The following is a 265215-nucleotide window of genomic DNA, read 5'->3' as shown; positions in this document are numbered from 1 at the left end:
ACCGTGAAAAGCCAGCCATATGGCTATGAACCAGTTACTCCTTACCAGATAGGGAATCTGGTGCCATGATCTTGGACTTCCCAGCCTCCAGAACTGTGAGAAATAAATGTTTGTTATTCATAAGCCACCTAGTCTATGGCATTTTTGTTACAGCAACCCTGAGGGACTAAGCCAAAGTGTCTTTTTGAAAAGAACATTTACATCTTGTAGAAAGGATGGGAAAACGTTTACCTTCCTTGCTGAAAGTACAGAATGAGACAAATCTGACTTGTAGGACAAGAGGTGTAGTGGCTACTGGTATTACAGTATTTAACCAAACTACCGGGACAAAAGAAAAAAAAGCAAACCTTCTGGATGATATATGTAAAAATGCTTTTTATTTTTAAAAACAGTGGTAACATACTGAGCGTTTTTTTTTTTTTTTTTTTGTCTTTCTAACATTGCTTCTTCAACACTGTTCACCAGAGAAGCCTAATAAGCCATTTTTCCAAGGGAAAGAGGCTATTTTAAAAGAAAACCTTTTATTCTTTGGAAACTTGACTCCCCCCCCATACCAGTATTTAAATTCCCTAAAGGCAGTTCCTCTTATAAACTGGATTTCCTTCACCCCATTTCTTGCCCACTTTCATTTCTGTGAGCAAATACAGTTCTATGACTATGGGGTCACCCAGAGAAGTTCTAAATCCAAAGCACTCTGAGTAGTGCCTTTAGTTGGTTTTCCAGATGCCTTTTTTGGCTTGGCCCTATTGCTAAAACCCACAAATATACCACAGGACCAAACCAGGGATCCTTCCCAGTTTTAAATTGCCCATTCCAATGGGCAGGGGCCATGTCCCTATATAAGAAATCCTTAAATCATACAAAAGAAAGTAACCTAGATTATCTTCCATCAAGTCAGGTCATGCTTTTCCTTTGAGTACTATCAGGATTTAGTTTCTACTATATTTTTCTAATTATTGACTTGTTGCTAAGTGCCCTTTAAGTCATTTCTGTAGATGTATTTCTCCATTTCCTAACTAGCTATAATCTCCTTCAGAGAGGAGATCATGTGTTATATTTCTTTCTTTCCTTTTTTTTTTTTTTTTGCCACACTGTGTGGCTTGCGTGATTTTAGTTCCCTGACCAGGGATCCACGAACCCCGGCCCACAGCAGTGAAACCACTGTGTCCTAACCGCTGGACCGCCAGGGAATTCCCTATTTTTCTTTTAAAAAAGAAAATTTTCTTTATAATTCTTTATAATTTCAAGACTTGTGGGTGCTCAACTCTTGAGTGGTCAAAGGTGTTCTGTCAGAATTACCTCTCCACACAGACCAGAACAGTATTGAAATAACCATTTCTGTTTACTTTCTGTAGGGCATAGCCAAATTAAAACAGACATACATTTAAAAGATAAAATGGTAAATAAATGAATTGTCTTTTTGCTACCTATTACCAATCAGGAATTTAAGTTGGATACACATGATGCTTACAACCAATTACTGGAGACACAAAAGAAAGTCAGTAATAAAAGAATGAAAAGGGGAAAAAAAAAAATCAAAAGATTGGCAATTCCCAAGTTTGTCACTAACTTCATATTTTTCAAAATGTAGTCTCTGAACCACCTACCAGCATCAGAATTCCTTAGGATACCTGTCATATGTACAGATTTCTGGTCATGACTCCAAATGTGATGAATCAGATTTTGGGAGAGGGGTCTAAAATCTCCATTTTAAACAAGCTCTACAGATGATTCTTTTGTACATTAAAGCCTTAGAACCACTGTACTAATCAGTAAATTATATAGGGCTGAAGAACTCCTCATAGAAATCAAAGAAATCAAGGGATCAAAAATTTTATTTCTCAAGATCTTTCACTTAGACATTGTTCAATAGAACTTTCTGCAACGATGGAAATATTCTTTATCTGCATTGTCCAATACTGTACTAACTAGCCACATGTGCCTCCTGAGTACCTGAAATGTGGCTAGTGAAACTGAGGGACTGACTTTTAATTTTATTTAATTTTAATTAATTTAAATTTAAATAGCCACATGTGACTGGTGGCTGCAGTATTAGATAGCACAGATTTAAATACACCAGCACATACTATCTTTAGCTCACTTGGGTTTTCTTTTTGTTTTCTTCCCTTTGGAAGATTCACTACTCACTGAATCATGTCTGAATAGCCTCTTCTAACTCAAAACCTGACAAATCCCCATTTTAGCCAAAAGGAACCTTGATGTGTCTTCAGAAATTTAATTGCTACTGAGATCTTATCACATGAAACATAGCACAGCTTCAAATCCTACAAAGAGAGAATATTTCTATGAATAGGAATACAGCAACACAACACCCAAGACATTGATACCTTATGAAATCAACTTCTGTGCTAGAAAAAACATGCTGGAACAACCAAAAGCCAAAATAGAAAACCACTAAAAAACCATTCCACACCCTCTTCATGGAATGCTGTCAAATGGAAAGGGCACTCTGGAAATTCTTTCTTCCAATTTCATTTTCTGATCTATAAATCTGCTGATCACGCACATCCTTTCCTGCACAGCCTTTTTCCCATTACAGATCTGTCGTGGCAACTCACTAACCTGCCATATGGCAGAGTAAATCCATTCAGGAAAACACAGGGCTACTCTGCACCTCACTACACTGATTTAACCTAGGCAGACTAGCTTCTCTAGAGGAAAAACATAGCTGATCATGCAATGGAAATCACTCAAAAGTGACACAAAAGTCAATGCACACAATAGAGAATAAAGAGAATACAATCTTGGGTATACTCAGTTCAAGAAAGACCGTGTATTTCACTCACCCCTCACACATCCTCTGACCATTTTATTTAAGAACAAGGCCTAACACTCACAGGCACAAAGAGGAAATCTATTTTACATTTTTCTGACATGGACCCCTTTTCCTTCATAATTGCTAAAGGTCATAAAAGTCCTAACACTTCCATTTAAAACATATATCATCCAGTGTGACAGGCACCCAGTATCCAAAAGAGAGAAACTTGCAGTGTAACTGGAAATGAACATGATGTGCCTTAATAGTTCTCCATCATTAAGTATATCAGTAACTGTAAAAAAATGTCCTGCTCACCCTGGATCAATCTGCATACAGGGAAAGCAAACCTGACAAAATATTAGCGTTTGCTTCTTTAAGTAATATAGTTTTAATTTAAAAATCTGAATCAACTTGAGCTAAAAACCATAATTAATATTTAAAAGGATTCTACTATAGTTAATATCACCAAATAGTAAAAGAAGGTAATGGAACCTGTTCAATGTTTGCCTTTTGTTCTGATGAGAAACTTCTAGATTTATCACATTATTTTTTAAAGGTCTCTGTATGAGAGAGATGACTGAGCATTACAAAAATCTTTCAAAAACCTATAGCTTGAAAACATGATTCATCTTTTAATTGGACTATTCCAATTATTCTCAAATAGCAGATTTCTTAGCCGATCCGAAATGGATAACAGCATCACCCGAAATAAAATTTCTGGGGAGAAGTTCAACAAAAACAAAATAGGAAAAATTTAAGAGAATCTACTTTAGGGAGATTTCCATTTCTTCTCTCTCATCGTATTGATTTCTTCTCAGTTCTTGACTAAGGATAGTGGAAAAATCCTGCCTGATCTTGGTGAGACCAAGCGGCATAAATTCCAGCTTCAGAGAGAGTAGACACTATGGTAACATGCTGACAGCCTTCATTTACATAAAAGAATACTAATTACGTGGTATCATCAACATCTGCGATTCTGCTCACCGCCATATGCGACAGAGCAGGGTATTTTAACCCTTCAACCTGCTACACATACCCTACATTACATGTCCCACAAAACCTGCAAAGGGTGCTTAAAGACACAATGAACACATTTTTACAAATAACAAGTGTTGAAAATGAATTTTATTTTCAGCTAACAGTTTATTTCTAAGAGATATGGGAAAATATAATTTAGTATCAATATCCAATTAAGACAAAGATTTTTTAAAACAAGGTAGAAATCGCATTAAGATACAGTTAATAACCCAAAAGGGAAAATGCTACATTTTAGAGTATTATTATATAGGGCTTTAAAAGGCTGTATTTTAAGTACAATGAAACTAGCCTTTTGAATTTTTGCATTATGGCTAAAATAAAACAAAGAAATAGATACAAAATAACAAAAACAAAAACTAGGAGCAGAGACTGAGAAGGGTGACGCTAGCCCTTGGCTAAGGGCAGTGTGTAGGGGGGAGCACGCGGTGGGGTGGCGGGGCGGGGAGTGGCGGTGGGGGGGGAAGATGGCTGAAGGGGTGGAGGGTCCTCACAGCTGCTGCACTTTCCCTTGTTCCCCTTCGTTTCCATTCTCCCTGAATGTGGGGGTGGGTCGGTGGATGGGGGACAGATAACCTGTAGGTCAGAGCGTCCGTCCCTCAGAGACTCCTGCAGAGGCTGAATTCTCTGGGACGAGGTTGGAAGCTCTAACCAAATGTGTTCTTGAGCTCTTAAACCCGAGAGCGGAACGGCCACTTAAGCAGCGGCTCTTGGCCACAGGCGATGGTACGCTAATGCGCTGGGTGCGCCGGGGCCTTGCGAGGTTGGCCATCACTCATCAGTAATCAAGCGCTGATGTTCGAGAATGAGCCTGTTTAATCACGAGTTACAGATTTAAGGTTATGTCTGCACAATAATGTCTCTCTCTCTTGCATTAGGATCTGCTTTCCTCAGTGAGAAAGCAGTAGAGTTCATGTAGAGAGCCAGCCAGCACACAACCGATTGCCACAGCGCAGGGAGATGACAAAGACAGAACGACCAGCACAGTACAGATGCTTTGCTCTGTGCCAAATACCAACTTATCTAACTGTATTAAGAGCCAGAATTGGGTGTAAGCCCTCTGTACCTTCAGTCTCTGCTCTCTTTTGTTTGCCTCCTTCCTCTCCAGCTGCAACATGCCCAAGTCTCTCCTGTCTGAAAAACACACAGACCCAACTTTGCCCTGCCTCTAGACTATCCTTGACACTATTTTTAGGCTCTTTCTCCTTCTGCTTACTTTATTTATGGCAAGAATAATGTGCAGCTTCATCTTTCTCACAACTCACTCCTTCGCACCTTCATTTCATAGCAACTGTTTTCTCAAAGGTCTCTGCAATTTCCTTAGTGCTGAGTTCATCAGCCCTTTCTCAGTCCCCATCCACATCTATTCTGCCCCTGACACTGAATACACACTCACGCCTGCATTTTAGGCTACTGTTCTCTTCCTACGTCTGTAAATACACCTTCTCTGTTTTCATGTGTGTCTCTCTTCCTTGAAATATAGACTCTCCTTAAGATTCTGTTCTCAACTCTCTTCTTGATGATTTCGTCTGTTCCTAGAACGTCAAGTATCATTTCTATTAATTAATGTATTTTAATTCTCACACTTTTAAAAAACCACTTTATTGAGATATAGTTGACATACCATAAAATTCACTCATTTAAACCACACAACTCAATAATTTTTAGTACACTCACAGAGTCCCATAAATACTTTTGCATGTAAAATCTGTCCATTTCCTTACAGAGGCTTGGTCTCAGGTTGGATCTTCACATTCTGATACCGCATTATGGTATACTACTGTTAATGCTATTTGCGGGATGAAGCTTCTGAATATGTTTTGCAACTGTTTGTTTGGTAGCAGTGATGTACTGAGCTATACACACTGAGATCATGTACTGAGTTATACATACTGTTTCATCCAAGGCTCCTGATGATCAAGACATGTAAGACGACAGACAGGGGGTTAAGGAAATGCCATCTGTGGAACAAAGCTAAGCTAGCTGGCCTTCAAAGGATCAGACTTTTTGATTCATTAGCCTACTCTTGCCAAAGAGGTCTGTGCCTAAAACTTAACCCCTTTTCCAGGAGGATAGTGGACTGGGCGCAAGGGGGCCAAGGAAGACTGCTCATATAAAATTCAGAGAAATTCTGAATACACTGGGAGCCTGTGCACGCGCGTGTGCGTGCGCACACACACACACACACACACAGAAATGTTACCTGTGACTGTGCGGAGAAGTGACAGCCGAGAGTGGAGATAACTAGTTTGGCTGTGTAAGGATTAAACAGGTCTGCTTCAGAGCTTAGTAATTTGTGGCACTTCCAGATCAAACCTGCTGATGCTTTTAGTATGATCTCCCTGACAAGCTAGTGTTAAGGCAAGGTCCAAACTAAAGGCTCCCTCTTCTACTCCACTGCCACATGGAAAAATTCTATTGCTACCGCTGAGAGAATCAGGGTTTACCCTTTAAATATCTGACCGCAGGAATTATGGTTTGTCCCTGCAGTATGCCTCCAAAACACTGTTCTCTACAGCAGCTGGGCAGTCATCGTAAGTGTGTACATATGTGTATACATATGTCAAAGTGTACGTATGTCAAATTTCTAGAATTGTGCCCTTTAAATACATGCAGTTTATTGTATGTAAATTACATCTCAATACATTTGTTTAAAATTGCATAGACACACACGCACAGACACATATACACACACAAGTGAATAATATACCTCTAATGAAATAATGGATCTAGTCAGTAGCTCCAACCACTAGGTGAAAGCTGACAGGAAACTTTACAATGGGTGGATAAGGCTGACAGCACCTGACTCCAGTGATCAATTTCATATTGAAAATAGGACAACCAGACATTATATGCTTCCCTGCTATGATGCAATAAGAGGTTCACAGCAGCATCACCTATAAAGTACTCTTGCTAAAAGAACTGAACCTGGGCTTCCCTGGTGGCGCAGTGGTTAAGAATCTGCCTGCCAATGCAGGGAACACGGGTTCAGCCCTGGTCCAGGAAAATCCCACATGCCGCAGAGCAACTAAGCCCGTGCACCACAACTACTGAGCCTGTGCTCTAGAGCCCACGAGCCACAACTACTGAGCCCACATGCCACAACTACTGAAGCCTGCGCACCTAGGGCCTGTGCTACGCAACAAGAAAAGCCACCGCAATGAGAAGCCCGTGCACCGCAACAAAGAGTAGCCCCTGCTCGCCACAACCAGAGAAAGCCCGCGTGCAGCAGCAAAGACCCAACGCAGCCCAAAATAAATAATAAATAAATTATTAAAAAAACCAAAACTGAACCTGAGTCCAATGAAGCCTTTGGATCTAACCAAGTTATAAGAAATGTGGGAGACAGGAACGTGCTACCACAAGGTTGCAATTAGCCAACGGACCAAATCAGAGTGTGGCAAATGCTACAGGATCAGTGATCTGGAGTCTTTAAGAAATAAATGACATGAAGAAAAAAGTGGGGGGATAGATTTGCTACAGATTATAAGAAACCTAAAAACATATCAACCAAATGCAATGTGTGGTTCTTATTTAGATCCTGATTTGAACAAACCAAATATAAAAATATATTTTTGAGAAAACTGGGAGAAATGTTTTAAAATACTGTTTGCCTCTAGCTATACCACTATATTTTTTAACAGTTTCGTTGAGGTAGAATTGACATACAGTGAACTGCACATATTTAAAGTGTACAACTTGATACATTTTGCATATACTTGTGAAATCAACACAACCAAAATAATGAACACATTGATCACCCCCAAAAGTTTCATGCCCCTTTGTAATCCTTTCCCCCAGCCTCCCTCCCTTAAACCCCCAGTCCAAAACTTGAGAAATTTAAACACAGACTAGGACTGCCCTGGTGGCGCAGTGGTTAAGAATCTGCCTGCCAATGCAGGGGACACGGGTTCGATCCCTGGTCCGGGAAGATTCCACATGCCATGGAGCAACTAAGCCCGTGTGCCACAACTACTGAACCTATGTGCTGCAACTACTGAAGCCTGCACGCCTAGAGCCCGTGCTCCGCAACGATAAGCCACTGCAATGAGAAGCCTGCGCACCGCAACAAAGAGTAGCCCCTGCTCGCTGCAACTAGAGAAAGTCCACGCACAGCAACAAAGACCCAACGCAGCCAAAAAAATAAACAGACTAAGCATTAGCTAATATTAATAATTATTAGTTTAACGTGGCTGTATTTTTTCAGTCTTCATATGTTAGAGACACCTCTGAAGTATTTATAGGTGAAATATTACGATGCATGGAATTTGCTTTAAAATACTCTAGTGGCAGGAAGATAGATGAAACAAGATTGTCAAAACGTTCATAATTGTTGAAGCTGATTGATGGGCACATGGAGTTCATTATACTATTCCCTTTATTTTTGTGTATGCTTGAAAAGTTCCAAAAAAAATTTTTTAAAGACAAAAAGCAAACAATATACTCTCTGATAGCAAAAGAAAACCTTGAGATATGAACCATTCACAAATTAGACAAATTATGGGACACCTTTCATCTCTGTCATTTTACCATCATATCTAGTCTTACCTTGAGATGCACCCTCCCTACCCCTCAAGACACACCCAACCAAAGCAGTGCAGTTTTTCTTGGCAGTGTTAGTCACAGAGATTGCTTGCATAGTCCTTTGGTCTGGGCCTCAAGTACACCCTTTAGACTCAGGTAGCAACTTCTTTGCAGCCCCCCAAACTTTCTTTCAAAAACTTCACCAGAATTTTGCCCACAAAAATTTCCTGAGGATGTTTCTCTTTTGGGGGCACAAAGCCACTTTAGTTGAGCTGTTGAAATGTTCGTGCTTAGTGTAATGTTTTCTCTCTTTCTGAAACTTCCTCCTTTATTGGGAAGGAAAATCTCTTTTTTTTTTTTTTGGCAATTCTGCTTCTTCCTCACTAACTCTGATTATCCAGGTGGCAAGGAGCTCATCCTATGCCTTTCTGAATTTCACTGTAGTCACAGCAAAAAACAGTAGCACAAAAATTATATTAAAAAAAAATTTTCTGGGGCTTCCCTGGTGGCGCAGTGGTTGAGAGTCCGCCTGCCGATGCAGGGGACGTGGGTTCGTGCCCCGGTCCGGGAGGATCCCACATGCTGCGGAGCGGCTGGGCCCGTGAGCCATGGCCGCTGAGCCTGCACGTCCGGAGCCTGTGCTCCGCAACGGGAGAGGCCACAACAGTGAGAGGGCCGCGTACCGCAAAAAAAAAAAAAAAAAAAAAAAAATTTCTGTTTCTCTGACTCCAGTCAGATAAAGGTTACTCCCAGTCCATGTGATGTCTGGGGAAGCGAAATCTGGCCACAAAGATCCAATACAATATTCACAAACATCAACCAACAGGTTGTTTTCAGCTGAGACTTTGGAATATATTTTCTCATAGAAGCAATGCTACAAATAGCACTTGGTCCAGTTAAAAAGCTATTGAGCCCATCATGTATCCTTGGTGTCGTACCAGAATACTAGTGCTACCACTACGGAAGCTAACTATCAAATGCATTATTCTGAGAAAATTAATGCAAAGTTTCAACTTAAAATGCCAAGAACCGCTTTCCCAGCTGCAGCCCAGGCAATGAAATTGGGAATCTCCCTCCTCCCGCTTTCCCCACATGGCTAAAGAGGGCTTTCCACACATGGCCATTTGTATGGAAGACACACATATATGTTAGGAACTGCCTGCAGAGGAAAAGAAGGAACAATTTCTGTGAACAGAAAATAAATCTGACTAGAATTTACAAATGGATCGTCAGGATTAGTTGGTGATTTCAGTGGCTGCTCTAAGGAAAGGAAACCCCATCTTCCTGATGTCCTGTTTCTTAAAAGGATAGTAGTATATTTAATCCTGTGCCTTCCCCAATAATATACCAAAGCACATCTGTCAGGATGGAGGTCCATCATATTTTGCATAAATGGAGACACAACTTTTAAAAAAATGTATGTATGTACTTATTTATTTTTGGCTGTGTTGGGTCTTTGATGCTGCGCCTGGGTTTTCTCTAGTTGCGGCGAGTGGGGGCTACTCTTCATCACGGGGCGCGGGCTTCTCATTGCAGTGGTTTCTCTTGTTGCGGAGCTCGGGCTCTAGGCGCACGGGCTTCGGTAGTTGTGGCATGCGGGCTCAGTAGTTGTGGCTCGCAGGCTCTAGAGCACAGGTTCAGCACAGGCTTAGTTGCTCTGCGGTATGTGGGATCTTCCCGGAGCAGGGCTTGAACCCATGTCCCCTGCATTGGCAGGTGGATCCTTAACCACTGTGCCACCAGGGAAGTCCCAAGACACAACTTTTCAGCACTTTATTTCAAGAGCAAAGAAGACAGATGTCCAAAGAGAAGGGGCCAAATACAAAGCGGTATTTGTTACATACATACAAAAGGAGAAAACCTGAAGCTACAAAGAAAACACTCAGGCACTTTAATTGAGAAAAGATTAAATAAATTATAAATTGGCCATATAACTGAAACCACCTGTAGTTTTTTGTTTTGTTTTCTAAAGAGGCAGGCCTCTGTGTACAACAATTCAAAATACAGTATGTGAAAAAGAAAAGGGGTAGAATAGTGTATATAATATGCATCAAGACTAAAAAAACTACACATGCAGAATCTCTCTCTCATGTGCAATTAAGAAGATAAACAAGAAACGGGTAACACCACATGCCCTGTAGTGGCAAACAGGGGGTGGAGATGGAAATGAGAGAGTCATCAACATTTGTACCTTTTGGGGAAAAAAAATCATGTATTATCTATTTTCAAAAAGGATACAGCACTGAGGAAACTGTTTCAATAATCTTAAAAATTCAGGCATCAGCAAGATGGCTGAAGATAAGTGCAGGGCATATATGATTTACTATGCTTTTATTAGAAAATAAGATTTAGGGACAGGCAGTCTGATGATATTTATGGCATATGGAGAACCCAAGGAATTATATTCTAGTAGCACTAATCACTGCAAAAAGAACCCCCCACTTGTTTTTCCACAAGCTTATGACCAGCAAAGTGCAGACCTCTTTGGCTTATTGCAGAGGGGCTTACATAGCACAGCCTCAGTCGGTCGTGTCAATCATTTGAAATTTCATATCAGCCAAGGTACCAAGGTAATTTCTACTCTGCTTCCCCAGAGGCCACACCGAAAATTGTCAGTAGAAGGGAATCCTGTAAGCAGACCCTTCCAACTCTCAAGAGATCTTCATTTCCTTCATGGACAGCTCCTAACACTATTCCAGTGTACCGAGCAGCAAAATCTCTCTCTCAACACACAACCAACCTCTCTGAAGGAGCGTGGGTGTGAGAGTGTGGGTGTGTTTTGGGATGGTGAAGGCAATCAGCTGAATGATGGAGGACCCGCCCACACACAAATCATTCCAAGTATAAAAGTATACTATAAGCCTCAGTTTCTCAAATCTATAAAACCGGAGAACAATAATACCTACACTTCAAAGAATTGTTCTGAGGGAGACTCAAATGAGATGGCCACGTAACTGCGTTCTGAAAGTGACTGACTCTAAACAAAGTACTGGCTGACTTGGCCACCTTGTCACTCATTCCCAAAAAGTTATTTTTGCTTCCACAGGGCTTAGAGTCAGGCTGGCTAATTGAGCAGCTTACAGTAACTGACTATCTGGTCTTGACTTTACCCAGATAGTTTCATCTAATAAGGTCTTCATACTAAAATATTCTTAAATGAGAAATTAGAGGATACTTTTATATTAAAAATGAGAAAAATCACTATCTTTCCAAAACAAATTAAAAGGTTTTATTATTTATTATCTATTTTTCTTAGGTCTTTAAAAATTGTGTTTAATAGCAACACAGAGCAAGGCTAGTAAAAGTCCAATTAAGATGCTAAAAACAAACCCAGAGCACCATAAAATGCTGTTGAATTAAAGAAGCAGAATCAGGCTCAGCTCACACTCGCCAACAGGGGTATGCCCATTGAATACTTATAGGTCCAACAGAATGTGCTGCGTGGCAAAAATATAAAAGGGGTCTTCTTTCAAATAAGGCATAGAAGGCATTTCAAAGACGTGAACTGTGCATGAACCCTCATCTCTCCTTAAGAATAAAGCAGAAGTACTTCTGGGAACTCAACTATAGTGAGCTGGCACAAGAGAATAGAAGGCCAGTGCACACCCAGGCAGCGAACTTCATGTAGTTTAAATCCCACAAGTCCCAGCCACTTCTCCTATTTTAAAGATATCAGCCTCCTGGCCTGCCAGTGAGTCCCACACTTGGATTAAGGGACTGACACTCTCATTAAAGACAAACAGAGAATCTTATAAGGGAAACACATAAAGCCAATCAACTGCTAATAATTAAGCGTAGATTAATTTACCATAGCAGGAAGCAGAAAGCTGGGTGCTAAGGGGCAGGATACTGCATAGCTAAATGCAGTGAGGAAGAAACTAAAGAGGGAAAGAGAAGTATGAATCACTGACTGAGACCCTGTAGAAGGGAGACTTGAGCCTTAAGGAGTATTGGACAGCAAGGAGGGAGATCCCTAAAAAATGGTATGAGAACAAAAAAATAAGCCTCACTGACTTCATTATTTTTTTCCTGCATCCTTCCCATGTTGCCTGTGGTAACTGTGCTGAACGTTGTCCATACCTATCAAGTTATAGTATCAGTGAGGTATAATGAAACAAGGTAAATACGTGATTCATTACGTGTAGCTTTAAATACATATGAATAACTAGAAAAGTAATTATTCTAAAGTTAAACCTTTCGTTTCTGAACATGCGCTTCTGAGTCTGACATCTCAGTAAATTTCAGTTTGTTATTTTTAAGTTACTGGTCACTAACAGCCTATAGCCAACAGTAAAGTCCCCATCAAATCACCCAACTCCACTACAACCAATTTATCAAAACATATACATTATCACTATACCTATCACTCACACAAGAACTTACCAGAATTAATAAGAACTAAACTGCTTTGAAGGAACTATCAGGAAAAAAAATCATATCTAATATTGGCAGAAGCAAAATAATAAACATTACATATTCCAAGAGACCAATCAACAGACTTCTAAGGGACCACTTAATACTACTTATTCTAGGAGGCCAGCTTATGAGTCTGCCAGTAAAGGAAATATCTCATAGAATTGTTCCAGATATGACCTAGACTTTAGTGGAAAGTGGGGCAGAACCCATTAAGGTGCTGATGTCATTGAACAGGTTTAAGAAATAAGGAATCCTCACTTTGTGTCTGTACATGTCAATGACATAGAATGTCTCTAAAACTGCAGATGAGGCTTTATCTTCTGAGACTGAAGTTCAAAAGAAGAAAAATGTAGTGGACACAATGATCCATCTGTTAAAAACACCAAAATCCTGAGGTCTGAGTGACTGCAGAGTTCTGGGGACCCCCAAGCCCATTTATGAAAAGCGCATGGTTAACATCATACTCAATGATGAAAACTGAAAGCTTTTCCTCTAAGATCAGGAACAAGGCAAGGATGCCTGCTCTCACCACTTCCGTTTAACATAGTATTAAAAGTCCTAGCCAGAGCAAGTAGGCAAGAAAAAAATCAAAAGGCATCTAAACCAGAAAAGAAGAAGTAAAATGACCTCTGTTCATAGATGACATGATCTTATATGTAGAAAACTCTAAAGGTTACAAACACACACACACACACATACACACACAGAACTACTGAATTCAGCAAAGTTGTAGTACACAAAAGCAACATACAAAAGTCAGTGTGTTCCTATACACTAACAATGAAATCTGAAAAGGAAATTAAGAAAACAATTCCATTTACAATGGAATAAAAAAGAATAAATACTTGGGAATAAACCTTACCAAGGAGGTAAAAGACTTGTATACTGAAAATTACAAAACATTGCTGAAAGAAATTACAGAAAACACAAATACATGAAAAGACATCTCATGTTCATGGATTGGAAAACTTAACGTTGTTAATAAGATGTCCATACTACCCAAAATGATCTACAGGTTCAGTGAAATCCCTACCAAAATTCCAACGGCATTTTTTGCAGAAATAGGAAAATACACCCTAAAATTCATATGGAATCTCAAGGGACTCCAAAGAGCGAAAACAATTTTGAAAAAAAACACAGAAGAACACACTCATACTTTCCGATTTCAAAACCTACCACAAAGCTATAGTACAAAACAGTATGGTACTGGCATAAAGACAAATAGACAAATGGAATAGAACAGACAGTCCTGAAATAAACTCTTATGTATATGGTCAAATGAACTTTAGCAAGGGTGCCAAGACCACTCAGTGAAGAACTGTCTCTTCAACAAATGGTGTTAGGAAAACTGATATCCACATGTAAAGGAATGAAGCTGGACCCTTAACTTATACCATATACAAAAGTTAACCCAAAATGGATTAAAGACCTGACCATAAGACCTAAAACTATATAATTCCTAGAAGAAAACATAGGGGAAAATCTTCATGACATTGGACTTTGCAATGATTTCTTGGATATTATACCAAAAACACAGGCAACAAAAGCAAAAATAGAGAGGTAGACTACATCAAACTTAAAAACTTTTGTGCATCAAAGGACACAATCAACAGAGTGAAAGGCAAACTACAGAGTGGGAAAAAATATTTTCAAATGTATCTCATAAGGGGTTAATATCCAGAATATATAAAGAACTTCTACAACTCAACAACAAAAAAATCAAATAACCCAATTAAAAAATGGGCAAAGGACCTGAACAGACATTTCTCCAAAGATGATATATAAAATGGCTAACATGCATTGAAAAGATGCTCAACATCACTAATCATCAGAGAAATGCCCATCAATGGATGAATAAACAAACTGGTATACACACACACACACACACACACACACACACACACACACACAATGGAATATTATTCAGCCTTAAAAAGGAAGGAATTCTGACACATGCTATAACATGATTGAACCTTAAGGACATTATGCTAAATGAAATATGCCAGTCACAAAAAAAGACAAACACTGTTATGATTCCATTTACATGAGGTATCTAAAATAGTCAAATTCCTAGAAACATAAAGTATAATGGTGGTTACCAGTAACTGGGGAGAGGAGAAAAAGGGTATAGAGTTTTAGATTTACAAGATGAAAAAGTTCTGGAGATCCGTTTCACAACAATGTCAATATACTCAACACTACTGAATTGTACACTTAAAAATGGTTAAAATGGTATTTTTTTTACCACATTTTTACCAAAACTGGTTAAGATGTTAATTTTACATGTCTTTTCCTTTTTTTCTTTTTTTTAAAGAAAAAGCATTAAAACATTTGTTCAGCACAAATGAGACCTGTGATCTCAGCATTTTCAATCTCACATGGAAGATGAGAAATAAACACAGAGAACCTGAGTAGGTAATGGCCTCTTATTAGGCTGCCAAAGCAAACACACTAAAAGCTTTACTAAGAAGCAAGGTAAACTACAGTTCAACTAGTATTTTCCTGAATGTGCTTCCAACTGATATGACTGATGCAATCACTTGGGAGTTCATTCTATCCCAAGGTAATTCCTCCTAACCCAAACAGGATGTCCAGATGAAGGCATTCCCCGACTACTCTTCAGACCCATAATTCCACTGGCCAGGGTAAGATTCCTATCTGTTTTGTTCTTGGGAAACACTGTTCTTTGTTAAGATATTGTATCTCTCCATGTTCTTGGTGTTAAGTGCCCTTTCTCTTACGGCGATGATAACAGATAGTAGTTTGGGTTGGCATACATGTGTGCATGCAAGTGTGTATTTTGTTTGTTTGTTTTTGTTTTTTTTGCGGTACGCGGGCCTCTCACTGCTGTGGCCTCTCCCGTTACGGAGCACAGGCTCCGGACGCGCAGGCTCAGCGGCCATGGCTCACAGGCCCAGCCGCTCCGCGGCATGTGGGATCTTCCCGGACCGGGGCACGAACCCGTGTCCCCTGCATCGGCGCATCGGCAGGCGGACTCTCAACCACTGCGCCACCAGGGAAGTCCTGCAAGTGTGTATTTTATAGATCTATGAAATTAAAAAAAAAAAATCTGGGAACCACTGTTGTAGATAAAAGTCATCTTGGACCAAAGCTTTGGAGAGTCTTTTAACCTTATGAATCTATGATTCTAAAGGTCACAGTCCTCAGGACTTCCCTGGTGGCACAGTGGATAAGACTCCGTGCTCCCAATGCAGGGGACCCGGGTTTGATCCCTCGTCAGGGAACCAGATCCCACATGCATGCTGCAACTAAGAGTTTGCATGCTGCAACTAAGAAGCCCATGTGCCACAACTAAGGAGCCCACGAGCCGCAAATAAGGAGTCTGCCTGCTGCAACTAAGACCTGGCTCAACCAAATAAATAGATAAATATTTTTAAAAAATAAAAATATATGTCACAGTCCTCTAGAGAAGGGTTTCTCATGGTAATTGCCAACATTGGTGTTGGCTCTTGGCTACAGTTTTCTTTTGCATAGCATTATTTCCTTATTAAAAGTACTTTTATTATTTTATTTTCTGCTTCTTATAACTCTGTAAAATAGTTATGGTACATATTTTTAATGTGTCATTTACAAATAAACTGAGAGGCAGTATAGCATAGTGTGATTAAAAGTTCAAGCCAAGCTGCTGGGTTTGGACTTCTAGCTCTGTCCTTATTAGCTATATATGGTCTTGGAAAAACAATCTCTCTGGGCCTCAGTTTCCTTATCTGTAATATGGGGACAATAATAGTTCTTACCTCATAGCGTTGTTGTGAAAATTAAATGAGTTAACGTATGTAAAACGCTTAGAGCAATGCCCGGCACAAGTCAGAGCTCAAGAAATGATAGTCATTATGTAAAGTGATCCTGTGACTTGCTCCACATCACACACTGACACTGCCAACAAAGTTAGGATTATGACGAGGATTATGCTCTCTGCTGAGATCCTTCAACCTGACCCACACAAACTCTTCTTCCCATTGGTCCAATATTATAAAGGTAATGTACAGGTATTTTGGGGCAAATTATTGCTCTGGGCTCTTCTCAGTCACCTTACATTAGGTTCCTGGGCCCAATTCAACATGTGTGCGTATGGAGGCTTCCCCACACCAACAGGCAATTCCTGGACGCCATCAGGGTGCCTCAGAATTCAACTCAATTCTGACACTACCCAGAGATAGAATCAGATTCCACAGGCTCAGTCCTACAAAACCACCTCCGCTTCAGACACCAGTCGCAAGCCCAGTTTGTTACCTGTGCTTCTGACCAACTGGCTATAAACTAGAGGTTCCCATGACTCCCCCTTTGGGTTCAATTAATTTGCTAGAATGGCTCACAGAACTTAGGAAAACCTGTTTACTAACTAGATTACCAATTTATCACAAAGAATATGAATCAACAACCAGACAAAGAGATACATAGGGTGAACTCCCGAACAAAGGGACCTCTGTTCCCATGGAGCTGGCGGCCCAGCACAGTGGCACATGGAAGCATTCTGGTTCCCCAGCGTGGAAGCTCTCTGAACCTCATCCTTTTGGGTTTTCATGGAGGCTTCATTACATAGGCACAGTTGATTAAATCATTGACCACTGGGGGTTGATTCAACCTCCAGCCCTATTCCCAACCCCAGAGGTCAGGGGGCAAAACTGAAAGTTCCCACCCTCTAATCACATGGTTGACTTCATTGGCAACCAGCTCCCATCCTTAGGTGCTTTCCAAAAGTCACCTCATAAACATAACCAAGGACACCTTTATCATTCAGTACTTAGGAAAGTCCATGGGTTTTGGAGGCTGTGAGCCAGGAACTGTGGACAAAGGCCAGATATATATGAGAAATATATTTTGGTCATCTGAATGATCAAATATTATTTCTTATAAAACACAATATGGCACACCTCTACAAGCAGAATCCGACTGTTGAGTCCCTCACAATCTGACCCTGCCATTTCAATGCTGCAGGTTTGTTTACAATCGAAAACTGTCTTCTTTCAGACATTTTTCAGATGGAAAACGTTTGTACAACTCGAAACTTGACGCACTTAACGCTTTAAGAACTTGTAATATTAATAAGCTCTACCACTTTCAGTAGCCTCTCTCTCAAGCATGCTTTCTGAAATGCTCAGCTTTGCATTCCCAAGTAGCTGCTGTGTGATGAGCTAAACAGAGATAACCCAAGCAGAATAGGAAAAAGAAACACTTTGAAGACACACTAAAGCAAGACTTAAAATGATACAGCACCACTGGGGGCTCAGAGAAATCACAGCAGCAGATAAACCTAGGGAGCATTGATGAGCACCTGGAGTATTTCTTTCTGAAGAGAGGATGGCAGGTGCACACAGTGCCAAACTCAGCACATGGAGGCTGCAGCTGCAAATCACAGGCCAGCGTGCACAGCTGGTGGGGACCCGCTGGCTAGATGGTAATTATTGGTCAGTCATCTTCAGCTACAAAGGCTAAGGTGTAGCTCATTACATCTGTATTCTTCAACCGGTTATTTATCTCGGTGCTAAGGTGACAGTTAGCCTAGAGGCATGTTTACCCATCTGCCTAAAAAATAAAAATAGAAAGAATCATACACAAAGGGCTTAATAAAATTTGTATTGAGTCCTATGATAGATTGTCTCTTCTCAATCATCTTTGTACCTTACCATAGAAAAGTCCCTTAAAATCTGAGAGCAAAGTTAGATAAGTTTTTATGAAGTCTGAAAGTAGGGGCTGGTCTTTTTGTTTGTTTGCTTTTACCCTGAGCAGCCACTCTTCCTCGATAGGGCCATGTGCTTCGGGAGAAGCACTAGGTCCAGCGGTGGGTCCTGTGAGGTCTCAGCCAGTTTGTGCACGGCACCCCCTGGCAATGGTCACAAGCCCAGCAGTGGGCATGTGGCCTAGGCTTGCCAATCAAATCGAAGGGAAGGGATAATCCATGTGTAGGGGAGAGGTATTATCTTAGTGTTGGCATCTATTGGTTATCTTTTCCCCATTAGTTGAGTTTTCCTGTAGGTTGAATCATTTTGTACTGTATCCTGCACATTTTTAATATTACGAGATTATGAGTCTTGCTTAAATCCTAAGGAAAATGTTAATATTTGTTTTGGCCAGCAATCAACCTGGTTGGATTCAAATCACAAGTCCCAACCAACCCTTCTGTGAGGTATGGTTTAAGTATCAGTTCCACAGTCAAGCCTTTGCAGAGGTATTAGGATCTGTCTGGCATGAGCGCTACCCAGTGGCCAGTCTAGGCCCCGGACAGAGATTTATCTCATAGTCGATTCTAATAGTTTTTGGTATGCTGTTCAGGATCAGATCCATGCATGTGGCTCTCTGCTGTTGTCACTGCCAGCACCAACATCACAAGATTGCCTGGCAGCTGGGGTCTGAGAGAAGGGAGAGAAATTTTTTAAAGGAGGAAGTTTCTATCCCTCTTTCTCTGAGTGTTAGAAGAGTGTTCTCCTCTCCCACTCAAGTCAAAACTGGAGGGTTTCTCCTGGAGCTCTCTCTGTCCATGCCTGGTGCCCACATCCAGGTGTGGGCTACACTCCGTCCAGGCCAGGGGACACTAATGGCGGTACTTCAAATCCTGGTCTTCTCTAATCCACCTGCTACTATTGACTTTCAGAGTCCTCAAATTGCTGTTCCACGAGTTCTAACCAGGTTTTTAGCTGCATTCAGTGGGAGACACTCGGCCAAGTGTGCTTACTCTGTCTTATGCAGAAATGGAGCTCTCCAGAGGTAAATATTTTTGAACGTAGTAGTCATATATGATTATAATTGTGTCTTATAGAAGAATAGAAAATCCATAACTCCATCGATATTTTTTAGGGTGAGATTCAAGTAGGCTTTTAGGTTAAAAAAAACAGTAATCTGGTTCACAGAAAAATATTAAGTAACTCTACAGGTGTTACTGGAATGTGGTAAAAATCATGCAGTGGTATACAAATGTCAGAAGTTTGAGAAATACTTATCTACAGGATAGAAGCCACTTTATTTTTAGAACTACTTCTACATAGTTCTATTTTTATAATAGCATTATTATTTTTAATTATAAATAAATATAAACTACATATGAACCTGCTTATATTATTTGTTTTATTAACTGACCTTATAGTTTTGTCCTTCCGGCTATTAATAGTCTACAGAATCCTGGGAAAGAACAAAGAAGGTCATTCAGGGACCTGTAAACAAAGCCTTCCTAGGGAAGATGGGTCTGAGGGATTCCCAAAGGACAGAAGGTAGAAGGGAGTGTTACACACAGATTAGGCAGTAAATGAAGAAGGCATGGATTCAGAAGTTACCTTCTTCTTTTAGAAGTTTGCTGAGGGAGCAGGTGTTGCTCCTAGCCTGGGTTTGGGCCCCAGGCCTCTTAGCCTGGATCTTTGTACCTGAGCCCACCTGGCCAATGCTGTGGCCACCAGGATGTCTGGGCAATTCATGGGCATCAGAGAGGGCCATGGTGACAGATGACAGCAAGGAGCCATGCAATCTACCGCAACTCTTTCACAGCTTGACTGTACATTAATTCAACCTCCCTAACAAAGTCTTCCAAAATATGAATGGACTCTCCTGAGACCACATTCTCCTTCACTAATGTTTTACTTGACAAGGTCCTGCTAAGTGTTATCAGAAAATCTACCCAGTTTCACTATTACTATGACATCTGAGGCTGAAGAAAGTGATGAAACTGTCTAGACTATCCTCAAGTTTACATACAGTGAAAAGTACCCAGATGAGGCATCCCTCTAGGAAATATTCTCCCAGAAAAATCTAGAAGATAATGATGTCTCAGACATTGAAAAGAATTATTAGCATTACAGGCAGAAGAAAACCTTGGTATAGTGATGATCTCTACTTTAGTGACAGCTGTGCAAGAAAAATCAAATGAAATGGCAGATCAAATAAAAACTATAAGAGAAGAAAAAAAGAAACAAAAAGAAAAAGAAGCAGAAGCAGCTGAAAAGCAATTATTTCATGGCACTCCTGTTACAATTGAGAATTCCTTAAGCTGGAAGGCCAAGTTTGATGTAGAACTCTTGGAAATTAAAAATGTTAAAATAATCTTTAGGGACAATTTTTGGCCATTCACATTTTGCATGTCAGTTTCTTTTCCCGTTAATATTCTAATGGTATTCCCAGTCGTCTGCGTTTGGAAATGGCTGAAGTTGTGAGTGATACGAGAGACACCCAGCCGCTGAGCAGGAGTCTGATGGCCACATTTGTTAACCTTCCAGCCATTATTAAATGACTCAATCTAATGAGCCAAGTAATCTCTTTCTGTATAAAAGTCTATTAAACAAATTATAGGGTCTTGGGTGCAACTCACCAGCCAATGAAAATCTCATGCATATATGAACATTTTTCTTCAAATAATAAAAAACAATTAGAATAAATTTAACATCAGTTGGTATTGAATTGTTTTAAAAGTTAAAATTTTTGACAAAAGTGGCACTAACTTTGAAAACAAAATAAGATTAAAACAACCACAACAAGGATAACTGGATAGGCCCACCTTTATTGCTATATTGGGGTTCCAGGTAAGATTTGAAAAATCCCAGACCATTTGGTGCCCTTAAAAAAAAAAAAAATCACAAAACGTCAAGCAGTTCCCACTCTATCCTCAGCACTTAGCCATTGAGAGACAGCAGTCAGTGTTCAAGCTCCACAGCAGCTACGCTACCATGAACTCTGAGACTCCCCTGAAGAGGGAGCTGTGACTATGGCAAAAGACTCAAAGGCTGGGATGGAAGCTCTGTGAGGGTAGAGGTTTTTTTGCTTTCATTTTGTTCACTGACTTATTTCCAGCCCTAGCCCCTAGAACAGGATTGGAACATCATAGATGCTCAATTAATATTGAAAAATAAAAGGCTGTCCTGAAAGGTCCTTTTGGTCCTCCCAAAGTTGGGAGCAACCGATACAAAGAACATTCTGAATTTGGTATATATCAGTGGGGTCACTGATTGGCAAGGTTGGACAGTCTTCCTCCTTAAAATCAAACCCTCCTTTCACCTTTAAATGCATATTTCCATAGCTCCTTATAATCTGGAACATACCCTCTAGCACAATTAAGAAAAAGGAACAGAATATTCACTTTTCTAGACTGGGAGACACAGCCGCAACCAATCAGGATGTCACTAGAACCTACAAGGAGGCGCTGTGTGGCAGGCACAGTCCGCCCAGTCACTAGAGAGAGCACCGTGACTTTCTGGCCCACGTTGGGGTCATTGTAATGTTCTAACGTAGAGATAAACCTCAGTAATTCTCATTGTAAATCTAATGAGAAGAGTGGCCTTATTTTACATTTTTACAAATCTTTTTAGTGTCTGGAATAAGGAAGAGAGTCTGAATTCAGTTGATTGTACATCATGAAGTCTTTGGAAAACTCCACCTCATACTCATACACAAGTATGTTTTAATATTGTTATGAAAATAGCTTTGACTCCCAAAAGGGTCTCAGGGGTTCCTGGGCCACAATTTAAGACATTGTTGTAAAAGACTTTGCCTTCCAATGTGGGTTCCATCCCTGGTCGGGGAGCTAAGTTCCCACATGCCTCACGGCCAACTCATGGTCAAAAAACCAAAACATAAAACAGAAGCAGTACTGTAATAAATTCAAAAAAGACTTTAAAAATGTTTCACATCAAAAAAAAAGATACGTACACTAAGAGTACACTAATGTTCATAACTCTGATGCACATTCAGAAGGGATTCTCAAACAAGGAAAGAGAGTTCAAGAAGATGGAGAGAGGAAAACATAACTACCTGTAGCCACACTTTACAGTAAAGCCAAAACATTTTATCAGCATACTCGCTGTTACTTTAAATGATGCTTACTCTTTGTACTTTACCATATTTCAGCAGGAAATGAACTGTTATTTGAAGAAAAGAAAAGCCAGTATTTCTCTCTGACAAGACAAACCCCAGAACAAAAACCATGCAGTATAACTCCTTCCAGTTGCTATATAAATGTCGATTGTTAATTTACATTTACTTTTTAGACCATCACTTGTGACATTCTAATTATAAGACCTGTAAGTCACCTTTCTCCTGCCTTTTCTTCTCTTCAACAACTTCCTGCTAACTGTCATTCAAACCAATCAGTTCCAACCTGCTGCACAGTTCAGTCTTCTGTCTGCATGTTTCTACCAATAGAAATTAAATGGTAATCTACAAATCAACTCAGTTCTAAAGATGTACTGTTCCTTAGCTAGATTCAGGTGATTTCTATCTACTACAAACAATTCATAAAGATGTAAAACAGTTGTATTCATTTAAGTACGGTGAAGAAAAAAATAATTATTTATGAATCTCACATCATCTCACATCATTATTTTTCCCAAATTTAAGAAGACACACGATTTCAAATTTTCCTTTCCACAAGCAAGCAGAAACAGTATTATGGTGACTTTTTCAGGCAATATTTGGCTTTATTATCTTATTATTTAAATCCACACCCACCATAGCAAACCTAAGTTTACTACTAGGCCAGCACCCCACTGATCAACAGCACATGCTCTGGAGCAGAGGACCTGGGTTTGAATCCTGAAGCTGCACTTGCAACGTGACTGAGCAAGTTACTTAATCTGTGCCTCACTTTTCTCAGCTTTTAAAATGAAGATAATAACAGCATCTGCCTCATAAGTGGATGACAGGATTAAATGAGATAATGAATAAATGAGTAAAGCACTTAAAACTCTGCCTAACACATAATAAATAGTCAATGTTAACTTCTGTTTTTGTATACTTGTCTTCTAAAATAGTCACAGCAGGGACTTCCCTGGTGGTCCAGTGGTTATGAACCCACCTTCCAATGCAGGGGACGCAGGTTTGATCCCTGGTCAGAGTACTAAGATCCTACATGCCGCGGGGCAACTAAGCCCGTGTGCTGCAACTACAGAGCCCATGCGCTCTGAAGCCAGTGCACCACAACTAGAGAGAAGCCCGTGCACTGCAACAAAGAGCCCGTATGCCACAACGAAAGATCCCGCATGTTGCAACTAAGACCTGATGCAACCAAAAACGAATAAATGAATTTTTTTTTAAAAAAAGAAAGAAAAAAACATCACAGCAGACAGAATAGTCCATAATAAAGAGCCCCAGAACAATACAGGAGGAAAATATTAAAAAGAGATGGCTGTTTTAGCGTCCTTCCTTTTTTTGAAAAATAAATAAATTGGGGCTTCCCTGGTGGTGCAGTGGTTGAGAGTCTGCCTGCCGATGCAGGGGACACGGGTTTGTGCTCCGGTCCAGGAGGATCCCACATGCCGCAGAGCGACTGGGCCCGTGAGCCATGGCCGCTGAGCCTGCACGTCCGGAGCCTGTGCTCCGCAATGGGAGAGGCCACAACAGTGAGGGGCCCGCATACCGCAAAAAAAATAAAAAAATAAAATAAAATATTTATTTATGTCTGTGTTGGGTAGTTACTGTGCACAGGCTTTCTCTAGTTGCAGTGAGCGGGGGCTACTCTTCATTGCGCGTGGGCTTCTCATTGTGGTGGCTTCTCTTGTTGTGGAGCATGGGTTCTAGGTGCACGGGCTTCAGTAGTTGTGGCACGCAGGTTCAGTAGTTGTGGCTCTCGGGCTTAGTTGTTCCGTGGCATGTGGGATCCTCCTGGACCAGGGCTCGAAACCACGTCCCCTGCATTGGCAGGCGGATTCTTAACCACTGAGCCACCAGGGAAGTCCCCTTCCTTCTTAAAGTAGGTAGTTGTCTGTATTACCTAAGAAAGTGCTGACAAGTCATAGAAAAGATAGCAAAGACATTTTCAAAACTATTATGATTCTATGAAGGAAGAAAAAAAGAAACTCAAGAAGACTTGTCCTTCAAAATAAAGGAATCTTTACAGAAAATGTGACATCACTATCTAGAAACAAGAGAATTGTGCATCCTTTTTGACATAGATATACTTTTATGGGTAAGATGAAACTATCATAGTCCAAAGACAGCTGTTTATTCATACATACCTGTAAGCATCATTTACACCGTAAGATATGTAGTAAGAGTTGAAGGTGTATAACACTATTCTCACACATAGTCTAGCAGCATACTCTGAGAGAAATGAAACTCAAAGCCAAAAAGAAAACATTCATGAAAAAATTTAAAAATCCTTGCCATCAGGGTTGACCTTATTCAAAATGGTTTAACTCTTGCAGTGTATCAGAAAAAAATTTCTTCTGTGGAAGGTTGGTACATAAAAATGCTAACTGGGATACATAAGAAAATTATAGCTAACATTTACTGAACACTCACTATGCTCTGGGCATTATTCCAAGTTTTTATATAGATTAATTAATCTTCAACATCGCTATGACATAGGCATTTTATTGTCCCCACTTATACCCAAGGAATTGAGGCACAGAGAAATTAACCTGCCCAAACGTCAAGTTAATAATGGCTAGTCAGGGACTTCCCTGGTGGCACAGTGGTTAAGAATCCGCCTGCCAATGCAGGGGACACAGGTTCGATCCCTGGTCCGGGAAGATTCCACATGCCGCGGAGCAACTAAGTCTTTGCGCCACAACTACTGAGCCTGCGCTCTAGAGCCCACGAGCCACAACTACTGAGCCCACGTGCCACAATTACTGAAGCCTGCTCGCCTAGAGCCCGTGCTCTGCAACAAGAGAAGCCACCGCAATGAGAAGCCCGTGCACTGCAACGAAGAGTAGCTCCCACTCGCTGCAACTAGAGAAAGCCCACGCACGCAGCAACGAAGACCCAACGCAGCCAAAAATAAATAAATATATTAAAAAAAGAAAAAAATAATGCCTAGTCAAAAACAGTCTGGCTCCTAAGCCCAAGTTTTTAACCAGCAGGCAAAGAAGAAGACATAACATACACTTATATTATCTGGGAGGGGCGGCTAAGTTTCAGATAGGCTTTGGTTATCTATAATGTTTGAATTATTGACAATAAGCATGTATGGACTTATGTAATTTAAAATTTTTATATCTCGTAAATTTAGTTACACCTTTTATTGGATTTTCTGTGGAATTCTATTTGATTATCACCTGACACACAATCTGCACTTGGTTAAATGAACAGGATCCCCAGGGTGAGCCTAACATCACAGCAGCTGGCAATATCTGGAGAGCGAGAAGGGGTTGCTAACACTCTTGAGAGGTCATGACAGACACAGTCTCTATCCAACCACCAGTAAGCTTCAAGACCTACCCTAGACTTGTTTCAGTATAGGTGCTGGTCTCCAGGTTCCATCTTTTTCTTCAAATATAGCTGTGTCCCCTCTTAGCTTAAGTAATTCACAGCCCTCAGAAATTCACAAGGGTAAGAAAGGTGGTGAAAGCTCAGAATGGCAGTAAAACAAAGATAGTGACTGATCACTGATCACTCACTCTAATAGTATACCAACCTTGGCCACCTATTACAGACTGGTCATACATAATACTATCGTGAATAGTTTTCATGAATAACTTTTTATTATAGTTTTATTTCTTACTCATTAAACAAGTTTTTTCCATCTTCTTCCATATTATTCCACAGTCATTGGTTAGGTTTCCTCTTCTCTATTACCTACAGTGGAAAAAAAATCTGTAAGGTCGGGCTGATATATAGTAAGAGAAAAGCAATTTCATGAATTTTATTTATAAATTCTAAAACAGGATCAGTGTATTACAATGCCATTTAGTGAAATCCCCACAAGTCCTCAAAATTGAGGTAAAAGAGTAAAAAAAAAAATAGCTGTGATCTTTTTTTCAGCTAAGAGCAACCAGACAGTCATTTATGAAGAGGCTGATGGAAGTACGAAAGGTTTACTTCCTGAGAAATGCACTTCTGCATTTGTTTTAGGTTTTAAAGATTATACACTGTCTTTGCATATAACTTGAAACTGTCAGAAAAACCAAAACAAATTCATGGCAACAAAAATAATTGTGTTTCAAAAGCCAAAATTCTTTTTGTATAAATGAAATATGTTAATAATGAAAGATGCCAGGAGGTGACATCTTTGTGTTAGACGGGTTCATGACTTTTAGGTAAGCAGCATGCATTCTATACGCAAGGACACTGCATTAGTCAAAGTTATCTAGAATGTAGAATTTGGACAAATTACATGTATAATCAATTTTTAGGTTTCTGACACTTTATTGAGGAGGCAGGACTCAATAAGCTTGAGATTAATACACCGTCTGCCACCATGTAACAAGATGAAAAACTCTCTATTTTGCTATCCTAATAACTAACACAAGAATTCCTCTTAGAAGAAGCCTTCTTTGTGAAAATATGTTCCCTCATAGGGTCCCCCACCACTCACGTTCCCTTGGGGTGGACGGTTCCCTGCAGAATGCCTGTCAAGATCCCAGAATGACTGTCAAGAAAGGGAAATTGCTTTACACTAGACAAGGGGAAGAACTTGTTATTTTATTTCTGAAAGAGAGAAGGATGATGAGGAGAGGGAAAGGAAGAGGAGAAAAGAATAGTTAGTACAGTGGAGCAAAGCTGGGGTTACGTGGGGGTGAAGTTCTCCAGTCAAGGGAAGTCTGGAACATTTTCAGAACAGGGGTGCCTTAATAGAAGTTGTATTAATGCAATATAGGGCTTACCCACCTCTATTTTGCCTCCTTTCTTCAGTTAGGTGTACTAAAAACACAAATGCCCTCTATGAATACGGCCTTTCTGAGAATCAGAGAAGGAGCCAAGTATCACATCTGAGGGCACCATGGTGCACATCAGAGGCACAAAGCAAGAAAAATAGGTGCCTAGGAGGCAGAAGCAATTGCAAGATGATAAAACCCAGGAAATGCACAAATATTTTCAGGAAGAGAAGAGCATATAACTTCCACATTCTAGGTTGGGGGTTTGAGGCAACCTCATCCAGGAAGCTAAGCTGACATTGTATGGATGGGTGTTTTACATCCATAAAATTTCCCTCTTTACCTTTTTTTCTGGGGGGGGGGAAGGGGGCGCGCCACGTGGCTTGTGGGATCTTAGTTCCCAACCAGGGATTGAACCCACACCCTCGGCAGTGAAAGCACAGAGTCCTAACCACTGGACCGCCAGGGAATACCCCTCTTTCCTATCCAAACAGCCTTACTTTCAATATGAGAACACCAAACCATTAAAATTAACTTAATTACTTTTAAATCCAAGTTATTTGAATTAATTCTGGATGTTCTCCAAAAGCTGACCAAAATAATCAGTTCTATACTGAGCACCTAGGATACATTAACTACACAGAAGTTAGGCTTAAAAGCCCTATGAAATAGCTATTAATTTGAAGAGTAATGACTTCAATAATTATGATGGTGATCTTGAAAACTGGGAAATTATAATAGGTCAGCTTAATTCTGCAAACTTAATAAGACTACACACATTCAAATATTTTCCATCTAGGTACCACTTATATTATTTATACTACTGTGATATACTTTTGAATGGGGGGGATGGAAATTCAGATATATAAAACAAATCACTGCAGCAGGAACTAAAAATGTGGATGACATCCCTTTAAACCATCATTAGAAATAAAGTCCCTAACAAGCACATTCCAAGTGTACCTATCATGAGTGAAACTTGCTGAACTCTCAGGCTTTGTGGCATGTGCAATGCAAGAGTATAGGATGTAGAGTAACAGAGACCAGTTATCATCACGGTGGCCATACCAGACCTTTTGCAAGTAATTTAACTTCTCTGAGCCTGTTTTCTCATCTACTTCAGAGCACTGGTGTAAGGATTAAATGAAAATGCAGGTAAAATGCTAGCATGCTGCCTGGCACGTAGCTGATGACTAAAAAATGTTTAGTTTCCTTCCTTTATCTTTCTACCTTTAGTTTAGAGTAATTTTCAGGGATTGAGGAGAAAATCCATTCCTGAAAACTTTACTCAACTTACTTTTATTCTGCCAAATAACGATGATGATGATGGCTGCTGATAACACTTATATAGCCTTTAATGTGAGCCAGACACTCATCTAAGCACTCTAACATATATTAACTCATTCAATTCTCACAATAACTGTGAGTAGGTATTATCTTTATTCCCATTTCACAGACACCGAAACGGAGGTACAAATAAGTTTGACAGCTAATAAGTGGCAGAGCTAGGATTCAAACCCAGGTTTCTGCTCTTAAGAAATACTAGCATCGGGACTTCCCTGGTGGCACAGTGGTTAAGAATCTGCCTGCCAATGCAAGGGACACGGGTTCAAGCCCTGGCCCGAGAAGATCCCACATGCCGCGGAGCAACTAAGCCGGTGCGCTGCAACTACTGAGCCCACGTGCCACAACTACTGAAGCCTGCACGCTCTAGGGCCCGCCTGCTGCAACTAATGAACCCACATGCCTAGAGCCTGTGGTCCACAACGAGAAGCCACCACAATGAGAAGCCTGAGCATTGCAACGAAGAGTAGCCCCCGCTCGCTGCAACTAGAGAAAGCCTGCGTGCAGCAACAAAGACCCATCTCAGCCCCTCCCCCCCAAAAAAGAAAATCTAGCATCAGCGACTAACATCAAGGGGACGGCAGCAATGCCCTTTCTTTAAGAGATCTCTAATATTAATGTAGTCAGGTAGGGAATGTTCAGATGACTTACCAAGTAGAAAAGATCCATATTTTACGTAATTAAGGTTATCTAAAATATATATATTTTATATATAGTTAAAATACAGATTTATATTATATATCTCAAAATATTTTAATATATTACATATTTCATAGTTTTAAAAGTTTAAAAAGTTGAACAAGAGAATATTAATAAATTTAAATCAGATAAAAATTTAACCAAGGGACATCCCTGGTGGTCCAGTGGTTAAGGCTCTGCACTTCTCTGCAGGGGGCACAGGTTCGATCCTTGGTCAGGGAACTAAGATCCCGCATGCCGCATGGCAAAAAAAAAAGAACTTAACCGAGACTGTAGCTTTTTCAGCAAGGTCAGCCATGTGGTACATTCCAAAATATAAACATTTATTATCCTTTGTTGTATCTTGTCTGTAACTGCCTTCCCCATAAGCTCCTGGAGGACAGCAGTAGCATCTTATCTAACTAACTGTGAACAACAGTGATGTCTAAAAAAGTGCCTAGTGCTCACTAGGCGCTCAATATTGATGAAAGAATGAAAAGACTGGATATTAAACAAAGAAAAAGTTTTCAAGTCCATCTGTTATTTCCATTTACATTCTAAGGCACTAACACTCTAGGCTTATTTCCCACCACCCATTCACCCCTTAATTTTCCTACCAGCAAGTCCTTGCTGGATTTAAGTGTTTCCCTTGACCCAGTCACATCTTTGCTCATATTCCAATTTATGAGCTCATGTAACAAAATGTCTTATGACAAAAGGTCTCAAGTATACAATTAACCAGAAGACTCATGCATGAATGCATGCATGCAACATATTGTTATGGCACTTTATGGTTTTCAAAGTGCTTCCCCACATATCTCTCAGATGCCTCAAGACAACCCTGAGAGTAGACAAAGCAGGTGTGATAATCCAGGAAGCTACAGCTAATGCTGATTGTTTTGGAGTGAAAACATATTCTCATTGTCTCTGCCAAACAGCCAGTGGCTCAGAACCTGAGTTAGATGCTTTCTCGGTAATTGGGCAGAAAGTCTATGAAATGACATATTTTTAAGTCATAATGTCATAAATAATTTTTTAAATCAAAAACGATCAGTCATATCTAATTAAAGGAAAAACAGGCCAAAAGGCTTGGAAAATACAAAGGCAGAGGAAACTCACACAACTAAATAAGGCAAAAGTTTACATGCATCCACAACTAAATAAAGAGACCTCATATCGAATTTTAAGAAGAACACAATTAAATCTCTCTTGGCCACGAAGTTAGGAAGCTCAGCATAGACTGGTGGGAAGAGAGAGAGTGAGATTAGGTAGCAGGAAGTCTGGGTCTCAGTCCACACTCTGCCACTGAAGAGCTATGTGATCTCCAGTCCCACTCAAATTTAAAATTCTAAAATTGTGTACATATCACCAGGGTAAGTAATAATGCAAAAAGAAACATAAAACATTGTGCAGTATGGACAGCCCGAACAAGGGCTTAAGATCTGCTGACTTTACTGTTCTGAGATTCTAAGTTATTAGTTTGCCATGGGTTTTACCCATTAATGGCTCTGAATAATGTTTTAAGTTCAAATTCAGGACCTCTGAACAGAAACTGCAAAACAGACAGATTTACGGTTTTCTGTGAAACACAAAGGGTGCTAGGACTGCATTTATACACTTTGACCTTGGTTCAGAATAATCTAGGTGGTAAATTCTAAGTTCACTTGCCAAATGAATCTTATAAGCTATTTATTAAAATGCTTTTTCAAAAAAAATGCTTTTTCAGCATTAGACAGAAATGTGGTCCATGGGTTTATTTTATTTTTTAAATATTTATTTATTTGGTTGCACTGGGTCTTAACTGTGGCAGACAGGCTCCTTAGTTGCTGCTCACCAGCTCCTTAGTTGCAGCATGTAGGCTCCTTAGTTGCGGCTCCAGGGCTCCTTAGTTGCAGCTCACCGGCTCCTTAGTTGCGGCAGGTGGGTTCCTTAGTTGCTGCTCGCCAGCTCCCTAGTTGCAGCTCACCAGCTCCCTAGTTGCAGCAAATGAGCTCCTTAGTTGTGGCTCATCAACTCCTTAGTTGTAGCAGGCAGGCTCCTTAGCTGTGGCATGTGAACTCTTAATTGCGACATGCATGTGCGATCTAGTTCCCTGACCAGGGATCGAACCCGGGCCCCCTGCATTGGGAGCGCAGAGTCTTATCTACTGTGCCACCAGGTAAGTCTCGGTCCATGGGCTTATGAAGCTGTGTTTTACAAGTGTAAAAGTTCCCTATGTGATCCTCCCTCATGTCCCACCCCAGGTTAAACACTGTCCTGATTATTATCAAGAAAGTTAGAAATTTGCTTCTCTTTATTATGTTTCAAATAACATTCTGGTCTTAATTAACTACTTAATACGGAATAAAGAAAATACAACCTTAGTCAGATTGGGAATTCCTCCTCACCAAAAAATAAAATGACCTAAAAGCAATAGCATAATATGCTTACATTCTCACTTATCCACGATAAATATATACAAACAAAAGCAAGACCGAATCCCATTTAGTTTGTAGAGCAGCAGTGTCAGCCACAAAAATGACCTTCCATATAGCATGTGCTGGAGTTGCTATTTCATCACTGTGCTTAAATGTAATCCTGGTTTTTATAATCTCCACATACGATTAATATTACTAATTGGTAGAGTTCAGTCTGCCAGCATTCATTCAAGCCATTTTTAAAGCATTAATTTGGTCATTACCAAGCACATTTTATAAATACCATACAACAATTTTATCAGCACAGAGCAGCAAATTATAATGGGAAGAGAACATTTACAAACATTTATAATACTTTTAGTAGATACCATGCTGTGTGAGGGGTTTTCATATATATTTGCTCAGTTAATTCTCACAATGAGGTAGACATCAGCAGCATTTTACAGATGAAGAATGGATACTCAAATGGTGATTAGATGACTAGTCCAGTATCATACAGCAAGAAAACAGCAGTGCCAAGGCCCAAGATAATCACTTTAAGTTGCCAGTAACTCCACATCAGCGGCAAACAACATGAGGTTTATTTAAGTAAAGTTTTGTGCCATGGTAAAACTTAGTTGGCAGACAGCAATATTCTAAGGCACTTTATATGCCTTGTTCAGGAGCTACTGAGCTGTAAATCTGTACTCCTTCTACAGAAACAGTATCTAATTTTAAAATTGAAACATAAAGACTTGTCACTACAGCTAGCTGTTTTTAGAGAAAACACTGTAAAGGAAACATTAATTCACTAAATAGAGTCAGTAACTGTTGTATAAAGAAGCTATCTCTTGGTGACCATATCTAAACAAGCACCAAAAATTACTTGTGTCTTACAAACATAAAAGTATATTTTAAAAGAATTTTGAAATATTATATTAGAAAATGCTTCCTATAATCAAAGCTCTTCTTTTAAAAATTTAACTCTAAGTGAAATATCACTATTCATTACACTACAGATATAAGTGATATTATTGGTTTTCCCTGAAAATTCCCATAAAAAATAACATTTATAAAATAAACATTTTAGGAATGCTCTGAAATGGACAATACTAAACATATAATAAGATTTAGATAACTTGATGGACTGTATATCTGTGTCAAGCAATGAGAAGATATTTGGTCAAGATCTAACGCCTGCAGAGCTTTCCAACTCTGTATTGTTCTACCTTGTGATCTGGTTAGAGTATTCAAAGATACAAAATAGATGCAGATATTAAAAATATAAAATTGCATCAAATAATAAGACAACACCCTAATTAGGTGTAGTTAAGAGAGCAGGTTTAGAACTCAGATTGGCTGGATTAGAATCCCAGTGGGACCAAATTCCTAGCTCCATGACTCGGTTTCCTCACCTATCTCATACAATTATTAGGGAGTTACAATGTGTACAGAGTTCAGAAAACTCAGTGGCGTGAGGTAGGTGATCAATAAATGTTACCTATTATTTTTCTAGTATTACGTTGTGTAAAACATAAAATATACGGGCTTCCCTGGTGGTACAGTGGTTAAGAATCCGCCTGCCAATGCAGGGGACATGGGTTCGAGCCCTGGTCTGGGAAGAACCCACATGCGGCGCAGCAACTAAGCCTGTGTGCCACAACTACTGAGCCTGCGCTCTAGAGCCCGTGAGCCACAAATACTGAGCCCGCGAGCCTAGAGCCTGTGTTCTGCAACAAGAGAAACCACCGCAATGAGAAGCCCACTCGCGGCAACTAGAGAAAGGCCGTGTGCAGCAATGAAGACCCAATGCAGCCAAAAAAATAAATTAATTAAAAAATATATATATATATATACACACATGTAAAAAGACTAAAGACCTTTCATTACTGGGCTATTTTTCAAGTTTAGAAATTTAAAACATAATAAAGAGAAGCAAATTCCTAACTTTCTTGATAATAGTCAGGACAGTGGTTAACCTGCGGTGGGACATGAGGGAGGATGATGTAGGGGACTTTTCCCCTTGTAGGATGTTACTCCAGCTTTTGTTTTACTAGTCTTTAAAATGTACATATGTTTTAAAATGTATTTCACGTATGTCATATTTCACAATTTTAAAAAATTGGAAAAGTAAAAGTTAATACATTTCTAAAGAATAATAATGAGAAAGCATTATTTAACCTTAGGAGAGGATGAGAGGAAAAAAACAACAACAACAAGAAAACAATGCTTTATCATTCTAAGTGTTCCAGGTACTTCAGATTATGTATGCAACAGTTTAGCTCAGTCAAGGAAAGATTTCCATTGGATTCCACTCAATCCTAAGAGACATTTTTCTCTGTGGGTCAGTTGTTTTAAAGGGTGTCATTGATTCACTAGGAGCACCTCTTTATAATCATGAAATCTGGAGAGTGTAAGGAAGCTCAGAGGGCTTCTATTCCAACATGTTCACTTTCCAGTTAAGGAAACATTAGACTCCTTAGCTTCCAAACAGGCTTTCCCCACTCTGCTCCCAGCTGTTATTACTAGTCACCAACGTGACACAAAGCAAGGGGCAAAGCCCATTCTTTCAATCGTCTCCTAATAGTGACTGGAGAAAAGGTGAGTTTTCCCAATCATCAGCACCTGTCAGTGTCCTAATGTGTACCCCAAAGATGCTGGGACCTACAGAGGAACCCAATGCCTCAAAGAAGGCACTCCATAAATATGTGTAGAAGTGAATTTATTCAAAAGTATAAAGCAGGGTTTCTGCCCCCAAGAATTTTACATATAAATAAAAATCACCAAAGAATCCTAGTCAACATACAACGAATTCGGTAGTGTTCTGGGGCAAACGGTGCAAAGTACAAAATATAGGAGGGAAAGAGAAATAAGACAAAAGATTTATGTCATGGGGTAAAATGCAGGAAGGGGTCCTGGAAGAGGAGAATTGAGAATTGAGTTTTGAAAAATTGATAGAGAAAGCATTCTAGGATTTCTCCAAAGAAACTTGACATTTTTACAAGAGTTTCCTTTTTCCACATTATTTAAACATTTTAACAGGGATATTAATTTGTTCTAAATAATTTTATCTGCTATAATTACATTCAGGAAAGAGTTTCTGCCCTCCCTGACAAAGAACTTTTGGAGGCCACTGAAAAGTGAATAGTAGGAAGAAAAAAGAAACCTTTTAAATGCTCAATATAAATTCTTCAAAACAGAAACAACTTTAAAAGGGTAAGACACAACTTTTCTTGAGTTTTAAAGTTCACCCCAATAAAACCAGACCCCAATCTTTAACAGGAAGAAGAACATTAAAAAAAAAAAAATTCCATGACTGCAACCTAAAGCCCACACTAAACTAACAGGACATTTGGGTGATATAAGCCATGATAAAGGGCTCCTATTTCCAGCTACTTTGATGAGAGAAGACAGAACCACATTGGCAAGGAAAAGAACACTGGGGAAGAGACTCAGTTCTAGTTCAGGACAGATAAGTGACCATAGGTAAGCCACCTCTGCTCTCTGGGTCTCAGTTTCCACATCTGAAAAAGGAATATTTAAGTTACTTAATGACCTTAATTTCTATTACACTATCTGCAAACTTCCCGAAGTCATTTAGATGTCATTCTCTTATAGCAAGCTATAGGCTAGGCATTAATCCAAAGGGGTAGCAAAGACCAAATGAATTTATATCTTGTACAATTCTGTTACTGTAGCAAAATTTTTCAACTGCTATAAACCATCTACCTATTAAGTAGTGTTGAAACAGGGCATCAAAGAAATAAATTTGGATCTTCAATGAAAATTGATGCATTGAACACCTTCATTTACCTCTGCTCTCTCCCTAACTCCACTAAAATGGCATTAAAAACATGAAATTCATAAGGACAAAGACTAGGAAAGGAAACAACTATAACAAAGTTTTTGGAAGCTGAAAAGCAGATTGATTAGCTATTTGATTTAGCACAGTAAAGAAAGCAAAAACTAAGAGCATGTTAAGGGGAAGCTCAGAGCAAACTGAATTGTGCTGGGAAACACCAGAAAAGCTCAGAATGATCTGAAAGTGGGAACAGCAGGCAGTGCTGAATAAAGGAGCACAGGGTGAAAGTTCTACTCCAAGGTTCCCACCCTGACTCCAAGCAGCCACTGGTCAGAGGAAGGGAATTTACTCTCTGGAAACTAAAGAGACTCTGGACTTGGGCACAACTAGGGGCAGGCTGACCAGTCTAAAAAGATGGGGATTCAAGGAAGGCTGAGATCCTGAAAGGTAGATATCCCCAGCTCCTTCCCCACTCAGCTCCCCAGATGTTGAAGGCAGGTGTGTAAGCCAATGATTGGAGCATTCTCTCTGGGGAAAACCTGGCTAAGAGAAAAGAAAAACACCTACAAATACTGACTGGTGGAGGTGACATTCCCCCCCGCCCCCCCCACACCAAAGTGGGTTCCTGGCTAATCAACTTATAATGAAGACCACCATTTAACTTTTAGAAGCCCCCACTCAGGCAAATTCAGCTTTCAGTTTTTCAGTAGCTCATTCTGGAAAACGAGTAAGATGGCCAAGGCCATACATTTAAGGAAATTCCCTAAAAGAAAGACCGAAACAAGTGATCAAGTAAAGGTACTTTAAGGAAAACAGAGATGATACTGGAGGCTGCAGAAAACTTTTAAAAATTGTAACTAATATAAACAGAGAAGAGTTATTCCATCCATGAAACAAAAATAGAAAACAATAAAAAGCAGCATTCAGAGAAAAACCTCTTGAAAATTAAAAATGATAGAGAAAATATAAAATTAGAAGAGTCTGAAGATGAAGTTCAAAACACATCCCAGAAAGTAGAACAGAGACCAAAAAAATGAGAAATAGAAAAGATGGTAAAATTAAAGGACTCATTAGTCCACAAGTTTCAAACACAAATAAGTGTTCCAGAGAGAAAGAATAGGAAAACAGGGGGCAAGGGGGAGGTTGGTTATAATTTAAGAATTCAAGGGACTTGCCTGGTGGTCAAGTGGTAAAGAATTCACCTTGCAATGCAGGGGACACGGGTTCGAGCCCTGGTCAGGGCAACTAAGCCTGCGTGCCACAACTACTGAGCTGGCGCGCCTCAACAAGAGAGCCCGCGTGCCGCAAACTACAGAGCCCATGTGCCCTGGAGCCCGTGTGCCACAACTAGAGAGAGAAAACCCGCATGCCACAACTAGAGAGAAGCCCACGCGCTGCAACGAAGAGCCCATGCCACAAGGAAAAGATCCCGCATGCTGCAACTAAGACCCGACGCAGCCAAAAGAAAAAGAAAAAGAAAAAAGAATTCAAGGAAATCTCCCAGAACTGAAAAAAAATCTGTTTCCAAACTGAAAAGCCTCTCAGTGTGCCCGGCACAACAGATAAAACAAGTGAGGCAGATTATCACAAAATTTTAGAACATCAGGGACAAAGATCAGATCCTAAAACCAACCAAGGAGGGGGAAAAAAAACAAGAATCAGAACACCACCAGCCTTCTCATAGCAATAATAGAAGCTAGAAATCAATACAGCAATGCCTCTTAAACTCAGAGAAAATATTCTCCAATCTAGAATTCTAGAGCCAGGTAAACTATAAATCAAGTATGAGAGAAAATGAAGACATTTTCATACGTGCAGATTTACATCCCATGGACCCTTTTCTTAGAAAACTTCTGGAGGAATTGCTTAATTAAAATATAAACAATGAAGGGGGAAGATATGGGGTCCAGGAAACAGGGAGTTCCAACATAGGGAGGTGAAGAAAATACCTAGGCTATTCAGGAAGGCAGATCCCATGATGAGAGCTGTTCAGGTCTAGAGAAAACCCTATACAGATTTTTAAAAACAGCAGCTTAACCTACTGTTTAGAAAAAATGGCATTAAATACCAAAAGAACTGCTGGAGGAGTAGAAAATGGAGGTCTCTGGAGAGGCAGAATGTTGGGGAGGAGAAAAGCAGGTAGTACACTTTTTATGCTATATTCAGACTTAGCATTGATAAATATTAAATTTTAAAAGATTCTTGAAAAGGTTAAAAAGAACGTTTTAAAATCACATCTAAAAATATAATTTTCCAAGCAAGATTTCTGAGGAAAAAAATAATGAAAGAAAAACAGTAATTTTCAAGGCAGAGCAAAATCAAAGTACTTGGGAAACTCTACATCTTAGCATACAGTGTGGCTTAGTTTGAAAAAAATTAAGAGCAGGAAAAAATGTTTTGCTGATAGAAACTTACTCAAAAGACATAACCACAAAACCAGCAAAAAGAGAAAAAGGAGTAATTTTTTTTAACATATTATGGTATTATTGGGAAAAGTTCATGGTTTATGGCTACGTCAATCATGTCACAAATTAAAATTCCTTTTCCACTCAGTCAGGCAGATGCTAAACCAAAGTCAACATAACGATTTGATTGTATCACATCTTGGTCAGAAATGAAAACACTTAAAAACTGCATTGCTTCCTCAGGAAAGGAAAGTACAAATACGGCGAACCTGTTTGAACAAGGAAAGGGCATTTTATATCAGTCACTCCTCCTTTCCTGAGACCTGAAATTAACAGGAGTGAGATTCACATGCAAATCTGAAATGGCTGCCCAACTTTCTAGAAGACCCTGAGAAGTGGCATCTCAATTAGGAAATATGCTGTTCTCTATCCACAAACACTTTAAAAACCAAAACACCCATATTTTCTATTGCCCTTTCATAGAAAAATGAGGAGTATAATATGGTATCTGTTCATCATTTTTGATATTATCTGCTTATATTCAGTAAGTGCTAAGACGGTTCTCCTCGATCAAGTGCTGGGCTCTTCATGGAAAGGCAAGTTAGAGAAGGTGCTGTCTGCTATTTACCAGTTTCCTGACATCTAGGGAGACTATAAACAGGGAGAAGCAGCTGGATCTGATTTTTTTGATAATCGTGTACTAGTTTTTGACCAGGGGAGATTTTCTTTTTTTAACTAACACAATGAAGCACTTTCCCACCGAATCTACTCTGGCACAAACACTTGCTCTCAATGTTTAGCATACATGAAGGCACTGCGAATAGATCAGTAAGATGCTTTAACTGTAGCATACTTTATAGCTTTTAAGTTGAATACTTAGAAAAAAGTTTGTTTCATCATCTCTTGGGATCAGGAAGAAAAACAATACTTTAAGATTCTGCATAAGGATGATATTCTTCCCTTTTTGAAGCTTGAGAAAATATACTAATATCTTACAAAATACAATGCATAACCGAAAGTTCCTCCAGCTTGAAAAAAGTTAATAAAATACTACGTTCAATCTTTCATGCTTATTTCACAGAAGGGAAATTGCTAACTTGAATATGAAGAAATGCTCAAACTTACTAGTAATTAGAAAATACAAATTAAAATGAGACATTATTAAATGGCCAAAATTAGAAATGTGAACAATACCATGCATTGGGGAGGTGGGGAATGCAACGCCTGTGGGGTGTAAAGTGATACAACCATTCAGCAGCCTGACAATACTTATGCCACAATGCCACTCCTGAGTCTGTATCCCAAAGAAATTCGCAAACGTGTCCATAATGGACATGGACAAGACTGTCTATTGGTAGCATTGTTTGCGGTAGCCTAGGCATCCATCACTATGGGAATGATACACACCATAGAATACCATGCTGAAGTTAGGAGCAATTAGCTAAAAGTACATCCCAACACGCACAAACAGATCTTAAAGCAGTGCTGACCAAAAAAGTAAAACCTAGAGTAAGATCTACAGCATTTTTACAGGGAGAATTCTATAGCCAAATTCTACGCCAGCGTGGTATAATGAGCAATTTCAGAATTAAAGATACACACACACACACACAAAAATCACTAAGTATCTTATAAAGATGCATATAGAATCAAGGACATATGACAAACACATTTGAGAGGGTGCTTGTGGGGTGGGAGAGGAAAATGGGCATGAAAACGGGAGCTGAACAGAAGGCCTTTATACAGCAATGCTAGGCTGTGCCCAAATCACAGAGTATAAAGTCCAAATTCAGAATATTTTTCATTCATGCATACATTAATTTATTCAATAAAAACTTATTGAACACCTCTTAAGTGCCAAGTGCTGTGCTTAAATATAAACTTTTGTTATTTCAGCTGAAGATTTTTTTAAAAAACAACAAAAAGATATGTTTTAAGATACGTTTTAACTGAAAGTGGAAGGGGAAAATAATTTACATTAGAATATATACTATAAAATGAGAAATTCACCATTCTTAAAACAGTTTTATCAATATTTTTCATCAAATGTAAATATACCTTGAAGTTCTTTAAATAACAAACTTAAATGAAAAATCAAAATACGAAAAGAACTCACTTTAAAGCCGTAAAAAATTATGTCGTCACATCTTAGCCCACAGGTAAAACAACTTTTCTCGTGGTTCGCAGTAGTGAAACAATTTCTTTTTGGTAGAAAATTTTCTTCTACTTTATTTTCCCCCCAAAGATATTTCCACTGCTCAGGAATACTTCTCGCCAGATTTCTGTTTTCTAAAAGATTTCACAAGCAGACTGCTGGCTGCCAATGAAGGTGCTGTAGCTAATATGCTCATTACATTGCATTGCTAACAAAAACTGATTAACACATTCGGTGCAAAGTGACATATCTATTCCATATCCCATGGGCACAGAAAATGATGTTTCCCCCCCAAATTACCTGTTCCCCTCTTTTTACAAGCCCCAAATGTTAGCTAGTATACATGCTAATATTGGTAAACAAACCCAATAGCAACTGGTAGGACACCATATGTCTAAAGCTCTAAAATTGTATTCAGATTTCAGTTTTCAGATTTTGATACTAAGTGTTAGTAGGTGGGAGGATCAAAGGTGAAGACTAGGAATGGTTAGGCCAACCACCAATACTACTGGAAAAAAACCCAAACTACATGTCTGTCAGTGGGGTTAGCAGAATCATCACCACACACAATAAAAGACAACGCATTAATTTATTCTGGCTTACAAAAGATAATGTATTTTCACTCAATAATAATAGCTAACATTGAGCACTTACTATGTGTCACTGTTCTAAATATTTTATATGCATTATTTACTTCAGTCCTCACAATAACCCAGTGGACTAGGTATTATTATCATCTCCATTTTATAGATCATTTTTCAAATCAAATGCAAGCTCTTTATCACTGCCTTTAAAATCTCCACCAAATGTTCTCAACTTCCACTATATCCCCTCTTCTTGCCATTCCAGTCCTCATTTCTTACTTAAAAACTTGACTGATATATCTCATATATCCTTTCTCATATGAAATGAGCAGTTTTCTTCTCTAGCCAGCTTCTTTCTCCTCCCTTACTACCACGGAAGTTTTCTTCATGAAAATGTTCTCACTTAACCCCTTCCTCACATGCTTATTAAAAGTGACCACTATAGAAGTACATAGAGTAAAAAGTGAGTACCTACCCCCAAAAAAGGGAACACCTCAACAGCACTCCTTAACATTTTACAAAAATACGAATATTCTATATTTATTGTCCTATAACGTGACTTTAAAAAAAGTTAACAATGGACATCTTTCTACATCAGCAAATAAAGATTCATTGCATTCCTAATAGCTTAATGGTATTCCGTTGTATGGACCCACCATACATTACTTAACCAGTCCCTAACTGACAGACATCATTTTTTTGCAGGAACAAACAATGCTATAAAGAAAAACTTTGTACTCATATTTTTCATGCACGTGTATAAATATATCTATAGGTCAAATTTCTAGAAGTGGAATCTCTGGGTCACTGGGTATGCACATTTAAAATTCCAACAGACATTGCAAATTTACCTTCAAGGGAACTTATGTTCCCATCAGTAGTGTGTGAGAATTCCAATTTCCCCACATCCTCATCACTACTAGCTATCATCAACTTGTTTAATCTCTTCATCTAATAGGTAAAAAAGTGGTACTTATGCTTTATGTTATGTTTATTTAAATGAGTAGAATTAGAATTTATAGCTTAAATAGGTTTGGAACTTATTATTAGCTGTAGGCTAAGCTGAATGGCCTATGGAGAAAAAATATAATTCAAGAAGCACATTAACAGTATAACTAGGGAGACTGGTAATGTTTAACCAATTTGGAATTTTAGCATGGAGTGGACAATGACGCCATCACAGATGAGTTTGATCTCTTCACTAAAGCACGATCCTTACCTTTCACTTGAAATTCACTGCTATCAGTTCTTCACATTATGCCATATATTTTTGAAATGTTTCTTTTAAAAGAGTATATTCAACTTCCTAGTCATACATTCACTTTCTTATTTTTACTTTCTCACAACACCCCTGTGTGATCAGGCCACTTTGATATTTTACTTTTTCATATGTTGTTTATTAATCTGACCTTTGACCTCTTTTAGATGTTAAAGCACAAGAGTGTAATCAATATCTAACCATGAACATCCAATATAATTAAGACAATTGATACAGGTGGTTAGAACATAGAAAAAGGAGAGTAAAAAAAGTAAATGTTAGCAATGGCCAACCATAGAAACATTCTACATTCTAGATTATGAAAACAAAACACTAACAGAGCCCCACATACTCAGTGAACGCTAACATAAATGAGATGCCCTCTGTTCATGAACGCTGATTCACTGTCAAAGGCTACATGTCTATGATTACAATGCTACTAGCAACGATGGTTGAACTGAGCTATTCACACATTTTCTCACCTGATTTTCTTTGTGGCCACCTCCAGGTAACAATTTTTGTCAGGGAGACTCTAATTAGCTCTAACAGGGATTTTGACCTTATTATCCCGATAAATTAGTATCCATAACTGAAAAAATAAGTACCACAAATTATCTAGCATTCTAGAAAGGTTTTGGCTCAGAACTGATAAATCAGTAAACCCCTCTCTGCCCTTCAATTCTCAATTTAAATTTATATTCTTCACAGAACAAACTGATACTTAAGACTTTATTTCAAAGTCAAAAGCTCTTGCTACATTAACATGCCCACATGGCCTATCTGAGTGAACACATGACAGATACTACACATCATCTTTTCCATGTCAGAGACTGAAAGACAGAGACAGAGTGGGGGCAGGAAAGAGCAGAACACCAATGTGACAAAGTGCTAAAGGCAAGCTGTAAACTGTCTTTTGGTCACTCAGGCTGCATTTTGAAAAAGCTGACGGAAAAGTAGGGCCTATCTTTCCTTTGGAGAGAATCAACTGTCATATAAAAGCATCTTCCTAACTCACTAGCAACAGTGCTGCCCTCCCACCCCTCACATAACTTGCCCAGCTAGAGAAGCACTGCTGGTTTCTAAAGACAATGACAAAAAGCTCTGTATTCTGTCGATGGGAGGGAGCAGTGAAGACCAGCTTCCTGGGCTCTAAACTATGCCAGACTGCCCTGCTAATCCCCCCTAAATCCCACAGTGTTGGGGTGGGGGTGGGGGTGAGGGTGGGAGACAGAATAGAAAACAATCCAAAGTTGAATCAAGGGCAGTAGCTCTGGATTATAAGAGGTCATAACATTTCTGTTTGAATGAGGGAGGGAGCGGGGGACGGTGTGGCAGGGGAAGGGCAGATACAAAAGCCTGTATGTTTATAAAAATACAACACAAAAATAAATTTTATCCCTGATCCTTCTGATATGCTAACCAACATCTGTCCCTGATCATTTGCCAGCCCAGGCTGCATAGAAGGCACAGAGTAGCAGGCATTTTCACACAGCGAGGCTGAAAGAGATGTTACTAGAGTGTAAATTACTAATTAGCTCAAAAGAAGAAGAGAGAGAAAATACCTGTCACAGAATGCTGTTTACAACTTGACACATAATAAAAACAACCCTGAAAATTTCAGAAGAGTGTCTTACTTTTCAGACTTCTATTAACATGTAAATGGCAAAGGAACAGTATTATAGTCTTTAAAAACTGCCCATGTCTCAGGAACAATAACACACGACTGGAAAGAATGCTTTCCAAATAATCTGTAATTTTCTCATCCTATGAGAGCAAAGTGTTTTTCATTATTACAATCAGCTTTAATACAGAGCGATATTTCATAGCTTTGATGATCACCTAACGGAGGAGGGGAGGTGGCTTCAACTGCTGTATTTTACATTTGTCGGAATCCAGTTAATAATCCTTTCACTGAAATCAGACAGGCCTCATTCTGCAGGTCATGCCTTTATCAAACAGACAGGCCACCATTTTAATAAAGACCGAGGATGAGCTGGAGGGGCAATGGGAATGGGGGTCAGTGAAATCTCCTTATATCACGACAACTGAAAAGACTCCACAAATTTCTGTTAATTTTGGGGGGAGGTAACAGAATGTTAAGATATTTATATTCGTCTCCTTACCATAAGGCAAACCTACTTGTATTAATTGCAAGCAATATTCCTCAGGCAGTCTACTTTACACTTAGATCTTTTCCAGTTCCTTGAAGCAACATAAGGATCTTTAGGTAAAATATGTATTTTACCTACATATGTCTCAGTCATGGTGTTGAACAGCGCTGTGGCTCCTGTTTTCACATAATAATCACCCATACATCATCAAGAACTAGCATATACTGAGGACCCACTGTGTGTGGCCACATCATGCCAGGCGCTAAGGAGGTCCCCTACAAAAGGGCAGACCACGACAGTTTTTGCTAATGAGGGATGTTTTTCAAAATACAGTGAAGACAACAAACCATAAAATGACAAAATCCACTCCAAATCCAACCTCGAGATTCCTTTGCTTCACATGCTTGACTAAAATCAAACATATACCAACTTGCTGATATACTCAAAACAGTCTTCCCTTTTCTTTTTAAAAGTAAGGCCTTGATACCCATTTTTTTTCAAATTTACTTGTTTAAATATATGCACATGAGAGAAAATGATAAAGTAAATGGGGCAAAATAAAAAGCAATTCGTGAATTTGAAGAAGGGTATATAGAAGTTCCTTGTATCATTTTTGCAACTTTTCTATAAGGTTTGAAACATTGTAAAAAAATCCAAAGTCAGAAAAAAATTGAGTAGTAACAAAAAAGCTTTCTGCTAGGGTTGTTATGAGTTTCAAACAATTTACCTACTTAGTTCATGCTGGGCACTTAGAAACCCTAATTATTAGTTATTTTGAAAAATGAGTGGGTTGGGGCTTCTTTGGTGGCACAGTGGTTAAGAACCCACCTGCCAATGCAGGTGAGACGGGTTCAAGCCCTGGTACAGGAAGATTCCACATGTCGTGGAGCAACTAAGCCCGTGCGCCACAACTACTGAGCCTGCGTGCCACAACTACTGACGCCCGCGCACCTAGAGCCCGCAACGAGAAGCCACCGCAATGAGAAGCCCGCGCACCGCAACGAAGAGTAGCCCCCACTCTCCGCAACTAGAGGAAGCTTGCGCGCAGCAAAGATGACCCAATGCAGCCAAAAATAAATACATTAAAAAAAATAAAAAAAGAGTAGGTCAATTGTAACAAATGAACCACTTCGATGAGGGATGTTGATAACGGGGTGGGGGGAGGCTATGCATGTGTTGGGGCAGGGAAATCTCTGTACCTTCCCTTCAATTTTACTGTGAACCTAAAACTGCTCTAAAAAAATTAAAGTCTTAAAAAAAAAGTGAATCAATTATTTAAGCAAATTAAAGCATGAATAAATAGTATTTAGTATGTTGCTTGCATAGGCACACATAAAGAGAAGATAGAAAAAATCAGCAAGAGTCTGAACAGATTTTGCCTATGGATAGCCACACTGAAATCTGAGTTCCATTTTTTCCTCAATGGGCAATAATCTCTCATCTGCAAACCTGTATGGACTTGTTATATATCATACAGGTTTGCAGATGAGAGACTGTTGCCCACTGAGGAAAAGTCCAGGGCCTTTTTCTAGCTAAAAAGGTAATTCATTAAACTGTGATGCAATTAGGCATTTTATTGATTTGGGGTTGTTTTGTTTTATAAATACAATTTTGCAACAAAAAATTACAAGCATGTAAGAACCGTGATGTAATCTTTGCATGAAATATGGCCCTTATTGGTATCTGTCCCAGGTTCCAATCTAGGAAGGAACTGAGAAACAGTTAATAACAGAACCATAGGGCTAATTTAAGGATTGGCAAACAAAACTGGTTAGGGTTAAAATAATGCGGAGAAAAGCATGGTGGGGGATCATTTCACAACAGTCAAGCAGAGGTAATACAGAAGCAGACTGCCCACAAAATGCCAAGGTTCAAATCCCACCCCCACCTTATTCTACTTTATAAACTAAAAAGAAAGATTAAATGTATCATTTAGTTACTACTTGACCAAAAAAAACAGCATTATCTGTACTATAAGATTATCAACTATCAAACAAGTAGCTGTAGAAAGGTCTGAATATAACCCCGGGCAAGTCATTTAATCTCAAGGAGCCTGTATTTCAACACATGTAAAATGGGAACAGTAATAGTGCTGGCCTCATTGGATTGCTGTAAGAAGTAAGTGAGTTACAATCTGCAAAGAGCTTACAACAGCGTCTGGCACAAAAGCACTATACATGGGTAGCTACTATTACTGAGTTTACAAAGAAATAGGGTCTTCTTAATACTATAGTAAGCAGGTATTTTTACTCAAAAATCAAGAATGGGGCAAGAGAGAACAAACAAATATTGTACTGTGTTCTGCTTAGACAGAAGACACTGTCCTTATAGAGAAAATAATTAAATGCTGGAAAACAGTACCTACAAAGGTTGCCACATTACCTGTGAAGATTTACACAAATAGGATACATTTTTATCTACCTGGAATGATTTAAGTGGGATACTGACTGAAGTTGAAGGATAAACTAGAGGTCCTTTCAAGGTCTCTTCCCATCCAAAGAATCTACAATTAACCAGAAAAACATTTAATTATGTACAACCTACTTGTTGAATATATAAACTTACAAGTTTTTGGCTTAGGGACTTCTCTGGTGGCACAGTGGTTGAGAATCTGCCTGCCAACGCAGGGGACACAGGTTCAATCCCTGGTCCCAGAAGATCCCACATGCCGCAGAGCAACTAAGCCTGTGCGCCACAACTACTGAGCCTGCATGCCACAACTAGTGAAGCCTACGAGCCTTAGGGCTCACATACCGCAACTACTGAGCCTGCATGCTGCAACTACTGAAGCCCATGCACCTAGAGCCCGTGCTCCGCAACAAGAGAAGCCACCGCAATGAGAAGCCCGCGCACCACAACAAAGAGTAGCCCCCGCTCGCCACAACTTGGGAAAGCCCACGGTCAGCAACGAGGACCCAATGCAGTCAAAGAAAAGTTTTCCGCTTAGCAAATAAGATTGTAGTCAAAATAAAGTAAATTGAGTAGAATTCTACTTGATGAACAAAAGAAGATAAAGCTTAAATTTATCACTGGATTCCTTATTGATAAATAGTATTATTTGTACTAAAAGATTGTCCATTTTCAATTTTAGAAATATCAACTGAGGGACTTCCCTGGTGGTGCAGTGGTTAAGACTCCACGCTCCTGGGGCTTCCCTGGTGGCGCAGTGGTTAAGAATCCGCCTGCAAATGCAGGGGATACAGGTTTGAGCCCTGGTCCGGAAAGATCCCACATGCCGCGGAGCAAGTGAGCCCGCGCGCCACAGCTACTGAGCCTGCACTCTAGAGCCCGCGTGCCACAACTACTGAAGCCCACATGCCTAGAGCCCGTGCTCCGCAACAAGAGAAGCCACCGCAATGAGAAGCCCACACACCACAACGAAGAGTAGCCCCCACTCACTGCAACTAGAGAAAGCCCACGTGCAGCAACGAAGACCCAACGCAGCCAAAAGTAAATAAATAAAATAAATAAATTTATATATATATATAAAAAGACTCCACGCTCCCAATGCAGGGGACCCAGGTTCAATCCCTGGTCAGGGAACTAGATCCCACATGCACACTGCAACTAAGGAGCCCATGAGCCACAACTAAGGAGCCCACCTGCCGCAACTAAAGACCCAGCCCAACAAAATAAATAAATACATGAATAAATAAATTTTTTTTAAAAAGAAATATCAACTTAGAAATAACCACTCACAACAAGAAGTGGTGATTTAACACACTATGGCAGCATACAGAAACAATAGATAAGACCCAAATGGACTTTCCCTTTGTTTAGCTTATAGTTTATATTTTCTTCTTCATCATTATCAAATAAGTCTAAAATAATTTATGTAAAGATATCAGGTACAAAACAATTACATTATAAAAATGGCGGGACTTCCCTGGTGGTCCAGTGGGTAAGACTCCACGCTCGCAGTGCAGAGGGTCCAGGTTCAATTCCTGGTTGGGGAACTAGATCCCACATGCATGCCACAACTAAGAAGCCTGCATGCCACAACTAAGAGTCTGCATGCTGCAACAAAGACCTGGTGCAGCCAAAATAAATAAATAAATATTTATAAATAAATAAATATGGCAATACCACACACAGAGCACAACCTATTAGCAATGCCAGACATACCTAGAAATGAAGGGAACATGCGCACACATCTCACAGAAACAGGTGCCTCATAGCAAAGTTACTCTTCAGCTTGAAAGTTAACATTTCAGACTAATCCTCTTGAAACTTAGAAGGAAAAATAGTAATTTTTTAAAATCCTGTTAAACTGCTAAATCAATCTAGTCACCCTGAACACCTCTCAACAGAATCTAGAATCCATGAACATAGCAGCTGCATCCAGAAAGATTTAAGATCCTAAATTATTAAAATACATTAATAACCAATGTCTCTGATATCCACTAATCAAAATCTAATCTTTGCTAACTATCACAGATGCTATCAACCATTTGATCTTTGCCGTTTATACAAATACCCACAAAACAGCAGCAATCCAAAATTTACACAACTTTGAAGAAAAAGCATCTTTGTGTAACTGAATGTACACTAACGAAATAACCTCAAATAAGTCTCGAGAATAGTTTGCATTTTTTTCTTAAGTACATTATATGCTATCTTTGCCACCATCAAATGCAAATAATCATTCATATTCTTAGCTAAATGTAAAAGCTTCAGGATAAAAATCATCAAAACAAAATACTTGGTTAAGAATAACCTAAATTTTGTCCCAAATTTCTTATCTTCCTTTTAATTTCCAAAAGTGTCTTAAAAATCAAAAGCTTCTTCTAGAAAATATTAATCTTTTTCATTCACAACTACAAAACAGAAGAGGCAGTGGAGCTGTCCAAGGCTCCAGCTTGCATTATCTTAGAGGTTTTTTCATGATAAAAATTACCCATAAACCCATTATTTAACCTAAAAGGTAAGTCCCACTCTAAAATCCTCTACTATTCTAAACCTCCCTTTCTTTATTCTATTTTTGTTAAATGGGTGAGTTCCCTACTACAGTATAAAGAGTCCCACACAAAGCTAAAGGTAGCTTAGGAACTAGGTGTCCTCACTGCCCCGATTTAAATGTCATCCCCGGCAAACTTCCCTGGTTGGCTATTCGCCTTTCTCTGAAATGATTTCTCAATATTCTCCAGCCACCAAAAACAATTAGGCAGAAATCTGGTTGATCAAACAAAACAAAAAGATTTTCATCTTTCTCTATCTCAACAACAGTGTGTTCCCCATTGAAAATGAAAAGGCTATCGATAAAGCACTGCCCAGTGCTTGTCATTTATCACACTGCTACAACACAACACTGTCACACCAGACAGGCACAACCACACTGGAAATACAACCCATTTCCCCATTATCACAACACTGGTGAAATGCAGAGCTTCTCGGCACCCAGTTGATGCTTCATCATTCATACATGAACAAAATCAAATCAAAATGGGTCTCATCTTTTCAAAGTGGACATGAAAAGTCGATTTAAAAAGCCATGAAAGGTGGAAGCAGATTCAAGATTCCCTGAAGAGAGAAAGAGGTTTCTGGAATATCCTACTTTCATGGACAAAAGGACTCACAGTTTCAACACACTCACAGTTCTCTTCTCAACAAAGAATTCCTTTCCTTCACCCCCTACCTCCACTGTTACTTTTTGGTTTTTGCTCCTATCTCTAGGTCTCTTTGCACTCACCATGGTTCCTCCTCTTCTGCACCAAAGGCTCCCTACACTTGATCCTTCACTACAGCGTCTCTGCCCTGATCCACGAGGACCTTCTGGAGCATCTCCCCCAACTGCACACTTAATTCCCACCCCTGTGCAGTCTACCCCAGCTCTACATCCATCAGGCTTCCCCAAGCTGCCCTTAACCCTGTTCTCTTCCCTCACTCCCCATCTCATCCTTTAAATCCTGGGGCCCACCTCTTCCTTGCTCCTCTGCTGGTCCGCTTTACACCCTGTCTCTTAACCTCCCTGTTTGTACCTTGGATCTTGCTGAACCTCGTCAGTTAACACAATTCCCCAGTTATCCTGTCCCAGACCGTCATCACTTCTCACACCCTCACCCTCTTCTCCTTTCAGCTTTCTGGTCCCCGAATTGTCCTACAAACGCCCCATCTCTCATCTCTATTTCCTTTCACCCTTCCACTCCCACCGCACTTATTCCTAACTCCACCTGGTTCTAGTCCAGTGTCTCATTCCCCCCCCTCACTTTCAAGAATTTACACCCACTGCCCACCCACTAACCCATACCTTTCTCAGAACCTCGCAGTTCCCACCCACCGCCGGTCCTAGACCTTCAGCTCATCTCGCTCTGCACTAGTTCACACCCTTGTCACGTCTGGCTCTTAATCACTCTCTCTCCTCTACTCCCAACTACTACCCCAGCTCTGCCCCTCCTTGCCTTCCACTTGCAACACTTACCCCAGTAACCCTCACCCCACTACCATCCCCTTCAGAGCTTTCCCCTCCAAACCCCTTCTCTCACACCTAAGCCGAGGAGCCGTCTTCCTAGGCTCTGTCTTCCTAACCTCACTCCCGGCCCGGCTTCCTTATCACCCACCCTGGGTTTTGCCTCCTTCCAACCTCCTTGGCTGGCTTTTTCTCACTCCTCTCCCTGCCTTCTAACCCTTTCTCCCCTTAATCCTCCTCGTCTCATTCACAGACCCGTTCCCCCCAACCGTTCCCAAGCCTTCCTTCCCTTCTCCCCTCAAAGCTTTTACCCCAAACCCAGCGGTCGCCCACCCCGCCAAAATAAAGGGCCGACCCTCCCGGACAGCCGGCTCTCGCCTCCCGCCGGCCCTCGCCCCAGGCGCCCCCAGCTCGCCGGCGCCGCGGTCCCGCCCCCTGCCGCCGCTCCTCCCGCCCGTGAGGCGCGCGCCGCCTTTGTCGCCCCTCACCCGGTGTGTGAGGTTTTGCTTCTTTAAAGGGGAGGGCCAGTGTGCCGGAGACTCCTGTCCCCGCCTCCGAGTCCCAGAATGGGCTCCCTGGCCGTCGCGCCCTCCCCGGTCCTCGTCCCCCCACCCCCTGGAGCTATCCCCTTTGCTGCCTCCCCACCTCCTCCGCCCCCTCCCCTGACCCCCCTCTATTTACCGCCATCATCAGCACGCGCGAGCTGTCACCAGGGCGCGAGACAACCGAACACGGCCCCGCCCCCTGCCCACCCATTGGCCCGCCCGCCGGAGCCCCGCCCCCGGGCCCCGCATTGCGCCAACGGCGCAGCGCTGGGCCCTGACCCGACACAGACATCCCCTCCGAGGGTTCGCGCCGCGGCTGCCAAGTTTAGGGTTAGCCACCGACGCGCGGCCGATTTGAGCCTGCCGTAAGGGGCGGCGGCGTAGAGGGGCGTTGTGAATCGCGGGTCGAAGTTTGGTTGAAGCACAGGAGGGTAAATAAGGAGGTTTCCAGACAAAGAGACTCTTAAAGGTACAGAGTCTTACGCCTGTCCCTCCTCCTTAAAGGGCCAGAGACTCACCCGAGCCCATCTCCGCCCCCTTCTCCCCAGCCCATTAGCCCGCGGGAACGGTAAAGGAATTTTACGATAGCTCCCCGCACTTCTTTTGGATGGAGCGTCTTTGACATCGCTTCCCAATGCCAAGGGGAAAAGCCTTTCTCATTATCCCGTCTAGGTTTTTGTTTTGTTCTGGTAAAAGACTATTATTTTTCAGTGTCCGAAAGATGCAGCTTCCGAACTGTGGGGTTTCCTGAGGCAGCTTTTGCAAAAGTTACTATTGGCTCCCAGGCGAGTGAGCACGTGTCTGACTTTTGCCACTGATGACCCAGTCGGAATTCAGCTGTTTTATGGAAATCCCCCTAAGAGTTTCGCTGCTGTAAACTGAAGTTCAGCAGATCGTGGGGATGGAGACCCCAGGTAAATAGAACAGCGGTTATTTCTACAAATCTTCTCAGTCTAAGAAAAGGCTTCCTTCCCGAGCAGCCTCTTGGGTGCATTGCCCTGACACAGCTTGGGATGGGGGGGCTTCCTCCAAATAAGACCAACAGTTACATCACCCAACGCAAGGCTAACAAAACAGGTAAAGGCTTACGTTTAAGTACAAGGGCAAGGAAAAGAAATAAACATATGTGTTACCACCTACACTGGCTCAAAGCTACACACCTGTAAATATGAAATAGAGAAGCAACAAAAGCCAAAGAACAACAAATAAAATAAGAAGGGGGAAACAGCATGTGCACGTGTAAGCAAGAATCTACAATGCCCGGAGCCAAACCTGTGAAAACATTTCCAAACTTAGGCTTTTAAGACTTGACGAAAGGAGAAGACCTAGTGGTTGACTGATTTGGTGAGGATTTGCCACGTGGATCAAGAGCTCAGAGTTAGACCTAAAATTTAGCATTCCCTTTGCTGTCTAACACCTTTAACATAATTTTCTTTAAGGAATTCTTACCTTACATTATAAGTCATCTATTTTCTCCTCTTACTCCCCAGCCCCTCGAGAAAATTCTTGGAGAATAAAGATTGGATCTTATTCAATGTTATTTCCCTAACAAAGTACGTGACACCATTATAGGTGCTTTTTTGAGTGAAGTATTTTGGAGCCACTTAAGACTTCTGAAGGAAGGGGTGCTCTCAAAATAGCAATGGGGGTGGTGATTCTCAGTGCTGTGAGTATGTATTAGACCAGTGGTTCTCAAAAGTGTGGCCTGCGGAGCCGTGGTAGCTACAGACTTTTTTCAGGAGGGTCCCTGAAATCAAAACTATTTTCATAGTAATAAGATATTACTTGCCTTTGTCACTGTGATGACATTTGCACTAATGATACAAAAGTCACAATGGGTAAAATTGCTGCTGCCTTATCACAAATCAAGCCAATGGCACTAAATTGTACTAGCAGTCAAGGTATTCTTCACTGCCACCCATTCACAGGAAAAAAATAATATCTGTGTCACTTTAAGGAAGTCCTTGATGAAGCACTAAAATAAAAACTATTTGTTTTATGTAAGAACAAATTTTTTCAATAATACTCCTCTATGTGATTAAGTGGCTGTAGGCATAAAGCACTTTTGTTCCTTACAATGTTTTTCTTGAGGAAAAGAACTTGTGCAATTTCTCTGAATTTTGAGCTGAAGTAGCAATTCATGCAATACCATTTTTACTTGGAAGAACAGCTAACAGATAAATTACAGTCATTCAGCCTTGGGTATCCGAAAGATACTTTCTCAAAAATAAACAAATGGAGCCTGACAGCATTGATCAAACTCAAGCTCTCAGGCAAAACTTAGAATTTTCGAAAACATATCTGCCACTGTGGGCTTAACAGCTTCCCAAGACTTTTCTGATGAGATTGGTGGTGATATTAATAGATATGGTTGTTTGATATTGCAAAATGAAATGTGTCCACATTTAAAAGATCTGCAGTATTTCCAAGATGACCAATGCATGATGCTACAAAATTGTGTATGGGTAAAAGATCCCTTCAAAGTGCAAAATAAACCAATGAATGTTAATATAATAGAGTACAAAAAGTTCACTGATAGAATTTGAGGTTCCACATTGCAACTAACCTTCAGCGGAGCTGTGATGTAGTATCAAAAAACATCCACAATTATCGGAAGACGGTATCACTATACTTCTCCCTTTTTCCAACTACACATCTGTGTGAGGTTGGATTTTCTTCATATTCTTCAACCAAACAACAAATTTCAACACACTGACTGCAGAAGCAGATATTAGAAGCCACTGTCTTCTATTATGTCAGACATTCAAGAGATTTGCAAAAATATAAAACAATGCCACTCTTCTAAATTTTTTCTTTGAAAAAAAAGTTATTTTTCATTAAAATATTTTCCTTATGTTAACATGTGATGTGTTTATTGTTACTTTTAAGTGAATTAATACTTTCATTTTTCATTATAAATGAGTTTTAATAAGGTAAGTACCAATAGATATAACCTACATAAACAAAAGCTCTCTGGGGTACTCAGTAATTTTTAAGAGCATCAAGGAACCCTGATACCAAAAAGTTTGAGAATTGTGTATCAGATGGAAGCAGAAAGAATAAGAAGCCTATTTTAGATAATTCAAATATGAAAAGGCTGTGCAAGATAGCCAACAAAAATGTTTTATTGTAGCTTCAGAGTTAAGAGCTTAGGTGGTTCATCAATGAGGAATGGAAAATAGAATCAGGAACACTGAACTTTCTTTAGACACAACTTTCTTCAGTCACCATATACACTGGCACCCAAAAAGCAGTTCAGAAGCAGGCACAACTAAGGCTTAGGGGTTGAGGGGAAACAGGGATGGATGTGTTACACAAAGAAAATATAGTCATTTCTACCCCACTCTTGTTTTTTTTTTTTTTTTAAAGCTCAGCTTCTTTTCCGTTAGGTTGTAGGAGAACAAGTAAAATCCCAACACTATGAGTAAATATTAAAAATATACTTCCATGCTCTAGAAATGGTCCCTACAACTGTGCTCACTGATCTCACTGATGACAAAAATACACCTGTATGATAGATACTTTCTCTGGACTCTCTCTCCACATTGCTTCTTCTCTATTACAACTATTTCCTTTGCACTGGAGGAGAATTTTAACCTGCTACCAAGCAGTAATAACCCTATAGCTTCCCATCTCAAACATCCTAACTATACACAATACCTTTAGCACCATTAAAAAGAAGCAAGAGGGCTTCCCTGGTGGCGCAGTGGTTGAGAGTCCGCCTGCCAATGCAGGGGACGCGGGTTCATGCCCCAGTCTGGGAAGATCCCACGTGCTGCGGAGCGGCTGGGCCCGTGAGCCATGGCCACTGAGCCTGCGCGTCCGGAGCCTGTGCTCCGAAACGGGAGAGGCCACAACAGTGAGAGGCCCACGTACCGCCAAAAAAAAAAAAAAAAAAAAAGAAGCAAGAGCAGTACAGAAAGAGGGCATCATTACTCCCACTACACAGATGAGATCCAGAAAGGCCAACGTGATTGAAGTTACCTGGCAAGTTAGGGACAGTACTATGGCTAGCACCCAGACATCTGTCTCCTAAAGCAGTGTTCTCTTCCATTTAGTAGGCTGCCTCAAAACACCTGTCACCTCCACATTCCTAGCCTTGCCTTTCCCACACAACAGATGTCCAATATTGACTTCTGCCTTTGGGACAATCTAGGATATACAAATGTGGTCCCTAAATTCTTTTTTAAAGCCTCCAAAGAAAACTCAGTAGAATTCAGATTAACCTTAAAAACAGGTCTATGCCATCTGATGGGACAGGGATATGTTAGGGAATAAAACAGAGACTACAAGAGAATTAGGAATCTTTGCCCCGAGAGTTCCAAGAATCCTTTTTTTTAACTTGCTAATTTCATCACAGAGGCAAGGAACTATTTCTCTGCCTCATCAATCACACCATCCTGAAAAATGAAAACACGCTCATTAAGCAAAATGCCACTACAACAGGATAATTTTCAGATCCCATGGAGTGTGTCATAATGGAAGAGTAACTCCTGGGGCACAAAAGAGTAGTATAAAGATTGCTTCACACATATTTGCTCCTACTCATTTCTGAGAGGTTGTGTGTATGTATATGTAGTGACAAGATGAGAAGCAGGAACCTATAGGAAAGAAAAGAGCAGGAACACAGTTCAGCTTCCCAGAAACTGACTGAAAGGCCTGAAGACCTATAAAATGAAGGAGGGAAATCCCGAGATGGGACCCGAGGTGAGGATTCAGAAGTCAGTGGAAGGTCTCGCTTGCAGTAAGTCAGCCGGATGTATGTCACACCTGATTTATCTTTGTCTTCCTGTTCTTTCCCTTCACAATGTACTCCCTTTAGAGATTCTTTTTTTGGGACCACAGATCTTTGAAATACTCTAATGAACCCTATAAATCCTATTCCCAGAAAACTGCACGTATACACAAAGCCGTGTCCACTTTCAAGGCATCTTAGGCCTCCTGAAGCTCCCCTAAGGGGCTGAGAACCCACAGTGCATTGAAGAGTCATGGCTTGCTCATACTATAGCCCTAACTAATGGTCTACTCCCTCATTAAGTACCACACAGTCTCCACAACCTGCAAGGGAAAGGACAGGTATGCTTTGCTTTGCTTTTTGTCTCAGAGGTAATGACAAAAATGAAATACACGGAGAACAGAGTTCCCTAGATGAGGCCAAGTTAATGCGGCATGATCTCTGGGAGGGAAGGTGTAAAGATGTGAATACTGAATGATGGTCAAACTGTGTGACCTCAAAGGTCCCTTCTAACCCAAGAGACTGATTTTGGAATGCTCTACACAATGGCAGAGTTCTCACCTTGGGGGAAAATCCCCTCCACAAGTGACTGAAGGCCAAAAACAGCAACTCCCCAGGAGAGGACCAAACTTGTAACCCAGCCGGTCGCCATTCCGCACAGCAACTGTGACCGGGGACTGCTGCCCAAGGTTCCCAGACAGCAGCAGATATGGAGAGGGAGGCTGTGGTGAGGGAAAGGCCACACATCATCCTGCCTGGCTCTAAATCCACTGTGAATGTCCTCAAAATGTTCAGCCTAGAGCCCTTCCCATATTTTAAGTCTCAACTTTTGACAGCTGGAGGACACGCTTCTGCTCCCCGCACCCTCCCTCCAGGATTCGGAGAGAAAACTTTTCACTCATCCTGAAGCCTGAGGAATGAACACTGGACACAGCGGGTTGGGGCAGAACTGGTGGTGGGGAGGAGTGGCCAGTCCCTAGGTATTCCCTCAGTGGAGCAGTGACACCAATACACAGTGGGGGACATGTGACAACTTGGTATTCAAGACCTGAGGAAGGCAAGCGGGAGGCAGCGTGGAAACAGGTACAGAGAATCAGAACAGCACAGGAGGAAAGAGCAGGAACTATCAATGGATACACAAAGTGGACGAAACTCAGTGTCTCCCCAAATTCTAGCATCCTCCTTCCTCCTCCAGATTTTGCCTTTTGCAGGTATCACCTGCACTATAACTTAACAGTTCCCTTTAAGCAGACTCTTCTTAAAAACCTTATTTACCCTCATCCTAAGACATGAAGTGCCAGTTATACTTTGCTCTGATGTACATTAGAATACGGCATAAGTACGGAAACAAAAATGTATTCCACATTCCACCTAAGATCACCTGGCACCACACAGAGGTCCAGGCGCCACCCTCTGTCACACGCTGGGAGCCACGAGTCCTGAGTCTGAAGTTTGGTCCTGACTCCAGCCTCACCTCTCAGCATGACCCCCCTGGGAGCCACCGCCTCCCCATCTTACAGTGAAGGAGAACCAGGTAAACTCCAAAGCTGCCCTGCATGGTTCTGACAGTCAAGGTTGGCAGGTTTCTATGTGACTCTGACAAAGGTACCCACCAAGGTGACATGTTAGCAGAATCCCAGAAGTGTCCTGGTTTCTGCTCTTTTGGGGTAGCTACAGACAGGGAGAGGGGTAAGGCATCCGGAAGCAAAGGAAGGAGTGACAGGAAGACAGTCTAGTGTAAAAGGAGGAATGTCAGATTTGAACCCAAAATACAACATCTCCATTTACTAGCTGAGTTTAAGTTTTTTTCATTTTTAGAATGAGGATAACCATGCCTCTTTTCCCTTTATACAAATGCTCCTCAACTTTCATTCAACCTGAACTTTCAAAAACTATACACCGACAACCCTAAACTACTCTTGAAAGCCCCATTCAGACTTACATACAAAAGCTGGATGACATTTGGGCCCTTCCCACTAGTTACCAGTTCAGTTTTGGCAACTTTGCTAGTGGAGTTGAATTTGCTAATTAAAAAATGTATTGCATTACCCGCCTTTTTTAGCAGTAAGTTTTCTTTAACTGACGCAAAGGACAAAGATGGACAAAAAGTGGCAATTCTTAAAGCCTGATCTGGTGTTTACTGGACTTAAATCTTGGTCAAATGTGTGCTCAAAATAAGGGAAAAGAACAAAAGTGAAGTATGCTGGAAATTTATGAGTCAAGATTATGTCTAAAAGGCACAGATAGTTAGGGAGTTTATACTACTTTTTTAGTTTTTAAGGAACCCCTCTTTATAATGCATAAGTCTGGGGTTATATTTACCACACTCAATTTCTATATATTTTCGGGAACACATTATGTTCAAAATGCTATCTCATCTCATAGAAAATTTGAGGCAGCCTACAGAAAAATACAAATAGATTAATCTAGACAAAAGCAAACATAAATCAGAAGGCCAAAAACATAAAAAAATCTCTGCATTTTATTATGTGTAAATAATATCTAAAACATACCTCCATTTAAAAAAGTAAAAACAAAGCAAAGAAACAAACAAGAAGCCAGGGGAAGGTGAGAACAAGAAACACAAATGACAGGTCCTACAGTTAGAAAGTTGAATTGAGCTTCCTGCCAGCCAAAGCTAAAAGGGAAACATGACCACTGCATGATTCTTGTTACAGAGGCTTTAGATCTGAGCACTTAGATCTGAAAACAATTTCTCTTTAGGTGCCTTCAATGAGGAACAGTATCCTTGAGGACAATACTGCAGTATGTACATTAATACATTTCCTAAGACCATCTCTGTGTATCTCAATGCTAGCTGGACTGAACATTCCTGCAGCAGGAGTGGGGTAGGGAGACAATGTAGGTCAAATGAGCAGCTTGGAGGCTCAAATGAGATGAGGAGAAAGAGCTCAGGAAAGCATGAAGCACAGTGTGAGTACGAGGTCAACTGTCTAACCCTAAGCTCTGGGCGCATGAGAACTGGAGAGGTCTTGATGCTGAGACTTAGGCAAGGGGTGTGGAAGTGACTTCCCATGTGACTAATCCAGCTGAAGTGGCTCTCGCATCAGCCCTATCACAGTCCAACTCATAAACGAATGGCTTGCTTACAGGGGTACTCTCTGCAAAGTAACAGCCAAGAACATTCCTGGGCACATCCATTGAGCTCCGTGTAACAGAGGCTACTAACTGGGTCCCCACATCCATTTTCTCCTTCATCTTTTAGTCACAGAACCCCCAGCGTTTTAACTGGGCACAAGACCACCCAAGTAAGAGGCTCTATGTCCCAGAGTTCCTTTCAGCAAGATGTGGCCAGAGTGATTTAAGCAACTCCAGGTCATGTCCTTTAAAAAAGAAACTGCTTTCTCTCTCTCTTTCCCCAGTGGAATGTGGACATGGAGCCAATGTCTACTTTGACTCACCCAAGGACAACACCCTAGGGGTGGCTAAACAAGACAGAAGGAAACCAAGTTCCTGATGACCCTGTGGAGTTCAATCTGCCCTGGACCATTTGATTACCTCTGTACTATTAGAAAAGAGAAAAATAAACTTCTAAGAGCCACTGTACTTTAGGTTCTCCTTGTTACAGCACCTTAGCCTGTGCCTTAATATAATTCACAACAGAATGGAAAGATGTCCAGAGGAAGACTTCAAAGGACTCAGGCAACACCCTAGAAAAGTGAACTCACAATTCACTTCAGCAAACAGGTCAGAAAATGATAACCATCAAGTAAGCTGTGCCTCTTACTCCTTTTCCAGGAGGGGCCCAGCCACATCCTTTGAGCAGAGGGAGAAGCCTTTATTACAGCCCAACCCAAACACAACCTGCAGCCTGTCCACTGTGGGCCTGGACCAAATCCCCAGTAGTTAGCAATACAGACTGCCTTCCCCACCCTCACGAGGCAGGGACACCCCCATCCTATCTTTTCCCTAAAGCAGGAAAGCTCCAAACTTCTCCACTCTTCGTAATTACTGTTCTTGAGGACAGGCCAAGTCCAGCTGAAACACCTGTCGGGGGGGCTGTGTGTGAGGGTCAGGGGAGGGGAGTCCAGAGCCCCAAAACAGAAGCCACAGCTGGGAACTAGAGAGGGAGGAAAACCTTCCCGTTTGCCCTGGGTTTCTGGGGTCCAGAGGCCTGAGGGTGCAGCACCTGCTCCTCCTGTGGAGTCCCCCTGGCGACAGCTCAGCCGGGCAGCTGCCAGTCACTAACGGATCCCCGCCACCGGCACCTGCTGCTGCTTGCGGATCTTGTTGAAGAGTTCCATGTACTGGACCATGGTGTCTGCTGGGCTGTAGACAGCGTCGTGCCTGTTCCCAAACACAGTGGGAGCCCCTGGGGTGTGGCTGCCTAGAAAGCTCTGCAGGAACTCGAGCAGCAGGCTCCAGCAGTCGCTAGCTACCACACAGGGGCCATACTCCACCTGGAGACCAGAAGAACAGAGACGGAGGGTAAGCGAGGGCCAGGACAGGTCGTCTGCTTCTCGTGCGCCTCTTGCCCCCCGTGCCCCTCTTTCCCAACCCTGAGGCAAAGACACACACCTTCTAGCACAGGGCTGCCCCGCAGGAAATATCCAACCCAAACACCAGGGATTCGACACACCCAGCATAGTTCCCTTTAGGCTCAGATAGTCTCATCTTGGGGTTATCAACCCACAGTCCTACGCACAAGACCCAGAAGCAGATTTAGGACCGTTTGAATTATCTCAGAACTATATAGTCCCAGCTATGCTGGATGCAGATTCATGGAGAGCTCAGGAAAATTCTGAGAGAGAAAATGAAGAGCAGGAGACAGAGTGAGTGTGTATGAGTGTGTGTGTGTGTGTGTGTGTGTGTGTGTGTGTGTGCGCGCGTGTGCGTGCTGGGGGGATCAGTAGGGGGTAAAGTAGACACATGTGCTCATAAGTCACTTCAAGACCAAACAATACTCCCTAAGTAGATAAAACCTGGGCTCTGACCTTAAGAAATGATTTCCCAACCCATGTGACAGGGGCCAAAGGACACATATCTTAGGCTTTCTCAGTTTCCTCTCCTAATTTTTCACTGGAGAGATGGCCGGGGAAATTACTGGTAACCATAAGGAGAAACAAGTAAAGAAACAGCCAGGCTGTGTTTGTACTCAGAAGTTGGAAACGTGAAGGATAACCAGACTGGGTTTCCAGTGGGTCTCGGCAAATGCAAGGTGCATCACAAATGCAAAGGGCCAGGAAATCTTGGCTCTAGAGGTCCCTGGAGTGTCATAGCAGTAATGACCACTAACGCCCTTTTCTTCACTTGGGGTGCTCCTTAGGGCTGACCTATCCCCGGTTTCTATATTTTAAGTCCCTCCTTAAATGCTACTCCTGCAGGAGGCATCACAATCCCCAAGGTCAGCAGTGCTCTCTTTGGCCTGAACTCCCAGAGCAATCTGTGCCTCTTTTATGGCATTTCTTATAGACTAACTTCAAAAACAGTTTGTGTGTTTGGGCCTTGCTCTTTTACTAAATCGTCAATTTTCAAAAGGCAGGCCCTGTAGCTTACTTATTATTTTGGGGGGGACCATGGTAGATTGCAGACTCTCACTGGTCCCAAAGCCAGCTACTGACACACTCCGCTGACACACTCCGTCTTTGTCATTTTCAGTGTATACGTCAAAGATGAAGTCATCCCACACACCATGAGAGTAGACAGCATGTCAAAGGGAAAGGCACATCTTTGCTTCACAACTTTTTTGGCTGTGGCGGCTTGTGGGATCTTAGTTCCCTGACCAGGGATTGAACCCAGGCCCCAGCAGTAAAAGCACCAAGTCCTAACCACTCGACCACCAGGGAATTCCCATGCTGCACAACTTTTCCACCTCCCAAAAGTTAACTGCACTGAAAGTTGCCCTGGTCTGCTCCAGTCCTTGTGATGGGTGACTGGTCCCTCCACATCAGAATTCACCTGCTCCCACCGCACTCTCCGACCATCCCTCCCCTTCTCCAGCAAGTCAGCCTTCCTAAGCTCTCTACCTGCTGAGAACCCAGCTTGGGTTAGAGAGTCCCTGAGTGATTAAAGAAAGGGTAGAAGACGCAGGGAGAGGAAGCACAGTGGCTCTGTGGACAGGAATCAGGTAGGTAGAAACATCTGTTTGCTCAGGGGCCGTGGAAATCTGCAGAGTCAGCCCCTTCAGCACATATGCTCCTATTTCACCGAGGTCTTACCTCCACGGAGATGCCTCGGGCACTGGGCCCCATTGTAACCGTGCCCACCTTCACTAGGAAGTCACAGTACTGGTAGCGGGTGCCCCGGGTCTCAATCTTGCTGGCCTTGGCACTCTGGAAAAAGCCCTTGAGCTTCACCATGAGCACATCAAAGTTGGTGTCAGCAACAAGGCAAGGGCCGTTCTCAAAGAGGGCGAAGCAGCTCAAAGGGTACTCGGAATTGTGCATCACATACATCAGCTTCCCGGCCTGACCTGCGAGGGACGGAGATGCTACTCAGTATCAAGACCTTCGTCAGCAAACCGCGGAGTAGAGTCCAATGCGCTGAACAAAGCCAGGTGGCAATCGAGCATCACCTCAACCGTCCTGGCGGGCAGTGGAGGGAAGCCCCTCGCCAACAGCCATTTCCAGAGAGGAAGGGAGAGGAAAAGGTGGCATGTGGTATAACCCACTGCTCTACAGAAAAAGGTGAGGGGCAAACGGGGAACTTCGACAGTGGATAATGGTTTAATTCTTAAGTTGAGTAATGGGCTCACAGATGGATGATTAAGGATGATGACTAATAACTCAGAGGATTTACATATGGTCTTTCGTACAGACAGGTATCACATATTAAGGAAAATAAAAGTAACAGCATTTGAGCACACCAAACGAAGCAGCTGCTCTCTTTTCTGTCCATCCCTACCTTCCTTGGCCTCCTCCCTCTTTGAAACATAGGAAGTGGCCCCACAGAAGAGTATCTGAGCACGAGGCTGGAAAGGGAGGTCAGAGCCTTCTCTTCCATGCCCAAGTTCATTTAAAAAAATTTTTTTTTAAACATTTAAAAAAATATATTTATTTGGGGCTTCCCTGGTGGCACAGTGGTTGAGAGTCCGCCTGCCGATGCAGGGGACACGGGTTCGTGCCCCGGTCCGGGAGGATCCCGCATGCCGTGGAGCGGCTGGGCCCGTGAGACATGGCCGCTGAGGCTGCGCTCCACAGCGGGAGAGGCCACAACAGTTAGAGGCCTGCGTACTGCAAAAAAAAAAAAAAAAATATATATATATATATATATATATTTGTTCTTATTTATTTATTTATTTATTTAGGCTGTGCTGGGTCTTAGTTGAGGCACACGGGATCCAGGATGCGGACTTCTTAGTTGCAGCATGTGGGATCTAGTTCCCCAACCAGGGATCCAACCCACAGCCCCTGCATTGGAAGGCAAAGTCTCAACCACTGGACTGCCAGGGAAGGCCCTGTGCCCAAGTTCAGACTTCACCCTGAAGGCAACGGGGAGCCTTTGGAGTATTTTAAGACATCTAGCCGGCTTGGGAAGCAAGCAGCACAACTACAGCACAAAGAACTCAGGATCTAGAATCACAAGATCCAGTTTCAAATCCCAGCTCACCCATTCCAGTTTCTGAGAAATGAGTTTTCTCACTGATTACTATAGGTTTCCTGCAAGAAGGAAGGGAAGCTGTATAGATTTTTAGTTAAGTAGAAAATGGAAGAAGGCAAAAAATGGGAAGCAAGGTTTGTTCACTACAAGAGTTAATGGACAGACTGCCACAACCCCAAATATTTATTAAGTACTTAAACTATCCCCAACACTGTGCCAGGGTTTAAGAGGCACACAAGCAGAGGGCTTGGCCCCTGGCCTCAAGAAGCTGACAATCTCACTAAAGATAGGTGGAAAACTCTTTAGAAGACCATAAAACGAAAGTGCTTGCCTGGGAGAGACCAGAAGTCTTGAGAAGGAAGGAAAGACTTCAGGGAAGGAAGTGATCAAAGTGGGCAAGAGTCACCAGGAAAAACTTTCATGGAAAAACCAGGTTATGAAGAGAGGGTGGGATTCAGGCAGGGATGAGAGCGCAGCGATGGGAAAGAGTGAGGAGACAGGTGGGGGGCGCTGTGACCTCCACACAGGCCTCCACTGTGCTGCCACTTCCTGAACACACCAGGCTCCACACCAGCCTCCCCCCACGCCCTCCCCACTGCCTGCTGCAAATTCACACCTTTCATCTGAGAAATCCAGTTCAAAACATTTCAACCCTCCAGTAAAAAGACATCCAAAGCCAATCTGGCATTCTGTTCCTGTGCAGACTCACTGTGATTACATGCTTAGTTCATACTACGGGAGTCTGCAGGTGTTCTTACTGTCTCGAAAACAGTCGAAAGGCAACTAAAGATTTGGGTCCCAGATCAGCAGCACCAACCACCACTTGGGAACCTGTTAGAAATGCAAATTCTCCGCCCCACCCCCTACCTACTGGGTCAGAAACTCGTGAGGGGTGGTGGGGGGGGTCGATCTGAGGGCCTTCCCACCCTCCAGGTGATGCTAACGCTAGTCAATGTGAGAACTTCTGACCTAAAGACACGGAACCAGTAAAGCAGCAGAACCGGAACTCCAATCCAGGCCTTCTGAGCTCCTTCCATTCTACCCCACTGCCTGCTGAGAATGTGCTGTTTTTCCACCTAGACTGTAGTTCCTTGAAAGTAAAGGTCTGATGAGGAAAACAGAGCCCAGGCCAAAGAGCTTCTCAGAAGTAGCATGCTATCTTATGTCTATATACAAGTGTTTTGTTTTCCAAATGCTTTCATAACCGTTCTCTCTTTTGATTCCTTGTATTCTTCCTATTGCAGTCAAAACAAATGTTAACACTGCAATTTTACTGATGATGAAATTCAGTTCAGTTCTTAGCTACCATTTACTAGACATTTATTCCATGACAACCTTTGTTCTAAGTGCTTTGCATGTATTAACTTATTTAACTAGCACAACAACACTAGGAGGTAAATACTGTGATTATCTTCATTTTGCAGATAAGAAAACTGTATTGGGAAGGGTGCAAAAAACATAGCCCCCACTAGACAGTTTCATTAGAGGGGATTTAATACAGGGAATGAAGTACAGGGGTTGGAATAACTGAAAAATCGAATGGAATGGTGAAGCCACCCAAAGATTAGCAACACAGGGAGCCACTACCATCCCTAAGGCTGGAAGAAAAAAGAGAAGATGTGCTGTTACGAGAGCCAGGAACAAGGGCTGCTGAACAGGAGCTAGAACCAAGGAAGAAACAACAGCCAGAGACACAGCCCAAGGCAGAGGGAGAGGGAGAGAGAGACTGTGGACTCTCTTTCTTCCATCCTCGAATCTTCCCCCGTGCCTCTCACTGGCCAAAGATAACTTACAGGAGGCCTTACAAATGTAGTTTGCAGGAGAAGTGCAGGGAATGGATCCCTGGGGAAACAGGCAAGTGACCAGCATAAGAACAGTCACAGGTTGCGGGAATAACCTAAAGTTGCAGTTAGTTGTGGCAGAGCCAGGACTCAGCTGTCCGGTTCCATGACCTAGGCTCTTAGTCACTGTGCTATGGAACCGTCCAAAATCAAGTTACTACAGAGCCAAGACTAAGAGAACCCAGGTTCCCTAATTCCTATCCAAAAATCCTCTTTACCTCCCTAACATCACCAACCACAGCCCATCTCACCTTGAAATGCATTTAAAACAAAAGCTGTTTCACTGATCAAGGTTATGCTAAGGAGGTAGCCAAGGCCACTGGCTAGGTGTGGGAAACAGGAAGCCTTTCTACAAAAGTTCCCAAAACTCTAAAGCTCCAAGAGAATCATATGCAAAGCCTTCTGAGCCTCAAAGGAGTCTTTCTCAATTTTAAGGGTGCATGAAGACCATCTGTGGGGCTTATTATAATGTAGATTATGACTGATTACCAGTCAGTCGGTAAGCGGGGGTGGGGTGGGGGGGTGCGCCAGGAACCTGCACCTTTAACAAGTAACCCAGAGGATTTTGAGGCAATTCGTCGGTGACCAACACTCTGAGAAACACTGTTTTAAAAGTGCAAAGTGCAAAAAGACTACAACACAGGCCCAGTCTAAGAGATGAAGCCAAAAATTAATGAATTCAGAAACTCATCTGCCACATGTCCACGAATACCACCCTCAGCAGAAGAGCAGAAAGGTTTCAATGAACATGAATGTCTATTAACTCCACGCCAGGTTCCAGCCATCCCATAGACCAATCTCTCACTGACCTTGGCTGCCAAGGGTAGAGGCAGCCGTGTGGTAGGTCTCACAGTCCACACAAAATGTTCCTTGCTTCTCTGCTCCAAGCATCTCCAATTTCCGGGTGAGGAGCTCCACGGTCTGCTGGACACTCTTGCCCTCGGCCACGGGCATCTGGGACACACTGGAAGGGAGAGGACCAAAATCATCATGCACGTGTACTCATTGAGTCACTCACTCACCCGCAGAATCACAGCTCATCAGGGCCAGTAGTTACCTTAGTCACCATCAACCCAGACCTCCTCATTTTAAAGACAGGGAAACAGAGGCCCACAGTCCCTGAGAGCTTTGCTAAGAACCAGAGCAGGTCTCAGGACTCAGGTCTATGGCAACAGCATTTCCCGAGTGTGGTATGTGTGTCAATGTTCAAGAGAAGATTTTAGGTGGCATACAGACTGAGCATGCAGTAACACTGAATTATACGATGAGAAAGGGATTTCCTCTGCGTTTCTTTCAGCTCTGACTACATCAAAGACAAAGCCTCAACTTGGGGTTATTATGTTTTTACCAACTCTCTAACACTTTGCACGTGGGCTGTCCAGCACAGTAGCCACAAGCCACATGCGGCTATTTACACTTAAGCAAATAAAACAAAGTAAAACTTCAACTCCTCAGCTGCACACTACCCACATTTCAAGGGTTCGACAGCCACACATGACTGGGGGCTAGTGTACTGGGTAGTGCTGACACAGAACATTTCCATTGATGCGGAAAGTTCTAAGGATCCTGGGATCAAAGAGAAAGCAAGCCTCAAGTTTCTAATCTTTGGGAGTGAGAGGCAACAGTACGTACAAGAATTTAACCAAAACAATGAAACAAAAAGTTATTTCCAAGATTTCCTTCTATGGTGAGTGAAACTAGCTTCCCCTTCAGAGCGGTAGGAAACGATCACCAAGCACCAACTATGTGCCAGGCAGTGTCCAAAGGTCTTTAGATAAATTAACTCTTTGAATCTTCACATCAACCTTATAAGATATAATATTATTATCTCTTCATTGTCAATGAGGAAACTGAAGTACAGAGGGGTTGAATAACTCACACAAGGTCACAAAGCTTAGTGTGGGGTGGCGTGACCAAATTTCAAAGCCAGGCGAGCTGGCTCCATATCTGTGCTCTTAACCAGTCTACCAGAATGCTTCCCCAGGAATACAGTTGTCTGTTAAAATACTTCTAAGGAAAAGAAACAGAATCCAAAGAAGACATTAATAAATAATAGTTCAGGGGACTTCCCTGGTGGCACAGTGGTTAAGAATCCGTCTGTCAATGCAGGGGACACGGGTTCGAGTCCTAGTCCGGGCAGATCCCACATGCCGTGGAGCAACTAAGCCCGTGCGCCACAACTACTGAGCCTGCGCTCTAGAGCCTGCGAGCCACAATTACTGAGCCCGCGTGCCACAACTACTGAAGCCCGCGTGCCTACTGACGCCCACGTGCCTAGAGCCCGTGCTCTGCAACAAGAGAAGCCACCACAATGAGAAGCCCGCACAAGGCAATGAAGAGCAGCCCCCGCTCACAGCAACTAGCGAAAGCCCACGTGCAGCAACGAAGACCCAACGCAGCCAAAAAATAAATTAAATAAACAAATAAATAATAGTTCAAGTGCTACATGACTAAATAAAAATCATAAATACAGTCATACGTGGCTGAATTTGGGGAGACACTGCATTGCTTTATGATCAATCATAATCAACTAAATGAAGCTATAAAAACAGAGTCCTACTGTTGCTAAAAAATTGTCACTACTCTCCATCAGAAAAAGCACTAACAAGCAATGATGATGATGCTTATGTGCCTGATTTTGAAATAAAAGAGAACCCCTGGGACTTCCCTGGCAGTCCAATGGTTAAGAATCTGCACTTCCAATGCAGGGGGCGAGGGTTCGATCTTAGTTCTTAGGGGAACTAAGATCCCACATGGCACAGCGGAGGCCAAAAAAAAAAAAGAATCCCTAAGGTAATGCTACCGGGGTCAGAAGTCCTAGAAGGCTGAAAAACTTGAGAAGCATCCCAACCGACAGAGAGCCCTTTCCCTCTGTCTGCCTTCTGCACTGAAAGAACAGGGTTCCATGCCTCTGTGCAGCAAACTTTTTTTTTTGGCTGCGCCCCGCGGCATACCAGATCTTAGTTCCGCGAACGTTCCGCAAACAGGGAGGCGCGGAACTCTTAGTTTCCTGCAGTGGAAGCGTGGAGTCTTAACCACTGGACCGCCAGGGAAGTCCTCAGCAAACTTTTCATTCACGTTCCTCACATCCTTCTTACACTAAAGGACTTCGAAGGAAACTCATGATGTCAACTGCAGGAAGCAAATGTGCAGTCCCTGACAAATCTGCAAGACCTGGGCTACCAGGAGGACGAGTTCCCACAGGCTCTTATATGAAAAGCCTAGAGCCACTGACTTCAGATACCCTGGCCTCTAGCCCTCTCTGACCAGAAGGATGCTCAAGATATATATATATATATATATATATATATATATATATATATATATATATATATATATTTTAAAGCCCTGAAATCTAGCATTTTGGAACTAATGCCTCCAAGAAAATTAGGCCCATATCTTTCCCTGCCACACTGACTTATAACATGTTAGAGATAATAAGTCCATAGAAACTAAACCAACCATGGAATTAAACATAGTAAGAAACAGGTCCTGAAGAGGTGATGTGCCTGGAATCCCAATCTCCTAATTCCCAATAGCTTCTTTTTTTCCTCTAGCCCCAAGATCTTAAAATGGCCAAACTAGGACCATACACAGGCTGGTGTAACCGCATTTAGTGGCTGTAGGGAGGGGCAGGCGAAAACCTTAAAAAGATACTGTCTGCCTGTTGCCTATCCCCCACCATCCAGCCCTGCCTGCAAATGGGTCCTAGTCCCGATATCCTACTTCCGACCCTAAAGTTCCACCCCGGGCAGTACTATGGCCTCACGGGCAGCAAAACGTACCAAGAACAAGGGAAGGAGGTACACGACAATTGATGGGTTCTTAAGATAAAACCTTTTACCTGCCGCCTTCCAGGAGGAAGGGGCGCATCTCCGAGGGAAAAGTCCCGCAGATTCCGCAGCCCTCACGGTGGCCCCCTCACCCACACAACACGAGGACATCTTGCTCAGCTCCCGGGGGGTGGCGGACCCCGGTCCCGATCCTCCTCCCGGGTACACTGGAGGTTCCGAGGGCCTTCAAGACGGCAAGCCCCGCCCCCACAAAATCCCTTGAAGTCCTACCAAGTCACTCCCATGGTGTCGGGCCAGGATGATGGGAGGATCAAACAACTGAAATGCAGTACTCTCCGGCAGCCCACACGAGGTGAAGCAGCCCAACTAACGCAAGCTCCAGAGCAGGGAGACGCTCCGGAAATAACGTAAAAACAGAACGCCGAGTCGTCTAGCTCACGAGGAAAAGGGGCGTGTCTAGGCGCCCCAGTGACGTCACTGCCTGACACCACCACCACACCCCCCCCCGACTTCCCGTTCGGGGAATTTCCGTTCGACTGGGAACACTGGGCCTAGATCCATGAAGCTAGGAAAGCGTGGCTCGGACTGCCACCACTTAGAGAAGCCAACATTAAATGCAATGAGTTTATTAGGGAATCCAGCTCCAGGACCCGTGAGCTCTTTTAGGCGATAGGGCGGCGCTGGTGGCAGTCCCGGCCTCCCAACGCGAGGGGGCGCTGTGAGCTCCGTGTGGCATCTTGGGCGCTGGGAGGTTACTGCACAAGCGCATTCAGGGCTTTTTCCTCCATCCACACGTGTGAAACTTCCCGGCAAGGCTCTCGAGAAAAATGCCCAAATTGAAAGCGGCTCGTGGGGCCGGGGGTCAGGAAAAGCATGCGCCCCTGGCCGAGCAAATCCTGGCTAGGGACGCGGTGCGGGCAGGGGCCCGGGAAAAGCGACGGGGTCGTGGAACCGGAGAAGAGGAGGAAGAGTACGTGGGGCCCCGGCTGACCCGACGGATTTTGCAGCAAGCGCGGCAACAGCAAGAGGAGCTCGAGGCCGAGCATGGGACCGGGGGCAGGCCCGCGGCGCCGCGGGAGCGCACCACGCGGCTGGGTGAGTGGCCGGGGTGGGTACGAGGAAGAGGGTGGGTAGCTGGGGTGGATGGCTGAAAGGTTCCGGAAGGGGAATAGCTTGGAATAGAAAAACAGGGGGCCGTATTACACTCTTGCAAAGGTAATGGAATGGGACACCCAGCCCTGAGGCGGAATGAGGGTGGCCAGTGTCCTCCACTCCCACTCCTAGTTTTAGGCACTCGCTTTTAGGCACCCCCAAGGTTAGGCCAACAGGATGTGGTTGCTCACGCCACTAAGTTCTGCTAGTATTTATCCATTTGTTCTGTAAATACTTATGGGATGTCTAGTATGTACATTCCACTGTGCTAGGAGTTTAGATGGTATAGGTAAAAAAGTAAACAAGATAGACGAATACCTGACTTCAGGATCTTACAATCTAGCCCAGAAGAGAGACGATGAAATGGACAATTAGAATAATGCACTCCGTGATAAAGTGTAGTTTCTCTGATAACAATTGCATTAGTCTTGGGGGTCAGGCTTCCCAGATTGCTTGGCCTTTGTGCTAAGACCTGAAAAGTGGGGAGTGCTCTGAGCACAAAGAACAATATTGATTAGGGGCTAAAGAGGGAGAGAGATTAATTAAAAGGTGGTCAGTTTTTTTCTTATTAGGCTGGGAGTGTTGACCTCCAAGTTGCTTAATCTGTTTCTCAGCTCTCATCTTTCATTTGTCCTGTGAGCAGTATTCGCAATGGAACACTAGCCTCTTGACTACAGTATCTTTACTTGACTTCTAAGACATCACATACCTGTTTTACATCTTCCTCACCTCTCAGTAGCCTTTGCAGGCTCCTCTTTTGCCACCAACCTCTTGCAGTGGCATAGGGTTCCATCCTTGGACCTCTTGTCTTCACTTCTGTTCACTGCTCTGGTGCTATCATCAGTTTCCAGGTTTAAATACCATGTATTTGGTAACTGCTTCCCAGTTCATATTCTAACCCTGATCTTTTCCATGAAACCCAGATTCTTATATTTCAGCTACCTCTTCAGCCTCTCCAGTTTGAAGTCTGAGACATCTCAAATTTCACATGTCCAGAACAGAAATCCTGACCATCTTGCCAAACCTCCACCCACAGTCTCCTTCGTCTCAGTTAATGGCATGATGTCCTTCCATTTGCTCCAGACAGAAACCTTGGACTGCTCTCTTCCTCACTCCACGTCTGATCTATTAGGAAGTCCTGTTGACTCTACCTTAAAAATATATCCAGAATCAGATCACTTCTCACCATCTGGGAACAGCATCCTGTTCAAACCACCATGATCTCTCACCTGGATGGTTGCAGTAGCCTGCTAATTAGTATCCCATACCCGCTACAGTCCACTCAGCTCCACAGCTCGAGGATTACAGTGGTCTACAAAGACCTGTGTGATCTATACCTTTTGTCAGTCTGACCTTTTCTGCTTCCCCTAGGCCTGCTCTGAGCACTCCATTAAAAATTGCAACACCCCCACCCCTGTCTCCACACTCCAGCTTCTCTCTTCTGCTACGTTTCTTTTGTCGTGGCATTTGTCTTTTTTAAACGTAATATATGTCATTAGTTCATCGTCTGTTTCCGCCATTAGAATGTAAGCTCTATAAGGGCAGAATGTTTTTGTTTCTCTTGTTCGCTTATATTCCAGCACCCAGAACAGTGCCTCACTTACAGCAGGCACTCGTTTGCTGAATGAATGATGGTGAGGTAGGTCAGAGCGAGAGCTACAAATGACTTGTAGGCTGCCCTGAAGACAATGGGGAGCTATTGGAGACTATGGGGACCAGTTAGGGGATTGTCGAATTAATCCAGGCAACAGGTGATAACTGACCTAGGCTTTGATGGGGGCGTGAAGGCTTTAAGAGGGATTCTGTGAGGTACAATGGAATAGGACTTGGTAATTGATTGGATGTTTTGAGTGAGGGCAGGGGACAAGGCAGGCCTGCTGCCCAGGCTCTGGCTTAGTATTGGCTGGATGGTGGTGCTATTTACTTAGATGTGGAACACAGTGAGTAGTGTAGACCTAGGAGGGAAAGGGAGTGAGTGTGGTTGATGACAGGTGAAGGTTGAAGTGCCTGTGGGTCATCCATGACCCAGCTCTGCAGGAGGCAGCTGGAGTTAGGGTCTGGAGCAAAGGGAGGTCCACCTACAGGTACAGATTTGGGAGTTAGCATGTGGAGACAAAAGATCTAGTACGTGTTCCCCTCCCCCCTTATTTAGCTTTTATCACACAGTCTCTGTTCTTAATGACCTGTTCATGTGTGGCGTTTTATCTCCCCACTTAGATTATTACCTCCCTTTTCAGACGCCCAGCCAGCTGTAGTCTTCCAATAATCGGTTATTCAGATGGGTTGGTCTGTTGAAATCTGAACTCACTGCCCGGCCTCACTTTACCCATCTAGCCTTATTTCTTGCAACTGTCTACACTCTTGGGTTTTTTTTTTTTTTTAAACCATTGATTATACACTTTTAAAGTTTTGTTTATTTATTTATTGGCCGCACCGTGCAGCTTGCAAGATCTTAGTTCCCTGGTCAGGGATTGAACCCTCGCCCTCAGCAGTGAGAGCGCAGAGTGCTAACCACTGGACCACCAGGGAATTCCCAACAGACACTCTTGTAACGAAGCCCTCTTGCCAGTGTTGTTACCCAGGTCTGGAAAACACGCCTTCATTTCCCATATTGCCTATCCAGAGCCTAACCATCCTCTGCACTCATCATCTTCTGGGTGCCTGTGGTATATACCATTTCTGCCACTCATTTTGGCACATAATCAAGCCCTACCATGCGTGTAAAAGAGGTGAAGAATGCACAGTCTAGACCTAGATCGCCTGCCTTAGGCAAGTCCCTTACCTTTCCTGCGCTTCAGCATCCCCATCTGAAACTGGGTATAATCATAGTCCCTATTTCTTGGGTTTATGATGGTTACGTACAGTGTTTAGAAGAGTTTGTGCTATATAACTGAGTATAGTGTGTTAACTGTTATTTACTACTATCACTGTCTCATTGGTTCATATGTGTACATTTTGTTTCTCAAGCAAGATTGTGCGCCACCCAGGGACTGGAAGGTAGCATTTGCATCACCTGTTTCACTTTGCACGTCTGTGTCTATTACAAGCCAGCCCTGGACCATATACATGATGGTTAACCTCTGAATTCCTAAGCCATCGCTTACCTTGCTCACCCATTTCATCTCCCCTCTTCTGAGTCCAGGAGTGCCACAGGATGGATCAGATGACGAGGAGTGGCCCACTCTGGAGAAGGCTGCCACCATGACAGGGCCAGACTACCACGCGGAGGTGGTTGTGGACCCCGAGGATGAGCGGGCCATTGAGATGTTCATGAACAAGAACCCTCCTGCCAGGTAGGGCTGGCACGGCCTGGGATTTGGGAGAGTGGGTCCTGGTAGCAACTTTATAGAGAAGAAACTTTATATGCAGAGAAGCGTGTGTCCTGGCAGTGTTTTGATTCTGCTCCTTTGGGAAGGGCCTGAGCATTGCGAGTTGTGGGGAACCGCCTTGACAAAAGTGGCCCATCCTCAAAGGACTGTTCTTAATGAGAATGACCCAGACTCAAAATACCTCCTCCCCCCTCTGTCTGCCTGCCTTAGAACTGCCTGGATTACCTGGGCAAACAGTTGCAGGCCTTGTTCTCTCTCTGGGTGATCTGTCCCATTGCATTTGGTCTTGGTGTGCTCAGTTTTCTTAGTGGTGAGCTCAGTTTCCTTGGCCACATCTTTTTCATACCCTAAGCTTCATTTTATCCAGGGTTTTCCAGCCCCAGCACTTCTGCATTTTGGGCTGGATAATTCTCTTCTGTGGAGGCTGTCCTGTGCAATTTAGGATGTCTAGCAGCATCCCTGACTTGTATCCACTAGATACCAGTAGTGACCGTCCCCCCAGCTGTAATGACCAAAAATTGTCTCCAGACGTTGCCAGATGTCCCCCAGGGGGCACCCCACAGTTAGAACCACTAACTCATTCTCATCTGTAGTAAATGCTAGGTCCAAAACATGCAGGCTTTCAAGCTCCTGTGTTCAAACTCTGGAGCCCGTGGATTTTGGCCCAGGAGAGGGGAGTCTAGGATAAGGGCCCTCGACCAGTTCATTCTCACCATGTGATGTTAATGTGACATTGTTCTTGGTTCTTCAGGCTCTTGGGTTCATGCATGTCTCATTGCTAGTAATACTGTGGGAAGGCAGGGAGGCTGAATGACAAGTTCCATGGCCGTGTATTTGAGAGGCAGGATGAAGCCGTGAGCCCCTTTCCCAGTGTGATGCGCAGCAGCTGAGGTGGATGTTACAAAGTGCGTGCTGGTCCCACCAGAGAGCCTCTCAGGTTCCCACCCAGCGGCTGTAACTCCTCTTTCGCAGCCCATTCTGACAAGCTTGGCAAGATGGTTTTCCAGCTTGTTGTCAACAGAAAAGTAAAGCTACTAGGAACAGGGGCTCCTGACAGTCTTGAGGGGTGACAGCTGGCATCTTCAGAGAGCAGGCTAGATCCACGTGAGCTCAGCAGTCAGAGGCCATTTAGTTTGGGGGCACATATGTACTGTAAGGTGCCTGACCTTCAGAACCTGAAAGACCAGGCTTTGACTCTTTCCCCTCCTCGTGAGCTGTGAGACCTTGGGTGAGTTACTAACCCCTCTGCATATCGGTTCCCATGTCTGAGTAATGGGAATAACAATACCTCGCGTGGGTGTCACACAGACACTGTGAGGGCACATCTGGGAAGTCCTGCCCTGGGAAGACAGGAGCCATGTTTGTTTTGTTTTAATTAATTTTTATTGGAGTATAGTTGCTTTACAAGGTTGTGTTAATTTCTACTGTACAGCAAAGTGAATCAGCTATATGTGTACATATATCCCCTCTTTTTTGCATTTCCTTCCCATTTAGGTCACCACAGAGCATTGAGTAGAGTTCCGTGTGCTATACAGTAGGTTCTCATTAGTTATCTTTTTTTTTTTTTTTTTTTTGCGGTACACGGGCCTCTCACTGCTGTGGCCTCTCCTGTTGCGGAGCACAGGCTCCGGACGTGCAGGCTCAGCGGCCATGGCTTACGGGCCCAGCCGCTCCGCGGCATCTGGGATCTTCCCGGACCGGGGCACGAACCCGTGTCCCCTGCATTGGCAGGCGGACTCTCAACCACTGTGCCACCAGGGAAGCCCTAGTTATCTATTTTAAGGAGCCATTTTAAATAGACTTCAGCAGACCCTGGAGACACCTTTATTGCACCAAAGCCCAATGTAATGATAATTCTGAATCATCACGGTCTGATTGTGCTTAAGGAGGCTGGGAAAAAAAGATCTTTCATCTTGGACCTCTTTCCATAAACTTTAATAAATTAAAAGGGGGGTAAGTATGTGCCATCGTCTCTCCCTAATGGTCCCAGCTACCAGAAATCTTGGTATATAATTGAGGTGTGTCTGGTACTCTGGAGAGGTCAGACCAGGGTTTTATAACTGGAGAGTCCTCAGCACACTGGCAGCATGTGATGGATGTGTTTGAAATAGGAACACTTGTCACAAACTTATTACTACTATCACTGATAGTTCCAGGTAGAGTACGTACGCTAACTTTTTTACTCCTCATGTTAACTTTATGAGAGTAGGTACTGTTATTATCCCTGTTTTACAGGGGAGGGAGCTGAGGCATAGAGAGGCAGAGTAGCATGCCCAGCGTCAGGCAGGGAGCAGAGGAGCCAGGACCTGAACCCAGGCAGGTTGACTTCAGAGGCTAGGTTCCTCGCCTCCACACACGACTGTCAGCTCCATCCTGAGCTGAATGACTGACTGCCAGGTCTTCTGTGCTGGGTTGTTGGGCCCAGAGGGGACTGAGGTCACGTGTCCCAACAAGATTGCAAGTTTATCGGGGCTCTCAAGGGACCGCGTGGGGAGTCAAGAGCTTCCTGGACTGAGAGCACGGCACTCCCACCCATTCCCTCCCTTTCTCCCAGACGCACCCTAGCTGACATCATCATGGAGAAGTTAACTGAGAAGCAGACGGAAGTCGAGACGGTCATGTCCGAGGTGTCAGGCTTCCCTGTGCCCCAGCTGGACCCCCGGGTCCTGGAGGTCTACAGAGGGGTCCGGGAGGTAAGAGCTGAGAGGAGAGCTGTGATGGGACTCCCTCACAGGGGCTTTGGGTGCCCACATCTCTCGTAGAAATAAGGCCTGGTGGCTGAGAGCGGGCTCAGGGGTCAGAGTGCACAGCTCCAGGGTCCTGCTCTCCTGCTTACGTGACTCTCTGGTCTCAGTTTCCCCACTGGAAAATGAGGATGATAATAGCACCTCCTCACAGGGTGGTTGTGAGGATTAAGTGAGTTAATGTATGAAAGGCACCCAGACAAGTGCCTGGCACCCGGCACCTGGTAAACATCGTGTATGTTAATGACGATGATTTTGTTCTCTCATCATCAGGTGTTGTCTAAGTACCGCAGTGGGAAACTGCCCAAGGCATTTAAGATCATCCCTGCCCTCTCCAACTGGGAGCAAATCCTCTACGTCACAGAGCCTGAGGCCTGGACCGCTGCTGCCATGTACCAAGCCACGAGGTAGAGCAGATGGGGGTCAGGGCTGCTTTGGGTCTGTAGGGAAGGGCTGGGTGTGGGAAGGGCAGGCTTCCCTTCCCTTTGCCATTACATCCTAGCTTTGCCCCCACAGCGCTGTCTTATGCTTCTTTATGTCATCATTTTCCCAGCTCTTTCTGTTTCCTGTTTTGGAGCCGAGACCCTGTTAAGAATATCTTGAGATGACTTTCCAGGGGAGAGGCTCAAAACTACCAGGATACAACCCTAGGGTGTCAGGGTGGCCTCAAAAGTCTGTGGCTCCCCAGGCATGCACAAGTCCCTGGTGACAGCAGGACAGAGGGACCCATGATGGAGAGGGGATGGTGAACAGCTGGGTACCTGTCTGCCTGGGAGAGCTCTGGCTCACCCCAAACACAGACAGTGTTCACCCTGTTTGGGTACATCTCGTAGCCCCTCCTGTTCCCTCTCTCATCTGACCTGGGTGTTGCATGCACCCAGCTCGCTTCACACACCCTCGATCTCTTGCATGTACCATCCACATTGATATTTAAAAGGCGAGCTCCAGACTATCAGGTGACCTGGGATCTCCCCCCTTTCCTCCAAAAACACTAGGATTTTCGCCTCTAACCTAAAGGAACGTATGGCCCAGCGCTTCTATAACCTGGTCCTGCTCCCCCGGGTGCGAGATGACATTGCTGAGTACAAGCGACTCAACTTCCACCTCTACATGGCACTGAAGAAGGCTCTATTCAAGCCTGGAGCCTGGTTTAAAGGTGGGAACCCAGGAGGCACTTACGAAAGGGAGGGGCTGGAGCTCCTGCAGTACCTCCTTTCTCTCACTCTGGGCTTAGAGTGACTGCCCCTCTGCCCCTCCCCAGGCATCCTGATCCCGCTGTGCGAGTCGGGCACCTGTACCCTCCGGGAAGCCATCATCGTGGGCAGCATCATCACCAAGTGCTCCATCCCTGTGTTGCACTCCAGGTAGTGTCGGTGGGGGTGGAGGACCACTGGTTGGCGGATCTCCGCACGGCAGAGTCCCAGGACTGGGGATGGGGGGGGCAGAGTGGGGAAGGAGCTAAGCATAGCCCTGGGTTTGCAGCTCATTTAAGCCAGTGGGTGTATCGTTACTCCACAAGAATGTCAGTCCCACAGGAACAAGGTCCCAGGGCCTGGCACATGGTAGGTGCTCAGTAAATAGTTGAATGAATGAAAGAATGGGGAACATGGGAAGAAAGTAAGTTAGGGGTGGAGATCTCAGGACATTAGGACCTATTCTAGTTGAATACTGAGACAAGCAGTCTGAGCCAGACGTGGGGATTTGGCGTGAGTCAGCGTAGTGCTGGTAACTGGAGTCCAGGGAGTGAGACAGGGGAGGTGAAAAGAATGCCGGAGATTCCCCCTTTAGGGGTAGCACAGTGTAAGGGCCAGAAAAGGAGAAGCCTTCCTCCAGCGTTTCCCTACCTCCCTTCCCCACTAGTGCAGCCATGCTGAAAATCGCAGAGATGGAGTACAGCGGTGCCACCAGCATCTTCCTGAGGCTGCTGCTGGATAAGAAGTACGCGTTGCCCTACCGGGTGCTGGACGCCTTGGTCTTCCACTTCCTGGGTTTCCGGACGGAGAAGCGTGAGCTGCCCGTGCTCTGGCACCAGTGCCTCCTGACTTTGGTCCAGCGCTACAAGGCTGACCTGGCCACAGAGCAGAAGGAGGCCCTCCTGGAACTGCTTCGGCTGCAGCCCCATCCCCTGCTGTCCCCCGAGATCAGGCGTGAGCTTCAGAGTGCCATCCCCCGAGATGTAGAAGATGTTCCCATCACCATGGAGTGACGGAGCAGTGCTCGTCCTGGTCTGCAGGGCATGGGAGGACACCAGGATCCCTGCTGCTGACTAAAGGTGACACTGAGCCTTTATAGCCGAAGACCCAGTTCAGGGCCACGAGAGGTCACGGGCCTCTGATTCCCCAGTTCCTGACAGGGAGAACTGAGTCTGGCCGGCTCTCTCTTCCATTCTAGGCCTGCATCCCTGCTCAGTTCTGGGACCTGACTTGAAACTCCACAGCCTAACAGTCCCACTTCCCAGCTGGGGGTTGGAGTGGGTACTTTCTCTCAGGCTGTTGTGTCAGTTCACTGGGAGGTAGATAAAAACAAAAGGCAGGTATTTATTGAACTTCAGTGTTTTGATGTGGTGGATGGAGATCTTTCTGCTTTCCCTCTTTTGTGGAGGTGGGCACTGCATCCCTGCTCCTGTGTAGCAGTGGTTTCTTCCCCGGTTTACATGGGAGCCGTGCCCCCTCAGACAAGTTTGTTTCTCGAGGCTGTACCCACCCTGCCAGCCCCTAGAGGGCACAGCCTTTGCCTTCCCCTGACACAGCCTACTTTGGGAGAATGCCAGCAACCAGGAGGTTGTTCACAAGATGGTCTCAGCTGTGGTTGGAAGAGCTAGGAGAAAGCACCTAGAGGAAAGTGGAGATACAGAGGCGAGAAAGGTCAAGCTCGGGGTCACCGCCAGACCAGTGCCCTAACTTTCTTAGCTAATGAAAGCTTTAGACCAAGGGTTGGCAAACCAGGGTCACATGCCTGTTTCCTTATGGCCCGTGAGCTAAGAAGTTTTACATTTTTGAATGGCTAGGGAAAAAATTGAAAGAAGGGTATTTTGTGATAGGTGAAGATTATATGAAATTCAGATTTCAGTGTCCATAAATAAAGTTTTATTAAGATGCAGCCACACCCATCCATTTCCAGGTTCTCTCTGGCTGCTTTCATGCCACAGCAGCAGAGGCGAGTACAGTCTGGCTAGAACCCTTGTTACGTGCTCTGGAGAATGTGAATTCGTTCCAGCCTAATTACTGTATTTGGGAGGAATTTGATCATAAAGCAAATTTCACATTTATATGCAGTTTTGTCTTTGAGAAACACTAGGTGAAAGCAGAAAACTGTACCCGGCTGAGCTGAGCCAGATGATACACGGAACGCACATACCTCAGACATGTGCGAGCGACACCAGTTCACCTTGCGGGTTGGTACCACACCCACATCTGGTGTTACAACCCGCCTTCCACATCCTTCCGACCTCCACTTCCACAGCAGACTTCAGGTGTTGTTTGTTTTTCAAGATAAAGGGCCATGTTTATTGCAGTATGTGTTTTTAACCATTTAATGGGTAAAAGCACTATCTTTCCTTTTTTTAAAAGAGAAGTCTCCCTCATTAAGTATGAGTATAGTGCCTCAAGCCCCATTTTCCCCATAAGCCCTGTGGTTTTTATTGTGCAATTTTGCATGGTGCGGTGATTTTAGGAATGCATAGATCACGTTATGAAGCAAAACTGACTGTATGTGGGGCAGAGACCATATGGCCCACAAAACCTAAAGTATTTACTCTGGTCCTTTACAGAAAAGGCTTGGCGACCCCTACTTGAGACCACTGATTTCCACCCTCTAGATACAGGCTTTTGCCCACACTGCCATCCAATCCAAGAAGCCAAAGAGAGTTTTATTTCAGAATCTTTATTAAGGTAGCGTGATGGTCCTGGGCCACCAGCCTGGACCTTGTGGCCTCGGGAAAGACCTGTGTCAACAGGGCTTGCCTCCCTCTCCAGACAGGGGGCTTGGTCACCTCCAGGTCATCGCTACTTCATCCCCCAGCCTTGCAGGATGGAGCAGAGGGCCAGAGGGAGAGGAGGGCGTGGCCCCACCCCAGGCTGTAGCAGCTCCTCGGCCATGAAGATCCTCTAGCGGTAGGATAGGGGAGGAATGCAGCAACCACCAGGGTCACCACCACTCAGGGTAGATGGGCCCCACCACACCCTCTTACAGCTGTACTCAAAGCAATTAATAAATTAAAACAACCTCTTCCTTCAGCACTGCCCCTCCACCCCCCAATCACACAGGAGAAGCTGAGCAGAAAGCAAAGCGAGGAGGTTGGTTCCTGCCCCTCAGACAGAGGCCAGGGCCCCTCCCTCTAGGAGCAGCTGAGAGCATGGATTATGCAGGGGCCTCCAAGTGCATTGAGAGGAGATGTCCACTCTTTCTTCTCACATGTGTCTAGAACATGTGAGGATTCTTCAGAAAGACCCCAATCCAAATGCAGTAACTAGGGAATTCCCTGGCAGTCCAGTGGTTAGGACTCCGCGCTTTCACTGCCGAGGGCCCGGATTCAACTTTGGCAGTTGAGAACACGAGAGCCCCAGAGATAAGGGGGCCCCCAAAAGGAATGCTGGCACATGTATTCTACAGACTTCAATTTCATCTCTGGCCAGCCTGGCCCGCCCCCAGCTAGGACCGGGATGGGGGCTGAGCTGGTCAGATGCAGGGAGGAGGAGGAGCCTGACTGGCCACCCGCCGCAGCTGGCCAGGCCCCTTAGTGCACACTGCAGGGACAGGTAGGACCCGACCCCTTCGGCTTGCGACAGGCAAGTAGGAAGGAGCCCCCTCGGGCTTCAGCTGTGGCATGGTTCGTTCCTGCAGGCAGGGAGGGGGGTGGCAGTGTCCCCTCCTCTGCTGTCGGTGGCCACTCGAGGGGGCCTCGCCAGGGCTACAGGTGGATGGCTGTGACATCTGTGGGAGTGCTGGTCTGGCTGGGCCCCTGGCTGCTGGAGCCCCTGGGGGCTTTGGGCACTGGACTGGGGGAGGTCTGGGCGGCTTCCCTGAGGCTCTCCCTGAGGGCAGCTTCAATCTGCTCCTGACAGGCCCGCAGGCAGTCCTGGGAACAAGGGGGAACGGTGAGGAAGGTCCACGTCCCTCCCCCCATAGCATGTGGCAGCAGGTGCTGGAGGACACCTCCCAGCACACAGGGAAGTCTGGGGAGGTTAGGCCACAGCCCAACCCCAGGAATCAGCTTTCAATTCTCAGAAACTGGCAAGAGGATGTGGCAAGAGGGTGTGAGAGCAGCCCAGCATCTGACACCAAATCCCCCACCCCCACTCCTGCACACCGTTTGGCAAGAAAAGGGTACCCAGGGACAGTGCCCTTCAGCCCGCCCAAGACACTTGCTCTTCTCCAGACCAAGGAAGGAGATAAAAGGCCACAGAAGCCCCAAAAGCAGGGCACTCAAAACCAGGAGTGGAGACGGGGCCGGGAGTGGGGGGGCGACAGCTCCCTCTGCTGGAGGCTCAGGGAATATAGCGCTGCCTCGTGAACTGAGGCCACTTGCCCAGCTGCCCAGCACTCACCACTTCAGTGCCTGTGATCCCTGCCAGCAGCTCTGTGAGCTCATCCCCAGATGTGGAGCAGGCACCCAGGCCTTGCACTGCAGCTCCAATGCTTCCCGTGGCAATCATGGATGGCGGGTACATGGCAAAGGTGTAATCTTGGAAAGAGAGGGGACCATGAGGCAAGGGTGGTTTCAAGGATAACAACCAGCACGCACCTTCTATTACCCAGAAGTGCCAGGCCGTGTGAACAGAGCAGGGGTCTTCTTGAAAACCCCAGCAGCGAGTGGTGTCAGATAGCAGGGGAGAAATGCAGGAAAGGGGCTCTTTACTGGAGAGGGTCGGGTCCAGGGTGGTCTGTAAGTGATCCTGGCCAGGGACCAGGGAGTGAATGAGTCTCTTCCTGGTGTGGACACAAAATCAGGGTTAAGAGACCTGGTTTCTGCTCGCAACTTAGTCACTGTAAGACCCTGGGCAAGTCACTTCTCTCTAAGCTCTCAGTGACCCACCTACATACTTGGGGGGTGGGGGGGTGGTCTCTTGAGATCCCATACAGCTCTGCTGCTTTTCTGTATTGAGACTGGGGGCTCAGAGGGAACAGAATTTTCACAAATAGATTTTGAGAAGAAATTTAAGAAACCAGAAATCTGTTCCAATATTTCAGTTCAAGAAACCAGAATCTCCTGGTTACCGCTCACCCTTCCAAGTCTTCTGATTTCCCCGGCTTGGTAAAAATGTGTTTAGGACCCTTACCTGTAGCACAGAGGGCCAAAAAAGTCTGGGCGTGCTTCTTGACCAAGGCCTGTCGGTCACGGGGCAGAGAGAGCCGGTGCAGAATCAGGGCCAGGAAATCATGGGCAATCACGGCAGCCAGGTCCCACTTGAGCTTCCCCAGGACCAGCACCTCCCAGTCCTGGAGGTTGAGGAAGAGGGTAGGGTCAGTGGCTAAAGAAAGGAAGAGGAGGGAGTAAAGCAGAGGTCTCACAGGGAGGGAAGCGCATCACACTTGAAGGTCAGGACCCCAGTTCTGCTTTTGAATGTAAGGACTGGCACTGTGGCAGGGAAGAGGTGGGGGCACTTGCTTTGAGCCCTATTGATCATTTCCTAGATGCCAGAACTACATGCTTTACAAGAATTATCTCTTTTAATCCTGCTGGGTTATCTTTGGGATCCAGTAATCCAGGCCTTCTCCTGACTTCCTGCAAGGCTCTGAGCACTTCTCCAGCCAGGGTTGAAAGAAAAGACTGCAGCAGCAGATCACCGCCACCATCACCATGAACTTGAGGCTCCTCTGGCACGAAGCAGAAAGATTCTCCATAATCCCAAGGATCTGTGAAAGGGGAGCTCACTAGCCTGCCCCCAACTCAGCATCCCATCCAAGTCCACACCTCTTTGAAGCAACTGGGGTGAGCATGAGGCCACACCTCCTGTGACACAGCTGCTGAGCCAACCCTGAGGTTCCTCAAAGTGGAGGTTGCCCAACCCAACCCACATCCCCTTGGTGGGACATTGGGGTGTAGGGCTGAGATAGAGCACCCCACTCTACCTCTTTGGCTGGAACCCATAGTGCCTAGTGCCATTTGAGTCTTAGGAAGAGAAGTGGAGGCCAAACCAAACAGGATGGGTCCAGATGATCCCTGAGGGATCAAACCATCTCTCTGCCTGCCCTAGCCTCTATACCACTGCTAGGTCCTGGAGGGAGGCTGGGAGCCCCACCCCAATCCACTCATCTGGGGTTCCCAGCCCTGGCCCCACTTCTGAGTTGCACACATGAGGATTTCTTCATTGTTTTATCTCAGGAAGGAACTCATGGGTTTGACCCCTTACTGAGGTAGAAATGGCAACCCCATCCAACCTCTTTTAGGCTCCCAGTCACACTGTCCCTCTCCTGGCCCCACCTAGGTGTCATCCTCTTGAACCTCTCACAGAGCCCCACAGAAAACAGCCCAGCCTGGAGCGGGAAGAAGTTGGGCAGAGAAGCTAGCATTCTACTCCCGGTGCTTGTCCCAGTGGTCAAACTCCTAACTCAGAAGTGAACAGAGGGACTTGCCTGCTGGCACAGTGATTAAGAATCTGCCTGCCAGTGCCGGGGACACAGGTTTGAGCCCGGTCCGGGAAGATCCCACATGCCGCGGAGCAACTAAGCACATGCACCACAACGACTGAGCCTGCGCTCTAGAGCCTGTGAGCCACAACTACTGAGCCCGCGTGCCTAGAGCCTGTGCTTCGCACCAAGAGAAGCCACCGCAATGAGAAGCCTGTGCACCACAAGGAAGAGTATAACTCCTGCTCGCTGCAACCAGAGAAAGCCCACATGTGGCAACGAAGACCCAATGCAGCCTAATTAATTTTTTTAAAAAAAAGAAACCTTTAGGGGAAAAAAAGAAGTGAACAGAAAGCACCTAGCATCCAAGGAAACATCTAGAAGGCAACTTGGAGTGGGGCTTTCCCTGTGGGGAGGCATAGGGTCCTGCGTGAGGGAGGGCAGCCACCTTACCCTGTATCAGGGCAGCCCCTGAGAATCTCAGCCCTCACTTGGCCAAGAACACACCCCTGGCAGCTTCCATCACGTCCCTAACCTCTAAGGCCACCTGAGTGCTAGAACATCCAAATTCTCCTCAACCTCAGTGCAATGCTGAGGCAGGACCTTTCTTTCCTTCCTTCTCTGGGCCCCAACCTTCTCTGTGGCATGAGGATTTGGACTGACTGGAGCTCTCTGAGGTCCCTTCCAACTCTGACCTTCTAGGAAGTCATTGATCGGCATACTCCACCCCCCAGCTCAGGCATGGGGAGGACTTTTGGCCTGTTCTGAAAAACTCTCCTCACATAAAGGCACACACGCCATCCTAATCTTTTCACAAAAAGGAAGTCACCTTCTAGCCTAAACCCCTCCAAACACATCTTGCTCATTAGCCCTGAAAACCAGCTCCACTGGTTTGCCAAAAACTACCAAAAACTAGACTTGCCAAAAACTACCAGATTCATCACAAAGAGCTGTGGGGCCTCCCGGATTCCCAACTCCGGCCTCCTACTCCCATCTCCGAGAGCTACTTGGCAGGAAGAGGAATCCCGTTCCTCGACAAGCAGCACTCGGGGGCCCCAGTACCCTGGCTTCTTGGCCAGCCAATCACAGCAGCCTGCACGCTGCCCTCCTCCCCGGGAGATGGGGCCCAGAGACTCCTCTCCGGGTCAAGAGAAGACTGGGCCGCTGTAGAGCAAGGTGGAGGAAGGTGCCAGCTCACCCGTCTCCCCCCACCCCCGCCCCTCGGGAGACGATCTGCACGCCCTAAATAACCTCTTCCAGATCCAAGCAGCTCCCCCACCTCCTCTCCAGGCTCAGTGGGGAAAGAGAACCGGTGTCTCCCCTGTCCTGCCTCGGGAAGAGCCCAGCCCAAGTTCCCAGCAAGAGGCCCAGGGAGCCACTTCCCAAACCACAGGAGTGACAGCAGCTCCCCACAGTGTTATGAAAGACCTTGGTCAGAGTGGGTGGGCCAGGGGACAGGGCATCATTATCACATCGGAAGCAGCTGCAGCTCAGCCCCAGTCTGTGCCTCAGCTCTGGCCTTTGGCTAAAGAGGAAAAGAAGAGATGATTCCACAGGCCTGAAGCAGCTGCTCAAGTTTCCCAGAGTGAGGCTAGCGAATGGAGAATTAGGAAGGAGCTGTTTCTCCTGGGATATAAAAGGAAGGAAAGAAGGTGGGATGAAACGCCTTGGCCCTTCCTTACAGCAACCCTGGCTATAATCTGCTCTGGGAGGCTTTTCAATCACAAAGTCCACACACTGGGATAAAGACTCAACCAGGGCGGCCCCCCTCCCCCACATGAAGCACATTCCACTCCCCCACTCCAGGGGGGGTGCGTAGGCATGTCCTGCTGCTGCCAATAAATAACTCATGGTGGCTGTGTAAACCCAGAGGCAAAGTACTAGTGAGTGTAGACATGCAGTTTGACTTGTTGCTATCTGGGGGAAAGACCAGGAAGGAGTGGCACCCACTGGAGGTCAGGAGAAGGGGTTTGGTTCACGCTGGCAGTGCAAGCCTGGGCTTGGGGCTACCCTGACTATCACACCACACTGTCCCATCTCTTATCCAAAAAAAAAAAAGCCTCTGCTACCCTCCCCAGGGACAGAAAGCCTCTTGAGGGTCTTAGCTTTCCTTTTCCTGGTAAGTGAGGAGGCAGTGTGTGTTGGAGGGTGGGGAGGATTATGCACGCACCCGCAGCTGGCGGGGAGAGACAGAGTGGTCGGTGTAGATGCAGAGTTTTTCGATGGTCAGGGGCGTAGTCTCGCGCAGCTTGGAGGCCAGCAGCATGCAGACCGCACCCAGGAGCTGCAACTGCGCCTTGCGGGTGGGGACGCAGGACAGGTAGCGATCCAGGTAGTTCATGGCCAGGGGGAAGACTTCCTCCTCACAGCGCTGCTCCTCACACACCTGGGGGAGGGCGCACAGTCACTTCTGGGGCAGAGGCAAAGGAAACGCAGCAGCACTAAAGGGGGGGGGGGGCGGTGCGCTGAAGGGAAGTGGAATAGGGAGCAAGAATCGGGAGGGGGTAGGTGTACTTACAGTGACAAGGACTAATACGCAGGATGCGCCTTCCCCAAGGTGTTGTCCCCCCTCCACTTCCTCTGCGGTGCCTCCTTCCCCCCGGGGGTGGGGGGAAGCGGGGTACGCCAGAGGCTTCCTCCCTTAAGGATTCCAAACTGAGACTGCCCCCCCCCACCAATACCGAGGGTGAGAGGGGACGGAAGAGTCACCCACGGGAGCCAGAGAACTGGGACCTTAAACCCCATTACCGCCACCCAGTGCACACACCCAAAGGGAAGGGAGGAGACGCCAGCGGCTGCCTCCCGCACTTTTCATTTCCCTGACTGCCGGAACAGCGCGCCACCCCACCGCCTTCCCCGCCAGAACCCCGCGACACACAGGAACCGGCTCTGCGGCGGGGGCGGCCGAGCCCAGGGTTTTCCAGGCGCGCTCTCCCTAGAAGACCGGGCGGGGGAGCGAGGGGGGAGACGCTGAAAGAAGCCGGAGGGGAGAGGGTGGCCCTTGTCCCGCTTTTCCGGCCCGAAGAGAGGGTTACTTGGGGTGCCAAACAACTGGCAGTCAAAGTCAGGGTTGGAGAAGGGAAAGAAAGGGACACCAGGGAGGCAGCCGGGTAGGGTGCACGAGTGAAAGGAGTGAAAGGCCAGGCCCCGAGGATCTGCGCCACAGAAACATCTTGCTGATTGTTGTTGGGACCAGGATGTCCCAAGCCGGGGACGCCGGGGTGGCGGGGGAGGGGAGACCCTCCGGGCGGTACCTCCAGCATCCAGTACGCCAGCATCTTCCGCATGTGCGGCTTGATCTCCCTCTGCACACACTGGAAGTAAGAGGCGCGGGGCACGTAGCGCTCTTCCAGGCGGAGCAAGCTCTGCAGGACACGCTGGTCCCCCAGCAGCCGCGGGTCCGGCCCGGCCCGGGGCGCGTGCCGGGTGCCCTCGCAGCACAGCAGCTCCATACTCGGGCAGCGCACGGGCAGGGCGGGAGTGCGGGCTCGCGAGCCAGAACGCAGGCGGCGGGCCGGAGAGCGCGGGGCGCGGGTCTAGTGCTGGCGCTGGCACTGCGCGGCGGAGCCTCAGCCCGCCCCCGCCGCCGAGCGCGCCGCTTCCCTGACAGGCGCCCCGCCCCTCGCGACCGAGTAGCAACCGTGGAATGCTCGGACGTCGCGACGTTCCAGGGGGCGGGGCCTCCGGCGCCCAGACGGAAAGGGCTGGCGGGCGCTCCCCCTCCCCCCGGGCGACCGCATTGGTCCCCGCGGCGCGGGCCGGCCGGCTTCCGGGCGCTCCGGGTCCTTCTGACCACCCGGTGGAGAGAAGTTCTTTCGAGGTGGGCCACTTCCCCACCTCCGAGCCCTCCCATTTTGCTTCTCTGACTCCAGTCGCCCAGGAAGGACTCCAAAGTTTATTTATTCATTCATTCGTCAAACCGTGCTTCGCCCTTGGCTGCTTGCTCTAGGGAATATAAATAATAATAAAACAGCTAGTTCTTAGTGAAGAGTGTTCTAAGCACTTATTAAATCTTCACGAAAAAGCTAGGAGTTAAGTCATACTGATTCTGCGGTTGAGAAAACTGAAGTACAGTAACTATGATAATAGTTTGTCTGCAGCAGAGCTAGGACTGGGAAGCTGACGATCTGGCTCTAGAATCTGTGCTCTACACCATTGCTACTTAAACTGATCCCCAGACCAGCAACATCTTCATCGCCTGAGGGCTGGTTAGAAATGCAGACCCTCAGGCCCATCCCTGACCTGCTGGATCAAAATCTGCATTTCAACAAGATCCCTGGTGATTCCTGTGCATATTAAAGTGTGAGAAGAGATAGTCTAAATCAGTACATTTTAGAAATACAACAGGGTGGAAAGGCCATGGCTTCAAGGCTTCACCTTGTCATTAAATTGGCTGTGTGGCCTTGGACAAACCCTGAAGTCGGCCTTAGTTTCTGTTTGAGGAAAACATGGGCAGAGAAACTAGCTCCTCTTTTTTTCAATCAATATATATATATTTTTTTACCAGTTTCTTTTATAAAAAATAAATTTATCTATTTTTGGCTGCGTTGGATCTTCGTTGCTGTGCACGGGTTTTCTCTAGTAGCAGCGAGAGGGGGCTGGCTTCTCACTGTGGTGGCTTCTCTTGTTGCGGAGCACAGGCTCTAGGCATGTGGGCTCAGTAGTTGTGGCTCACGGGCTTAGTTGCTCCCCAGCACGTGGGATCTTCCTGGACCAGGGCTCGAACCTGTGTCCCCTGCATGGGCAGGTGGATTCTTAATAACTGCGCCACCATGGAAGTCCAAAACTAGCTCCTTTTTGGAGGAGTTTCTTGCTCAGACTCTATATAAAATCTTCCAGTTGCCATTTCTTCTACCTCCCAAACTTTGGGACTTTGCAGTTTGTCCAAAGCTGGATTCCACATGACCAGGAGGCAAACCACAAGCCTCCAGTAATGCTCCAAATGGGAGGAGGCCTTGGGGATCCCTGCCTCTCCTGGGGTCCTCCAAGGAGAGGAGACGCTAAGGAAGCGAGTTACTAGAGCAATGACACCCTATATAAGAGGCAAGCTCTGCGTTAAGCATTTTCTCAATGAATTGTTCTTTTTTATGTAATAATTTTTTGTTGTTTTCATATCATGGAAATATTCATCTGCATTGCAGAAAACAGAAAATACTGATAAGTCACACAAAAAAGGAAATAATAATTACTCACAATTGCACCATCCAGATAACCCTTTAAAATGTCAATGTTTATTTTTCTAAAATTATTCTCTGAATAAACACATATACTTTTAAAAATGAGATCATGCTGCAAAGTTTTGTAAGCTGTTTTCTTTCACTGAAAAGTATACTGTCAACACATTTTCCATCTCATTAAATATTCTTCAGCATATTTTTAATGACTTCCTAGTATGCCATTGAGTGAATAGATCATAATGTATTTCACCAAACCTGTATTGTTGGCAATTTAGATAGTTTCTAGTTCTTCTCTATTAGAAATAATACTGTAAAATATTTTTGTGGTAATATCTTTGTGCACACTCATGATTATTTCTAGAAGTGAATTAATTTCTAGAAGTGGAATTTCTCAATCAGAGGTTATGAAACATTCTAAGGCTTTTGATACAGTTCTTATTACCAAATTTCCCTGCTGAAAGGCTGAACCAATCTAATGAACAAACATTAGATATCTACTTAAAAAAAAAAAAAAGCACCTCTACCAACTGGCGAGATGAAAAGTGGTTTATTAGTAATCTGCATAAATTTTTAAATTCAACAGCTCTTGTTGTGTCAGCGTGAATGTGTGCTGTGTACCTTGTCTGATCTTGCAAGTCGTCTACTCTCTTCAAAAATACAAACAAGAAGTTCCTTTAGTTAACTAATCATTGCATTGCACTCTTTTGTTAAGGACAACAATGAATCTAAAATTATAAAGATCAGATATGAAGTTATGGGGAGGCAAAGATGTTGAAGTGTAAAGGGCTTTTAGGGGGACGAAAAAATGTAGCTTTTGAAGTTAAATACATAACCAGAAACCAGATCTGTCCTGAAGGAAGATGTTTCTTTACTTTCAGAATTATTGAGTAGGACTGTTCAGTTAAGAAGATTGTGCATCTTTGATGAGACAGTAAATCACCAGTATTTTTTACTTTTTTCAGAAGTATATTATTATTTCCCCACATTTTACAGAAAGGGAAACCTGTACTCAGAGTGGCTAAATAATTTGCCCAAGGTCCCAAAGCTAATAAGTGGTAGAGGCATGATTCAACCTAGGGAGTCCGCCTGCAGAATTCATGCTCTTAACTACTTTATTCTACTGCCTCTTGTGCTCCTTCATGAGTGCGAATTGACTTATTAGTTGTTGGTTTACTGAGGAAGGGGAACACCTGCACCCTGTGGAAGGTGGCTCCTGGTGAGCAGGGCCTTTTGAAGGATACTTCTGCCTCGCCCCTAGCTGGGACTGCCATGCCCAGAGCAGAGTCATCCTGGGCCTCCAGGCCAAGGTCAGCTACAAGCCGGCTGTCCTACAAGGAGGTAGGTGAGCTCAACACAGCGCCAAGGCAGAAGAGTTTCTGGAGGGCTGGCTGATCTGCTTGGGAACTTCACCAAGCACCTCCACCTCAAAGAAATAGGGGCTCCCCTTGTATTTTTCATAAAAGAAGAAAAAAAAAGACAAAGCACTGACCAGGGCCAATATGGGGAGGAGTTTCTGCCCAGGTGCATTCAATTAGAAAAAGTTGCTCAATGAAATGGCAAATTAGAGGGGTGGGAATGGAATGTCACAGGCCAGATGAAAAGCCCCAAGGAGGAAGGATGCAATGCTTTCTTCTTCTTCTTCCTTCTCCCACTCCTCCTCCTCTTCAGCATTGAAATGTCCCCATTTGAGAACTGAGGGGGTGGACAAGGTGATGGGTGAGGCCCATCACCCCACAGGCTACATTCTATAGCTGTTACCTTCAGACCCATTGAGATGACAGGTAGAGGCAAGGCAGCCTGGGTGGGGGGCTGGGGCAATGCAGCGGGGTCAGGCTGCTTGTGTTCAAAGCCTGGCTCCACCGTTTGCTCTTTGGTCCAATGAAGATAATAATAGTTTTACCCCGCACAGGGGTTCTGAGGACTAACCAGGCAGAAAGCATCTTGCCTGTGCCTGGCCCATATGAGCATTCAAAGATGGTAGTTTTGCTGTTGTCGTTGTTCCCTCTTTCAAGGAGTACCCTTTCTCCTATGAACATACACCCGGAACCCCTCAGAGAAAAGCAAAATTTGAGGACCAGAAGCCCTCCTTCTGGAATGGCAGCTCCAACAAACTTAGATGATCCAGATCACCGTGTGAAGTACATGGTCAGGGGGCTGGTGGTGAACACTGCAGGGCCCGGGGACACTGCTCTGTCACTCCACCCTCCCTGGCTGTGTGACTTTGGGCAAATTATACCACCTCTCTGTGCCTCAGTTTCCTTTTCTGAAAATGAGAATGATAGTAATGAAACCGTGCTTATGTTGCAGGGTTTTGTTGCTAAGCAAGGCTGCTCGGTTTTGCAACCCTGCTTTCTTAAGTGATTATTAACTTACAGGGGTCTCCCATACTTTTTTCTTTACTTACAATCCCCTAGTGGACTTAACTATCAGTAATACCCCCCCTAAGTGTGGTTGGGAGGATGAAATGCACTCATTCGTGTCAAACACACAGAACAGTGCCTGGCATATGGTGAGCCATTGAAAAAAAAAGTTCATCGTGATTGTGGAATTTACAGGCACAAATTTCTTTATCTATAGGGACTATTTATGATAATAAATGTAATATGATGGATGTGGAGGCACCTGGAAAATATAAAATGCCAGGGATTACTGTAGTGGTGGGAAAGATTTGGCAAATTCTTTGCTTCAGAAGGGATGAAGACGACAAGTGTTCTGGTCAATGAAACAATCCAGTATATGAAAAGTGGTCTAACGTGCCTTTATCGGATTCCTAGTTTTCCGAGAACTGGAGAAACTTATATGAATACTATTTCCCCCCAAATTTTTACTTGGAAATATTTCAAAACTACAGGAAAGCTACAAGAATAGCACAGTGACCACTAACACACCCTTCACCTAAATTCCTACGTGTATTTTGCTGAACTATTTGAGACCTAATTACAGACATCATGACTCCTTACCCCTACGTTCTTCAGCCTGTGTCTCCTAAGAATGCAACAGTCTCCCAGTAACCATGAAACAATGATCCCAATTAGAAATTGCATACTAATACAATACCACAGACAATCTACATACAAAGGTCCCCAGTTGTTCCAGTAATAGCCTTTCATAGCTTTTTGCTTTCTCAACCCAAGATCCATTCGAGGATTGTGTTTGCATTGTTACCTCTTTAATCTCCTTTACTCTAGAACAGTTCCTCACCCTTTTTTAAAGTCTTTGATGGACTTCCCTGGTGGTCCAATGGTTAAGACTCTGTGTTTCCACTGCAGGGGGCACGGGTTTGATCCCTGATGGGGGAACTAAGATCCCACATGCCATGCGCTGTGGCCAAAAAAAAAAAAAAAGTCTGGTAACACTGGTATTTTGGAAAGCCAATTGTTTTAATTAAGCCTTAAACTAAACTGAACAACATTTTTTTTTTTTAGGATTCAGGAGACACTTCAGGGCTTACAGTAATCCAGGTCACTATTTTCAGCATCTGTTTTAAAATATTTCAGATCAGTAATCTCCAAAAGTTTTTGTTCATCTATTCCTCAGTAAAAACTAAGCATACTCTTCCAATGGATACAGAATACTTCATTTATAAACTATGTCCAAACCTGCTACTCTAACATATTATGTACATTACAGAACATACAAAGAAAATGTAAAGAGTAAGACAAAAATACATAGAATAGAATTTTTCACATTTTCTTCCCACTCTACAGTGGAATGTCTTACACCCAGTGTTCGCCATTATTTGTCTATCCAGCTCCCAAGACAGGTTTCACTATTGATCAAGAAACTCTTTCCCACTGAGCCTGAATGGGCCTTAAAAATTTTAACACCGGGGACTTCCCTGGTGGTGAAGTGGTTAAGAATCCGCCTGCCAATGCAGGGGACACAGGTTCGAGCCCTGGTTCGGGAAGATCCCACGTGCCACGGAGCAACTAAGCCCGTGCGCCACAACGACTGAGCCTGTGCTTTAGAGCCTGCGAGCCACAACTACTGAGCCTACGTGCTGCAACTACTGAAGCCCACGCGCCTAGAGCCCGTGTTCTGCAACAAGAGAAGCCACCGCAATGAGAAGCCCGCGCACCGCAACAAAGAGTGGTCCCCGCCGGACGCAGCCAGAGAAAACCCGCGCGCAGCAACAAAGACCCAACGCAGCCAAAAATAAATAAACAAATAAATAAATTTATTTTTTTTTAAAAAAGTGTTAACACCGGGACTTCCCTGGTGGTGCAGTGGTTAAGACTCAGCGCTCCAATGCGTGGGGCTCAGGTTTGATCCCTGGCTGGGAACTGGATCCCACATGCATGCCGCAACTAAGGAGCCCATATGTTGCAACTAAGGAGCCCGCCTGCCGCAACTAAGACCCAGTGCAACCAAATAAATAAATAAATAATTTTTAAAATAATTTTTTAAAAATGTCAACACAGCACTCTGGACAGGGCTACCAAATCAGAGCAGGCACGTGAGTTGACCTGTTTTCTGTTTCTGTTTTACACAGGAGGCTGCCTTCTCGGCAACTCCACACAGATGTCCAATAGGCACCTTCAGACTCAACTTCTCCAAAACGGATATCCTAAGCTTTCCCTCAACAAACCTGCTCCTCGCACCAGCTTCCCCTTATCAGCACATGGCAACTCCATCCTTCCAACTGCTCAGGCCAAAACACTCGGTGTCATTCTTGACTCTGTTCTTTCAAATCCCACATCCATCCATCGGCAGGGCATGGCTCATCTACTTTCAAAATATCTCCAGAATCCACCCTCTTTTCTTCTCTTCCTCTGCTACCTCCCTGGTCCAAATTCAATTCTTTGTCCTAACTGGTCTCCCACATCCAACACATCACCCATTTCTGATTGGTTCTATGTCCAAAACACATCTCCAATCTTTGCCTTTTCTCTATTTCTACGGCTACCACCCTGGCCTCAGCGGCATCATCTGTTGCTTGGATTGGGGTGGTGGCCTCCTGACGGGCATCACTGGTCCACCCTTGCCCCATCCAGTCTAGTCTCAACCCCCCAGGGCTCTCCATTCACTCGTGTGATTATCTCTCACTCACTCTGCTCTGGCCACACTGGTCTCCTTGTTACTCTGGGAACATACCAGGTGTACATGTCCCCTTTGTATTTGCTGTTTCATCTGCCTGCAGTGTTCTGCCCCTTGATGTCCCCAAAGCCCCTCCCTCACTGCCTTTGGGCTTTAACTCAGTCACATTTCTCATATAGCCTTTTCTGGCCATCCTACCCCAACCCTGATTCTCCCTGGGCCCTTTCACCGCTTTATTTTTCTGCTTACCACTAACCACTAACATACACTATACTCTACCTTCATGTTCTGTTTATAGTTTGCCCATTCCCTCACCACCCCACCGAAACCAAATGGTGCCTGGTACACAGTAAGTGTTCAAAACATCTTTTTTGCATGAATGAATGAATGCATGAATGAGACAAGCTGGACGTGAGAAAAACACCAGCACAAGTTGCATGATAAATGGCAACTCACTCGTGGTCAGTGAGGAGCTCTAGAGCACAGGGTCAGTGGGGAGGGGTGGGGCTGGGCACAGTGGACAGCATGTGTTCCCCCCACAAAGCCAGGAGGCTCTGCTTAGCCCCAGCCTTTTGCTACACCGTGGTAAGGAGCCATCCAATTCCTTTAGTTTCCAAGGCACACACATGCTCTATGGGCTGGATCTGATGGGCAGGGAGCAGTTTGCAATCTCTACTCCATACGTTGCTTGTGAAAAGAAACCTCAGGTACTGGCCTGAACCCGTCAAGTCTCTCCTTATCATAAAATGAGAAGACAACCTATATATTCACACATGTGCTTTTTCTCCCTTGTTCTGGCTGCCAGGGTTCTGAATAAATGAGACCTTCCTGTTTGATATTCCTGTTCCACAGCTAAGGGTGAGGTGAGATCTGGGCCTCAGGTTTGGATGGGTAACTTGCTATAGCAAAATACCTGGCAAAGAGAGACTGGTCTTTGGACTTTCAGCTGGGAAGCAAGGAAGCCAGTATTCTTCATTCTAGGCACGAGATAGCCCTGCACCAGCTTAGCATCACGAAAAGTAAGAGAGGCTCTGGAGTTAGGTTGCTGTTTGCCGGTTGTGTGATCTTGGCCAGGTTACTTAACTTCTCTGTCCTAGGCTTCTCATCTGCAAAATGGGGATAGTAATAGCACATACCTCATAGGGTGGGTGCAAGGATGAATACAGAGAAAGTACCTACAACAGCCCCAGGCTCATAGTAAGTGCTCAATAAAGGTAGCAGTGACGGTTAACAATCCACACTTACTGGAACATGCTGGACCCGAGTCAGAGATGAGAAGCCTCCGTTTTAAGAGCTTCCAGTCTGGACTGGATGACTATGGTGATCCTGCATCATGGAGAATCCCAAGATGTCATTAGGACAGAAGACTTATTTACCTGGGCATCTGCAACTCCCATCAGAGGCAGGCAACGTGATCTGTGTGTGATGGGCAGGGTGGGCTGCAGTGGGAGTGGTAGGGGTGGGGTGATCCTGGGCACCTGAATCCCATGAGGCAGCCTACGGCGGAAGAAGTGGGACTGAAGGAGCTCAGAGGGTAGGTGGGGGCATCAGAGGGGAGAGGCAAGAAGAAGGGGGCACCCAGAGAAAGTTTAGCTCCCAACTGTGGGGCACCTACCCACAGTTGGGAATTTTAGGTAGTAATAATAGTAGTACATCCCCCTTGCTAAGCACTTTCTCTTAGCCAGGCACTGAGAGCTTTACCAATTCACTCTAAGAGGCACAGGTGCTCTTATTACCCTCCTATAACAGATGGGAACAGAGAGACACAGGGAAGTTAGGTAACACCCAACACCAGACAGTGAGCAAGTGGTTGTTTTAGTTTGGGCTCCTCAGAAGCCGACTCTGAGACAAGGATTCAAGTGAAGTAATGTACCTGGGAGGTGATTCCAGGAAGCACCTGAAAGAGTGGGGAAATGAGACCCGAGAGGAAGGAAGCCGGTAAAGAATGCATCACTGGGTCAGTTACCACTGTGGGGTAGTGGCACTCAGTCCTTCTGGGAACTCTGGTAGATGATGAAAGGCCCCATGCCTTGGGGGACCTGCTCCTGAGGGGCAGGGCGAGGGAACAGGGACACCTGTCCATCAACTCCTAACAGCCATGGTTGAGGGCTGCTGGGGATGGAGGTGGGTCTGGAATTAAGCACCAGCACTTCCAGCTTTCCTGGGTGGTGGTGGGCATGGCAAGGGGGCCGACAGCCAGAACAGCCGTCAGGCAAAGTCGCAAGGCTGGGGCTTGGAAGGGGGCTGCTGCACCCTAAAATGTGAGGTCCACGGGCATCTGGGTAGAGAGTGTGTGCTACCTCGTCAGAGGTGGGATTCGAACGCAGGCGCCAGGGCAGGAGTTCTAATCCTGAATAACAGTTTTTAACAGTTTTGCGCTCATTCAAAAGTTGTATATGTACCAGAACATCAAACCTGGGGCTTTACCACGCTTCCTTTTTTATTTTTTAAAATTTATTTATGTTATTTATTTGTTTTTGGCTGTGTTCAGTCTTCGCTGCTGTGCGCGGGCTTTCTCTAGTTGCAGTGAGCGGGGGCTACTCTTCGTTGCGGTGCGCGGGCTTCTCATTGCAGTGGTTTCTCTTGTTGCCGAGCATGGGCGCCAGCGCGCGGGCTTCTGTAGTTGCAGCACGCGGGCTCAGTAGTTGTGGCACGTGGGCTCAGTAGTTGTGGCTCGCAGGCTTTAGAGCGCAGGCTCAGTAGTTGTGGCGCACAGGTTTAGTTGCTCCGTGCCATGTGGGATCTTCCCGTACCAGGGCTCGAACCCGTGTCCCCTGCATTGGCAGGTGGATTCTTAACCAGTGCTCCACCAGGGAAGTCCTATCAAGCTTCCTTTTAAGAGACATTATTTAATGAAAAACTGTTAATTTTGAAAATATGAAGTAGACAATGGCAGAGGAGGCACGTGGATGTGGCAGCTGTGAGGACAGCATGTAAATGACAGACAGTTGGGAATTCGTGGAAGAGGAATAAAAGGGCAGAGTCTGGGGAATTCCCTGGCAGTCCCGTGGTTAGGACTCCATGCTTCCACTGCAGAGGGCATGCGTTTGATCCCTGGTCAGGGACTAAGATCATGCATGCCTCGTGATGTGGCCAAAAAAAACCCCAAAAGGCAGAGTTTTGAATCTGAAGACCTCAATTTAAGTCCCAGGACCCAGCTCTGTACCAGCTATAAACACAGAACCAAGCAAGCACCTCAACTCTGGGAACCTGTTTCCCCATCTATAAAAGAGGATAACAAGAGGCCAAACTGCTTAGAGAATGGTTCCGAGACCAGATGTGATAATGCATGAGTTAAAAAGCATGAAGTAAACTGTGAAGTGCTAGGCAAATCTGAGGAGTGATTCCAAGGAATACTGTGGACAACAGTAGGGATGGGGAATCCTACTCTGCCCCTCTTTGTGCCACACGCAAAGTCCCCACTGTCACCACCCCAACTTCGGCCTCGCAAACAGAACCCAGATTTTGTTGTGGTATGAGATGGTTGTTTCAGGGGAGGCCCGACACTCCCCTGTCTCAGAGGTTGAACCTAAATTCTTCCAAACCAAATCATGATAATTCCACAGCTGGTTTAGGAATGGGCAGTTGTCATATTCTGGCCATAAGGTGTGAAGTAAGTCTAATAAGGGGGCTTCAGTAAGTGGGGTGCAAGAGAAAAATAGATTCATTTCTGCCTCAGGTGAGAATGGAGTAAGATGTGCGAATATTTATTGGATGCTTACTATGGGCACTATTCTAAGAGTTTAAAAAACTATTTCATTTAATCCATATAACATTAAACTTCTGAGGTAAAGCACTGCTATCATTCCATCTGACAGAGAGGTTAAGCAGTTTACCCAATGTCAGATAGCTATGGGATCTGAAACCAGGTTTGGCTACAGAACCCACACTCTTAACCATGTTGCTGTGATGCCCAGAGTAGCTGCACCCATCTTGCAATAATGAGAGAAGGCGCTGACACCTGAGAATGACAGCTGAACGATCAGAACAAATTTCCCTCCCTGATGTTGTTGAGTGGCTGAATTAACCAATCTTGGAACCACCTACCTCTGGGCTTTTTGTGATGTGTGAGATAGTATATTTTCCTTATTGCTTTAAGCTACTTTCACTCCCCAAATAAAAGTTCCTTTCTCTACTATCCCACGTGATAGGACAGCCTTCGATAGCAAACAGGCAAAGAACTCCACCAGACATTCAAGAAAACAGTAATTTCAATCTTATACAAACTCTTGCAGAGAATGTAAGAAGAGGGTTCACATCTCAACTCATTTTTAGTGTAACTTTGATTCCAAAACCCAACGAGTACAAAATGAGAAAAGAAAATTACACTTATGAACATGAATGTAAAATCCTAAGCAAGATATTAGCAAACTGACTCCAGCAATATATAAAAAGGGCAATATGTTATTGACTTTATACCAAAAATGCATGGTAGGGGCTTCCCTGGTGGTGCAGTGGTTGAGAATCCGCCTGCCAATGCAGGGGACACGGGTTCTATCCCTGGTCCGGGAAGATCCCACATGCCGCGGAGCAACTAAGCCCGTGCGCCACAACTACTGAGCCTACGCTCTAGAGCCTGCGAGCCACAGCCACTAAGCCCATGAGCTGCAGCTACTGAAGGCTGCGCGCCTACAGCCCGTGCTCCACAACAAGAGAAGCCACCACGATGAGAAGCCTGCGCACCTCGACGAAGAGTAGTCCCCACTCGCTGCAACTAGAGAAAGCCCTTGTGCAGCAACGAAGACCCAACACAGCCAAACTAAATAAATAAGGTAAACAAATAGAAAAAAAATTTTTTTAATGCATGGTAGTTTATTTTGAAAACATCGATATAATTCATCACACTAAAAGATTAAAGGGGAAAAAATCATATGATCACATCAACAGAAGCCAAAAAAGTTTTTGATAAAATTCAACATCCATTTACAATATGAAAAAACTCTCGTCAAAGAAGGGATAGATGGAAACTTTCTTAGTCTGATATAGGGCATTTAATAAAATCCTACAGTAAACATCTTATTTAGTAGTGATACACTAAAAATAAACCAGGCAAAGTGCCAAGCGTGCCAGGCCACTGGACAGAGCTTTGAGGGCCTTAGCAAAGGCAGGGAAAGACCAAGGGTTACTGCTTCCTCCTCCATGGCCATCCTAACCAGTCCTTTGTTCTCAAGGCCACCTGTGCCCAATGTTCTCAAGGCAGACCATCATTTCCCACCCCTCTCTTAACTTGTACATTTTTTAATGAATAGCATCACCTTTCTTCAGAGTCCTCAGATATTAAGCCATCTTGGATTTCTTCCTTTCTTGGGTTTCCTATATCCAATTAGTTACCTGGCCCAACAAAACCATTCTCTGAAGCTCACTTAGATCCCACTCTTCCTATTCCTCCAGTAGGCTTTTAACAAATTTCTCAAAATTTTCCACCAAAGTAAACCCCCTTGACAGCAGAGAGAATTCATCTCTCTGAGGAATCTGGTTGCATAATCTAAAATTGCCTTCTGCAAACCTGAAAGTCTAATATTCTGCCTTAAAATTGTATACACATTTTGCATGTGGTCCATCATACAGTCATAACTGTTATAAAAATAATGGTTTAAATTACTTATGGTTAGGAAAATGAAACTCCATGGAACCCATGTGTATCATAAAACTAACCGAAGGAGTCTCAAACCCTCTTTTGAAAGGCTGGGCCTACATTACTATTGCAGAAGCCTCCCTGAGAGGCCCTAGGTCTTCACCCTGCTTCCACACAGATCCAGGATCCGTGGCCCAGAGCCATCAGATTAATCTCTCACAGACATGCCTTTCATCTCCAGTCCAAGGACCTGCTTATCAGGTCAAATTTAAAAGTCAACCAGCCTGGCTTTTAAAGTTCTCCTTCAAGAGGGCCAAGGCACCCCATCCCATTTTATCTTAGCTGGAGCACTCCAGCCCACCTCAGGACCTTATCACCCACCACTGGCATCCTTTCTCCAAATCTAGCTCCTTCCTTCAAGGCCTAGCTCCTGGCCCACCAATTCCAGGAAACTTGCAGGGTTGTAAGATTGAAAGACTCAGGGAAATTTTAAGACAAAAGGATTGTTGATGCCCAAAGAGGGGAAATGACTTGCCCAAGGGCACACAACCAGTGAAAGGTTGTTACAGACTGTTTTCATTGTTTCCCCAAAAACTGGAAACTCCTGGGGGTGGGTACCACATCTTTTTATTCCCCAAATTTGTTAACCTCCTGTAGGATAAAGACATGGCTGTGGTTCTGGACTCCCTGCTCAGGCAACTCCCCTGCTTGGAAGGCCTTTCCTCCACCTCTGTTCAGTCATTCACACTTGCAAAATCCAGTTTAAGATCCCTCTAATTGTAGGTTATTCACTTTTTCCTTTTTAAATTGTCATTAGTGTTGTTAAAACACTGAGCAAAAAAATACATTTTTAGAAAAGATCCATCTTTCCCCCAAACTCACAAATCCAAGCCAGGTGACTTTTTCTTTTCTTTTTTTTTTTAACATTCCCTCCAAGAGTGTTTGAATCATTAATTCTCTCATTCATTTATTCCACAGATCTTCATTGACATGCTATCAAATGCCAAGATCCTCCTAGGGCCATGAATACAACGACAAATAAGACAGCTCTTTTCTCTTAAAGAAAATACAGTCTCCTGGGGGAAACAAAATGTACTTTGCTTTCTTTTTTTCTTTTTCTTTTTTTTTTTTGCTTTCCTTCTTAATAATTTACCTTTGCTTGATTCTTCAATTGACTCAAGTATGTGGGTTTTGGGGCTTTGACTCATCCTGTGGCCAGAAAGTTCCCTGAAATCAGGAATTGAATCTTCTAATCTTTTTGTATCTAAGTAGAATATGTTCCAGTTAGTACTGGTTGTCCTGATATAATTATTAATGGTGCACCCTTTCACTCTCAAAAGTGCCCAGTTTGGAATAACAAGTGTTGGTGAGGATGTGGAGAAATTGGAGCCCTCCTACACTGCTGATGGGAATGTAAAATGGTGCGGCCACTTTGGAAAACAATTCGGCAGTTCCTCCAAATGTTAAACAGAGGGACTTCCCCGATGGCGCAGTGGTTAAGAATCCACTTGCCAATGCAGGGGATACGGGTTCGATCCCTGGTCCGAGAAGATCCCACATGCTGCGGAGCAACGAAGCCTGTGCACCGCAACTACTGAGCCTGCGCTCTAGAGCCCGTGAGTCACAACTACTGAGCCTGTGTGCCACAACTACTGAAGCCCACACACCTAGAGCCCGTGCTCTGCAACAAGAGAAGCAACGCAGTGAGAAGCCCGCGCACCTCAAAGAAGAGTAGCCCCAGCTCGCCGCAACTGGACAAAGCCCACGCGCAGCAATGAAGACCCAATGCAGCCAAAAGTAAATAAATAAATTTTAAAAAGCACTCCAGATTGGATTAATAAATTATATGATCATCTTTTACCTAGGGTGGCCTTAGCATGAATGATTGACAGCATAAGGGCTTTTGAGTTAAACTTGGGCTGAATCCCACCTCTGCCACTGACTTCTTGTGTGACCTGGGAGAAATGATCTGAGTCCTCGTCTGCAAAATAGGGTAGTAATATCTGCTTCAGAGGCCTGTTGTAATGTAAGTAAGCTTATGCGTGAAAAGTGCTGGGAGCCCCCCAATCCCATATTCAAAGTACTCAACTTTTAGTAGATATTTACACTGGAAAAGTCTGATCCAGAACAGATGGATGGACCAATGGATGGAGCAAGCCTGAAGCAACTCAAGATTCAGGGAGCAGGTTATACCCACTCCACAAAACGATATGTTCTCCTTAAAAAGGTACTCAAGGAGAAGCAGCAGACCAAGCTCCCCGCTGTCATCCATTCTGCTTGGTCATTCAGCACCCACATCCGGTGCCCTACAGGGTGCAAAGCCCTAGGCTGAGCTTCCTGGAGAATAATGGGGAGAGATCAGGATACCCACTTTCATAAGTTTCCCCTCAACAGCGGGAGGCTGGGCGTGTGCAGAGGAAGAAGGCAGCCGGCACAAAGGCCACGTAAACAAGTCCAGGCTGACCGGAAGCACCCCTGGTCTGAGTGCCTCTGAGCAGATAACCCCGACTGGGTCAACCGTGTGCTCTCCCTGAGATGTGCCCTCCATCACCTACCATCGAATGCTGAGGTGTGTCAAATAGTCCCAGTGATGCCTTAATCAAAACCCTCATCCACAGCTCCCCTCGCTCCTCCATACTCCATCTGCCTCTAGAACTACAAAAACATCTTCCAGGGCTTAAGCCCAGGCCCTGGTTTTCTCCTCTCACGTACACCTCTGAGACCTCACCCTATTCCTTCAGCCTCAGCTTTCATGTTTCTCCAGCTCTAACCTTCATCCCGAACTCCCAGCCCACAGCCCCACCTGGATGTCACACAGACACCTCGAACACAAGATGCTCGAAACCTATCTCTCCTTTTTTTTTGCATTCTGTGTTGGTTAACCATGATCCACTGGGTCACCCAAGATGAAAACGTGGACATTAGTCTTTCTCAGCTCCTCTGGATCCGAGTTTCCACATCAATCTATAAGCAGATCCTGTCACCTCTACTTCCAAAATGTCTCTGGACTCTGGCCCCTCCATTCAAGGCTCCGGTACTCCCAGCTAAGCCTAGCACTGCTGCAATACTCTCTTCCCATGGTCTCTCTACCTCCATTCACCCTCTCCAGCCTGTGTTCCCCAGGATTGCCCAACCACTCTTTCAAAACTTCAGGAATGCACACGTGCTCCCTTTGCTTCTTTAAACCTTAAAATCTCTGTGTCTACAGGGCAAAATCCAGACCACTTATCCGAAATGGACGTGCAAAGTCGGCCATTAAAAAAAAAGGCTGCCATGATCTACCCTAAATTCTCCCTCCAGCTTTATCTCCCCTCCAATCCCCCCACCCCTTCCGACCTATACTCCAGGGCCACTGAGTGTCCAACACGGATGCTCCTACTCAGCCCACACACTGCTTTCTGCCTAAACCCCACATCCCCACCGCTCTTCAAATGCTCCATGTCCTTCAAGGCCAGCTCATATATCACTTCTGCAGAGACGCTCGCCTCAGTTTCTCTGCTGAAGTCTGAAGGGAGCTGTGGGGTGAGATACAGGGTCCACAGAGGCCACCCTGACTACTGACCAGGCAGGAGGAGTGTGCCTTTGCGAAGTCATCATAATTCAGGGTCGGGTCCTCAGCTTTGCAGGAGAAAGTGTGTTTCTTGAGGCTGCCTGTGGAGTAGACACAATCTAATTGTCTCCAATAAAGGCCGTGGAAAGAAACGGAGAGACAAAACAGAAAAACAGAGCCACAGGTGAACCTCAATCCCAGCTGATCCGTCCATGCTGTCATTGACATGGGAAGTCAAAGTCCAACCAGAGTGTGTCATGGTGAACAGAGCAGCCTGTCCTCAGCCAAGGCGCCCACTGTTCCCACAAAAGACCGTGTAGGGACTTCCCTGGTGGCGCAGTGGTTAAGACTCCGCGCTCCCAATGCAGGGGGCCTGGGTTCGATCCCTGGTCAGGGAACTAGATCCCACATGCATGCTGCAACTAAGAATTTGCATGCCATAACTAAGACCTAGCACAAATAAATAAATAAAAAGACCGTGTAGAGCAACGGTCGACATTGTGAGTCAAGAGTTACAGAACTGGCTGGGGGCTTCCTGGTGGCGCAGTGGTTGAGAGTCCGCCTGCCGATGCAGGGGACACGGGTTCGTGCCCCAGTGCGGGAAGATCCCACATGCCGCGGAGCGGCTGGGCCCGTGAGCCATGGCCGCTGAGCCTGCGCGTCCGGAGCCTGTGCTCTGCAACGGGAGAGGCCACAGCAGTGAAAGGCCCGCGTACCGCAAAAAAAAAAAAAAAAAAAAAAAAGAGTTACAGAACTGGGGTTTGAAACCCAGCGTGGCCACTTACCCTGTGACTTTGGATGACTTAACCTAGACTCTTGCCTTCCTCATCTGTCAAATGGGGCTAGTGATTCCCTTTGTCCTGGCTATTCCATCTGCCTGGACCACTCTTCCCCTAGATTCCCACACAGCACCCTTCCCCCTTCTCTCATGCCTCTGCTCACTGGTCACCTTCTCAGAGAGGCTTTCCCGGCCTTTTTAGATAAAATGGGAGCCACTTCCCCTACCTCTAGAATTCCCATCCTCCTAACCCTGCCACATCCCCAGTGCCTGGACCAGGGCTTGAGGGAAGTGTTCAACAAATGCAGCAGAATGGATGAGTGAAGCAAACGGATCCCACAGAGGTGTGAGGCTGTAAACTGTACAGAACTGTGCATGGCCCACCCCATGCAATGTTACACTTTATTAGGAGAGCCTCCTGCTCTCAGAGATGCCAGGCACCCAGAGATGCCCAAGGGGAGCTGGGGGCTCAGAGTCCTGTTGGAAAAACAGATAGAAACCTCGGGAGAAGGGCTCCAGGCTGTGTGTGTGTGTGTGTGTGTGTGTGTGTGTGTGTGTGTGTGTGTGTGTGTGTGTGTGTGTGTGTGTGTGTGTGTGTGTGTGTGTGTTTATGTGGTTTTTCTCCTAGTGAAGACTTAGTGATGCTTAGTGAGGTGCCAGGACCAGGAATATTTGGTGTGTGGTTCAGCACTGCCAGCAGGTAGGGCGCAAGACAGGATGGTGGCAAGAACGGAGGCTGGACAGAAGGCAGGGCAGATCATGAAGGCCTTTGTGGCTGCAGCAGAATCTGAGCTGTGCCCCCAAGGCAATGGAGAGCTATTAAAGGGTTTTCATCTGCACCAGAACCTGAGTACATAAGCATCTGGAGTTTCAGGAAGAGTAAACTAAGTGAGCAGTTAAGAGGTTCTTGTAATAACTTAGTGAGAAATTCCAAGGGCAGCTTATGATAATAGAAGAAATGCAGGAGACAGAATCACTGGAACTCGGTGGCCGTTTGGATGGTGGTGGGGAGAAGAGTCCAGGCCGACTCTCGGGAGTCTGGCTTCGGCAATTTGGAGGAAGGTGTTTCTGTTTCCTAGGATTAGGAATCTAAGTGGAAGAACAGATTTAGGGGAAAAGATTCTCTGTTTCACAGGTTGCCGTTGAAGTGTCCACATTCAAGTGAAGTCCCACACCGGCCAGACATAATAAATAGGTGTCATTTATAGAGTCCTTACCGTGCGCTTGGAATGCCGAGTCTATTTTCATTCTCACAACAATCAACTAAGGTAGGCATTACTATCCCATTTCACAGGTAAAGAGACTGAGACTAAAAAAATAACCTTTAAGGTCCACAGCCAACATGGGCCCCGCTGGAGTGTGAGCTCTGGCCCTGGCTGCAGACACCCTCCCCTCTCTCCGACCTTGACCTGGATGCCTTGAGCCTGGACGACAGGGGTATGCATGCACCTCTGAAGTCCTCAGCACAGGCAACCCAGCCCCGGACTGGATGCTGCCACCTAGGAAATGTGGGAGAGCAGAATACAGAGATCACCCACATCCAAGGGGTAAGTGGAGAAAGAGGGGCCTCGGGAGGGAACAACAGCCCGAGAGGTGGGGAGAGAAGGGAGAAAGCTGAAGCAAACAGCTGATGTCAGATCACGATGCCGCCAGAGGTCAGCAGCGCCAGGACCCCTCTCTCAGCCCAAGCACCCCCTAGCCCCACTGACGCATTCTTTCTTCAGATACGTTAACAGAGGCCAAGGGTTAAGGTCGAGCCCTCCTTGGCTCTAGAAGCCTCTGTGTCTCTTTAGATCAGTTTGCCTATTTTTACTCTGACCCATTATGTATCGATTTTATAGTTTACCTCAGAGCAGAGGATCTTAATTTCAATTTCTGGGAAGTTTCTTCCAGGCTGACCTCCTGCAGTGTGGAATGTAACAAAAATATTATCTATTAGGCCTGTAGACTCAGATCTAGATTAAAATACAGGCTCTGCTGTGTGACCTTGACCCTCAGCCTTCTCACCTATAAAATGGGGATCATATAAGCTGCTTGTAGGGGTGGTTCTGAGGGAGAGAAATGCACCTCCAACATCCAGTTTATGGTATGTGTTGTAATTATTACGTTGTCTCCATTTACTTGGCTTCATTCCTGATCACTTGGTGAACTGGTGAAGAATCCTTTTTTTTCAGTGGTGCCACGTGGCTTTCGGGATCTCAGTTCCCCAACCAGGGATTGAACCTGGGCCATGGCAGTGAAAGTCTGGAATCTTGACCACTAGGCCCACTAGGCTACCAGGGAACCGCCGAGCTTATGAAGAATTCTGATGCCCCTACTCCACTCCCAGACCGGGAGACCAGAATCTCCAGGCCTGGGGCCCAGGTTCTGTATGTTTATCCCCAGGTGGTTATGAAACACGTCCAGGGCTGAGCCACAAGTCCCACTCCAGCAAGGAATTACTCCCTCCTCCCTATATATCTTCATGCTGAATTTCTCAGTCTATCCGTAAACTACCTCTTAGAAGGAAGGTCTGTCTCTCCTAGGATCGTACATTCTCAGAGGGCCATCCCCTCCCAGGATGAATGTGGTTATTCCCAAACCAACAATCTATTGAGTCATGCCTCCTATCCATTTACAAGAATTTCATTGTCAAAGGGCAACCGGGAGCTTTCTAATTTACTCATATATTCCCTCATTTGCAGTTGCCCCTTGAAGCTCTCTGCAACATGGATAATTGAGAATTCACACACATTCTGGGGTGAGGTTGGAACAAATGGAAAGAGAAGAAGTTTAGCACAAGTTCATCCAAGTCTCCTCCAGGTACGAATATCTGCTTCATAATTAATGATAACAAGAACAACAGAAACAGTTATATGTTCTGTGTGTCAGGCATGGTTCTAAATGTGCTACATAAATTAATTATTTTAATCCTCAAATTTATTGTTATCCCCGCTTTACAGAGGAGGAAACTGAGAGGTCCAGGATCTGGAGTTAATGATTTAAGGACAAGCTAAGGAGACATGGACTGGGCAAGCCCCCAGCGGCCTCAAACCAGAGACCACTGAAGAAGAAAAACTGACCTTGTCCCCAGGCCTGGGGAGGATGCAGGAGGAGGAGGGCTGAGTCCCAGGAAACCAGACTTGGGGTCACAGCTGACCACAGGCCAAAGGCTTCCTGGATTCCCTAGCAGAGGAATGAGACACATGAAAGGGAAATTCCTCCAGGAAAAGACAGCATTTTTGAGGGTTTTTTGCCCTCATCTCTGATTTCAGACCCATGGTTTCTTTGCTGAGTCATGGAGGACATTTTGAAAGGGGTGGGGTGGAGTATCAAGTCCCGGCTCCCAAGGCCGGACTCGCTGGGGGCCTCCTGGGCAGCCCAGCTCCCTGCCCCTGGAAGGCTGACACCACCCAGCACCTGTTCTAAAAATAGTTCACCAGGAGGAAGTATATTCTACTCTCTTCTTCCTCATCTTCCCCTGAGTCTCCTCAGTGAATAAATTAAAACACGAATGAATGCTTGAATGAATAATCAAGTCAATAAGTGATGGGACAAACATTTACTGATCCCCTACTGAAGGCTTTGGAATCAGATACCCCTTGGATTCCAGCTCTGCCACTCATGACACTAGGCAGGCGACGGAGCCTCAGTTTCTTCACGTGCAAAATGGGGGTATTTGTTTCAGTCTACAAGCTTGAGGGGAGGGCCAAGGGAGGTAAGAGAGGCAAAACTCTTGGCACCCGGTGGCATTCCATAAATGGTACCTTCTGTGTGCCAGGCACCAAGAGGGGTTGGATATCAAAGAGGAATACACCTGGTTCTCTAGTTCACAGCCCAGTGGGAGGGGAAATAGAGATACAATGAATCAACACAATGGATGAGTGTTAGAAGACAGGCCAGGTCCCAAGGCAAAGGACACAGAAGGGAAAAAGACCAGCTTCCAAGTTGGGATGGGGCACATCTGGGAGTTTCTGCTAAAGTCTCTGGTCCAGGGCTTCTCAGACAATCACCTGCACAGAACCACCCAGGACTTCGTGAAAATGCAGACTACGATTCAGCGGTTCTGGGTGGGGCCTGAGATTCTGCACTTCTAACTAGCTCCCCCAGCAATTCTGAACCAGGGATCACACTTTGAGTCCACAGCAAGGCAGCTGTCAGCTGTCCTCACACCCACAAATTTCTCTATTACTCTTTGTATCCATTTTAGGACATCTGCTCAAAGTGACTTGCAGAACCTGGTAACTGGGCAGCTACCTGAGCCCCTCCCCAGATCCCAGAATCAAAGTCACAGATACACCCTGGTGACTCTGTTGCCCACTAAGGTTCATGTCCTTGAAGGTGGTTATTTATTTGCTTCCTCCAGCCTTCCCCTTTCTAGGCCAGATCATCCAAATGCTTCAAATATTTTCACATCCGGTATTTTGTAATGAATTCCCTTTAAAAGGTCATATATTTAGGAGAAAGGAGTTTAATTATGAGTCTTTTATTAATGTAAACCATCTTCATTCCATATCAAGGGGTAGGAGAGGGGAAACCATTGGAAAAGATTAGAATTTTTTGCTGATTTTGATAAAACAGTGGTTATCAACAAAGATAACATTTAGCTGACAGCAAACAGGGTAAGATGTGTCACCAATTCAAAGATTATTTTAGATAAATCACTGCACCAGAAAACATAACTTGCCCTAAAATCTTACGGTTCACATACGGCAGGAACTTTGACGGAGTTTTCCCCAAATTTGACAACTATCCTAATATTTATATGATATGACCAGTCACTTGTGAAGCTGGAATAAACTTTTCTAAACCATCGATAATTTAAAAAACTTCCAATCAACCATGCTAGATAACACTGGGTTATCTTTTTTATTTTCTCTGTGGAAACTGTTATAAGCAGATACAAAAAGGATGCAGCCAAAAGATGTAGGAAAAAAGTATTATAGAGGAGAATCAAGTAGATAACACAAATATTCTGTTATTTTTCTGGATTTGGTGACATTTGTGATATTTTTCATGTTTAACATTTTTCTAATATGTCGTGATTTCATTTCAAAATCTAAATAAATATTCACTTTTGTACCTTTTATATTTGGGATTTTGCAGTGTTTTTCTTAAAGAGGGCCCCCCAGAATTGCCTAAGCTTTAGACCCAACAAAATCCGAATCTATCCTGGGGCAGAGTGGAAAGCTCATGGGCTTTGGTGTCAGTCCTGGGCTGAAATCACAGATATATCCCTTGCTGGCTGTGTGCTGTGTGGCCTTAGACAAGTAACTTAACTTCCCCTGAACCACAGTTTTCTCCTTTATCTAAAATGGGATGTAATATCTAGCTCACAGGCTTGTCTCAAGGATTAAACAAGATGCTGCATGTAAAGTGGCTATTATGTGGCCATCTCAATGACCTTGTGGTAAAGAGAGAATTGAGACAGTGAGAGGTTCATCTGAGGTCACACAGCTGAGGACACGTACTTTAGAAAAAGAAGTCTGGATTTCAAGTTTATATTAACAATCCTCCTTCCTCTCTATCTCCCCCACCCCTTTCAAGACAGGAAGTAAAAAGCAATCCCATGTTATCCGTGAGCCCAACTAACTCTAACCCATTCCTCTTCACCAAAGAGAGGTCACAGAGCCATTTCCCACCGCCAGCACAACCCGCCTCCACGTGGGGAATATGAAACGAGCACCCACCCCGACAGCGCCTGTGAGAAATCATGAATCAGATGAAATTAAGAAATACTTGGCCTTTTGTTGAAGTCATATATTTGGTTACCAGTTTTATGTTCTCTTTTTCCCACCAACTCAGACAACCCCAAGTTTCTTCTCTTCTTTCCACAAACTTGTGCCAGTTTCTTTACAAGCATTATCTCATTTCTTTCTTACCGTGGCTCCACACGATAAGTAGTTATTACCCCCATTTTGTGGATAAAGAAACTGAGGCTCAGAGAGGTGAAGCACCTTGCCTGGATACGAATCCCAGTCTGTCTAATGGCAGAGGCCAGGCTCCTAATCATCAGACAACATTGTCTTCCTGCCAACTGCCCCCTCCTGTGTGTCTCAGGACAGTGGAACTGGAACTCAAGTGTGTGCTGGAGTCAAGAGTGGACAGTGAGAGGACCCTTGTGCCTCCATAGCTCCCCTGAACCCCAGCATTACCCAGCGGTGCCACACTACTCCTACCTCCCCTCAACTTGCCTACTGACGCATCCTTTGGCTCCCAATCCTCCCTGCAGAGTAGAGCTAAGAGCTGCCTGCCTCTGGAGGAGCTATGGGGTGGGCATCAGAAGACTCTGGTTCTAATCTGGTTGGGCCACCATCTCACCCTTAGGCAAGTTGGTGGATCTCTCTAGACCTCATTTGCCGCAATTTAAAAATAAGTTAGGGGGGCTTCCCTGGTGGCGCAGTGGTTGAGAGTCCACCTGCCGATGCAGGGGACGTGGGTTCGTGCCCCGGTCCGGGAAGATCCCACATGCCGCGGAGCGGCTGGGCCCGTGAGCCGTGGCCGCTGAGCCTGCGTGTCCGGAGCCTGTGCTCTGCAACGGGAGAGGCCACAGCAGTGAGAGGCCCGTGTACCGCAAAAACAAACAAACAAACAAAAATAAATAAAAATAAGTTAGGAAAACAGACTCCCAGGATCCTTGGCAGTTCTGACATTCTCCAAGTGAGCCCACCTGGAGTACATATATGCAGGTTATTGAACGTGTTCTTGCTGATTTTCTGAAGATTGCCCCCACCCAGAGCTAGAGTGTTCTCTGTTTATAGTGCATCATGAAGGCTGCAAGGTAGATATGGTGGTTAACACGAGGTGGCTGTGGAGTTTAGATTAGCCTTGGCTCTGAATCCTGGCTCGCCCAGACCCTGGCTACATGGTCTTGGGCAAGTCCTTAACCTCCTGAAGTTTCCTTTTCCTCCTCTACAAAATGGTGGTCTCATAGTGATCCCCATCCCATAAAGCTGTTGTGAGGATAAGAGAAAGCACTTAGTGCCAGGCTGAGGACTCAACCAAGAAGCCCATTTATGATCATTACCATGTGTGATGTCCTCAGGCTTCCTTGTCTATTTTTTTGCGGGGGGGCTGCATTGGGTCTTTGTTGCTGCGGGCGGGCTTTCTCTAGTTGCGGCGAGCGGGGGCTACTCTTCGTTGTGGTGCGCAGTGGCTTCTCTTGTTGAGCAGCACAGGCTCTAGGCACGCGGGCTTCAGTAGTTGTGGCACGCGGGCTCAGTAGTTGTAGCTCAAGGGCTCTAGAGCACAGGCTCAGTAGTTGTGGCGCACGGGCTTAGTTGCTCCACGGCATGTGGTCTCTTCCTGAACCAGGGCTCGAATCCGTGTCCTCTGCATTGGCAGGCGGATTCTTAACCACTGTGCCACCAGGGAAGCCCTCCTTGTCTATTTTTGACCTGGTATATAGACACTGAAAGGGGTACCCTGGAAGGAAGACTGAGATGCAGAGGTGCAGAAGAAGCAAGAGACATGGGATGGACAGATGGTGCAACTCCGGATGGCTGCACCTGGCTGATCTGGGAAAGAGAAGGGCCTCACCCTCTGTCCAGCCCCACCCACGTGTGTCTGGGCAACGTCAATGAGATGTTGGGCTGGAAAATGCTGGAGAACATGAAAATATCCAAACAGATATTTCTGAAATGCATTCCAAATTTTCTATCTCAGCAGGCAATGCCAAATCTCTGGGCTCAAGCATAGAATCTGTTCTTTCCTTCTCTCCACATTGGCACCATTCCTAATCAGAATTTCATTCTCCATTCAAGCAGTCAGCTCGAAGCCTCCAACTCTTCCAGCCTCAGAGAGCTCAGCCCATCTGCTCTAAATCCTTTAAAACAAACAAATAAACTGGTAAAACAAACAACATTCCTACCATTTCTCTCTCTTCAAAAAAAAAAATCTTGGCATTTATTTAAAATACTAAAAAATGGAAACAACCTAAATGTCCAACAATAGAGGATTCATTAAATAAATTATAACCTTAAAAAAATTTTAAAAATTAAAAAAAATAAATTATAACCTTACAATAAAATATTATACTATAATAGAATATTATACTATATTATATATTATGGTTGAATACCATAATATCAACCATGGATATAGAATAGAGTGGTAGTTATCAGTGTGACCCCTGGAGGTGGACTGACCCCATGTCTGCCACGTACCAGCTGTGTGGCCTTGACAAGTCTCTTTCTGCCGTAGGTGTGCATCCGAAACATGACAATAATAATAAAAAGAGCTCTAGACTCTGCAGTCAGACTTCCTGCCTGGTTTAAATCCCAATTCTGTCACGTTCTAATAGCTGTACAATCTTGGACAGGTGAATTAAGCCTTCTGTGCCTCAGTTTCTTCTACTGTAAATGAAATCTACCACGGGGATTTTGGGAGGTGCGAATTCAATGAGCTAACACATGTAAAACCCTTAGAACAGCTAATCTGATATTATCTTTCCCCACCGCCACCCTGCCTCTAACCCCCCTCCCCCACAAGTGATCTCTAAATATAAATGCACATCCAAGTCACTTGGAACGCACCACCTCGAAAAGGAACACCTGAGCTACTCCAGCTGGGCCTGCATCCAGCTCAGGTGGGCGCCTTGGCAGGGGCGTCCGTCATCCGTAAGAGCTGGCTGAGCAGGCGCTAACTAACCCTCGTCCCTTCCCCTCTAACGCGAGCAACTGGGGGTGGCTGGGGCCCACTTTGGTCCGGAAAAACAACAGTCCGAGCTCAGGGTCTGGTGAGCCACGTGATGGGGCACACTGCCCTTGAGCTGAACTGGAAACTCGACGGCTGTCTGCAGCGGGCTCCTGATGGGGGGTCCCAAGCGCCCTCGTTACCCTCAACAACAGCCCAACTCGGCTGTCCGGGGTCACAGGGAGGCAGCCACCTGCTGAACCACAGCACGGTTCAGTTCCCACCTTGGCTCTTCCTCTGCGTAAACCCGGGCCCTGTCATCAATTTAACCCTGAAAAGGGGGCGGGGGGTGGGGGCCAATCTGCTATTTCTCTTGAGCTTAACTGTCTATTCCCCACGGTTCTGGGCTCCCAGCAGAATGACGGTAATTCATATGGCATATTATACTTTTTCAGAGTTTACACACACATGATCCCATTTTAAAATGATCGTCGTTTACGTCTGTACAGTGCTTAACCATGTTAGAAAGTGCTTTCTCCTCCACTAACTGATTTCACCCTTTTTTTTTTTTTTCCGGCCGTGCAGCTTGGCTTGGGGAATCTTAGTTCCTCCACCAGGGATCCAACCCGTACCCCCTGCAGTGGAAGCGCAGAGTCTTAGCCACTGGACCGCCAGGGAAGTCTTGATTTCATCTTCACAGGAACACTGGGAGCTGAACTGGAGAAACTAGAGCGGGGGAAGGGACAGGGCATCGCCTGGGGAGGTGGCTTCAGGGCCACCCGGGCAGCGTGACCTTAGCGAAGGCACCTCATGCCAGACCTACCTCCTCAGCCTCTAAAATCTGACCCGCCAACATGTTCAGAGGGGCCCCCACTCCTGGGGGGACTCCAGGTAACCAGCACCCTAAGACAGCTGCGCACCCCACACAGCCAAGTATTAACCGACAGTGCGAGACACAGCTGCTGAGTGGACAGGACAGAGGCACCCAGGGGCCTCCGGTCAGCACATTCTCTCCCAGTAGGCCCTTCCCCAGGAGGGACCAGAGGGGAATCAGAAGGGGGCTAGGTGGGTATGGGGTTGAACTAAGGGAGGGGCCACAGGGTTCCAGTGTTGGGGGCACAGCCCGAGTGGTGACTCTTTTCACAATAGGGAATAATCACTAGGTCAGGCCCCCTCTCCACTCAGTGACCTCTTTCCTCTTTTAAAAAGTATCCAGGGCTGGGAATTCCCTGGCAGTCCAGTGGTTAGGGCTCTGTGTTTTCAGTGCTGCCCCGGGTTCGATCCCTGGTCAAGGAACTAAGATCCCACAAGCTGCGCAGCATGACCAAAAAAAAAGTATCCAGGGCTAACGGACCTTTCTTAGAAAGTAGATGGATATGTTAGTTTCCTGGTCCAATGACAATTAGGCCTTGTTGGTCTGGAAGCCATTCTAGTAACTCTGCACCCCTGTGCTCCATCCATTCTCTTTTGACCCCACGTCTACCGCTCAGAGTCTGATTCTGCTTTCCAGCTCTGGATGGAGGTGAGGGAAGCAGGGAGAGATACATCACTGAAGCTGTTAGATTGTATTATTATTCTTCTTATTCTGATTTTATATATGAGGAAACTGAGGCTCTGAGAAGTTGTGAAAACAAAGCTGTCTTCTGCACGTGAAAGATATCAGACTATCAGTTCCTTGGGGTGGAGATCCTGCTGGACTGACCTGGACAACACCTCCTGGCACCGCAGCACAGCACAGCACAGAGCCTCCCCGCCAGAAGCCTTCCTCTTCCACTTGCCAGTTCAAATGCGAGGCTGTGTGCGGCTGTTCCCTGCTCAGGGGCCACAGGGCAGCTGTCCCTAAAATAGTCTGACTCTCTGCCAGGAGGGTATATTCGAGGAACTAGATGACAGTTGTAGTGGCAGAGCTGTGTGGTTCCAATCACATCTTTACCCAATCCCCCCATCTCAAAGCTCACATTTGCAGAATGACTCACTGACATGAGGGGTCCAGCCTGGGCCCTGAAATGAGAGAATCTTAGGGTCAGAAGGGGAGTCAGGGGCACCTCATTGAGCCTAACCAAATTATTCACTTTCCCCACAACTCTAGTTCCCAGAAATTTACATTTCAGAGACCAATAAAATTTCCCCCAAAATTTTGGAGACCAAAAAGTAAGACTGTTGTCAAGTAAGGTTATCAGGGAAAAAACCTAGTCTATATATACCGTATTTCATAAAATAAAGAATACCTGAACACCAAACCCTTTGAGAGGGCTCAGAATAAAGGACAACACCTTTAATGGAATGAATCTAGTTATGTAAAAAACCCAGTACACCCTCTGATGAAAACTAGTTTGCAGTCACAGTCCTGTACCCGCCCCCTTATGATCTATGCAGCACTTGTGGGAACTTCTTCAATGATGGGAACTCACAATTTCTGAGACAGCCCAATCTATTTTCAAAAAAACTTTAACGGACTTCCCTGGTGGCGCAGTGGTTGAGTCTGCCTGCCGATGCAGGGGACACGGGTTCGTGCCCCTGTCTGGGAAGATCCCACATGTCGCGGAGCGGCTGGGCGCGTGAGCCATGGCCGCTGAGCCTGCGCGTCCGAAAACTTTAACTACTAAGATTTCCTTAAACTGTATAATGTATAAATATATTCTTATAAAAATTATATTCTTGGGACTTCCCTGGTGGTGCAGTGGTTGACAATCCACCTGCCAATGCAAGGGATATGGGTTCGATCCCTGGTCCAGGAGGATCCCACATGCCGCGGAGCAACTAAGCCTGTGTGCCACAGCTACTGAAGCCCGTGCACCTACTGCCTGTGCTCTGCAACAAGAGAAGCCACCGCAATGAGAAGCCTGCACACTGCGATGAAGAGTAGCCCCCGCTCGCTGCAACTAGAGAAAGCCTGCACGCAGCAATGAAGACACAACGTGGCCAAAAAATAAATTTAAAAAGTTTTTAAAAAAGTGTAAAGAAGAAGTAGATCTAAACTATTAGGAATAATGCTTCCATAACCTTTGTCTACCCACTCCACTCCAATACATATCCTGCACCCACCTTCAGCCCCAATTCCACTGAGGCCAGGTCCCTGGGAGTAACAAGAATAATAGCTAATATATTGAGTGCCTACTATGAGCTGAACACTGCTCTCTCTAAGTGGCTAATACATATTCACTCAATTACTCCCTAGAACAACTTTATGTGGTAGGAGGTACAATTGTTATTCCTATTTACAGATTGTAAAAAAGCACAGAGAGTAATTTGCCCAAGTAAGTGGCCAAGTTCGGATTCAAACCCCAGCAGCCTGGCCCCAGGGCCCATCCTCTTGACCAGGACACTCGTTTGTGGTAAGGCTTCCTATGTATCCAATTCAAAGGCAAAAAAATACATTTTCCACTTCCCTCCTCTTCCCATGGCCCCTGCCCCAGTTCATCCTCTCCTATCCCTACCTCCATTATCTCCATCCAAAATACTCCTCCAATCCTGGACATGTTTAAGTTGTTAGTTTAAACTTATTCTCACTATAAAATTAGTTATGTTCAATTAAAGAAAACTGGAAAATATAAAGAAGTAGAAAGAAAAGGAAAGAAAACCAATCTATTTATAGTCTTACCAACCACTGAAACCATCTCTATTAAACATTTTGATAATGTTCCTTCCAGTTTCTTTTTTTTTTCATACATGAGCCTTTTGTTTTCAGACATGAGATTAAAAAAAAAAAAACTTGGCTCTAATCATCCTATACCTAAAATTTTAGTGAAAATTATCTCATGGGCATTTTTCATCTTGTTAAACATAGAATTGTCAGTGTAAAGTTAAGCTCTGATCCTATCAGTTATTGCTCAAACATTTCCAATAGTTCCCCCCATGCCTATCAAATAAGTTTCAAATTCCTTAGTTTGGCATTCAAGGCCCTCTATGATCTATTGCAGTGTGTTTTATCTCCTATTTCTTCCATACCCTGGACCCTGCCCCAACACATATTCTTGCCTTTGGGGATCTCCATTGCTTGAACACTTCCCGCACTTTTTCATACCCCCTGGGTCTTTGCTGACACACACGTTCTAGATTTTAGAGGACACTACTCAATGTTGATTGGTCTATGCTTAAATTCAACTCTTTGTTTTGTGTTCGGCTTATAACAATACACATTTATTATCTCATAGTTCCAAGTGAGTCAGGAGTTTAGCTGGGCTTTCTGCTCAGGGTTTCACAAAACTGCAGCCAACGTTTTGGCTGGGCTGCATTCTCATGTGGAGACTCCACTGGGGAAGAATTTGCTTCCAAGCTCATTCAAGTTGGCAGGATTCATGTCTTTGGTGATGTATTAGGCCCTGGCTTCTTACTGGCTGTTGGTTAAACTCAAGTCTTATTTTCCTCCCAAACTTATTTCCACTCCCTACCCCAAACCCAGCTCCATATCATTTGCTCAGGACAAAACTCTTGGAGTCGTCTTTGACTTTTCTCTTTCTCACATATCACATCTAGTCCATCAGCAACTCCAAAGGGCTTTGCCTTGGAATATCTGCTGGGAATCCTGACACTTTTCAGTACCTGCCCCATGACATCTCAAATCCAAGCTGCCTGTATCTGTCACTCTTGCTAATGTAATAGCCTATATCTAGACCTTTCTGCTGTACTCTGGCCACCATGCAGACTGTTTCCAATGCAGCAGCCAAACTGTCTTTTAAAAAAGTAAATTAAAGCAAACCATTTCTGGCCTTAAAAGTCACCAATGGCTTTCCATCACATTTAGAATAAAATCCAAAATGCTAGGCCCTGACTATCTCTTGGACCTCATCTATTACCACTCCCCCCATCCTCTACTCCCCTCCAGCCACACCTGCCTCCTAGTTGCACCTCAGACTCAAGAATTTTTCGGGTCTTTTGCTCATAAAGCTCTTCCTCTGTGCTGGCTGATACGGTGGCCACAAGTTTCTACTGAGCACTTGCAATGTGGTTGGTCTAAACTGAGATGCGCTTCTGAATGTAAAATACACACCGGATCTCAAAGACTTAGTACAAAAGATGTCAAATATCACACTAATAACGTTTTATATTGGTTACATGATGAAATAATATTTTCGATGTATTAGATAAATTAAAATTATTAAAATTAATGTCACCTGTTTCTTTTTATTTCTTAAATGAAGCTACTAGAATTTTTAAAATTATATATGTGGTTTGAAATGCATTTCTACTGGACAGAGCTTCCCTAAACCACTGGTTCTCTACCCTAGCTGAACGTTGGAATCACCCAAGGAACTTAAAAAATACTGGTGCCTGGGTTCCATCTCCAGAGATTCATGTTCAGATGGCCTGGAGTGTGGACTGGGATTCTTTTTTTAAACCTCTCCCAGGTGATTTTATGTCCAGCCAGGACTGAGACTCAGAAGGGCTCTAGATTTTCCTATAGCTCCTCACTCAGGTCTCAACTTTAAATGTTACTGCCCTCCCTGACCAGCCCAATTCAAATGGCACCAACATGCCCAGGAAGGCACTCTCCATGTCCAGACCCTGTTTTCTTTTTCTTAATTCTTTCACTGTCAGACATATTACATATTCATTTGTTTAGATGCTTATGGTCTGACTGCCCCATCAGAATGTAAGCTCTCTAAGGGCCGGAAGTTTGCCTTCTCCGTGCAGTATGTTCAGCACCTAGAACAATGCAGAGCAAGAGAAGGCACTCAATCATATTTGTGGAATGAATAAATGAATGTTCAAGCCACGGACCCATAAAGCTGAGGGCGCCAACCTGCTGGAAGGAGCCACCAGCCATCAAGCTGGCCACGTCTCAGCAAAGTCACCATGAATAATGGCCATGTGCTTTCTCCCTCCCTCCTTCCCTCTCACACTCCCTCCCCGCTAAAATATTACCTTTAGAGTGTAAACCTGATATGTTTCTGGAAGACGGTTGGACAATAAGTACCAAACTTTTTTTTTTTTTTTTTGGTTGCACCATGTGGCTTGTGGGATCTTACTTCCCCGACCAGGGATCGAACCCAGGCCCTTGGCAATGAAAGCTCCGAGTCTTAACCACCAGACCGCCAGGGAATTCCCCAAGATATTTTTAAAACACTCATATTCTTCTAGGAATTTGGTCTAAGAAAGCCAGAGAAGGATATAAATATTTACATATACTTGGATAATCATCCCAAGATTATGCAGAATTTTTAAAGATATGGAAAAATATTCACTATATTAAGTCAGAAAAAAAATTGAGTAAAGAAAGAATGTTAAGATGGTTAAAAACAAGAACGAATAAACAAACTTGGCTAGAGAAGATGATTCTGACTATACTAAAGTATCAATGCATGATTGGCGGGGGGAACTGACATGTTCTATCTCTTGAGCTGGTGCACTGTGCTTGTCACATGACATCTGTGATTTGTGCTCCTGTTTTATGTCCAGAGAGGAACATTCTAAAACATTACTATTGGGACTTCCCAGGTGGCACAGTGGTTAAGAATCCACCTGCCGATGCAGGGGACTCGGGTTCAATCCCTGGTCTGGGAAGATCCCACATGCCGTGGAGCAGAGCAACTAAGCCCGTGAGCCACAACTACTGAAGCCCTTGCGCCTAGAGCCCATGCTCTGCAACAAGAGAAGCCACCGCAATGAGAAGCCTGCGCACCGAAAGGAAGAGTAGCCCCCGCTCGCCGCAGCTAGAGAAAGCCCGCGCACAGCAACAAAGACCCAAAACGCAGCCAAAAAGAAATAAAATTAAAACATTACTATTGGTCATCTCTACATAGTGGAATTATGGGTGATCTAAATTTTTTCCTTTAAAAATGTTCTTTATTGTCTACAGTAACACGCTCTGTTTCTATACTTAAAAAAAATGGAAAAAAAAATTAAACCTCACTCCAGTTAGAAATGATCACCCCTTATTACAGGTCTTTTAGAAAGCAATTTATCAATAGGTATCAAGGCCTTTCAAAATATTCAAACCAGGCATAGAAAATGTTTGGAAAAATCCACAGCAAGAAATTAATAGTGATCACTTCTGTGGAGTCTTTCTGGTGAAGGGGGTTGTTGGGAAACTTTTACTTCTTTATTTGGTCTATTTCTATCCAGTTTATTTATTTAACAATGAGCATGTACTACTTTCAGAATCACACACACATACACACACACACATCAAACCCATGACCAGGAATCCTACCTTTAGAAATATATCCTTAAAAAAATTACTAAAGGACAATGTAAATAGGCCTATGTATATTAAAGAAACCAAATCAATAACAAATAACCTTCCAAAACAGAACACATCAAGCCCAGATGGGTGTTAATTTCTTCTTTCTACCACTTAAAGAAGAAATTAAATTCTCTACAATCTCTTTCAGAAGACAGATACAGAAGGAGTATGTCCTAACTTATTCTGTGAGGCCAGTATTACCCTAATACCAAAACCAGACAAAAGCATTATAAGAAAAGAAAAGCACAGCCCAACTCTCTCATGAAGATAGATGCAAAAATCCTCAACAAAATATTAGCAAATTGAATCCAATAATACAGAATTATACAAAAATTATACACCACGACCAAGTGAGATTTATCACAGGTATGCAAGGCTGGTTCAACATTCAAAAATCAATTAATACAATCCATCCCATCAACAGGCTAAAGAAGAAAAATCACATAATAATATCAATAGATGCAGAAAAAGCATTTGACAAAATCCAAAACCCATTCATGATTTTAAAAAATCTCTCAGTAAACTAGGGATAGAGGGGAACTTGATAAAGAACGTCTACCAAAAACCTACAGCCAACATCATATTTCATGGTAAGAAGCTTGAAGTTTTCCCACTAAGATCAGGAAGAAGGCAAGGATGTCCCCTCTCACCACTGTTTTCAACATTGTATTGGAAGTCCTAGCTAATGAAACAAAACAAGAAAATAAAATAAAAGCTATACAGATTGAGAAAGAAGAAATAAAACTGTATTTGTTCACAGATGACATAATTGTCTATACAGAAAATCTGAACGTGTCAACAACAACAAAAACCTCTGGAACTAATAAGTGATTATAGCAAGGCTTCAAGATACAAGGTTAACATACCAAAGCCAACTCCTTTCCTATAAACTAGCAATGAACAAATGGAATTTGAAATTACCATTTACATTAGCACCCCCCCAAAAAAATATTTATTTATTTTGTTAGATGTATACCTAAGTACAAATCTAAATGAGGAAAACTACAAACCTCTGATGAAAGATATCAAAGAAGAACTAAATAGCCAGAGAGATATTCCATGTTTATGGACAGGAATACTCAAGATTATCAAGATGTCTGTTCTTCCCAACTTGACCTAAAGATTGAACACAATTCCAATAAAAATCCCAGCAACTTATTTTGTGGATATTGACAAACTGCTTCTAAAGTTTATATGAAGAGACAAAAGACCCCAAATTGTCAATTCAATATTAAGGAGAAGAACAAAGTCAGAGGACTGAAACTACCCAACTTCAAGACACTGTGGTATTCACAAAAGAATAGACAAATAGGTCAATGGAACAGAACAGAGAGCCCAGAAGTAGACTCAGCATAAATATAATCAACTGATTTGTGACAAAAAAGGAAAGGCAATGCAATGGAGCAAAGATACTCTTTTCAATAAATGGTGCTGGTACAAATGGACATCCATATGCAAATCAATCAATCTAGACATAGACCTACACCCTTCACAAAAATTAACTCAAAATGGATCATAGACCTAAATGTAAAACACAAAACTATAAAACTCCTAGAAGAGAATATAGGAGAGGGACTTCCCTGGTGGCGCGGTGGTTAAGAATCCGCCTGCCAATGCAGGTGACACGGGTTTGAGCCCCGGTCCGGTAAGATCCCACATGCCGCGGAGCAACTAAGCCGGTGCGCCACAACTACTGGGCCTGAGCCTGCACTCTAGAGCCCACGAGCCACAACTACTGAGCCCATGTGCTGCAACTACTGAAGCCCGCGAGCCTAGAGCCCATGCTCCACAAGAGAAGCCCCCACTTGCCGCAACTAGAGAAAGCCTGCATGCAGCAACAAAGACCCAATGCAGCCAAAAATAAAATTAATTAATTTAAAAAAAAATAAAAAGAGGGACTTCCCTGGTGGTTAAGAATCTGCCTGCCAATGCAGGGGACACGGGCTCGATACCTGGTCCAAGAAGGTCCCACATGCCATGGAGCAACTAAGCCCATGTGCCACAACTACTGAGTCTCTGCTCTAGAGCCCATGTACCACAACTACTGAGCCCATGTGCCTAGAGACTGTGCTCCGCAACAAGAGAAGCCACCACAATGAGAAGCCTGCGCACCACAATGAAGAGTAGTCCCCGCTCGCCACAACTAGAGAATGCCCATGCACAGCAATGAAGACCCAATGCAGCCAAAAATAAATAAAATTTATTTTAAAAAATTTTTTAAAAAAGAGAGAATATAGGAGAAAACCTAAATGATCTTGGGTATGATGATGTCTTTGTAGATACAACACCAAAAGCATGATCCATGAAAGAAATGATTAATAAGCTAGACTTCTTTAAAATTAAAACTTCTGCTCTGTGAAAGACAATATGAAGAGAATGAGAAGACAATCTACAGACTGAGAAAATATTTGCAAAAGATACATCTGATAAAGGACTGTTATCCAAAGTATACAAAGAACTCTTAAAACTCAACAATATGAAAGTTAACAATTTGATTAAAAAGTGGGCAAAAGTCCTGAACAGATACCTTACCATGAGAAGACATACAGACGGCATATAAATATATGAAAAGATGCCCAACATCGTGTGTCCTTAGGGAATGCAAATTACAACAAAAATGAGATACTACTTGTATAAGAAAAACCTTACAGTCCTCCTCCTGTATGTCTTTCTCCTTTACTCTCACACTATTACCACACCACAACACTTCTGACATGAGATGTGTGTGGTTTTTTTCCCCTAACCCAAGCAATTCTCTGACACCAACTCGGTGTCCTACAATTCAACTCAATTCTGACACTATCTACCTGGAGGTAGCGTCAGATCCCACAGATTAAGGGCTCAGTCTCACAAGACTGCCCCACACTTAAATGCCAATTGCAAGTAGTAGGTCTCCAGGTTACCCACAACTTCTGTCCAACGTGGCTACAAATCAGAGGTTCCCATGACCTCCTCCCTCCTTGGATTCAATTCATTCACTAGAGCAGCTCACAGAACCCAGGGAAACATTTACTTAAGTTTACCAGTTTATTAAAGGATATGATAAAGGATAACAAATGAACAGCCAGATGAAGAGATACATAGGGTAAGGTCTGGGAGGGTCCCAAGTGGAGGTGGTGTGCATCACCTTCCTGGTACGTGAACATGTTCACCCTCCTGGAAGCTCCCCGCCCCATGCTATTGAGATTTTTAACGGGGGTTTTCTCATGTAGGCATGATCAATTATTAACTGATTTCCAGCCACTCTCTCCTCTCTAGAGGATGGGGGAACGGGGCTGAAAATTCCAAGCTTCTAATCATGGCGTGATCTTTCTGGTGGCCAACCCATATCCTGAGGCCATCCAGGAGCCCACCCAGAGTTGCCTTATTAGAACAAAAGACTCTCCTATCACCCAGGAAATTCCAAGGGATTTAGGAGCCCTGCATCAGGAACTAGAGTCAAAGACCAAATATTAGAACAAAAGATGCTCCTAGTGCTCTTATCACTTAGGAAATTACAAGGGTTTCCTCTGTGCCAGGAACCCAGGGCAGAAACCAATGTACATTTTTTCTGTTATTTCACACCCTATATACCTATTGGACATCCAGAACACTAACAACACCAAATGCTGGTGAGGATGTGAAGCAACAGGAACTCTCATTCATTGCTGTTGGAAATGCAAAATGGTACAGCTACATTGAGGACAGTTTGGTGGTTTCTTACAAAACTAAACATACTCTTACCATATGATCTAGCAATTGTGCTCCTTGGTATTTACCTAAATGAAATGAAAACTTATGTCCACATAAAAGTCTGCACATGGATGTGTACAGCAGCTTTATTCATAATTGCCCAAACCTAAAACCAACCAAGATGTCCTTCAGTAGGTGGATAGATAAATAAACTGTGGTACATGCAGACAATGGAATATTATTCAGTGCAAAAAAAAAAAAAAGGAATTATCAAGCCATGGAAAGACATTGAGGAATCTTAGATGCATATTACTAAGTGAAAGAAGCCAATCTGAAAAGGCTACATACTGTGTAATTCCAACTATATGACACCTTGGAAAATGCAAAACTATGGGGACAGTAAAAAGATCAGTGGTCGCCAGGGTTCAGCAGGGAGCAAGGGATGAATAGGCAGAGCACGGAGAACTTTCAGGGCAGTGAAACTACTCTGTATGACACTACAGAGGTGGACACATGTCAAAACCTACAGAATGTACAACACCAAGAGTGAACCCTAAGGTAAACTGGACTTTGGGTGAAAATGATGTGACACTGTAGGTTCACTGATGATGACAAATGTACCCTCTGGGGGGTGATGTCAAGAGTGGGGTCGGTAGTGGAGGAGGTTGTATACGTGTGAGGACAGGGGTTATACGAGAACTCTGTGCACTTTCCGTTCAGCCTTGCCGTCAACCTAAAAAATAAAGTTTATTGGGCTTCCCTGGTGGCGCAGTGGTCGAGAGTCCTCCTGCCGATGCAGGGGACACGGGATCGTGCCCCGGTCCGGGAAGATCCCACATGCCGCAGAGCGGCTGGGCCCGTGAGCCATCGCCGCTGAGCCTGCGCATCCGGAGCCTATGCTCCGCAACAGGAGAGGCCACAACAGTGAGTGGCCCGCGTACCGCAAAAAATAATAATAATAATAAAGTTTATTGATTTAAAAAAAGGACTTATGCATAGGAATGTACAATGGCTATTTAGAATAGCAAATTTTTGTAAACAAGCTTACAGTCCAATGGAAGGAAATGATCATATGAATTATATCCACAATCACTCAGTTATATTTACGAAGCATTTATAACAGCAGGGCAAATGCTGAGAAGTTGAAAAGAGCAGGTATATATCATTGTATGAATGGAATGAAAAAATTGTATATGGCAAATAACTAAGAGGATAACACACTGAAAGGTGAGCCTGAGTTGTGTTTGGGTTTTAATTTTTTTGTTTTATGAATGTATATTTTTAAATTGTAAAACTCATGATAGAAAACTTAAAAATACAGAAATGTAGGGCAAACAAAAATCACCTATAACCCCATTATCTGGAGATAACAGAGGTCGCCTTGAATAGTGAGACCGGGGATGATTTTCTTTTCTTTCTGTGCTCTAGTATTTGTAGATTTTCTAGCACTGGTAAAAAATTAAATACACTTTAAAAAAATCCTCTTCATGACTCCATTCTAAGGCTACCATCAGCCTTTTCATGGAATCATCAGGAACCTCCAGTTTGAATGGATCTCTCATCCTTGTCTATACTCTGATTTGTATCTGTGTTAGCATGTGACATAGTTTACTTTGTATGCTTATTAAATGGGTACTTGCATTTGCCTCACTCCTGGAAGGCAGGGACAAGTCTAACCCATTTTTATATCCTGCCCCACCCACTCCAGCACCTATCTCTGTGTCTAGAAATCTTGATTAAAGGTCCCTACCATGTTCCCCTGCCAGGTCTCTGCGAGTATCTTCATCTATCCCCTCCCCAGCCAACAGGATGGAAGCTCGGAGAGGATGTCTTCTTTCAGGGAAGGTTGATGGCCTTAAATCTCTCCAACTTCCCAGCTGGAAAGCTGTCCCACCTCTCCCTCCCACCAACCAGGACACAAAGGGTGGGGCATTTTCTCGAGAAGGGCCCCAGTCATAATACACCTTTGTATGAAGCAGCAACCTTTGCACCATCCCCAGTGAGTACTTTCAGAGCAATCCTTTTATCAGATTAACTAGTTGGCACTGATGTGCACAATGCGATCCTGGGACAGAGATCCAGCAGAACTAAGACGGGGTGGTGAGGGGGTGGCTGAGGGAAGATCTGGGTGGTGGGGAAGAGTGTGAGTGTTCTGGGGTAGAAAAGGCAGACTGGGGGCAAAACAGGCAAGGCGGGGCAGGGATTGGGCTGGGGCAGCCTGGACTTAGGAAGCCATTAAAATAAATGTCACCTACTTTACCAAATAGCTTAGAGCCATGGTGTGAGCTGAAAACTAGAGGCAGCACAAGAATCCAGCTGGACACCAAGAATCACCCACGGTGCTGGGGATTAGACACAGTCCCCGCTAAGGGCCCTTCCAGTCTATCATTTTAGGATTTCTTACGACCACTTCTCTTCTGTCCCTAATGATGACAACATCCACAATTACATAGCGCTTACATGGGGCCAGTCACTGGTCTATGCTTTTTATTACATTAACCTGCTTAATCTAAAAACCAGGGGAGGTAGGTATTATTATCTTCATAGTACAGATGAGGAAACTGGCACAAAAAGATTAAGTAACTTGTCCAGGGTCCCACGGATAGAGGTGGCCAACTAGACTGTGAACCCGTCAGAGTCTGTGCTTGGCCACGCTCTGCGGGCTCCCAAGTGCCAAGAGGGCACAGTGAAAGCTTCCCTTCCAGCTCCAGTCCCTTAGGGCCTCTGCTCAGCCTCGTCACTTTTCCTTTCTGATTCTACGGAAGGAAGCAGCCACGCTGGAAAGCCTCTAGCACTGAGTTGTTTTCATTTGCCTTCAGGAGCAGTTCAGCTGTGACCAGTAAACAACCTCTTAAAAAAAAAAAAAAAAAAAAAGGACCTCCCAGCCCTGATTATGAAGCATTCAAAAGCTCCCTCCTCCTTCCCCTCCCCTGTCCCCCTCACCCCCTCACTCCCTCTCTCTCTCCCTCTCTCTCTCTCTTTCTCTCTCTCTCTCTCTGTCTCTCTCTTAGCCCACCCAAGTGCTCAATTTAATTTACACTTTTAAGTAACCTCCAAGCAATTCCTAGAGCTGAGAGAATTCACACATTTAAAAAATACTTCTTGTATACCTACTATGTGCCAAACACTGGTCCGGGTGCCAAAATAACTTTTTCTCAGCTGGAAGGATTACTGAAGTGTACAAGACGGCAGAAAAAAAGTTGTGGGTCTTATCAAGCTGGGACTGAACACCTGGGATTACTGAGGTGATGGCCCTCTGCTCTGTGGCCCAGGCTTTCACAAGAGCAGCAAATGGAGCAAGTCAGGAGAGGCTGCTGTCAAAGATGTCTCTGAGGCAGCTATGGCTAAGACCGGTTAGAAGCCCACCAATCCCTTTTCCTCTTCCTGGGTACACAGGGAAACTACAATTCCCAGCTTCCCATGCAGTTAGGCTGCAGCCAGCCACTGGGTCTGACCAATTAATGTGGGCAGCGATGATGATGCCTCTTCAGGCACATAGCACACCTAGCACAGCCCTCACTCTCTCATTTAGAGTAGGATGCAGAAGAAGCTAATAAAGGACTTCTAGAACATGAACCCTGTGTCATCAAAAGAAGTAAGAGCCTGGATGCCTGAGTCACTGATTGGAAGTTATGAAATGAAAAGAGCTGTTTAATTTTATGAAAACCAGTCTGTTATATGTTGGCAGAATGATAGACAATGGTTCTGGTATGTTTGGTGGAAATGGGGAAATGGGCTTCCCCTGGTCTGGGAAGCTTTCCCCGACTTGGCCACCCTTGTCCCCACAGGGCTCATCTCTTCTGTAGAGTCTCCTGAAGCACTTTGTATGGATTTCTACAATGGCATTTCTAGCAAATGTTTTAGGGTCAGTCTTCTATTAGGCGGTGAGCTCTTGAAGGATAGGGTTTGACATAAACCCATCACTTTGGTGCTCAAGAAGCTGAGATGATTTGGTGGGGATAAAGGATGGAGAATTTAGCTTTAGACAGAATGCTTCAAAAACACAGGTTTGAGCCCTGGTCCGGGAAGATCCCACATGCCGTGGAGCAACTAAGCCCGTGTGCCGCAACTACTGAGCCTGCACTCTAGAGCCCTCGAGCCACAACTACTGAGTCCACATGCCACAACTACTGAAGCCCGTGTGCCTAGAGCCTGTGTTCCACAACAAGAGAAGCCACCGCAATGAGAAGCCTGCGTACCGCAAAGAAGAGTAGCCCCTGCTCACTGCAACTAGAGAAAAGCCCGCATGCCCAGCAACGAAGGCCCAACACAGCCAAAAATTAATTAATTAATTAAAAAAAAAAAAGAACTCTAATAGCAGAAGAGATCCTCAAGATCACGGTAACCAGGCACAGTGCCAAGCTCTTTTCATCATCATTTTACATCATTCTCAGAACAACACTATGAAGTAGTTATTATTATTCTAGCTTCAAAGATGAGGAAGCTGAGGCTTAGAGAGGTTAAGGAATTTGCGTATGGTCATACACTGGTAAGTTGAGGAGCTAGAATTCAGGTAAAAGCAAAAGCAACATCATAATCAAAATCATAAAAATATTGAGTTACTATTTATTGAACACTCACTATGCCCCACATAATTTAGTACTTTTAATACATTTAATCTTTTTTTGAATTTTATTTTTTTATGCAGTAGGTTCTTATTAGTTATTTTATACATATTAATGTATACATGTCAATCCCAATCTCCCAATTCATCCCACCACTACCACCACCACCCCAATACATTTAATCTTGCAACTGCCCTATGAAATAGTATTTGCAAATGCAAAAGCATGACTCTGTTAACCAGCTAAGCTCTTAACCACTATGGCTTTAAGCAAGCTTTTGAGGACGCTCATTGTTAGGTGGCTAGGACAATAATTTGCAGAATACTTTAAAGTTTGCCAAGTGATTTCACATATCTTATCTCATTTGAATCTCACAACACTGGTGAAGGGGAGTGTGCAATGCAAGTATTCTTACACCCAACTGAAAGATGAAACTAGAACAGAGGTCTTCTGATTTCTAATCTAGGCCTCATTAAAAGCATTGATAGAAAAGAAATAATATAGAGAGAGGCTGAAAGTTAAATGATGGAAAAAATATACTAAATAAATACTAACTGAAAGGAAGCTGATGCCAAGTAGTAACATGAGATAAAATAGGTGCTAAGGCAAAAAGCATTGTAAGAGATAGTCACTATAGGGTGACTTGAAAATTTGCTACGATAATATTGTTTACTAGAATGATACATAATAATTCTAAATCTGTACATCCCCAATAACAAAGGTTCAAAATATATAAAGCCAAATTTGACAAAGCTATAAGGAGAAATTGATAAATCCACCATTTATCAATTGGGGTAGGAGATTTTAATATCGATACATCTTTTTTAGTAATTGATAGATCAGACAAAAATCAGAAAGGATTTGGAAGATTTGAACAATGCCATTACAAGCTTGAGACCTATATCTGTATGTATGTATCTATATATTTGTATATCTATTTATATATGTGTATATATTATCAAACTTGTTAAATAAATGTATATATGTGTGTATGTGTGAATTGAAAAATACATATTCTTTTCTTTTAATAGTTATTTATTTATTTGCACTGGGTCTTAGTTGTGGCACACGGGATCTTCATTGTGGCATGCAGGATCTTTAGTTGCAGTGTGTGGGCTCTTAGTTACAGCATGCAAACTCTTAGTTGTGGCATGTGGGTTCTTAGTTGCAGCATGCATGTGGGATCTAGTTCCCTGATCAGTGATCAAACCCAGGCCCCCTGCATTGGGACCGTGGAGCCTTAACCAGTGGACCACCAGGGAAGTTCCCATATTCTTTTTAAGCACTGAAATTTACAACATAAGTCATAAAGCAAGTCTCAAAACACTTCAAAAAATGAGTGTTATAAATGCAAAATGCAATTAAGTTAGAAATCATCATCAACAACAAAAAGTCCCACACGTGGAAACTTAAAAACACACTTCCAAATAACTTAAAAGTCAAAGAAAAAATCTTAATGGAAACTTGTTAAGAACCAGAACTAAATGATAATGAAAATATCACACGGTAGAACTTATGGGATGCCTACACTAAGACTCAGCTTCTCTACTTGTAGGTACCTACCCAAGAGAAAGGAAAGCTTTCTCAGATGAGGGAAATATCCTAGATCTTGATCTGGATGACTGTAACGTGCGTGTTTACTGTGCCCAAACTCATAAAACTGTATACTTAAGATCTGTGCATTTTCTGACAAGTATGGTTAATAAAGAAAAAAACTTACAGGATACAACTTAACACTTATACGGAAATATATAGCCTTAAGTGCATATATTAGAAAAGAAAAAAGAATTCAAAATTGATAAATCAAGGATAGAAGTTAGGAAGTTAAAGAGTAGCAGAATAAATCCTAAGATTTACTAGCCCAGGCAAACCAGAATGCATATGGTTACTTTACATATAGCCATAAACAAAATTTGAATCAGTACTTTAAGATCTTCCTACAACCCAGAAGGTTTTATAGGAAAGCTCTACCAAACACTGAAAAAAAACGATTCCAATTTTATACCACCTTTTCTTAGAAATTTAAAAAGGAAGAGATATTTTCAACTTATTCAATGAGGTTAGTAAAACCTTAATTCCAAGTTGGACAAATATAATATGAGAAAGAAAAGTTACAGCTTAATATCACGTATGAGCATAGATGCGGATATCTTGTTCAAAATATAAGCACATCAAACCCAGCAGTATATAAAAAAGATAATATATCATGTTCTGATTGAATTTATCCTGGAAATGCAAAGAAAGTTTAACATAAAAATATTAATGTAATTTATAGCATTTATGATGAAAAAGAAAGCCCATAAGATCATTTCAACAGATGTACAAAAAGCATTTCATAAAAACTTTTTTTTTAATTAATTTATTTTTGGCTGCATTGGGTCTTCGTTGCTGCGCGCGAGCTTTCTCTCGTTGTGGCTAGTGGGGGCTCCTCTTCGTTACGGTGCGCAGGATTCCCATTGCGGTGGCTTCTCTTGTGGAGCGTGGACTCTAGGCACGCAGGCTTCAGTAGTTGCATTACGCAGGCTCAGTAGTTGTAGCTTGCGGGCTCTACAGGGCAGACTCAGTAGTTGTGGCGCACAGGCTTAGTTGCTCCACGGCCATGTGGGATCTTCCTGGACCAGGTCTCAAACCATGTCCCAGGCATTGGCAGGCGGATTCTTAACCACTGCGCCACCAGGGAAGCCCTCATAAAATTTAACAATAAACTAGAGATAAAAAGAAACTTCCTTAATCTGTTTAAGAGCATCTGCCAAAAACCTACAGCAATCCTTATTATTAGTGGGAAAACATTAGAATCATTTCCTTTAAATTCAGGAAGAAGTCAAGGATGTCTGCTATTCCTGCTTCTAGATGACAGTGAATTGGATGTCCTAGCAAAAGCAGACACCAAAGGAAAATAAAGGTATAGAACTGGAAGGAAACAATGTTATTGTAGATAGATGATACGTTTGTCTAGCTATAACCCCTTCAAATTTACAACTTATTAAAATTAATTAGGAGAATGATAAAATAAACAAAATTTGGCGTATCTCAGTGGGGTCTGTTAGATGGATTATGCAAAAAGGGGGACACAGGAAGCATTCATGGAATTGGTGATGCTGTATTTCTGCTTTATAATTTATATATATACACACACATATATTCATATATATGCATTCATGTTCTTTCAAATCACATAATTCAATTTAGAAATTTAAAATAAAATGTATTTTTACTTTCTATATTACTCATTTATTAGTGATGTTATTATTTTTACAATGAAAATGTAAAAATGTCTGTATGTGAAAGAAAAAAAGATTAAAGAAAGAAAAAAAACAGGGCTTCCCTGGTGGCGCAGTCCGCCTGCCGATGCAGGGGACACGGGTTCGTGCCCCGGTCCGGGAGGATCCCACATGCCGCGGAGCGGCTGGGCCCGTGAGCCATGGCCGCTGAGCCTGCGCGTGCGGAGCCTGTGCTCCGCAACAGGAGAGGCCACAACAGTGAGAGGCCCGCGTACTGCAAAAAAAAAACAAAAGAAAAAAACAAAAGCCAATGAAGGGAGGCTGGAATTTCACGAAGGGTTTGATGCATGGGCTGGTGGGTGGCAGTGAGGATGGTTAACAAGGCCAAGTTCAATTAAAGTCAGGACAAGGACTTAGTCAAGGACTGAGAAGAGGCTGGTAGATCTGGAGGGAAGACTGACAGCAGTGACCTTTAAGAGGGCAGTTTTTATAGGCTGGCAGGAGGCGGGGCCCAAAAGAAGGGGGTTAAATCATGAATGAATAAATAGCAAAAAACTGGAAACCACCCAAAGGCCTAACAATCAGGGCCTGGTTAAACAACCATAGTACCATTCAGAGAAGATGATGCTGTGCCCATACACAGACAGGCTTACAAAATTAGGTGACGTAAAACAATTTCAGGACACAAAATAGCATTTGTGCAGATTACAATGATGAAAGGACATGCGGGTGCAGTGAGAAGCAGATAGGACTGGACCAGATCGAGTCCTGTTTGTGGACGCTGTTTTAAGGCTATGAGATTTTTTTTTTTCTTCTTTGGAATGCTGGCCATCGGCAAACAAAAACATGTAATGTTTCTTTAAAATCAAAAGAATGGCTCTTGAAGAAATGGAGGCAGCAAGTGCAGGCCACTCAGTGGAGAAATCTGACGGTGACAGGAAGGAATGAGACGGCACAGCAGCTGGAGGAGTGTGGAGGGCTTGGGGCAGCAGCTGGCGCAGGCGAGCCAGGGGCTGCCAGAAAAAGGGTGGAGGAGAAGGGGAGGCCATCTATTTCCTTTAATGCCTATGTTTCCTTTTTTAATTAAAAAACTAATAATCCTCCTTTTAACAAATTCGAACAGTCCAGTGTGTGTTTGCGTGTGCAGTGAAAGACCCCTCAGCCCTACCTCCTACTTCCTACTGTTAATAGTTCATAGTACAGCTTTCCAGAGCTGTGCCATTGTCTATTATTTGCAGTTCACTGGCTTTTGAAAAAATATTTTAATGTGATTGGAGTATAGTTGATTTACAATGTTGTGTTAGTTTCAGGTGTACAGCCAAGTGATTCAGTTATACATATACATATATCCGTTCTTTTTTAGATTTTCTCATATAGGTTATCACAGCATATTGGGTAGAGTTCCCTGTGCTATACAGTAGGTCACTGGCTTTAAATTAGAGTGAGATAGGCTTGTTAAAATACAGGATTAGAGAATATAAACAGTGAGATCTCCCATGTTCCTGAGGTAATTTCTGTTGGCCGTCTGGAAAGGGTCCTTCCAGACTTTATTTTTGTCTGAATGCCTGTAAATACTTATGTATATATTCATTTATAATTTTATGGTAGGTGGTTTTTTACAAAAGCCAGAATATTTTCTACCTAGAGTTGAGCAGTTTCACTCTACACTAACGATGTCATGGTAGATCATTCCTACGTCACCACATAGAGATTAAATTCATGATTTGAACAGCTGCCTGATATCCCATAGCAGATAGTTGAAGGGTAAGCTTCAGAGAACACAGGGGCATCTCTTTCCCTACAATTGGCAGGGAAGAGGATATGGGAACAAAAGATCCAAGATGGCAGGAGGCATCACTTAGAAGGGGACTGGCCATGGGAGTGAGGAGAAGGCAGACAGACAGGGTCTTCTTTCTGTCCTCTTCTCTTAAGCCACAGTCCCATCCAAATTGAGCTAAATCACACAGAACTGCAAGGGGGGAGGGTTGTGATTTGAGCTTCAGTGATAAGGCCACCGCTGGGGGCCCAACTTCCCTGAGTGACCTGTTCTCCCAGCGGTGGCGAGGCAGAGCCCACTTATCAGAAATCCTAAGGGGAGCCCTAGAACACTGGTTCTCTAAGTGCGGTCCCTGAGCCGGCAGGAGCAGCACCAACTGGGAAACAAATCAGAAATGCAAATTCTCCGGCCCCATCTCAGTCCTGCTGAATCAGAATCTCAGTTTAACTAGCCTTCCAGGGGATGTGGATGTACACTCAACTTCAAGTACCTTTGTTCTAGAATGTGGATATGAGTCTGATTCCCCATCACTACCAGTCTCATTCTTTTAGGAGACAGGGAAGAGTCTGCCCTGAAGGGAACAGGTTGGCCAACTTCAAAATCAGGCTTCTTCAACGCCTTAGAGGCCATAGGTAAAGTCAGCAACCCAGGCCCGGGAACAGCCCTCCCCTCCTTTCCTAAGACACCACTTCCCTCTCTCCACCTTGCCTTCTTAAAAAGACAAAACAAAACCCACCAGAACAGAAAGGGAGGTGGCAGTGCAAACCTACTGCTTTCCACTTTCCCTTAACCATGTCCCCTGCCAGTTAAAGCAACCGCTCCCCAGGGGTTGCTGCCCTTTGATGTATGGAGGGTGGATGCGTAGGGGGAGAAAAGCTTTTGAATGTTGGGGAGGAAACTGGATGTGGCTTCAGGGTGGCTGCGTTGGAGGAGGGAGCTGGAGGGAGAGGAGAAAGGAAAGGAGAGGAAGGCTGTCCTCATTTCACCCAGCTGCTTCTGCCTGCACCTGTTCAGCTAAGGCCAGAGGAAAGACACCAGTAAATGAAACACAGCCCCACCCCGTCTAGAGGGGCCCCTTCCCACACTGCCCTGCGGCCGGGTTAACTGACAGGAAAACTGTGAATGGGTTCAGGTGGCTGAACAGAGGGGCGAGGAAACAGCTGGGCTCCTCTGGGGGTGTGGAGCAACTGTCTCCTGTTACCCCCAGGCTCTTACAGTTTTGGGCAAGGGGTCGGGTGGGGTGGGGTGGGGGGTGGTGGTGTTGGAACCAGGTCAGGGACCTGCCGATTTCCCTCTGATTCTGATGGGACACGCTGCAGAGAGGGAAGTTTGAGTAGAAATAGTCCCTGCCCACCATACACTCTGTTTTTCAGTCCTACAACATTCCACAACATTCTTTAGTTACTCTGTGGGCAATAACGTTCATTAAAAAAAAAAAAAAGAATAGACTTTATTTTTAGAGTAGTTTTAGGTGACAGAAAAATAGATCTGTGAAAATTGGCAGGAAAATCTTAAACTTTCCTCTTGGTCTGTGCCCCATAGAAACACACCTCCGCTGTTCATCCAAGCAGTCAATGGATCAGTCAATCCATCATTTTATAATCATCCGATGAGGGCTTTCAACAGAAATTCTCAAACTTTTAAGAATCACTGGGAAGTTTATTAAAGAGGCAGGCTCTGGGTCTCCCCACCAAAGATTTTGATTCAGGAGATCTGGAGAGGGGTCCTGGCTTGTGTATTTTTCACACACCCCACAGATGTTGATAAATTTCGTACAATTTCACACACTGGGCCCCACTCTGAGAAACTCAGGCTTGTTTAAGGTACAAGGGGCCAGAGGCTCCGGTGGGAAGGGAGGAAACAGTGAACATAAAAGACCCGAATCCCATCCCCCAGCCCCACCAGAGAACTGAGGACCCACAGTATGGATCAGTAATATACTGAGGCGGTGGGGGAAGATGGGCACTCTCAGGCCCTGACCATCTCAGAAAGGGAGGCCACTACCTACCTATCAAAAACATTGACGTCATGAAAGACAAAGAAAAATTAAGGAACCATTTCAGGTTAAAGGAAACTTACAGAGACATAACAACTGAATACAACATGTGATCTGGGACTTTTTTCTTTTTCGGCTATAAGCTTATCATTGGGACCCTTGTGACATTTGAATAAGGTCTGTAGATTAGATACTAGTATTGTATCAGTGTTACTTTCCTGGATTTTATCATTCCATTCAGGTTATGTAAGAGAAGACCTTGTTTTAAGAATACACACTAAAGTGTTTAGGAGTAAAGGGACATTATGTCTTCAGTTTACAGTCAATGCATGTGTGTGTGTGTGTGTGTGTGTGTGTGTGTGTATGAGTTAGAGAGAGAGAATGACAAAACAAATGTAATAAAATGTTAACATCTGGGGAATCTGAGTGGACTATATGAGGATCTTCTGTACAATTCTTGCAACTTTTCTTTATATCTGAAATTATCAAAATAAAATGGTGATGGGGGAAAAGTCCACTGACCAGCCCAAGGCCTTCCTGTTGAACTTTTTTTTTTTTTTTAACCCTCCGAAGCTTCTGGAGCTCAGATCTGGACATCAAACTAAAGTGATGAGTGAAAGAGTTTTTGGAACTTCTGATTCCTGCATGTTGAGATTCTACTTATACCATTGGTGGTTGTTGGCTATTGTGGAAATAATATGTGGCTGATGTGGAATTCTCTATGTTACAAGTTATATGCAGACAATCCTTTCTTCTTCTCATGGACAGTATGACCTGGAACTTGAAGGAGCCATATAGATTAAATCCAAGCTTCTACCAGATTCGTTATATCCTCATATATATCCTGAGACAGGTGGATCCAGGCTCTTTTTGAACACTTTTGGAAAATGGACTCTCATCCTCTCTCACAGCCCATTCCATTACTGGGCAGTTCTGATCACTAGAAAATTCCTCAACCTGCTGAGTTGAAACCTACCCTCTGGAACCTCTACCCACTGATTCTGGTCCTGTCTTCTGGATGGTGTTATAGCACCTCTACTCTCACCCCCCCATGATCTTAGCTATTCTACCCTGAATAAGTTCACGTTTGTCAGTGTCCTACTAGAATGTAAATGCAACACTCCAGTTCCGGCTTGACAATCAGAAGCAGGGGGAACACAACCTCTCCAGTGCTGGGCATTCTGTTCACACAGCCGCAGATGGAATTAGGCTTTCTGGCAACTGCATCACACAGTTGACTCAATGAATTTAGATTCAACTTAAACCACAGTTCTCTTGTGAACCATGGTTCACTGCTCTTGGTTTCAGCAGTTATCACCACCCAGTATCACATTACGTCTCTGAGTTTGCTCAGTGTCAGTCTCTACCCACTAGATTGTAAGCTTCATGAAGGCAGGGGCTTTGGCTTGTTCTGAATCCCCAACACCTAGGACAAGTCCAGGCCCACAGCGGACATTCAATAAATACATGCTGAATAAATGAGTATTTATAACATATAAGCCATATCTCACTTATCCTGTACTTGTGTAATTTATCGGTCACACCCAGTCTACTAACAAGAGGGATTTGAGATAACTTGCTTTGCAGAGGCCTTTTTAACCTCAGAGCCAACTTTGTTTTTGTTTATATTTTATTAAATTTGTATCATTAGTTACAGCCTGTTGAGATCTAATTCCTGGCTCTGGAAACCAACATATTGGTTATCCCTCCCAGTGTCCCGCCATTCATTCAAGAATGACCCGTCACTGTGGCCACACTGGTCTTACTATTCCTCAAACACTCTAAGAGGCTCTAGTGCCGGGGTCTTTGCTTTGGCTGTTCCCTCTGCTGTTATACGCCCTCCCCCACCCCAGATAGCTACACTGCCAGTTCTTCACCTTCAAGTCACTGTCTGTTATTTTGTTTTGTTTAGCTTTTGGCCATGCCACTGGACATGCAGGATCTTAGTTCCCTGACCGGGGATTGAAACCTTGCCCCCTGCAGTGGAAGCATGGAGTCTTAAGCACTGGACCGCCAGGGAAGTCCCTTCAATCACTGTTTGAACGCTTCCTTCTCAGTGAGACTGACACTGTCATCCTATATAAAACTGCAAAATGTCCCCCTCTCCAATACTATCCTCCTTACCCAGCTCCATATTTTTGTTTTGTCCATAATGCTTATCACCTTTTAATGAGCTTTGTAATCTAGCTTATTTATTGCATGTACTGCTTGCTGTCTGCCCTACCAGTCCCACCCCTTGCTATACAAGGGAAGGAATTCTGGCCCGTTTTATTCACTGATGTATCCCAAGTACACAGAACAATGCCTGGCACATAACGGACACGTAATAAATATGTGTGGAATGAATGAATGGACAACTGCTCTGGACCCAGGAATGTATGTGACACCAAGATGAATAAGACACAAAGAGGTCAGCTGATCACATGCCACCTGTGTTATCTCCCAAGTCATTGGTGAAAATATGCAATGGGACAAACCTCCCTCCCTCCAGAACAGTATCAATTTATTAATTAACCTCCTCAGTGCATCGTCTTTCCATCAGTAAAACAAAATGAAACAAAATACCATTAATAACCCTATTTCAAAAAAGATTTTAATGGCATTTAGAAATGCTCATCTTATATACAATCAGGTCAGTGGAGGATATAGTACAGCACGTGGTCAGTAATATAGCCCACGGTTCTAATTATAGGAGGATAGCCGTCTACATAGAAACAAGACTGAGGGACTTCCCTGGCGGTCCAGTGGTTAAGAATCCGCCTTCCAATGCAGGGGACGCAGGTTCCATTCCTGGTCGGGGAACTAAGCTCCCACATGCCGAGGGGCAGCTAAGCCGGCACGCTCTAGAGCCCTCGCGCGACAATTAGAGAGCCCACGCACCACAACTAGAGAGAAGCCCGTGCACCACGATGCAAGATCCTGCATGCCGCAACTAAGACCCGATGCAGCCAAATAAATAAATAAATTGATCAATTAATTTTTAGAAAAATAAACAAGACTGAGAAGAAATATACCAAAATGTTAACAGTGATTATTTGTGAGTAGTGGGATCATAGTTCATTTTCATTTTTTCCTTATATTTTTCAAAGTTTCTACAATAAACAAGTAGTACTTCTTTTTTTTTTTTTTTGCGGTACGCGGGCCTCTCACTGCTGTGGCCTCTCGCGTTGCGGAGCACGGGCTTCGGACGCGCAGGCTCAGCGGCCATGGCTCACGGACCCAGCCGCTCCGCGGCATGTGGGACCCTCCCGGACCGGGGCACGAACTCGTGTCCCCTGTATCGGCAGGCGGACTCTCAACCACTGCGCCACCAGGGAAGCCCAGCAAGTACTTCTTTTATAGGGAGAAGAATACTGACATACGGCTACCTGTTGTCCTTGTTGTCGTACCATTATCTGGACTACTCAGCCACTCGTATCCTCATCAAGGCAGTGAGAACTCAGGTGACACCTTCCTGAAATTGACCTAGCCCTCAGAAAGTTTCCAGTCTAGTTAGTATCAGTACACACACACACACACACACACACACACACACACACACACACACACGGTACCATTATCATTTCCATATTATAGATGAAGAAACCGTGGATCAGAGAGATTAAAGTGACTTGCTCAAGGTCACTTACTGGAGTCCGGTCACGGATCTGAGCCTAGATTTTGAACCCACGCAGTCCAGCTCCAGAATGGATGTTCTTAACCACTCTACCATGTTATATAAACTCAAACTAGCACAAACCGAGGAATGATGGTACAGAATGATGGTGCTGAAGGCTCTAATGGGGAGGGTGGGAGTCAACATTCATTGAATGTACCAGGTGCTTGATACGCATTACCTCATTTCGTTCTTGCAGCTACTCTGGGAAAAAGATATTATTTTCATCTCCGTGTTATAAAGGCGGACACTGAGACTCAGACAGGGTGTGAATTTCTGCTGTGACACTTCGAGCTTATTAACCCCTTTGGCCTTCAGTTTCTTCCTCTACTCCATGGGGATAATAATCCCCACCTCACTGACTGTTGGCAAGTATTAAATGAGAAAATAGATTCAAAACACTCATCATAGTGCTCATTACTGTTAAATGCTTCATACATGGCAGCTACTGCTGCTATGATTCTTGATTCCAAAGTTCACACTCTTTCCACTGCAACAGGCTGACTTGCTAAATGAGCAAAGGAGAGGAATCAGTTCTGAGCGCTGTCATCAGGAAATGTGTGATGAATGAATGAAGACAGAGGAGATGCCATCTGAAGGGGCCTTGACAGAGCAGGGTCTCGCCAAGGGGAGGAGGGCAGGGGCACGCCCTGGAAGCACAGAGGGGCACGGTTTGTTCGTTCCTGTCCTTCGCCCTGGCTCTCCCCTGCCCTGCACCCTCTCCTCTCTGGCGTCCTTCCTTCCAGTTCTCCCTCCCCCTCTGCTCTGGGTCCCTTGCCTCAGCTGTTTCCATAATCAGGGCCCTGCAGCCTCTGCAGCAGGGAGTGGGAGCCCCTGGCCCTGGGATGGCCCCTGATAAACAGCTGAAGCCCTTGTTTGCAGAATCTGTCGTGTCCAAGGGAAAAGTAGGAAGAAACCACCGGGGTTGGGAGGATGGCTGATAATAAGTCACGTCACTGCTGGGGCCCCTCCACTCTGTCCTCCAGCCTCTGCATCTGGGACCTCCCACTTGTCCTTCAAGACCCAGCGTAGCCATGTCTCTTCTCCACAAAGCCTCCCTTGACTGCACCCCCAGCCCCGCACCTCTTGCAAGCTTCTATTGCAAGCAGCACAGAATCCAGTCCAGCCATGTATTCATCAAGTGGAAACTGCTCAGGTATTAGGGACCGAACCAGCCTGGGAGCTCCAGAGGGCAGACAGTTTGTCTCATGGGCCTAGCACAGAACTTAGAAAAGGTCTGCGAGAATTCTACGAAGACTGAGTAAAATATGGGTGAACGGTTATTCAAAAATTTACATATTGACATTCAAAAATTTACATATTGGTATTCAAAACTTTACATATTGACATAGAAAAAACTGTTTCTTAAAATGGTACATAGGTAGAAGTCAAGGTCTGGGAATTTTTAATTTTTCCAAAATAATAATTAACGTTTTATATTTTAGCCATAAAATGTTCACTTGAGAGGCCATTTTCATTTCACTTGAGAGATTTTAGAGTAATAACTTTTTCCTTTAGTTTTATATACCCAAAACAAAATTTAAAAGGTATCTCCCCTTCCTTTTATTTATTTATTTTTTCCTGGCCACGCCGCCTGGCACGCAGCATCCTAGTTCCCAGGGATCGAACCCGCGCGCCCTACATTGGAAGTGCAGAGTCTTAACCACTGTACCACCAGGGAAATTCCTCCCCTTCCTTTTAAAAAATAGTTTAACTAGATATAAATGTTAAGTTTTAAAAATCATTTTAGGGAATTCCCTGGCAGTCCAGTGGTTAGGACTCCGCACTTTCACTACGCAGGGCCCGGGTTCAATCCCTAGTGGGCGAAATAACATCCCACAAGCCTCGTGGTGCGGCCAAAACAAAACAAAACAACAACAAAAAAATCATTTTGATTAATCAATGGGATATTTCAGCCATGTTCTAAAATGTACAAATGAGATATTCCTGTGTTTTCAGGCAAACTACTCCATATTTTCAAACAGTTGTAAATTACAATCTATAACTGTATCATATGTAATGCATTAAATAGTATGGATTCATTTTGCATAATGTCAGATACTTACGTAAATTTAGATAGCATAAAAAAATGCTGTTATAAAAAGGATATGCAACATTGGGCATGCAAAATTACCTTAACTTTGTAAAAAGAAAAATAATTATATATGAACAGTATTCTATGATCTTATTTTAAATGAATAAAATTGAGTGTATATGCACAGGAAAAAAGGTTCAAAAGGACACATACCAGCTCTTAACACTGGTTTTCTCCAGGAGGATGGGGCAGAATTTGCACCTTTATTTTCTTCCTGTCTACAATACGTTTTTACAATGACAAAGTTCGTTTTACTTTCATAATTACATTTCTTACTATTCAATTGAATGAATTTCCCTTAAAAATTAAATATAAAAATTAACAATTATTTAAATAGCTGCTTAAATAATTGCATGACAACTATTTAAATAATAAAGAGAGAAGGCTAGAAGGAGACACACAGAATGTAAACTAAGGCTGTCTCTGGGCGGTAAGAACTATGAACGATTTTTCTAGCTTTTTCCTGTTTTTCTATATTGTCCAAATTTCCTATATTGAGCAAGTATTCATTTTATAATTTTTTTAAACCTTAAAAATAAAGGTTGAATGAATGAATGCATGACTTTCCCAAGCCCTGCTCTGTGCCTGTATCTGACCCAACATGCAGGAGACGTGGCTGTCTCTCTGTCCTCCTTCGCTTCATTACATGGATCAGGTCCTCAGAAGGACCTTGTCCACAGATGTGCATGGTTCAAGCCTCTATCCTCACTGCCCTCCCCAGATCTGGACACCTGCATGATCGTGAGGGCCTGGAGCAAGAATCCCGGGCTCAGGTCAAGATGCTCCTGCCCTGCCCTTGCCTCCATCTCCCAACCCTCCAAACTCTACCTGTTCACTCCAGAGACTGCTCAGCTCTTCCGGAAGCCCTCCCCTCACCCCCAGCCTTCCCTGGTCTCCCTCACCTCCGAATGCCCACAGCATAGAGAACTTGTACCCCAAGACTTCATTTGTTGGACCAGCATTTATCGAGAAGGTATCGTATGCAGGGATGGGTACCATTAGAGAAACAAGGACAGGAGCCCAGAGTCATCAGGCACAGCACCCTTCATATGGGCTAAATGAATGAATGAAAGAAGAAGGAAGCCAACTAAGATGCAGACCCTGCCCTCAAGGAGCTCACGGTCTAGTAAGGACAAGAAGCTGCACCCATCCACACCCAACATACACTAGGATGTGCTACCCAGGAGGTGGGATATGTGGGGGGAGCAGCTGAGTGGATTTAAACCAGGCCTTAAAGAATGGCCAAGTTTGGACAGGCAGGGGTGGATGAAAGGAGGACAAAGTACATCCCAAGAAAGGGGGACAGTATGAGCCAAGTGATGGAAGCAGGGACACCCCAGGATGTATCAGCACTCCTGTTGGCAGGAATAGAGTGATAGAGGTTGATTGTGGGTAAAAAGGCTGGAAGGGTGGGCTGAGCCCAGATGCTAGGAGAACCGGAGAACCATGACAAGTCGAATGTGATTTCACAGGGCCTGGGAAGGAAGCCTCTAATGGTCTTTGAGCAGTGATGTCATGGAAACACCCAGTAATCCAGGCAAGTCTCACGGAGGCCTGGGGTAGGCAGGCAGCCACAGGAGCAGAGAAGAGGCACACTGGGGAGATTGCAACCCTTGTTCCCAAGTGGAGAGCATGTCCTTAAAAGAAGAAAGTCACACCCACAAGCCAAAGGGCCCTTTCCCCACCTCACTTTCTTCTACACTGTCTTTTACGTTTGCTAGCCTCTGGCACTATGTTGCTTCAGTACACACCAGAATGAGTGAATGAAGAAACGGATGAACAAATGATTGGATCCCAGGCTGGCAAAGAATGCCTCTGGGCACACATTAAAAGGGTGGAGGTGGGGAAGGGATGGGAGTGTAAATGGAACATAAAACAAACAATCGTTTTGTTACCACTTCCTCTGGGGCCGGGCCATGGTTTTTAACGGTGTGCAGCAGGCACACACGGTCTGGCACGCGCACATCCACACAGACACACAAAGAGCTATTAATTTACTTCCTTTGTGAGGAGTAAATAAAGATCAGGCCAAAACAGGCTCCCCCAAACCGCCAGGGGGTCTCCCCAGGTGTTGGTGCAGCACTTGGCTTAGAGGAGTCACAGGTGGCTGCCTGCTCGTGTCAGCCCACCTCCCTTTATGCACGTGTGGGTCTGGTTCACCAGGGAGGCCTCATGTGCAGTGAAGAAGTAGTGGAAGGGGGAGGGTGGCAAGGCAAGGCTTCCTCACCCCTCCTCCAGTGCAGGCCAGGGCAGCAAAATTCACCCACCCACCCAAGAGAGGCAGCAGTGGTACAGCACGGACGCTGGAGGGCCGTGCTGGGCCCAGCAGCCCAGCCTTAGATGCTGAATGCTGCGGGAGAGGGCTGGGCCCGGGGGCATCAGGTATATACCAACCTGTGTGGAGGTACACTCATCCTCATTATTCATGGATTCTCTATTTGTGAATTTGCCTACTCACCAACATTTTTCTGGAACTCCCAAATCAACGCTCCTGCTGCTCTTGCGGTCATTCGAGGACACGCACAGAGCTGTGAAAAATTCAAGTCACCTGACGTGCATGTTCTCAGCTGAGGTCGAACAAGGCGACGCTCTGCCCTCTTGTTTCAGCTCTTGTGCAGTAAACAAGTGTCTTTTTCAGTCTATTCAGTGCCACCTTTTCAGCATGTTTGGCCTTTTTGTTGATTTCACTGTTTAAAATGGCCCCCAAACAGTGCTGATGTGCCAATGATCCTGAGTGCAAGAAGGCTGTGATGTGCATTAGCTAAGCTAACTTCAGGTGTGAGCTATTGTGCCCTGGGCTGTGAGTTCAAGTCAACAACAGATATTAAATAAGGTGTCTTTAAACAGAAACACACATAAAACAAGTACACTGGTTGGCTGATTTAAATGTTGGGACCACAGGCTGGAAGGAACCCAGCCCTGTGTTCCCCTAGGAGCAATGGCTCAGGATTCACTAATTCAGTATTCACAGCGACTTTATAGAACATGACTATATGAATGGAAATTGACTGTATTTCAATATTACGATAATCGGGCAGCCATATCTCTGGCTTCCTGTGAATGCCAGTCTGCATCTACTCATCCATTCACCACCCACCACCTACTGAACACCTGCTAAGTGCAAATCTTACATTAAAAGCCAAAAATATATTGGGGCTTCCCTGGTGGCGCAGTGGTTGAGAGTCCGCCTGCCGATGCAGGGGACACGAGTTCGTGCCCCGGTCCGGGAGGATCCCACATGCCGCGGAGTGGCTGGGCCCGTGAGCCATGGCCGCTGAGCCTGCGCGTCCAGAGCCTGTGCTCCGCAACGGGAGAGGCCACAACAGTGAGAGGCCCGCGTACGGCAAAAAAAAAAAAGCCAAAAATATGGAATGTAGACAGGACCCCTGTCCTACTGACCATCTTAACTGCAGAGATGGGGGCATGTGACTCTGAAGGTTTTATTTATTTATTTGGCCTAAATCCCTAGGTTTATATACCAGTGTTGGGGCCTCAAACTTTTGCCAAGTAGTAAGCGTGCATGAAGGGACACTGGGAGTCCACTCAGGGTCCAGGCAGGGCCTGAGCAAGGCCATGCCTTAGGGAATAAAATGAGAGAGGCCAACGTGAGCAGGCTGACGGCAGGTCTGGGATGCACTAGGAGAGGAAGCAGCGGGCCAGCCAGCCCTCTGCAGAGGCGAGGGCCTGCGGCCTCTCTTCCTGGACTAGCCGGAAGGACTGCAGGGCCAAGGGGGCCCAGAGAGGAGCTCAGAGACCAAAGGCCCCAGACAGGAAGTGTCCCCACATAGATTTCCACTTCCCACGCCACCCTCTTTCCTGGGATCATAGGTAATGGGAGGAAGGGTCCCACCCAAACTGGAGCACTGGAGGAGGGGCTGAGAGGAGACATGTGCCCCAGGCACAGGAAGAGAAGTCACCAACCTCACCAACTGAGAAGAAGCAATCCCACACCTAGAATGTGAGAGGGAAGTGGAACCGCCACTCCAATGCCTGCTCTGCCCCCATCCAGCCCCCGCCCAGCTGCCCCAGGACGGCACCCAGGTGAGGCCTGTCATGTGCTTTCAGGGGCTCCCTTTGGGCCTTTCGAGCTCTGAGCCACAAGGGTGGCTCTCAGAGCTGCAATGGCCTGGCCTGGCCTCTATGGGGAGGCAGAAAGGGGACAGGGAACACGGAGGGCTTGTAAGCTCCATGAGGCCAGAGGCTTTGCCTGTCTTGTGCTTTTCTCTTTCACCTGCACTGAACACAGTGCCTGGGGCATTCGAGGCAGGTGCTCACTACAGAGACACTGAATGATGAACGAATGAATGAATGAGCAAGCAAACAATGGGCCCAGAAAACTGTCCGTCAGCATCTAGAGATTCACATCTCCAGAGAGGAGAACCGTTTCCCTTGTTTTGGACAAAGCTCAACCTCCTGCCTCAACTCTGTGTACTTTCTGTCTCAGAGACTGAAACATGGCCCTGAGAGCCCTGTAACCCTCCATCTCCTGAGGCTTAAGACGGTCACATCTGATCACTGAGGTGAGGGGACATGATGCTTTTCTACCCCATCTGAGAACAGCAGGGCCACCCAAAGGGGCAAGAGTCGTGTCCTTCAATGAGCCTCACCCCATCCTACAGTGCACCTGGGACAAGGGCTCTGAGGACATCCAGGGGGCTTCTGGTCAGGGCGAAGGAGAGTCAAACCCTCTACCTTTGACTAGAGATAAGGCGGGGGTGCTGGCCCCTCTGCCCTAGGCCTCCCCCAGAGAGAAGTCCATCTTAGAACATTTCTCGCACAGGTTCCATGTAGAAAAGCCATCCTCACACGTGTGACACAGGCTCTCTTGGTCCCTGCCTATCTAGATCCTGGGGCAAAGGTTCCTAATTGTCCCACAGCACCCATTTCCCCTTCTTATACCTTTCATACCAGAAGCTCCACTATGTATGATCCCCAGACTCCCTTGCAGCTAAATGTGGTGGGGGACCAACTTTTGGCTAAAGGGATAAGGGATCTGGCAACTTGGGTGTCATGTCCTGAAAAGGAAGGGTCGTGCCCCCTCCTTCCCTTCTCTCCCTTCCCACTGGCTGGGTCATGGACCCAGGGGATGTGGTGGTGCGCTGTCTTCAACATCAAAGGGCCTGGACAAGCAACAGCCTGGGAGGAGTGTGGGTCCCCAACACACAAGGGGTCCGATCGCCTACCAAGGCTTGTAGTGAGAAATTTCCCTTTTGTTTAGGCGCCTGGTTTGGGGGGTCTCTATTACAGCAGTCTAACCTCTCCCAATGCCTATCACAGTCCCTTCATTGGTGCCAGGTGCCAATGGGTAAAATGTGTAAGAGGGACTTTCCTCATCAGCATCTTCAGCCCTTCAGCTCCGCATCACCTCACTCCATCAGGTCTGCTTTCCCAAGTGTCAGAGAGGACCTTCCAGGGAGACAGGACACCTCCTGGAATGCCACCCCAGCTAACACAAAGGAGGTGAACGTCTCCCTCACTCACAATACATAATTCATTCCTCCCGCGGACTGACCACTTCTCAAACTCTCTCCTTGGTGAGAAAAGACTCTTCTATGCTCAGGGACCACTGTACCTTATCAGGCCAACTCTGTCCTACAGGGAAGGCAACGAGGAAGGGCAGCAAATCTATGTAATCTTGGACAAATCTCTTAGCCCCTCTGAGCCTCGGTTTCTTCCTTTATAAAATGTGGATAATAATCATTGTTTACAGGTCTGTGGAGAGAACTCAAGTTTATATATCTATAAAGTGCCTAGCAGCGTGGCTGACACAGAGTGGGTGCTCACTAAACCACGGCTGTTACTGCTATGGAGCTAAATATTGAGGACACAGCTGGAAGAGAGCCCTGAGTGACCTCCCCAGTGGAGGGTGGCTGGAAAGGGAGTGAAAGAGAGAGTTGGGGAGAAGAGACCACGGCCGTAAAGAGGAAGAGAGAGGCAGAGGTGGAGGTGCTATCAGCGGAGAGGAGGGGAAAGGGCTCAGTGATGCCCACATTGGACAAGAGGGTGGAGGCCACAGCTGTGGTGTCTATCAGCTGCCTCTAGCTCACACAACCCCTGGGCCCATCTCACACGGTCTCTACCCAGCACTTCTGTCTGGGTTGGCCACCCTCACTGCCACTGCCATTGTTGCCGCACTGTCAGCTGCTGCGTCTTGCCTCATCTTCCTTCCTGTCCCTGATAGGACAGAAGAAGGGGACGGGAAGCAGCTGCCTTGCCCAGCAACCACTCAAGCCCTGTGGGCTGGAGCGGCCCAGGGTGGTTAAGAGCCAAGGCTCTGCAGACAGACAGGCTGGATTCTGTCCCCCACTCTAGCCCCTAAGAGCTGATGACCTCAGCAAGTTATGTGGCTTGTCTAATCCTTCAATTTCCTCGTCTGCACAAAAGGGATAATAGGGCTGCTGAGAGGAAGGAATGAGATCATGCGTGGTGAGCACCCAGCACAGGGTCTGGCACCATAGCAAGTGTTTAATGAATGGTAGCGACCCTCAGGCATGTAACCCACGCAGGCACACAGAGCCCTGCGCTCAGAAAGGTTCCACCCTTGGTTTAATGCTCTCTTGCCACCATCTTGAAATTCTTAATAATTTTTGAACAAGGGGCTCTGAAAATTATGTAGTGGGTCCTGGCTAGTATATACACTGAGTTGGCTGGCTGTGGGTGACTATGCAAGGGGGGGGGTTGCCCATCAATCTGCTGGAGATGTGGGACATTAGAGGGCTTTGGTGACCTCAAGGGAGTCATTTAAGTGGAGTGATGTGGGATTCTGCCAGGTTGCCTGCAGTTAAGGACTGAGAGGGTGGTGCAACCCCCACGCACACCCTCCCTGGGCATTGTGGTGGGTAGGGGTGCCCTCCCCTCAGGCAGCCAGGCCAATGGGCAGCCTGGGGAGCCCCCCACTACCTTCCTCTTTCAATCATCCTCCCATCAAGTGCAAAGGTGCCCGATGAACGTCAGGGCCAACACCCATCCATCTGCCCCCCTTGGTTTTATCCTTTGTAGGGGAGGACAGAGGCCACGTACAAGCTCAGGAGGATAGGAGTTATGTCCAGAGTCCCTGCATCTTTGGGACATGGAAGTACTACGTGGTGGGAACCAGCGCTAGCCTGAAGCCCCTCAGCGCCCAGGTCCAGCTGAGTCTCACTGTGCAGGTTGGAACTGGAATGGGGGTGACATAGAAGAAGGGTGTTGATGACTCCTGGTGGCCCGAGGGGTTAGCCCAGCCCCAGGAGAGGGAAATATCTGCTCCTTCTAGCTCCTTGATTTTTAAATCCCAGGTTAGCACATCTATCAAGTGGTCTGGGGTAGTAACTTGAAACCTCAGGAGACAGGGAGACTTGCAGGGGGTTCCGTGGAGCTGGGGGTCCCCCTGGGCACTATGATGAGGAATGACCCCCTCAGGCGGCACATCTTGTACTTGCTGTCTGTCTCCCCTACTGCACTGTGAGCTCCTGGAGGGTCGGGCTCACCCACAGTGAGAACCAGATGTTGCAGACCCAGCCATCAAGACCACTGCATGCCCTCCTCCCATGCACCCCACGCTGCCTCAGGTCCTGCCTCAGCTTCCCCAGACTCGCCACCACTACCACCACCACCCTCTTCTGTTCCTGGGCCTTCCTGGAGTAGCCCACGTGTGAGTCAGGGTGGCCCAGGCTGGCAGGTGGAGCCCGGCGCTGGATGAGGCCTCTCTTCATCCGCCTCCGGCCACCTGTCCGGGGCACTCACTCCCTTCCAGACAGCTGGAGAGCGGCCCTGGAGCCTCTGGTTAAGGGAGGGGAGTGAGTGTGGGAAGTTCTAAGGGACCTGAGCCAAGGCTGCGGGGAGGCCCTTCTAGCCGATGGGGATGCTGAGTGTGCATGTGTGGGGTGGGGTGGGCGAAGGCACTCGGGAGAAGTGAGAATTGGGGGTGGGGTCAGAGAATGGAATGTGGAGTTCATTCTCCTGGGGGCACAGCTGTGTATTTTGATCTCCGTCAGCTGCAGCATATTCCTTATCTTGGGGCTCAATCCAGACTCCACCTCCTTCTCTGTTGCTGAGCTGCAGAAGGCAGATACTGTGGGATACAGCCGGCACCCTGCTCACTACCTTAGCTCCCCGCTGCTCCAAGCTGCTAAAAGGGACAAGGAGCGAGCAGCACCCCCGCCCCAAAGAAAGACCTGCTGCCTACTTCAGATCCATCCTGTGCCCGTCCATGGGTAAGTGGATCTTGAAAGTCAGTCATCTCACATTAAGACCCACCCCCAAATGCCAAGACAACCCAAGTTGTCACCCCAGAGTTGCCTGGATATTTCAGCTTTATAGGTGCCATAGAACTTGAAGGGTCGGCAGATAGCGCTGCTCAGCTGGGAACTTGAAGCAGAGGCAGCTGTCACCTCCCAGGCCACACCAGGCCATCCTCTGGGCCGTCACACTGCATTCCTTGTGCCAACTTTTTACGTGGCACCTAATGTCTCCAATGAGATGCTGTGAAAATAATAAGACTGATTTTCTATATACTTATGGAAACACAACTCATGACTTTTTTTGCATTTCTCTTGTTATTGCAGAACTGGAACATTTAGAAAAGGGGAAAAAGTAGAAAAGAAATCACCCATAGTTCTACTGCCCTCAAAAAACAACTGCTGTTCACATTTTGGTATATTTTCTTCCAGTCTTTTCTCTATGTGTGTATATGTGTGTATGTGTGTAAAACATACAGTTGTAAATGTATTGTATGTATGCTTTTGCATCCTGATTTTTTTCCTTAACATTAACATATAGGTAATTTCTGTGATGCCACATGTTTTTGCAATTGGACGTTTTTAATGGCTACCTAATATTCCATTTACTGGATATAGTATACCTTGCTTAACCATGCTCTATTGGGAGGCATTTAAGTTGTTCCAATTTTTTGTCACTGTACATAATAACACCCTGATGAAAATCATCATGGACAAAATTTTTTCCTACATTTAGAATTACTTAAATTAGGATAGAGCCTGGAAAGTAGGATTTCTAAAGCAGAGGGTCAGAATATTCTGGAAGCATTTGATTTGATACCTTTAGCCAAACTGCTTTCTGAAGGGAGAATTTACCACATGGCAAGGTCACCAACAGGCAAGAACACAGCCATTTAGGTCTACCATCGTGTAGGGCCACCACTCACTGTTAGGTATCTTTTTATGTGCCTAAGTCGTGCTCCCTTTTGTAGACTATTCTTTTTTGGCTGCTAAATACACGGTCCCCTTTCCAACAGCACTGTCACTTCCTTTCAGGAGGTTACCTCTCCCCTAGTGCAAATCCAGGAGCCAGCCCGCCTGACCTGCAGCTCAGAAACTGGAGCGGCCGGCCCGTCCATTCCCACCATGCTGTCCGTCCTTCTGCCCAGCCCTCAGGCACTTTGTCATTTTCTGCTCATTTCCAGTTTTCCAGCCTTTCTGGTGAGTCTATGGGTTCCCAACCTTCTTCCAATAAATTCCCTTTGCCTTACATTGGACAATCTGTTTGTGTTGCTAACAGAACCTTGAAAATACTGATACTTGGCCAACTTAGCGTTTTTCAAATTGCAAGTCAGGATGCTTTACTGGGTCATGAAGTCATAAAGCTAATCTTGACCAGCATTTAAAAAAAATGAAACAACAGAATAAAAAAGAAAATATCAAAAAGTACATCCTCTGGAGTGAGGGGAAGTATTGCTTAGTGAATGAAACTTGTTTTACGCATGTGTGTTTGTGTGCAATCGTATGAAGTAGGTTAAAATGAAGACATTTCTAATTTTGAAAAACACTGCCCTAATTGAACTTGAGTTACTTGCAAATAAAGAACAATCAAGACCAATCTGTCCTAGATGTTTTTTATATTTCTCCCCAAATCTTTAGTACCTAGGAAAATGGACTTCTTTGCCAAGAGAACAGTATATTTCAAGGTCCACCCACTATTTTCTCTCTATTAATAGCCTGACATCTCCTCCCACCCTTTACTTGATGATACTTAATGATAACGGACATCTTTTCCTCTTGGTCTTTAAATTTCTCTTAATAGCACCAATATTCTGCCAGCCCCGCAGGCTGAAATATCCTGGGGTAGTCCTTGAATTCGCCTCCATTCATTTACTCACCACCTCCTGTAGCCCAGTAGGAGAGAAGGCGAGCTAGCAGTAAACTGCAATACACGGCAACATACTTCATCTTAGAAGTACACATGGTAGCTAACGGGGGAAGGGCAGGGCCATTTCACAGGGCGGATGACTCTTCATACCTTCCTACCAAATAATTACTAAGTTCTGTTGCTTCTACTTTCAAAATATTTTGCCAAATCGCCCCCTTGTTTCCATTTCTACTGCGTCACCCTAGTTTCAATCTTTTTTATTTTATGTAGACTCTTGCCTACTGCCCTAGAAATCAGTTCTGATCGTGTCGCTTCTTTGCTCAAAAGTCTTCAATGGCTCCCACTACCTCCTAAATAAATCCAAACTCCCCAACCCAACACTGTTGATTTGGCTCCTCCACCATCGCCCCGAAATTTCTTTCCAGCTCCATGTCCCACTATGCCCCTGGAACAGGTCCACAAGGTCCTCTCTTCCCAATCACCTATCTGTGTGAGGCCCGATTTTCTTCATATAAATTGACCAAAACAACATATTGCAACAGACTGAAGTAGAAGCAGATAGGAGAATCCAGCTGTCTTCTATTAGGCCAAGCATTAAAGAGATTTGTGAAAAATGTAAAACAAGGCCACACTTCAATTTTCTTTTCTTTTTTGGAAAATATAGTTATTATCTTATAAAATATATGCTGCTGTGTTAACATGCAATGATTATTTTATTGTTACTTTAAAGGAATTAATAAATATGTTTAAAATTTCTCATTTAACATATTTTTATTAGAAATCAAATGTCAATAGCTACAACTTTGAAAAGTAAAAGCTCTTTGGGATCCTCAATAATTTTTAAGGATGTAAAGTGTTCCTGAGACTAGAAAGTTTGAGAACTACTGCCTGTGATCTAACATGTCAGTTAAAGCAGACACAGAGTCTCTGAAATGCCCCTGCCCTCTCCCCTTTCTCATGTTTTACTTCCCTGCCCCAGTGTGTTGCTGGCGATTTTAAACCATTAAAGAAACAAAAAGTGGTCATATGAAGAATAATTATTCTTTTTTTCTGCGGTACGCGGGCCTCTCACTGTTGTGGCCTCTCCCGTTGCGGAGCACAGGCTCCGGACGCGCAGGCTCAGCGGCCATGGCTCACGGGCCCAGCCGCTCCGCGGCATGTGGGATCTTCCCGGACCGGGGCACGAACCCGTGTCCCCTGCATCGGCAGGCGGACCCTCAACCACTGCGCCACCAGGGAAGCCCAAGAATAATTATTCTTATAGAAATAACAGTGATTATAGAAACAGCCGCTAGTTATTTTAGAATAATAATAATATAAAGAAGAAATAAACCTAGGGAAATCCCTGGCGTTCCAGTGGTTAAGACTCCACGCTTCCACTGCAGGGGGCACGGGTTCAATCCCTGGTTGGGGAGCTAAGATCCCACAAGCCATGCAGCACAGCCAAAAAAAAAAAAAAAAAACCCAGAATAAATAAGCCAAATAATTGCCATAGAATTAAGAATAGAAGAATGATTACATCTATACGATCGCTTTCAGTAAAAAACCAAACCCTCAGATATTCAGAAAAGTAAAAAGATGCAAAAGCAACCACCATTTAAAATTGCTCCTGAATATTCTCCCATCAAATCCACTCCTTTTTCATTTTCTCAAATGTCACCTCCAGGACTTTCCTGGTGGCGCAGTGGTTAAGAATCCGCTTGCCAGGGGCTTCCCTGGGGGTGCCCCGGTCCGGGAAGATCCCACATGCCGCGGAGCGGCTGGGCCTGTGAGCCATGGCCGCTGAGCCTGCGCGTCCGGAGCCTGTGCTCCGCAACGGGAGAGGCCACAACGGTGAGAGGCCCGCGTACTGCAAAAAAAAAAAAAAGAATCCGCCTAACAATGCAGGGGACATAGGTTCGATCCCTGGTCTGGGAAGATCCCACATGCCGCGGAGCAACTGAGCCCGTGTGCCACAACTACTGAGCCTGCGCTCTAGAGTCCGCAAGCCACAACTACTGAGCCCACGCACCGCAACTCCTGAAGCCCACGTACCCTAGAGCCGGTGCTCCATAACAAGAGAAGCCACCGCACCGCAACGAAGAGTAGCCCCTGCTCACCACAACTAGAGAAAGCCCACGTGCAGCAACGAAGACACAACTCGGCCATTAAATAAGTAAAAATGGCATCTCTGAGGAGAAATTCCTGGTTCCATCCACAAGCAACCGCTCCTTCCTCCAGATTCCCACAGTACTGTCACTCAAACCTTTCTCGCAACCCAGGGAGCCCATAAGAGCCCATAAGCGAATGCATACTGAATTCCTAAATGTGCACATTTAACTACCACAAATCCAGTACTATCTCCTGGAGGAGATACGAACCAGCCTCAGAAACTCACGTATTGTTCATACAATGTGGGCCCTTCCCCAAGCTCAGCATAATCTTCCACCAAAGACTCTGCCACCTGTCCCAATGAAAACTGGCTGTGCTGGAGATCCTTAGAGATGGGAGAGAATGCCCAAGCCATGCATACTGTGTTTTAGGAGCAGTTTAAGGAGACTTAAATAGTAATGTTGACATGTATTTTGTTTTTACACTGACTGTGAACTCAACACAGCATAAAATGTGGCTCTACTGTAAATGAGGAATGGACAAGACCTCTGGGGCTTATAGATGTTGTTGGAGGGATATGCCAGGTGGGTGAACTCACGAGTCCTACACAGTCCTGTCCTCTGGGCAGGGTGTGTGGCCTCCACCCCGGGCTGGAGCTGCTGCCCGTTTTGGAATGGAGTATCTAGAAGGTAAAGTTTGCAGGCCCAGCACCAGGACCCAGCTTAACCACCAACTCCAGAGGTGTGCCCGCAGCCACTGTCCTGGTGGCACACCCCTGCCAAGGAAAGAAAGGAAAGGAAAATGAGCATGGAGGGGGGAGGGGAGGGAGCTGGAGGAAAAGCTTGTTTGCACCATGTTGCAGTTAAGGCAGCTGTGGTCGGGCTGATTCATCCAGGGTGCCCCAGAAAGGTCAGGGCCCCAGCCCCACCTAGCAAAGCTCACATCGCCACCACCCACTCCTGCTTCCTGGGTAGTGTGCAACACCTGACCTGCCTGCTGGGGCAGGGCAGGGCCCTCCTTGCTCCTTCCCTGCCGTCTTGATTGGCTTAGGAGACAAGCCTGCAGCTCCAGCCAGGAGCACTGAGGGATAGAGGAGGCCCCGGGCTTGCCTGGGGGATGCGTATCCACACCATCACACCTCCACACAGATGTGCAGATCATACACAAACACACTGTCACACACAGGCAGTTCGGGGGCCTACCAGCCTGCTCTCCCCGGTCCTGATGCTGTGTTCAGGACATCTCAACAGGGAACTTGGGGTCCCCTCACACTCCCCCTGGTGGGTGGGCACTCCTAAGTGCACGCGCACACACATACACACACACAGAGTGCGCATGAAAAGTCTGACTCCAGTCAGGGTTCCTTCAGCACTGGGCTCTCAACACTGGCTGTATGACCCTGGGCAAGTTACTTAACCTCTTTGCCTCAGTTTCTCCATCTGCAAAGTGAGGAAACCTCGGAGGATTCTTGTGAGGAGTAAATGAGAAATGAGTTAATAAATATGAATATTTATTATAAACTTATTTACACATGGTATATATTATACGTAGGCACTTTCCACAGTCACCGGCACATGGAAGTACTGTGCAAACATATGCGCTTATTACCCCCAACGTCTTCACTGCCACCTGCCTGTGAAGAAATGAGGGTTCGGAGAAAATCCACACAATAGATTCCTACAAGGAATACCAAAAATGACTCCTAGAAGCTGCGATAGAGGAGAAGCAGGGGAGATGCAAGACTTTTGAGGACCACCCAGGAAGCACCAAGCTCATGTCCAATGGTTGGGAAGAGTTTTGAGTTAGAACCCAAGAGGCTGGGCCCCGGGCAGAAAAAGACTTGGAGACCAAGAGACCCAAGAGGAAAAACTCAGCCTGGTCCTAAAGGTAGAATTCTAAGAAAAGGTGGTGGCTGCCCCTAAGACCAGCAGGTACCAGCTGACTGGAAAGAAAAAGAGAGAGGGCCTGGGAAAACTACTCAAATGTTCTACATCCTGGCCTACGCTCAGCCATCCAGTACATCTGAGAGTTTGTAACCCCAAGATCCTTACTCACTGGGATGAAAATAGATTCCACCTCTGAACAGTCTCCAAGTTTGTGGTTCTGTAGTAGATACTGCTTAGAGAAAAGGGAATAGGGCTGGAAGGAAAGGAAAAAGCAGCCCTGACTCTCAGAGGCCTGGTGTTGGGAGGAAACAGCACTCTTCCCCTCCATAATCCAAAGACAGCTTGTGATATCCACTTGCCAGAGAAGAGTAAATCCTCCCCGGCGTCTTATTCCAAGCTGATTCCTCAGCACCCAGCAGAGTGAGCTTAATAAACCAGAGCTCAGGAAGGAGAGTCTGTGAAGGACAGACAGGGGAAGGCAGCCTCGGGGCCTTCTGTGCCCCATCCTCCCGTCCCCTGGCCAGTCCTCTCCTCCTCCCACAGCCTCTAACACCTCCAGCTGGAGCCCAAGTTGGAGCCCAAGGTCTGCATCTGTCAGAGGCCCTGCTCCGGCTTCCTTTCCCAGAGCTCGGGGCCCCCAGAGGAGGGGCCAGGAGACGCAGCCTGGAGGGAAGAGAACAGAGAACAGAAGGCAGGACGAGCTGCAGCAGACGGCACTGGGGCCAGAACTGGGAGTTTCTGTCCCAATTTCAACTATTCTGTCCAGTTGTCTGACCACAGGCCAGAACTGGTGGGTTGATTTTTATTCTAGAAAAGAGGATGAGATGAAGTCATTGGTGGGATGGTGAGGAAAGAAACCAGGGCTGCCCCCTTGTTTTTGGATAGCCCTCCATGCCCAGCCCCGGGAGCTCAGTCTGCGAGATGATCGTGATGGTGACATGATGGCGACAGAGGTATCACATATAAGGGTCTATGACCTGTTTGGCACTTGGCAGGGCTTTGAGTGTATTAACTCCTAAGCCTGGTGCAGAGCGTGGGCCCTGAAGCCTCGGCTCCTTACCCTGTGTATCCACTCTGTGCCTCAGCTTCCTTGTCTGTAGAGACCTAATGATAGTACCTCTCTCACAGAGCTGCTGTGAGGACACAAAAATTTCACACCTGGCAAGGGAATCCCCTGGCAGAGTCCAATGGTTGGGACTCCACGCTTTCATTGCCGAGGGTACGGGTTCAATCCCTGGTCAGGGAACTAAGATCCCACAAGCCACACGGTGCAGCCAAAAAAAAAAAAAGAAAAAAAAAATTCTACAGTGAAAAAAGATCACAGCTGGCATATTGGAAGCACTCGACGAATATCAGTACGATTAATCCTCACAACGAGCCAGTGAGGTAGGGACTACAGCTACACCCACTTGACAGGTAAGGAAACCGAGTTTCACACAGCCAGGAAGAAGCCAAGCTAGGACTCAAACCTGGGTGGTTTCTGCACAGAGCACAGGCCCTCTGAGCCACTCCATGAGAGAAAGCACGGATTAGTGGTCATGTGTACAAACTTTACAGCCAAATGGCCACGTCAGACTTCCAGTTCGGCCACTGTCCTTCTGTGTACATGGAAGCCACCTGCTTAACCCTCGGTGCCTTGGTTTGCTCTTCTATAAAACGGGCCTCTTGCCTGACAGGGTTGTTTTTGGCGGGTGGTGGGTAGTGAGTTCCTAAGTGCTTGAAACATGCTGGTTATGGCCTTGCTCTCTGGGCCTGGCCTCTATGGCGCCCTCTGGCCACAGGGCTTGGAACTGCACTCTCTGTCCTCGCACACGCAGGGCCCTGCCTGCTGTGCCCCTGGGGCCCCAATGGCCCTGGGCCTTTCTAAGGGGCGGCGAGGGTTGGAGGGGGGCAGAGAACAGCAAGCAGATCTGAGTCAACAAACGAGGCACCAGGCAAGCCCTCTGCTGCCCCTCCTTCCTAGGGACAACGTCTAGGCCCCTGCTGTCTCTCCTTAGGAGTGGCTGTCCTGGGGTTGTTTAAGCAGGGTGGGAGAACTGGTCAGGCCGCTGAGGGCAAATAGTTTCCGAGAGGTGCGGCTTTCAAGTATCTTAAAAGAGATGACATGACATGGGTGTCATGCCCTCGAATGCTAGGAAAGGCCATGCCCATGAGGGCTGCGGGTCTTACCCTCTGCTCCTGACACGGATCCTTCTATTTCAGAGCAAAGGAAGGTCAAGGAGGGGGAAGCGAAGGAAGGGAGGGAGGGGAACCCTTGACCTGGGGAAGGGAGACTGCCCCAGGGGCGGAGGCCTGCTTGTTCTGGCCTGAGCCCAGAGGAAACCTGAGAGCGCATTTTACAGGGGCTGTGCTGGGTCAAAAGTGGCTCTCTGGCCCCTGGCGTGTAGATTGCTGAGGAAGGGGTGGGGGATAGGCCCCAGGAAACCAGCTGGTGGCTGAAGGACCAGGTGGCGCTCTTCGCCCCATCCAGCAGCCCTGGAGCCACACACTGGGCAACAGCTCCACCTGGTGGACAGATGGGGAGGGAAGCTGGTCAATAATCACATGGGAGGCTTAGAGGTGGAAGGGGCTCTGAGGCCTTACTTGTTCACAGAAGCCCCTCCCAGGCATGTGCTCTAGACTCCCCTAGATGAGGAATTCACTTCTGCAGAAGGGGATTAGGCAATTATTTGTTAGAAAGTGCTTATGTTTTTTGGAAATCTGTCTCCACCAGTCCCCTAATTGGGGGCTACCAAAGGCAACCTTTCAAATGTTTGAACACAGCTACAGTATCCCTCCCAAATCTTCTCCCCATTTGCTTCAAAATTCCAGTTTGGCCTTAACCTTTCACCCACTACATCTTCCTTTCCCTTGGGTATCTTTTTTTAATATATTAACTTCCAGAGAATCTCTCTTCCAATTCTATACCCAAACCACTCCCCACACACACTAGTAGCACCATTTTAAAACATCTTTGGATCTCAACCTCCTATTGTGCAGGGTCTGATATGTTGGGGAAGTTGATGCTCTAATTTGAGAATTAAATAGATGTCAAGAGCACAGCCTCTGAAGTCAGATAGACCAGTGTTCAAATCTGGGCTCTGCCACTTACTAGCTGTGTGACCTCAGGCAAGCTTCTAAGCCTTTCTGAGCTTCAGTTTCCTCATCTATAAACTGGGAATAGAGGCATTTACTACCTGGAGTTACGGTGAATATCAAATGAGATAAGGCAGGTAGAACACTTAGGACAGCTCCTGGCAACATCATTCAGCTCCTACGTGGCCATTATAACCACATTTTTCTCGTGTTTGGGGCTGTAGGGAGCGCTTTGGGGAAGAGTAAGGTGAAAGGGCAGAGAGGAGAAAAGAAGACTTTGTGGAGTTAGCCTTTCCCATCTAGCACAAATCCCAGGTGAAATCCAACAAATGAGTACCTTGTTGCAATCCCATTTCCAGGGGTGTCTGACCACCTCCACACCCTCACCGACCCACACATAAACACACACACACACACACACACACACACACACACGCATAAACACGGGCGGGCCTTGACAGTTCTTTGACACTCAGAGGGTTTAAAATTTAAATGTCTTTGAAGGCAAGAGAAACACACCAAAATAAACACACCTCCAGCTCAGCAGAGAAAGGGAAACTTGGCAGGGGCCCCAGAACTTTCCCCACCCCCAGCCCTCCCTAAACTTCCTCTTGTGGTTTCTCAAGAGTACAACCTGTTCTCAACCTAGAGAACAGCGCCTGGGGCAGGGGGCTGGGGCTTGCTGAGGCTTCCATCGCACCCCACCCTATGATGAGAAGGAAGGAGGGTGTCCGTGTAGAGGAGTGGCCTAGAGGTCCACATAGTTCTGACCTTCACATCCTGCTTACCAGTGATATCGGTGTGGCCGCCCTCTACCCTCAACTCCCAGCATCAACACCCATCCCCCCAACCCACACCCCTCCCTCAAAGGCAGAGGCTAGAGGTAGTTTGACTGCAGGCAGAGAAGGACAGCCTCTGGGCCTCCCCAGATCTGTTTAGAGGGCTAATGTGAGAAATCTAGAGTTTCAGAAAAGTAGTGGAAAAATGGCTGGAATCCATGGAACCTCTGCCCTGTGGCCCGGCTGGCATCATGGGCAAGTCCCAGTCTGCCTGGAGGGATGGGGTCAGATGCGTGGATGCAGCTTTGGGATGCAACAGCTGTGAGGAAGTAAGGTGTGCATCTTAAGATTGCTTCTACTCCCTGACCATCTTCCTTTTTCAGCTACAAAGCTGGATTGTTCCCCTTGGAATCTAGAATATGAGGGTCTCTGCTCTTTTGCTGATTCCCAGCAAAAGAGATATCTTGGTTTCCCATCTCCCCAGATTCTGGCACATCACCTCCATGCATCTTTCTTCCATGAAACCTTGGTTTGTTCCTCTTGGTGACTGAGGCTTACTCAGGAGAAAACACACACACACACACACACACACACACACACACACACACACACACACACACACACACACGGCCATTAGGAAAGGATACCAGCTCTGTGTAGTCTCCACAACTCCAGGCCTGCTGGGGCTCCCTGTAAACAGCACCAGTGCCCACACTCAGCTAACAGATTGCTCTCCTCTGTATCTCCCGAGACACAGGACCATAGCCTCCCTTTTGGAAACTCCTAAGCCCCTGGCTCAAGGGCACATTCCATGTGGTCAGTCAAGGAGGCAGGCTAGCCAAATGGTTAAGAACAGGGTCTCCCAAGTCAAGTGACCCGGGTTTAAATCCCAACCCTGTCCTCTTTAGGAAAATTATCTCCTCCATGCCTGAGTTTCCTCATCTATAAGATGGAGATAAGCCTAGTGCTTACCTCATAGAACTGTTAGGAGGATTAAATGAGACATTACACCTAAAACATTTAGAAGAGTACCTGACAGTGCTATATAAGCCTTAGCTAGTATTCTGAACCTTTGAAGGAAGGAAATGGGAAAGAAAAGACACTTGGGATCATGGAGATCATGGTCTCAAGGACGGATCCTGCTGGAATTCTCAGATATGCTTTTGCTCCTAAATTCCAGGGGAGCAGAAGCTCTGACTTGTTTGCCATTATATCCCCAATATTTAGCCTGTGCAGACAGTGCAGCCACAGCAAACAGGTGGTGAAAGAATTCACCGTGTCAGCCATCTCTCAAATGAGCCTGGGAATTGAAAGAGCAGAAGAGTCTTCAGGAAAGCAATGGTAGATCCAGTTCTTTTCACTCATGTCTAGTTCCAAAGAGAATTGAGGTGGGGGGGCAGAGAGCAAGGATTTGTTAGAAGAAACAGTCCTAGCAACCAGGGATGGGGGGTGGTGCCCCAGGATTGTATGACTGTTCCATCACCCTGGGGTAGACTCTCCCAGCTGCACCTAGCTGGGAATTTCTGGGGTCTTGGGGGCCAGCCCAGAAACATGCCTTTCCCTGAATTCATCCAGTTCATTCTTATCTCTTCTTCAGGTCTAGACAGTGGGTTAAAGAGACCAAGAGCTGTTTCTGGGTCCCTATTGTTTCCCAACTCCCAACACCACAGTCAGGGTTCAGTCCAGCTCTGCAGAATGAGTAAGTTCCCACAAAGACTTCCCCCCACTTCTCTGCCTGGTGACTATTCATCATTCAGAACCAACTCAAATGTCCTCTTCTCTCTGAAGCCTTCCCAGCCACCCCAACGGGACACTTCGTCTCTGTTGTTCTATGACTCAGGGGAGATCACTGTGGATGAATAACATCACTGCACGCTCAGCATCCCATCCAATCCCACACACAGTAGGTGCTCAGTCAATGTTTGCACATGAATACATTAAGGCTCCCTCAGTAACAGCAACCAATTTCTTCAGTTACTCCTCTTGTTGACACATTAAAAGACACAGAAGAGGGTAAGGCCGTCAATTGCGTACCCATCAGACACCAGAGGGACCGCCACTGAGAGGTCCCTCTTTCCAGTCCTGTCCTCTGGCCTCCTCCCTCGGCCCTGGCTGGCAGGATGACCCCAAGGCTCCCTGCCCACACGTCTTCTGCCCTCCTTCCGCCTCCCACCCCATCTCTGAGGTATGAAGAATGACAACAGACAGCCCAGTGAGGTCACTGGGCTTCCAGATCAGCTTGGAGGGTGGCTGTGCAGACACAGAGAAAGCTCAAGGCTTTGGGGGGCTTCCCCGCCCTTCAGCCACGTGCAACTCAGAAAGAAACTGACCCGAGCTTTGAGAGACAACCGGGAGGTGATGAGGACACCATGACCTCCTTAACCCCCCCACCTCAGACCCCCCGCCCAGGTGTCCAGCCTCAGCTTGGAGGCCCCAGCGAAGAGGGCAGACGCTGACACCCATCTGTCTTGGCTTCTCCAGCCCTCGAGCCTACCTCCTCGGCAGGTGAGCCCCCCGGAGCACCGACTGTGGCTGCACACACTCTCTCCCGCCGCCTCTCGCTTCTGTCTTTGGGGACATGGGGAGGGGGTCGCCACCTCCAGCCACGGCGAGGGGCGTGCACCCCTCCCCCAGGCGCCCAAACAGAACCAGTTTCCACCGCCGCAGGCGCGGCGTGTTTACAAAGTCGCCGCCGCGCCGCCAATCCCGAGTTTAAAGCTGGGCAGGAAGTGGGGAAGAGGGGGCGGGGGAGACAAAGGGGCTGGGTGCTCCGCTCAGCTAAGGTTTGGGCCCCGACTCCTCCCGGCGGCTCAGCCTGCGCAGCGACCCCAGCCCGCACATCCCGCTGCACGTTCCCCCGGTGAGGGGCGGGGGTGCCCCCCAGCCGCAGGTGCGCCCCGCGGGCAGGCGCGGCGCAGTTTTCCAGACATCTGCCTGTGAGCGTTTTCCACTCATCCACTCGCCTCTCAGGAAATAAATAACATTAGGCGCTGCTTCTTGACCTCTTACTCTCCGTCTGCACAGTGATAGACCCTTTGAGTGTATTAGCTCATTTTACCCCCTGCTATCCATCCCATCCCAGTTTCGCAAAAGACGAAACCGAGGCACAGTGAGATTAGGTAATGTGCCCGAAATCCCACAGCTGCTGAGTGCTGGGATTCAAACCCAGCTTCTGCGTCCTGCCAGACACCCGCAAACGGAGACGAATGAGGCGTGGTGCACGAAGGACTCCCATCCGGAGAGGCTGACCCGCGAGTGAACCGCAGAAAACCACATGCACCACGTTGACGCAACGGCCTGGGAATAAGGCGGGTAAGGGACAGCCTCTTGCCGCCGGCGCTTCCCGGCTCGCCCGGCAAATACCTACGGATTAATACACGGCGAGAAGGCAGTGGGATGCGTTGGAACACCTGGATTGGGTGGCTGTTGGGATCTAGTTCCAAGTGGGCTGAGGGGCCGCCGGCACAAAACAAGGTTTCCTCAAATTTCCCGCTCAGAAGAATCACCTGGAGGTTTTAAGAATACAGAATCTCAGACCCCTCCCCTAGAGAGTAAATGATGGGGACTCAGCGGGACCCAGGCAGAGGTTGCTATCAGGCACCTTTGGAGTGTTCCAGGGATGTGCTTTTTACGAAAAGCGACTTCATTTCAAAATAGGTGTAAAACCGAGAGCTCATTTTCCTGGCCACTTCCGGGGCTTACTGAACGCACCGCTCACAGAAGGCCAAGTGAGCGGGGTCACCCAACACACCCTCCCGACCCCGCTGGGCCTAGGAAAGCCCAGAGGGGCGCGTGTCGCCCCGCCCCCTAGCCGCTCCTCCCCGCCCGGTGACTACAAGCCCCATCCTGCCCTGCGCTCATGCCCATTACGCCAGAGCAAGATGGCCGACGCGGCGGCCACTGCCGGGGCTGGCAGCTCCGGAACGGTAAGGGCGGGAGGCGCGAGGCCGAAGCCGAGAGAGTCGGGGCATTCTGTAACTTTCCCCTAGCCTGGGCTACAATCTTATACCCAGAAATCCAGCCCCACCATGAGCTCTGAGTGGAGGAGGGTCTTTCAGGTCGTACGTGACCCCCTTCTCGAGACTCGGCGGTTGCCTCCTGAGTTGGTGGACTTGTATACTGATTGGCCCGTTCTCTGTTGGGGTTGGGAGCCCGGAACACCTCCTGATTGGTGCAACGAGGCCGCTTTCGCCTTCTTATTGGCTCGCCAAAGTTGGGCGGGATTCCCGTTTCAAAATACTTCCTACTTGTAGGTCCTCTACTTAGCATCAAGTGTTGTTTGTTGTTTTAATTTTCCTCGTTAGCAAAGTGGTGTGGAGGTGGAAGGAACGAGAGAGAGGTCACTTTTTTTCTGGGAGATGGATATGAGTTCAATCCCATCGTGCGTGTTTCTTCAGCTATATATTCTGATAATCTGCTAAAATAGAAAGTAGAAAACAGCCGTTTTGTTATTGGAATTGTAAGTATTAGGTAGGCAGAAAGGCTGTCTCCGAATTTAGAGCTCCCGGGGTGCTCAGTTATTACTCATTTGGCCAAGAGCTGTAAGTCTAAACATCAGGGACTACCACATCTTATTAAGCACTAATAAATAAGTATTTAGCAAAAGAACCTTTGCTTGCCGTTGGCAGTATGTGAACTCTGTGATTGCATCCTTGTCCTCTGGATGAAAACGTTTTCTCTTTCTGGGCTGCTGATTCACAGAGATCAGGAAGTAAACAGTCCACTAACCCTGCTGATAACTACCATCTGGCCCGAAGGCGAACCCTGCAAGTGGTTGTGAGCTCCCTGCTGACAGAGGCAGGGTTTGAGAGTGCTGAGAAAGCATCTGTGGAAACATTGACAGAGATGCTGCAGAGCTGTAAGTACCAGGAAACAATAGGCCTTCCTCGAGTCAACCAAACATCTGTTCTGTGTCCTGCATTGTGATAGTGTTAGAGAGAATTTAAGAAAAAGAAGAACATTGTTAAGTGACTTACAGGCTTTAGAATCAGATAGACCTGGGTGTAGGTCATCACTCTGCCACCTAATAGCTTGGGTTAACCACTCAACCTCCTGAACCTCAACTGCCTCCTTTGTGAAAAGGAATAATAATTTGTACCTCCTGGAGTTTTGAGTATAAGTGAGATGTATATGTAAAACAGTCAAAGCTGGGAACGTTGTAAGCTCTCGATGACTTGCAGGTGCTGTTATTATTGCTGTTTGTTCTCTATGCTCAAAGAACTTACAGTTTCATTGGAGAGTCAGGATTAATTCCCGTGAAATAGATGCTGCACATTATATAATGAAATGTTATATTATGTGATACAAAGAGTGAGGGTGAATAAGTTTTAGAAAACGGAAAAAAGAAAAAAACACCCTTTTAAAAGGAAGTATCTTGAGGTTTAGGAGCCTGGAACGGTCTCACATAGGCTTGTGCATGTACACTGTATTTCCCTCTTTGGGCCTTTGGAGGGGAGGGGAGGATGGAATGAGGGTTGTGGGTGTTTAAGGTGTTTGAGGGCGGAATCAACCCTATGAATGGAAGTGAGAGAAAGGTTTAGGCAGAGAGAGAAGTTGAGCTGCAGTACAGGCCAAACAAAGAATTGGCCAACTCAGTGGGGTGCTCTGGAGCAACTATTGCCCATCAGAGTATCTGACATCAGTCCCCCAAAGCCCTGCCTTTGTAGTCTGGTCTTGATCAGTCACTAGATGTGGGCTGCCCCAGGAAGGCTGTGATCTGGGTTGAGGTGACGCTCTGCAGCTGATGTTTGGAACTTCAAGATACCAAATGTTTTCCTAAAGCAGCCATCTCAAACCCCATTAGACTCTTAAATATTGAGGACCCCAAGGAATTTTGTATACATGGGTTCTATATATAGAGATTTTTGTCACATTAGAAAATAAAACTGAGAACATTTTAAAACATAAGAATGCACAAGCACACATTCCATTATCCAGCAGAGCCATGATGTCATCATAGGTGACATAGCCTCCGGAAAACTGCATGAGAGAACGAGACTAAAAAAGTCAAAGGATGTCTCATTTTATTATGAAAATGGTTTTGACCTGTGGACCCATCCCAGAAAAAGTCTCTTTTGTATGTAAAATTCACAATTTCAGAATTTTCCTGGAGCTGCCCATCTACCTCTGAAACCCACTCATGGAGCCCAGCTTCATGCTTCCCCTTTCCCCTGAAGGAGTTTAGCATGGCTGAAAAGAGGTTCAGCTTCAGGTAGAAGAAACAAAAACTTGACAACCAGATAATAAGACCTTTTTTTTTTTTGTGGTGGCACAATGTACATATCATAAAATTACCATTTTAATTATTTTTCAGTGTACAATTCAGTAGTGTTAAATATACTCACAATGTTGTACAACCATCAGCATTATCCATTTCCAGAACTTTTTCATCATTCTAAACAGAAACTGTATCCATAAACAGTAACTCCCCATTCCTCGTTCCTCCCAACTCCTGGTAACTCCTAATCAATTTTTTTGTCTCTATGAATTTTTTTTAAAATAAATTTTATTTATTTAGCTGCGTTGGGTCTTTGTTTCTGTGCGAGGGCTTTCTCTAGTTGCAGCAAGCGGGGGCCACTCTTCATCACGGTGCGCGGGGCTCTCACTGTCGTGGCCTCTCCTGTTGCGGAGCACAGGCTCCAGATGCGCAGGCTCAGTAGTTGTGGCTCACGGGCCCAGTTGCTCCGCGGCATGTGGGATCTTCCCAGACCAGGGCTTGAACCCCTGTCCCCTGCATTGGCAGGCAGATTCTCAACCACTGCACCACCAGGGAAGCCCTGAATTTTTTTTTTCTAGATACCTCATATAAGTGGAATCTTAAAATATTTGACTGTCTGGCTTATTTCATTAGCATGATGTTTTCAACGTTTATTCATGTTGTAGCTTGTATCAGAATGTCATTCCTTTTGAAGGCTGAATAATATTCCATTATATGGATAGACCACATTTTATGTTTCCATTCATCTGTGGATGGACACTGGGTTATTTCTACCTTTTGTCTACTGTGAATAGTGCTGCTATGAACATGGATGCACAAGTAGTGCTGCTATGAACATCATGCACTCTGTTTGAGTCCCTGTTTTCCCTTCACTTGGGTGGATATCTAGGAGTGGAATTGCTGGCTCATATGGCAATTCTGTGTTTAACTGTTTGGGAACTGAGAGTAAGACTTTCTGCCTTTGATCCTTTCCTAGACATTTCAGAAATTGGGAGGAGTGCCAAGTCTTACTGTGAGCACACAGCCAGGACGCAGCCCACACTGTCAGATATTGTGGTCACACTTGTCGAGATGGGTGAGTACACCTCCAGTTTCCGTTTCTTCAGTGCAGCTGAGTTGGAGGCATGAGAGAGAGAGGGAGAGGAGTCCCCAGGAGGCAGCCCCCTCTGCTGAGCGTTCTTAAATCCCCTCATGAGTCTCCTGGTTTGCTTTTAGCTTGAGAGAGTTATCAAAAGAGGGTTCCTCTGAACCCCTTTAAGAGGCCTCCTAACTCCCTCTTTGGGGATTCTGCTGGAGCTTCTTTTGAGTGTCAGCAAAGCTCTTGTGTTGGGAATTTAAACTATTTCACCACAGTATTACTTCCCGTTCCATGTTCAGTATCCAGTGGTCTGGGCAGTGATTTTTGTTCTCCTGTTTCTTAGGTTTCAATGTGGACACTCTCCCTGCTTATGCAAAGCGGTCTCAGAGGATGGTCATCACTGCCCGTAAGTGACTCTGAACTGAGGTACTCAGGAGTGCTCAGTTAATGCTGGTGGAGTGAATTGGTTGACTAGGGCAGGGATTGGTGCGTAGCTACTGCCTCGTTGCAGGCTCCCTTCCATTATTTGGGGCTTACCTACCATGGAACCGTTGTTTGGGCTAGTCAGATTAGGATGTGAAGTTCAGTCACCAGAAAGGTAAACCAGCTCGATGCTACTTGAAAAATGTGAGAATGCTTGTTCTTCCTTAGATCCAGGGTCAGTAAACTATGGCCTATAGGCCTAACGTGGTCCACCTCCTGTTTTGTAAATAAACTTTTGTTGGTACACAGCCATGTTTACTTATTATCTATGGTTGTTTTCATGCAATAATGGCAGAGTTAAGTAGTTGTGACAGGCTGCACAGCTTGCAAAACCTAAAATATTTATCTCCTGTCCCTTTATACAAAAAGTCTGATGATCTCTGCCTTAGATGCACTGAGTGCCATAAACTGAGTTGATTGGAGTAACTAGTTTGGGTTTGCAGGACCTCGGGAGAATTCACTAGATTTTTTTTTTCCATCACCCCTTTCAGGCTGGCATCTTTTCTTTTTTGGCTGTGTTGGGTCTTTGTTACTGTGCGCGGGCTTTCTCTAGTTGCGGCGAGCGGGGGCTGCTCTTCGTTGTGTTGCACGGGCTTCTCATTGCGGTGGCTTCTCTTGCTGCGGAGCACGGGTTCTACGCGCGCGCGGGCTTCAATAGTTGCAGCACGACACAGGCTCAGTCGTGGCTCGCGGGCTCTAGAGCGCAGGCTCAGTAGTTGTGGTGCCCGGGCTTAGTTGCTCCGCGGCATGTGGGATCTTCCCGGACCAGGGATAGAACCTGCATCCCCTGCATTGGCAGGTGGATTCTTAACCACTGCACCACCAGGGAAGCCCAGCTGACATCGTTTTAAGATGCTCCTCTCAAAGTGGCAGTGAAAGGTGCCATTTTCAACCCCTCTTGCTCTCGTTGGCCCTCGCTTAACTTACCCTGGCTCCATGTCTGTCTTTGTTACCTGGGTTCTTGAAAGTAGTTAGCAGCCCACCTAACTTCCTTAGGTCCTCAGCCTGCTCTTTATGTAGTTAGCTTGTCTCTGCCCCGCACTCCCCACCCTAAGAGGCATGCAGTCAGGATTGTTGTAGATGGGAATGTCACCCCAGGTCATGCCGTGCCGGGCGTTGTTGGGGGGCGGAGGTACCTTTTCAGGTCCTCAGGCCATTAGAGGCCTTTTATTGGTAGAATTACAAAGTGCCTGTCGCATAGAACATTGAGGTCCAGGATTTACTTTGAGAAAAGGAGGGTGTGGGTAGAGATGCGAGGCCTTGGGTGGAAGAGTAACCGCCGGTGACTCTGTTGCAGCTCCAGTGACCAATCAGCCGGTGACCCCCAAGGCCCTCACTGCAGGACAGAACCGGCCCCACCCGCCACACATCCCCAGCCATTTTCCTGAGTTCCCCGACCCCCACACCTACATCAAAACTCCGGTGAGTGACAAGGCCACCCTGGGGGCTGTGACTGACGCAAAAGCAGACTCCATTTTCCTGGCTGTCAGGCTGGAGTCCAGAAGTTTGTTGGTCACAGGGTAGTTCAGAACTCACAATGTCGTTCCTCACTGGAAAACAGTTTGGCAAAGGAGAATTATCTTCTCCAGTTTGCTGGCGAAAATATAGTTAATAAATGAACTGAAAGTGGCACCGTTTCGCCTGTCCCACAGAGGAACCTAGCCACGTAGAGAAGAGACACATTCCACAAAATGCTGGTAGTAATTCATGGTGGGATTATAGGTAACTGTTGTTTTGTGTGTGCTTTTCTGGGTTTCCCAAATTTTCCATAATAGCTAAGAGTTATTTTTGAAATCAGGGAAAGAGTTACTTAAAACATACTTGGGGGAATTCCCTGGCAGTCCAGTGGTTAGGACTCCGTGCTTTCACTGCTGAGGGCCTGGGTTCAATCCCTGGTCTGGGAACTAAGATCCCACAAGCTGCATGGTGTGGCCCCCCCAAAAAAAAACAAAAAATAAAACTTGTAATATGAAATGGAACTTATCATAACTGTGAGCTCTGGGTCTGTGTGGGACAAGTCTAGTTGTCCTCCTTAGTTCAGATGTCCTCTGAACATGTCCTCCGTGTTCCAATTTGCCTTCTAGCGATTTCACCTTCCTTTGGGAAGGTACAGTGTGCATAGGAGTCCCCAGAGGCTCTTCTACTCGCTTCCTGTGTCCCCGCCTCCACACTGCGTCCCGGTGCAAATATGGCCACGATGCAGGGTTGGGGCAAGTCCTCCAGGAGATTTTTCCACACCTCAGGATACGGGGCAAAGGAGCAGGTGGTCAGCCATCATTGCAGCGCAGCCATGCTCTTGACCAGGATTTCCTGTATTAGTGTCCTAGGGCTGCTGTAAAGTGCCACACACTCGGTGCCTTAGAGCAACAGAAGTGTATTATCTTGTAGTTCCAGAGGCTGGAAGTCCAAAATCAAGGTGTCGGCAGGCTCCCTGTGAAACCTTCGCCCAGCCTCAGGTGGTTTCTAGGCAGTTCGTGGCGCCCCTTGGCCTGTAGATGCGTCACTCCAGTCTTCCTCTTCACACGGCCCTCTCTCTGTATCTCCGTCTTCACGTGGCCATTTCTTATAAGGACACCAGTCATATCGGATTCTTACCACCCTACTCATATGACCTCATGTTAACTGATTACATTTTGCAATGACCCTATTTCCAAATGAGATCATATTCTGGGGTCCTGGGGGTTAGGCCTTCCACACGTCTTTTTTTTAGGGGGCTATAATTCAACCCACAGCAGTCTCTAACTCTTTTGTAGCATATGTCTGTCAGTACAGTATTAAGCACATGCTTCAGTATTTGTTTGCTCATTTACGTGAATGTTATAATGTAACACAGTACTAAAACAATGTACGTTGAAAGATCATCTGACCCTTATTAAAGGTTCAGGAAACTGGTGCTCCTTTTTAGTGGCAGCCACGTTATAGCCTCAGCTTTTGTATTTTTTGAAATCTTGGTTTAATACCTGGTGGAATATGAAGCAGGAGGTCTGGTGCTAAGTTCAGTTTATTTTGATACTTTAACAGTTCTCATAGTTGAAAAAGGTACAGTACAAAGATAGGTGGGATCTTAGGCTGCCCTTAATAAATCATAAAACTAATTTTTTTCATTCTCATCTACCAATTATTTGAAGACTTATGTTAAAATTTCCCTATTAAATTTCCAACTTTTTAAATGTCAAACGGTTATCTTAAAAATAATTGTAAGATCTTGCATTTTAATGTTTTTAACCAGCGTGTTCAGAATCCTGTTAAATTCTTCATCTTGGGAAGACTTTAAACATGTCAGAAAGTTCTGTTGTCATGTTACACTGAGGGCCCCTGGGTGGTCCCCGGCAGGGCTTCCCTGGCAGGGCTTCCCCGGCAGGTGTGTGGGGCTGAGAATTGCCACTCTCCCTTCAGGATGTGTCTCTTATGCCTGAGTCCAGCTGTTGCTGGAGGTAAATGAAGGCCCAGGATCACGTAAATGTAAATGTTTGTATATTTCTTAACTTTTAAGATTCAAAGTAAATCTTTTAAGATTCAAAGTAAATGTTAATCATAGTTATATTGTTTCTTTCTGCCCTTCCTCTGCCCTTGGGGATCTCTGCTCTCAGTGACGGTAGGGGTCATTTAAAGGGTGGGAGGACAGAGCAACAGCAAGGCAGGAACCCGAGGAGGGCAGTGTAGTCATTGGTATTTCTCTAGTGTCTTTGCTGTTCTCCCTTTAGACGTACCGTGAGCCTGTGTCGGACTACCAGGTCCTGCGGGAGAAGGCCGCGTCCCAGAGACGAGACGTGGAGCGGGCACTCACCCGTTTTATGGCCAAGACCGGCGAGACCCAGAGTCTTTTCAAAGATGACGTCAGCACGTTTCCCTGTGAGTGTCTCCACTCTGTGGACCCTGGCTTGTCCTTTGAGATCATCGCCCCATCTTCCCTCTCTCTCAGTGTCATTGGAAAAAACGAATAAGCTTTGTCCTTGTCTTGTGGAACTTGTTCTTCATTTCTGGCTCCTTTTTCTAGGTCTTAAGGGCCTGTCCCTAACTGATGACTCCAAAACAGTAATGGCCTCTGTTGGGATTGGGCACTTGAAGTGCATTGAGTTGAGGTTACCTCGAGGGTGACTGAGCCCCAGGCATCAGAGAGGCTCATTTAGCAGAAGGGGCAGCCCTGGTGGTAGAAGGACCCTGGTGGCAGGGGGCAGGACAGTTAAAGAACCTCTGCCAGACTTTGCCTTCACTACGTCCTCTCACAGGACTCACCATATAATTTCTCATCTCAGCACTATCGTTTCACTGTGTGACCAAGTGTCTTCCTCTCCTCAGGCCTCAGGGGAGTGAGGGAGATTGGTTTAGATGATTCATTCAGTCAGCAAGCTCCTGTTGGATTCTCGCTGTGTGCCTTGGCCCGGAACCACAGCGGCTAAGTTATTAAGTCCAGACACTGTGCTACTCACCTTCCCTACGTTATCTCATGAACTCCTCGAGTGAGCCTCTGAGTTAGGAACTGTTACTTCCACCATTCCAGGAGCCAAGGCTTAGAGAGAAGAGAAATGAAGTAATTTGCCCAAGGTCACACGGAGAGTAGATAGCATTCAAACCTAGCTCTTTCTGTCTGTAGAACTCCACATCTGAGCCATGTTAAAAATAACCTTAGAGTGTCTCCTGATAATGACATTCTACCATGGAAGTATGCACAGAGACTTTCTTTTTATTTATTTATTTACTTACTTATTTATTTATTTACTTGCTTACTTTTATTTATTTATTTATTTAATGATTTCGCCTACTCAGCCTCTGTGCTTTTTGGAGGAATTGGGTCACTCGTGTACCTGAAGCGCCCGCTAGCTCAGTGGATATACTTCCACGCAGAGAGTTCTCAAGTCTGCTGTCGGGACCTGAGTCCTTCAGGTTGAAGGGATCCACATCCCTGCTCTAATAATGAGGCTGGGGGTTAACTGACCTTGGGTATAAGATCACTAAGCTGATGCTTTGCTAGGATTCAGCCCCAGTTCTCTCTGATTTTAGTGGTACTTGGTAAAAGTAGGCTGTGCAGTCATATTGCCCGAGTTCAAATCCCACTCCACCACTTCCGGTGTGCTTGAGGAGGTCATGTAACCTCTCCGGGCCTCAGGTTCCCCATCTGTAAAATGGGGTTGGTAATTGTACTTACTTAATAGGGTGGAGGCGAGAATTAAAGATAACACGTAAAGCCTGTAGGACACTGCCTGGCCTGTGCTAAGCGCTCGAGCGTGTTAGCCATCACTGTCATTCGCTGCTGCTCGCTGATCTGTCACAAGGCTCTCGGCCTCTCTTCCACCCCCCAGTGATTGCTGCCAGGCCTTTCACCATCCCCTACCTGACCGCTCTTCTTCCGTCTGAGCTGGAGATGCAACAAATGGAGGAGACGGATTCCTCGGAGCAGGACGAGCAGACAGACACAGAGAACCTCCCTCTTCACATCAACACGGTGGGTCCTGCCTTCTGCCCGCTTCAGCACGCCCCCCGCCGTAGCCCGTGCTGCTCTCTGCCTATCACCCTGCAGATTGGACAGGACCTACCTCAGGTCTCTGGCCCCATGTTAGGGACTTGCATGATGGGCCTGTGGTAATCCAATTGCGGCACGATCTCTAGCTCGAGGGATAAGTCTGTGTCCTGGGGATCCATTCATTCATTCAACAAATATTGAATGAGCACCTGCCAGAGTCAGGCAGGTGCCAGGTGCTAGGGAATTAGCAGGAGGCAAGATAGACAAAATGTCCTTCCCTAAAGGAGCTAAGGAAAAGTGAGAAATTAGGAGATGGGAGTAGGTACAGGCCTGGGGGATGTGGTATTAGATTGGGTGACTGAGAAGGTGACAGGTGAGTAAAGACCTGAAGGGAACAAGGCTCGCACGTATCTGGGAGTAGAGCGTTCCCCACAGAGGGAACAGCAGATGCGAAGGCCCTGAGGTGGGTGCTGTTGTGCTGAGGAATGGCAAGACCATCAGGGTGGCCAGTGTGGCATGAGCAGAATGGGGGGAGGAGAGCAGGGGACAAGGTCAGAGAGCTCCTGGGGAAGTCAGGTCTTAACGGTACCTAAGCACTTGGGCTTCTTGTCAGTATGATGGGAGCCCCTGGACATACTGAGCAGAGGAGGGTCTCGGGATCGGTGAGGTTGCTGGGTCGAGGGTGGACTACAGAGGGTGAGGGCAGAAGCAGACCGGTCGGGAGGCTGGTGCAAGAAGCTGAGAGATGGTGGTAGAGGTGAAGACACAGGTAGATTATTTGGTCAGATTCTAGATTATTTTCGGAACAGAAGCGACTGATGGAGTGGTTGTGAGAGAAAGAGAGTCAAAGATAAATGCAAGGGTTTTTTCCTGAACAACAGGCAAGATGGAAGTTCCCTCAGCCAAGACAGGCGAGACGGTTGGGTAGAACAGGTGTAGGGGGGAAGCCAGGAGCAGAGGTTTACAAGAGGTAAGATTGAGATGCTTATTAGACATACGGGTGGTGGGGTCAGGTAGGAAGGTGGATAGGCGCATTGGAGTTCAAGGAGATTTTGGGCTCAGGAGATGCAAACCTGGGAGTCCTTGGCGTGTAGATAGTGTTTAAACCACGAGACCAGGTGAGTGCCTAGGGGGCGAGTGAGGATAAAATAGAGAAGAGGTTCCAGGACTGAGCCCTGGGGCTCTGCGCTGTTCAGAGGGTGAGGAGATGAGGAACCGGCCAAGAAGACAGAGAAGGCACAGCGGGAAAGGTGGTGGAACCGGGGAGGGGGTGTATGTGTGGGGGCTGCAGCGTCCCGGAGGCCAAGGGAAGAAAGTGTTTCAGGGAGAAGAGGGTGATCAGCTGTGTCTGAAGCTGCAGTTAGTTCCAGTCATCTGAGGACTGAGATGTTGCCCATTAGATTTGGCAACGGGCATGCAGTTTGTGACCTTGACAATGGCAATTTCAGGAAGAATGAGAGCAAGTGAATTCAAAGAGAAAGAGAAGAGAGGAACTGGAGTCGGTGAGTGTGGACTTGTGTTGTCCGTTACAGTGGCCAGTAGCCACATGTGGCTATTTAAGTCTAAATTGATGTAAATTAAATAAAACAAAAAAATTCAGTTCCTTGGTCACACCAGCCACATTTCAGTGGCCACCTGTGGCTCGTGCCTACCCACTGGGCAGCACAGATATGAACAGTTAAATCATCACAGAAAGTTCCATTAATGTAGACCATGGTTTCAAGGAATTTTGCTGCGAAGGGAAGGAGAGAAAATGGAGCGGTAACTAAAGGGGAAGAATTAAGGAGGTCAGAGAGGTGTTTTGTTTTTTATCTTTATTTTTAAATTTTATGTATTGATTTTTTTAGCCGCACCTTGCAGCTTGGGGGATCTTAGTTCCCCAACCAGGCATCAAACGTGGACCCCCCACGGTGGAAACGTGGAGTCCTCACCACCGGACTGCCAGGGATGTCCCTTATTTGTTTTTTAAAATAAAAGAAATAACAGGATGTTTGTATGCTGATGAAAGTGATCTGGTAAAGTTGATGCAGGAGAGAAAGAAACATTTTGGAATGATGATCTTTGGTGAGGGAGAGGGCATGGGATTTAGTGCCCAAAAGGAGGGGTTAGCCTTATTGTGGACATTTCAGAGCCAGGATAGGAGATAAAATGTGTGGGCACAGAGCCAAAGGTCGGCGGGGAGGTGTGCTCGTTGAAACTGGTGGGTGTTCTTTTCTGGTTACGCTGTATTGTACTCGGCAAGTAAGGGGATAAGACCCACTCTTGTTCATGCATCAGGGGAGAAAGTGCCAAGTAGAGTCACAGACCTGCTGAAGCTCTGATGCCTTTAAAGCTTCCAGGACCCTAAGAGTCAGGTTACCACGTTCATCCATCCTTTAAGGTTGGCCCTGGCTTTTAAGCAAGGGATGGCTCAGTGATTGTAGCTGGACTGAGGGTTCCTCGTGTTCTCTGAGGTGTGAGGCCCCAGGATGCAGGTGCAGAGTGCCAGTGCTGACTCTAGTATTTGCTGAAGGTCTCCCGTGCCTGAACACACATTTCTTTAATGTTGAATTATTCTTTTCAGAATTAGGGCTGGGAGCCCACGGCTCTACATAGAGCAGAGGAGCTTTGTTATTCTACACTTCTGTTTTGGACTCAGTTAATTTGGTCTGAGATATGGTGATTGTGGCACGGACTAAGATGAGGTTCACCTTATGAGAAGGCGGAGTCTTCTAAACAAACATCACTGTCCCTTTATAAGTACAAAGCAGCTAAAGGGCTTGCAGATGTGTTATCTAAAACTCCGGGTAATGTAATGACATAGGTGAGGTCATGGCGGTGAGTGAACTGAGGCTGAAAGGATGCCAGGAACTGCCTGAGGCCAAGCCAGACAGGAAGAGTAGAAAGATCTGAGCCTCAGAGTCAGACTGGCCTGGCCTCAGATCCAGACCAGGGTACTTTCCAGCTCATGACCCAGCATCTGAGTCTGTTTCCTCACAAATGCAAATAGGAGTAGGAACACCTACCTCAAGGGGAAGTGAGGAGCCTGAGATAAAATGAGCTCATCCGTATCAGGTGCCTGGCACATGGCCGCTCATGGTACCCACTGCCCCCCTCCCCCTGCCCCTGCTGTATGACCACATGCTCTTCTGTACAAAATAAATAAATAAAAAGACTTCAAGAGAAGGATTCCAGCAACAATTTATGACAGTCAGTTGGGCTTGTTATTTCGTTGGACTGGCAAATACAATCATATGTTTAAGACTCAGAATGTACGAAAAGATGTATGGTGACAGTCTTTCACCTGTCCTTGTTCCCTGTCATCCATTTTCCCTCCTACAAAGCAACCAGTGTCACCAGTCTCTTGTGAATCCTTCTAGAGATGTTTTTTAATTGTTATTTTAAGCACAAACAGTTCTTTCCCCTTGCTTGCTTTCTTTGTGGCGATATCTCGGTGGTCGTTGCACGCTGTATGTGAGGAGCTGCTTCATCCCTCCGCATAGCTTCCTCCTGTTGCATTGTGTGGACTTAGTGAGCCAGTCCCCTGTGGATGTTTACGTTGTTTTCTGTCATTAGCATTTACAGACATTGTTCCCGGAAGTTCAATAACTGGTGTTTTAAATTGTTCTTTTATCTATCAAGGTCACAGCTGTCAAGGACTGTTGCTAGGTAGTTACTTTGTTTAACTTGGTTCTGGTTACTCCATCTAGGAACATGAAGGGGCTATTCATTTTGTTTATTTATTTATTTATTTATTGGCCACACTGCGCAGCACGTGGGATCTTAGTTCCCTGACCAAGGATCAAACCTGCGCCCCCAGCAGTGGAAGCGTGGAGTCTTAACCACTGGACCGCCAGGGAAGTCCCAGGGCTATTCATTTTAAATTGGCGTATCAGAGGATTCTTTTCTCATACATTTCAACGAGCTGCCTTCTGCAGGCAATCCCAGTGTCTCAACTTTTACTCTTTTCTGAACAATGTACCATTCATGTCCTCAGCAAGTATTTGTTCAGTACCTGGTAAGTGCCAGATACTGTTCTGAGTGCTTGGGACACATCAGTGACCAGAACAAAGACAACAGCTGCATCTCGGGAGCCCGTGTGCTGGCAGTGGGGGAATGACCATAGACATAATACATAAATGCATCACTATATAGTATGTAAAAGATGAAAGTGCTACGGGGGGAAAACTGAGTAGGGGAGGATCCAGGGTAAAGGGTGGAGGTTTCAGTTTTAAATAGGGTGCTCAGGGTACACATCACAGAGAAGGTGACGTCTGAGCAGAGTCTTGAAGGAGGTGAGGGAGTGAGCCATGTGGATATCTGGGGAAGAGTGCCCTGGAAAGGGAACAGCCAGTGCAAAGGCCCTGGGGAATAGCACAAAGGAGAGTAGAGGTGTGACTGAGGAAGGTGGGGCCGGGGGAGGGGAGGGAGAGGTTAGATCAGGCGAGGCCTTGTGAGCAGTTTTAAGAACTGTCTTTTCATTGGATGAAGTGGGAGTCCTGGGAGGGTGTGGAGCAGAGGAGAGGCAGGTCTGAACTTCTCCAAGGAGCACTGGCTGCGCTGGTGAGAATGGGACAGGCAGAGGAGGGACTGTGGCGGGAAGCCAGTTAGGAGGCTGTTGTCCATCCGGGTAAGAGACACTGGTAGGTACTACCATGGGGGTCGCGGAAGAGATAGTGGAAGTGGTCAGATTCTGCCTGTATTTGGAAGATAAGGCCAAGAAGTTTTCCCAACAGATTGGCTGTGGGATGCCAGAGAAAGAAAGCAAGCAGGAGTGACTGCAGAGTTTTGGGCTTGGACAGCTGGGAGGACAGGACGGGAAGACAGTGGGAGAAGCTGTTTGTGCTCGTGGTTTAGTTTTAGGCACGTTGAATTTGAGATGCCTGCTTGCCCGCCACGTGAAGATGGCGGGTGGTTGAGCGACAGTGGCCGTGCAGGCCTGGAGGTCAAGGGAGATGTGAGGGCTGGGGAGGTTCAAGTGGGGGATGCTGCCGTGGAAGTGGTGGTAGAAGCTGTGAGGCTGGATGCAGTCACCCAGGGCGCATGGGGTGCATGAGGGGCGTGCATGAGGAGCGTGCCCTGAGTATGGCCTTTCCCGGCCCAGGTCGCTCCCGACAGACCTTTCTACTCCCACCTTTTTTTTACAAATCTCAGTCGTTTTAGTACTTTACTTCTTTTGTCTACTCCTCCTGTCCCTCCCCATCTCAAGGCTCCCTGTCCCCAAAGACAGCAAAGAAAGTGGCATTTCCAGAAGCTCTCCTTGGGCATAGAGAAGCCTGTTGTCCCATGACTCGTGCCCCAAGTCCTGGCCTCATGAGGCATAGCGAGCTGAGTGGGAGGAGCCTCCAGCAGTGATCCCAGGGCACCCCTGACTGGGTCCCCTCCACCCTAATCATCTCAGGAAGCACTTAAGGCACAGTTGAACTTCCAGTAACTTTGAAGGTTGGACGTTTCCTGTAGAGAGATGAGAGGAGGGAGGTAGGGGTGAGCTACTAAATCGAGCTGTTAAGAACTTCAGAAAGGTCAGAGCCTGGTATCCAAGGCAGGTCTGGGTGTGGTCAGACGTTGTGTCCGGCACCTAGTCTGGCACGAGCCAGCCAGGCTGATCTTGGGGTACTCGCTTTCAAGAGAGCCTCCAGGACGTCCACAGTGACTCTGGTGCCACCGGACTGGGTGTTGGAGAGGGAAGGCACAGGGGCCCTGGATGAACTGGGTCTCTGGGGAGAACAGGGCTGATGGGCAGTGAGAGGGCACGCAGCCGAACCTCAAAGTCATTGCTTTCTTCAGTCTCGTTGAGCCCAGACTGGCGCCGCCGTCCTAGGCCAGTGGTCCCTATGGGAGAACCTTCCATCTGTCCACTGTCCCGCTGTCTTCTGACAGCATAATCTCCTGGTTGAGGTCAAGTCCTCTTTTGCCTCAAGTTACAGAACGGGAATCCCAGTGACAGAACCACTGGTCTGTCACCAGGGGGCGCAGCCCAACCAGCTGCTTCTGGTCCCTTATAGCCCCTTGGGCCTGAGCTGCTTCGTGTGATTTTTATCCCCTTCGCCTGCAGCTTCTGCTCATTTTAAAGAACTTGGGAAATAGAAGAGAGTGTAAAAAAGGAAAGGAGAATCAATCACCCATATTTCCAGAAGCCGTTTGTAAAACTTCAACATGTTACGGTTTTCTATGTCTACATCCCATTGTGATTTTTAAAAACTCTTTAACTGAGATCATATTGAATATATTCAAACTTACAAGCTTTTCTCCAAAATCACTTTCCTCAAAAAACGCACAGCAGAAGGCCTGATCCCGGCGCTGCGGGTGGAGATTGGGGATGATGTTCCTGTGTGGGTGCCCGCACGTGCTGCTTTGCCCTCGTGGGAGCTCGCAGGGCTTGAGCAGTTTCTGGCCTCTGCTGGGATATGATCATTTGTACCATGTTGCAAGTACCAGATATTTGAGAATTTGCGGGAAAACCAATTATGATTTACGTGAGTTTTGGTCCGGGGGTGCCCTGTGCACATGATTTGTTTCAGTCCTGTACCTCTCAGTCCTGCAGGGCATCGGGAGGCACTTCTCTTTTTCTTTGACTCCGCACAGGCTGGGCTTCCTCCCTGAAGCGTCTAAATTGTAGCCCCTGACTCTGCCCCTCCCAGTTCTCTGTTCCTTGTAAGTCCTGTCCCTGCCTCTGAAGAGGTTCAGGGTCTGGTGTTCTGTGCTCCACTGTGTCAAAGCTGGTGCTCTCGCCTTCCTCTGATAGCAGCCGCTGCCTGGCCTCCTTTCGTCTGGGGCAGAGAGAGGCACATTAGCCAAAAGGTGGTGCTTGGGCTTTTAATTTCTCAACGAAAGGGATGCTAACAGTAGTTCTTACCGTGGGCATGATCTCTTTCCTTATGCCATTTGGTATTTTGCTTTATTTCGGCTTTTGCTCAAAGGATGATTCTGGAGCCGAGAAGGAGAACACCTCTGTCCTGCAGCAGAACGCTTCCTTGTCGGGGAGCCGGAACGGGGAGGAGAACATCATCGATAACCCCTATCTGCGGCCTGTGAAGAAACCCAAGATCCGCAGGAAGAAGTGAGTTGGAGGCCAGGGTGCAGAGAGGCCTCCCTGGCCAACCGCGGTGGCCTTCTCTGCTCCTTGGCAGAAAAGAGAGGCTCACCGGTGGTTCTGAACCTTGGGGAGAGCTACTCTGGTGAGAGGGGAATGTTTTCCCCTTTCCTCTCCGTCCTCATCTCCCGCATGTACCTTTTGTTGCATGGAGGTTGAGTATCCTGCAGCCCAGGGACCAACCCTCACAGCCCAGCAGTTGTTCCCCCGCAAGAAGGAGAGCAGCTGGGGCCCCCACCAGGCGGGCTGCATGGATTCCTCTTCTTTCTAGGTCCCTCTCATGAGCTGAGAAGGAAGCCTGCTTTGTAGAGAGACGCGGATGCCACCCTCCTGGGGGAGTTAAAGCCACTTGAGAGAAGAAGAGGGTGGCCGCCTCGGGGACAAGCCGAGGCTCTAGGGTGTGACCGGGCATGATTTTAATAGCAAACTCTCTATTAAGATTACCTGTTTTCACTGGATGTTTGGGTTGACGAAGGTACGATGGTAACAATGAGGCTTTTTAAATCAGCCGGGCCATACCGTGGGGCACAGGAGCAGCCAGTGACTTCGTTTATAGTCATGGAACTTGATTCCTTGAAACCTGGGAGACCAGGGAAGGTGGCAGGAAAGAAAGGTCTCTTTGCCTGCTTTGCTCACTGCCGGAAAGACTTTGCTTAGTTTGTATTTCAGGATATCTTGACCCCTTTTATTGACTGACAGTTTGTGGCGCCTATTTTATCATCCTAGAACCTCCTTCCTTCTCACCTCACCTGGGCTCCACGTGCCCTGTAGGGCTGATCGAAGGTGACTTTCCCTCCTTTAACATGTTGGAAACAGGAGGCCCACCCGTCGCAGCCTCAGTCTGGGGCCGGCAGGAGTCAGGAGGCATAAGCAGATGCGTGTGGAGTAGAATGAAAGGCAGTACTGACTCTCATCAGCATCTGATGAAAGCTCCCTGAAGCAGGGCAGCACCCTCTCCTGAGGGGTTTATCATTTACTGTCCCTCTGTGGACCACATGCTTGGGAACAACCAAGTTCTGCCCCATCCTGGGAAAAGAGATTTTCTTTGACAAGAGCCTACATCAGTGGATATATTACGCTGTGATTTGATGGAGGAATCACTGGTTTTATGCAGTAGGAAAAGGATTTGCTGGGGGGTGGGAGGTGGCGGGAATGAGATTTTGAAGGCCGGGCTTAGCCTCATGTTCTGAAAGCTGAGAAACCTGTTCGGTCTGCTGGAAGTTGGCATGGATGGAAGGCCACGTGCCCACCTTATGGCAGAAGTGGGCCAAGAAGAGCCTGCAGGTCTGAATCTGTCCAGCCTCTTTGCCTCTTTATCCTTGATGTGCCCTACAAACCAAAAAAGAAAGATGCTGGGCAAGCTGGTACCTTTTGACTGTTCTCCAAAGGAAGAGGTTTTAAAACCAATTTGGAGGAAGAGAAATGCCAGTGACACCTGGAGGTTAACACAGGGTAAAGGAGGAGAATCCTGGGTTAGTGTCCTAAGGTCCATACTGAGCTCTTCTGATACTCAGCTTCCACAGTCATCTCTTAACCTTCCGTCCTCTTGGTGAATTTGAAAACTCGAAAATCCTGGTGACTTGACAGCAGGCTCCATGCTCCTCTGGCCTCACTGTTCTCTCAGCATTTCATCCCACTGGCTGGAAGGAAAGTGCTGCTCGTCAGCACCTGAAGAGAGGATACTGAGTGAGAAAATCGGATTCCCCAGCTCTGCGCCAAATGAGAGTTTTTCCGGTTTGTAGTGACCTGAAACTCCTCCCGTTGAAAGTAGTCAGATCGGGCCTCTTCTGACCCCCTCTGAGCTTGTCAGTTGGCTCTTGGTGATTCTTGGCCTGTTGAGTTTAAATATAGCTCCAGGTTTGAGCCATGGCACGTGCAGGGCTGAAACTTTCCCGGCTTGCTGTTCTCACCCGCTCCCGGGAGCAGTCATCCCAGCAATTCCTCTGCTACTGTCCCAAACAAGCACCTGTTGAGTGCTGTAACACTAAGGGATGAGGTGGGATTTGGAAAAGAATTTCCCTTTCTGCTGTTGAGATTTCAGAGGCCTTGCTGCTGTAATTCAGTTCTGCGTGAGACACTGGGAGATGGTCGGACAACCTGAAACATTGACCTGACTATCGTGTAAAAACTGTGCATAATCCTCAATGGATATTTATAAGTTTTTATTTTTTATAACTTTGGGGGAATCGTGGAGGGAAAAAGTAGTCAACAGAACCAGATTAAGCATGTGATTTATGAGCTCTTAATAAAAGGTCATAATAAAAACTTTGTAAATGAAACAGAATTATAAGCTTTGAACTTAATTTGTATGCAAATGTTATAGCAGTGAGTAAAGCTGTATACCAATAAGTAAGGCTTAGCCCTTATGTTGGACAGAGTACCCTTTTCAACTGTCTAAAACTTTTATTTGGGAAGTCTGCAAACACAAAACTAGGGAGGAAAGTATATATACTTTCCCTATGTATTCTTCACCCAACTTCAACACCTATCAACATCTTTTCTGTTTCATCTATTTCTTCTACTTTTTTCTTTTATTTTTTATTCCTAGAGTATATTTTAAAACAAATCTAAGAGCTATGTCATGTAATCTGTAAATATGTTGTTATGCATCTGATAGACATTTTAAAGTTTTTTTTGAGGTAATTATAGATTGAGGATGTTGCCCAAAAAAAAAATGTTCAGGAAGGTCCCATGTACCCTTCACCCAGTTCCTTCATTGGTAGCATCTTGAATAACTGTAGTATAATACCAAAGCCAGGAAAACGACATTGGTACAATCCACAGGGCTTATTCAGATTCCACCATTTCGTGTATGTGTGTGTGTGTGTGTGTGTGTGTGTGTGTGTAGCTCTATGCAATTTTGTCATGTGTAGATTCACAATCAAGGTATAGAACATTGTGAGGGGGAGGGATAAATTGGGAGATTGAGACATATACACACTATACTATATATAAAATAGGTAACTAATTAAGGCCTACTGTATATAGCATAGGGAAGTCTACTCAATATGCTGTAATGACCTATATGGGAAAAGAATCTTGAAAAGAGTGGATATATGTATATGTATAACTGATTCATTTTACAGCAGAAACTAACACAACATTGTAGGGACTTCCCTGGTGATCCAGTGGTTAAGAATCCGCCTTCCAATGCAGGGGATGCGGGTTTGATCCCTGGTCGGGAAACTAGGATCACACACGCTGCAGGGCAACTAAGCACGCGTGCCACAACTACTGAGCTCACATGCCTCAACAAGAGAGCCTGCGTGCCGCAAACTACAGAGCCCATGCACCCTGGAGCCTGCACGCCACAACTAGAGAGAAGCCTGCACACCACAATGAAGAGCCCGCACCACAATGAAAGATCCCATGTGCTGCAACTAAGACCCGACGCAGTCAAAAAAATAAAGAAAATAAATATTTTTATAAAAGAACAATGTAGCAGATAAACTTATTTAAAAAAAACTAACAACATTGTAACTATACTCCAATAAAAATGAAAATATATATAGAACATTTCCATAACCACAAGGTTCCTTCATGCTGTCTACTTATAACCACATCCACCTCTCACCTCTTCCCCATCCCTACCCCCTGGCAGCCACTGCTCTGTTCTCCATCTCTATAATTTTATTTAAAAAATATTATATAAATGGAATCAAAGTTTGTGACCTTTTGAAGTTGGCTTTTTTCACTTAGCGTAAGCGAGTGAGAGCCATCCAGGTGGTTGTGTGTGTCAGTAGTTCCTTTCTTTTTATTGCTGAGTAGTATCCCAAGTATGGATGTACCATGTCTGTTTAACCATTCACACAAGGAGGGACATCTAGGCTGTTTCCAGTTTGGGGCTATTACGAATAAAGCAGCTATAGACATCTGTGTATAGGTTTTTATGTAAACATAAGTTTTCATTTCTCTGGAATAAATGCCCAAGAATGCAACTGCTGGGTCCTGTGGTAACTGTATGTTTCATTTTAAAAACTGAAACTCTTTTCCAGAGTGGCCGTACCAGTTTGCGTTCCTGCTAGCAGTGTACGAGTGAGCCAGTTTCTCCACATCTTCGCCAACATTTGGTGTTACCTTTTTTTTATTTTTTAATTTTAGCCATGCTGATAGGTGTGCGGCAATACTCATTGTGATCTTAATTTGCGTTTCCCTAATGGCTAGATGTTAAACATCTTTTTTTCTTGGCTGTGTTGGGTTTTTGTTGCCACACGCGGGCTTTCTCTAATTGCGGCGAGCGGGGGCTACTCTTCCCTGAGGTGCGTGGGCTTCTCATTGTAGTGGCTTCTCATTGCGGTGGCTTCTCGTTGTGGAGCATGGGCCCTAGAGCACACAGGCTTCAGTAGTTGCGGTACGCAGGCTCAGTAGTTGTGGCGCACAGGCTTAGTTGCTCTGCAGTATGTGGGATCTTCCTCAGCCAGGGATCAAACCCATGTCCCTTGCACTGGCAGGCAGATTCTTAACCACTGCACCACCAGTGAAGTCCCTAGATGTTGAACTTCTTTTCATGTGCTTTTTTGCTGTCTGTGTATCCTCTTTGGTTAATTATCCATTTAAATCTTTTGTCCATTTTCTAACTGGCTTGCTTCTTTGTTTTTAGATTTCTTTATATATTCTGGATACAAGAACTTTGTCAGACGTGTGGTTTGCAAATACTTTCTCTACAAGCTGGTCTATTCATTATCTTCACAGGGATCTTTTGCAGAGCAATAGTTTCTAACTTTGATGAAATCCAATTTATTTTTTCTTTTATGGACTGTGTTTTTGGGTTGACCCCTACGTTCTGCAGATCTTTCTCTGTATTTTTTCTAATATTTTTATAGATGTATGTTTTATGTTTTAGGCCTTGATCTAGTTTGAGTAATTTTTTTTTAAGGTTTTTGGGGTTTTTTTGTTTGTTTGGTTTGGTTTGGTTTTTTTTTGGCCAAGCTGCTTGAGGGATCTTAGTTCCCTGACTAGGGATCAAACCCGGGCCCCTGCAGTGGAAGCATGGAGTCCAGGACCACCAGGGAATTCCCTTGAGTAAATTTTTTTATAAGGTTGGGGTTTAGGTTGAGTTCACTATTTTGCCTGAGGATGTCCAATTGATCCAGCACCCTTGATCAAAAGTTACCCTTCTTCCATTGAACGATGTTTGTACCTTTGTCAAAAATTAGGTTTTTGTATGGGGGGCATATTTATGTGGGTTGATTAAGACTTTCTTTTTTTAACATAATCACCATATCAATATCACACTTAACAAATGAACAGTGATTTTATAACATCCCCTAGTATCCAGTTCATATTCGGATTTTTCCAGTTGTCTCAAAGATGTTTTTATTTTATTTTTTAATAATTGGCTGGTTTGAATCAGGATCAAAATAAGATCCACACATTGCACTGGGTTTTCACATCTCCTAAGTGTACAGCAGTCCCTCCCAGCTCCAGCCTGGGGATGAGGATGCCCCTTTCCTTTGTTTCTAACCATGAGGCAGTTAAAAGGTGATGAGTGCAGTTAACTGAAACACCAGTAACGAAGTGGCCTGGCTTTGGGGGCCGGGGGCTGGGGTGGGGGACAAGTGTAAAAGGAACTGGCTTTCCTGGGCTTTGTTTTTGTGGAATCCTGAAGTCGCTCAACTTAGAGGCATGTGGTTCAATAAAACAAGACTCGGTGACATTGGTACTTATGGCCTGACCACAACCTACCAGCTGTGAGATCTAGGGCAAATCCCTAAGCGTCCAAACCAGTTTCCATAAAATGAATACTGATGATACTCATCAGGAGGATTTAATGAGAACGTCTGTACCTGTGCCTTATAAACAACAACGTTATTCCATTGCCAGACTTTCTTTTTTCTTTTCTGTTGTCTTTAAAATCATACACAAGCTAATACTAATTGAGAACTTAACCCTTGCCAGTCGCTGTTCTAAGTGTCTTACACATATTGACTCATTTAATCCTCATGATTACCTCAATGTTCTTACTGTCCCCACTTGCAGTTGAGGACCTGGAGACCCAGGAGTTCAGAAACACCTCGGTCCGCTTGGCTGCTGAGGAGCAGAGCTGCGGTCCTGCCCCCAGGCATCCTGCTCAAGTCCACGCCTTTTACCTTTCACACTCTTGCTTCGAGACCGCATGATTCTGTTCCTCGAAGGCACTGACACTACTGTGTGCAGAGTGGCTTCCACCGCACACCCACACGGTCTCTGGGAAGGGAGCTAGAAACGGAACCAGTTACGGAGAGAGTGATGGTGAGGCTGCTAATCACTGTTATTCATTCCTTGAAGAGTTTTGCGTGGTTTATGAATAATGACTCTGTAACAGTGGCTCATCTTCCTATAAGCTCCACCTTTGTCCCCCGACCCCCAGCCCCGCACTAGGACTTGTAGTTCATCCCTACTGCTCTCCACGCAACTTCCAAACTGCCCAACCCGGCTTTCCAGGTCCTCTACCAATTCACTGTTTCTTTTGGATAACTCATATCTTTCCTTCATCTGACAGGTATGGATCTAGTGCCTTCTATGTATGTCAGGAACAGTGCCAAGCTCTAAGGATACCATAGTGAACAAGACAGACATGGCCCCTGCCCCCAGGGAATCCATTCTAGTCGGAAGACACACAAAGAAAACATAGACCAAAATCACCAGACCGTGAAGCGCTAAGAAGGACAGAAACAGGTTTTTATGCCTTGAGGGTAGGCGGCATCCTCATCACCACTGCCTCGTGTGCCTTCATTTGTGCGCTTCCTCCCCATCGCCTCCTAAACTCTTGCCTGTCCTTCCAGCCTCTACATCCTCTCTCCAGATGACCTCAATCCCTTCCTTCTTCATTCACTCATTCGACAAATACTTATTGAGCTACTGTGCGCAGGCGCCGAGTCAGACGTTGGGCTGCAGCAGAGGATAACTGAGCCACTACATTCTCTGACCTTCTGGTCTCTTTGGGGGCCAGACAGCTCACAAACCATAGGCATGTAATGGGTGGTGAATTGGGGGCCTGAAAGAAAAGCCACGGTATATCCAAGCTGGGTAATGTGAGGAAAATTTAATAAAAGGGTCACCTCCAAGGGTGTGGGCCAGGTATAGGGGAGCACAGCATAGGTAGCCAGACCTGGGTGAGTGAGAGGGAGGGGAGGGAGCAGTTACTAGAACCTGGAGAGAAGCCGAGGTGAGACCCTTCTGCTAAGAGCTGAGGCTGTGGCCATTGAGGGGCCAGTGGGCGGCAGCCACCCTGCAGGGAGAGAGCCAGTCCGGGGATTAATGCCCTGGCCTCCTGCCCCCTCCCACCTTCCGGGATCCTGCCTGTTCTCTGCTGAACGGAAGCCAGAGGGCGTGGGGCCTGTCCCTGCAGGCAGAGCGGCCAGCCTCCCAGGGCCCTGCGCAGGGTGGAGAAGTGGTGAGTGGGCGGATCTGGAGGGGCAGGTGAAAGGGGCTGGGTACTGACAGGGTACCATTTTAGAAAGGGTGGGGAAGGAGAGTTGTTGGAGCAGGGCCCTGCGTGCATTGATGGGACCAGCTGCGTGGAAGAGCATTCCAGGGAGAGGGAAGGGCCAGCACAGGAGCTCTGAGGCAGGGTGTGGGCTCCTCGACCCTGGAGAGCGGTGGGAGAGGGGGCCGGGGAGGAGCAGGGCCCAGTCAGTGCAGAGCCTCCTGGGCCTGAGTCAGGGCTTTAGGTGCTCTTCAGAGAGAGATGGGTAGCCAGGGAGTGACAGCAGTTGACTTAGCTTATCAAAGGGTCATTCGGGCTCCTGGGTGGCATTCTGGCCGGAGGGGCACCATTTCTCTTCAGTAATTTTCACGTAGTCTGGCACTTAGCAAACATGATAGAACTGGGGGGAAGTGAGTCTCCTCAGTGAGTTGGAACTGGGGGGAGGTGAGTTTCCTCCTCTCCCCACAGGAGAGCCAACAAGGCCGAGAGTGACTACTCCCTGCAGACTGAGCCCTGTGTCAGTACCAAGGGGAGAGGAGGAAACACAAACACACGGATAACTCCCTCCCCCTGGGGTGTTTGTCAGGGAGACAGATAAACACTGGAACCTGTTTAACACCACTTACCAAGACGGAGGAACCACTGTCAATAGAGGGTCAGTTGAGGACTTGAGGACTTGAGGGATAAAGGCTGTGCTGAGGTCTGAATGGGGAGTGCTGAGCAAGTGAAGCTTCTGAAACAGGTGAGTAAGGACAGGGGAGGGCGGAGATGGCTTGAGGGAAGGCGGGAGGGCAGGTGGCCCAGGGCTGCCCCAGCACAGCCCCTGAGGCCCCTGTGCCCTCCTGTTGCGGTCTGGTCTTCTCTTGTAAGGCTACTTTGGTGTCAGCGGTCACCAGCCTTCTCCTTTTAAAGATGGTGGAAGCCCCCTCCGTGGTATTGGCCCTCAGATTGAACCCCTGCTGGGCAGGTTGGGTTTTGGAGCGCATCTGCCGGCTCTGTACCAGGGTTGCCCCAGGAAAGGGGTCATTTGAACTGGTGGGGTCCAGGGCTGAAAGGGGCCCTGGCCCAGCTCCTTTACCCAGGTGAGTTGCTGATGATCTGAGGAGCCTTTAAATAGAAGGGCCGGGATCCTCAGAGGCTCTTAGAAGTGTTTGCATGGGGACAAGAGGAATGACCCGAGCCTTGTCAGTTATTTGTCATCACGAAAGAGCCCTGGGGCCCCAAATTTTAGTGGTATTTCTTTTGGATTTTGTTAGGCGTTCATTTATGAATTTTCTTCAGCCACTGATAGTGGGGTCTATCATTCTTCGTTTTTACCCAGGCTCGTACTGAAACAAGTTTCTAATTCTCTGAATATCACCTGACAGTGCCTGGGTACAAGTGGGGAGCAGCTGGCCTGAGGGTAAAGATTTCCCATGGGCACTCTCACTCCTGGAATCAAGTTCAAGGTATTTTTCTTCCTCTTGGAGCAGGGGGCTCACCGTCATCTCCATTTTATTACGTTTTTTTTTTTCCTACTTTACTAAAAAGTTATTTAATTTTGGGCTTCCCTGGTGGCGCAGTGGTTGAGATTCCGCCCACCGATGCAGGGGACACAGGTTCGTGCCCCGGTCCGGGAAGATCCCACATGCCGCGGAGCGGCTGGGCCCGTGAGCCACGGCCGCTGAGCCTGCGCATCCGGAGCCTGTGCTCTGCAACGGGAGAGGCCACAACAGTGAGAGGCCCGCGTACCGCAAAAAAAAAAAAAAAAAAAAGTTATTTAATTTTGAATAGATAATATATGTACACAGTATAACATTTAAAAGACAGAAAAAGATATAAGTAATAACTAAGCATCCCCTCTCTCCCAGACTCTCAGTTCTCCTCCTTGGAGGCCTCCAGTATGTTGATATCAATATTATCTTATGTATTTTCCCAGAAATAGTCTATGCATTAAACACAAATGCCCGTATATACTTTCTTCCCTTTTCATATAATGGTAGATACTATCCATGTATAAACTATCCATGTTTTTTATTTCCCACTTCTCAGAGTATATTTGGTGATAGTTCCATGCTAATAATAAGAAGCTTCTTCTGTTTTATGGCTGCATCGTGTCCCATTGTATGGCTTTACTGTAGCTTATTTATTTAACCTGCTCCTGGTGGATGGACACTTAGGTAGTGTCCAGCCTTCTGTTCTTTCAAGTGTCGATGCGATGAGTGACTTTGTGCCTCTGTGATTTCACTGCACGTGCCTACTAACTGGACAGATGTGCAAGCAGGTGTGCCTTCCACAGCCATCTCTGACATCCCTGACCACCTTCACCAAAGCCTGCTCCCTAGTAGTCATCACGCTGGGAGTCCTTCAAAGTAAAAGCAGCTGAGGGACCAGGCTCTAAAGCCAGATTACAGGGTTTCTCAACCTCAGGACTACTGACATTTTGGGCTGGCTTTGCTTGTTGTAGGACATTTGGTAGTAATTGTGACCTCCACCTGCTAAATGCCCTTAGGAGCCTCCCAGGTCTGACAAAAAAATGTCTCCAGACATTGCCAAAGGTCCCCACCCCCATAAGAACCACTGAGTTAAAATTAGGCACCAGGGCTGCGTGTTCAGGCACCAGTGAGAGGCCTGTGGAAAAGAATTGGGAATAGTAGAGATTATTTTTCACTCTCAAATCAGAATATATATTCTTCAACTGTTTCCTTTGTTTAATTTCTTCACGGCTAGACCACAGGAATGTTCTAGAAGACCGTGTAACACTTCAGAGCTTGCATAGGAATCCTGGCTGTGCAGCTTGCTAGCTCTGTGACCTTGGGCAAGTTACTTAGCCTTTCCCTCTGTTTTCTCATCCATAAACTGGGGATAATAAAAATACCTACATCCTGGGTTGTTGGGAGGGTTCCTTGAAATTATACGCGTGAATGCTCGGAACAGTGCCTGGTGCAGAACAAGTTGTGGCAGGAGGGGTTCCCGGGAGACTGAGGTTTGTGTGCAGGACGTGTTTGGGGAGAGCCTTCAGGACGCACACCTGCGGGGTAAGGAGGGGAGGCGGCGGGACAGAGTGAGAAGCTGGGCCGCACTGGGGCGCCCTGGAGCTATGAGGCAGCTTCAGAGCTGTCCTGAGTTGGAAGGAGGGACCGTCGGCGAATGTGGGCCACCCCCAGGGAGCAGGCGTGACCTTGGGTGAGCTGGCTGTCTCATGGAAAGAGCAGCTGCATGGGGGCGGGGGGGTGGGATGAATTGGGAGATTGGAACTGACATGTATACACTAATACGTATAAAATGGACAACTAATAAGAACCTGCTGTATAAAAAAATAAAATTCAAAACAAAAGCAGTTGCATGGAAAGGACGGTCCAGGAAAGGACCCAGGTGAGCGCAGTCAGCCGCTGCGGGAGCCACACCTTCAGTCCTGAAAAGGGAGGGGTGTCAGGGCAGCAGCACGGCGTCCACGGTGTGAGCGCTCATTGGCCGGTATTGTGAGGCTAGATTCCAACAGAAGCAATAGTGCTTCTACACTGCGGACACCAGGAGTGACAGCCAGCCTAGCAGCACCCCGTGCCTCCTCTCAGTACCCTGCTTACCCCTACCCTGCTCGCTCCTCTTACTGCCCTCGCAGGAGAGGGGCTCATAGCCACCCCCGCCACCGTGCCCTTGAGGCAGAGGGCAGAGCAGCCTGTGCTGGTTGGCTCTTCCCCATTCTCCAGCTCTGTGGCCTAGGCCAAGTCGCTTGGCCTGTCGGGAATGTAGCTTCTTCACTGGTACCTGGATGCTGCCTGCCCAGAGAGGGGTGGGCTGATTAAATGGGATACTGCACAGCAGCAATTCTCAAAGTTCGGTCCTTGAGTCATCAGGACTGGCAGCCGCATCTGGGGACTTGTTAGAAATGTGAATTCTGAGGACCCACTGCGAACTCACTGAATCAGGAGCTCTGGGAACGAGACCCAGGGATCTGTGTTTTCAAAAAAGTCCTCCAGTGTTTCTGATGCACGCTCTATTCTGAGAAATACTGGCAGACGGGGCAGCACTTAGCTCCGCGCCAGGATCCTAAGGGGACCCCTGTCAACCTCAGCAGAATCTGAACCTGAACTCCACCTGCTGGGCTTGAGGTCAGGCACCTGTGAGTAGAGTGCCACCTGCTGGTTACAACCTGTCTCGCGTGCACACACGAGATTCACACAAGGGATTCAGGCTAGACCCATGGGGCAAGGACAGCAGTGCTCGACACCAAGGCAAGTGACACAGACGTCCTTTCCTCACTCTCCTCCACTCTCCCTGGAGAAATCAGGTTAAAGTGAATGCCAAGGGCAGATTTAAATGGCCAAGAGGTCACCAAAGATATCAGCAGTGTGTGTGTTTGTGTCAGCAATAACAGGTACCCTTTCCCAAGGGTTTGAGTGTCAGACACTGTAGGAGAAACAGGCAAACAGACAGCAGCCCCCCTTCCTCTGCACGCTTGTGCATGCACTCCCTCCGGGGTCACAGCGCTCAGGGCAGCCTTGATGACCTGGTCACAGGCCAGCAAGGAGGGCCAACCACAGTGCTGAGCCAACAAACGGTGTGTCCCATGTGGTCACCTGCTCTGTTTGACCACCCGGCTCCCCTGGGTGGGAGAGCTTTGAATTCTCCTGCCTTATATTTCAGTTACTGTGTGTGTGTGTGTGTGTGTGTGTGTGTGTGTGTGTGTGTGTGTGTGTGTGTGTGTGTGTGTGTGTGTGTGTGTGTGTGTGTGTGTGTGTGTGTGTGTGTGTGTGTGTGTGTGTGTGTGTGTGTGTGTGTGTCCTGCACTTGACTGTGAGCCTCTTGCCTGCACTGGGTGCCCCCCGCCTCACTGAACTGTGGGATTGAATTGATAGAGGTTTGTGCTACCTCAGATATTTGGAACAAATTCTGGAAAGTTTTGAGCCAAAGGGCAGGAAGATCACAGATAGGGTAGGAAAGAGAGAGACAGACAGACAGGAAGCAGGAGACTACCAAACCCTCTCTGAGTGACTCAGGAAACAAATGACAGTGACAAGAAGTGGCAGGAGATCGACCGCTGCTGTGAGGAAATCTTAAAGGAGACCGGAGGCTCAGTCTGGAGAAGACAAGATTGAAGAAATACAGTTTTCAGGAATGAGAAAGGAGCATCCTGCAGTTCGGGTGCCAGTGGCATCCCACCCCTGAGAGCAGCACTGAACGCGTGCTCCCAGACTAAAGTGGGAGAAATTAAAAACAGCAAGTCTGTTGGGTCCCCACTCCGTGCGTAGATCCCTCCTAGGCCCTGAGAACCCTGTGCAGGGAGCTCGCTGTTTAACAACAACAACAAAAACCCCAGGGACTTCCCTGGTGGCGCAGTGGTTAAGAATCCACCTGCCAATGCAGGGGACACGGGTTCGAGCCCTGGTCCGGGAAGATCCCACATGCCACAGAGCAACTCAGCCCGTGCACCACAACTACTGAGCCTGAGCCTGTGCTGTAGAGCCCGTGAGCCACAACTACTGAGCCCGTGTGCCACAACTACTGAGGCCTGAGTGCCTAGAGCCCGTGCTGCGCAACAAGAGAAGCCACTGCAATGAGAAGCCAGCACACCACAACGGAGTAGCCCCCGCTCTCCAAAACTAGAGAAAGCCCGTGGGCAGCAACAAAGACCCAATGCAGCCAAAAAAAATTAATTAATTAATTAAGAAAATCCCTAGAACCATAAGGCTTTCTCCTGAGGGAGGGCTCTCCAGGTGGGCGGGACAGTGAACAGGTTGGTCCTAACTGGCTTCTGCCACCCTGGCCCCCAGCGGTGCTGTTCCTTCTCGTTGTGTGCTCCACATTTGACAGAAACATTTCCAGTGGCCCCAGTAGCACAGGAACAGGCTGGAGAGCCCAAGCAGGGTGCTGAGGATGGAAGGAGATCAGAAGAGGAGCAAATGTGGAGTGCAGGTCGCTGGGCTGTCTGGCACTGGCAGCTCCGGGTGGCACAGGGGGAAGTGGACCTGACCTGATGATACGAGGGCTGCCCGAGGCCCCCATGCCTAGTCCTGTAAGGACCAGATGGGCCGCACCTGGTACCATCACTGCGCAGCTCCTTGTGTCTCCCCTTATTATCTTTTTTTGGCCATACTGAATGGCTTGCGGGATGTTAGTTCCCTGACGAGGGATTGAACCCGGGTCTACGCCAGTGATAGTGCCGAGTCCAAACCACTGGACCTCCAGGGAAGTCCCTCGTGTCTCCCCTAGAGGACATCGAGTCTCAGCCCATCAGGCAGGAGCCTCTTCAAGGCATCTTGACGCCTTTATGATGAAATGCAAGAGGCCCATCCCTAAAACCGTAACTCTGTGTCACACAGGAACCTCAGCATTAGATCAGGTCACACATCTCTAGAAACAAGAGGGTTATGTGGTCACGCGTCCAAGGGAGACATGGCCTTTGCCCTCAAGGAACTTAAATAGTGTGTGACAGCATTTGATTAAATACTAACAGGTGGTCATTCAGCAAACACATATTAGTACCTGCTGGTGCCAGAAGCAGCTCTAGAGGCTGGGGATACTGTGATGAATAAGACAGGCAGCCCATGAGTTGTGGCGCATACAAGCTGCTGAGGGAGGGAGATGTGGAGCAAGTAACACCACGCGAGGGGGACTGGGGGCCTTTAACAGGAGCTGATGTGGCAGAGGGGGTGAGGGATGTCCGGTTGCGCCTGAAGGATGGGAAAGAGCCAGCCGCGGTAAGTGGCTGCAGCTGTATGCAGGAGGGAGTGGTCTCCAAGCAGCTCAGGGCTGGGGTGGGCTTCCCGCAGGAGCTGATTTATGTTGGGCTTGAAGAGCGAGTCAGCCTTGAGGAAGCAGAGGGGGCAGAGGAGTGAGGCCATCAGTCTGGCTGCTCTGGCCTCAGGATCCTGTGAGAGGGAAGTAAGGGGAGAGGCGAGGCTGAATCTGAGTGGCTGGCAGGGATCCACGTGGAAATGGCCGGGAGGGCACTTTCAAGTTAGAAATGGGGAGCTCAGGTACAGGTGAGACGGGGGTGAAACTCAAGTCTCCTGAAAAGGAAACTATGGAGAAGGAAGACTGGGCGGAGAAAGGGAGCCAGGCTGGAGGACAGGAGACATCAGAGCACGTTCTGCAGAAGCTCAGAGAATGGTTCTCAAGGAGGGGGGGGTGGCTTTTCTGTGCCAAGTGTTAGTGAAGCTCCTAGAGCTCTGAGAATTGGGCAGGGAGCACAGGCTCATCCAGGTCAGAGGGAGCACTCGCAACGCGTTGCCCTGGTCACTGCCCCTCTCCCAGAAGCTTACCGTTTCTCACCTTCCTGGCCAAAAACATCCCCCGAGCCCGCAGCAGCGGGTCTGCAGCAGCCGGCCATCCCTGTGCCGTCAGAGGGAAGAAGCCCAGCTCCTCTGCCTGGAATCAGTGGCCGCCCATCCTGGGCAACTGACTCATGGTGCAAAGCCAGCATCGCCTTCGAGCTGCAGAGATGAAAGCGGCCACAGCCACTGAGGGTAGGCAGGTGGTGGGTGAGCAGGCAGGGGCAGGCCCGCCTGACATCTGAGCACTTAGGAAGCTCCTCCCTTACGCCTCCCAGGTGGAAGGCACCTCTCCCATGCAGCTTCCTGCAGGAGTGGGAGGAAGCCTCTCTGTTTCAATGAAGCCCAGCCCTGGAGAAAGCTGTGCTCCTTTTGGGAGAAGAGGACCCTTCAAGTATTGCTGACTGCAGGCCCCAGGACCTGCCCCCGCTGCTGCTTTGGGCTGGGCCTCAGAGAGGGGTTCTAGCCACTGGGGCTTGGGCCACGTCCAGGGAGCAGTGAGGACGCTCCAGAAACCAAGGTGCAACCAACTTGATCCAGGAATACCTGTGCCACCTACACCCATTAACTTTTTGTATTAGCTTTTCCCTCCTCCCTTCCTGCAGCCCTGCCCTGATAGAAAGGTATAAAGTTCAGGGGCAGTGTGATTGGGAGAGGAATGAATGGGTGGGAATGGATACAGCTAGAAGGGAGGCAGCTGTGAGGAAGCAGAGTTTGGAGTCAGGTGGGCTATTCTTAGCAAGTCACCTTTCTTCTTGGAGCCCTAATTTTCTCATCAGCAACATGGAATTAAGAGTATTACAAGGCCAGCACATTTCAGAGGACTGTCGTGAGTAAACGAGGGAAGGAACGAACTTTCCAAACTGTCAAAATTAAGCGTTGGTGGTTACCATGACCACCGTTGCATCAGGAGTGCTCAGTGTGAAGTCCACGGAGCCCAGTTTGGGGGGGGGGGTCTGTGGAGTGCCTGAAATAATGTGTAAAAATGCATGTGGGGTATCTTTCTGGGGTGAGGATCCATAGCTCTCGTCAGCTTTTTTTTTTTTTTTTTTTTTTTTTGCAGTACACGGGCCTCTCACTGTTGCGGCCTCTCCTGTTGCGGAGCACAGGCTCCGGACGCGCAGGCTCAGCGGCCATGGCTCACAGGCCCAGCCGCTCCGCGGCACGTGGGATCTTCCCGGACCGGGGCACGAACCCGTGTCCCCTGCATCGGCAGGCGGACTCTCAACCACTGCACCACCAGGGAAGCCCTCCCCATCACTTTTGAGATGAGTTAGCCAAGACCCAAGGTCACACAGCTTGTCAGAGGCAAGGCCAGATGTGGGACCCTGATGCCCCAACCCTCCGCTCCCGCTGCCCCTTCCTTGTCAGGCGAGGGGAAAGAAGAGTTAGGAGGGAACAGGGGTGGGGCTGGGGGCAGAGGAGCAGCCAGAGGCAGGGCCCCTGTCCTCACTGTTACCAGATGAGGGCCTCGCAGTACAGGGCAGGGGACGCTGAGAGACAGAACAGGGAGCCCCAGGATGGGAGAGGGAGGCCCCTCCTAGAAGCACAAGTTGCTGAATAAGTGAGTAGTCCTCCCAGCCTCCCTTTCCCAAAAACCCCCCACAAAAGGCTCAGACACAAGAAACACAAGGAACACACTCTCTCCCTCACACTGTCTTGAGATGACCTCTGGTTCTCAGTTTCCTCTTCTGGGAAATTTAAAGATGCCACGTCAAAGCTTTACGGAAAACCGTGAAGGGCCACATGCAAACGTAAGGTAGTCATCACCCAAAGATTAAGTTTCCTGAGCGACTCCTGAGTACCAGACACGTGCTGGGTTCTCGGCCTAAATCGGCATAAACATCACCCCTTCAAGAGGCCTCCCCTGACCAGTCAAAGTAAATCCACCTCTCTCCCACCCTCTAGTTATTCTCATAGTGTCTGTTCCTTCCCTTCCTACCACTTATTATAATAGAGGCTGTTTCTGTGCGTTCCTTCCATCCTCTCTCCTCCACAAGACTACTGTCTTGCCATGGGCAGGAGGCGTGTCAGTGTGTTGATGGCTGTATATCCGTGCTAAGCACAGTGCCTGCCATCTAGTAGTCACTCAAATCCTTGTTAAATGAACGCATGACTGTCTCTAGTCTTCACAACAGCCTTATGAGGTAGGTTATCGCGCTCACTGTACAGAAGAAGAAACTGAGGTTCAGAGAGTCAGAGACTTGCTTAAGGGCACAGTTTGTTATCACCAGACTTCAGCTCTGCTCCTTCCCCTTGAAGGACTTGGAGAATGAGAAGACCTAAGGGTCAGAGAGAGAGTTGGGTCCAGCATAATGGCTCCAGTTCAGCCACCACCCTGTGCTCAGCCTTCCCCCGCTGAGCGCCCCCAACCTCTGATCATATCCCAGTAGCTCCCAGTCATCAATCCATAGCCACAGAGCTGAAGGCCATCCAAACTGGCCTGTTTATTTCCCAAGCCAAGAGCGAATCAGTCCTTCCCTGCCCACCCCAGAGCAAGATACAGTTGGGAATCCACACCCCACCCCTCAAGCCTTAACACAGCAGATAAATTAGTGAACTCTTTTATAAAACATTGTACAGGGAAAATACATACATATATAGAGAGCCAGTGCTGGCACTGGGGTGGGGTTCGCTTCTTAGACACAGGTAACCAGACCCTGCCCCATCAGGGTGCCCACCCACCCCTGCAGTCTCTTTCCCTGAAGTGGTCATCTGCTATCCCCACACCCTGGTACCCTGGCTGGTTAGCATAAATCATAGAGGTCCATCATCGTGCCCCCAAAGGGAACTGCTTCCTGGCTGCTCCTACCAGCCTGCTTCTCTGAGGTGGGCACCCCCTGCCCCTCCTCCTTACCCAGGTAGCCTTCCTTGGCCTGGCCCCAGGAATTCGGCCCACCAAGACCTGAAGACAGAAGATTGACCAAAGAATATTGTTTCCTGATATGTCTGGTGAGCATATATTATCTAAACCAGGACTTTTTTGAAAGTGGAAGGGGTTCTCACTCACTGGAAAACAGGCATAAACCCAGACTTCCCAGCAAAGTACAAATGGTCACCCTACCGATAGGGCTCCCCTGCTCTGAACTGGCCCAGTCCTGCCACTCTTGACTTTCCAAACCACGTTCCATACTTGCAGCAAACTCCTCTCAGACCTCTATTTCCATCTCTGTCACCTTCTACTCTACAAGGCCTTCTGGCATCTTGGTTACACATTCTAAGGCCTCAGTAATATTGGAGACCTGTAGTATTGGGGTTGGGAGGGGTGGTTGGGAATGATGCCCCTCCAAATCCCATACAGGGCCTGGCCAGGTAAGGCCTTTGGTGTCAAGCCCCAGGCTTTCTGGCTCCTTGGGCCCGATCCCCCAAATCATGGCTGCCTGGGTCTGAAAAGAAAAGCAAGCCTTAATCCTCTGTCTTCCATCCCAAACCTGCCATGTCTTCTCTCTCTAGGGCTTCCTGTAGCTCAGGGCCAGGGAGAAATGAACCACCAGTACCCCATCCCCACCCTTGGTCAATGCAAAGCACTTTGTTCCAGTACCTTCTCTACATGTATGTATGCATATTCCTGCTCACACCTCAACGTGGCTTCTATGCTAGGAACCCCAGGTGTCGCCTCTGGGAGTGGCAACTGGTGGACTGGTGGACTGGTGGAGGCTGAGGAGGTCAACCTGTAGCACCCTGCACCCCCAACCCAGACAGGGCTGCGCCTCAGCCCCTCATGAGGGCCTGACCAGCAATCACAGCCATCCTGATGGGTTCCCTTCTGAGCAAGCGCTCCAGCCCTTGCTTTTAGAACCTGCTCAGTAGGCTTGCTTGGAAAACTGCTTTCAATAAGCCTTGCTAAAGCAAATAGTACCAGACAGTGAAAACTCAGGCTCCAGCTCCTTAAAGGTCCCTCCTCTCCTCCCTCCTTCCTCCTCTCCTCCCTCCTTCCCCCTCCCACCCCCATCTGCAGACAGTCCACAGCCACACCAGTGCTTTGGGAAACAGAAGTTCAATCTTACTGGGCCCACTGCTTCACTCATTGTCCCCCTGTCTGTCTTTGGGAAACAGACTCCTCTGTGTCTCAGTGAGGCTACTTAACACCTGCTGCGTCCCTCCCACCCCCACAAAAACAAGTGCCTGGATCCGACCCCTTGGAGAGGAACTGAGAAAACCCTGGGCTCAGGATGGGGCCTTCCGATGGGCCCCCGAGTAGGCATAGGAGATGGGATGGTGGGTACCAGGCCTCACGGTGAATGTGTTGATGGAGCTTCCATAGTGGGGGTTGCTGTGGGGAGACCTGGTGGGGAGCAGGAGAGAGATAAGGTTAATATCTGGCTAACCAACACCCCTTCCATCTCCCCCAGGGCACAAGAGGAAGGACGTGGCTCAGTGTGATGGAGCTACCCCACAAGCTCAGGGCTCACCATCCCCAGAGTAGGACCCCAGTATTGACTCACCAGACACAGGGCTTCCCTCCTGTCTAGACCCTGATGCCAGAGTACATGCCTCATACCCTTCTGCTCAGAACCCGTCCCTCCTAGCCTGGCTCTGGACGCGTCTCTGTGATGGGAAATCCCAGCACCCAAGGACCACTCAGGTCTCCCCCCACCCCGCGCTGGGGCTCCAGGGAGTGGGAGAGAGGAGAGAGAAGAGGGAGCTGGTGGGGAAAGCAGGAGGAGGGGGAAAGAGAAAACAAAGGAGATAACGGGATATAAGGAAGTAGATAAAGGAAGCGCCAAAGGCGCCCTCTCCAGGCGAAGTGTGCCTCCCTCCCCCTTCTCTCTGCCCTGAGAGCCAGAGGGGAGAAAACCAAATGTCCCAGACTGATGGCCGTGGCCTGGCCAGCTCCCCCGTGGTCCAGGGGAGAGCCTCCCTCTCCCCTGGCTTCCCAGCCCAGGCTTCCGCCATCACCCTGGCCCGCAACTCACCTGCGGGTAGCCGGGGCGCAGCCGCAGTCGCCGCCGCCGGGCGCTTTGTACTTGGCCTCTCCGCGGGGGCCGCCCTCCAGGGGCATATTCCGCGCGTGCAGGCCGGCAGGGGGCGCGCGGCCCGTCGAGTTGACGCGCCGCATCTCCGGGCCTCCGGGCGCTGCGAAGGGCCCTCTGGGATGCGGCCCGAAGCAGCTAGGGGAGGTCGGGCTGCGGCCACTGCCGCCCCGGGGCAGCCTGGGGCTGCGGTGGGTCTCCCCGACGACGTACAGGCGCTTCTTGATAAGCGAACGGCCCCCGCCCGAGAAACGGCCCAGGCCCATGGAGGCCCCGGCGGGGCCCGCACTGGCGGAAAAGCGCGAGGAGCCGCGAGCGGGGCCCGCGTCCGCGAGCTGCCCCAAGTCTGAGAAGTTGTTCTGGGGAGGGGAGCCCCGGCGCCCCAGATACTGCAGGGCGCGGGGCGGGGGCTCAGGGTAATTGCTGAATTCTGGTGGCGGTGGGATGACCTCAAAGTTGAACTCCTCTTCCCTCTTGTGGGAAGGAGAAGGAGGGGAAGAGGAGGACTTGGGCAGCAGGCGGCCCTGGGGGAGGCTGGAGGGCACTGGTCTTTCCCAAGCCACGGGGGCCTGCGGCTCCGTCTTTGTCCAGCTGTACCCGCGGCTGGGCTCCGTGCCCTCTGGGTCTCTGCGGGGCTGGGGCTTCCACTGACTGGGTACCTTGGGCTGTCCTGGCAAGTTTAGCTGGGGGTCCTTCTCAGTCTCCTTGGGTACCTTGGGGACCACTGTGAAGGAGTTGGGCTGGCCGTCGTTGTAGAAGATGGTGTCAGAGCCTGCCCCGGGCTGGCTGTGGCCACGGAGACTCCCTGGCAGGGAGGACTGGCCCAGGGCAGCCCCTCTGGACCTCCCCTTCTGTGCCCTCTGCCTGGCTGCAAGGAGCAGAGCCATCGGGGAGCCCTGCTCCACCACCTGCCCTGTCACTGGATGCCTGAGGAGTTCCTCAGCAGGCTGGGCTGAGGCAGGGGGGTTGGCTGGCAGCCTCCGGGGCTCCTTCACCTCCACAGGCTCCCATGACCCTACCGCCTCTCCTCTGGACAGGGTGGGCGTCACCACGGCCACATCTCTGCTGGGGATGTTCTGGCTGCGATGGGGCTTATAGAGAAACGGCACCTCTTCTCGGCCAGGGGATATCTTTGTGGGGAGGGCTGGAGATGAGAGGGCTCCCTGTGTAGGCTTACTGGTCTCTGAGGAGCGCCCTCCTGCCTCTGGCTTGGAGGGCACTGCAACTTCTTGATGTTCTGGCTTCTCCCACTGTCCAGCTGGGACTAGGTTCTTCTCTGCTATCAGTTGGGATGATGTGGTGGGCAGAGGTGTGGCCTTGAGTGGTGTGGCTGGTCCAGGTGTGGCTGGCTCCGGTGTGGCCTTGGGTGGTGTGGCTGGTCCAGGTGTGGCTGGCTCCGGTGTGGCCTTGGGTGGTGTGGCTGGTCCAGGTGTGGCTGGCTCCGGTGTGGCCTTGGGTGGTGTGGCTGGTCCAGGTGTGGCTGGCTCCGGTGTGGCCCTGGGTGGTGTGGCTGGTCCAGGTGTGGCTGGCTCAGGTGTGGCCCTGGGTGGTATGGCTGGTCCAGGCGTGGCCTTGGACTGGAGTGGTGTGGTTGGCAGAGGGGTGGTGGATAGAGGTGGCAGATTCTTGGCCGCGGGCTTGGAGAATTTGCCATTATCAGCCCTGTTTTCAAAGATTCTTACCCGTTCTAGCTGAGGTTTGGGAGGCAGAGACCCTCTGCTGGGCTTGGCTTCCTTCTCTGCTGATGAGGAAAGCTGGGCCTCCAGCTTATCCCGGATCTGCCGGATGCTAGGAGCTGGCGGGTCTTGGGGGATGTAGTCCAAAGGAGGGAGGGTCAGGCTGGCGGCAGCCTTCCTCTCTGGCTGGCTGCAAGGACTCTCCTCAGGAACACTTGGGGGCGCCTCCTTCTCTGGCAGGCTGGGGCCCTTCTGGCTCTCCTTTCCCTGAGAGGATGCAGTTGGGCCTGGTCGATGACTGGCAAACCGGTCCTCTCTCTTGGAGCCACAGAGATAGGCTGACAGCTCGTTCCGCAGCTTTGCCATCTGGCTGGGATCCCACCAGTCCACGGACTCTGAAGAGGCTGTGTCCTCTGGGCTGGGGGGGTCAAGTTTGGGTTTGGGAGCAGGAGAGCTGGACTTGGGTCTTTTCATAACCCCAGCCGGGGGAGGGGCTGCCTTCTCAGCAGATGGCAAAGGAGGGGCAGCTGGGGGCAGGGGGGGGGCCGGGGGAGGGAGTGGGAGTGGAGGAGGGGGTGGGGGAGGGGCTGGAGGTGGAGTCTCGGCTTGTTCGCTTGTCCAGGCCTGGGACTGGCCCGGCCTCGGACGGGCTGGTGCCGTGGCCCTGGGCTCCTCGGGATGGTCTGGTTCAGTGGCCCTGTCGGGGTAGACCTGGGACGCGGGGCGGATGTGGAAGCTGGGAGGCAGTGGGAGTCGACTGGGGGCCTTCTTGGTGGCCTCTCTTTCCTCAGGAAGAGCCCCTTGTGCTTCCTGAGAGGAGATGGATGAAGTCCTGACTGGGGTTGGGGGAGGCACCTTGAGCGAGCTGGGGAAGGTGAGGTGGGTCTCCGGTCCCAGGAGGCTCCCCTTGGGCTCAGCAGGGCTCCCGGGGGGGCTGCCTCTGGGGACCTCTGGCTGCCTGTCACTCAGCGCTACCTCTGATTTCCACTTGGTGACACCCGCAGCGGGGAAGGGGTGAGTCCCCGGTGTACGAGGAGACACTGGAGCTGGGGGAGCTGGGGCTGGCGAAAAGGGTAGGGGGGGCGCAGGGGGAATGAAGTCCGGAGGGGTGGGTGTGGATGGGGAGGGAAGGCGGGGTGCGGTGGATAGGGCCCCCATCACTGGGGGCAGAGGTGGGGCCATGCTGGGCGGGGACGGGGGTTCCGGCAGCAGCGGGGGAGGCGGGGGAGCCGTGGAAGGTGGAGGTGGTGGTGAGGGCTCCTCCTGAGGCTGCGGAGCGTCTGGGGGTGGTGCCGGGGCTGGGCCCGGGGGTGGCGGGGGGATGAGCAAGTCCTGGCCATAGTGCCCAGGCCTCAGGTCCCCCACAGAGCTGTATAATCGGAGGTTGCCATTGATAAGCTTGCTGGTGCCTGCAAGGAGGGAGAGGCAGAGATGAGAAGGGCGAGAAGGCAGCCGGGCTTGCCCATCTCCGAGTGCCCAGGGCAGGGCGGGGTGGGCTCCTGAGGGAGTAGCTGGCCGGTGTCGTGCCTTTCCTTTTGAACAGCACGTGAGGAGCAGCCATGTCTCCTGGGAGTGACCCTCTTCTTTCTGGGGAGGGGCCCCTGCCTGTCCCTGGCACAGCCTCTGGAGCCTGTGCTAAATCTTCTCCACAGGCTCCCAAGGCTCACCCTTCTCTGCCCCACTCACAGTCCTGTATATCATCCCTTTACTAAACTCCCTTCAGTTAGGCCCTTCAACACCAAGTGTTTCTTACAGGTGCCTTGGCTGGTACAAAGCCAGAGAGGCCAGGGTTCAAATCCCGGCTCTTCCGCTTACTAAATGTGCAACCTGAGACACACTCATTAACCTTTTGCTGAGCCTCAGTTTCATCATCTGAAAAATGGGAACGATGTCAGCACTTACCTCATAAAGCTGTTGTGAGGATTAAGCAAGAGAATTCATGCAAATGCATGGCAAGAGCTTACCAGGGGCTAGGCCCATAGTAGGTGCTTAAGGAATGGTAATTGCTTTGACTGCTACCACCTGTGCTTACCTTGTCATTCAGCCGTAAGACAGACAGGGAAGGTGGCAGAGATAGGAAGTCATGGATGGGGGTGGGGGCCTGGAGACCTCAGGAAGGAAGTCTGGGTGAAAGTTTGGGAGGGAGAAATTTGCATGAGCACCTCCTGCTTTCTAAAGATCCTGAATCTACCAAGAACCCAGTTTCCACCTCACAGAGAACTTCTGGAACAGATTCTGGACTGCAGGATGGATGGGGGTCTGTGGAAATGAGGTGACCTGGACGACCGAGGCACCAGAGAGCTGCTGAGCCCCCCTGGCCCCGGCGGCTCACATCCCTCCCTTCTTGGCCCCAGCCCCTGCCCCCTCCCTATCGTCTGCAGGCCACCAGGATGCCCTGATTACTTCTCTCTGAGGGGTACCTGTCCTTCACCTCTCCTCCTCTCAATTTCTAGGGCGGAGAGAAACAAACCTGGGAATGTGCAGCTCTGAAGGGCTCCTCCCAGCTGTCTGACTTCAAAACAAACGCCAGACAGAGAGTAGGGAGGGGGAAAACCAACATCCATTGAGCACATTGAGTAAAAGACAAACCAAAAAATAGTCAAAATACTGGCTCTCGTGGAGCTTGTGTTTTAATGGGGCAATGAGACAGGCAATAAACATAATATATTAGTAAATTACTACCACATTAGGTGATGAGTAATATGGGGGAAACCCAGGAGGGGTGGTAGGGGTGCAATGTGACTAGGGTGGTCAGGGAAGACCTGGCTGAGAAGGTGACACTGGAGCAAAGAGGAAAAGAGGGAAAGAGGGAGGCGAGATCTATGCACACGTGCAGGCGAAGAACTGTCAGGGCAGTGGGAACTGCAGCGCAAAGACCTGAGGGTGGAAATGTGCCTGGATATTGAAGGAGCAGCAAGGAGACCGGGATGGCAGAGCAGCATGAGACAGGAAAGCCAGCAGGAGATGAGACCAGGTAGGGCCAGATTCTGGCGGTCCTGGCAAGAACCCTTCCACTGGGTGACAAGGGAAGTCACTGGAGGGTTTTGAGCAGGGTATGACAAGAAGTGACTTGCATCCCATCCAGTACTTAGTTTACTCTTCCAGAACTGGAATTGTCTTGCCCGTGGCTCACTGGAAGATACGGAGGTGCAAGGGGTTAAGTGATTTGCCCCAGGGAGCGAAGCTAGTATGCAGGGGAGCTGGGACTCGAAGCCAGGTCTGCCTTACTCCGGGGTTCTCTCTACCACTCACGCTGAACTTGTTCCTGCTCTGGCCTCAGCCCTCACCATCCTTCCCCCACTGGGCCTTAGCCAACCGTGGCTCTCCTCATCTCCCACCCACGACAGCCAGCAGCCAAGAGGCCCGGGGACTCCAGCTTTCTCACCAGCTGGGGAGGGGGCACCAGACGCTTGGGCTTAAGGAGGAAAAAAGAAAGATGGACAAGCCCCAAGCTTAGGGTCCTCTTACCTGTCATTTGTTGGTCTGCAAAGCTGTCTGGGACAGAGGGGGTGGGCACAGCCAGTCCATGGTTCTCCTGGGCATCCTGAAAGAGAGCAGAACGGTTAGGGGACAGGGAAAGACATGGTTCTTAAATCGCTACTCCGTGAGGCCATTTTATTGCTGGAAAATCCACAGTGATGGTTGCACAACCTTGTGAGTCTACTAAAATATAAAAGGGCTCATTTAAAAGGGTGAATTTTATGATATAGTCGAGTCTTGTTATTCACGGTAGTTAGGGTCTATAAAGTTGCTGCGAACACTCAATTAGCAAAAACTGGATCAAAATGCCCGAGGGAAATACAGGGTTAGGTTCCTGTAAACCTTGGTCAAGGCACCTTCATCAGCTGATCAATACATAACTTTGTTTTATGCGTGTTTCTGTTTAAAGAGACCTTATTTAATATCTATTGTTGACTCACTGACACTGAACTCATGGCCAACAGCACCATAACTCACACCTTCGGAGCTTACCTAACGCACGTATTTTCTCTGTTAAGGCGCCTCACCTAGCCTCCTCGCATGTAGGGATGTCAGACGGCACATCAGCCCTATGCTTGGGGACCATTTTAAATAGCAAAATCACCAACAAAAAGCAAAGAAATATGAAAAAACATGGCACTAAATAGAAAAGGATGCTTATTTACCGCACGAGGGCTGAAACAAGAAAGCAAAGTGTCTTGCTCGACCTCAGCAGGGCCCGTGTGCATCAGGTGACTCCAATTTTTCACCTCACAGAGGGGTGCAAACCGGCTCCCCAGCTCAGTCAAGCAGCCCTTTAAAATCCCTCACAGCCTCATATATTGAAAAGTCACCCAGCAATGATTAGCTGGCAGGGAGACTGGGGGCAGAAGTGCTGTTCCAAGAATATTTATATATATCTTCTTCCTTATACTTGTCTCTATTTTCAGTTCTTAACGATGAATTTCTGTTTCCTTCATAATTTAAAGAAGCACACAGTACATAGTTTTGGTTTTTTTTCTTAATTCTTGTAATCAAGAAGAAAGAGCATGGATTTTATAGGCAGGCAGACCAAATTGGCAATTTTTTTTTTTTTTTTTTTAACCACACCGCGTGGCATGTGGGATCTTAGTTCCCACACCGGGGATCAAACCTGTGCCCCCTGCACTGGAAATGTACAGTTTTAACCACTGGACAGCCAGGGAAGTCCCCAGATTGGCAATCTTAATTTAACTCCATCATCTCAAAGACAGAATCGGACACAAGGTCAGTGGTCAGGAAGTGTGCCCCCCTCTCGCCTTTTGAGGCTCAGTTTTCTCATCTGTAAGATGGGGTTGATCCCACCTCCCTTAGGTTTGTTGTGATGCCCCACACCTAAATAGGTCCTGCAGAGAAGCACTCAAGGAAGGGCATTTCCCCGGGCTCCTGGCCCTCAGGCCCTAACAAGGCTCAGTAGGTGAGCAGTGGCCTGAGTCCATGGACACTCTGCCTGGGCACAGCTCCCGGGATGTGTCTGCCCAGCTGGACCTGAAGAGATACATGGGTGCTTCCCCGTAGTCAGGGTCAGGTAGCCGGGAATCTCCTACTGCCCTTTCAACCACAGACATTTCAGAGTTGAAGAGAAGGAGGAAGGAAAGAAGGAAAGAGGAAGGGAGGAAAGCGTTCACTATTCAGGATGAGGTTGTCTCCCCCTTAATGTTACAGGGGGTCAGAGCCCATTGCTAGCCCCCTGCTGCACCACCAAGGGCTCAGGGGACAGCCTTACCCCACCGATGGGCCCAGCCCTGCCCCCTTGGCCTTCCTGGGACTGGGACACACACATCCTCATGCCTGGGATTCTTCAGAACCCAGGCAACCCCCAAGGGTGGGTCACCAGGAGCTTGGCCAATGGGCCGCACATGGTTGCCTTGGACACAGGCCAGCTCGGTGCCTTACTGACACATTGTGGAATGCAAACTTCCTCACCAGATTCCTCCAGTAGCCTGGCTGGGGCACCTCAGGGTGAGGTGTGGAGCTGCAGGGGGTGAGGGAGATGACCCTGAGTCAGAGTCAGAGCCAGGCACGGCTGGGGACACTGCTGTAGGCTGGGGGAGCAGGAGGACAGGCCCCCAGAGTGAGAGCCACAGGAAACCCCTCCAGGCACCCAGCGTCCCCAGCGGGGTGAAGCCCAGCCGGTTAGTTGTTTCCTGGCTTTGCGGGGCAGCGTGAGGGTACAGAGTGTGATCCCCACACAGCAGCTTCTCTGAAGCTGGGAACCAGTGAGCGTTAAAAAAGAAGAGGCCCAGGGCTTCCCTGGTGGCGCAGTGGTTGAGAGTCCGCCTGCCGATGCAGGGGACACGGGTTCGCGCCCTGGTCCGGGAAGATCCCACATGCCGCGGAGCGGCTGGGCCCGTGAGCCATGGCCGCTGAGCCTGCGCGTCCGGAGCCTGTGATCCGCAACGGGAGAGGCCACAACAGTGAGAGGCCTGCATACCGCAAAAAAAAAAAAAAAAAAAAAAAGCCCCATTACTTCCCCGCCCTGCCCTCCATCCTCTGCCACAGCTCATACCCCCTTCCTGGGGAACAGAGAATTCCACCAACAAGGCCGTCTTCCTCTGGACCAGCCTGCCATCCCAGAATTGCTCTTAGACCCTCGTTTCAGGGTCCTGCCCTGGACTCTGAGCTACAGAGGGCCCTGCTCTGGTTCCCTTTAGGGCAAGGAGTCCATGGGATCAAAGGGACATGCCCTAAGAGCCCACAACACCCCGTTCTTGACCCTGCTCCAGGCACCAAGGTCCCTAGAATCCCCCATTTAAATGGCCCTGAGCCCATTTCTAGAGCTTCTTTCCCAGTCAGTCCTGAGGGCAGCCCAAGCTGGGGGTGCACATCCCTGAGCCCAAGGGGTGGCCATGTGTGGATAAGGGTAAGGGTGTGGGTGGAGCTTTGTAGGTTCAGGCTGAGACCTCCACCATGGAGGAGGAGCCAGGTGGGCAGAGGCGGGGGTGGCTACGGTGGGGAGAGGGTGCTCCATCCGTACACTGGCTGCAAGCTTCTGACACCCACCCCCCAGGAACGCATGGAGCTTCCCCCACCTGACAGCCCTCCCAGCTAACGTCAGCCACGCGAATCACTCGAAAGCCAATAAGGACTGCCCTTCCCAGCTCACCCTAAGGAGCTCAAACCCCAACCCCAAAGGGAGCCTGGGCCTTGAGTTCAGAGACGAGCTCCCACGGCGGGGGATGGGGTGGAAAAGTGGGAAGGAGAAATCCGGCTGACTTGGGCTGCATCTCTGCGTTTCAAGGAGGGCAGGGTACAGCCGGGCTTCCTGCCCGGAACCCAGGCTGACACCTCCCCAGGCACTGCCAGGCCTGCCTGACTCAGAGGGTGGGGTGACCCAGGGAGCTCTCACCGCCTGCAGCAGCCCAGGGGACCTGTCCAGCCAGTTTCCCCATATTTGCCACGTTGGCATTTAATTTTTAATTCCTCATATGCATCGCCCTGGAGATGGCTGGGCTCAGACTAGGGTAGGGCAAGAGGCAGCCCCAGAGAAAGTATGACCTTCTTTCCACCAGTTGTTCCACCAGTCAGCTCTCAAAAGCTAGGGACAGGCTCTGGCTTGAGCTCTGGGCCGGGCTCCCCCTTGGAGGTAGAAGGAAGTGGGGAGAAAGGATCCTTCCCCGACTCAGCCCAGGCCCACGTGGTGTAGACAGGACTGAATTGAGAGGAGGAGACCTGGACTTGGGTCCTGTCTCCACCTCCTTTGATCTGTGTGGCCTGGGCAGGACCGTCCCCTCCCTGGGCCTCAGTTTTCTCATCCTGATGAGCACTAAGGTCCGCCCCTACCCCAGCTCTGAAGTTTGCGATTCTAATCCAGTTCCTCAGAGCTTGCAGAGCAGGAAGTGGGGTGGCCCTGGTGACTGAAGCATGTCCTTTTCAGAGGGCCTGGAGTCTCTGGGGGGCTCCAGGGAGCTGACCCCACTTCCTGCCCCTCTGTTAGCAAGTTATTTTAACACAGAAAGTCACAGCTGAGGAGACCCTAGTGGACCATCCAGTATAACCCCCGCTGGTGGGTGAGGAGCCAGCGGCCCTGGGAGAGGAAGGGCCTGGCCCTCAGCCACCCTGCAGCCCAGTGGCACAGCAGGCACTGGTGCCAGTTACCTGAGGATCAATGCAGATCCCATCCCAGTCACTGAGGGATCCCAAGGTCCTCTTCATAATTGGCCTCCAGCTGCCGGCTGCCTGGAAAAGTATTTCTTTGTTCTCTGCACTTTCACCTCAAACAGGGCAAGGAAGCTCCAGGAAGGGGCCAGTAGCACCTGCTGTGGCCCTTCTCTGCCTCATCTTGCCCTCCCCTCTTGCACCAGTCCCTCTGCGGGCTCCTGAGAGGTACTGACAGCGACAGTGCTCCCAGAATACGGTCCGGCCCGGACGGCGCTCAAGGAAGAGCACGGGCCTGTCATGGGCATCGCCGCCTTGAGCCTCCCCTGCCCCAGGGTGGCCTGGCCTGGGAGGTGCCCCCTGAGTGTGGGAAGGGAGGAGAGGGAGGGGCAAGGCCCAGCTGGTTAGGACAGTGTCAGGCAGGGCTTGGCCTCGACCCAGCTCCCCACCCCTGCCCCAACTCGGTGGGGCTGGGGGCCAGGGTGTGCGCACGTGTGTCTACGTGTGAACCCACAGTTCTGTCCTCCTGCCTCTCATTCTCCCGGCCTCCTGCCCCAGCTAGAAGAAAGCAAAGGATCCAGCCCAGAGCCTAAGGGAGAGGAGTCGGACTCCCCTCAACCCAGGAGCTGGTGATGAAGGCTATTGGGGCTGCTTTGTATCTTACAACCTGAGTCAGGAGTAAAACATGTCCCCGGGATACGGGCCACCATGCCCAGGGTTCCTAATCTTAAGATGCATCATAGGTGGGCTTCCAGGGGCCTGAGATCCCTCTGTTGGAATTGTAAGCAAAATTACGTGTACGTGGCTCACAGCCTCATCATGCTCTCAAAGGGGTCTATGACCCTACAGAGGCAGAAGCCCTGGTGCCCAGAAAGCCCTGGCTGCCAGGCAGGGGTTCAGAGAGGCAGACATGGGAGATGCAGGCGGTGCTGCGGGCTGGTGCTGGGAGGGAAGAAAAAAAGCTTCTAGGCCGTGGGTGGAGGGGAAGATAGAACGGCCTGAATAGAACTCGGAGCCTGGAGCCCGGCTACAGATCCCAGCTCTGCCACTTATGAGCTGCCTGTCCTTGGGCAAGTTACTGCCCCATCCTGTGCTTCAGTTTCTCTACCTGTAAAATGGGGATTCACAGCAGCATCTTCCCAAGAGGGTGGCTCCAATGACTCTGTTAACACAGGCGAGGCACTTGGGATGGTGCCTGACGCACGGTAAGTGTCCCCCACGTGTCAGCCACGATCTCATGGCCCTGCCACTGGCTAGGACCACACAAGCCACCCAGCCGGCACCGACGGCGTGGAATGACCTTCCCTTTCTGGGTTCAGTTCCTGCCAATGTAAAGTGAGGCTGGTGTGGACCCGACGAGGCCCCTTTCAGTTGTGGGTTCACAGTGTGTTCATTCCCTCGCCTTCACCAGTGAGGGGCCGTGAGTTTGGTGGCGAGAAGCCCCATCTCCTGGGGCTGGGTCTGAGGCTTGCCCGGAAGGACTGCTCCCAAGCCAGTACCAGCCAGCAGTCCCTAACCCTGTGCAGCCCCCCGAGTCATGCTCGGCTTGGCCCAGACCAGATCCAAACCAGAGGACCCAAGCCAGAAAGGAGGAGAGCAGAAAGGCAGGGACCTGCCCTGATCACTGAAGGGGCCCAAAGTGGGTGGGTGGGTGGGAGCAGGGATACAGGACGCCGGCCCATCAGAAGAAACTCAGCTGTGCTGCATTAACCCTTTACTTGCTGGTGCAGATCTGAGGGAGGAGCCAGGACAGCAAGCGCCACTCAAGGGGAAACAGCCATTTATTTAAATATTTTAACAACCATAACAGGCACTGGTGTGTCAGCCCTGGGCGCCCACCACTGTAATTCTGAGTATGTGTGCTGGGAGTAGGTGAAGGGAGAGAATCGAATTCACTTCCAGCGACGGAAAATCTCAAAATTATTTCATCTGCATGTATGGGTGCGATAACCCTGTAACAGTTTTATGCATCTCTGGAAACAAAGTTAGGGGTGGACTCATTTGCTTTATACCTTTTTGTTGTTGGTGGTGTACTCTCTCTATTTGTCTGTGATGTCCGTGAATTGCTTTTGTAAGCAGAAAATAAATTACTTAAAGTTGTATTCCCAGAGGTCTGTGTGCTCAGCCCTCCACATACAGGCCTTGGGGTCGCAGCAAGGAGACTGTAAGACTCAGTGCCTCTCACAGAGAATCTCGGGGTCTGGTTGGTGAGCTTGGACAACCCAGAAAAAATCGGTGATGGTGCAAGGGAGATGGTTGTGCTGGACAGAACTTGCGGGTGCCCCAGACTGAGGCATGGGGTGCCGTGAGGTCTAACAGGCCCCTGAGAACTCAGACCAGGATTAGGTGCCTTGTCCGTCGAGGTATGGGATGCTGTGACCCCCGTGACTGTATTGTCTCAACCGGGACCCAGGTCTCACAGACAGTAGTGAACCTGGAGTTTATGAGGCTGACAGTTTAGGCTCTAAATCTGGGCTGTCGCATACGGTAGCCACTGGCCACAAGTGGCTACTGAGCCCTTGAAATGTTGCTAGTCAGAAGTCAGATGTGTGCTCTCAATGTGGCACACCAGATTTTGAAGCCTTAGTATGAAAGAAAGAATGTAAACTACCTCAGTAGTATTTTCTACATTGATTAAATGTTGAAATGATCATCTTTGGACTAATTTTACCTCTTTCTTTTTCATGTAGCTACTAGAAATTATAAAATTACACATGAGGCTCACATTATACTTCTATTGGATGGCGCTGGTCTAGGCTGTCCCTGAAAACCCAGTCACAGAGCAGTTGTTTTGAGTGTCTTTCCCTTTAGAGAACAAAAGCCCAACCACAGGATCCAGAAGGGAGTTTTTGGTTTCTGGCAGTTTCAGATCCACAAACAAATCGGTCTCAAATGCCCTTCTCCCAAGGGTCACTGCTATTTGACCTTTGAGACAGTTCAGGTGCCACCTCTTCCAGGAAGCTTTCCTTGATCACCACCCTGTAGCTGGATTGGCCACTCCTGCTCTGGCCTATATTCTAATAGTCTGTTTACTGATTCATCCCCTGCACTGGGCAGGGAGTTCCTTGAGCAATGCTGGCTCAATCATCTCTGAATCCCAGAATCCAATGCAGGGCGTGGCACAGAGCAGTCAGCCATCGGTTATTGTGGAATATGAATCCTGCTGAGCTGGAGGTACCCACTGCTGCATTGCCTCTGCATGCAACTTCCCCATAACCTCTCCTTAGGTTTTGACTCGGAGGAGCTGACACCCCTAATCCCAGCCTTTCTGCCATGAGCCATGCCTCCTCCCAGTAGCCACCCTGGGCTGGCATCAGGACGGAAGGGAATGGACAGAGGGTGAGGCTGATGACCACTCGGGCCAGGGCAGGTGGGGCTTCCTCCTCTATGGCAGCCAAGGTGGCCCATCCACAGCAGACCCACAGACCTCAGGGCGGAACAGTACTCACCAGTGGAAGAAAGGTCAGCAGGGGCCGGACTCTTGGCCGAGCTTTCAGTGTGGCGGTTCCCGACTCACTCACTGTGTCAGCTCGGTTGTCTCCAAAATAGATCCCATCTAGAGGAGACAAGTGAGGGGTGACCATGAGCTGGAGATCAAAGGCACAGGGGCCAATGGAGTTTAATCAGGAAAACTGAGTTTAATCAGGCCCCACAGTGGCCCCTGCTGGACCCAGCCCAGCACCTCTTACATAACAAGATCCTACGGGTGGGGCGTGTGCTTTTGGGACCAAGTGAAGCAGGATTGGGAGGGACTCCAGGGGCGGTTTCTTGGGGTCTCCTGAAGCTTTCAGCCACCAGCAGTCCTCTCTCTCCTCATCCACCCCGTACAGGTCTTAAGCCTTCACTCCCACAACAAGTCCCTCCTTTTGGGGCCCCGAGAGCTTGATCAAGGCCCCAGCTAAAGCTTATCTCTGAGAGAGGGAGGAAAACAAGCTGGCTTTTCGCTTGAGTGTTTGAATTTCTAATCTGGAACAAGCAGAGCAGATTAGGCCACCCAGTGGCCCAGCACCCACCTTCCGGACTCCTCTAACCCAAGATTTCTTTAGCTCCCAAACCATCAATGTTGGGGGCACGGCTCCATCTGACGCACCCTTGAGGACAGAGCAGAAATAGGACAGTAGGGTCCACCTGACTTAGTACAAATCCCAGCTCTGCCACTGACTCACCGTGTGGCTTAACCTCTCGGGGCCTCAGTTTTCCCACCTGTACAATGGGAACAATGACAGTGCCAGCAAATGTGGTCCCGTCCTCTGTAGGAAGACAATACAGGACCTTTCTCTTCCTCTAGTTGCTGGACCTGTGCTCTGGGCTGTTTCTACAATAGTGGGAACTATTGTAGAACATTTTCTCAACCAATCTCCCTCATAACTCTTAAGACACATTGATGAGAATTTCACACACTGTCACCTCTGAGAGGCAGGGGTCACTGTGGACCTCATACCACATGGGCCATGAGCAAGGAGGGCTTTCTCCATTTACTGGGGCCAAGGGACCTTCTCTTCCTCTATAGCCAGAGGGGAAAGAGAAGAAAGGTCAAAATTCCAACTAACCAGAATCCTACTAACTGGAACATTGGATGAATGGTGGTTACTTTGCCTCTTGCACATGACTTTAGGAGAAAAGTGCAAGAGTTTTAAAGATTCCCACATAGAGGGCCTTGACTGTGACATGGAGGCTCCGGGGAGCACCCCAGAAATGGGACACAGAGTCCTTTATGTGCTGCCCTACCTGGCAGAGAGTCGGCTGGCACATTCCAGATTCTCTACCTCTCAAAGGGGCCAAAATGGCGAGCTTTCCCCATGTCTCCAGAAATTCTAGTTCCCAGCGCTGCCCCGTCCCGTCCCGTACACTCTGGGCAAACATGATTCCCCAGTGGTGGCTGCCAGGCTCCATGCCTAAGGCTGGAGACCAAGATGCCAGAGGGTGGGTGGGGAGGGAGAGGGGGGTTGTAAGAGTGCAGATTTGGCACAATCAGAAACAAGAAAAGTAGAAATAACAGGACACCCCCAACAGCTACCACTAAAACCCACCCAATTCTCACTGGCTTCTAAGCGTCTGTGCGTTGACAACAGGATTTCCTGGGACATTCTCTAGATAGTGCTGTTCTGATCACCAAGACGTTATACTGGGGGTGGGGTGGGGACTAACACAGGCATGCTTCCAAGCAGACCTTCTCTCTCATTATTTTATTTAATCTCTGCACCAGTGTTGGGGTCTAGGGAGTATCCTTTCTGCAGCTGAGTTACCACAATATGAATAGTTCCTCTTATTGTGTGCCTAGGAGCTTTAGAAGCAAGCAATCTGGCAGGTTGATCACTATAATAGCAGTAATAATGTAAGACTAGGTAGAATTATTGAACACTTGCAATGGGCTGGGCACCCTTCTAAGCATCTTATACCTTATTAATTCATCTAATTCTCAAAACAGCCCCTTGCAATTGGTATGATCACCATCCCCGTTTTACAGATGAGAAAACTGAGGCACAGAGAGAGATCTAATAACTTGCCCAAAGCCTCAGAGTAAGTGGTGAAGCTGGGGTCTCTGCTCCAGGGCTGACCTCTGAACCACCATACTGTACACACTGCTCCCGAAGTGGGGAATCCTGATCCCGCCATTTATAGGATGTGGATGGGAGGATGGGGGTGTGAGGGGCAGGGGTGCTGTTGGAGGGTATGGGAGGCTTGGCTGTAGCCAAGAAGCAGTGCTGGGGAGGGGTGGGAGGTGAAGCAGCGTGCCCAAGGCCCACACGGGTTAGGGCAGAGTCAGATCTGAGCCGGGGCCATCTGACCCCCACATGCTCCCACTCTACACACCTCACAGATTCCACGACTCAGCTCTGATTCTGAGCCACTGTTGTCTCAGTTGGTTTGTGGTTATTTTGAGCAGGGGAGCCCTTTCTAAGAATACGACTGTTCTCTGGAATACCTGTGGAAGGCGAGCAGCTGTGGTAGAGACAGACGTGGAAGGCCTGGGTGGCTCCCTCCCAAGGGGGCACCTCTTGGAAATGCAATTTGATTTCCCCATTCTAAGAGGTGTGGCTGGGAGTCGGGGAAGGAAATGTGATGAGAGAAGCAGAGTCAAAGTGGTGTGATGTGAGAAAGACTCGGCTGGCCACTGCCGTGTTTGAAGATGGAAGGGGCCACGAGCCAGGGAGTACAGGCAGCCTCTCGAAGCTGGAAAAGGTGAGAAAACATTCTTCCCTAGAACCTCCAGAAAATAACACAGTGTTGCTGACACTTTCATTTTAGCCCAGAGAGATCAGTGTCAGACTTCTGACCTACAGAACTGTAAGATAATAAATGTACGTTATTTCAAGAAAAAAAAAAAAGAGGTGTGTCTAGAACCTGACAGAATTTCCCTGGGCCCCTCATACCTGGACTCAGTTCCCAGTTGGTCAAGGCACACCAGCAGGTGAGTCAAGTGTGGCCACTACCATAAGCGGGGTTCCCCAAGAGTTCAAGGTCAGGGCTGGGGCTTTCTGAGCCTCACAGTCAAGGTCCAAAACTAAACAGAAAGACAATAGAGTCCAACCTTGGGGATTTTCCTGTGGAAGTAAATGAATGCTGCTAGGATCAGTGTCAGGGATACTAGAATGGGCCTTCCTGGGAAGCAGCCCCCTCCTCAACTGAAGAGATTAAAGGAGGGCCTCTTGGGCTTCCACTGCTGCTGCTGGTGGCGCAGTGGTTGAGAGTCCGCCTGCCGATGCAGGGGACACAGGTTCGTGCCCCGGTCCGGGAGGATCCCACATGCCACGGAGCGGCTAGGCCCGTGAGCCATGGCCGCTGAGCCTGCGCGTCCGGAGCCTGTGCTCCGCAACGGGAGAGGCCACAACAGTGAGGGGCCCGCATACCTCAAAAAAAAAAAAAAAAAAAGGATGGCCTCTTGAAGAAGGAATGGACAGTGAGGAGATGAAGCCAGAGACAGACAGGAGGCTGGACAACCCTACCCATGGTGGGGAAGCCACTGGGAGGTGGGTGGCCCTTTGCCCTCTTGTCAGGGAGAGCTCTGAGTCTGGACGCTTGGGGCTGCCCCCTTTGCTGATGGGGAGACTGAGGCCCAGAACAGATGGGGCTGGTCCAAGGTCTCAGAGCAGTGGTGGTGGTGCCAGGGCTCAAACGGGGTCCCCAACTTGCAGTTCTGGGCTCCAGGCACAAATAATGGGGTGCCTTACACATGGCGCGTGGCTTGCTGCCTCTCCCCGAACAGGCTGACCTGGTTCTCTCAGTCTGGGGCAGGGCGTGTGTGTGTGTGTGTGTGTGTGTGTGTGTGTGTGTGTGTGTGTGTGTGTGTGTGTGTGTGTGTGTGTGTGTGTGTGTGTGTGTGTGTGTGTGTGTGTGTGTTAAGTGGAGGGGGGAACAGCCAGCTTTAGGGGAGCTGAGGGCTGGGCACAAGTGGCTGCCTCACTTCCAGCCCTTCCTTTCTCCTTCTCCCCGAAAGAAGGAAACTCTCATTGGGTCTTTGGCATTCGCTTACATACAAAGGTCAGGGTTGAAAGCCTGATAAAATGTTCTTCTTCCCCCAGCCCAAAAGCTGCCCATGGATCTCCATGGAGGCTGAGCTCTGAGACAGTTATTGAGCTCTTTCCCCAGATCCCAGACAGGTCCAAACTAGAGAGGTAATGAATGATAAAAATGTAACTTTCTGACACCTGATACGCCATATTACGAGCTGGGCACCATTCTAAGTGCTCTTTACATCCCCCTTCACAAACCTGTGCGGGGCTTCCCTGGTGGCGCAGTGGTTCAGAATCCGCCTGCCAATGCAGGGGACACGGGTTCGAGCCGTGGTCCGGGAAGATCCCACATGCCGTGGAGCTACTGAGCCCACGCGCCACATCTACTGAAGGCCACGTGCTCTAGAGCCCGTGCTCCGCAACAAGCCACCACAATGAGAAGCCCACGCACCACAACGAAGACCTAACACAGCCAATAAGTAAATAAATAAAATTGTTTTAAAAACAACCTGTGCGGGAGGTACTCTTATTATCCTCATCTGGCAGATGAGGAAACTGAGGCTCAGAGAGGTTAAGTCCCCTGCCCAAGGTCCCACAGCTGGTGAGTCAAAGGGGCCAGGATTCAAGCCCAGGCAACCTGACTCTAGAATCCAATTCCCTCTGGTCACAGCCAGGACAGCAAGGAAATCACACAGGGATTCAGCATCTCTTTCCTTGGTCTCCTGTTCTTCCAGAGTGAGACTGGAAAGTTGGTGAGGTCTAGAGGAGACAAATGCATCTTGGAATCAGATCTGGGGTCACAGCCCAGCTCCTCCATGTAGCACCTCAGGCTGGGTTTCCCCACCCGTCAAATGGGGATCATTTTGGGAGAAGCCTCCCAAAATCAAGGGAGACAAAAAAGCTAGCAGAGGTGAGAGGAAGGCTGGGGTAACGGTGTGGGGGTCCCAAATTGCCAGGACCCCCCCCAATGGCCCCAGGAGCACTGGCCACAGGTCTCATCAAATTCCAGGTGCTTAAAAGCGGTGGTGTTCTAGCTTGGGAGAGTTTGCTACCTTGACCAGTGTAACCCAGAACCCAAAAACAGACCCTCACCTCTACCCCACTGAAGTGGGTTATCTGATCCTTGGCCACTAGGGGAAGCCCAGCCTTTCAGGGACGCAGCAGGGGGCCCCAGGTGAATGTAACCCACAAATGGCTGATGAGGCCCTTCCTTGCTAATTAAAAGGCCACATGACAGGAACCTGAAAAGGCTGGTCTGTCCCAGCAAGCCCCAGCAGGTCTGACCTGGTGCGCCGGAGAGAGGCCTTTGTCCAAGCGCAGAGGGGACTCCAAAGGTGTTACTGGGCTGGGGCCACAGAGTGCGGGGGCAGGCACAACGGGAGGAGCCTTGGGGTTGGGGACTGGACAGGGGAGGAGTGCAGCAAATAGGCCCTCCACTACGACACGCTGCCCAAAGTATGGCCTGTAGACCTGCCGGACTTCACCTGGGAACTTCTCAAAGTGCATCTGAATCTGATCTTAACAAGGTCCCAGGTAATTGGATGCACTTTAATTTTTCAGCTGCCTTGAGCTGAAATGCCTTTGAGTCATTCAACCTATCTGAGCCTCTGAGTGTAATTGACAAAACATAGTTTTTAGTATAGTGCCTGTTTCAATAAATAACTGATAATAATAATGATGATGTTATTATTGTTATTAATTTATTGGCTGGGAGAGAAAGGCACCCTGTAGCCAGTCTGCAGTGGTCAAGGGAGGGCCTGGCTTTCTGAGCTGAACTACAGGAACAAGAGGAGCTTATATAATGGGACAGTAGAGGTGTGTGTGTGTGTGTGTGTGTGTGTGTGTGTGTGTTTGCTGAGCTGCAAGCAAACCACAGCACACCTCCAGGGGACGGGAGTAAACAAAAATCTCCTTCACACCCCTGCCATGCACAGGTCAGCTTTCCTTTCGGTAGGCTGGTGCCAGCCTGTCCCTGGCCAGAAATATGTGCTCAGCCCCTGGGGTTCATGGCTTCCTACCTGTTAGCCTGGCCTGAGACACCAGGGCAGGGGACCCCAGAACGAGTAGCCACCTTAGGGAGCACTGGGGTTCTCCTGGATAAGGAGCTGGGACAGTCCCTATACATTTATTTAGAACTGCAAAAAGTCCTCAGGGGAAAGAGAATGGCCCAGCTCCACCTGGGGAAGGAAACCCCAGGATTCTCAAATATTCCCATATAAAAGAATCACCCAGGAGCTGGTGAAAAGTCCAGAATCTGGGTCCTAGTCCAGTGATTCTGACTTCATGTACCCCAGGTGGGCCCCCTGGATCTGCATTTTAAATAAGTGCTCTAGGTGGTTGGGAGGAAGGTGATTTACATTTTGGAGGAACAAGAAAGAAGGGCCCCCAGCGATCAGGGCGTCCTGTGGGTGGGGTGGGTGGTGGTAGATAAAGAAGCTTGGCTCAACTAACCCAAGAGGCAAGGGAGGAGTCCTGAGCGACTAGCAGCCTTGTCTCAGGCTGCAGCAAGTCCCTTATCCTGAACTTTGTAAAGATCCACATCTCTGCTTTCTCACGTACTTTAAAAGCAGTTGTGCAGCCTTTTAAGACCCTTGTGTGGGCTCACAGGAGGCTTAATTAGGATTGCAATCGCATTAAGTGAAGCCCTTCTAATAGTTACTGGATAAATGTTAGGGAAATCCTGTAAAGAAAAATTTACCTGTCACCACCTTCACATGACTGTTTGCATTTTACCTGCTGCACCCAGCCTACCCTTGTGCAAACAGATTTTTACATGACTGTAGCCACAGAGCAAGTGGTTACTCCTTAATTCCCTTACACACTCCCACACTGATTCTTCCCCCTTCATCCTACCAGCTATTCTCCAAGGGCTGGATACCGCCAGCATCTCAGAGAATTTCACAGACTCAGGGACCCTATGAAACTAATCCCAACCCCTTTGAGCTCTTATCATGGCCTCTACATGCCTCAGCTACAGGAACTGAAGCAGGAAGTGCTCAGAGTTGGAAATGCCCTGATAATAATAAATCATGCAGGAGTCGACAGATTTTTTCTGTAAAGGGCCAGCTAGGAAATATTTTTGGCTTTGTGAGCCATACTGTCTCTGCTGCTGTGACTCAACTCTGCCCTTAGTAGCATGAAAGCAACCACAGATGATATGCAAATGATGGGCATGGCTGACTGTGTTCTAATAAAACTTTATTTACAAAAACAGGCCATGGGCCATAATTTGCCAATCCTTGTTTTAGTGTTTTTCCTTTTAATGCTCTTCAAAGCACTGTCATATACCAACCTCAAGCAGTCATTCTGTAAGCAGTCTGGACACCAGCCCCATTTAACAGAAGAAAAAAACTGGCCCAGAGAGTGGCTAGGCCCCCACTTATTGACAGAGGTGCGCTCCAAAACAGGTCTGGGATCTTCATCACATCCCAGAATCCCCAACACTGGTCCTTCCCCTCCCCAACTCCGAGCACATGTCCTGTTCAGCAGGAAGACCTCTGCTACACCCACTGGCACCCTGAGGAACACCCCAGAAACACTGGAGAGCCATCCTGCTGGGTGCACAGTGCTTCCCACCCCTCCATGTGGTGCAACCAGGCTGAGTCAGATGGAGACTTAGCCCTGCCCTGGGGAACGGGAGGAGGTGCCTCCCTGGGCTCCAGCCCCGCTGGTGGAGGCAGCAGTTGGCTAGAGGCGACAGGGCACCATACCTGCCTTTCTCTACTGGAGGGGCTGAACCCCACCTGCAGTCTGTTCAGTGCAGGCAAAAATGCAGAGAAGTATGTAAGGCAAAAATGTACATAAGTGTGGAAGGCATTCCCCTTGGGGAAGGAGTGGGGGGGTGAGGGGGGAGGTGTTCTCAAGCAGATGCCCCTCCAGTCAAATTCCCCCTTGATTACCTTCCACAAAGTCCACTCTGCAAGCCGGCTAACAGTGTGGTCTCTGGAGCCCCAATGCCTGGGTTCAAATATTGGCTGTGCATCATGAGGGAAACTGGGGGGTAATGGAAATGTCCCAAAACTGAATTGCACTGACGGTTACGCAACTTGATAAGTCTACTAAAAAAAATCAGTGAACTGGACACTTGAGAAAACCCTGGCTCCGTCATTTAAAGCTGTGTGATCTTGGGCGTGTTACTTAACCTCGCTGTGCCTTGGTTGCCTCACCTGTCAAACAGGATCATAGGCTAGGATTCAACAAGTCAACAACACAAGGACTTTAGAACGGTACGTTGCACCTAAGAAGGGGTCGACAAACGTTTGGGACCCAGGAGGAGAGGCGTTTAGGCCTCACAGAGTTGTACGTGGCAGGACATGTGTGTTTGTTAAGGTCCTAAACCCTGCCTCCAAGCCACCCTGGCCCTCGTAGGCTTTGCTCCTGCTGTTTGCTCTCGCAGTGCTGGGTACCCTTCCCTCTCAGCTCACATGCTAGTTCCAATCAGAGGTCATCTCTCTCTGGTCCTTTTGCACTTACTCTTTTATAGCAAAGACTCAGAAAGGGCTAAACAGCATTCGGTCAGCTCTGTTCACCAGCTGGTCTGAGATCCTTGGGCCAGAGAGAGGCAACGTCTTGTTTGCCCTGCTCCTGTCAGGGTGCCTTGTGTCCCAACTGTGACAACTTGGGTGCTGAAGTGAATCCAATAGCAGGGGCTGAGGCTGTAACATCCTCTGTGGGTCCCCACACAGTGGCCATAAAGGTCAGTGAAGGTAATGGGGTGACAATGAAGGCAGGTGAGGTAAAGTAGTGATGGGTGACCCTCCTTGGGCCCAGAAGCTCAGATCATACACAAGAAGTGAATTCCTGTCCCCACCCCCTGGATTCCCCCTCAGTTATATAGGGTACAAACTGCAGAAAGATGCAGTGATAAGGTGACCCACAGGCAGAACCCCTTTAAAGGCAGGGTGGGCATGGTGCTTTCAGATGCCTGCAGACACGCCACCCTGACGCAGGGGCCAGGGGCGGCTGGCAGGCAGGAGGGGCTTCCTCAGCCTCCCCTGTTGGGTCTGGGGCTTCTCCCTCTGACCTGACAAGAGCCTGTGACCCCAGTAAGTGACTTGGTGTCTGGCACAGGCTGGTATCCTGCTAGCAGTGACTCCTGTGGATTTTTCCTGGGCCTCCCCAGGGCAGAGCCAAGTGTGTGGGCACGCAGATAGCAGCTCCCTCTCTGCCTGTGACCCCGGGCCAGGCGAAGCGGGGCTGGGAAATGGGGGTGGGGGGACGGCGGAAGCAGAAAGAGTGGGGGGTTGAAAGGACCACCCTCAAGTCCTCAGATCCAGGGGAACCCTTTGTACTCAACAGTACTGCTGGGGGAAGGGTGAGGGAGGGCACTGCAAACCGCGGGAAGCCTTTCTGGCAACGATAACGCAAATATAACTTCCACAGAGGAGGGAAAATAAACACCTCGGAAGAGGGACTAAGATCAGATGCGGGGACCCCCGCAAAGGCCTCCGACCTCGCTGTGGAAAGGGGCCCCTCCTTCCCTTTCCCAGAGACACCTCTCTCGCCGGAGGCTCCTGCCCGGCCAGCACACAGGTTCAAACGCGTTCCTTCCCCTCTGCGCTGCCGCGTCTCCCGCCCTGGAGGCCGCGGATCGCCCGGAGTCCCGGGAGGGAGGTCGCGCCCGGGGTGGGGGGACCGCCCGGCAGCCCTGCGCCCTCCGGCTCCCGGGCACACTCACCGAAGTCCCGGGTCCCCTCCGACGGGGCCTCCTGGGTGAAAATCCAGGGGGGGTTCGTGGCGTAGAGGGAGGTGGCGGGAGGGTTGGCGTGCTTCTTGCCGAAGAGTTTGCTGAAGGTGCCCTGCACCGTCGGGTTCTTTTTCATGCTGCCGCCGGCCGAGCAGGCGCCGGGGAGGAACGTCCCTCCGCCTCCTGCCCTGCTCCGGACTGGACTCCTCACCGTCTGCCCAGGGGCCTCTACCAGGCCATGCCCTCGCGCCGTCCTCCCCGCCCACGCACCGGGAGACAGGTGCTGCGGGCGCCGCCGCTCGCCGGGAAATGCGAGCTACCTGGACAGGTAAGAGGCTGCGGCTGCGACCCGGCCCCGCCCCGCGGCTGCCGCCGCCGCCGCCGCCGCCGCCGCCGCCCCGCCGGCCCGCCGCCCGACTCCCCCGGCCGCATTCCTGCCGCCTCCTTCCACAACTGGCCATTGTTGGCGGGGGCCCGGTGGGCCCGGGACCTCGCCCAGCCCACGCCCAGCCGCGGAGACGACCCGCCCCCTCCCCCGGGTCGCCTCCCGGCCCCCCTCCTCCACCCCTCGTCCCCCGGGGAAGGGAGGGGGCAGGCCAGTTCCCAGCTTCTCAGGAGGTGCGTGACCACGTCGATCCGGAACTTCGGAAACGACTCTTGCGCCCAGCACTGGGGAAGTGGCTGGACACAGCGCGCGCGCTGAAGGGTTCTAGGGGCCCTCAGAAATGTGGGCCAGGCGTCTTCCATGCCTGTAAGGAAATGCCCATAAGAAAAAAAGGTAAAAGCAATAAATAAAAAAACTAAAAAAGCAAAAAACTAGTGTCCCGATCTGATGACTAGGGCGGAAAGTATCCTCATTGACAGAGCTCCAAAGAGCATGTAGGATGACTAAATCTTGGCATTTTTTTTTAAACACCAAATTCATTTTCTTTTCTCTGTGAAGCTAAGTGAATATATATTTTACTAGTCTTTCAGATGTTTCAGGATGAAAAGTTGAAGGGAAAATATCTGGTACAAAGAGCAGTGCCACCCCAACTGTCTGGGAGAAAGAGGAGGAGAAATGCAGCCGGGGTTCTGATTGGGTAGCTCAGGGGAAACACTCTATCTGTGACTTGATCGCCCCCCACCCAGCCTTTCACCCCTGCTGCCCAGAAAGCATCCAAATCTAACTAGAAATATAGTTGAATTACAACATTATATTAGTTTCAGGTGTACAACATAGTGATTTAATATTTTTATAGATTATATACCATTTAAAGTTATCATAAAATATTGGCTATATTCCCTGTGCTGCACAATATGTCCTTGTAGATTTTTTATTTTATACATAGTAGTTTGTGCCTCTTAATTCTCTACTCCTATTTTGTCCTTTCCTTCCTTCTCCCACCTCCACTAGTTTGTTCTCTATATCTATGAGTCTGTTTCTGTTGTGTTATATTCATTCAGTTTATTTTTTAGATTCCACAAATAAGTGTTAGCAGTCAGTATTTGCTTTCTCTGTCTGACTTATTTTAATAAGAATAATACCCTCTAGGCCCATCCATGTTGTTGCAGATGGTAGGATTTCATTATTTTTATGGCTGAGTAGGATTCCATTGTGTGTGTGTGTATATGTATATACACATTTATATGTATATATGTAAATGAAATATCTTCTGTATCCATTCATCTGTTGATAGACACTTAGCTTGCCTCCATATCTTGGCTATTGTAAATAATGCTGCTGTGAACATTGGGGTGCATGTATCTTTTGAATTAGTTTTTTCATTTTCTTCGGATATATACCCAGGAGTGGAATTGCTGGATCATATAGTAGTTCTTTTTTTTTTTTTTTGAGGACCCTCCATACTGTTTTCCATAGTGGCTGCACCAGTTTACATTCCCACCAACGGTGTACAAGGGGTCCCTTTCATCCTCTAAGTGGATGTAATTTCTAAAAACTCCAGGTGGGTCAAGCCCACAGAGGTTCAGTTCATTCTCCAGGGAGATGAGCTGTGAACCTTTAAGTTGCTTCAAGTTCTATACTAGCTAGGCTGGGGGTGGCTGTCCACCAGGGGAGGTCCCATCAGATGAGGACCCGGGAGACTGTGTGAAAGATGCAGAGAGTAGGGGAGAGTCAGTCCAAGGGGTTAGATTTGGATGCTTTCTGGGCAGCAGGGGTGGAAGGCTGGGTGGGGGGCGATCAAGTCACAGATAGAGTGTTTCCCCTGAGCTACCCAATCAGAACCCCCGCTGCATTTCTCCTCCTCTTTCTGACAGTTGGGGTGACACTGCTCTTTGTACCAGATATTTTCCCTTCAACTTTTCATCCTGAAACATCTGAAAGATGAGTAAAATGACCACCTGTACTCACACACACACACACCACACACACTTTTCATTTTCTTTTTACTGACAGTTGAAAGGTGTGGATATCATGGCATATCTCCCCACACCCACCACTACTTCAGTATCCACTGCCTAAGAATAAGGACATTCTCCTAAATGACCTCAATATGGTTATCACACTCGATAAATTTAACATCGATACACTAACGTCTGAAATATACTCCACATTAAAAATTTCCCAATTATCCCCCCAAGATGTCATTTTAGTTTTTGATTTTTTTCCAGTCCACAGTCCAATCAAGATTCACAGATTGCATTTGCTCGTCATGTTCCTTTAATCTCTTAATTTAGGGAAGTCCCCTGCTTTTGTTCGTTTTTCACGACACTAACATTTTTGAAAAGTCCCCCCGGTGTCAAGGGACAGGATGAGAAGGGCCCTCAAGTCTTGTGGCTGTGAGGTCATTGTTTTCCCACCAGGAAGGGAGGGACTGAGGAACAGATTGGTGGACAGAGCATCTTTAAAAACGCTCGTGTTTCTCAAATGTTCTTGGTTGGTGACACGCCTGTGGTCAACCTTGTCCTACCCCACCCACTCCTGTGGCACTCCTGTTCATTCAAGGAGTATTTGTGGAGGCTGTCCCAGTTGCCTGGTGCCGTGCTCAGGGTTTGTGATAACTGGGGTTAGAAGAGAATTATAGAAGTCTTATTTCTACCACGGAGGATCTTAGGGTCTCATCAGGAAGCTGGGTTTACATGATTCAAGGTGGCGGACCATGATGACCAAGTACAGAACAGTGACTGCTGTCACTAATACACACACAACAGGAATTCGGAGGAGGGGAGTGCTCAAGACACTCAGGCATGAGATAGGGGCTTCCTTCCAGGAGACCTCTGAGGTACGAGGCCCCTCCCACCTTGGGTTGCTCCTGGGCTCTTAACCCTGAACCACCCCAGCAGAGCCACCATCCAGTGGCTCCATTCATGTACAACGTCCACCATATAATTAATATTCTTGAGAACCGCTGTGTGCCCAGCTCTGGGCTGTGAAAGATCCAGAGAAATCAAAGACATGGTTTCTGAGTTCAAGTTGCTTTAGTCTATTTGGGGAGACAGGGAGAGACACATGGAGAGATGAAGGGTGGGGAGGCCAATGATGAGGGGGAGACTAACAAAAGGAGGAGCAATCAGGGTGGGCTGGAGGATCAGGGCGGGGGGGGCATGTTGGAGGAGCAAAAACTTTTGCAGGGACTTAGGATAGTGGAGCTGGGAATTGGGGGATGGGAGAGAGGTCACAGCAAGGTTGGCCAGGGTATGATGGGCTTAAAAAGGCCAGCTGGTAAAATCGGAAACAACCCAGATTGTCCAGCTAACAATGACTGGTTAAATGAATTATGGCATATTCACACAATGGAATAATAATGCAACTCTAAAAATGAATGAGTCAGCCGACTGTGTCCAGTTATCTACAAGATAAACTGATAAACTGTTAACAAAACCGTGTCTGTGTGTGTTTGTGTGTGTGTGTGTTACCATTTGGGGCAGGATAAGTGTGATCATATTTGCTTGTATTTGCACAGAGAAACTATGGAAAGATACATAAGAAACTAGTAAAAGTAGTTACTGGGGGGATGTGGGGGGAACTGGGCAAATGGAGCGGGAGGGAGAATTTTCACTGAACACCTTTTTACAGTTTCTAATTTTCAAACCATGGTAAATATATTTGCTGTTTAAAAATTAAAGAAAAGGGGCTTCCCTGGTGGCACAGTGGTTGGGAGTCCGCCTGCCGATGCAGGGGACGCAGGTTCATGCCCCGGTCCAGGGGGATCCCACATGCCGCGGAGCGGGTGGGCCCGTGAGCCATGGCCGCTGAGCCTGCGCGTCCGGAGCCTGTGCTCCACAGCGGGAGGGGCCGCAGCAGTGAGAGGCCCACGTACCGCAAAAAAATATATATATATTATAAAAGTAAAAATTAAAGAAAAAAATAACTCAGCAGGAGAGTTTAGTCTAGAAGTGTGGACCACCACGAACCAGCAGCCTCTGCATCATCTGGGATCTTACTAGAAATGTAGGATCTCTGGCTCCATTCCAGACGTTGGGTAACCTCTCTGGGTCTCCTCCTGTTCTTCTGTAAAACAGGCTATTAATTTAAGGCCGTTATGAGATTCAGTGATCTGTTGCATTAAGGTACCCAGCAGAGGATCTGTACTTTAACAAGACCCCCAAGTGATTCAAGAGCATGTGAAGGTTTGAGAAGCTCAGGCCTAGAGTCAGTGGTTACCAGACAATGGAGCAGGCAAGGGTGACTGGTGGTAACAGCTGTGTATAAGGATCATCTAGCAGCTGGATGAAGGGCCAGGAGAAGGAGAAAGTGTAGGCTGAGGGGCTAAGAGAGGCTGAGTAATTGATCGGTTAATTGGTTAATCAGTTGGTATTGATTCAAGCAGGAGGGGATGTGGACACCATGCCGGTGGTAGAAACAGAAAGTAAAGTTGTTAGTTTGTGGGACATTTCTTAGGAAGAAAGGAAGGGCTTGGTAAACAGCTTGCATATAGGGAAGTAGAAAAAACGACAAGAACTCTGACCCTGTTTCCTCATCTGTAACATGGGAGTAATAACAGTACCCCCATCTGAGGGTTGTTAAGAAGATTAAGTGAGATAAAGGATGTGAAGTGCTGGCACAGGGCCTGGCACCCAGGGGCCACTCCCCAAGTGTTTGTTCATTTCTCCTCCTTCTGGTCCCCTTGCTTTTGGGGTTAGTTTTGGTTGGGGATGGAGGGAAGGGGGGAACGAGAGTGACCCACGAACACCAGAAGGGTTGGAGGCTGCTGAGTCCGGACAGCAGGGCTCTCCCTGCCCTTACACCACCCATTTCACCCCGATTCCACTCCCATGTTGGTGCGTGAGGGGTGGGCAGTTTTGGAGGCTGAGTTCTCTGGAGCAGGCTTGGGGCCTGATTCTCTGTCCAGCTCAGCCTCCCAGACCATTGCAGCCCCGCTCCATCTAATGACAACACCTCACACCTGCTCCCCCAGGAAAAGAAACAGCCAAAAGCCCAATCCTGTGATTAAATCTCGGCTCAGCAATGACTTAGTCACCTCCAAGAGCCAACTTCACTGGCCGGCTCTGGAATGTGGGGTGGGATGAGGGCCTGGCAGGTGCAGTCTCCCCAGAGACCCAGCCAGGCCTTTGTTAGAGCTGTGGTCTCTCCTCCAACAAAGCCAAACACTCCTGGCTGGGGGAGTGCACTCTGAGTGGGGGGAAGGCAGGCTGAGAGACCCTGAGAGTCACCTCATTCCCCGACCCATGTCTCTGCGGCTAGCTCTGCAGGGGCAAAAGTCAAACCTCCCGTCATGCCAACTCCCACATGCCACTGAGCTGCAGCTCACCTCGTCCAGCCCCGTGTTCCAGGCTGGAGACACCTTCTACCAGACCAGCTCCTGAAACTGTCCCCTTCAGCCTGCAGGGCAGGGTGGGCTTCAATCCCCCCCAACCTCGGCCTTCCTCTGGGCTGGGCAGGTGCCAGGATATGTGATCAGGCTGAGAGAAAGTCTGGCTGGTGTGGAATCCTACATCCTGAGAAGGGGTCAGGGTCATTACCTGGTGCCTAAGAGTGTGAGGATCCAAGGTCCAGCCCTGGGTAGGGAGTGGTGTGTTAGGGGGTGCTGGGGAGAGACTCATTTCCCTTTGTAACCGTGGGCTCTGTGGATGGGACCATGGCATAGTGGGAAAGACCCTTGCTGGGGAATAGGTTTGAATCCTGACTGTGCCGTTTAGCAAGGGTGTGACCTTGGCTGAGTTACCACCTCCCTCTCTGAGCCTCAGTTTGTTCATCTGTAAAACAGGGGCTATTAATGCAGGTTTTTATGAGATTCAACGAGATAAAGGGTTAAGATGCCCAACAGAGTCTTGACTCATGGTGATTCCTTAGGACCTACGTGCTCCTGCCCTGGTTCCCTACCCTGACTTTGGGCATGGAGATGCTAAACAGAGAAGAGCAAAGACAGAACAGAGGCCCTGAGAGTCTGCACAAGAGCAGTACCAATTCTACAAAGAACCTCAAGAAGGAACATTACACCGGGGCCCAGGAGACAGAGTGGGGCAGGTGTCTACAAGGTTACCTCGAAGGCCAGACCAAAACATCCCACTGTAAAACACATCCCACCATCTGAAATCATGTGTCTATGTTTAAAAAAAAAGATTGTTAAGTACAAAAGCAAAAAACCAAATTTCATGTAGATTGTGACTACAGGTAGATAAAGTGTATTTGTGAATGGCCAGGGGTTAGCAGGAAACAAGACTGTGGAGATGGCTCAGGGGGAATGCCAGGATTACATGTGGGATTTTTACTTTTCAGTAATGTGCTCTGTTGGTAGATCATTTGTTTTAACTTAAAATTCTACAAATAATAAAGAACATAATTTAGCACAGAATACATTTTCTTTTTTAAAAGACCACTGGATGGGGGTGGGGGTGGTGTGTGGAGATGTGGAGTCTAGTGGCTCTTCTGCCCCTAACCTCCCGTGAGACCATGGAGCCTTCCTGAGCCTCAGTCTCTCCATCTGTAAAATGGGATGGCGGGCTCCAATACTCAGGTGTAGTTTCTCATCTCGTTAAAGTGCTCATTGGCTTGCAGAGCAGAGGCAGAACAGCATATGAGGCTGTCTGGCCCTCCTGTATAGGGCGTCTCTGAGGAAAGTGAGGTGAGCACTGGGATACAGGAAGCATTTCCTGGGCATGGCTGTCTCCTCTGCACCAGTCCTGTGCTCTGGTGTGGGAGGTCTAGCCTTCAAGATCAGTCCCTACCCTCTAGGAATCAGCACAGCCCTGCAACACTTTTCACTGGTTCTGGAGACCAACACTTGAACAGGGACTTTGAGCCCTGGGTGCGTTTCCATGCGACCTCTCCTGGGTCCAGCTTTTGTGTGTGTGTGTGTCTGTGTGTGTGTGTGTGTGTGTCCCTGAGACCTGGAAGGATCAGCAGCTGCAACTGCCATTCACTGAGCATCTTTTCTGTGTCAGACACGGGGGCCGAGTGTATTACGTGCATTAAGCCACTACCATCAAGTCAGCCCTGCAAGGAAGGGACAATACACCCATTTTATGGATGGAGAAAAGAAGATTTCAAATGACATCTACTCATACTCTATGACCAGTCAATTCTGTCTTAGGAGTAGGCCCCAGAGAAACCTTCACCCTGGTCCATAAAGGGACATGGATGTGATGTCATTGCAGTGCTGTTTGTGGGGATGGGGAACTGGAGACACCTGGGTGGAGAAGGGATACACAGCATTTGGAAGCAAGTAACTAGACAGCAACACAGATGGATCTTAAAAAACAGAATGTAGCGATCAAAGTAAACAACAGAATGAGATCTAAAACACACAGAGCCACTTACGTAAATGAACACTACTTGCACACAAAACAATATATATTTTGCAAACACATATGAACAAGAAGATACTCATTAAGCACATTTGAATGGTTGCCTCTGGTGGGGGTGGGTGGAGAGCATGGCTGGAGACTGGGGATAAAGAGGGAAAATTAATACAAGAGAGGAGGACTTCATGGACCAGTGGTGATATTGCACCATGAAGTGAGCTGTAGGAATAATTCAGCCACCTGTACTTGAAGTCCAGCAAGGGAAACTCAAGTAAGGATCAGAGAGGTTAAGTAATTTGTCCAAATCACACAGCAGGTAAGGAGGAGTAGAGAGGATGCTTAAATAAGCAGGCTACCTCTAAGTAGCCTGCAAGGCAGTAGCAGGACCCTGAAAACCACATGCCTGCACCTCAACAGCAGAGGTGTGTGTGTGGCAAGGGGTGGGGGTGGTCTCTGGATCTTCCTGGGCTCCACAAGTCAGCCCTGAGTCTCACTAGCTCTCCCCATCCTTCCCAAACACCCACTGAGCGCTGTGGGGTACAGATCACCGTCCTCACCTTCCAGGAATTTTTTTTTTTTTTTGCGGTACGCAGGCCCCTCACTGTTGTGGCCTCTCCCATTGCGGAACACAGGCTCCGGACGCTCAGGCTCAGCGGCCATGGCTCACGGGCCCAGCTGCTCCGCGGCATGTGGGATCTTCCCAGACCGGGGCACGAACCCGTGTTCCCTGCATCGGCAGGCGGACTCTCAACCACTGCGCCACCAGGGAAGCCCACCTTCCGGGAATTTTGATGAGGAATAAAATGATCTCACGCTGGGAGTGCAGCAGAGAAGTCAGAAAGGGTGGGCTTCCAGGAGACAGGACTGATTCCGTGCTGTCTGCGGCTTAGAAATGATGATAACAATATAACTCAGCACCTACCATGCAGCAGGCCCTGCTCCAAGCTCCCGTTCCCTCGTTCCCACCCTCTCCCAAGCAAGATATCATCTGCCCAGAGCCTTGGAGATCCCCGAACAGAGGCTCTGGCAGGGCTGCTCTTCCTCCCCTTCCTCCCTGCCTGCCTCCGCTCCTGGCCTCTCCCAGAGTCCTCAGAAATTAGGGGTCATTACCATCAGGGCTCACACCTGATGGTCATTACCTCAGATCGCACAATCTGAGCAGAGCGCACAAGTCATCCACACCTCAACCCCCAATCTGCCTGTGGGTCCCAAAGTCTACCCCGTGCCCGACAGTCAGTGCTATTCCAGGAAGGAAACAAGCCCTGGGCCCAGCCCAAGCCAGTGGGCTGAGGGCAGGAAGTCGCCAGCTTACTTGGCCTCTGCCACCCTGGGCCTCCACCTTTCCTCCCCCACTGACCCAGGGAGAAGCCCAGGGCACTCCTGCATTTCTGACACATTCCTGGAAGGCGCCCACCAAGTCTGGTGTTGGGGAGACGGGACCCTAAGGAGGTGTGTGTGGGGAGGGGTCAGGTTTTGAAGATGGGGAGAGGACAGCCCATTCAGCCACCTACCCCTCAAAGCAATTACCCACCCAAACATAATAAAAACTAATAGTTATTGAGTGTTCACTCTGTGCCAGGTACTGTCCTAAGTGTTCTGCCCAACTCTATTAGTTAGGGACCTTTAGCCCAACCATTTTACAGATGAGCAAACAGAAGTACAGAGAGGTCAATTACTTGCCCAATGTCACACAACTGGTGAAATGGTAGAGCCAGGATTCAAGCTCAGAAAGTCTGGCTCCTGGGCCTGCAATCCCATCCTCTATACCACAGCAACCCACCATCGATCCACTCATTGACCATCTGCCCATCCACTCAGCCATGGCCACCCCACCCAGCCACCTGTCTACTCACCTATCCATCCATCCCTTCATCTCCTAACCCCCTGTTTGAAGTGGTCCAGGAAAGGGAACAGCAAATATTGAATACAAAGGCTTAGAGGGGAGAGAGCAGGGCATTTAAAAAATATATTTATATACACATTTATTTAGGCTGCACCAGGTCTTAGTTGTGGCACGTGGAATCTTCGTTGCGGTACGTGGAATCTTCGTTGCGGTATGCGGGATCTTCAGTTGCCATGCAGGATCTTCTGGTTGTGGCATGTGAACTCTTAGTTGCGGCATGCATGCGGGATCTAGTTCCTCCACTAGGGATTGAACCTGGGCCCCCTGCATTGGGAGCGCAGACTCTTACCCACTGGACCACCAGGGAAGTCCCAGGGCATGTTTAAGAAAGTAGCTACTGCATAGAGTGAGGGAAAAGATAACAAGAGATGAGACTAAGAAGGTGACCAGGGCTCAAATCAGGAGGGTCTGCCCATCCACCATCTATCCACCTGCCCACATCCATCCACCTGCCCATCCACTCTCCCACTCCTTTGTCTGTCCATCCATGGGTTCATGTGTCCATCCATCATCCATCCATCCATCCATCCATTCATCCATCCATCCATCCATCCATTCATCCACCCATCCTTCATCTCTGTACTTTTTTTTTGTTTTTTTGCGGTACACGGGCCTCTCACTGTTGTGGCCTCTCCCATTGTGGAGCACAGGCTCCGGACGCACAGGCTCAGCGGCCATGGCTCATGGGCCCAGCCACTCCGTGGCATGTGGGATCTTCCCGGACCGGGGCACGAACCCGTGTCCCCTGCATTGGCAGGCGGACTCCCAACCACTGCGCCACCAGGGAAGCCCCATCTCTGTACTTTAGAAGGCAGATAGAAAGAGAGGAAGAAAGGGAATGGAGAGTTGGCTGGGTACATTTATTCCCCGTCAGTGATTTCTTGTGAAATTATGAGAAACATGAGGGTTCCTGGAGGAATATTAGGACTGCTGGAGGCACCTGAATAACTAGGATGCTTTCCTCCTCTCTCCACTCACCCCACTACCCACAGCTCAAAGGTCCTGGGAATTGTGGGAAGAAGGAAGTGCAGAGTGAGTCAGTATCAAGGTTGTAAGACCCATCCAGACCTTGAAACTTCAGCCCTCAGCCCTGCCCCTGTATCTCCTTAGGAAGATAGAAGGAATTGTGTTGTCAAAGAGGGGTCACAATGCCCCCAGCCCCATATAATTCTCCCTAACTTGGCATCCCAGTACCCTCTCAAGAGTCCCTGAAAACCTCTGGAGCCCCTGGGCACCAGAAATTCCATCTGTTCACCAAGGAAGGCCCTGGTCAAGGATGTCCCAGGTAGGATGACATCACAGTGTTGGATTAGTGCAGCCCAAGGTCACAAGAAGTTTGATTGGCAGAAAGGAGCATGAAGGCCCCAGCCAGGCCCACCTGTGAGGCTGGGAGCTAAAGGCCTCTTACAAAAGGCTTAGGTGCCAGTGACACTGCCTGACTCTTGTTCCCCAACTGTGGAGCTGTCACTGTCTCCCGGGAGGAGGGGGAGGCAGGCAGGAGTGGGCTACCATCAATTCCTCTGGTTCCTGCCCCTTCACTTCCCCGAGAGGCTTCCTGGACTGTTAGTTTGCACGGCCCCATCTCCTAGGCAAACTTGTGACACGTAATAATGCTGGCAAACGTTTACTGAGCGCTGAAGAGGTCTAGGTACCTTGCCGAGAATATCTCATTAATTCACGGTAACCCTATGAGATAGATTCTCTTGTTATTCCCACTTCATAGATGGGAAAACAGGCACAGGGGGAATTCCCTGGTGGTCCAGTGGTTAAGACTCCATGCTTCCACTGCAGTGGGCACGGGTTCGATCCCTGGTTGGGGAACCAAGATCCTGCACTCTGTGCGGTGTGGCCAAAAAAAAAAAAAAAATTTGCGGAAGAGCTGGTACCCAGTGGGTGGTGGAGCTGGAATTTAAATTCCAGGCCGTCCTGCTACAGGGCCTCCTGAGGGAGCTGAGACCCCCGCTAGGCCTTCCCATTGACTCCCTTCAAAGTCCCCCTTGTCCCCACCGCAGGCAAATATGTGCTCATAAAGGTTCAGGGGAGTGTGTCGACACCTCGGTGTAGGAGCCGGACGAGGCTGATGATAATTACCATTTGCTTTTACAGCTCCCGAGACTCATCACCCCCGCCCCCTGCCACACCACAAGCTGGTGCAGTAGATAGCCTTATTAGCCCCATTTTGCAGATGAGGCAAGTAAAACTCAAAGAGGTTCAGCGACTTGCCCAAGGATGCCTGACCTGTAAGGGCAGAGTCCGGTCCTGAGCTCAGCCTTCAAACTTCAAAGGCCAGGCACATTTGCAGTACCAGGTGCCCTGGGAGCCTTCACCAGCTGCCTCACCCAATGCTGTTGGCACTTTCTTTTTTTTTTTTTTTTTTTGCGGTACGCGGACCTCTCACTGTTGTGGCCTCTCCTGTTGCGGAGCACAGGTTCCAGACGCGCAGGCTCAGCGGCCATGGCTCACGGGCCCAGCCACTCTGCGGCATGTGGGATCTTCCCGGACCAGGGCACGAAGCCGTGTCCCCTGCGTCGGCAGGCGGACTCTCAACCACTGTGCCACCAGGGAAGTCCTGTTGGCACTTTCACAGGGCACAGGCCTTCCCTGAAAAAGCGAGGTGTTAATGGTGGAGTGTCAGGCATGGGCTAGGCCAGCAGATGGGCAGGGGACCTGAAGTATTTGGGCGGACAGACATATCACAATGAGGTCTTCTTGCCCTATTCAGAAAGTGGCACCCTTGAGTCTCTCTCTTCCCCATTCTACATCCTGGTACAAGGGGAAAACATATACACTGTATATCTAAAAGGCCTTGGTGGAAGTCATAGAGGGAGGGGGTCAGATTCCTTCTTTTGGCTCTAACTCAAAACCCAATTGAAACAGGGTAGTGCGATTCAGAAGGGAGGGAAGGGGCTGGTGGGACCCTCTCCTTACCCTTTAAGCTTCATTGCCCCACCCCCCATCCCCCATAGAACAGGAGGAATGGGAGGCTTAAGGCTGCAGGAAGCAGATAGGGGAGATGGGGATCTTCCTTCAACCTCTAAACCCGTTTTCTCAACCTTGGCACTCACTACTGACCTTGTGAGCCGATCATTCCTTGTGGGGGCAGGGGTGGGGATGTGTGGCTGTGTGCTGACCTGTGCAGTGTGGGATGTTTAGCAGCGTCCTGGCCTCTAGACACCAGTAGCACCCCCCCGTAGTGACCACCAAAAATGTCTCCCGGCATTGCCAAATGTCCCCTGGGAGGGGGGAATACACCCAGTTTTGAACCACTTCTCTAAGACACACACACACACACACACACACACACACACACACACACACACACACACACACACACACACACACACACACACACACACACACACACACGCTGTGCATTTGACAGGGAGGACCTCCTGAGAGGGGAGGAGATGGTTAAATGAAACCAGATGTTAACCTGGAAAATATGCAGTCGGGCCCCACCCTCCCTCCTGGGCTGGCCGGATGGGGTGTTCTCAGCCCTCTAAGCTTAGTCACCTGGAGCCTGGCTGGGCCCCGGGAAGGGGCAGGGCAAGGCTGGGACTGCCTGGGCCTCCTCCTCCCCCCCTCCCCTCCCTCCCCCTCCCCCCTCCCCTCCCTACCCCTCCCCCCTCCCCTCCCTCCCCCTCCCTCCCTCCCTCCCCCTCCCCCTCCCTCCCTCTCTCCCCCTCCCCCTCCCTCCCTCCCTCCCCTCCCCCTCCCTCCCTCCTCCCCCCTCCCCTCCCCCCTCCCTCCTCCCCCCTCCCTCCCCCCTCCTCCCCCCATCCACCTCCTCTTCCACTCCCCCTCCACCTCCTCTTCCACTCCCCCTCCTCCTCCTTTCTCTCTTCCTCCTCCCTCTCCCCTTCCCTGGGGCTGTCCCTCTGCCCCGGTTTCTGTGTGGGTCTAGTCCCTGGATGTCCTGGGGGTCCTGGGTCCCCCTAACCAGGGCCCCAAGTGTAGGGGCAGCAGCAGCAGCTGGGGCATAACTGACGGGAGACCCAGGGCCTGGGCTGGGGTAGAGAGGGAGGGGAAGGTTCAAATCCCGGTTCCTGCACTAACTGGTCACTAGTCGTGCGACTTCTTCAAGGTTCTTACACGCCACTCACTAACTGTGTGAACTTAGGCAAAGTTTAGATTCCTCTGAGCCTCAGTTTCTGCATTTGAAATATGGGAGTAACATCTCAAAATGACTCTTCTGGGTTTTTGCAGAGCTCAGTGGTTAGCACTTGGTAGATTCTCAATCCTGTTAGCAAAGAGCGTTGCCCTTCCCCCTGTAGGAAGATCCCCCCCGACCAACTCTTCTGAAAGCACATGCCTCTGTCACCCCTCACACCAGCTCCCGAGCCTCAGGTGCAGGGTCCAGGTGGCCAAGACTGCTGGGGAGCAGGGGCTGGTAGGGGGTGGGGCCTCTGCAGTTCCTTCACCTCTGTGGCCACAGGATGAGCCTTCCCGGGGTGTCAGGAGGACCAGAACCTCAGAATCATGCTTTTTTTGGGGGGTGTGTGCTGTGTTGGGTCCTGTTGCTGCGTGCGGGCTTTCTCTAGTTGTGGCGAGTGGGAGCTACTCTTCGTTCTGGTGCACGGTGTTCTCATTGCGGTGGCTTCTCTTGTTTTGGAGCATGGGCTCTAGGCGCGCGGGCTTCAGTAGTTGAAGCATGCAGGCTCAGTAGTTGTGGCGCAGGGGCTTAGTTGCTCCACGGCATGTGGGATCTTCCTGGATCAGGGCTCGAACCTGTGTCCCCTGCATTGGCAGGCAAATTCTTAACCACTGCGCCACCAGGGAAGTCCCCAGAATCATGCTTAACATGGAAAAAACCCAAGCCACTTCTGTGGCCCAGGTAAGGAAAATTCTGCAGGGCCAGTCCGTCAGCCTCAACACTGAGGATAAAGAAATTGTCATGGACTCTATAGCAGTGATTCTCACTGCCCTCAGGAGGCACTGGCAATGGGAGAGACATTCTTGGCTGTCACAATTGGGAGGGGGGGCTACTGGCATCTAGTGGGAAGAGGCCAGAGCTGATGCTAAACATACTTCATTGAAGGACAGCCCCACAGCAAAGATTTATCCAGCCCAAAGTGTCAGTGGTGCCGAGACCTGGGAACCCTGCTGCCCAGGGTTTCATATTTGTGTTCATGTGTGTAGTGTCTCTGTTACTTCCACACCCAGAGCCTGGTTCACAAGAGGAGCTCAGGAATCGTTTTGCACGAAAGGATGGAGCAACTGCTGTCACATCCTCAGCTGCACTAAGAGCGAATTCATAGAATAAACCTCACATTCGCGGTGTGTCATCCTGTCCGTGCAGGGTCCACAGACCCGGAACCAAAATCCAGCATTCAAAACCCCGAGTGTCCCTGCCAAACTGAGGCGCTGGGCTGCCCTCTCTCACCAGTGAGCCTGAGGGCTGGGGAGGGGCCACCCTGACTGCTCGCCTGCCGCCCAGCACCCCTGGCAAGGGCTCAGCAAGGTGACAGAATGAGGACAGAAATGCATCGGCAGGCCCTGCCCCACAGAGCTGTGGATACGGCAGTACACGCTGTGGAGTACAGGGTGTGGTCCCTGGGGTCAGCCAGGCCTGGGTTCCCGCGCAGCCTGGCTCCTTACCAGCCACGTGACCCTAAACACGGGAATAACCTCCTTATTTCAGTTTTCTCAATTACAAATGGGGCTAATAATATACCTTCCTTAAAGGGTTAATGTGAGGAGTCACTTAAAGAGTTTGGCGCAGTGCTCATAAATGGCGGTGAAAAACGATCATTGATTATCACTGTCATACCTCATTTCCGGTGCTTGCCCCTCTGCTTGTAATCCTGCGTCCCAAGGCTGAGCCTGGACGAGTCTGGGAAGACTGCTGATGGCTTGTGCACTCATCCCTCTCTCCAGCTTATCTCTGTGCCAGCACTGGGTTAAGCCCCAGGGACGCAGGTGAATAGGATGTGGTCCTGACCGCTGGGAGCAGTTTACGGGCTGTTGGGACATTAGCAAGAGCCCGGAAGGACCACAATTTGGGATTAAGATGAGGCAAGCACGGCACCTAGGGCGCAAAATATTGTAAGGAAACACCCACCGTGCCCTTGCACGAGTCCGAGTGTGAGTACCTCCTTAAAATGTACACCCTTGCCTCACCCTAGTCCCAGCCCAGCAAAGGACCACATCCCAAGAGGAGGGCCTGACGGCACAGAGGAGGGTGAGATGGGGGCAGAGACTGCAGCATCTGAGGCTTCCTGGAGGAGGTGTCATGAGGGCTGCTGGCTTGGAAGGATAGGGAGAATTTTGAAGTGCAAAGCTGAGGGCATGTATACTGCTGGGTAGGAAATTATGGGAGCAGAGACTGCCTTGGAGAAAAGCCCTGGGCAAGTTTGAGTTGGGCAAGTAGTTTGTAAATTAAATGCGAAAGAATGTACATTATGACTTGGGTATAGGGGGTTTCTTTTGTAAGAAGGCAGGGGTTCAGCTTCTAGTAGCTGTGCAGCTAGGGATTCCCTCCCAGTTCCCTGGGGCCTCAGCAGAGAGAAGATGGGTTCCCCTGAGATTTGTAGCCTGGGGGAGTGGGACAGAGCCGCCTGACACTCAGGCGTCTCATCCTTTGGGTTGGACCGTCACGGCTATGAAGATCCCTAGTGAAGGGTATCCAGTAGCTGGGAGATCGTGTGGGGAGTTCAAAGGTAAGTACGACGATTCGGTCACAGGATGGCCAAGGTGTGTGGTGGACAGAGGAGCCAATAAATGTCAGTACCATGTGATAAAGGTGGCCATGGGGCCCTCCTAGGAGGGTGGACCTCCATACCCAATCAACCGAGAGTGGTTAAGTAGAGCAGGCATTGTTGGGTAGGAGACACACTCTGTAACAATGAGAGGTGTTCTGGAATAGAATGGGCTGGCTGGCTGCTGGGAAGGCCAGCAACCTCTTACTGGAATCCAATTATGTTGAACCAATAGTTATCGAGTGCTCACTCAATGCCTTGGCCTGGAGTACGAGAAGGAATAGGATTTTAGAGGCTGCTATGTCAAGGGTAAGGGTAAGAGAGCACTGCTTTTTAAGGGGCTCAGGGCTGAACAGGAAAGAGTTTCCCTGATGGGTGGGAGTGAGGGCACACTAGTCTGGGGGGACAGCCTGAGCTAAGACGTGACCCCTGGAAGGACCAGATGTGACCAGGAAGTCACAGGCAGACCGTGACTGAATACAGGATTGGGGGAGCCCTGTCCTTACAGGTCTTGCCTTCCAGGGTGGGGGCCTTGGCTTTTACTTTCTGGGCAGCAGAGAGCAAAAGATGCTTTGAGGACAAGCCATACGTTCTGGCCATTAATATAGAAAGATTAATTCGGTGTGAGTGTGAAGTGCAGGCTGAAAAGGCAAGAGATGAGGAAGCAGAAGCCTTGGTAGAAAGCTGGAGTAACCCTGTGGGAGAGGGGATGGATGCCTGATGGAGCGGTGGCAGAGGACAGGGAGAGGAGGATGTGGGGGACATTGATGGACAGACTGGATGCATGGGAAAGGAGTTCCCTGGTGGCCTAGTGGTTGGTTCAATCCCTGGTTGGGGACCTAAGATCCTGCAAGCCTGGCGGTGTAGCCAAAAAAAAAAAAAAACAAAAAACGACTGGATGCAGGGGGAACGGGCAGGGGCTGGGGGCGGTTTGAGGAATAACTCCCAGGTTCACAGCCTCTGAGCTGGCCTATGTCTTTAAGAAGCAAACTGAGGTCTGTAGAAGCAGGGTCAGGTCAGTGGACCTTGAAGGCCTTTCCCTACCTGGAGGTGTCTGGCTCCAGGGCCAGCAGAGCTCCAGGGCGGCTCTGTGGGCTTCTGACCAGTGCCCCTGTCCCCTCCCTCCTGCCTCTGGCCCTCGCGGTCAAAGTCCCAGTGTCCGATGCTCCAGCTCTCCCCTTCTTTCCTTCCTCCCAGGACTCACAGAAACCCTCAGTACTCAGCCATGGGCCGAAGATGCCATCAGGCAAAAAGGTGAAGGCTCCACGCTGTCCCCTGTCCAGGTCGTGGAAGCAGGACCATGAACAGACTCTGGCGGAGGTCTATGTGCCGGTGGTGGTGGACCCCAGGGGGCAGAACCCGAACAAGCTCAGGTTCAATTTCTACACCTCCCAGTACTCCAACACCCTGAACCCCTTCTACACCTTGCAGAAGCCTACCTGCGGCTCCCCGTACCGCCGGGACACCGACCACACCCGCAAGCGCTTCGACGTGCCTCCTGCCAACCCGGTCTTGTGGCGCTCGTAGACCTGTGCCAGTCAGAAGCCCCCTACCCTGCACCCTCACCCCCATGATCCTGGGTCCCAGAGGGGAAGGGCTGCTCCCTCCTGGAGGAGCAGAAAGTGTCTGGGCTAGGACGGCTGTGCCCTGCCCACTGTCAACAATGGCAAAGGAGGTCTCACTTCTCAGCAGCAATTAAAGTTTGTCCTGCCTTTCCCTGGCATCTGAATGGGTGGCCGTGGGTGGGTAGACTGAGGCCACAGGGGTATCGTAAGCAGTGTTATGTCCAGAGGTGCCTGAAGACTTGGAAAGACTTGATTCTCATCACCTCACCCCAAGAGTAACCCCAACTCCCCCTCCAGAGCCTGAGTCCCAAGCAAAGTCCATACTGGCCACGCCCTCCCCGTGGCCCAGGCTTGGCAAGCCATCCAACAACAAGAAAGAGATACATCAACTGACCATGACAGGGGGTTGGAGCAGCCCCTGGAGAATGGGGAAGTCCTGTAGGGAGCAAACCCGGTCTCCAGGGGGCCTCCTCTCCAGCCCTAGTTTTACATAAAACCGCCTCTCCTGACTTGTAATTTGTTGGCGAGGGATGGATTTCCCATCTCAAGTCTCACCTCTGGTCCAGCAGAACTGACTCTGAGGTGAGGTAGGCCATGGGCCATGGTTCATGGAGAAGGGGGATGAAGCCAGAGGGCACTTGACTCATGGCCTGACTGAGCTCTGGTCACTGCCACCCAGGCCTGGATCCAATGGCCTGCCGGCACCAGCTCAGACCAGCCTGTGACAGCTGACTGTGGACATCTCCCAACTCCTCAACCAGTGACTTCCTGCTGGTAGCTTGAAATCAGCCATGGTGGAAGTGTTTACACCACGGAAACCAGCAAACACCTATAAAGTGGGGTTTCTTTTTTTCCAGAGAGTCAGTGGTTAAATTCACCACTGGGTGAATCCAACTGGTTTCATTTCTAGGATTCACATCTCCTTCTAGGTAGCGTGGCGTATTCAGTGGAGCATCCTTCTAGAGCACAAGAGGCTGGGGCTGGTGTGGGGTGAAGGGACAGGATGCTGAGGACCCAGACCAGCAGCCAGTGCTTGGCCAGGCTTCCCTGGATACCCTTCTTAAAAAGAAGATGGTAAGTGGAGAGAAAGGGCGAGAGGGCCTCCTAAATATCGCCTAACAGCGAAGAATCCAGTTTCTTCTGTGTGTTCGAGGTAGGCTGTCTTTCAAGGTAGAAGCTTTCCTCCAATGTCTGGTGATCCTAGGCTGGAAGCAGGCCATTTGACATCTGTGCCAAGTCTCTCCTGCCTGGTTGTCATTCAAGGAACCAGTGTGAGAAGGAGCTTGCGGGGGGGGGGCGGGGGGGGTCTCACTTTTCATCAACAGACTTTCCCTTAACGTCCCGGTTTCCAGAGCGGCTCTTCTCTCTTCCTGAGCTGGACATAGAGGCTAGGGCCTCTCCAGTTCAAAACTCCAGAATAATCTTCCACCAGGGTCAGGAGATAGACGCCTGGAGATGTCAGTTCCGCTGCCTTGAGGAAGGCATCCGGGAAGCCAGTCGCTCCTGACACAAGCTTCCCACCGACCTCCTATTTCCCCCGCACCTGTCCTGCACCCCAGCCCCCAGGGCACCTTCTGCGCCCACCTCGCGGAGCCCGCGGAGCCCTGCGGCAGAAACAGGCTTTGTGTCTGTGCCAGCCTCCACGCCCTCCTGCCCTTGGACAGCACTCGGCTTTCACCTTTGCGCACTCTGGTAAGACATCACTTGTCCGTCTGCCTTCTCTTGTCCAAAATTTTATTAGACCCTCTCATCTACTGTCTTCTTTTTCTTGGTCTCTGTGGATTTCTTTTGATAGCTTTTAGAAATGTATTGCCATTTCAGGGCGCTTTTGAAAAGAGGCAGAGATAACATGCAAGTTTTCAGTCTACATACAACCAAAAGTTATACCTCCTATCAATCATCCAACAGACACTGGGTGAACACCTAGTGCGGGCTGGGTCCTTGGGCTACACAGATGAACAAGAATCACCTCTGCCCTCCCAGACCCGACAGCCTCGCTGGGCGGGGGCGGGGCCAGCATCTTCACTCCCCCAGCTGACGCCTCCTCCTCTCTCCTGGAGAAGGTCGGCGCCTTGAGGTTCACCTTGGTAGAGCAGCCTCCATGGACGCTTCCCGGGAACCTTCAGAGAAGCCGGCCCAGGTCCCAGGTCGGTCTGGGCGGAATAGTCCCAGGGGGCCAAGAACCTGTGCTCAGGGCTCTGTTGTGTTTCTGTGGAGGTGGCTAGTGGGCAGACGGGCAGCCTTGGAGGGGTTTGCCACCCCTCCCATCCCTTCTGGGCACGGCTTCTGCCTCTGCCCCTGCCCCACCTGCCTCCTCTCCATGGCATCATTCAGCCCGGTGGATCCTCTGACTCTGGCATGGCATCTGTCCCGGGAAGGAGTCCTGCGGACAGAGCAGCCAGGGGAGGCCACAGACCTCTCTCACGGGGCCACCGCATGAGCTGTGTCCGCTCCGCCCCCCTGTGTCCCTCTTGTGTATTCACCTCTTCCTGGATGCCTCGCTGTGGATCCCAATCCTGCATGCCTTTGGGGGAAGGATGGAGAGCAGGACTGCTAAAGTCACCGAGCTCTGGGGTTGGGAAGCCGAGGGATTCCATTCCCATCCTGGGCTGGAGTCCGGAATGGCGCCCCACACCCGACGGGAGTGAGCTCCCTGTTGATGGAATTGCTCTGGGATTGCTCAAGCAGAGGGGCCACAGGGGAAGGTGCTGGACTGAGGGGCTTACAGGGGCCTCTAGCTCCAGTCAGGCTTTCCCCAGAGATTTAAAAACTTAGGCTAAAAGCAAGATGAGGAGGAGGAAAAACTTTGGTACCACCACTTAAAATGTTTGTGAACCTCAGAATGTGATTTTTCTGCCTCTAATTTCTCTCGTCTCCCGTGGAAATAACAACACCCACCCCACAGGGCTGCCATGAGCTTATTCATCGAGCTTAGCATGGTATCTTACACCTAATAGCTCCATCCTACGTTAGCTCTCTGTAATCCTTTCTTTAATCATGCATACATTCATTCATTCAGTAATGTTTTATTGAGCTTAAGCCCGTCAGTCAAATGTTATCTCAAAAAGGTAACTGGGGAGAGTTTAACGAGGGGACTATTCGCAGAGAAGCGGGCACATTAGGGGACTGGTGGTATGCCCAGGGGGTGGCACAGAGGGAGGCCCTTCTTACCCCTAAGCCTGAGGGGTAGAGGGAGGGGTTTTTGTCACAGGAGCTTGGAGACCTTCTGGCAGGAGCTGTAGCTGAAGGTCAAAGAAGACAACTGGGGCCCAAACTGTGACCCAGCAGGGAGGGAGGAGAACAGACACCAGCTTCTGTCTCTTTCCATCCTCCAGTCTCCTTCCAGTACTTCTCAATGGGCGAATCCAGACTGAAGCCAGAGGGCTGGGGAGCCCAGGTGATCCAGTCCACGGGGGTCAGCCTCCTGGCGCTCAGCGCAGACCCAGAAAAGTGGAGAAGGAGTGGGGAGGGGCAAACCGAATAACCAGCACACAACCATGTGGAATCCGTGGTACTAGGTGCTGGGAGGTTTTGAGAAATGAGTAAGACAGTCGTCTCTACCCGGGGAACTTGCTGGATTCTTGAGGGCAGGTTGGCAATAAACAGCTGCTTATAATTCCAGAAAGAAATGAGTGTTGTGTCTATGTTATCGTAGAAGTGTGACTGTCATAGACTCTAAGGTGATGTCCAATGATCTCCACCTCCTGTTGGTCCTGCCTTTGTACAATCCCCTCCCTCTGTGACTTGCTTCTACTCTACAGAATATGGCAAAGCTGATGGGTGTCACTCCCTTGATTAGGTTCCATCATATAAAATTCCATTTTAGCAGATTAGAGGGAGATTCCTCTCACTGGCTTGACAAAATAAGCATCTGTGTTGAGGAGCCCATGTAACAAGGAAATGTGGGCAGCTTCTAGAAACTTTAGGCAGCCTCTAGGACCCGAGAGTGCCCTCCAGACAATATCTAGCAGGAAGCCAGGGCCCTCAGTCCTAGAGCCACAGGGAATGAATTCCATCAACGACCTGAATGAGGTGGGAGTGGATTCTTCCCCAGTCAAGCCTTCAGATGAAAACATAGCCCGGACAACACCTTGATTCCAGCCTTGTGAGATCCTGGACAGAGGACCCCGTTGAGCCAGGCTTGGACTCCTGGTCCTCAGAAACTATGAGGTAATAAATGTACATATTTTGAAGATGCTGACTTTGTGGTAGTTTGTTATGTGACACAGAAAACTAATATAACACGTAAGCAAGACGTTAGTGTGCTGAGGCAGGAAAGACGAATTCTGCAGAGATTCAGAAGGCTTCACAGAGGAGCTGGCTTTTGTGCTCACACATAAAGAATAAGGAGGATGTAAATAGGGAGAGATGGAAAGATGAGCTGCCATCTCCTCCTTGACCTCTTCGTTTCAAACCCTGGGCCTGAGAGGACTCTTCAATGACACAGATTCCAGCATGGGCCCCAAGCAAGTTCAGTGGAGGAGCCCTCCCGCCCCCAAGCCAACCCCCCCCCCCAAAAAAAACATGTTCTGGAAAACTTGATCAAAGTAGGCAGATCCAAGCCCTCCCCTCCCCTTGCAATGCACCAAAAATTGATCACTTTAGGTAGAAGAGAAGTAAAACAGTCCCATTTGATTCTTTTTTCAAAAATAACTATCCTCTGGTTATGTGAGCAACATATGTTCATAATAAACAATGTTTAAAAATACAGATTTTTTTTAAAAGCAAAGATTAAAAAATCACTGGTGAGGGCTTCCTTGGTGGCGCAGTGGTTAAGAATCCGCCTGCCAATGCAGGGGACACGGGTTCGAGCCCTGGTCCGGGAAGATCCCACATGCCACGGAGCAACAAAGCCCGTGAGCCACAACTACTGAGCCCATGTGCCGCAACTACTGAGGCCTGTGCGCCTAGAGTCCGTGCTCTGCAACGGGAGAGGCCACTGCGGTGAGAAGCCCGCGCACCGCAAGGAAGAGTAGCCCCTGCTTGCTGCAACTAGAGAAAAGCCCACAGGCAGCAAGGAAGAACCAACATAGCCAATAAATAAATAAATAAATGATTTTTTTAAAAAAATCACTGGTGAGACTTCCCTGGTGGTCCAGTGCGTAAGACTCCACGCTCCCAATGCAGGGGGCCCAGGTTCAACCCCTTGTCGAGGGAACTAGATCCCACATGCGTGCTGCCACAACTAAGAGTCCACATGCCACAATGAAGATTCTGCATGCTGCAACTAAGACCTAGAGCAGCCTAAATAAACAAATAAATAAATAAAAAGAAATCTTTTTAAAAAAAATAAAAAATGACTGGTGATCCCATGACTCAGAGATGAACCTGTTAACGTTTTGGTGGTTTCCTTCTCATCATAGGTATCATGTACACAACAAGTGACAAGGACAACAGTATTAATGTCACTCTTGTCTCAGTCTTTCTTTCTCTCTCTCTGGTCTTCTAAGGAGCATTCTTAGCTCTGGGCCCTTTAGATGAACTTTCTCAGGATAATGGGCAAAAAGAGTTATAAAACTGGAAAGGAGGCCACCTAGTGGTTTCTATGATGGAAAGGAAGAGAACTGCTCCTGGGGGAAGACCAGGTCCGAGAAGGCAGACCCTGCCCAGAGCACATAGCCCCCACCCACACCTCCAGTTATACCTGGCAGATGCCACATAAGACAGGGCCAGAGAAGCAGCCCTCCCAGGCTCCTCTAGTTCTCAGGGAACTTTGTCTCATTCCATCTGGAGCACCTTGGTCAAAGAGCGAGATCCCTCTCCAGGTGTCCAGGGTTCTGCTTCCAGTGGTTCCTCTGTGCCCTGAGCTGTTGGAAGGGGGTGTCCACTTGAGGAAGAGCTTCTGGGGCTGAGGAGTATCTAGGCACACTGACCCCATCACTCCGGGCTCCTCCCTCTGCCCAGCCAGTGGTCACAACTATGGATGCAGAGGACTGAGCCCTAATGGCTGGAAGGCTGTGACTGCCCTTCCTCTACAGAGCTGGGCCATCTCTCTGAGCTGAACTTCTCCAGGCCCTGGTCCTCCTTCTGTCCAGTTCTCAGGAAATGCTCCTAAGATCAAGAGCCTGACACTCTTCTCACAAAATTGCATAAAAGCCACCATCTTCCTGTTGCCTCCATCTCCGAACTGCCTCTGAGGGTTCTAATTTGCTTTTTATTTAAATAAAGATGGGGTGGTCCACATAGCAGAGGAGGGAGGGAAACAGGGAAGGGTCAGGACAGAGCGAGTGCTGGCTCTGAGCTTTCCCAGTAGCATCCAGCTTAAGTGCACTTAAATGTTGGCTCCAGAAAAGAACAAGCTTTAAATTCTATGGCTGGAGAGCATCCCACTAGGGGTCAGAGAAAGATATTGCTGCATAGATGGACCCCTAGGCTTGGCCTGGGAGCTTTCTAGGACCAGCAGGTAGGAGCACACCCGTGCAACTGTGTGCCTGCACTCACACACACACACACACACACACACACCCAGGCCGTTAGGTACACACTCAATGTCCCCTATCCCCATGCCCCTGGGTGCTGATGGTATCAGGTTTAGGGTCAGATGGAGGGCTGAATTCAAGCGTCCCAGGATGGGAAAGATGCAACCTCCAGGAATATGAGAGTGTGGTCAGAACAGGATCTGTGTGTGTGTGTGTGTGTGTGTGTGTGTGTGTGTGTGTGTGTGTGTGTGTGGCTATAGATATTTGTGCAGTTTTATGTAGGAAGGGGTTCCCTTTGGCTACTTAGGACTCATCTTGGAAGCCCACAAACTCTGCATCACCCAGACACTCTCATATGTTAGCCATCCGTGGTGTGACTTGAACCCCTCGGTTGTGACAGCCAAGCAGTGCACAGCCTGGATAACTATACACAGCAGCCCTACCAAGGGCCCGAATTTGGCCCAGCTCTGGAAGAAAACCCAGCTCTTTCTCATAGGTACCTCAATGCCGTGTCTGAGGGCAGGAACCAGAAACATTGAGGACCCATTCAAAATAGGAGGAGAAGGCAGAGGAAGTGACAGGATCAGAACAGGTGCTGGCTGGCCACCCACTCTGTCCTGGTAAGAAGGGATAAGGAGATTGCATACTGGGTAAGAAAATCCTCTCACCTCCAGCTCAGGGCTGTAATCCTGGGCCGCTGCTCCTCTAAGCTTTGTTCTATTTTCACTCCTCTTCCCAGGGAGTAGGTCTCCATTGGCTGCCAGGATTTAGTGGGGACTTTTAACGCGAGTTCTCCAGCAGCCCCTGGATTTGGGTGTAGGTTTGCACAGCCCCCATTACCTTCTCCCTTCTGCTCGTTTCCTCCTATCACTTCCCTGCACTTTTTGATTCACCAGGCCCTCCCTCGCTCAGATCTGCGGGACTCAGGCCTGTGGGAGAGGAGGGCCCAGTGTTAGGAAGCCCAGGTGCGAGGCCCGGGTGCGAGGAGCAGCAGGGAAAAAAGAACCAGTCCGTCTGGGGCATCAGCCTCCCGTGGGCCTGAGCGATGGGGAACGTTATAGACGGTAAGTCGGTGGAGGAGCTGAGCAGCACCGAGTGCCACCAGTGGTACAAGAAGTTCATGACCGAGTGCCCCTCCGGCCAGCTCACCTTCTACGAGTTCCGCCAGTTCTTCGGCCTCAAGAACCTGAGCCCGTGGGCCAGCCAGTACGTGGAGCAGATGTTTGAGACCTTTGACTTCAACAAAGTGAGCAGGGGTCTGGGTGGGGAGTGCTGGAGGGACGCCCCCCCAGCCAGCATGGGGGTGGGGAGAAGAAGGTGTGAGAATGGCTGGAGGAGTGACTTCATTTATCTGGGAGGTCGAGTGTCGCCATCAGGGATTCCAGTTTTCTAACATTCATTGAGCGCCTACTGTGCGTCAGGCACTGGGGGTTCAGAAAGGAGTCAGCCATCGTCCCTGCCCTCACTCTCCAGGGGAAGACAGAGGCCCCCGATCAGTGCGCCCAGAGGCCAAACCTATTGGCTTCCTCTGCCTCTTCCACATGCACAGTTTATTCCAGAACAAATATGAACACTTACAAGACAGTCATTGAGCACCTACTAAGTGCTTGGCACTGTACGTGGTGCTTCTGCACAGGCCATTAGATGCTCAGGGGATGCAGGAGGAGGAAGGGTGGAGAGCAGAGAGCAGGGTGATGAGCTTCAGCCCAGGCCCATGTTACTTGGGTCACCCAACCCATGATGGTCTGTGGACACTAGAACTGGGGACAGTCAGGGTTGCCTGGTCACTGGGGAACCCAGGCTACTCCAACTCCCAAACACCTGGTGACCTCAGTTCATCCTAAGAGGGATTAAAGGTCTGCGCAGCTGTCAAATTATATGTCTCCCCAAGGAATCACCTGGGTGCATTGGGTAAGGACTTCCTGATGAGATAGAGGGGCACTGTGAGTTTGGGCCCCCAGTTTTCATCAGCTGGGTGGCCTGGAGCCCATTTCCCCCGCTCTCCGCCTCAGCTTATTCATCTGTATCTGTCATGGAGGTCGGGAGCATTAGTTAAGGTGTTCCTTGGTGTTTCATAGCAAATTTTCTATTTATCTGGAGCAATTCAGTCAAGATGTAGTGGTGGAAGAACGTAAATCTACACACCCATCTCCCCACCGCTGCTGGTCCCCACCCCGGCTGGTGTTCCCTTGAAGGTGAGGATGTGATGCTGCCATATGTCCAACTGCACACCAGGGAGAGGTCGCCCAGAGCTTTCCCGGCTCCACTCACTGCCCATAGGGGCCCAACATCATTGTAGGCAGGGCTCCTAGGGAAAGCCAGGGTTCAGAGGCTATTTAAAACTCACTAATGTTTAGGATCAAGGGGCCAAAGCAGATTATGGGCTTTGAGTCCCAGCCTCAAGGGCAGCACCATGGTGCCCAAGGGCTTTCCTGAAAGGGATGCAGGGTCAGAGTACTGGAGCCCAAGGTATGGAGACCCAGAGGGATGGCATCATCAGGCTGGTCCCCCAAGATGCTCCAGAAGAAGTGATCTTTCCCGAAAAGGAGGGGGCAGAGTCCACGGTTGAGCTTCAACACCTTGTACCCAAATGCACTGAAATAGCTCAGCTTCTTGCCTGTTAAGGAAACCTTCAGAAGGACCCCCTAAGATTACATGTATGATACCAGGGAGGGGCAACCCATCAACCCTGTATTTGCCTAACCTGAGTCATTCATATGCCATCTCTTGTCACATGTAAGCACCACCTATACTGTCCCAAACCTGACCTCCTCAATTCCACACACATCCCCACCTTCGGGCCTGGGTGCTGCCTGGACTCTCTTCCTCCAGAATTCTGCTTGGCTCACACCTTCCCCTGCTGCAAGACTTGTTCAAATGTCTCCTTCCCACTGACACCTGCCCTGATCTCCTGGTTTCAACCTCATTTAACTAGGACTAGCCCCCACCGTAGCATTTCCTGCTCCTCCCCTTTTCCCTCAGAGCATGTCTCATCTTCTAATACATGATACTGAATAACATTTAGTTGCTATGTTTATTGTCAATTTCTCCTGCTGGAATGTGAGCTCCATGAAGGCAGGGATTTCTGTCTTTCCTGTTCTTTGCTGTAGCCTTTGCACCTAGAACAGTGCCTGGAACACAGTAGGTGCTCAATCAATACTTTTATTTGAGTGAATGACTATATGAGAAATTATAAATTTTATGAAATAGTTATATATTATATAACATACACTAATTTAAATACATACCTGCTAATTGTTAAACTGAAGAGCATCTTTGTAACATCTAAAGTGCCTTGTACACACCAATGGGATAAATCACACTTCAGGCAACATTGCTTCCAACCACTGTCGCCAGCATAAAGCAGTAGGGCAGGTTAGTTACGAGATGGGACACAGCACTGGGAAGTTTTGATACAGAGAGAAGTTAAACAGGGCAGTGCAAACAATAGCCCATGGGTCTATTTTTGTAAACGAATTTTTATTATAACACACCACACCCATTATGTTACTGATTGTCAAAACTGAAATATGTGCTATTTGGCCCTTTATAGAAAAAGTTTGCCAGCCCCTGAATTAGAAGAGAGCTGTATCCTAGGGTACTGCACTGGGTGTGCAGGGTTTGGGGGTATAGCTGTGAGTGGGGAGTGTGACCTGGGTAACCGCCATATGCTTCGTTGACTTCAAAGTTTTGCCTGGGCTTGGCTGTACCCGGCAATCACACAGGTGCACAGAAATCAGTGTAAATCTTCCATACCTGCATCTGAGCGCTGGGTGGCATTTAGGAGACTTCAGTTTCTAGGAAAGGCTTTGTCATTCACTAGTGTGTGGCCTAACCTCTTTCAACTTTAGCTTTTCATCTGAAAATGCGGACAGCAATACCCAGGGGTGGTTGCGAGATTAAATGAGTAAAGTGAGTAAAACATCATATGAAGCATGAAAAAAAAGTATCGCTGTAGTCTTATTACTGAATCTAACCCAGATCACAATCTTGAAAAGCGCATACTGTCATTCCCATCTCAGAGCTGAGGAAATGAGACTTGCAGAGGCTACGGGACTTGTCCAAGGTCACACCTCTCCTAAGACATGGTTTAGGTCTTTCTGGCACCAGTGCACATACCTTTCCATTGCCCCTTTTTAGCCATTTTTTTTTAATTACAAAAAATTCCAAAATTAAAAACTATTTTACTTACCAAAACCTTACAGCTCATTGTAAAAGTTTCCAACAATATAGAAAGATAAAAAATGAAAAGCAAAAGTACCCTCACCCTGTGTCCCCTTGCCCAGAGGAAACTTCGATAGCAGTCTTCTTGCTTCTCTGAGCGTAGCTGCAGGGGCGCCTGGCTCCATCCTGACAACGATCCTGAAAGGAGGGTTGGGCAAGGACTGATTGAGCTAAGGCATAAGGGAAAGCCCTTAAACACGGGGAAGCACTACGCAAATGTTCACTATGAGTGTGATGCCTACCACGGGGCTCAGGTGGTTAAGGTCTCACCTAAGGCCAAGGGGCAGCACACAATCGGGAGATCTCAGAGGCCTTCATACCCAACCTCTGCCACATCCCTAATAACGTTACCCCAGCCTCTGCTTGCACACTTTCAGTGAAAGGGAGGTCATTACTGCACGAGGCTCATTCCACCACGGCCCTGCCTAAGAGTTCTTGATACCGATTCCAAATCTGCCTCTCAGTAACTTCCTGGTTCCAGAGTCATGGTTGTGAGTAAGTGGAGGAACAGGGACTGGACTCCAAGTCATGTGCTCTGAGTCCAGTGCTCCTTTCCTTACAGTACTCAGCCTCTCTGCATGACAAGGCTTCCCTCTCCCAGCTTCACTTGGCTTGGGGGAGGTGGGCAGAAGCAGGCTTGTGCTCCCTGCTTCTCTGACCCTATTGGTAGGGCTGGCAGGGCCAGGCAGAGGGTCAGCTGCTGAACATTTGGAGGGTCCTGGGGAAATATCCCGCAGGAATGTCTTACACCACCTTCCCCCTTGGCCAATCCCTCCAAGACTCAATGAGGGCAGCGCCTCCCCCAGGAAGCCTCCCTGCTGCCCTTGCCTGGGTGCTCCCCTATTCTGTGAGTCCATAATGTCCTGTCCAGATGTGGTGTCACTGAATATACATCATGATGGCACAACGATCTCTTGATAATAATAATAGTAATAATAATAACAGTAATAGTATAGTGGTAATAACAATAGCTAACATTTACTGAGTGATTACTATGTGCCAGGCAGTGTTGAGTGCCTTACACTCATGCACTCATTTAAGCCCACAACAATCCCATGCAGGTGGCAGCTGTTATAACTATTACAGATGAGGAAATCGAGGGCCAGAGACATATTGAATCCTTTGTCCCAGATCCCACATATTTGAGAGGGTGAGGCCAGGATTCAAACCTGCATCCTCAACATTGCGCTCCCATCAAGACAGGGTTCTATCTTACGAAGTTCTGAATCCTCAGCCTATCACAGCACGTAGTAGGTGCTCGGTAAGTTTCAAAGAATAAAGGGAAGAATGAGAAAGGCGCTCGGTGCCTCCCCATCTACCTGTACCCCTTATCTCGGTTAGTTAGAGCTCATCCAAACCACGCCCCCATCCCTGGGGAGTCCTTGTCTCTCCTCCCACCTACACACTCTTACACCCCACCCCCCAAACTGGAAGGCTGAAGTTTGAGGATCACAGGGAAGCAGCCAGTGACGTCTGGAACCAAAATACCTGTTAAGGGATAGTAGCATAAGCCATTCATACTCTAGGGGGGACTGGTTTATCAAACTTGATAAACCATCCTGCGGCAGGTAGGGTGAGCTATAACGGGCGTCCAGGAGGGCGTAAGCCGGTGGGCGCCAAGGGGGCGGGGCGCGGGTCCGGGCCTGGGCTCAGCGTATCCTGGGGCCCCGGGGGGCTCCGAGGGCGGGGCCCAGGCAGAGGGGGCTCACGCGGCCGTGACCCTCACACAGGACGGCTACATCGACTTCATGGAGTACGTGGCGGCGCTGAGTCTTGTCCTCAAGGGGAAGGTGGAACAGAAGCTGCGCTGGTACTTCAAGCTCTACGACGTGGACGGCAACGGATGCATCGACCGCGACGAGCTTCTCACCATCATCCGGGTAACTCCAGGTGCAGAGGGCCGGGCAGGGGCGGAGGCAGAGCTGAGAGCCTGGGGCTGGGTCTTAAGATGGCGGAATAGCGTGCTAGGAAGGGGACAGGATTGGGACTGACTTCCCCTGCGTGGCTCGGCCTTCACCAGCTGCGTGACCCGGGCCAGGTTTCCTCTGCTCTCTGGGCTTCAGTTTCCTAATCTGTACCAAGATATGTCGAAGCACAGTCCCAGCTCTGCCTAAGGCCTCAGGCACCTTGATCTGTACTCACCTTACACACACGCTGTTGGGAGCCTGATGTGCTCGCTCTGCCCCTCTCCTACCGCTGAGACTAATTAGGACGGGTCATCTCACTTCTTCCCTCCCAGGCCATCCGAACCATTAACCCCTGCAGCGACTCGACCATGACCGCAGAGGAGTTCACCGATACAGTGTTCTCCAAGATTGACGTCAATGGGGATGGTGAGGCCGCGCTGGGGGTCCCCAGGGGAGGGGTCACTGGGGGTGTCCCCAGGGTCCCCAGGGGAGAGGGCAGAAGGGGAGACGGAGGCACAAAAGGGCCGCTGCTGGCCACCTCCTCTGCCTGCCTCCGCCCCGGCCACAGAGCTGGCTTTTGGGGATGCCTGCACCAGACTGGTCTCTGGCTCCTCGGCCAGCCCCATTCACAGCCACTTCCTCCAGCCTTGGTTCTGTCCCCCTTACAAGACTGCAGCTCTGGGCCCCAGACAGCAGATGTGAACACCTCCTGCCCATGATGCCCTTTCTCTCTATCCCAGGGGAACTCTCCCTGGAGGAGTTCATGGAGGGCGTCCAGAAGGACAAGATGCTCTTGGACACGCTAACCCGAAGCCTGGACCTTACCCGCATTGTGCGCAGGCTCCAGAATGGAGAGCAGGATGAGGAGGGAGCTGGTGGCAGGGAAAGTGAGGCAGCGGAAGCAGCCGGCTGAGCCCACCGCCCTGCTGTTTCTGTATTGGGGACAGGTGTGTGGTGGTGCCTGGTGTCTCGTTGTTTTAATACTAGATGGAGTCTTCTGAACTCAGAGGCTCAGCTCACCTGCTTGGGGCACATGGTGGCAGCAGAGGGGCAGGGGTGGGGATTCAGAGCAGGGGACGGGGAAGGAGGGTTCCTGAACTCTCTGTGCGACTCAGCTGGTGGTAACCGCTCCCTGCTGGGGGAAGCCTTCAACCTTCCTCAGGCTCCTCCCCAGCCCCTTCTGGCCCCTCCCCCAGCTTTTACCAGCTCTTCCACTGAGCTTCTCCAGTTCCACGCTCTTCTGGACAGAGAAGCTTTGATGCAGAGGTGGGCTTTCCCGGGACGCTAATGGGATCACACAGATCTGGTGGCTGCGGCCACCATCTGGGTGCTGTATCACACACCCATCCTGCCCCCAGCATCCCAGAGTGTACTTGTGTGGTCTGTGTTGATTCGTTCCTCCCTTCAACAAGCATTTATCGAACACCTACTTTGTATTAATGCTAGATGTTAGACGTGCAAAGAAGACGACAGTTCTCATCTTCAAAGAACTCACAGGCCAAGCATCATTATAATAAAATATGATACTATAGACAGTGCTCCTTTATCCAGAGGAAATCCATATTTATTCAGAAGTGACTGCACAACACCCTCGTTCTTCCCCTGCTGGCCCCTCGGTGGCACATGGGGCCACATGGTTCCCCACAGGATTATGACTCAATTGTTTATGGCAAGTGTCCTGACCATCCCTGATCTAGCCTAAATCCCTCTTGCTGCAGTGACACCTGACAGCCAGTTGGGAAGTGGAACAATCTGTTATAGGTGGGCTCTATCCCCATTCTTTGCACACCCCAACTTTAGGAACACCTGTCCAAGAACCTGGGGAGAGACATAGGCTGGAGCAGTTATGACCATTTTTTCAAAGATGCTCTTTCCTTCTGAACTTTGAGTCTTCGCTTCAGTGGGGTGTGGGGGAAGTTCAGGGAGTAAAAAAAAATCCAGGGGTGGGAAAGAGCAAACAAGCGGAAAGGGGGGTAAATCCCCAGCTTGCAGAGAGCCCCCTGGGTGGGGAGGAGAGGATGTGTTTCGCTCACACCGTCCTGTCCATCACGTGAACCACTTCAGACTGGGAAGTCAGCCGGGGCCGCCAGCCTGAGCACAGACATGGAGGGAAGGTGGAGCTCAATGCCTGGGGCAACCTGGAAAAAAAGGGAGTTGACATTTCTGCTGCTTCTCTTGGTGGCTGCCTCTTGGGAAATCCTGGAGGTCAAAGCTGGGAGGGTATTTGGATAGAACTGGGACATATCCCCAACCTCATTCACATACCATCTTCATGATTTGGGGCATATCTGTGTCCCAGCTGGATTACTATTATTTTTTAATCAATTATTTTTTTTACCTTACATTTGTTTCTAAAGGAAACTTTATGTGAATATAATGCCCATGAAATCACAGGCTCTACAAGTTAGTTTTATTCTTCATAAAACACAGAAACATATCTAGTCACATGAGTTCCTTTTCTGAGTTCCTCGGCACCCCATGCAACCAGAGTGACTGCCTTTTATTTATTTATTTTTGGCTGCGTTGGGTCTTCGTTGCTGCTTGCGGGCTTTCTCTAATTGTAGCTGAGAGGAGGCTACTCTTCGCTGCTCAGTAGTTGTGGCGCACGGGCTTAGTTGCCCCGCGGCATGTGGGATCTTGCCGGACCAAGGCTTGAACCCATGTCCCCTGCATTGGCAGGCGGATTCTTTTTGAATAAATTTATTTATTTATTTATTTATTTATTTACGGCTGCGTTGCATCTTCGTTGCTGTGCGCGGGTTTTCTCTTGCTGCACGTGGTCTTTCTCTCGTTGTGGCAAGCGGGGGCTACTCTTCGTTGCGGTGTGCTGGCTTCTCATTGCGGTGGCTTCTCTTGTTGCGGAGCACAGGCTCTAGGCGCACAGGCTTCAGTAGTTGTGGTGTGTGGGCTCAGTAGTTGTGGCTCGTGGGCTCTAGAGCACAGGCTCAGTAGTTGTGGTGCACGGGTTTAGTTGCTCCACGGCATGTGGGATCTTCCCGGACCAGGGCTCGAACCCGTGTCCCCGTCATTGGCAGGCGGATTCTTAACCACTGTGCCACCAGGGAAGCCCCAGAGTGACTGCCTTTTAATCTAGTTTATGTACTGGGGTTGCACATAGAGTTTGTATAACAAAAGTAATTCCACATCTAGAGAACTCCCTCACGGTCCAGTTGTTAGGACTCCACGCTCTCAGTGCTGAGGGCCTGGGTTCAATCCCCGGTCGGGGAACTAAGATCCTACAAGCTGTACAGTGCGGCCAAAAGAATTCCACATCTAAAAAAATAATAATCTGAAAACTGCTTGTCTAGCCCAACCTGCTCACCGTGCAGATGAGACACCAAGGTTAGGGAAAAGAAATGGCCGTCTTGGGTCACACAGCAGTTGGAGGCAAAGCCTGGCCTAGAACCCAGGTTGGCAGGCCCCAGTTCTCTCCAGAGACAGAGTAAAGTTTTCTCCATCCTTTAAGGAGACACATTTGGCTTGTGGGCCTGTGATGGGGAATTGTGGAGGGTCCATTCTGGGGGCAGGGGTTGGAGAGGTGAGTGTGAGGGATGAGGGGTAGGGAGGGGGAGAGGAGGGTTGGGAGGGGTTGGCAGCAGGGGCTGGGGGAGCAGCACCAGGGCAGTGCTGAAACAGCCCCTTTAAGCACAGCTGACCCCCTCCAAGGGCAGGAAGACCACGGCCTTACTTGTTGCAAGTTTCCCTCCTGACACCCTTGGCAAGGACAACTTGGAGAGGAAGAGGCAAGAGTCCTCCCATGAACATTCCTCAGGATCCTGGGGTGATGTAATTATTATCCATCCCTTCTACCTTTTCTTCAGAGTCAACACCACCTGCCAGCCCCACCCTTCTACTAGTCAGCTTCACACTGTGTGGGCATTCTCATTGCTAATTTCATCTATGGAACCCCTACCCCTCAGTTTTCCCTGCTTCCAGCTATGAACCACGTAGGAGTTTGTGGAAACCCCACAACCACCTAGCCAAGGCCTAGCTTTCCCAGGAGCAGCTGAAGGGGGAGAGGAAGCCTGTTCCCTTCACCACCCTGTGAATCCTCCCAACGGACCGGGTCCTGTTGGCCACTTGAGACCAACGGCCCCTCCCCTCCCCACTCCGCCCCACCCCCTGCACAGGGGATGCCGGGAAGTCCAAGCCAGGATGAGAGTGGGCATAAGCAGGCTGAGCCAGGGACCCTCCCACTGCTCTGGAAACCTGGTGAGCCTGGGGTCTTGGAGGGGCTCCCAGGACGCCGGAGCCCTCAGAACACGGCACTTTTCCGCCTCTGCTGAGAGATCCAGCTACCGGGATTCACGTCCATCTGCAGCATCTTCATCACCCACTTGTCACGACGGGCACCTTCAATGAACTCATTCAGGGACAGCTGGCCTGCACAAGGGGTAGGAGAGACGGTCACAGGGGGAATGGAAGAAGTGGGGTGGGGGTGAGAGGTGAGGCCTTCTCTCCTTGGGTGCGCCTACACCTTGTCCACAGATGAGCCTGCGGCCTCAGGGCCTAAGCTTGGGCCTTGTCGATTCCCTGATTCTCCAGGAGTCACCTGGAACCTTCAAGCGTTTCTTTAAGGGACTTTATTTGCAAGTGAGTTTAAGTTTTACTTCTGCCCGCGGTACCCTCAGAATGCTCTCGAGGGCTCTTCTGGGTGTGTTCCCAGCCAGCTGCCTCCCTGTGCAGCCTGGGGCTGGGGCTCTGAGCTATGGCGAGGAGAGCCCAAGTAGCTGGCTCTTAAGTACATGACCCCATTTTTTCCTTTCAACCGTTCTTAGCCCCATTTTCCAGGTGAGGAAACTGAGACCAGGCTGAGAGGGTAAATTTAGCTCCCTGGTCCGCCCGACTCCAAAGCTTCTCTCCTTCCACTGCGCTTGCCTGGCCTCCATCAGCAACTCCCACAGGAGTTTTAATCACTCTTACAAACCTCACATGCTAGTGACACCCTTGTTAGTTTAGGTATTCCCCTCTACACCCATCTCACTGTCAGGAGGTGAAGGGCCTCGCCTAAGGTCACATGGATAGAAAGTGGGGTGATCCAGGATGGGTGCCGTGCCCGCCACCCGCCCCACCATCCTCTCTGCCCATTACCATCTCCGTTCTCATCCACCAGAAGGAAGATCCTGTCCACGACCTCCTCAGGTGTGAGCAGCTTGCCTTGCCACTCAGCCTCCATCTCCACCCTGCAGGCTTTCTTCAGCTTGTAGATGGACTGTGGGAGAGAACCCGGCGGTATCCACAAGACCCTGCACACCCTGCCCTCTCCCCAGGACCCACATCCCTTTGCAGCTTGTCCCCAGCGCTGCCCCCCAGTCTGTGCATCTGAGGACCACGGGACCAAATTAAAAGTGACCCGTGGGTCCCATTGTTCCCTCAGGGTCCCATTGGCCTAATTCCAACCGAGGAGTTCCTGGCTTCACACACCGCCTCTGCCCCACGCCTTTGGCATTTCCACTGTGAGTGTCAAAACCTTTAAGGAGGGATGTGGATGGCACAGTGATGGTCTAAACTCCACACTACAGAGGAAGAAATGGAGATTCAGAGAGGAAAAGAGATTTTAGTGTATTTATAGATGTGTGTGTATGTGTGTGAAATAGGATGACGGGAGAGGGAAAAGCACAGGTGTCTCCCTTGCCCTGTTTCTGGCAATGAGGCAACGTTTGGAAGTGAAACGGGGAAGAGACAGACAAATGTGAGGGTTATCCTTAGTCCTTGGTTGGGGCTCTGAGGACAGAGGTGTGCCTTCTGGGTCCCCCCTGCCCAGTGCAGCGCCTGGCACAAAGCACGCCCCACTAACGGTGCTGGGAGGCTCAGGGGTTACAGGCAGCCCAGCACCTCCTGGTGGATGAACTTGGGCAAACCACACAACCTCCACGGGCCGATTTCCTTATCTGTAAAATGGACCAACAATCCCCTCCTCGGAGTGCAGTTCTGGGGAGTAATAGGCTAATGCAGGTTTCGTGCAGAGTCTGAGCTGTAGTACTTTTTTTTACCCCTTGCTTGTTCTTGCTAGTAGTCAATCAGCTTTGTTAGTCTTTTCAAAGAACCAACTTTTGCTTTTGTTGACTTTCCTTATGCATTTGTGTTCTGTTTCATTAATTTCTGCTTTTTATTAGTTCTTTCCTTCTGCTTTCTTTGGCCTTAATTTACTCTTTTTTCTAATTTCTTGAGATGACTTCTTGGATCATTGAATTTTCAACCTCTCTTATTTTCTAGTATATACATTTTAAGGCCACCGATGTTTCTGCAAGTCCAGCTTTAGCTGCATTCCACAAGTTTTGTTATGTTTGCATTATTATTCAGTTCACAATACTTTGTGTGTATGTGTGATATTGTTTTGATTCATGGAGTACTAGGAAGTGGATTGCCTAATTTCCAAACACATGGGGATTTTCTCATTCTCTTTTTGTAATTGATTTCTAGCTTAATTTCACTGTGGTCGGAAAGCACACTCTGAAGGATTCCAATGCCCCTTCCCAGCCCCAGCCCCAGGGGCCCCCACTTCAGCAGCCAGCACTCACAGCCCAGCGGGGCCACATGCCCAGGTGCCTGCCCTGCACCCCCGCCCTGAGTAGACACTGACCTCCACGATGTCCAGCAGCTCCAGGCGGTCAAGGAAGCCATTGCGGTCCTTGTCATAGATCTTGAAGGTCCACTTCAGCTTGTGCTCCAGGGTGCCCCTCAGCACAAGGTTCAGGGCTGCCACATACTCCAGGAAGTCGATGGTGTCGTCCTGCATTGGGAGTGGGAGCTGTGAGGCTCCCTCCCGCCCACTGCCCTATCTCCGTGGAGCGCAGGTGTGAGCCCTAATCTAGGCCACCATCCCTGTAAACTCAGGGCTTTGCCTCCTCCTTGCATTCCGTGTGCCTCTGCATCTGTGCTTGTGCTATTCTCTGCCCTGGAATCTACTCCCAGTCTCCATGCTCACCCACTCCTATCTGTCCTTCAAGGCTCAACTCAAGGGTCCCCTCCTCCAGGAAGCCTTCCTTCTCACACCACTTCAGCCACAATGATCTCCCTCTCCCTCTTCCGACACTCCCAGCACCCACCACCTATTCTACCCTTAAGTGTTTCGTGTGTCTCATTCTCTAGCTACAGTCTATGCTCCGGGAGAAAGGAGAGGAGTTTACATTGCTTTTATCCCTCCTCCATGCTTAGCACAATGCCACTTCCACCCAGAGTCTCATAAATATTTATGAACCAATGAAGAAATGATTAAGTCTGAATTTCAGACTAACATAGTTTTGACAGGAAATTAGAAAGCAGGACCTCATGTATTTCAGGGTCAGGATCTCAGCCCTCCAAATCAAAAATTGGAATTGTCATCTCTCCCAGGAGTGTCTGTCATTCCCATGACTTTGTGTTTTTTTTAATATAAATTTTTAAAAATTTTTATTTATTTTTGGCTGTGTTGGGTCTTCATTGCTGCGCGCGGGCTTTCTCTCGCTGCGACGAGCAGGGGCTGCTCTTCGTTGAGGTGCGCAGGCTTCTCATTGTGGTGGCTTCTCTTGTTGCGGAGCATGGGCTTTAGGCATGCGGGCTTCAGTAGTTGTGGCATGTGGATTCAGTAGTTGTGGCTTGTGAGCTCTAGAGCACAGGGTCAGTAGTTGTGGTGCACAGGCTTAGTTGCTCCGTGGCACATGGGATCTTCCCGCACCAGGGCTCGAACCTGTGTTCCCTGCATTGGCAGGCGGATTCTTAACCACTGCGCCACCAGGGAAGCCCATTCCCATGACTTTGTAATCAGAAATGGCATTGCTGGCCCAGAGCCCCACTGTCCCACTGGGTCAGGTCACTCAGCCCCGGTTCAAGGGGTGCCTGGGTGGGCAAGGTTTGAGCAACAGAAGAACAAGGCCCCAAATGAGGGAAACAGAAAAAGCCTAATGGAAAACCAAGAAAATAAGATGAGCCTACCTGAAGAGTTTTATTCAACATCCTTTATATAATTCCTTCTGGTCCTCCACACTCCTCACAATGTATTTACCTAATTGAGGTTAGACTGTAGCTATAATTTTAGTTCCTGGATTTTTATTTAAAAATTTCCCATGCCTTCAAAATTATTTTAAATCATACCTTTTCTTCTTCTTTTTCAGAGGAATACTGGGAAGTCCCTCTTGCTGAACATGGTTTTGATATTTTATGTGACACAATGAACATCTTTGTGCATATGTATTTTTTCTTTTGTCTCTGGTAACTTCTGTAGGGTAGATTCTTAGCAGTTGCTGGGTGTTCCTCGCCCCACACCAGTAGTCTTTTTTTTTTGGCTGCTTTGGGTCTTCGTTGCTGCGCGTGGGCTTTCTCTAGTTGTGGTGAGCAGGGGCTACTGTGGTGGCTTCTCTTGTTGCAGAGCACGGGCTATAAGCGTGCGGCTGCAATAGTTGCAGCACGCGGGCTCAGTAGTTGTGGCGCACAGGCTTCGTTGCTCCCCGGCATGTAGGATCTTCCCGGACCAGGGCTCGAACCTGTGTCCCCTGCATTGGCAGGCGAATTCTTAACCACTGCGCCACCAGGGAAGCCCCTCTATGAATTTTTTAATTGAAATATAGTTGATGTACAATATTATATACATTCCAGGTGTGCAATACAGTGATTCATAATTTTTAAAGATTATGCTCCACTTATTGGAGCATACAGTATTGGCTATAGTCCCTGTGTTGTACAGTATATCCTTGTAGCTTATTTCATATGTAATAGTTTGTTCCGCTTAATCCCCTACCCCTGAATTGCCCCTCCCCACTTGTTCTACAAAATTTTATCACGTGTAGATACGAGTAACTCTCAACACAAAGAAACTCTCTTGTGTTACCTCTTAAGGGTCACATCTTTCCCCCAACCGTAACACTTGACAACCACTGATCTGTTCTCCATCACGATAATATTTTCACTTTGAGAATGGTATATAAATAGAATCATATAATGTGTAACTCTTTTTTTCACTCAGCACAATGCCCTGGAGATTCATCTCAGTCACTGCATGCATCAGCAGTTCCTTCCTTTTTATTACTGCATGGTGCACCATTGTATGAATGGTCCCTAGTTTGCTTTCTGTTTGCTCACTGAAGGTTATTTGGCTTGTGTCCAGTTTTTCTTCCCCAGCTCTACTGAGGTAATAATTGCAAAATAGCCTTTTAAGGAACTCTGTGTAAGATTAAGGTGTACAATGTGAAAATTGGTTGTTCTTTAAAAGGCTATTTTCATTAGTAATTACTATTTATTAAGCTTACTAAAAATAGATGTTAGGTTTCTTTTAAAATAAGAATTGGGTAGGAAAATGTGTGCAAAACGGCTGGTAGGGGGCTTCCCTGGTGGCGCAGTGGTTGAGAGTCCGCCTGCCGATGCAGGGGACGCGGGTTCGTGCCCTGGTCCGGGAAGATCCCACATGCCGCGGAGCGGCAGGGCCCGTAAGCCGTGGCTGCTGAGCCTGCGTGTCCGGGGCCTGTGCTCTGCAACGGGAGAGGCCACCATAGTGAGAGGCCCGCGTACCGCAAAAAAAAAAAAAAAAAAAAAAAAAAAAAGGCTGGTAGGGATCATCTGTTTTACATACATCATCTCCCTCAGGTCTGTCATCCCCATGTTATGAATGAGGAAACAGAGACTCAGAGGTTGAATAAGTTGCCCAAGAAATTCCAACCCAGCAAGTGGCAGAGCCTTTCAAGCTACATGCCTTCTCCAGTTCATCAGGTTGGGAGAAATGTCTTACTCCATGCAAGGTCTATTACTGTCTACAAAATGAACCTGGTGTCTAGCACCAAGGGGAGAACAACAAACAAAAAACCACGGACAAATCCCTACTCTCCAGATCTCTAGATTCCCCCACATTCTTTGTCTAGAACCTTCTGTTCTCGTAACATCCTGTCTCACCATGATACGGTTTCCACAAAGACCCCTCGCCTTACCTGAGGCCCACTGTAGAGCAGCCCCTTCCTGACAAGTGATCTCCCCTGCGAGTTTACTTCAAACCCCCCCACCCTAGGGACTTCCCTGGTGGCACAGTGGTTTAGAATCCGCCTGCCAAGGCAAGGAGCATGGGTTCGAGTCCTGGTCAGGGAAGATCCCACATGCCACGGAGCAACCAATCCCGTGCGCCAAACTACTGAGCCTGTGCTCTAGAGCCCACGAGCCACAACTACTGAGCCCATATGCCACAACTACTGAAGCCCACGCGCCTAAAGCCTGTGCTCTGCAACAAGAGAAGCTGCCGCAATGAGAAGCTTGCACACTGCAACAAAGAGTAGCCCCTGCTCGCCGCAACTAGAGAAAGCCCGCACGCAACAATGAAGACCCATCACAGCCAAAAATAAATAAATAAAATAAAAATAAAAGAAATAGAAAAAAATTTTAAAAAAAACACCTACCCCCCCGGACCAGCTCTGGAAAGCTTCCAGCTGGGGCTAATCTCATGAATTGCACACGAGCTCTCATCAGCTTCAATTACTCACAGGGGCCCAAGATGATGGAAATGCCTGTCTACTCAAGAGCTGGAGCAGAAGTGACAGGAACGTGATCCGCTCTGTGGGATTACCTGCGTCATTTCTCCCTGAACGGGCTGCACTGGTGAACCAACCCTGACCCCCAACACTCCTTACATAAGGATCCCGAAGGACATTTGAGCTTCATCCTCCCTTTTCTTCCATCCAGTGCATCACAGGCAAGCACCAGAGACGAGTGTTACTACCACCACCAGGAGGGGGCGTAGCAGCAGCAGAGACCAGGTAGGTACTCCTACCTCCTTGCCTCCACCAAAACCCTGTTTCCACCACCTCAGATTTTGACGTGTGAGCAAGGTCTATGAGCTTTTTTGATTTTATTTGCCCCAGCAATCTCAGACCAACTGCCTAGAAACAAGACTTGCTGATACAAAGACTGTGCCAAGGTGGAAAGTGGAGTCGGGTGGAGGTTTGGAGACACAAAGTGGGAAAAGGAAAGAAAGAAGGCTCAGTCCCTGACAGAGGAGCTGAAAACACCTGCCTGGAATGCTCTTCCTTACAGCAGGAGGCCAAGTAATAAACAGAGAAGGGACGGTGGAGTTACAAAATTATCAGCTGAGGCCAAACCCAGGGGATAAGCACTTGATGAGCAACAGGAAATTTACTTAGTCTCAAAGTATCTCCCTATAAGATGCTTATAAATTACAAAGGAAAAAGAGTCACTTTACAGTGGTGGAACCTGGCAGAACACCATGTATCCAAGTGATCGAAGTGAACCACTCCACTAATGGGACAAACCAACATCATGTGCCCCCTGACATGATGCACTCAGGAGGACACAGCATCTCTTCTGGGGCATTTCTGCCAGAAGTGTAACCTGAATCTCATCACGAGGCAACATGGGACAAACCCAAATCACTGGTCTGCAGTCTTTGAAAATGTCAGAGTCAAATAAGATAAAGAAAAGCTGAGATTAAAGTTTCCAAATTAAAGGCTAAGAAAGAGACAGGACAAGTAAATGCAATGTGTGATCAAACGAAAAAAAAAAAAGGTTATAATGGATGTCACCAGGACAATCGACCAAACTTGAATATGGATTGTCGATCAGATAACAGAATTTATTACTGTTGAATTTCCTGATTTGATCACTTATTAGGTTAAGAGAATGCCCTTGGTCTTAGAAAATACACACTAGAATACTTGGGTAAAAGGTTGTGATGCCTATAATTTTCTCTAAAAAATATGTATGTATATGCACAATATACACATATATGTATATATTATGTGTATGTATATATACATAAATACATAATACATTACACGGAGAGAATGGTAAAGCAAATGAGGCAAAATGTAAACAGTTGGAGAATTTGGATAAATTGTACATGGGAATTAATTGCACTATTATAATTTTTCTGTAAATTTAAAATCATACCAAAATTAAAAGGTTGTTTTAAAAACAATTGATGAATATTATATGCTGATTTATAGGAGGAGATTAGGTATAAGAGGTCAGCCATATTATTCCCAGGGGCTTCATAATCCCTTTGAGATCTTGAATTGTTATTATACTGAATTTTAAATGAATTTGAGGAAGATTGATAAATCTATGATAGTGACTCTTGCTATATATAATCTATTTATTTACTTTTCTTGTGACATTCAACACTTAGAAAAATCATTTTATCTCTGAAAAAAAACCCAATAAACTGCCTTCTGGGCAGGAGCACTTGCCTGGAACTCAGGACCCCTGAGTATATGATCTTGGTCAATTCACTGAATTTGGAATAACAACCTCTGCCTGATCCCTCCCAGGGCTGCTGCTGCCTCAGAGGCGCCTGTGGAGAGGAGCTTTGAGAAGGCTGAAGCTCACTCTGGGCCCCGAGATAGGGTTCATCTCCAAGGAGGTTTCTGTTGCAGGGAATGACGCTGATCCCGCCCTCCCGCCCCCTACAGGCGATGAGGAGATGTGCACTGACCGGTACCAGGGTCAGTTTGGGACCCGAAGAAGCGTTCCCAGTGACTCTCTCTAGAAAGTGAAGCTCACCCCTACAAAGAAGTGGGATACCCACCGCTTTCTCCAGATTAATTATCTAGGTCCAACCCACCTCCCCCTCAATTTGGGGGACTGAAATAGGTATCTGAGGCAACCTAATGGTTTAAAGTACTGCGGAGGCGCTGGACTGGATGGCCTTAAGTAATGAAGGGATTTCAATGTTTGAATTCAATTCCCAGGTGCGCATTTACAAACTATATTATCTTCTTAGCTCCTGGTGCCATCCAAGGGCTGGAAGAAACCCTGTGGATGGATGATTTCATGACATCTTTTATGGCTTGAAGAGTAGAAAGGGGCTTTTGCAATAATCCGTCCAACTTCCAAGTCCAGGAAGGAGCCTCCCCAGCTTTCTGGGTGGGAAAAGCTGACCGGTCTCAGTTCGAAGGACCCCAACAGGGGGCGCTCAAGACCTGTTCCAAGATAGCTCCGCCCATTTAGGGCAGCTCTGGAGCCCCTTATCTTTACAGCGAGGGGTGCTCTGGTGGGTGCGAAAAACCAGGTCCTCCGGCTACGGAGCCCTGTCCATAAATACACGCAGAGAGGGCTGGGCCGTGCGCCTTTCTGCAGTGTCTCCCCTCAGCTCTCAGGAAGGCCAGTCACATGAGAGCGGAGAGGTGGAGGGGAGGAAGAGAAGACGGAAAGAGGAATGATGGGGAGAAGAGTTTGGGGGAACAGTGAGACAGAAAAGGCGAGAGGGGATGGAGAGAAACGAAGAGCAGAGGAAAAGCAGGAGGACGGGGGAAATGAGCTCCCACTGAGGATGCTCCTTTAGCACTGGGATGAGACTTGAGCCATCAGTCCTACCCCTCAGAGCGCCTTACCCCGTTCTTGTCGAAAGCTCGGAACATGCCCTCTACATACTGGGAGGCCTCCTCGTTGCCCGCGACCTTGAAGAAGCGCTTAAACTCGTGCAGGAAGAGCGTGCCGCTGGGGCACTCCTCCAGGAACTTCCTGTACCACTCCTGCAGCTCCGCCACGTCCAGCACGCCGTTCTTCTCTGCCTCCTCCCCGCTGAACTGCTGCCCCATCCTGGCTCCCGGGGACGTCAGGGAGCAAGGGTCTATGCTTCCTCCCGGGCTTCTGCCAATGGATTCCTTAGGCGAGGGCCCTCTTCCTCCCTTTCCTCCTCTTAGCCAGGCTCTTCATCACCTCCTAGCCAACAGAACAGGATGGGCAGTGCAGGGGGCTGGCAGCGAGGGGGCGGGACCAGGCCAGCTAAGCGCCCTAAGATCATTAGAAGATTCCCCTGGAAGGTCTGACCTCCAGTCAGCTAAGCTCCCCCAGCCTCACCCCTCCCTTTAGTCTCATCAACCACTCAACTAAGCTGCTGGGCAGATTCTGAAGAGGGAGAAGGGGAGGACACTGAGAGGTAGGCAGATGGAGTGGGAGTTGGGAAGACAGGCTGAGACCCTCCCATCTCACACGTGCTCCCTGTCCCTTTCCAT

At 47.7% G+C, this 265215-nt stretch overlaps 8 protein-coding genes across 12 annotated transcripts; 4 read left to right on the top strand and 4 right to left on the bottom strand.

Annotated features, from left to right (window-relative positions):
- Positions 1-26214: 26214 nt before the first annotated feature.
- On the bottom strand, positions 26215-69290 carry MED20 (mediator complex subunit 20). Of its 2 annotated transcripts, XR_014297369.1 has the most exons (5): positions 69173-69290; positions 65918-66072; positions 61887-62140; positions 59858-60128; positions 26215-26269 (listed from the first exon to the last, which is right to left on the bottom strand). XR_014297369.1 is itself a non-coding variant. In XM_082664589.1 (4 exons), exons 1-4 carry the CDS (start codon positions 69184-69186, stop codon positions 59913-59915), a joined length of 639 nt encoding a protein of 212 aa, XP_082520715.1. In that variant the 5' UTR covers positions 69187-69290; the 3' UTR covers positions 59293-59912. The 2 variants fall into 2 exon arrangements, 1 of the variants encoding a protein (XP_082520715.1); XM_082664589.1 differs by lacking the exon at positions 26215-26269 and having other exon boundaries at positions 59293-60128.
- Positions 69291-69718: 428 nt separating this feature from the next.
- Positions 69719-79609, top strand: BYSL (bystin like). The gene is made up of 7 exons (XM_082664042.1): positions 69719-69997; positions 73197-73347; positions 75938-76076; positions 76401-76534; positions 77123-77283; positions 77389-77491; positions 77988-79609. The coding sequence occupies exons 1-7, from the start codon at positions 69730-69732 to the stop codon at positions 78331-78333; spliced, it is 1302 nt and encodes a 433-aa protein (XP_082520168.1). The 5' UTR covers positions 69719-69729; the 3' UTR covers positions 78334-79609.
- A 396-nt stretch (positions 79610-80005) lies between these two features.
- Positions 80006-161211, bottom strand: CCND3 (cyclin D3). Of its 2 annotated transcripts, none has more exons than XM_082663762.1 (5): positions 161002-161211; positions 85867-86082; positions 82406-82565; positions 81674-81810; positions 80006-81204 (listed from the first exon to the last, which is right to left on the bottom strand). In XM_082663762.1, the coding sequence occupies exons 2-5, from the start codon at positions 86035-86037 to the stop codon at positions 81037-81039; spliced, it is 636 nt and encodes a 211-aa protein (XP_082519888.1). In that variant the 5' UTR covers positions 86038-86082; positions 161002-161211; the 3' UTR covers positions 80006-81036. The 2 variants fall into 2 exon arrangements, with proteins under 2 accessions (XP_082519888.1, XP_082519887.1); XM_082663761.1 differs by lacking the exon at positions 161002-161211 and adding an exon at positions 86951-87284.
- Positions 161212-162388: 1177 nt separating this feature from the next.
- Positions 162389-182656, top strand: TAF8 (TATA-box binding protein associated factor 8; the record flags this gene model as incomplete). Of its 2 annotated transcripts, none has more annotated exons than XM_082664411.1 (9): positions 162389-162433; positions 163209-163365; positions 165701-165799; positions 166146-166208; positions 167583-167707; positions 169990-170137; positions 171586-171728; positions 178646-178785; positions 179545-182656. In XM_082664411.1, the coding sequence occupies 9 exons, from the start codon at positions 162389-162391 to the stop codon at positions 179603-179605; spliced, it is 981 nt and encodes a 326-aa protein (XP_082520537.1). In that variant the 3' UTR covers positions 179606-182656. The 2 variants fall into 2 exon arrangements, with proteins under 2 accessions (XP_082520537.1, XP_082520536.1); XM_082664410.1 differs by having other exon boundaries at positions 179090-182656.
- A 14788-nt stretch (positions 182657-197444) lies between these two features.
- Positions 197445-221000, bottom strand: LOC309828552 (uncharacterized protein C6orf132; the record flags this gene model as incomplete). Of its 2 annotated transcripts, XM_082663964.1 has the most annotated exons (6): positions 197445-197764; positions 198396-199731; positions 199915-201537; positions 203597-203672; positions 211174-211280; positions 220856-221000. In XM_082663964.1, the coding sequence occupies 6 exons, from the start codon at positions 220998-221000 to the stop codon at positions 197647-197649; spliced, it is 3405 nt and encodes a 1134-aa protein (XP_082520090.1). In that variant the 3' UTR covers positions 197445-197646. The 2 variants fall into 2 exon arrangements, with proteins under 2 accessions (XP_082520090.1, XP_082520089.1); XM_082663963.1 differs by having other exon boundaries at positions 198396-201537.
- CIMIP3 (ciliary microtubule inner protein 3) lies at positions 220999-238699 on the top strand (the record flags this gene model as incomplete). Its single annotated transcript, XM_082663486.1, has 4 exons — positions 220999-221192; positions 221449-221615; positions 235774-235859; positions 238370-238699. 4 exons carry the CDS (start codon positions 220999-221001, stop codon positions 238697-238699), a joined length of 777 nt encoding a protein of 258 aa, XP_082519612.1.
- A 7502-nt stretch (positions 238700-246201) lies between these two features.
- LOC309828439 (guanylyl cyclase-activating protein 1) lies at positions 246202-252200 on the top strand (the record flags this gene model as incomplete). Its single annotated transcript, XM_082663760.1, has 4 exons — positions 246202-246402; positions 251111-251260; positions 251620-251713; positions 252028-252200. 4 exons carry the CDS (start codon positions 246202-246204, stop codon positions 252198-252200), a joined length of 618 nt encoding a protein of 205 aa, XP_082519886.1.
- Positions 252201-255542: 3342 nt separating this feature from the next.
- On the bottom strand, positions 255543-264798 carry GUCA1B (guanylate cyclase activator 1B; the record flags this gene model as incomplete). The annotated part of the gene is made up of 4 exons (XM_082663577.1): positions 255543-255670; positions 256379-256499; positions 257871-258020; positions 264592-264798. 4 exons carry the CDS (start codon positions 264796-264798, stop codon positions 255543-255545), a joined length of 606 nt encoding a protein of 201 aa, XP_082519703.1.
- Between the last annotated feature and the right edge of the window lie 417 nt (positions 264799-265215).

This window comes from Grampus griseus, assembly GCF_964374135.1.
Source record: "Grampus griseus genome assembly, chromosome: 10".
NCBI classification, from domain to species: domain Eukaryota; kingdom Metazoa; phylum Chordata; class Mammalia; order Artiodactyla; family Delphinidae; genus Grampus; species Grampus griseus.
The sequence above is the reverse complement of the archived record's forward strand: the minus strand, read 5'-3'. Positions and strand labels throughout refer to the sequence as shown.

Coding starts and splice junctions, on each gene's coding strand:
- MED20 (XM_082664589.1), bottom strand. Junction 62,141..65,917: donor CTCTACCCTTGGCAGCCAAG/GTCAGTGAGAGA, acceptor CGTCCCTCGCAG/GTCAGGCCGGGAAGCTGATG. Junction 60,129..61,886: donor CCCGAGGCATCTCCGTGGAG/GTAAGACCTCGG, acceptor TCTGGTCTCCAG/GTGGAGTATGGCCCCTGTGT.
- BYSL (XM_082664042.1), top strand. CDS start 69,730: ATGCCCAAATTGAAAGCGGCTCGTGGGGCCGGGGGTCAGGAAAAGCAT. Junction 73,348..75,937: donor AACAAGAACCCTCCTGCCAG/GTAGGGCTGGCA, acceptor CCTTTCTCCCAG/ACGCACCCTAGCTGACATCA. Junction 77,284..77,388: donor GCCTGGAGCCTGGTTTAAAG/GTGGGAACCCAG, acceptor GCCCCTCCCCAG/GCATCCTGATCCCGCTGTGC.
- CCND3 (XM_082663761.1), bottom strand. CDS start 87,148: ATGGAGCTGCTGTGCTGCGAGGGCACCCGGCACGCGCCCCGGGCCGGG. Junction 86,083..86,950: donor TGGCGTACTGGATGCTGGAG/GTACCGCCCGGA, acceptor GCCCTCCCCCAG/GTGTGTGAGGAGCAGCGCTG. Junction 81,205..81,673: donor GGATCACAGGCACTGAAGTG/GTGAGTGCTGGG, acceptor CCTTGTTCCCAG/GACTGCCTGCGGGCCTGTCA.